Source organism: Dendrobates tinctorius, unplaced genomic scaffold, assembly GCF_039654945.1.
Source record: "Dendrobates tinctorius isolate UK_male_01 unplaced genomic scaffold, ASM3965494v1 ptg000011l, whole genome shotgun sequence".
In the NCBI taxonomy this organism is placed as follows: domain Eukaryota; kingdom Metazoa; phylum Chordata; class Amphibia; order Anura; family Dendrobatidae; genus Dendrobates; species Dendrobates tinctorius.
Window position 1 is genome coordinate 107330698 of NW_027361679.1, and position 288358 is coordinate 107619055.

Consider the following 288358-nt stretch of genomic DNA (forward strand, 5'->3'; position numbering starts at 1 on the left):
AGCCTGCCTCCTGATGTATAGACATATATTTTGAATGTGTACGCTATCCATATATGTTATCCGGGGATACGGTACCCTTTCTAACCTTTGTGCAATCACGTGCAATCCATACTGGGCCTAACACCGTCTGAGCCTGCCTCCTGATGTACAGACATATATTTTGAATGTGTATGCTATCCATACATGTTATCCGGGGATACGGTACCCTTTCTAACCTTTGTGCAATCACGTGCAATCCATACTGGGCCTAACACCGTCTGAGCCTGCCTCCTGATGTATAGACATATATTTTGACTGTGTACGCTATCCATACATGTTATCCGGGGATACGGTACCCTTTCTAACCTTTGTGCAATCACGTGCAATCCATACTGGGCCTAACACCGTCTGAGCCTGCCTCCTGATGTACAGACATATATTTTGAATGTGTACGCTATCCATACATGTTATCCGGGGATACGGTACCCTTTCTAACCTTTGTGCAATCACGTGCAATCCATACTGGGCCTAACACCGTCTGAGCCTGCCTCCTGATGTATAGACATATATTTTGAATGTGTACGCTATCCATACATGTTATCCGGGGATACGGTACCCTTTCTAACCTTTGTGCAATCACGTGCAATCCATACTGGGCCTAACACCGTCTGAGCCTGCCTCCTGATGTATAGACATATATTTTGAATGTGTACGCTATCCATACATGTTATCCGGGGATACGGTACCCTTTCTAACCTTTGTGCAATCACGTGCAATCCATACTGGGCCTAACACCGTCTGAGCCTGCCTCCTGATGTACAGACATATATTTTGAATGTGTACGCTATCCATACATGTTATCCGGGGATACGGTACCCTTTCTCACCTTTGTGCAATCACGTGTAATCCATACTGGGCCTAACACCGTCTGAGCCTGCCTCCTGATGTATAGACATATATTTTGAATGTGTACGCTATCCATACATGTTATCCGGGGATACGGTACCCTTTCTCACCTTTGTGCAATCACGTGTAATCCATACTGGGCCTAACACCGTCTGAGCCTGCCTCCTGATGTACAGACATATATTTTGAATGTGTACGCTATCCATACATGTTATCCGGGGATACGGTACCCTTTCTAACCTTTGTGCAATCACGTGCAATCCATACTGGGCCTAACACCGTCTGAGCCTGCCTCCTGATGTATAGACATATATTTTGAATGTGTACGCTATCCATACATGTTATCCGGGGATACGGTACCCTTTCTAACCTTTGTGCAATCACGTGCAATCCATACTGGGCCTAACACCGTCTGAGCCTGCCTCCTGATGTACAGACATATATTTTGAATGTGTACGCTATCCATACATGTTATCTGGGGATACGGTACCCTTTCTCACCTTTGTGCAATCACGTGTAATCCATACTGGGCCTAACACCGTCTGAGCCTGCCTCCTGATGTACAGACATATATTTTGAATGTGTACGCTATCCATACATGTTATCCGGGGATACGGTACCCTTTCTAACCTTTTTGCAATCACGTGCAATCCATACTGGGCGTGAGAACGGCTGGCGAGCTGTTAAGCAAGCTACAGCACCTGTGGTTTGCACACGTAAGTTTTTCATTTTTTCAGGAATGACGGTTAGGCCTAATTCCGGAACTGCGGTTGACCTGCACTTACTGGGAAATCATTGTTCGCGGGTAATAATTGTCATCAGTGATCCCCATCACTAACGTTGTTCAGCGGGTTATCTGCACCTGTAAGCGACAAACGCTGCCCTTTCCGATGTAGCGCACATGCAGCCACGGACATGTAATGGCATGACACACCAGTTATTGGCCAATCTCATGTGCCAGAGCCTCACGTGTCCCTCTAGTAAGCCGGACTCGGACCGCGGGGCATGACGGAATCTCGTTCGTTAACGGAATTAAGCTTGCAATGTGTGCATCTGTTCTGTAGCTGGCATGGTTGAGGTTTCCCAGGTGGAGTCGAATTTAACCGTAGGCTCCACTCCTGGTGGTGCCCTTCTGGACATTCCTTTAAGGTTCAGCTTTGCAACCATACTGCCCACGTAAAACAAACACTTTGCCTTCATGAACGCTGTTTGGAGGGTCATGACTCGTGGGAATAACGCCGCCCAATCAGTTAACCTGCTAGAGAGATTGTTCGTTGCTCCCAAGCATGACATCACACTCCCTAGGAAGAAGGTAATGCCACTGTGGCGACCGTACTCCTGGGGGCGACACAAGTGCCCTGATGCCCAGCCACTGCTCGATGAATCTGCTGGTACATTGACCCAGACCACTACATTCCCCTCGCACGCTACACGGCCTGAATCTGACCCTGATGAAACTCAGGTTACCCTTCCCATATACAGTTCCATCTTACACGGTGACAAAGAGGAAGCTGCAGATGAAAGTGCAGGTTCGGCCCACTCGCCATCAGACACACCACCGTACTATCAGGGGCCCTGTGCCAGTGCCGTCGCCAATGAGTGGGCCCCCCATGCTTGCTCAGGATCACAGCACTTGCAAAGTTGAAATACTGTGCAGTGAGATGGAAGATGGGGACGACGAGGAGTCCAGACAAGTACAGGGATTCCCTAGCGAGGAGACTTATTTGATTGTTTTCAATGTTGGGACAGCAATTTTTGGGGAGCACTATACTCTGGAGAATGATAGATGGTGCCCACCATACACTGGAACATTCCAAAGGTGGACATCAGACACTGGAGCAGCATTTACAGGGCCCATTATACACTAGAGCATTAGAAATGGGGCCCATTATGTTTGGAGCATTATTTGGGCCCATAAGACAGTGGAGCTTCATCCATGGGGACCAACATATACTGTAGCATTATGTGGAGCTCATCATATACTGTTTCAAACATTATATGGGACCAATGATTCTGTATGGAGAAATAGATGGGCCTCGTCATGAGATGTGAAAAAAGTGAAGTATTTTTCATTGTACTATACCGCTATTTCTCTGCCGTATCGGAGCATGATGAGTTGTGGTATGTGTTAAAGGGGCGCTCTTTCGCCCAGGGCACATGAAAACCTGGAGCCAGCCCTACCCCCCCACAACTTTAGCCAAATAACCCCCATTTTTCAGTGCGTAACTTGTATTATGAAGTTAATTAAGGTTGACAAGCTTAAGTAAGAAGAATTGATGCTTTTGGCATTCAAATGGGAACTGTAGGTGTGTTTCCTGTCCTCCTCTCACTGCCGACTTTTATTCCCCATTGACTTACATTGGGTTTCGTGTTTCGGGACGACCCCGACTTTTCCCTATAATCGGACGATCTTGCTCGACCCGACTTTTGGAAAAGTCGGGTTTCACGAAACGCGACCCTAAAAAGTCGCTCAACTCTAGTCATGATGAATACTTCAGACTACATGAAGGAAGCAAACAGGCAACTTATGGACACACACTACTATAGAAAATTGGAGTCGGATCCTACACAGGACTATTACAAGGAACTAAACAAGTTGGTATCTTGTCTTCCTGACCAGTCCATAAGAGTCGGCGATGACCTGATACCAGAGATTCCAAGAAACATTCTACATGCTTCACAAAATCCACAAATCTGGAAATCCAGGAAGACCAATTATTTCATGTGTGGGCACCCTTACTGAGCAGGTATCTGGATGGGTAGAGGGTATTCTTAAACCACTGGTGAAGGATACAACTAACTACATTCAGGACACAACTGACCTATTGAATAAACTAGCAGCAATAGGTCCTCTACCAGAAGGAACCATCCTGGCCACCATGGATGTGTAATCTTTGTACTCTAAGATCCCACACCAAGATGGATTAAATGCCTGCAAATTCTTCATGGAAAACACAGGGACTGATGCTGTGGTGAAACTTATAAAATTCATCCTCACCCACAATTACTTTGAATTTGACAAGATCTATCTACAAGAGACTGGCTGTTATGAGTGGCGGAAGGCACTAAAAAAAATAAAGTGCCTTCGCCACTCGGGGTCCACCGTGCGGCAGATGGCAAAACCGCTGCTAAGGGAGGCAGTGCACTACAGCGGTAGTGTGCACAGGGTTCTAAATCACCCAAATGCAAAAGAGGCAGTCTCTGTTATGGGACACAGAGCTGCACAGAAAAATAATAAAGAAAAGGTAACGCTGAGCCTGTTAAACGCACAGGGACACAGCGGCACACGTACGGTAGCCGAGCACAGGAGTAGTTAAAGTGGCACTACAACCAAACGGACTTACCGTAAATGAGCGTGTGCACGGCGTCGCAACTGCGAACGCCACAGAAGTCTGCAACCGCAATAATGCAAGCGCGATGCAGGACGCTTTGCTGCTGAGATGGCAGAAGCTTGAGCGCGCTGGTGCTAGCGCTGCTACTGGCTGACCAAATCACTCACACACTCGTAATAACCGAGGGAAGGGGTTTCATAATAAGTCATCCACCAGACCAAGCATCCATCAACAAACATACAGCAGCAAGTATCAGAAAATACTAGCGCATGGCATAACGGCCATGCGCACTTTTTATAGTGACCGGGACCTTCCGGAAATCTCCTGAGACCTGAGCTGAACCAATGGAGTCAGGAGCAGGACCTGAGCACCTGACCCCTGAACTCCAATGGGAGCTCATTCCAGGAGCATGCTCACAAGCTGGCAGAAAGGACATCTGGAGATGAATGTGAGGATCTGGATCTCTGCATTAGTATGGCAGGACACAGATTCCTAACACTGGCACAGCTATGGGAAGTAAAATGCCTCCACAGTATGCAAATCTTTTTATGGCCAAGCTTGAAAGCGACTTTTTGTCCTCATGCCCCATCAGGCCCCTGGCCTACCACCGCTTCATTGATGATATTTTAATCATCTGGACAGAGTCTGAGCAACAGCTAAAGATGTTCCACGAACAGTTTAATCAATTTCATCCCACCATCAATTTAACACTCAACTACTCCAGCACTGACATTAACTTTTTGGACACCATCATTAAGCTAAAAAACAATGAAATAGAGACATCCCTGTATCAAAAGCCAATCGACCGTCCAACATACCTTAAATGGGACAGTTTCCATCCAAAACATATAAAGAACTCTATTATCTATAGCCAAGCCATCAGATACAATCGTATATGTTCCAACCCCATGGATACAGACAAACACCATGGTCGCCTCAAAAAGACCTTTTTGAATCAGGGCTACCATCCAAGAACAATTGAAAACCAAATTACAAAAGCCACCAGAATGTCAAGGAATCACCTGCTACATTACAAAGCTAAAGAAGAAAATAACCGGGTGCCTCTAGTGGTAACCTACAACCCAAATCTGGAAGTACTATTGGGAGCTGCACGGAAATTACAACCTTTACTACAAAAAGATTACAGTCCATTTTTCCAGACCCCCCACTGCTGTGTTTTAGGCAGCCCCCAAATTTAAGAAGCATCATTGTCAGAAGCTCCCTGTCCTCTCCAACAGCTGCAGGAACCTTTCCTTGCAACCAGAAAAAATGTAAAACCTGTCCATTTATAATGACCACGGACAAGATAAAGATCCCCAACTCACATCAGGACTACAAGATCCCAGGTACTTTCAGCTGCATTACATCTAATGTGGTGTACTTAATTATTTGTACTAAATGTCCAACTGGGGGTCTGTATGTGGGGGAGACAGGGCAAAAGCTTAGAACAAGGATGAATGCTCATCGTCACACAATAAGAGAAAAAAGAATGGATCTACCTGTGGCAAAGCATTTTTGTATCCCTGATCACAGCAACATGGATATGAAATTACTGGCATTGAAAGGTAACTTCACATCTCAGAGAGAGAGATGTGTTTGGGAGTATAAATTTATGACGACCTTTGACACTCTCAGTGCTGGAATGAATGTGTCGCATGGATTTATGTCTTTTTACATCAATTAAGGAATTTGCTTTCAAGACCTTGTGGAGGCATCACAACACATTAGGAGACCCCAATCAGAGGACTATAAAACATCTGGACTCCTTATCTATCAACTGGTCCAATATTTATGTTTCTCCCTCTCCCATATTGATAGTTCTGCTTCACGTCACTTGTCTTATCTATTGCATTTTTTCTGTGTTGTATTGTGCATAAATATGTGACTGTTCAGATTTTGTATTAGTCTATGCCTGAAGAAGAGACCTGAGTCGTCTCGAAAGCTTGCAATGTGTTACCATCTTTTCAGTTAGCCATTAAAAGGTATCAACCACTGAGGACTCTCAATTCTGAATTTTTCTATCTACTGGCTAACACGGTACAAAGATATACATCTTTCCTGTATCCTTTTACAGACACCCAGAAAAGGAGGAGAGGAGTGATGTCACACACGTGATCAGGCCCCGCCCACATTTACTGCAGTCCTAATGTGAGCTAGTTGTACGCTAGGTTTTTGTGTCAAATTTCAGTAGCTGCTCCCCCTAGTGTTTAAAAGTGGAAATACCAAACCCTTTTTAAATTATTTTTTATATTTTACTTAATTATAAAAAAATGATAATACTTTAAAAAAAATGAAAACATTAACTCTTCTTTACATTTTTTCAATTGCTGAAAAAAAATGTTTTTGATGGCACCTTCCCTTTTATAAAATGTGGCTATAAAAGATTTTCAAATCATTGCATTCTTGTTTTCTATTCATTTTCACACAGCGTCACCACTTTTTTGGATTTGGGGTTACATTCTCATCTATTAATCCCCACAGTTCCAGCACTGTGTCTCTGATCTGCACTGCAGCGAAGTATCAGAAGACCAGCAGGGAGAACTACGGACTAGCGATAAGCGAGCGTGCTTGGATAAGGAGTTATCCGTGTGCTAATAGAATATCTTCAGCGTGCTTGAATACTACAGTTGTGGCCAAAAGTATTGACACCCCTGCAATTCTTTCAGATAATACTCAGTTTCTTCCTGAAAATGATTGCAAACACAAATTCTGTGGTATTATTATCTTCATTTAATTTGTCTTAAATGAAAAAACACAAAAGAGAATGAAGCAAAAAGCAAAAAATTGATCATTTCACACAAAACTCCAAAAACGGGCCAGACAAAAGTATTGGCACCCTGCACAACCTTTAGCCAAAATAACTGTGTTCTATGGGATTCAGATCTGGACTCATTGCTGGCCACCTTAGAAGTCTCCAGTGCTTTCTCTCAAACCATTTTCTAGTGCTTTTTGAAGTGTGTTTTGGGTCATTGTCCTGCTGGAAGACCCATGACCTCTGAGGGAGACCTAGCTTTCTCACACTGGGCCCTACATTATGCTGCAAAATTTGTTGGTAGTCTTCTGACTTCATAATGCCATGCACACGGTCAAGCAGTCCAGTGCCAGAGGCAGCAAAGCAACCCCAAAACATCAGGGAACCTCCGCCATGTTTGACTGTAGGGACCGTGTTCTTTTCTTTGAATGCCTCTTTTTTTCTCCTGTAAACTCTATGTTGATGCCTTTGCCCAAAAAGCTCTACTTTTGTCTCATCTGACCAGAGAACATTCTTCCAAAACGTTTTAGGCTTTTTCAGGTAAGTTTTGGCAAACTCCAGCCTGGCTTTTTTATGTCTCGTGGTAAGAAGTGGGGTCTTCCTGGGTCTCCTACCATACAGTCCCTTTTCATTCAGACGCCGACGGATAGTACGGGTTGACACTGTTGTACCCTCGGACTGCAGGGCAGCTTGAACTTGTTTGGATGTTAGTCGAGGTTCTTTATCCAACATCAATCTCTCATACAATAATAGACAGGGTCTAATGTAATCTAATATATGTATATCCCCTAAAAATGATACTTTATTAGTTAAAAACCACAAGTGTGGTAAACACACCAAAGAAAAAAGTGATGAAAATAAAAATAAAAAGTGTTCAAACAGAGACTACTCTAAGGTGACACCTAGGAATCCCTGATGTGATCCTGAGCTTGAGTCTGCCTGTCCGCGAAGGTTGGCACCCTAGGGGGGACGTTGTGGCGCCCCCGCTCAACGATGACTATCCCTAGGGGCCCTAATACACCCTACAGCCACTAGTGGTCCCCTCTACCCGATAATAAAGGGGACCTCTACAACTAGACAGAGACCAATCTGCTCTAAATAGGGCCCTGTGTCCCAAAGAAAGAGGTTAAAAATAGAACACACATGGCATCAGGTGGTATAATTAAATACTCATTTGCATTATAGTGCCCCACATCCGATATCAACAGTGAGGCACCATGTACAGATTAATGAGAGTCAAAACCGGACACTTTAGATAAATTCAGTGTTGCCCCGATCTCACAGGTATAAAATCTCTTAATATAGAGAGAAAAATATATCCAAGGCTGGCAATTTAACCAGTGTAGCACAGAAAAAAGGATAGTGTCCCATTGTTAGATCCATTAACATCCCATTAGAAACAGCAAAGTAGACACAGAGCTGCCACAGCGATACTCATCTGTGTTTATCGCCACCAGCCATCAAATGGTTAACGCCTCAACGCGTTTCGCCTGAGTAGGCTCATCAGGAGGCCCGATAGTGCAATATCTTGTGTCCCATAACGGTGCATAAGCCAACCGATACTCATACCAGTTCCTCTTTTTAAACCCACCGCTAAGACCGCGTACGCTCCGCCCACTCACGTGGCATGGCATACCCACAGCGCTAAGCGCCTATTGCGGTGTCCCTACTAAATTACCAAACAGCACTATCCAAACCCGGGTGCTCCGATTGGCTGTCAGGACTAGCAAGCAACGTCACTATTGGGTAACCAATTGGGTACCTTCAAACTTCACAGCACTCTCCAATCGCTGGAGCTGAGACACATTACCAGGTCTGACGTATGTGCAGCGTCACTCCTGGATAGCTAATCAGGTGTCCTCAAACAAGCAGTCTCACAGCTCTCTCCAGTCGCTGCGGCTGACTGGAGAGAGCTGTGAGACTGCTTGTTTGAGGACACCTGATTAGCTATCCAGGAGTGACGCTGCATATACATCAGACCTGGTAATGTGTCAGCTCCAGCGATTGGAGAGTGCTGTGAAGTTTGAAGGTACCCGATTGGTTACCCAATAGTGACGTTGCTTGCTAGTCCTGACAGCCAATCGGAGCACCCGGGTTTGGATAGTGCTGTTTGGTAATTTAGTAGGGACACCGCAATAGGCGCTTAGCGCTGTGGGTATGCCATGTCACGTGAGTGGGCAGAGCGTACACGGTCTTAGCGGCGGGTTTAAAAAGAGGAACTGGTATGAGTATCGGTTGGCTTATGCACCGTTATGGGACACAAGATATTGCACTATCAGGCCTCCTGATGAGCCTACTCAGGCGAAACGCGTTGAGGCGTTAACCATTTGATGGCTGGTGGTGATAAACACAGATGAGTATCGCTGTGGCAGCTCTGTGTCTACTTTGCTGTTTCTAATGGGATGTTAATGGATCTAACAATGGGACACTATCCTTTTTTCTGTGCTACACTGGTTAAATTGCCAGCCTTGGATATATTTTTCTCTCTATATTAAGAGATTTTATACCTGTGAGATCGGGGCAACACTGAATTTATCTAAAGTGTCCGGTTTTGACTCCCATTAATCTGTACATGGTGCCTCACTGTTGATATCGGATGTGGGGCACTATAATGCAAATGAGTATTTAATTATACCACCTGATGCCATGTGTGTTCTATTTTTAACCTCTTTCTTTGGGACACAGGGCCCTCTTTAGAGCAGATTGGTCTCTGTCTAGTTGTAGAGGTCCCCTTTATTATCAGGTAGAGGGGACCACTAGTGGCTGTAGGGTGTATTAGGGCCCCTAGGGATAGTCATCGTTGAGCGGGGGCGCCACAACGTCCCCCCTAGGGTGCCAACCTCCGCGGACAGGCAGACTCAAGCTCAGGATCACATCAGGGATTCCTAGGTGTCACCTTAGAGTGGTCTCTGTTTGAACACTTTTTATTTTTATTTTCATCACTTTTTTCTTTGGTGTGTTTACCACACTTGTGGTTTTTAACTAATAAAGTATCATTTTTAGGGGATATACATATATGAGATTTCTTTATCCAACATCCACACAATCTTGCGTTTAAATCTCTTGTCAATTTTTCTTTTCCGTCCACATCTAGGGAGGTTAGCCACAGTGCCATGGGCTTTAAACTTCTTGATGACTGCGCACGGTAGACACAGGAACAGTCAGGTCTTTGGAGATGGAATTGTAGCCTTGAGATTGCTCATGCTTTCTCACAATTTGGTTTCTCAAGTCCTCAGACAGTTCTTTGGTCTTCTTTCTTTTCTCCATGCTCAATGTGGTACACACAAGGACAGGACAGAGGTTGAGTCAACTTTAATCCATGTCAACTGGCTGCAAGTGTGATTTAGCTATTGCCAACACCTGTTAGGTGCCACAGGTAAGTTACAGGTGCTGTGAATTACACAAATTAGAGAAGCATCACATGATTTTTCAAACAGTGCCAATACTTTTGTCCACCCTCTTTTTTATGTTTGGTGTGGAATTATATCCAATTTGGCTTTAGGACAATTCTTTTAGCGGTTTTTTTTTTCATTTAAGACAAATTAAATGAAGATAATACCAAAGAATTTGTGATTGCAATCATTTTCAGGAAGAAACTGAGTATTATCTGACAGAATTGCAGGGGTGTCAATACTTTTGGCCACAACTGTATGTTCCAGTCCCCGCGGCTGCATGAATCGCGGCTGTTTGACAGCTACACCACATGCAGGGATTGCCTACCAAACAGGAAATCCCTGCATGTGTTGTGTTTGTCGAACAGCCGTGATTCATGCAGCCGCGGGGACTCGAACATATTTTTCAAGCACGCCAAAAACACTGTCAGCACCCAAGCATTCCCGGATAACACCTTATCTGAGCATGTTCACTCATCACTACTAAGGACATACCACTAGAACAGCAGAGATTAAACTGCTGAATATGCTTTATTTTATTACTATTGGTGACTGCGGGCAAATTTTTAAAGACCGTCAAAACCCCCTATAAATGTTACCAATGTCTACACTAATGACAACGGGTAATTTCTAAAAAAAAATAAAATAAAAAATGCTACTGTGAAAAGATTTTTTTTCTTAAAACTGCACCTGTTTATCCTCCTAGAACTATGAAATAACAAAAGCCATTGTACGCCTTATGAAATTCCAAAACTAAAGATTAGAAATGAATACTTCAATTAGAGGCTTTCTAGGGACATATTCAAGGTCAGTAAAAACTGGCAGATGGATGGTTCCCATTTAATGAACTGTCAGCCTGCCAGCATTCTGGATTGTAGTGGATTAGCACCATTATGCAAGAGTAAACTATAAAAAAAAAAAAAGTGCATGTGACATCAAAATGCATCTAAGGGTATGTTCACGCAACCATTTTCTATAAACGGTCTGAGTTTTATCAGAGTGGGATCAATTTTTCTCAGAGGGGGCGGGAAAAAAAAAAATGATCTACTTTCTCCATTGTTAGTCAGTGGAAATCGGACTGTGCTCGGATGTGATCAAAGTGCAGTCCAATGTTTTCCACAGACCCATAGACTCGCATTGCCGATTTTGATCTGAAAATCTGATCAAAGTTCGACATTAATGATTTTTTTTTTTCTCTGACAAATCAGTCCAAGGAAAAAAAAAATCAGACATGTGCACAGCCCCATAGATTAACATGGAGACGAATTTTTTGCACTGATTGGGACCCCCCCACATACCTTGAAACATGGGGAGTACGATGCAGGCCACTGGCTGTGACCCCGACCTCATCGAGACCGGATTGATTCAGGTCCTCATGATGTCACCATCATGCCAGCCAATGAGAGCAATCACTAGGAAAGTTTGGTGTATGTTCATGCTGGTGTCTTCCTCCTGCTGGTCTACGGGAGCTTTTGACACATCCATTGCGGCCATGGATTAGAAGCACCCCTGCAGTGTCCCAGCACTCTTATGTCCCCTCCCCCAGAAATCCAGGGCAGCACCCCCCCTCATCCAGGACCCACCATAGCTCCCCTACACCGCACTCCGTCGCCACATCCGGTGCCTGTGACCCGGTAGTACACACAAAAAGCCAGCCAGCATCCGGCTTTGGCGCTCCCAGTCACGTCATTTCCATGACTCCAAGGAGGCGGCAAGGACGCGCGAGGACATCAGAGCGGTACCACTGCGCCGCACTACGCAGGGCCGGAATGCCGCAGGATGATCAAGCACCGGGGGGGAGGGAGAGAGCAGGACGGGCCCCGGGGGGTTAATACTTACCTACCAGTGCTGGCTCTCTGGAGCCGTGATCCTCCAGACCCCGCTGCACCTGTTCCGCACACTGCCGTGGAATCCTATCCGGGCCCACCGTGGCGCTTCCAGGGACCCACCGATCGAGGAAGGAGAACCCCCAATACCTGAGTCAACCAGCGGGCCTGGGATTCCTGACAATCTTGGTAGGATAGCTGTAGGGAACCCTGTCCTCCAGGAACAGGAAACGAACTGATACGTGGGAGCGATGCTGCCCTTTTGTATCTGTAGGTTTCTTGTTCCTGAAGGGCAGATCCCCTCTCTCGGAGGTGAGGTCATGGACGCTTCAATAAAAATAGATCTACCTGCAGCCAAACACTTTTCTATGCCTGATCCCAGCATCATGAACATGAATGTAAAAGTACTGCTATTAAAAAGATAATGCTAGTTCTGCATCACATCACTTGTCTTTTGCATTATTCCTGTGTCTTGTGCATAAATGTGACTCGTCAGATTGTGTTATTCTATGCCTGATGAAGGGACCCAAGTATGTTTTAATGGCTAACTGAAAAGATGTCAACCACTTAAAATTAAAATTTTAAATATTTTCCATGGGACTTGTATAAATAGAGGCAGGAATATGGAGGTGCCGATTTTAATTTAACAAGAGTACTGTTAGAATCTGCAGAAGAGTTGCATTGCTTTAACATCTACCCAATATTGCTAGTGCTACACTCACTGCCATGCAGTTATGTGGATGACATGTGCATTAAAAGGTTTCTTCTTAGAAAACAGAAACAAATATAAATGTTTTATTTAGAATTAATGCAAGAACTTATATCACAAAAAACAAACTTCCACTGACATAGCAGTAATCTGGAGTGCACATTTATTCAACATCAAACATGCAAAAGATAATTCAATAAAGATGATCTTGCCTGAAGAACTTCCACCATCTTTCCCCAATATCTGCTCCCCCAGGGTCCAGTTACTACACCAGTAAGAACAAGATGTTGACAATAATTCACAACTCCTCTTAAAAGACTAAAGAAAAAAAATATCTCTAAAAAGTTGCAGGACATTGCAGGCTTCTAATCTTCATCAGAAGAATCTCTTTCAAACGTGTAAGCCATGAAGCAAGCGTCTGGTCTCTTAGGGATAAGGGGATGTCCAGGTCTCACAATCTCAAAGCCCAAAAAGCTGAAGGTCCGAAGGAGCGCAGCTGAAATTATAGAAAACCATAGTTAAATCTTGAACTCTAATGGAAGACACTACCTTAGACAAGTTTCCACAACATGTACTGTAGAGTGGCCAGTAATATGCTATGCAAGTCTGATCTCACAGTATGTTCCTATGTTGCACATTTGTTGTAAGGCTAGGGTCACAGGAGTGATTATTCTCATGCAAGAGCATCAGGATGATTATGCCAATCGAGCAAACTCATCTTTGTGTGATCCAATTCCATCACATGCAAGAATCTTTGCACAGGTGTAGAAATATCTGAGACCACAAATGTCAGACGGCACTTGGATGACAGTCTGATGTTTCACACACCCTTAAGACTTGTATGGGTGCGTGGGATCCAGATTCCAGAGCCATTCACAGCATGCTGAGATTTTTTTTTTATTTTTTCCTCATGCCAAAGAGACATACATAAAAAAACCCATCGTAAAACACTGGTCTGAGTGCTAGCCGATAAAAACCTTAGGGTATGTGCACACTTTGCGGTTTCTGCTGCGTTTCCACAGCGTTTTTGGCGCTGCAGATTCTGCTGCGTTGTACAGTACCTTTATTTCCTATGGAAATAAAAAAAAAAAAAAAGCTGTGCACATGCTGCGTTTTTTTCCCGCGCGGTTTTGCTGCGGTTTTCAAAACGCAGCATGGCAATTGTTTGGTGCAGAAACGCTGCAGTTTTACACCTCATCCATTATGAGGTGTAAAACCGCAGGGCAAAACCGCAGAAAAAACGCAGATAAACCGCAGCACTTTGTCCTGCGGATTTCCTGCGGTTTTCTCAACAAAATCCGCAGAGACAAAAAACTATGTGTGCACATACCCTTACAAAGCACTTATCTGCGTTACACACTCAAATGAGCAAGCCCTATTGAACAGACTAAGGATGTAGAAAGAAATTTCTGCAACCCACTTGCCTGCAGTATGGGGGGGGGGTTCACCCTGTCTGTCAAATATGCCACAGTGCCATCTGTAAGGTTGTGTGCACACGCTGCAGATTGTACTGCAGAATTTTCCACGTGGATTTGTCAAAAACCACAGGTCAAAAGACCCGCGGTTTATCTGCAGTTTTCCTGCGGTTTGACACCTATCATTGTGCAGGTGCTAAACCGCTGCAGAATCTGCACAAAGAACTGACATGTTGCAGTTTTGAAACTGCAGCAAGTCCACGCTGAAAACTCCACACCTTCTGCACTGCGGTTTTCATTTTACATTGATTTTAACGGTACTGTACACCGCAGCAAAAACCGCTGCGGATCCACAGGATCAAAACCGCAGCGTATGCACACACCTTAATGGCTATGAAATTATTAGCTTGTCTTCCCACCCATTTTATGTTTTTTGCAGAATAAACAAATTTTCATTGCAACCTTTCCTCAGTTTGCCGTCACTAACAACCTGAACTATATATTTAAGCCATCCATGTGCATTTTATTTATATACAAAAAGCAACTTCTTGGAAAACATTTTGTACCTTTATAGATATAGTTACAACTTTTAATATTTTAATGCCAATTGAAAACCTAAACAAGGACGAGCCATCTTGCCCAACCTAGTAAGATGCCTATTGCAGTCTGCTCTGCCTCTTACCATATTTTTCAGACTATAAGACGCGCTTTTTTTTTTTTTTTTTAGCAAAAATGTGGAGGAAATGCATCTTATAGTCCATATGTACCGGCTCTGGCTATGGTGGGGAAGCGGCATCAGCAAAGCAGCGGGTCACAGGAGGCTGGAGCCCCCGGCTGCAGCAAACTCCTATACCTCCTGTTAAAAAGTAATATTCACTGCATTCCACACCCATTGACGAAGAGGGCAATGAATATTCATTTCTCTTTAATGGAGTCATGTATTATTGGCCCCGAACCCCGATTCTGGTATGCATGGCCCCATCAGAGAAAAAAAATAAATAAATAAACCTTACACTTACCTTCCCGGCAGCTTTATGATTGCAAGCACGTCATGCGCTGCTTGCAAGTCGAAGGGCAGCTGCCGGAATACTCACTGCTCTGCATGCCGAGACTATGCACGCAGAGAGTAGCGAGTATTCATTGCTCTTCTGTGCGTGCACAGTGTCATCCGCGAATTCCTGCTGCTGCTGGGGGTCACGTGCGCCTCTACTAGAGAAATGAATATTCACCTCTCTCCACATCCAGAGAGGTGAATATTCATTCCTCTAAAGTATCGGCACACGTGACCAACCGGCAGCTGCAGCACAGCTCCGGCTGACACTGTGTGCTACTGAATACTCACTGCTCTCTGCGCGCACAGTCCCGGCAGAGTAGTGAGTATTCCGGCAGCTGCCCTTCGGCTTGGAAGCAGCACATGACGTCCCTGCCATGTGCTGCTTGCAATCATGCCAGCAGCAGCTTTAATAGAAGATGCTGCGAGGGAGCACCGGGAAGGCAAGTGTAAGGTTTGTTTTTTTAATGTCTTCTAATGGGGCCATGCATACCAGGATGGGGGTGAGGGCCAATTATGAGGATGGGGACCATGCACACCAGAATAGGGGATATTATGTACAGAATTGGCCACATTTTTAATTTCCTCCTCTAAAACCAAGGTGCATCTTATGGTCCGGTGCGTCTTCTAGTCAGAAAAATACGGTAATCTTTGCACCATGGAATCTATGCCTGATGAAGAGACCCAAGTAGACTCGAAAGCTTGCAATTTGATACCATCTTTTCAGTTAGCCATTAAAAGGTATAAACCACAGAGGACTCAATTCTAAATATTTTTCAATCTTTGCACCAGGCTTCCTACTAAAGCCTCACTATAAGCAGGTCCTAATAGTAAAAATAACTCCCACTAAAGCATGACAATTATTCTGCAATGTACAACAGTAGGTCACGGAGTAGAAATGGGTGAAGATGGCCATAAATACTTAACACTCTGCTATTCCATACAATCTGCAATAAGGATTAGTTTTAGGACATTACTAGTATTAGGCCACTTGCGTACAATAGTATTTTGCATAAGCATATATAAATCCAAAACCTAACGTGCAAGAGATAATGGAAATACTTGCACTTCGGCTTTCAAATACGGATACAGATGTCTACGCCGTAGAGGGGTCTCCGGCAGATTCAAGTCATTATTAGGATTTTCTTCTATTTGTGCAATGTCAAACTGCCATAAACATGGCTGGTTTAGGATGGGTTATATTAGATTTATAAATATAAAATTTCTGTGAATATAGTAAACTCCAACACTGGGTTTCAGATTGACAATCTCATGGCATATTTGAAGTTCGGATGGATTTTCTATGTACATGTAGACTATTGTCCATTTCATATGGGTGGAATTTGCTGCTACAGACAGGTTTATGTTTAATAACTATGAATTATGCACTCATGCATATTGGAATTCCCATTTGTCATTTAGCATATGGCTGTCAGGCTAGTCAACAAGTTTAATCCCACAATACTTGTCAGTAGGATTGCACTATGCACTGAAAAGGAAAAGCTGGACAAACTCATGTTATTCAGAAAATTCACCTCTATCATCTCTGTTCTTGTGGAAACAGATGAAGACATGATCGACTTGGAGTTGCTCTTCCGCAAATTCCAACAGAACAGCAAAGCTAGAAGAAAGGAAAGTCAGAGTTAACATTAAGATCAGGGAAACAGACATTGAGCCCAGAGAGGGCAAGTAAATAGTGGCAAGGTTCCCCACCACCCACTGAACTGTGCCTAAGGACAATGTTTATTGAAAACAAACCCATCCGTTTTGTTACGATAATATGAATATGCTCATATCCCAAGTACACTTCAATAACTTTCCACTGCATTTACTGGGACAGACACACACACACACACACACACACGCTCCCCCCCCCCCCCCCCATTAGGTTTGTGTAAAGTCCACATGCTGCAGTAATGATCCCCCTTACATTCCCCCCTCCCTGAGTGTAATTCTCTCTCCCCCTCATCCCTTCCTCCTGCATACAGATGGGAAACTGAAAGTAAAAAGTAGGAGCACATGGCTTTAGATCTTTGTTCTTTTAAACTGGTATATGATCACGCAGATTGGACTTTGAGGTAGGACAAATACATTTTTGGCATGTGCATCAGTAGAACCACCAACCAGTGAGTTTAAGCTACAGCAGCACCAGCAGAATCCAAGAAATGGATTTCTACTTAACCGGGTCATACAGACACTTCAAGTTAATACTTTAAAGACCGCCAATTTCATACTCAGAAAAACGATGGTTTTGCTGCCACTCTACGAGCCTCGCAGCCAGAGTTATGATGGTTATGAGTTTTAGTAACTGTTGGACAAGGGGAGTACATTCTATAGCTCCGCCCACTCAGTGAGGTCATGAGCAGCTATAAGATTATGAAGCCCAATGAGGAGGGAGTCTTGCCCGGGGATCCAGCTTTAGGAGGCTGTGCATTGTAACCTGATGAATTGGGACAGTTCCCCTCACCCAACAACCATCTCCACATGGCGTGCCAGTAACTGAAACATGTAAGCTCATTGTTAATCCATCTTTATTTTGTAATTGCCTGTACATACTGTAATTGTCTCATTTGTAACATCTTTTATATACTTTTTGTAAACCCTGCCCATTACTTTTTTGGAGTAAAAGCTATAATATTTACTAGTTTTGTTTTCCTTGCTCTAATAACTTATTGCCACGTCCTCCAAACTAAATCAACGCTACGATATGGTTGGCTCCTGACCCAAAACTAATCTTAAGATCTAGGAGATAGTGGCAGCAAAGTGTTCTGGGCTTTTGGGGAGACTCTGGCAGTGACGAGTTTCTATTATACTTTTCTTAAGATTGTTCCTCACTTGGTTTTGGCTTATACATACTGACCAAATAAAGCTGTGTGAACGCGTAGGCTAAGAAAAGAGTCAGACAGCTGTAAAACTTAGGACAGGAATCACAATACAATGCTCAGACTTCCTATTAACTCTCCTGACCAGAAAGTGGCAGCTGCATAGAAGTACATGCTGTCATGCTTGGGTCAGGAGAGCAGTCTGCCAGCGCAAGCAATGCGTCGCGATACCTGTCTGACTTTTCCCTAAGTTCAGTGCTGTGCAAATTCATTGGGACACCAAAGTAAAATCGCAAGTTGGTTACCAGTCAGTGATTCCAACCAGTTTTAACTGCTTTGAACAGGTGTGTGTACCTGATCAAAGCAGTTAAAACTGGTTTGAATCACTGACTGGAAACCAACTTACGAATTTACTTAAAAAAAAAAAAAAAATGCTATGTCCCAAATAATTTGCACAGCACTGTATGATACAGGACAAAGTTTAATGACAAATATTTCAGAGGCTTACCTATCTTTACTCCCATCAGGGAGTGTGCCGGTCGGGATTTCTACATATAGGTTATTATTGTTTAACACGGCTCTCCAATCCACTTGCTTTCCATCTGTTAGCTTAGATTGGACGTTAAGAATTCTAGTCCTGTTATTGGACGCAAGATCTTCTGTAATGATCAGCCTATTATCCTAAAGAAAGCAATGTACAAGTCAAATAGGAGAATAAGAGGACATGGTGAGGTTTACTGCCTAGTCCCACATTTAAGCACCACTCTGGTGGTGAGAGAAAGAAAAAAAAAAAAAGTTGGACTAGGATCACTATAATTTATGCTCCCTGCATATAGTTAGAATACCTAGCGGTCGCAGTCTTCAGCACTGCTCTGGTCATCTTCTGCTAGTTGTGATTGACCCGCCGGATTGCTTTAGTGTTTCTTGTACAGACTAGAAATCACTACACAATGTCTAGGGTCTATTACAGCCAGGAGGCTTTCAGATTTACATTGAAAGCTAACTAAAAAGGCCGCACACCTTTAATATTAAATGTATAGGTACACGAAGGGCTCAGTACCTTATTCACAGATCTTTCCCAGTCAAATTTGAATTGCGAGCAATGTCTTTTTTCTCCCCCCCCCCCCCCCATCTTCACCTCCCCATTCAGACGAGGCCTGGCTTGGCACACGGTCAGGTAGGATATTAGTGATAAGGACCACCCATATTTAGGTGCACCTTTATATGGTTATGGTTGGATGGCTTTCACATCCTTTGATCAAAAAAAACTAAGTACCTTACATGTTTAACATTTTCAGCAATGGTGGAGTTCATATAGTCATCAATCGCAGTGTGCCGACGCGCAGTGTACTTTACATTGAGAGCTTGTGACCGCTCACTCCGACTTCCAGTCAGGTCAGGAGCAGAACCGAAAAGAGCAGAACGCTGCCTGCAACGTGGCTGGCAATCATTTTACTACAGACATTAGGGATATCAATCCAAAGGTGGAATATAAAGTGAAGGAGGAATGATTTCATAGTTTAGAAATCTATAAAAAAAATATGCAATACTTACAGAATAAAATAAATTAGCTGAAAGATTGTGATCCCTTTGACTATTCCCTCGCCCACCTGGGATCTTCAGGGGTGGGTGAGGGACATCAGGAACACCACCGAGGCCCGGGACCCAGGTTACTACAGCAATTGAAAGAAACCCTGGAACTAATGAAGAAAGGAAAAAAAAATTAGAACAGTTACAACAGAATTTTATAATCTGTGACCATTAATAAGATAATCTCCTTAAGGCTATGTGCCCACAGTGCGTGTTAAAACGCACACCAAAAACCGGACTCCTTCCCAGAAATCGCACGTTTTTTTCCCCGCGCGATTTCACCGCGATTATGATCGCAATTTTGCCGCGATTTTCGTGTGGATATTCAAGCACTTTCCAAGCGATTTGAAGCATCGCTTGGAAAGTGATTGACAGGTTGGTCACACTCGTCAAACATAGTGTTTGACAAGTGTGACCAGGTTTTTACTATTGAGGCCGCCTATGCGGCCTCAATAGTGAAAGATAGAATGTTAAAAAAAACCAAAACACAAAAAAAAAACCCGGTGTATATTTACCTTCCGGCGTCCAGCGCTGCATTCCCGGGCCGCAGCGTTCCCAACGATGCCTTGCGAGACCTGTGATGACGTAGTCTCGCGTTGCTATAGCGATCTCGCGAGACCGCTAGAGTCACGTGAGACTACGTCATCACAGGGCCTTGCCGCAAGGCATTACTGGGAACGCTAGGCCGGGAATGCAGCGCGGGACATCGGAAGGTAAATATACCCCAATTTGTTATTTTTTATTTTTTTTTTTTTTTTTACAGGGGTATGGTACCCAGGGCCTGGAGGACAGTCTCCTCTCCTCCACACCGTGGGTACCAACCGCACATGAGACGCTTAACTTCCTGCATGGTGGGCATAGCCACATGCGGGAAGTAAGCGATTCTCATGCATTCCTATGGGTGCGGAATCGCGGCAATTCTTTGCGATTCCGCACAAAATAATGAGCATGCTGCGATTTTTTCCGCGATGCAATTCCGCCGTGGAAAAAAGCGCAGCATTAGCACAGCATGTGCGGAATGCCATAGGAATGCATGGGGGGCGTTCTGTACACGATTTTTAAACGTTTTCGCGCCGAAAATCGCTCCGTGGGCACACAGTCTTAACATCCATCTTGGTAAATGGGTAAGGTAATCCTAAGTACTTGCTAAAAACATGCAACTTTGCAATATACCTCTTAACAGAAATCTCTGATCTCAAGGATGGATATTCATTTCATTCTAAATGGGCAGCTACCTGCCATCTCTGATGTTTATCAGTGATGGTCAGCTTCCAAGCATGCAATGGTCAGATGATGGCCTGATGCTGCCTAACCTTTCGCAGGTGGGCTAAAGGCATGATGAGTGAACTGGCCCAAGCAAGGCCATGCAGACTCCAGAAGAAACTGCACAAAGGAGTGCAAAAACAAAAAGAACTCTTCTAAATGCTTCATTGTGCAGTTCTTCCTCCTAGGAGTTTCGACACAGATTGGTAAAGCTGAATGGGTGCTCCCTTAGAGGCATTGTCATTTACATCCAACATGTCTAGTCACTAGCAGAAGGTGATCACTGCTACCGACTATTTCATCTGTTAAAACAACTGAAAGCAATCTTATGGTTAAACCAGTGACAGTGGGTATACATTTAGTAGATAAAATCAGCCATTACAACTAAAATATCTTTTTATAAGAGCCAAGATGATGGAAAAACGCAGTAACACACGGGCCGATACATGCTACACCTTACCCAGCTTCTTCTACAAAAGGATTATGATCGCCATCGTATGAAGACCTGACTCCTCCCTATGCACCATCTCACCCCGCAGCGCACGTCATCTCACCAGATGCCCACGGGGGGGATTACAGCCCCTGAACACAGCAGCCATCTACAGAAAAGCTTTATGCTGACCCCACCTACATCCTGTATACCAGGTGTACCACAGATGGAAAGCCGGAGAACACCAAGTAGCAGATCATCAGTGATATGGGTAGTGCCACTACTACTCGCAGGCTGCAGAACAGCACTTACCAGTCCTGGCCACAAGGAGGAGTCCGTACAGAAGTGCACAATCATCACAGGCCTCATCCACTATGAATCACTGTGGAAAATCACCAGCACACTGCAGAACGCCTACACGCTGCGAGAACAGCGCACTCCACCATTAACCCTTTACCAGACAGGCAGCCCTGATCACATGGAGAAGCCCATTGCTTACTAGGGAGGTCAGAGAATTCAGCAGCATCTAAACATTCCTCACACTGCTGACAGATTCCCATACAACCTGAGCAAGCTATAGATATATATTGTAGGAACGTGCTTGGATAAGGCATTATCAGAGCATCTACAGAGCGATCGAAAAATATATTTGAGTCTATAATATATTATACACATACATACATATATACACATGCACCCCTGGGTGACGGCCCCCTACAGAGGGCAGCACTCGGATGGCACCCCTGGGTGACGGCCCCCTACAGAGGGCAGCACTCGGATGGCACCCCTGGGTGACGGCCCCCTACAGAGGGCAGCACTCGGATGGCACCCCTGGGTGACGGCCCCCTACAGAGGGCAGCACTCGGATGGCACCCCTGGGTGACGGCCCCCTACAGAGGGCAGCACTCGGATGGCACCCCTGGGTGACGGCCCCCTACAGAGGGCAGCACTCGGATGGCACCCCTGGGTGACGGCCCCCTACAGAGGGCAGCACTCGGATGGCACCCCTGGGTGACGGCCTCCTACAGAGGGCAGCACTCGGATGGCACCCCTGGGTGACGGCCCCCTACAGAGGGCAGCACTCGGATGGCACCCCTGGGTGACGGCCCCCTACAGAGGGAAGCACTCGGATGGCACCCCTGGGTGACGGCCCCCTACAGAGGGAAGCACTCGGATGGCACCCCTGGGTGACGGCCCCCTACAGAGGGCAGCACTCGGATGGCACCCCTGGGTGACGGCCCCCTACAGAGGGCAGCACTCGGATGGCACCCCTGGGTGACGGCCCCCTACAGAGGGCAGCACTCGGATGGCACCCCTGGGTGACGGCCCCCTACAGAGGGCAGCACTCGGATGGCACCCCTGGGTGACGTCACGCAGGTGCCAGTTACAGGAGGGCCGGCAGGCACTAGGACCGCGCGCACACCACAGGTTCCACACAAGGCCTCCTACCTTTCACTACTATTACTGGGAATACTCAGGAGAGGCATGGTGATGCTGCTTTTATTTCCTTCTTTTTCTCTGGCAAAGCAATGGCTATTCAGTATCCGCTGGAGGGAGGATTTCACCATCCGGCCTCTCTGGTCACGGAACCAGAAACTCGCCGACCTTCTGCCTCTTCAGTCGGAGTCAATCAAAATGGCGAATAGCCGCTTAGAATAACAGCTTTTAGTGTTCGGCTCTAGCCCCGCCCACAGCCTGTCAGCTGCGTCATCCAATGCCTGCGCTCACTCGCTCAGCCGCCTGTGGTCGCGCGCTCCGGAGGTCCCAGAAGATTGGCGGAGGGAGCCTGTCACGTGACCCTTCCCCGCGCTCCCTCCCCTAGCCCGGCAACAGCGCGCACACGGGATGTCGGGCAAGTGACGTCACTGACGAGACCGCGCGCCGGCGCCGATACGGAATTACAAGTGCAAGTTTATTAACTCCCGAGTCGGTGAAAGCCGCCCACTCTCCGTGAATTGGCAACACCCGTTGTCAGGGCCAGGTCAAAAGTAAGTGTCTGGGCATTTGGGTATAAAGGTATAAAACACCTGAATTACAGGGGCCAGTATACCCGGTGGAGCGCTCAGTGACGCAGTTGTTCCTATGGTAGCTTATCACGTGGTAAGATGACGTTTGCGGAACAGAAAAGTGCGACTATGGTGAAGGTCGTGTCTAGAATGGCGCTGTGGAAATGTAATGACGTCCTAGTCACGTGGGAGAGGATGCCCACGTGATTCGCAAGCAATTCCCTTACTAATCAGTGCTCATAGTGGTGTGCTGTGGGGAGATATACATGTATATACAATAGAGTGCTCATAGTGGTGTGCTGTGGGGAGATATACATGTATATACAATAGAGTGCTCATAGTGGTGTGCTGTGGGGAGATATACATGTGTGCACAATAGAGTGCTCCTAGTGGTGTGCTGTGGGGAGATATACATGTATATACAATAGAGTGCTCCTAGTGGTGTGCTGTGGGGAGATATACATGTATATACAATAGAGTGCTCCTAGTGGTGTGCTGTGGGGATATACATGTATATACAATAGAGTGCTCATAGTGGTGTGCTGTGGGGATATATACATGTATATACAATAGAGCGCTCATAGTGGTGTGCTGTGGGGAGATATACATTGTATATACAATAGAGTGCTCATAGTGGTGTGCTGTGGGGAGATATACATTGTATATACAATAGAGTGCTCATAGTGGTGTGCAGTGGGGAGATATACATTGTATATACAATAGAGTGCTCATAGTGGTGTGCTGTGGGGAGATATACATGTATATACAATAGAGTGCTCATAGTGGTGTGCTGTGGGGAGATATACATGTGTGCACAATAGAGTGCTCCTAGTGGTGTGCTGTGGGGAGATATACATGTATATACAATAGAGTGCTCCTAGTGGTGTGCTGTGGGGAGATATACATGTATATACAATAGAGTGCTCCTAGTGGTGTGCTGTGGGGATATACATGTATATACAATAGAGTGCTCATAGTGGTGTGCTGTGGGGATATATACATGTATATACAATAGAGCGCTCATAGTGGTGTGCTGTGGGGAGATATACATTGTATATACAATAGAGTGCTCATAGTGGTGTGCTGTGGGGAGATATACATTGTATATACAATAGAGTGCTCATAGTGGTGTGCTGTGGGGAGATATACATTGTATATACAATAGAGTGCTCATAGTGGTGTGCTGTGGGGAGATATACATGTATATACAATAGAGCGCTCATAGTGGTGTGCTGTGGGGAGATATACATTGTATATACAATAGAGTGCTCATAGTGGTGTGCTGTGGGGAGATATACATTGTATATACAATAGAGTGCTCATAGTGGTGTGCTGTGGGGAGATATACATGTGTATATACAATAGAGTGCTCATAGTGGTGTGCTGTGGGGAGATATACATGTGTATATACAATAGAGTGCTCCTAGTGGTGTGCTGTGGGGAGATATACATGTATATACAATAGAGTGCTCATAGTGGTGTGCTGTGGGGAGATATACATGTATATACAATAGAGTGCTCATAGTGATGTGCTGTGGGGAGATATACAATGTATACACAATAGAGTGCTCATAGTGGTGTGCTGTGGGGAGATATACATGTGTGCACAATAGAGGGCTCCTAGTGGTGTGCTGTGGGGAGATATACATGTATATACAATAGAGTGCTCATAGTGGTGTGCTGTGGGGAGATATACATGTGTGCACAATAGAGTGCTCCTAGTGGTGTGCTGTGGGGAGATATACATGTATATACAATAGAGTGCTCATAGTGGTGTGCTGTGGGGAGATATACATGTATATACAATAGAGTGCTCATAGTGGTGTGCTGTGGGGAGATATACATGTATATACAATAGAGCGCTCATAATGGTGTGCTGTGGGGAGATATACATGTGTATATACAATAGAGTGCTCCTAGTGGTGTGCTGTGGGGAGATATACATGTATATACAATAGAGTGCTCATAGTGGTGTGCTGTGGGGAGATATACATGTATATACAATAGAGTGCTCATAGTGGTGTGCTGTGGGGAGATATACATGTGTGCACAATAGAGTGCTCCTAGTGGTGTGCTGTGGGGAGATATACATGTATATACAATAGAGTGCTCATAGTGGTGTGCTGTGGGGAGATATACATGTATATACAATAGAGTGCTCATAGTGGTGTGCTGTGGGGAGATATACATTGTATATACAATAGAGTGCTCATAGTGGTGTGCTGTGGGGAGATATACATGTATATACAATAGAGCGCTCATAGTGGTGTGCTGTGGGGAGATATACATGTATATACAATAGAGTGCTCATAGTGGTGTGCTGTGGGGAGATATACATGTATATACAATAGAGCGCTCATAGTGGTGTGCTGTGGGGAGATATACATGTGTGCACAATAGAGGGCTCATAGTGGTGTGCTGTGGGGAGATATACATGTGTACACAATAGAGTGCTCATAGTGGTGTGCTGTGGGGAGATATACATGTATATACAATAGAGCGCTCATAGTGGTGTGCTGTGGGGAGATATACATGTATATACAATAGAGTGCTCATAGTGGTGTGCTGTGGGGAGATATACATGTGTGCACAATAGAGTGCTCATAGTGGTGTGCTGTGGGGAGATATACATGTGTGCACAATAGAGGGCTCATAGTGGTGTGCTGTGGGGAGATATACATGTGTGCACAATAGAGTGCTCATAGTGGTGTGCTGTGGGGAGATATACATGTATATACAATAGAGTGCTCATAGTGGTGTGCTGTGGGGAGATATACATGTGTGCACAATAGAGTGCTCATAGTGGTGTGCTGTGGGGAGATATACATGTATATACAATAGAGCGCTCATAGTGGTGTGCTGTGGGGAGATATACATGTGTACACAATATAGAGTGCTCATAGTGGTGTGCTGTGGGGAGATATACATGTATATACAATAGAGTGCTCATAGTGGTGTGCTGTGGGGAGATATACATGTATATACAATAGAGTGCTCATAGTGGTGTGCTGTGGGGAGATATACATGTATATACAATAGAGTGCTCATAGTGGTGTGCTGTGGGGAGATATACATGTGTGCACAATAGAGTGCTCCTAGTGGTGTGCTGTGGGGAGATATACATGTATATACAATAGAGTGCTCATAGTGGTGTGCTGTGGGGAGATATACATGTATATACAATAGAGTGCTCATAGTGGTGTGCTGTGGGGAGATATACATGTATATACAATAGAGCGCTCATAGTGGTGTGCTGTGGGGAGATATACATGTATATACAATAGAGCGCTCATAGTGGTGTGCTGTGGGGAGATATACATTGTATATACAATAGAGCGCTCATAGTGGTGTGCTGTGGGGAGATATACATGTATATACAATAGAGCGCTCATAGTGGTGTGCTGTGGGGAGATATACATGTATATACAATAGAGTGCTCATAGTGGTGTGCTGTGGGGAGATATACATGTATATACAATAGAGTGCTCATAGTGGTGTGCTGTGGGGAGATATACATGTATATACAATAGAGTGCTCATAGTGGTGTGCTGTGGGGAGATATACATGTATATACAATAGAGTGCTCATAGTGGTGTGCTGTGGGGAGATATACATGTATATACAATAGAGTGCTCATAGTGGTGTGCTGTGGGGAGATATACATGTATATACAATAGAGTGCTCATAGTGATGTACTGTGAGTAGAGTTGAGCGAAACGGGTCGGTCAAATTCATAAGTCGCCGACTTTCGCTGAAGTCGGGTTTCATGAAACGAAACCCGACCATAGCGTGAGGTCGGCCACGAGGTCGGCGACCAGAGCGCCAAAGTCGCGTTTCAAATGATGCTTTCAGCGCCTATTTTCAGCCAATGATGGAGGATGCACACTGTGGGCAACGCGATGGGTATCGGTCACCACCATCTTTGAGAAGGGCATGCAAGTGATTGGCTTGCGTTGTGTGGCGTCACAGGGGCTATAAAAGGGCGTGCACGCCGACCGCCATCTTACTTCTGCCGATCTTAGCATAGGGAGAGGTTGCAGCTGCTGATTCTGAATAAGGGAGAGCGTTAGGTAAGGAAGAAGAACAAAAAAACTGCTTCTGCTTGTAGCGATTTTCACTGTACAACACAACAGTTTGTGTGCAGTGACAGGGGAGGATATATTTTTTGTGCATCAGCTCTGTTGGTTATTAGGCTGCCTTATAAGGCTCCCTGATAGCTGCATTGCTGTTTGCAAACTGCTTTGTTAAAAGCAAAAATACTTTTCCCTTACGTCCCTCTGGACAGCACCATGGAGGACGTCCTTTCCCTATAGTGGGACAGGATCAGAGAGAGGTTAAAAGCCCCCTCCCACCTCCACCCTCCAGTGTTTTTCCTGTCCCAGCAGGGGACGGTTGTATGAGAGGTTGCTCTTAGAGTAAAGAGAGCCTGTGGACGTTTATGGCTTTCCATTCCCCTGGCAGGCGGTCTGTGGCTGATTCCTCTCTGGGAGAGGTCCCTCAGCCGTCATTCGCTGTACCAGACGGGATTGGGGGTCTCAGCCCTCTCTTCCCCCTTGTCAAGCGGACCGTGGCTGACACCTCTTGGAGAAGTTCCTCATCCAGCAGCCAGCCAGCATGATGGGCTCAGGGGGATCGTGCGGCGCGTCCAATACTTCCCGCCGTCAAGGGGCCCAGGGCCGACACTCCCCGGTGGAGAGTCCCTCTGCCCCAAAGACTAGTCGAGCGGACGTGCTCCTGGGTTGAGCCGCTCCTCCTGGTGGGAGGCTCTCGGCTCGGACGCCGGCCGGCAAAACATCGCTACTTCCGGAAAACACGCGGTGGAGAAGGCGTCGCGCCTCCGGTAACGTCAGCATAAGGTCGGCGTGCGTTCCACGGCAGAACGCAGAAGTGCAGAACGAGACATGCAACAGCCTAGTTTCTTGGATCTCGTGGGGCACAGGAGAGGAAATCACTGGCAGTAATACAACATTCCTGACCAAACGCCACTTCCCTCCATGGTAGGCTCTCGGCGTTACCAGCTCCCCCTGTCTTTCTAGCAGGTGTGGAGCCAGCACAGGTGAGTGCGCGCTGGAATGTTGTGTTCAGGGCCTGGCCTCTGGGTTGATACTAACCTCATGCCTTGGTGCCAAAGCCGGGCCTAGAGCCTCATATGCTGAGATGTGTCTTCACATATAAGCAGCTAGGCCTTGGACCTCTAGGCTATAGTAAGGCCATTTGTCCAAGCTACATCTCATAATGGAACCTCAGTTAGTTGCAGGCACAGAGCCTTATGGCTGGACACATGGTAGAATGCAGCACATGGTCTCCAGGGAGACTGCTCTCCACCTGCGGCTCATTAATAGCTCCTTCAGGTGGAGCCGGTCTGACAATTGGGTTATACTATTCAGAGCGGAGGTTTATCCGGATCTCTGATTGCTCTCTTGGAGTTAACTGGGGGCCTGGTCTCTCGTTTGGCACCTTCAAGCAGGGCCGTAGTCTGTGCATCATATTACATCATAGGGGCATCGTTTTGTCTCTGTGCACGAGATATGGCCGCCGTGCACGAGATATGGCCACCGTGCACCATACTGCATCATTGTGCTTCAGGTTGCATCATTGTGCTTCAGGTTGCATCATTGTGCTTCAGGTTGCATCATTGTGCTTCATAGTACCTCTGTGCATCTTATGGCTTCATAGTACTTTGGTTCATCATATGCCTTCATAGTGCCTTTGTACATCATATGGCTTCATAGTTCCCTTGTGCATCAGACTGCATCATGTGGCTGCATAGTGCCTCTGTTCATCATACCGCATCAGGGGGCTTCATAGGGCCTCTATGCAGCGTATTCCACTATGTGGCTTCATAGTGCCTTTGTGCATCGTATTGCATCATAGCGCTTTATAGTGTCTGTGCGTCATACTGCATCATATAGCTTCATAGTCCCTTGGTGCATCATAAGCCTTCATAGTGGCTCTATGCATCATATTGCTTCATAGCGCCCCATAGTGTCTTGGCACATCATATTGCGTCATAGCGCTTCTGTACAGCATAAGGCTTCTGTGCGTCATATGGCGTCATAAGGCTTGGGTACCCCTGTGCCTCGGGGTCATTTGTGTGTCTTAATACCTCTGTGCTTCATAGTACCTCGGGTGCTGTGGCTTTGAGCCTCTGGCTGTGGGCCTCTGGCTTAGACCTTCTGACTTGTGCCTTTTTGTGGGCCGCACCTTGTATGGTCGGCCTACCACTTCACATTTTGTCTCAGGCCCCAACTCTGGTCTTCGTGTTTCGGGACCGAGACCCAGTTTCTGTTGCTTCATTCTTGGCAACTGGACTTAGCCAGACGAATAGTTATGCTCGAATTGGCCTAGTAACTTAGCATTTCTTCTATTTGGAACAGAACTCTCAAATGAGTTACTGTCTTGAGTGCTAAAGGCAGGGCTCCCTCATAGTTAGCTTTTAAAGGGGGACATACGTCTCTGGGGTTCATCCTTTAAGTGGACATATTCTGGGTGCAGAAAATCCCATAAGATGGAAGAAAACAATTCTTCCCGACTTCAAATAGAGCAGTCGGACTAGTTTCCTTGATAGACACCTGGTAGACAGATTCTTGTCCCATAAATCCGTTGTATTATGTTTACCAGGTGTGGCATCACTACATTTTGTACCTGGTGGCGATTCAGCAGTTCTGCGTCAGGTGGCAGAGGATCCCATACTCGCTGCTCTTACAGGAGTCATGGCTCCTAAGGTAAAGAAGCTGTATCCAGGACTCTTGCAGTTGAGAACCAATAGCCCATCTGCCTCACAGTAGTCAATCCCCTCTGCGATAGGAGGAAACCTACTTCCCTCTAGTTATAGAGTTTAGTTCCTCCCACCATAGCAGTCAGGGGTATAAATATCTCTAAGAAGATTGCCTTTTAGGATATAACATATAAATAAGTTGACACATTTACAGTGTCTGGGCTAATGACTTGTATAGAAGTGCGCACACACACTTACTCTCCTCAATCCCAGAGTCCAGACCCCCTTTGTCTAGCATCAGTAAAACAGGGGTGAGGATCCACATTTCCCTTTCAATGCTTCTAATGAAAAGCCAATGTTGGTAGTGGCAGGAGAGGTTACCTGCCAAATGGAGTATTTCCTTAGTCTTAAATAATATCCAACCCTTTCTTGAGGTTTAGACATGTAAAGGATTCAGAATACACATGATCTCCTGGATGAGTAGGGTACATACGTCTCAATGCTCCTCTATTTTCCTTGTAATTGCTTTGATCTTCCAGCGGTGCAGGGTCTTTGGCCTGCAGGTTTCCTTGTAGTATGGTAAGCTGGTCTCTAGCCAAGGTTTAAGCCGAGCCCTGGAGGACCGACGAAGGAACTATCCTGTGTGATAAGCACATACAGCGAATTACTGGTCTGTACAGTCCTCTTTGTATTGTGGCTGTGGTTATCATCACCATACCTTTTGCTGGGCAATAAGGTTTTAAACCTATTCTGTGACTGCGGTGTTCATAAGTATCTATCACAATAACTGTAATTCACTGTGGTTCATTAGTGGTATTGGGGTGCAACAAGTTGTTCCACTGCAGATCTTGTTTGCCACATTCATACTGAAATTGGCCATTATAGACATATATCAGACACTCACTATGGTGATTACCTTTGTAGATCCCTTTCGATATCTATATTTCTTCTCATCTTATAGATAACTTCTATATCTAGCCTGGTTCTTACCTAGAACTTTGATCCTGGGGCTTCTGTACCCACCCTGAGACCTTTGCTTTGGTATTCTCCATGGTGCTGTCCGGAGGGACGTAAGGGAAAAAGGGAATTAGACCTACCGGTAATTCTGTTTCCTGTAGTCCCTCAGGACGACACCCTTAGTTCCCTCCCTTAAGTTTGTCTTTAGGCCTCCATGGGATCGATCGGCAGATTGTTCATCCATCAGGTCATCGCGGCTCGAGATTGGGATGGAGCTGCTAAAGGGTCTTACATACGCGTTTGTAAGGGCGCGTTTAGACCATTTCCATCCATCCTCGGTGGTACTTTGAAAAAACACTGGAGGGTGGAGGTGGGAGGGGCCTTTCAACCTCTCTCTGATCCTGTCCCACTATAAGGCAAGGAAGGACGTCCTCCATGGTGCTGTCCTGAGGGACTACAGGAAACAGAATTACCGGTAGGTCTAATTCCCTTTTTCTTCCTCTTTTCTGCACAGTTACCAAACGTTCATTTTTCCACCCTTTTGTGAGCAGCAGTCCTGCTTATTAGGCTGCCTGCTGCCATACTTGGACTGAGAGCATCATTGTCAGCCTCCTAAAATCTCTAGGGAGCTTCCAGTTCTCCCCAGTACTATATACACCTTGTGCATGGTCATACACCAGCCAATTTCAGCCTGTTAAATTGACATGTAATCTGTAGTGGGCCTGAGATAAAAGTTCAGTCTCCTAAAATCTCTAGGAAGCTTCCAATACTATATACACCTTGTACCTTGTCATACACCAGCCAATTTCAGCCTGTTAAATTGAGGTGTAATCTATAGTGGGCCTGAGATAATGGTTCAGCCTCCTAAAATCTCTGGGGAGCTTCCAATTCTCCCCAATACCATATACATACCTTGTACCTTGTTTTACAGTACCATATAGCTGGTGGTATTTTGGGTAAATTTTTCCAAAAATGAGGAAGTATGGTGGAAGTGAGCGGGGGTTGCCAGCTGGTACTGATGGTGGTGGGGGTGGTGGTGCATCTGCTGGTAGTGGCAAAAGCACAATAGCACCTAAGGCAGGAGGTGTTGAGCCTGCGTCATCGTCTTGTTCCACAAGGCCTCGAAGGCTCCCTTTCCTGGGAGTAGGTAAACCGCTTTTAAAGCCGGAGCTTCAGGAACAAGTTTTGGCTTACATTGCTGACATAGCCTCCAGCTCTATCGCCTCCTCTTCTGAAGTTTCTAAAAAATAAAAGCACAGAGTCGTCAGTGGAGGCTCCTGGTCAGGAACAACACCTTTCCTTGTGTCCTTCACCCCTACCAAAAGTGAAGGATGCAGCAGGCCACACTACAGATTACTCCATGTAGCTCTTTTCACATACCGTGCCTGGGTTATCAAGTCAAATCGTGAATTCCCAGATGAATCAGACATGGAGTGCACTGATGCACAGCCACTGCTAGATTTTTCTGCTGGTACATTCACTCAGAGCACTACATTGTCCTCGCAGTGTACTGAGCCAGAATCTGACCCTGATGAAACTGAGGTGCCCCTTCCCGCATACTATACCACCTTACACGGTGAGACAGAGGAAGGTGCACATGAAATTGCAGAGGAGGTGATGGATGACCCAGTTGTTGACCCAGATTGGCATCCATTGGGGGAAGAGGGTGCCGCTACCAATAGCTCAGAAGAGGAGGAGGAGGATCTGCAGCAGGCATCGACATCGCAACAGCTGTTATCTGGCAGGCCCGTAGCAGTCCAAAAACGGTTTACAAAAACCCAATAAGTTGCAGGACAGTTTGGCCAGACGGTCAAATTAGCATAGCGTGCAAGGCCTCAAAATGTCTTCCATAGTAGGAAGAGTGCAGTGTGGCACTTTTTTGAACAAAATCCTAATGATCAGGCCAAGGTTATCTGTAAGAAGTGCGCAAAGACCTTTAGCCGAGGGAAAAATCTGATAAATTTGATTACCAGTTGCATGCTTAGACATTTAACCACCATGCACTTGCAAGCGGTGAACGGACTACCAAACCTCACGTACCACATGTGCACCTGCTCCGAATGAAGGTAGTCAGCAACGCTACATCGCTTCCCCCACTGTAAGCCCAACGGTTAGCACACCAGCAGCAGCAAATGTTGAGGTGTTGTCGCAAGGCCAAAGCAGTCAGGGAATCACAATGTTATTGCTACGAAAGACTGAATCTAGGCAATCAGCAAGACCACCATCACCAACCCTCTCTCAGTCCGCCATGTCCACCGCTAGTTCCACCATATGCAGCTCTCAAGTCCAGCTCACCCTACCAGAGACTCTCAGTAGGACAAGAAAGTACTCTTCCTCTCATCCACGTACACAGTGTTTGAACGCCCACATTGCCAAACTAATCTCGTTAGAGATGATGCCCTACCGGTTGGTTGAAAGCGAAGCTTTCCGCGAGCTCATGGCCTACGCAGTACCACGCTATGACCTACCCTGTCAGCACTTCTTTTCTTGAAAAGCCATCCCAGCCCTCCACCTGCATGTGAAAGACCGCATTGTCCATGCACTCAAGCAATCAGTGAGTGGAAAGGTGCACCTCACAACAGATGCATGGTCCAGTAGGCATGGCCAGGGCTGTTACGTGTCCATCACTGTGCACTGAGTTAATGTGGTGGATGTAGGGTCCACAGGAGACAGCGGCGGTGGGACAGTGCTGCCTAGCCCACGGTATAGGAAACAGTTGGCTGTAGGCGTTCGACCCTCCTCCTCCTCCTCCTCCTCCAGAAGCGAAAGCTCATCCACAGAGCGCAGTCGCACGAGCACTCCATCCGCAACGGCCAGTGTTGCACACGAGGTGTCCCACTATCGAACAGCTAGTGGTAAGCGTCAGCAGGCTCTGTTGAAGATGTGTTTGGGCGGCAACAGACACACCGCGGAGGTACTGACCGACTACTTGTAGCGACAAACTGAGTCATGGCTGGGCAGTCTACATCTTGAGGTAGGCAAGGTAGTTAGTGATAACGGCAGGAATTTTGTGGCAGCCATAGCCCTTTCAAAACTCAGACACATACCTTGCCTGGCTCACACCTTGAACCTGACAAAACCTACAAAAGACAAAATGAAAAAAACCCTGCTGTAATTAAATAAGTAAAAAGCAAAAGTGCATTTAAATCATACAGAGTTCTTAGTAATACTGTGTTTGATCAAACATAGCATAAAAGCCGTCCCACCATCGACAAGGTGACTCTGTGGTCGGGGCGGTCCTACACTGTCTAATATTAAAAACCTTATGTGTCAAAGTTGACGTCTGTGTGAATAAGGGCAGACAAGGACCGGGTCCCAACCACTGGACACCAGTCAGGGGAAGCCTTTAAATACAATTTCCAGCTCAGGAGAGGGAGGCCACACCCCAGCTTGCACAGAATGCAAAAATACAAAGAAAAAACACAAAAATTGAGCTTGGTTTGAGTTGGTACACATGCAGCATATAAATGCATGTTCACATGGCCAAAAAGCATACAAAACCTACAAAAGATAAAATGAAAAAAACCCTGCTGTAATTAAGTAAAAAGCAAAAGTGCATTTAAATCATACAGAGTTCTTAGTAATACCTTGGACCTGGTGGTGCAGTGCTTCCTCAATAATTATCCGGAGTTAACAGCCCTGCTCCAGAAGGTGCGAAGACTGTGCTCGCACATCCGCCGGTCGCCCGTACACTCCAGTCGTATGCAGAAGCTGCAGCGATTGCTCCACCTTCCCAAGCACCGCCTAAGTATCGACGTTGCAACAAGGTGGAACTTCACCCTGCACATGGTTCAGAGGCTGTGCGAACAGAGGCAGGCTGTAATGCATTTGTGGGAGGATACACGGGCAGGCAGTTTGAGGGCAGACATGGAGTTGTCTAGTGTGCAGTGGTCGAAGCTGAAAGACCTCTGTAAAGTACTTTAGTGTTTGTAGGAATGCACACAGCTGGTAAGCGCAGACGACGCCATCATAAGCACGAGCATCCCACTTATGCGTCTGCTCATGCAAACTTTGACGCACATTAAGGAGCAGGCGTCTGCAGCCGAAGAGGAGGAGGGAAGCCTTGATGATAGTCAGCCATTGTCTGCTCAGGGAACTCTACTGGATGAGGTGGAGGAGGATGGGGATGATTATTTAGGGGAGGAGGATGCTTCTCAGGGGGCAAGAGAAAATGTTGGCGTGGCAAGGTCAGATAAAGGGTTTGTGTGTGACTGGAGGGATGTTGATTTGCCAGAAAGTGCGCCTCCACCCAGCACTCGCAGTGCATCATTGACACCTGCAACATTGGCCCACATGTGTGATTATGCCTTGCAGATCCTAAAAAGGGACCCCCACATTGCCAAAATGATGAACGATGACGACTACTGGTTGGCCAGCATCCTGGATCCATGCTATAAAGGCAAATTCCAAAACATCATGCCACAGGAGAACCTAGAGCTAATATTGGCTAACAAACAAGCAACTCTGGTAAACCCTTTGTTTGAGGCATTCCCAGCACACAGCGGCGGTGATGGTTCTCCCACGAGCCGTAGGGGGCAACAAGGAAGAGGTGTTCGTGGTGCACACAGCCGAAGTGGCGTTGGACACAGGGGTTTCATGACCATGTTGTGGACTGATTTTTCAAGTACCGATCACACGACTGGTAATACTGCATCGATTGAAAGTGACAGGAGACAGCAGTTGTTAACTATGGTTACAAACTACTTCTCCTCCCATATCGATGTTCTCCCTCACAGGGCATTCCCCTTTGACTATTGGGCCTGTAAACTAGACACCTGGCCTGAATTGGCACAATATGCCTTACAGGAGCTCGCTTGCCCTGCTGCTAGTGTGCTATCCGAAATAGTCTTCAGTGCTGCTGGATCAATCCTGACAGAAAAAAGGACCCGTCTGTTCACCCAAAATGTTGATGATCTAACCTTCATTAAAATGAACCATGCATGGGTTTCAAAGGATTTTGTCCCTCCTTCCCCTGCTGACACGTAGGTTGCCAGAAAAATGGCCCGTTTTTGTCCTCCTCTTCCTCGGACTTATCCAATTCCTCCATTTGCAGCTGCTGAATGTCCAACATCAACATATGCCATTTTTTCAACCTCCCTAACTGCGCTGCCTCCCCCCCCCAGGGCCGGGGTCACCACCTAGCGCACGCACCCGTGCGAGTGCCGTTGCCCTGGACAGGTGGGTGGGCCCACTCTTGGGCGACGGCACTGGCACAGGGTCCCTCATAGTACAATCAAGTGTCTCTGACGGCGGGGGGTGCACACCCGCCGTCAGACACACCGGCGTACTATGAGGGGCCCTGTGCCAGTACCGCCGTCCACGAGTGGGCCCCCCCTGCTTGCTCAGGGCCCCAGCACTTGCCATACTTACCTCTCCCTGCTCCACCGCTGTGTAGTCTGGGCTGTTAAATCCTTCACTGGGACTGCCACTACAAATTTGGTGAACTGATAGATGATGGTTAAGACGTAGCTATGCCCTGTCCTGCTGGGCTCTATCTTCAGATGATCAATGGCTTCCATTTGTTATGGACATCGACTCACAATGAGATGCAGTGGTGGTTTATCATCAGCTTTTACGGTTTTCCTACTCACAGACGTGTGACATTCCTGTCCATATTTTTAAATGTGTCCTCTCATGCCAATCCAATAGAATCGCCTACGTCTTGTGTCTTTTGCACTCCAAAGATACATGACAGATCATGATAGGCAGTGAGGACAATGTCTACATCTCTCCCTGTGATTACAATTTGATGGAGATGTGTAACGGTGATGGATCCACGGCACTGCAATACAGCAAACCTTTCTTCACAAAGAACTGTTTTCGCTGTCTCCACAGACAAAGTAATTGAGGGTCAGCATCGCCTCTGAGAATTCTCCCGGGAGTTTTTCCCGTGATTAGTAATTCCAAAATTTCTGCAATCACTCGACTTTCCGTCTGTACTTGTATCGATCTCGTTTCCTCTTGCGGAGAGTCTGGACTGTCTTACTGAGACTGAAATATATATGAAGATTGAAAAATACCCCAACAGTGTATACTGGTGTACGCTTCGAATACATTACCCTTTTTCTACTTTTTAGATTCTTATCTAATCCATACTGAGGCTGTGAGGGTCTTTGTCGGACTCCGGAAATATACACGCAGATTTTTAATGTTTAAACTATGCTATACAGTCATGGCCAAAAGTTTTGAGAATGACACAAATATTATATTTTCACATGATCTGCTGCCCTCTGGTTTTTATGTGTGTTTGTCAGATGTTTTTATCACATACAGAAATATAATTGCAATCATATTATGAGTAACAAAAGGTTATATTGACAGTTAGAATGAGTTAATGCAGCAAGTCAATATTTGCAGTGTTGACCCTTCTTCTTCAGGACCTCAGCAATTCTCCCTGGCATGCTCTCAATCAACTTCTGGATCAATTCCTGACTGATAGCAGTCCATTTTTGCAAAATCAATGCTTTTATTTTGTCTGAATTTGAAGGTTTTTGTTTGTCCACCCGTCTCTTGATGATTGACCACAAGTTCTCAATGGGATTAAGATCTGGGGAGTTTCCAGGCCATGGTCCCAAAATCTCTGTTTTGTTCCCTGAGCCATTTAGTTATCACCTTTGCTTTATGGCAAGGTGCTCCATCATGTTGAAAAAGGCACTGTTGATCGCCAAACTGCTCTTGGACGGTTGGGAGAAGTTGCTCTTGGAGGACATTATGGTACCATTCTTTATTCATGGCTGTGTTTTTAGGCAAGACTGAGAGAGCCCATTCCCTTGGCTGAGAAGCAACCCCACGCATGAATGGTTTCAGGATGCTTGACAGTTGACATGAGACAAGACTGGTGGTAGCGATCACCTGGTCTTCTCCGAATAAGCCGTTTTCCAGATGTCCCAAACAATTGAAAAGGGGATTCATCAGAGAAAATGACTTTACCCCAGTCCTCAGCAGTCCACTCCCTGTACCTCTTGCAGAATATCAGTCTGTCCATGATGTTTTTTCTGGAGAGAAGTGGCTTCTTTGCTGCCCTCCTTGAGACCAGGCCTTGCTCCAATAGTCTCCGCCTCACAGTGCGTGCAGATGCACTCACACCTGCCTGCTGCCATTCCTGAGCAAACTCTGCACTGCTGGTAGCCCGATCCACAGCTGAAATACTTTTAAGAGACGGTCCTGGCGCTTGCTGGTCTTTCTTGGGCGCCCTGGAGCCTTTTTGTCAACAAGGGAACCTCTCTCCTTGAAGTTCTTGATGATGCGATAGATTGTTGACTGAGGTGCAATCTTTCTAGCTGCGATACTCTTCCCTGTTAGGCCATTTTTGTGCAGTGCAATGATGACTGCACGTGTTTCTTTAGAGATAGCCATGGTTAACAGAAGAGAAACAATGATGCCAAACACCAGCCTCCTTTTAAAGTGTCCAGCGGTGTCATTCTTACTTAATCATGACAGATTGATCTCCAGCCCTGTCCTCTTCAACACCCACACCTGTGTTAATGGAGCAATCACTGAAATGATGTTAGCTGGTCCTTTTAAGGCAGGGCTGCAATGATGTTGAAATGTGTTTTGGGGGATAAAGTTCATTTTCTAGGCAAATATTGACTTTGCAAGTAATTGCTGTTAAGCTGATCACTCTTTATAACATTCTGGAGTATATGCAAATTGCCATTAGAAAAAATGAAGCAGTAGACTTTGTAAAAATTAATATTTGTGTCATTCTCAAAACTTTTGGCCATGACTGTATATATACCTGGTATCCAGTGATACTGTACCCTTTCTCAACTTTCTACAGTCTTGTCGAATCCATACTGGGCCTGAGACCGTCTGAGTCTGCCTCCTGATTAGAGATGAGCGGTGTTCGAGTCGACCTGTTCGCCAAGTTCAAATTCAAGCTGTTTTGGGCGGTGTTCGAGCCGTTCGTCTAACTCGAACACTTTGCTTAAAATTCGGCTGTTCAAGGTTCCGTTCGAGAACGGTTCGTTCACCAAAAGCGTAACTTTATTTTCACATTAATAACATTTAAAACCATTAATAGACAGTTTCATGACATAGTAGCGGTGTCTGGTAGCCAGCGGTGTAGTGCACCTGTCAAGGAGCTACACCGTGTGTGTTTCTAATAATTTTTTACCGCATCTTGTCCAGAAAATCTTTTTGGACCTTGTAGGCACTGTCTGCTACTCAGCAGAGGCGCCCATCCGTGAACCTAGCTATGCTGCCTGTTTATGAAAGAACCATTTTTTGACTGCATTTAGCCCAGTTAATACTTTTGGCCTAGTACCTGTGTCTACTGCTCAGCAGAGGAGCCCACCCGTGAACCTAGCTATGCCGCCTGTTTATGTAAGCACTGTCTGCTACTCAGCAGAGTTGCTCACCCGTGAACCAAGCTATGCCGCCTGTTTATGTAAGAACTGCGTGCTACTCAGCAGAGGAGCCCAGATGTTAAGCAAGCTACAGCACCTGTGGTTTGGACCATTAATTTTTTCACATTCTTTCTGGAATGTAGGTTAGGCCTAATTCCGGAATTCCGGTTGACCTGCACTTACTGGGAAATCCTCGTTCGCGGGGAAGAATTGGAATCCCAGATCACCATCACTAACGGGGTTCAGCGGGTTATCCGCACCTGTAAGCGACACACGCTGGTCCTTTCAGTGTAGCGCGCATGCAGCCCCGGACATGTAAGGGCATGACAGACCTGTTATTGCTCGATCTCTCGTGCCAGAGCCTCCCTCTAGTAAGCTGGACGCGGACCGTGGGGTCATGCCGGAGATTTGTTCGTTAACGGAATTAAGCTGACAAATCGCTAGCACAACTAAAAACGGCCTTGCACCACCACCCACAGAATCGACAAAGCTTGCAATCTGTCCATCTTTTCCGTAGCTGGCATGGTTGAGGTTTCCCGGGTGGAGTCGAATTAAGCCGCAGGCTCCACTCCTGGTGGTGCCCTTCTGGACATTCCTTTAAGGTTCAGCTTTGCAACCATACTGCCCCCGGAAACCAAACACTTTGCCTTCATGGACACTGTTCGGAGGGTCGTGGGAATAACGCCGCCCGATCGGCAGTTGGCATAATTTATGGTGGGAAGTCCAACGGTATATGATCATCTTTGATTTTAGAATTTTAGATTTTTTTTTTTTTTTTTTTTTTTTTTTTTTTATTTTAGATTTTTAGTCCAGCCTTTCTTGACTTTATAAGGGCATGACATGCCTATATCTGTGTCTCCTCCTCCTTTTACTCCTCCACCTCTTTTCTATATGTAGTTGTCCTTTTCCATATGTTATTTTTGTCTTCTGAGCATTGTGTCTGCTTTGGGACACCTTTTTAAGGTGTTTTGTAATTGTTTTCTATGTGTTTGTATGTGTTTGTGTTTGCCTGCCATTGTTTTCAATGGGGCTCGACGGTGTTCGTCGAACGTTCGACGGACATTCGACGAACTTGCCTCCTGTTCGACGAACCGAACTCTAGCGGGGTGGCTCAACACTACTCCTGATATATAGACGTACATTTTTAATGTTTAAACTATGCTATATATACCTGGTATCTGGTGATACTGTACCCTTTCTGCCAGGAAGTCCTCCTCCACCCACCACTCTAAGTGTATCATTGACACCTGGAACATTGGCCCACATGTGTGATTATTTCTTGCGGATCTTCTTTTTATATTGTGGTGTGATCCATCCTGAGCGTGTGAGAGTCTGTGGGTTACTTCTGCAATTTATATGTAGATTTAAAAATTACCCCAACACTGTATACAGCTCTACGCTTGTGATACATTACCCATTTACTGCTTTTTATATTCTGGTCTAATCCAAACTGACCAAGTGAGCGTCTGTTTCTGACTGTGGAAATAAATACTGAGATTGACAATGACCCCTACACTGTGTACAGCTGAACGCTTCAGATCCATTACCGTTTTACGGTTTTTTATTTTGTGTTGTAATCCATACTGAGCCTGAGAGCGTCTGTGTCTGCCTCCTGAAATATATACGGAGATTTAGAATGTTTAAACTATACTATATATACCTGGTATCTGATGATACTGTACCCCTTTTTTACTTTTTATATTCTTGTCTAATCCATACTGAGCCTGTGAGCGTCTGTGTGACTCATGAAATATATAGGGAGATTGACAATTATCCTTTGACTGTATAGAGCTGTTCGCTTCTGATACAGTACCATATATCTGATGTTATTTTGGGTGCATTTTCTCCAAAATTTGGAAGTATGGTGGAAGAGGCCGCAGGCGTGGGGGGGCCCAGCTGGTACTGATGGTGGTGGTGCATCTGCTGGTACTGGCAAAAGCACAATAGCAGCTAAGGCAGGAGGTGTTGAGCCTGCGTCATGGTCTGGCTCCGGAATGCCTGGAAGGCTACCTTTTCTGGGAGTAGGTTAACAGCTTTTAAAGCCGGAGCATCAGGAACTGGTTTTGGCTTGCATATCTGAAACAGACTCCAGCAAATATGCCTTCCTCTTTTGAAGTTTCAAAAAATGGAAGCACTGAGTCGTCAAGTGCTGGCTCCTGGTCAGGAAGAACCCCTTTCCTTGTGTCCTTCACCCCCACCAAAAGTGAATGATGCAGCAGGCCACACTTCACATTAGTCCATGTAGCTTTTTCCCACATACCATGCCTGGGTTATCAAGTCAAATCCTGAAATCCCCGGTCCAAGATGAATCTGACATCGAGTGTGGGTGGCCAGCCAGGGCAGTGGGGTTAATCGGTACCAGGCCGGTGTCTCAGAGGGATGTGTCACGGTGGTGGTGACCCGGTCCGTGGCATGGGCGTCCATGCAAAGGGGTGATTAACGTTTATAGGTGAATGATACCTGACGCCACCTGTGGTCTCTGATCAGATTGACCAGCGCTGCAGTGTCGCTTCTCTGGGACAGATGTTGTGGTGCAGCTAAGATGTAGAAGCCCTGCACAGGTAGGGCCGTAGTTGCAGGGCAGATGAAAGAGTTGGTAGATGGTGTGCAGTGCAGGATGTAGCAGAGCCGTGCGCCAGACGCAGGAGAAAGATGACAGCCACAGTCGTGCAGTTCCTTTACCTGTACTTGGTAAGTGCCGTACAGGACCCAGAGTACAGATGGAGTTGGTCAGCCTGGAAGCAAATTAGGATTTCTGTCTCTGCAGATAGGTAGTGTGGCCTCCGTTCTAACGCTTATCTGAGGTACTCGCAGTACTGAGTTCACTGAAGTTCCCCCTGTTGACTCTCTTTTGAAACTTTCTCGATGGCAGGCAGCCGTAGCCTTTTCCTTCTGGCTCACACAAGTCACTGCTGGGGCCTCCGAGCCTTAGTTGGGAACAGAGCATTTACAGCTGCTACTTCCTCCGGTTTCTGCTGCAGGACCGTCAGTGACCCTACAAACTCGGAGACCGGAATCCGGACCATGCGCTCCAGCTAGGAGTGAGCCTTAACTCTGCTCATCCTCCAGCTCCCCTTCTCACATCCACACACTTCCCCTTCCCTTCACAGACTGCCCTAACTTCCCTCCTCCCGACCACAGAGCAGCTCCTCAGCAGTCAGGTTCAGAGCTCTCCCTGCTGGCCTGGAGTGGGAACTGTGTTGTGTGTTGGTTTAACTGCTAGAGAGATCCTTCGTTGCTCCCAAGCATGACATCACACTCCTTAGGAGGAAGGTAATGCCACTGTGGCGACCGTACTCCTGGGGGCGCCACAAGTGCACTGATGCCCAGCCACTGCTAGATGATTCTGCTGGTAAATTGACCCAGACCACTACATTCCCATCGCACTCTACACAGCCAGAATCTGACCCTGATGAAACTCAGGTTCCCCTTCCCGCATACTATACCACCTTACACGGTGACAAAGAGGAGGATGCAGATGAAAGTGCAGGTTGCTTGAGCAGGTGGGGGGGGGGCATACTCATGGGCGACGGCACTGGCACAGGGCCCCTCATAGTACACAAGTGTCTCTGCCGGTGGGAGGGCCCACACGCCGTCAAGACACACCGCCGTACTATGAGGGGCCCTGTGCCAGTGCCGTCGCCAACGAGTGGGCCCCCCCGCTTGCTCAGGATCACAGCACTTGCAAAGTTGAAATACTTACCTCTCCCTGCTCCACCGCCGTGACGTCTTCCGCGTTTCCTGACAGTGACATTCTGGTCAGAGAGCGCGATGACATCACGTCTGTACGCCCTCTGCCTAAACAGTCCAAGTGCAGAGAGATGGAAGATGGGGACGACGAGGAGTCCAGACTAGTACAGGGATTCCCTAGCGAGGAGACTTATTTAATTGTTTTAAAGGTTGAGAGCAATTTTTGGGGAGCACTATACTCTGGAGAATGATATATGGGGCCTACCATACACTGGAGCATTCCAAAGGTGGACATCAGACACTGGAGCAGCATTTACAGGGCCCATTATACACTGGAGCATTAGAAATGGGGCCCATTATATATGGAGCATTATTTGGGCCCATAAGACAGTGGAGCTTCATCCATTGGGACCAACATATACTGTAGCATTATGTGGAGCTCATCATATACTGTATGGAACATTATATGGGACCAATGATTCTGTATGGAGAAATATATGGGCATCATTACTCTGTATAGCGCACTATGCGGTGGCCATAATACTGTATGGAGTCATATACTGTCCGTTTTTGGAGCTATTGGAGAATTTAAAATGGATATCAGTCATGTGATGTAAGAAGTGAAGTATTTTTCATTGTACTATACCGCTATTTCTCTGCCGTATCAGAGGAGCATGAATTGTGGCATGTGTTAAAGGAGTCCATTGACACTTTTTGGCCCTGGAGCCAGCCCTACCCCCCCCCCCCCCACACAACTTTAGCCAAATAACCCCCAGTTTTCAATGCCTAACTATTATTATAAAGTAAATTAAGGTTGACAAGCTTAAGTAAAAAGAATTGATGTTTTTGACATTAAAATGGGCACTGTAGGTGTTTCCTGTCCTCCACTCACTGCCGACTTTTCTTCCCCATTGACTTGCATTGGGTTTCGTGTTTCAGTCGGCCTTCGACTTTTCACGATAATCGTCCGAGTTCGTTCGACCCGACTTTTGCGAAAGTCGGGTTTCATGAAACCCGACTCAACCCGAAAAAAGGCAAAGTTGCTCATCTCTAGTAAAGACGGTTACACTCTGCCTAACCTCTTCCAACAATGCCTCCATTCCTCGAAAGCTGTCTTAATTGCCTAGAGTTCCTGATCACCTATATCATAGTTGAACTCTACTTGTGAGAATTTATATGAAAAAAGCACAAGGATGAAACTAACAATCCTTCTATGAAAGAACAGCATACATCCCTACAGAAGAGGCGTCCATCACAACAACAAAAGGCAAATCAACATTGAGTTGACTGAGGACTGGAGCTTTCGAAAAGGCTAACTTGATAGCAGCAAAAGCATCAATAGCATCAGAAGAGGTAAAGTCACAACCCTTGGTCATATCAGTAAGAGGTTTGACTATGACTGAGTTGTAATGAACTTAAGATAATAATTAGAAAAACCCAAGAACCTCTGTAAAGCTTTAAGATTTGTAGGTTGCACGCAATGAAGAACGGCCTGTACCTTAACGGGATCCATCTGAAAACCTTGCGCAGAAACCAAATGACCCAAAATCTTAATCTGTTGCACCTCAAACTGACACTTCTGTAGTTTGACAAATAATTGTCACGAAGAACCTGAAGCACGTGTCTAACATGCTCCCGATGCTCCTCACGAGAACCTGAGTAGATCAAAATATCATCCAAGTATATCACCTCAAATCTACTCACTAAAGAAGTAAAAATATAATTTATGAAGTTCTAAAATACCACAGGAGCATTGGTCATACCGAATTACATTAAAAAAATTCTCAGTCACCTTCTGGAGTATTGAAGGGAGCCTTCAAGTGAAGTACACATGTAAATTAGTGCTGTCCATGGCATAGCCAGATTGCTATGACCCAGGCAAGTCCACTGTCACTTGAGGGAGCAGTGTAATAGACTTGATTGCTGTCTGTCTATTATGTTGTGCTTTGGGAGTCCTCCATTTCTGTCTAGCCTATAGTGTTCTGCACTGAGAGCTATAAAGATCTTACCAAGGACAGCATTAATCTGGCTTCTTTGTGGCATTTGTAATTTCCACTTACATAAGTTTAATAGTGATTGGCCAAAATGGCTGAGTCAGGATTCTTTCCGTGTAGTACTCTTTCTACTACTTTACCTCTGTCTTATGACTGATGTAATTTTATAATGTCTAAGCAAACAGCAGATAGCAAAACGTTGCTTCTTACCACATAGAGTCGAGTGAAGAGCCACTGATGCCAATCTTGGGTCAAGGATGGTGGTATGCAATGTTTAACTTGGCGATTGAGAAAGATGTCTGGGTCCATCTTCTGAGCTCCTTCTCCCTGTGGGTCACACTGTTCAGCAGCATTACATCTTTGATCCTTTGCCAGAACCTTGACAGTATGGCCAAGGATGTTGGGTTTTGACGTCTTAATATAGATTGATTTGATTACATCTGAAATAAACAGTTGTTTCCTCTAACCAGGATAGTCACATTGTGTAGCCAGAGGGCCAAAGCGAATAGATACTCTTGTAAGTGGTAAGAAGGGAGCTAAAGACTCGCTGTGTGTCTGAAACCATGTTCTCACAAGTTCATATAGGATCACATCCAGATCTGTCATGGTATTTTTTTTTTTTTTTTTTTTTTTTGTGCAGCACTGCCTCCTCTGAAGACAATTTGAAGACCTCTCATTGCAGTCTTTGAATAAGCTTTTTTAGTATTCTATCTATCCATCCATCTATCTATCTATCATATACACTGCTCAAAAAAATAAAGGGAACACTCAAATAACACATCCTAGTTCTGAATGAATGAAATATTCTCATTGAATACTTTGTTCTGTTCAAAGTTGAATGTGCTGACAACAACATCACACACAAATCCTCAATGGAAATCAAATTTATTAACCAAAGGAGGCCTGGATTTGGAGTCCCACACAAAATTAAAGTGGACTGTAATGTCCTTAAAACAAGTCAGAATGATGCTCAGACTTGTGTGTCACCTCCACGTGCCTGTATGACCTCCCTACAACGCCTGGGCATGCTCCTGATGAGGCGGTGGATGGTCTCCTGAAGGATCTCCTCCCAGACCTGGACCAAAGCATCCGCCACCTTCTGGACAGTCTGTGGTGTAACGTGACATTGGTGGGTGGAGCAAGACTAGGTGCTGTGAATTTTTTTATTCTTTGATTGGAGCAAGACATGATGTCCCAGATGTGCTCAATCAGATTCAGGTCTGGGGAATGGTCGGGCCAGTCCATAGCTTCAATACCTTAATACCTTCATCTTGCAGGAACTGCTGACACACTCCAGCCACATGAGGTCTGGCATTGTCCGGGGTCAACCGCATCAGCATATGGTCTCACAAGGGGTCTGAGGCTCTCTTCTCGGTACCTAATGGCAGTCAGGCTACCTCTGGCGAGCACATGTGTGGCCCTCCTAAGAAATGCCACCCCACACCATTACTGACCCACTGCCAAATCTGTCATGCTGAAGGATGTTGCAGGCAGCAGATCGCTCTCCACGGCGTCTCCAGACTCTGTCGCATATGTCACGTGCTCAGTGTGAACATGCTTTCATCTGAAGAGCACAGGGCATCAGTTACTAATTTGCCAATCCTGGAGTTCTGTGGCAAATGCCAAGCGTCCTGCACGGTGTTGGGCTGTGAGCACAACCCCCATCTGTGGACGTTGGGCACTCAGACCATCCTCATGGAGTCTGTTTCTAACCGTTTGTGCAGACACATGCACATTTGTGGCCTGCTTGACGTCATTTTGCAGGGCTCCTCCTGTTCCTCCTTGCACAAAGGCGGAGGTAGCGGTCCTGCTGATGGGTTGTTGCCCTCCTACGGCCCCCTCCACGTCTCCTGGTAGCGCCTCCAGCCTCTGGACACTACGCTGACAGACACAGCAAACCCTCTTTCCACAGCTCACATTAATGTGCTATCCTGGATGAGCTGCACTACCTGAGCCACTTGTGTGGGTTGTAGAGTCCGTCTCATGTGAAAGCACAACCAACATTCAAAAGTGACCAAAACATCAGCCAGAATGCATTGGTACTGAGATGTGGTCCCCACCTGCAGAACCACTCCTTTATTGAGGGTGTCTTGATAATTGCCAATAATTTCCATCTGTTGTCTATTTCATTTGCACAACAGCATGTGAAATTGATTGTCAATCAGTGTTGCTTCCTAAGTGGACAGTTTGATTTACTTGGAGTTATATTCTGTTGGTTAAGTGTTCCCTTTATTTTTTGAGCAGTGTGTGTGTGTGTGTGTGTGTATGTATGTGTGTGTGTATATATATATATATATATATATATATATATATATATATATATATATATATATATGTGTATATATGTCCACAATCAGAAGAAAAAAAGGACCATAGCACTCTGTGACACACTGATGCAATAACTGGTGTGCCTGTGCTTTGCAGTAATTTTTCATATGGACCATTGGTCTGTGTAAACTCTAGTAATAAACCAAGCTCAGATGTGGCTGGTAAACTATGCAATGAAACATCCCTCTCATTGTGAAGAGAAAGAAAAAATAGGATGGCATTCACCGTTCATGTGAATCAAATCACTTTATTTTACATACACAAGGCATAGGCACGGGAGCAATGTGCTGGAAGACGGACAACAGCCGTTTCGCGCTCAATACGCTTCAACAGGTCCTATTGATAGGACCTGCAATAGGACCTGTTGAAGCGTATTGAGCGCGAAACGGCTGTTGTCCGTCTTCCAGCACATTGCTCCCGTGCCTATGCCGATGCCTTGTGTATGTAAAATAAAGTGATTTGATTCACATGAACGGTGAATGCCATCCTATTTTTTCTTTCTCTTCACAATGAAATGTTCTGTTTTTTCAACATGGGATTGAGCACCCGTTCCAAGTGGGATTAAGGTGTTTTTTATTAATGTGAAAAATATATGTGCAGACATCCAGGGTATTTTTCCACACAATGGTGTCGGATATCTATTTTCTCAATTTGTGAAACATCCCTCTGTTTTGAGAATATTGAGCATTTTTAATAAGTAGTAATTTCCAAAGTTGCGTGTAATTTTTTTTCAAGCACTTTTTGCGATTTTAACCATTCAACAAAATGAAATAACACCTTTACATATATAATGAACATTTTTTTTCTGATAGTAAACAGCAGAGCAGGCACATAATAAAAATGTCACACAACACTTTACAATCTGTGATTCCCCAACCATATTACAGCAGGGAAACCTAATAAAAATGTTTCTACTCCTCGAGAACCCCTAGCACCATTCCTGATTTAAAGAATACTTTTGTAACCTTGGCCAGATCTGTGCCTTGCCACAATTCTGTCTCTGAGCTCCTTGGCCAGTTCCTTTGACCTCATGATTCTCATTTGGTCTGACATGCACTGTGAGGTCTTATATAGACAGGTGTGTGCCTTAATAAATCAAGTCTTATCAGTTTAATTAAACACAGATGGACTCCAATGAAGGAGTAGAACCATCTCAAGGAGAATCGCAAGGAAACGGACAGCATGTGACTTAAATATGAGTGTCTGAGCAAAGGGTCTAAATGCTTATGACCATGTGATACATCAGTTTCTCTTTTTTAATAAAATTGCAAAAATTTCTACATTTGTTTTTTTTTTTTTTTCAGTCAAGATGAGGTGCAGAGTGTACATTAATGAGAAAAAGATTAACTTTTTTAAATTTACCAAATGGCTGCAATGAAAGTGAAAAATTTAAAGGGGTCTGAATACTTTCCGTACCCACTGTATGTACAGAGTTGATGGTGAAACGCTTAGGTCAGATGGCAGCATGGTATCAGCCTTAGCATGCCCCCTTCACACCCCCTGGAATAGTATTCCTAAGGTTCAAAAGCTAGGACTTTGCCTGTCTGTGCCTTCTGCATGTGTGTAACCTCTGATGATGTAAGATGTGAAAAAGCTGTGTAGCAATAAGAAACACTTTCACCATAGCTATCTAGCAGTGGAGGTGAGTAGCATTAAGTTGGGTTTCGAGAGGGCCACAAATGAAGATATAAATAGCTCCAGCCTGACCTTCCAGCAGTGTTCTTTGCAGGGCTGTGGAGTTGTAGTCGTGCTGTCAGTGTCCATTTTGATGGAGTTGATCTAAAATGGACGGACTCCTAAAATACATAATAAACTGAGTACAATAGTATAATGCAGGATGTGCTGTAAGTTTTTTCATAAGAATTTGGGAAAGTTATGAAATGTCTGTTCTGTTCCTGTTGTTATTGTTATTTATTATAGCGCCATTTATTCCATGGCGCTTTACATGTGAAAAGGGGTATACATAATAAAAATGAGTAAAGTAATCCGAAACCGTACAAGTCACAACTGCTCCAGGAGGAGAGAGGATCCTGCCCGCGAGGGCTCACAATCTACAAGGGATGGGTGAGGATACAGTAGGCGAGGGTAGAGCTGGTCGTGCAGTGGCTTGGTCGATTGTTGGTTCCAGTTATAAGGATCAGGACTTTTAGTTGAGATGAATATGTGCTTCACTTTATGTACATGCTCAGTAGTGACCAGTGCTGTGGGGTCGAAGTAAGGGAAATTGAGGAGTTGGAGGTTTGGGTTACCAACGCCATACCCCTGGTTGTGTGTGCTAGGTAAAAGAGACTAGCCCACCTGCATGAGAGTACCGCCATTACAGAGATGAGCCTGATATCTGCAACACCTCCCAATAATAAATGTAGAAGACATGAAATGTTCATACATAACACGTGACCATTAGAGGGCTCATATACTAGCACCTTTGGGTTCACTAGAGGCTGTAAGGCCAGTTACACACTACCGTTTGTTTCCGCAGCGTGGGCTGCGTACTTCTTCCCTTAAGATCCGCCTACTTCCACATGCGTCTTGTGTACCTATATTTAACATGGTATACGCAGGGACATGTGTTGTATGCGGATGCGTTCCCGTGCGTCTTTTTGACGTGCCCTCCAAACGCAACTCGATCGCAGCAATTCGGGAGAGGAAATAAAGCCCCTCTGTCGTGGGGTTCCGATCGTCGTCATGATGAGATCAAGGTCACCAGAGCTAGCAAAGTTGCTTGATAATGCTTACAGTATGATGAAGCAATTTTGACTGTCGGTGCAATGCTCACAGCTTGCATAGCATAGGGATGCTTTTGCAACCCTATGCTATACAAGTGATGAGCCTGCAAAAAATAAAAGTCCCATAATGGGACAAAGTAAAAAAGTTAAAAGCAAAAAAATGTAACAATATTAAAAAAAAAATCAAAATATATTGTAGCCGTAAATAAATATTTTTATGAAAAACAAAATATATAAGCAATAAAAGTACCGTATATACTCGTGTATAAGCCGAAATTTTCGGCCCATTTTTTGGGGCTGAAAGTCCCCCTCTCGGGTAATACGCGAGTCATATACCGGGGGTCGGCTGGGGAGGCGGAGTGGGAGGTGTCGGGGCTCATACTCGCCTCTCCTGGCACGTCTCTTGCAGCCCCCCGTGCTTATTCCATCTTCTCAGCGCTGTTGTTCCTGCTTTCAGCGGTCACGTGGTACCGCTCATTACATATGCGCATATGAAATGAGCGGCACCACGTGACCGCTGAAAGCAGGAAAAACAGCGCAGAGAAGATGGAATAAACACGGGGGGCTGCAAGAGACATGCCAGGAGAGGCGAGTATAACGGAGGGAGCCATATTCACCTGTCCCCCGTTCCACCGCTGCGCGTCGCTCTGCTGTCTTGCTTCCTCTGGCAGTGACGTTCAGGTCAGAGGGCGCCATGACGTAGTTAGCAGGCGCCCTCTGCCTGAACAGTCACTGCAGAGCCGGCAACGCTGAGGAGCAGCAGCTGCAGCAGAGACAAGTGAGTATATAGTGTTTTTTTTTTTTTTTTTCCTTTAATTGAGGCAGCGGCAGCAGCATTGTAAGGGGCCACTAGTCACCGTGCAGCATTGTAAGGGGCCACTAATCACTGTGCAGCATTGTAAGGGGCCACTAATCACTGTGCAGCATTGTAAGGGGCCACTAATCACTGTGCAGCATTGTAAGGGGCCACTAATCACTGTGCAGCATTGTAAGGGGCCACTAATCACTGTGCAGCATTATAAGGGGCCACTAATCACTGTGCAGCATTATAAGGGGCCACTAATCACTGTGCAGCATTATAAGGGGCCACTAATCACTGTGCAGCATTATAAGGGGCCACTAATCACTGTGCAGCATTATAAGGGGCCACTAATCACTGTGCAGCATTATATGGGGTATATGTTATTATGGTGCGCGTTATAGGGCCACCTTTATTCACTGTGCAGCATTATTGGGCATATTTTTGTATGGAGCATCTTATGGAACCCATCATGAACTTTATGGAGCATTATATGGGGCCATCATGAACTTTATGGAGCATCTTATGGGGCCCATTTTATTTTTGAAATTTACCAGTAGCTTCGGCATTTTTCACCCTAGGCTTATACACAAGTCAATAAGTTTTCCCAGTTTTTTGAGACAAAATTAGGGGGGGTCAGCTTATACACGAGTATATACGGTACATATATTTGGTATCTCCGTGTCCGGAACAGCTTGACCTATAAAACTAACCCATTAGTTAACGCCTTTAGTGAACACTATTTAAAAAAAAAAAAAAAATGCAAAAAACAATGCTTTATCATATCGTCGGGAAAAAAAAGTGGACTAAAACGCAATCAAAAAGTCAAATGTAAATAAACATAGTACAACATGAAAACGATATCTTGTCCCGAAACAAACAAGCCTTCGTACAGCTTCATCAGCAGAAAAATAAAAAAGTTATAGCTCTCAGAATAAAGCGATGCAAAAATTATTTCTATAAGATAGTTTTTTTGCGTAAAAGCACCAAAACATAAAAAAACTATATAAATGTGGTATTGCTGTACTGACCCGAAGAATAAATCTGCCTTATCAATTTTACCACATGCAGAACGACATCCAGAAAAATCCAAAAAATACTGGTTTTTATTCATTCTGCCTCACAAAAATGTGAATATAACGCGATCAAAAAATGTTGTCTGAAAATGGTACCAATAAAAACATCAACTCATCCCCCAAGAAACAGGCCCTCACATGACTCTGTTGGTCAAAATATGGAAAAATATTATAACTCAAAATATGGTGATGTGGTTTTGCAATAAAAAGCGTCTTTTAGTGTGTGACAGCAGCCAAACATAAAAAAACTATATAAATCTAGTATTGCTGTAATCGCACAGACCGAAGGAATAAAGTAATCTAACCACTTATACTGCACGAGTAATTGCATAAAAAAAATAAATAAAACCAATTCTTCACTTGCTTTTGATTTGCCATCCAAGTGAGTAAGTCTCAGCTCACATTTATCTTGCACTGAGCGCTTACATCTGGGTTTCCGTGTAAATATCTGAAATACGTGATTCAGACAGAACCCCCGGCGGAAGAATCCCTATAGTGAGGCTGATGGAGTGAAGGAACTATGCATGCCATGGGACCTGTGATCCAGCGGTGTCGGTCTCCTTAGGCGTATTTAAAAGTGCAGTCAGCCACAGTTTTGTGCACTTCTGAAAAGGACACCGCTGAACTGAGGCCATACGGAGTCCAGAGTAACTCTGCTGCCTCATTAAGGTGAATGGATCCCTTGGGGGTTTCATCTGAATTACATCACTCTGAGATTTAGATGGAAACCCCGATGTAAGTGCTCAGCGTAGAGTGCCAGATAAATGTGATCTCAAACGTTATGTAAAATGTTCCTAATAAAAGCTTCAACTCAACTCACAAATAAAGCAAGTCGCCACTCAAGGGAAATATAGGGGCTTGCAGAAAGGCTCGGGAAAAGCAAAATGGCACTCACCCCCCCAAAAGAAATTCAGCAAATTCTGCGCTCCCAAATCCAAATTTCCCCCCTCCATTCTTAGCCCCACAGTGTGCCTAAACCATAGCATCCACATGTTTGAAATTTCTGAAGCGATGAGAGCCAGCCTAATTTGCAGGTGCCTGACTCCAGAAACATAAGCTTGGCATATGTACTATAAGGTATTAGTCATTACAATGGCAGTTTGCAATTTTCACTAGGCAACATTCACTGCTGCTTGTTTTTTGGAAAACACCTTCACCAGCAAACTAGCTTGCTGGTGAAGATATTATTTCTAGCTAGTGGATCACTCGCTGTTAACCTTTTTGGAAAACACCTATGGAGTCAAAATCGTCACTGCAATGTAGATAAATTCCCAAAGTGGTGTAATTTCCAAAATAGGGTCACTTGATGGAGGGATTCTGCTTTTCTAGCACTTAGGGGCTCTATATGGAGTCCGCAAACTATTCTAGGAAAATCTGCGCTCCAGGAGACAAATGGCGCTCTGTCCTTCAAGAGTATCGTTGTGTGCCTAAGCAGTACTGTGCAGCCACATATGGGGTATTGCCACATTTAGTAGAAATTGTGGGATAAATTATGGTGTTATTTTTACCCACTTGTGTGAAAATGTAAAATCTGGGGTAAAACAAAATTTTGGTGCTAAAAATGTAATACTTTTTCTTCAGTGACCAATGGTATAAAATTCTGCGACTCACCGGTGGTGTCAGTATGATCACTGCACCCTTAGATGAATTCGTTGAGAGGTGTAGTTTGTAACATGGGGTCACAAATGGGGGTTCCTACTGTTTGGCAGCTTAGAGGCGCTTCCACTAGGTCATGGCATCCGCAAACCATAACAGTAAAATTTGCACTATACTTTGGTGTTCCTTCCCTTTTGAGCTTTTCACTGTGCCTCAAAAATATTTCCTGATTACATGTAGGGTATTTGAGAAAGACCCACTTGTTGTCGAAACATTGTATTTACTGCGTCGGAATAAAAATTCAGCTTTTTTTTAAATTTCACCTTGGATTGAACACTGTCTACACCTTTTTTTGTCTGCTGCATATATTACCGAGTGGGTTCCTTGGTCAATATGGATGTGCACCCTACACAGGGAGTGCTGCCAGCCACCTTGTCTGATGTACATAGAGTATTGGCACACTCAGGAAAAAATTGGACCTCCGTTTGTTGTAAAAAAAATTTCCTATTATCCCTTAGAAAAATTAAAAACTTGGGGCTAAAACAACATTTTAATGGTAAAAATATAATTTATTCTTTCTTCTCCACTCAATAGTATAAAATTCTGTGAGGCACATGTGGTGTTAATGTGATCACTGGATTTGGGGGTGTAGTTCATAAAAGGAGTTCATTTATGGGGGGGTTTATGTTGTTCTGGCACCTGAGGGGCTTTGCCAATGTGACTTGGCACCCTCAAACCAGTCCAGCAAAATCTGAACTTCAATATGGTGTTTCTTCCCTTCTGAGCTTTGCTCTGTGCCTCAAAAGTAGTATTCCCCCACATATGAGGCATCGGCATACTCAGGAGAAATTGAACAAGTTATATGGTGCACTTTCTCCTGTTATGCTTATGAAAATGCAAAATTTGGGGCTAAAAAACATTTTTGCGGGGAAAAAGCCGGATTACTTACCGGTAATGCTCTTTTAATGAGTCCACGACAGCACCCACTGGAGGTATCGGATCCGCCCATTTGGAACAGGAAACCCTACAGGAAAGATAAAAGGGGCGGTCCGCCTTTCCTCCTCAGTTTTACGTTTCAGAGTACCAGAAGGACCGCCAAGGATTAGGCAATGTTCTCTTATTTTAACATCTTTCTTATCCATTATTTGGTAATACTTTAACTATTGATATCTTTAGGGGGGGAAGTGAACGGGTGCTGTCGTGGACTCATTAAAAGAGCATTACCGGTAAGTAATCCGGCTTTTTACTCTTCGCCACGACAGCACCCACTGGAGAGATTCCAGAGACCATCACCTGGGTGGGACCACCGTGCCAAGGATAGTCCTGCCAAAGCTTAAGTCAGAGGTTGATGAAAGATCAAGTCTGTAGTGGTTATAGAAGGTAGAAGGGGATGACCAAACTGCCGCCTTACATATAGTTTCAATCGGAACATCTCCCTTTTCCGCCCAAGAGGTTGCCATTGCCCTGGTGGAATGCGCCCTGATGTTCCCTGGAGGATCTTCGTTTTTTGCGGAGTAGGCTAAACGAATGGCCTCTCTGATCCACCGGGAAATGGTGCTCTTCGTGACTCCATACCCCTTCTTACAGCCCTGAAATGAAACAAATAGGGCCCTACTCTGCCTCCAACTGTTGGACCTCTCAATACTTTTTAGGACAGTTCTTTTGACGTCCAGAGTATGGAACTTCTGCTCTTCCGGAGTAGAGGGATTTTTATAGAAGGTTGGGAGGAGTATCTCCTGAGATCTATGGTATTTTGTTGCCACTTTTGGCAGGTAGGCAGGGTCTGGTTTTAATACCAATCTGTCTTGGTATTCTTGAAAAAAGGGTGGATCTATTGACAAGGCCTGAATATCACCCACTCTTCTAGCTGAGGTTAGTGATACTAAGAGGGCCATTTTAAGTGCTAAGTATTTGAAGGGTATTGTGTCGATCGGCTCAAAGGGGTCTACCGTTAGGGCGTCTAAGACCAGATTTAGATCCCATGTAGGGACGGAGGGTATGTGGATTGGGGTTATTCGTTCACATGCTGTAATAAAACGAGTTATCCATTTGTTGCCTGCTATATTATGGCCATATAGTGCTCCTAATGCCGATATTTGTACTTTCAGTGTATTGACTGCTAAGCCTAAGTCTTTCCCCTTCTGCAGAAATTCCAAGATTGGGATTATCGGAACTTCTGTTGTATGAGGTACTGTATGGAATTGAAGAAATTTTTTCCATATTCTAATGTAAATCTGGGTCGTGGACTGTTTTCTACTTTGTAGTAGTGTAGCAATTAAGGACTCCGAGAATCCTCTTGTCCTCAATAACTGCCTCTCAAATTCCACGCCGTCAAGTGCAAGCTGAGCACTTGAGGGTGGAAAAAGGGGCCTTGGGAGAGTAGATTGGCAGTCGGAAGGACCCAAGGATCTGTTATCGACATAATCTGCAGCCACGAAAACCACGGTCTTTTTGGCCAGAACGGTGCTATTAAGATTATTCTTGCTTTGTCGTCTCTGATCTTCCGAATTACCTGGGGTAGGAGGATCAATGGAGGGAACGCATACGCTAGGTTGAAATCCCATGGAACTAGAAAGGCGTCCAGTATGTTTGGGTGATCTGACGGAGATAGGGAGGCAAAGGTTTTTATCTGCCTGTTCTCCCTTGTGGCAAAAAGATCCACCTCGGGTTGTCCCCATGCGGCTACTATGTCCCTGAAGACCTTCCGATTGAGGCACCACTCTCCTTGTCGTAGAGTGTGACGGCTTAGGAAGTCTGCCTTTTGATTGCTTTCGCCTCTTATATGAAGGGCCGAGAGGGACAAAAAATAGTTTTCGGCTAAGTTTAAAATTTTTGCCGCTGAAGACATCAGAGTCTCTGATCGAGTTCCTCCTTGTCTGTTTATATATGCCACTGTGGTGGTATTGTCCGACAGGATCCTTACATGCTTCTGTTGGAGCTGCGGAAGGAAGTTGTATAGAGCATAGAACACTGCAGTCAGTTCTTTTAAATTAGATGAATAATCACATTCCTCTTTACTCCACCTTCCCTGACAAAACCCCTTCTCCATGTGGGCTCCCCAGCCCTGGGGACTGGCATCGGTGGTTACAATACAGGATGGAACTATAACCCATGGGACTCCTGAACATAAATGATCATCGTCTAACCACCACTCTAGGGAAGTCAAGACTTCTTGTGACAGGGTTATTTTGCTCTGTAAACGACCACTATGTCGCTTATCCTCCTGGAGGATCTGGTGTTGTAGTGTACGGACATGGTACTGGGCCCACCGGACTGCCGGGGTGCAAGAATTTAGTGATCCTAATAGTGACATTGCTCCTCTTAAGGATACACGTGGTTTATCTATAGCTGCTTGTATTTTTTGTTTTGTGAGGATGATTTTTACCTGGGGTAGAAGACATCTTTGGGTCAAGGAATCTAGTTGAAATCCTAGAAATGTCTGGAGAGATTGCGGTTCGAGTCTGGACTTTTGGATATTGATGATCCAGCCAAGGCTCTGAAAAGAGGAGACTGCGTCAGTCACGCGTTCAGTACATTGTTTGACTGAATTCCCAATTACTAGGAAGTCGTCTAGATATGGTACAATTAGTGTGTCCTTTTGGCGAAGGTAGGCCATCACTTCTGCCATCACCTTGGTAAATATTCTTGGTGCCGTGGAAAGCCCGAAGGGCATGGCCGCGTATTGGAAATGACGAATCCTGCCCTCGACTTCCACTGCGACTCTTAGGTATTTCTGGAATCTGTTGTGTATAGGGAGATGATAATAAGCATCTTTTAAATCAATCCCTGCCATTACGCAATTTGGGAAAAGAAGCTTTATAGTGGATCTAATCGATTCCATTTTGAACTTATAATTTTTTATAAATGAATTTAGCTTCTTTAAATTAATAATGGTTCTAAATGTACCGTCTGGTTTAGACACCAAAAACAGGGGAGAGTAAAAGCCTCTACCCTGTTGTTCCTCAGGGACGTCAACTAAAACTTTCTTAGCTAGCAGGACTCGAATCTCGTCTTCGAGAGCCTTTTGCTGAAGTGAGGAATTAAGGCGAGTTATAACAAAGAACTCATAGGGGATTCGAAGGAATTCAATCTTTATTCCTTCCTTGATTATATTCAAAATCCATGGGTTTAACGTAATTTGTTCCCATTTGGTAAAAAAAAATTTTAATCTGCCCCCAACCGGTGGGTCTAAACTTTTAATTTTTTTCTCTCCTATATGTTGGCCCTCTGAAGATGGTACCCTTCTGCTTTTCGTCTTTCGTGGCCCATCTCGTTCTGTCCGATTGTCTTCTCCTCCCGAATGGCCGTCTTTTAAAGGTTTTCCTATAAAACGGAATGGGAGAATCACTGAAGGCCTTTTTTCTTTCTTTTGCCTTGGCGAGAATTTCGTCTAAGGCTTTTCCGAAGAGGAACTCACCCTCGCATGGGGTTGCACTAATTTTGGATTTTGATTGTGCATCCCCTTTCCAGCTTTTTATCCAAAGCGCGCGTCTGGCGTTATTCACCAGGGCTGCCGACCTTGCTGCAAGTCTTAGGGTGTCCGCTGAAGCGTCTGCCATAAAGGCAGCTGCCCCTCTTATCAACGGGATGGCTGCACGCAGTTTCTCCCTTGACACTCTTTGCTCAATCTGCTGGTCTAATTGATCTAGCCATACCAGCATTGACCTAGCAGTACATGTGCTGGCTATTGCGGGTTTGAATACCCCGGTGGTGGACTCCCAGGACCTTTTGAGCGAGGATTCAGCCTTTCGGTCCAATGGGTCTGCTAACAATCCTGCGTCCTCGACCGGGATCGAGGTTTGTTTGGAAGTGGAGGATATGACAGCGTCCACCTTTGGTATTTTAGACCATTTTAATAGATCTTCATCAGTGAACGGATACTTCCGTTTTGAAGTGGATGGGAGAAAACCCCTCTGGTCGTGTTTTTCCCATTCCCTTTTGATGAGATCTTTAATTGCCGGTATTACTGGAAATGATCTCCTCTTTTTTTCTGCCAATCCCGCAAACATAATGTCCTGCGCGGTCTGGGCTCCCCTTTCCTCTTCACACCCCATAGTATTCCTAACCGCTTTTACCAGGTTATCTACGCTGTCCAGAGGAAAACATGCGCGTCCTTCCGCCTCCGAGGATGATGATGAGGACGTGGATGCGGAGCCTGAGTTTAACCCCTGTTCTTCCTCTGACTCTGAACTGACAATAATCTGTTTTCTATGCCTGGACTCTGCGGGAGTGCTGGCGCGGTTGATGGCTTGTATTTCCTCCCTAATTATGGCTCGGATATCCTGAGAAGATATCGTCGGCCCCTGCCTGGTCTCTTTCATGCATTGTTTGCAGAGTTTTTTGGGGTAGGAGTCAGGGAGAGGCTCTGAACATAATGCACATTCTTTATGTTTTGTTTTTCCTTTTTTCTTTGACTGACACGGGAGGTCAAAGGTAAAGAGAGGGGGGGAGGGGGGGGGGGGGAGGAGAGGAGGTTAGCTTAATAGGTAGAGCATCTGCTTTGCACACTCACCCAGTGAAGCTTAATACCGGTTCAGATGGCTGAGACGGTTTGGATCGGGTTTCTGCTGCCTCGCTCCTGCGGGCAGTCTCCGTCCTGGCGCTGCGGTCCCTGGTGGAGCTGCTCCCAGCTGAATCCCCTGCTGGGGTTTGCGACTCTGCGGGGGACGACATGTTCCAATGCTGCAGCGCTGCAGCGCTGTTTTATCTGTATCGTTGCCCCGGAAGTCGCCCTGTCACAGGGCGCATGCGCCGCGTCATCGCCATCTTACCCCGGAAGTTCAACCATTACTTCCGGGGTATGGGAGCGTCGGGCGCCGGCCTGCTCCCGCGCCACCGCTATTAGCACCCGCGGCTCGCGCGCACATGGCCTCACCATCCACGCTATACCCCCACCGATGGGAATGGGGGGGGGGAAATCTCCCGGATGCCAGACCGGCGCGCTCCCTGGTAAGACCGGGCGGCCCTCCCCGGACCCGGCCATTACCACCATGCCACCAGACGAGGGGGGAGCCGTCAAACGGAATCTCCCCCGACGCTGCCTCCGGACCGCAGCCCCTGCCGTTCCCGAAGAGACCGCACAGGCGGATGCATGGCCCAGGTAAGATCCTGCAGGATCCTGCTCCATTTGGAACAGGAAACCAAAACTGAGGAGGAAAGGCGGACCGCCCCTTTTATCTTTCCTGTAGGGTTTCCTGTTCCAAATGGGCGGATCCGATACCTCCAGTGGGTGCTGTCGTGGCGAAGAGTAAAATGTTGGTTTTTTTTTTTTTTTTTTTTTCTGTTTTCACGGCTCAACGTTATAAACTTCTGTACAGAAGCACCTGGGGGGGGTTCAAGGTGCTCACCATTCATCTAGGTAAGTTCCCAAAGGGGTCTAGTTTCCAAACCTTTGTCACTTGTGGGGTATTTTCACTGTTTAGGCAGGCTCATCAGGGGCTCTCCAAACGCAACATGGCATCCAGTAATTGTTCCAGCAAATTTTGCATTCAAAAAGTCAAATGGGGCTCCTTACCTTCCGAGCTCTGCTGTGCTTCCATACAGTGGTTTTCCCCCACATATGGGGTATAGGTATACTCAGGAAAAATTGCACAACAAATTTTCAGGTCCATTTTTTCCAATTACCCTTGTTAAAATAAGAAAAATTGGGTGTAAAGTAAAATTTTTCAAACAAAAAAGGAAGCACACTGTAGCACCATAACATGCAAGTATGAAAAATGAATTGCATTACTGCATTAGAAATATGAAAATTTGAGAAAGCTTAGCGCACAAAATGGCCAACTTATGTGTACCTGGAAGCCACTGTAAGGCGTTTCTCGTATTCCAGGACCCTAACCTAATGCCAATCCTCACTTAGACTAAAGTCTCCATCTGAATGGGAACCTATGTAAATCTTCTCTTTAGACTGAAATCTATATCTCTGTGGAGGGGTGGTGACCCCGCTATGATTAAAAACGCCTGTGGCTAACAGGTGGAGTGCTCAGTCAGAAGGTTAATGAACACAAATTTAAGAAAACTGACCGTCACATCCAAGCATAAACATAGTGTGAACAGGTGCTTAACCTAGAGTCACCAACTCGTATACATTCAAACGAAAAAGGAAGCACACTGTAATGCCATAACATGCAAACATGAAAAATGAATTGCATTACTGCATTAGAAATATGAAAAATTGAGAAAGCTTAGCGCATAATCATATTTCTAATGCAGTAATACAATTTATTTTTCATTTCATGTTTGCATGTTACAGCGCTACAGTGTGCTTCTTTTCTTGCTTGAATGTATATGAGTTGGTGACACTAGGTTAAGCACCTGTTCACACTATGTTTATGCTTGGATGTGACGGTCGTTTTTTTGAAATTTGTGTTCATTAATCTTCTGACTGAGCACTCCATTTGTTGGACGCAGGCGCATTTAATCATAGCTGGGCCACCACCCCTCCACAGAGATATAGACTTCAGTCTAAGGAGAGGATTTACATAGACTAAAGTCTCCATCTGAATGGGAACCTAAGTGAGGATTTGCATCAGGTTATGGTCCTAGAATATGAGAAACGCTTTAGGCTAGTTTCACTCTAGCGTTTCCTGGAGCTGCGTCAGGCTGCGCACGGCCGCCGCTAAGCTCCGCCCATGGCCACGCCTCCTCCTGTCAGCTCTGCCTATGGGTGACGCTGCATGCAACCTGCGTACCCTATCTTTAGCATTGGGTATGCAGGCCGTGCGCAGGTGTGCGTTTGCCGGTGCATGCATCCTTTTGACGGTGCGCCGAGCGCACCAAAATGCAACAAGGTGCTTTTGGCACAGGTCGGCGCACCGTCAAAAGTACGCATGCGCCGGCAAACGCATACCTGTGCACGGCCTGCGTACCCAATGCTAAAGATAGGGTACGCAGGTCGCATGCAGCGTCATGCGCCCATAGGCGGAGCTGACAGGAGGAGGCCATGCGCAGCCCGACGCAGCTCCAGGAAACGCTAGTGTGAAACTAGCCTTACCGTGGCCTCCAGGTACATATAAATTGGCCATTTTATGCGCTAAGCTTTCTCAAATTTTCATATTTTTAATGCAGTAATGCAATTAATTTTTCTATGAACTGTTACAGTATTTGTTTATCCCGCTCCCATAAGACAAGTGACGTGAAGCATAATTGTCATTATCTATTGTGTTATTTCTGTGGTGTTTTGTGTATAAATATGTGATTCTTCAGATGTTGTATTAGTCTTGAAAGCTTGCAATGTGTTACCATCTTTTCAGTTAGCCATTAAAAGGTATCAACCACTGAGGACTCTCAATTCTAAATATTCTTCAAATGAAAGTCAGACATTGCTTTTCAACCATACTTCCACAAAATTTAAAAAAAAATTAATTACTCATGAAATAGGCCTGGACAGAAATGATGGTACCCTTAACTTAATATTTTTTTTCACAACCTTTTGAGGCGATCACTACAATCAAACAATTCCTGTAACTGTCAATGAGACTTCTGTACCTCTTGACAGGTATTTTGGCCCACTCCTCGAGAGCAAACTGCTCCAGTTGTCTCGTGTTTGAAGGTTGCCTTTTCCAGATGGCATGTTTCACCTCTTTCCAAAAATGCTCAATAGGATTTTGGTCGGGGTTCATAGGACACTTCAGAATAGTCCAGTGTTTTCCTCTTAGCTATTCTTTGGTGTTAGTAGCTGTTTTTTTTTTTTGGGTCATTGTCCTGTTGCAAGACCATGACCTGCGACTGAGTGCAAGCTTTCTGACACTGGGCAGCACATTTCTCTCTAAAATCCCTTGATAGTCTTGAGATTTCATTGTACCCTGTAGAAATTCTAGACACCCTGTGCCAGATGCAGTAAAGCAGTCCAAGAAAATAACAGAGCCTCCTCCTTGTTTCACAGTAGGGACAGTGTTATTTTCTTGATATGCTTCATTTTTCCATCTGTGAACATAGGGCTGATGTGCCTTGCCAAAAAGTTCCGTTTTTTGTCTCATCTGTCCATAGGACATTCTGCCTGAAGCTTTGCGGCTTGTCAATGTGTAGTTTGGCAAATTCCAGTCTGGCTTTTTTATGTTTTGTTTTTTGTTTTTTTTTTAACATTGATGTTCTCTTTGGTCGTCTTCCATGAAGTCCACTTTGGCTCATACAACGACGGATGGTGCAATCTGACACTGATGTTCCTTGAGCTTGAAGTTCACCTTTAATCTGTTTAGACGTTTTTCTGGGCTCTTTTGTTACCATTCGTATTATCCATCCGTCTCTTTGATTTGTCATCAATTTTCCTCCTGCGGCCATGTCCAGGGAGGTTTGCTACAGTCCCATGGAGCTTAAATTTCTGAATAATATGTGCAACTGTAGTCACAGGAACATCAAGCTGCTTGGAGATGGTCTTATAACTTTTACCTTTAACATGTTTGTTGTCTTTCTAATTCCTGAGACAACTCTTTCCTTTGCTTCCTCTGGTCCATGTTGAGTGTGATACTCACTGTGCTGTTTGGTGACATGGTGTGTATCTGTAGCCCTCTATACAGACCCACTCACTGATTCCAAGAATGTGGACACCTGTGATGCTAATTAGTGGACACACCTTGATTTAACATGTCCCTTTTGTCACATTATTTTCAGGGGTACCATCATTTCTGTCCAGTCCTATTTCATGAGTTTTATTTTTTTTTTAATTCTGTGGAAGCATGGTTGAAAAGCAATATCTGACTTTCATTTGTTCATTTTCATAGATTTTTGATTTATTATTACTTTTGTCAGATTAAAGTTATTTTTGTGACCATTGTGGGCTTTTCTGTCATTAAATGAAGGGTACCAACAAATTTCACCACGTGTGTGTGTGTGTGTGTGTGTGTGTGTGTGTGTGTGTGTGTGTGTGTGTGTGTGTGTGTGTGTGTATATATAATATATTATATATACTAGCTGAAGAGCCCGGCGTTGCCTGGGCATAATAACCAACTGTGGTTAGTTATAACAAATTATAATGATTATATTGCACATAAAAGTCGTGCATCTAATCCTATTTTGTGTGACACTGACTGCTGAGCCGTGTATCTAATCCTATCCTGTGTGATACTGAGCTGTGTATCTAATCCTATCCTGTGTGATACTGTGTGCTGAGCTGCGTATCTAATCCTATCCTGTGTGATACTGACTGCTGAGCTGTGTATCTAATCCTATCCTGTGTGATACTGACTGCTGAGCTGTGTATCTAATCCTATCCTGTGTGATACTGACTGCTGAGCCGTGTATCTAATCCTATCCTGTGTGATACTGTGTGCTGAGCCGTGTATCTAATCCTATCCTGTGTGATACTGACTGCTGAGCTGTGTATCTAATCCTATCCTGTGTGATACTGACTGCTGAGCCGTGTATCTAATCCTATCCTGTGTGATACTGTGTGCTGAGCCGTGTATCTAATCCTATCCTGTGTGATACTGTGCTGAGCTGCGTATCAAATCCTATCCTGTGTGATACTGACTGCTGAGCTGTGTATCTAATCCTATCCTGTGTGATTCTGACTGCTGAGTCGTGTATCTAATCCTATCCTGTGTGATACTGGGCTCCCCCTGCAGTCTGTGTCAGAGGGTGGTCTGTATTGGCACGGTAATAATTTGTTATTTCCAGCTTTACAGAAGGACGATAACACCATAGAAATGTTAAGAATAATAGGCCTCAGTTACCACAACTGTCTACAAAGAAAACTGTTGCTGATAGCAACCAATCACAGCTCATTTTTCATCTTTTAAACAGCTCTGGGACAGCGTGGCGAGTTTTGAGTGGCAACTTTTGTGTTTTGACTTTTATGTGGCGAGGTTGGTGTATGTGTGGTGAAATGTGTGCTGAGGGTGGTATATGTGTTGAAGCACATGGTAGTGTGTGGCGCATTTTGTGTGTGTGTTCATATCCCCGTGTGTGGTGAGTATCCCATGTCAGGGCCCCACCTTAGCTACTGTACGGTATATACTCTTTGGCGCCATCGCTCTCATTCTTTAATCCCCCTTGTTCACATCTGGCAGCTGTCAATTTGCCTCCAACACTTTTCCTTTCACTTTTTCCCCATTATGTAGATAAGGGCAAAATTGTTTGGTGAATTGAAACGCGCGGGGTTAAAATTTCGCCTCACAACATAGCCTATGACGCTCTCGGGGTCCAGACGTGTGACTGTGCCAAATTTTCGGGCTGTAGCTGCGACTATGCGGATGCCAATCCCGGACACACACACACACACACACACACATATGTATATATATATTTTCTTATATTTGTTTTGTGCATGGAAACATTATATTTGAACATGGTATGTAATGATATTATGGTCTTCAATAGAGAATGTAAAAGAAGAGGTTGGACAAGGAAATGACATCACAATTTTTTTTTTTATTTGTTAAATAATATATCTTTAGGCTGTGTGCACACGCAGCAGTTTTTGCTGCGGTGTACAGTACAATGATTCCCTATGGGAATCAAAAACCGCAATGCAGACGGTGCGGAATTTTCCGCGCGGATTATCTGCGGTTTTCAATCCGCAGGAAGAATTGACATGTCAATTCTTTCTGCGGATTCCCCTGCGGTTTGCCATCTCCTCCATTGAGGAGATGAAAAACCACAGGGCAAAACCGCAGAGCAATCCGCAGGTAAAACCGCAGGTCTTTTAACCTGCGGTTTCACCTGCGGATTTTACAAAATCCGCGCAGATGAATCCGCACCTAATCCGCAGCGTGTGCACACAGCCTTATTTAGCTTGCAAATCCGCAGACAAATCCTCAGAGAAAACCACATGAAAATCCGCATCAAAACCTTGCGGATTTTCAACTGCGTTTTCTGCCAAGAGAGGAAGAATCTGTGCAGAATTTTAGAACCGCAAATCTGCAACGTGCACGCGTACCCTTAGAGGGAGGGCTTGATGTTGGAGACAGCGGTGAGACAATCACTGGTGTTTTGTAGTAATGCAGGCGTGATGTCAGGAGTAGAGGTGTATAATTGGGTGTCATCAGCATACAGATGGTACTGGAAACCAAATCTGCTGATTGTCCAATAGCGGCAGTATACAAGGAGAAGAGGAGGGGGCCTAGGACTGATCCTTGAGGAACCCCAACAGTAAGGGGGAAAGGCGAGGAAATTGAGGATCCAGCAATAGATACAGTGAAGGAGCGGTCAGAGAGATAGGAGGAGAACCAGGAGAGAATGGTGTAATTGAGGCCGAGGGAGCAGAGCATAGTGAGGAGTAGCTGGTGATCCACAGTGTCGAATGCTGCAGAGACATCCAGGAGAATTAGCATGGAATAGTGACCATTAGAATTTAGCTGTTCGTAGATAATTACAGACTTTAGTCAGGGCAATTTCAGAGCGGAAACCGTGTTGTAGAGGGTCAAGAAAAAAGTAATCTGAGAGCAGATTAGACGGGAGTGGGCCAAGTGTTCCAGGAGTTTACAGATGAAGGGAAAATTAGCCAGGTCTGTAGTTAGCAGCACAGTTTAGGTCGTGGAATGTTTTTTTAAGTAATGGATATTGTATGCTGGCATGTCTAAATGAGGAGGGAAAGATACCGTAAGAGAGAAAGAGGTTGAATATTTTTGTTAGGTGAGTGGTGACAGCTGGGGAAATGGACTGGAGGAGATGTGAGGGAATAGGGTCACTGGTGCAAGTAGTAGGGTGAGAAGATGCAAGGAGCCTGATCACTACTTCTTCCGTGACTGGTTCAGGGACAGAGAGGGAGCTAGATGCCGTGCGGAGAGGGAGGACAGTGCATGGTATGAGGTAACTGGGAGATAATTTCCTGTCGGATATGGTCAATTTTTTCTTTGAAATAATTGGCCAGATTGTCAGCGCTGAGATACATGGTTAAGGCCTGTACTCTTGGATTGAGGAGGGAATGAAAAGTGACAGAGACTTTTAGAATTGTTGGATTGTGAGGTGATCAGGGTGTTGAAGTATGTTTGTTTGGAGAGGTGACGGGCAGAGTTGTATGTTTTAAACATAAGCTTATAATGAATGAAATCTTCGGCCAGATTGGATTTTCTGCACAGAGCCTGGTTAAAAACCTAAATGGAAGAGGATAATTTTATTCTGTCTGTAGTCTTTGACTTGGATGAGTTCAGACATGCAGGATTTTGTTATGATTCTGCACAATCAGTGGCAATTTACAAGACCTGTAGCTAGTTAGAGGAAAAACCCTGCTTAGAATTGAGGGCAGACTCCACATTCTCACATCAACAGGTCATTTCTTTTGTAGAAATACAGTGGATTTGAATCTTTTTTGAGAGCTACCACCATTTTTTCTCTGTAATGTTCTGCTAGAATAATATTGGTTAATGTTAGTGATATCACTACTAAGTGTATTAACCAGCAGTTGTTGTGACTGTATGAACAGTTATTCTAACTGTCCTTATATGTCTTGTCACTGCAGCCAGCATGTTACTCCTAACCCAGCCCAAATTCTTTTTTCCAGCAGGAGCCATCTAGAAGAAACTGGCTTTTTGTTGGCTTACTTTGTTTTGTTTGTTCTTGCTTAGGCAATTAATCTTAAACCGTTTGTATGCTGCAAATCCATCCATAGCTGGATTTAGAGAAAATGTGTTTTTCCATAAGAAACTAATCCAAAAGGAACAAACAAGTGACTACATTGCAAGAATAAACCCTTTCAGCTGTTTATTAAAGGGGTTTTATGGGATTTAATTGCTTGGCATTAGGCAAAGTCATTAAATAATTGGCTGCAGCCAATCACTGACCAAAATGGTCACTTGTACATGCCAGTATCATCGCATCAGTCATATGAATAATATGTGACTACAGGACTGATGGGCACCACCAATCAAAAGTGCTAGAATGCCACGGGATATAAAAAGTGAGTTATAGATCTATTATGATCACATTGCTTGTTCATTTCATAAGATTCCTGAAAAACCTCTTCAAATACAAGAACAGGTAGAATGTGATGGGGACAGCACAGTGGCTCAGTGGTTGGCACTGTCACTGAGATCAATTCCCACCAAGGACATCTGCTGCAAGGAGTTTGTATGTTCTCCCCATGTTTGCATGGGTTTCCTCCGGGTACTCCGGTTTACTCCCTCATTCCAAAAACATATTAATAGGGAGGTTAGATTGTGAGCCCCAATGGGGACAGAGATAATATCTGTAAAAGGCTGCTAATATGCTGATTCTACGTAAGCAAGCATGATGTTAAATAATATGTTATGATTGTTTATACAGTGGGTACAGAAAGTATTCAGACCCCTTTACATTTTTCACTCTTTGTTTCATTGCAGCCACCTAGTAAATTCAAAAAAGTCAATTTTTTTCTCACTAATGTACACTCTGCACCCCATCTTGACTAAAAAAAAAACTCCGAAATGTCGAAATTTTTTGCAAATTTATTGAAAAAGGAAAACTGAAATATCACATGGTCATAAGTATTCAGACCCTTTGCTCAGTATTGAGTCGAAGCACCCTTTTGAGCTAGTACAGCCATGAGTCTTTTTGGGAATGATGCAACAAGTTTTTCACACCTGGATTTGGGAATCCGCTGCCATTCTTCCTTGCAGATACTCTCCATTTTCGTCAGGTTGGATGTTGAACGTTGGTGGGCAGCCATTTTCAGGTCTCTTCACAGATGCTCAATTGGGTTTAGGTCAGGGCTCTGGCTGGGCCAGTTAAGAATGGTCATAGAGTTGTTCTTAAGCCACTCCTTTGTTATTTTAGCTGTGAGCTTAGGGTCATTGTCTTGTTGGAAGGTGAACCTTCGGCCAAGTGTGAGGTCCAGAGCACTCTGGAAGAGGTTTTCGTCCAGGATATCGGTCACGTGTGTCTGGACGCAGCGAGGACCGCAAGGCGAACCCATATGACACACGTGACCCTGGATACACCGTCTCCAGTTGGGCGAATTTAAATACTACGACGTGCAGCTGGATATACCGCCTCCTACTGGCGAATTTAGGTATTACACGTATACATACAGTAGTCTGGAAACCCCGCCTCCAGTAAGGCGAATTTAAATAATAAAGGGGGAACCTGGGTAACATTAACAATGGTGGGCCCCGCAATAGGGAATAGGGAAGTGGAGACCTCCTGTACTCCCCCCTGAGCCAGTGTCCCTGCACTCCTAAAGTTCCCTATACCGGTTCCGCACCGGGCGACGCACAGGAACCGAAAAACCCTAGCTCGTCCTGAACCTAAACCCTCACTAGGGAATTGGTCGGTGCGGAAACTAATCCCACCACTGCACTAAACACACATGAGGGAAAATGACAATACAGGGGAAACACCACTTAGCTTTGCTCTGTTGCGTACGCTCCTAGCAACAGAGCCCACCACCTGTGTGCATCTTCTCCTCCACCCGGATCCATCACCATAACTGGATCCTTCACCATAATGCAGCCTTGGAGCAGAGTCCACCACCAGTTGCAGCTGCCCAGTAAAGAGAGTCCCAAAGATGAGTCCAGCTTCTGCCAAAAAGTCCAGCATGCTTGAGTCCAGTTTTCAGCAACCAAGTCCAGCATGCTGACTGCAACTCTCACCATTGTCGCCACTCCACCAAGCCATGCAAGCACCTCCTGCTGACACCGTAAACTGCGACTCCACCACGCCATGCCAGCCCTTCCTGCAGACCACATAGCTGCCACTCGTCCCCTCTGGCTGGGCTGCGCAGGACTCATGTTCAGCTCCTTCTTTCACCCAGGCTTCCTTGTGAATGACTAACACACGATATCACCCACCTTCATCAAACCCACCTGAACTCTTTTAAAGAGCCTCACACCTGATTTATAATTACGTGCACTAAACCAAAGAAACTAAAGTGCACTACCACTCACCACCACCGGGGCAACTTAGAATGAACGACACCACGTGTAATAATTCTAATGGCCACCGGGGGCAATCAACCCACTTTGGCACATAGCCAAAGGAAAAAAAGTTCACTTATCCATTTAATCTGTCAGATCCACGCTGGATCATGACAATATCTCTGTACTTGGCTGCATTCATGTTTCCTTCAATTGCAACCAATCATCCTGTCCCTGCAGCTGAAAAACACCCCCATAGCATGATGCTGCCACCACCATGTTTCACTGTTGGGATTGTATTGGGCAGGTGATGAGCAGTGTCTGGTTTTCTCCACACATACCGCTTAGAATTATCACCAAAAAGTTCTATCTTTGTCTCATCAGACCAGAGAATCTTATTTCTCATAGTCTGGGAATCCTTCATGTGTTTTTTAGCAAACTCTCTATGATGAGCTGTGTTGCCTTTACGCCAAACATATCGTTTGGAATTGTTGCCAAAAAGTTCAATTTTGGTTTCATCTGACCAGAGCACCTTCTTCCACATGTTTGTTGTGTCTCCCAGGTGGCTTGTTGCAAACTTTAAACGACACTTTTTATGCATATCTTTGAGAAAAAAGTCTTTCTTCTTGCCACTCTTCCCTAAAGGCCAGATTTGTGCATGGTACGACTGATTGTTGTCCTATGGACAGACTGTCCCACCTCACCTGTAGATCTCTGCAGTTCATCCAGAGTGATCATGGGCCTCTTGGCTGCATCTCTGATCAGTCTTCTCCTTGTTTGAGATGAAAGTTTAGAGGGACAGCTGGGTCTTGGTAGATTTGCAGTGGTATGATACTCCTTCCATTTCAATATGATCGCTTGCACAGTGCTCCTTGGGATGTTTAAAGTTCTGGAAATCATTTTGTATTCAAATCTGGCTTTAACCCCTTAATGACAGCCAATACGTCTTTTTACTGACCTGAGATATAAGAGAATATCATCCCCACACAGGTGACAATCCATCAGCTGTCGGCTGTACGCTATATCTGACAACTTTCTGTATCATCAAGGATCAGTGTTGTCACCGTCCATATCTGTTTAACCCCTTAGTTGCTGCTGTCAAAAGTGACTACATCGGAAAAATGGTTAAAAGATTGTGGGGGCTTCCACTTTAATCTAATTGACACACCGAGATCATGATTGTGTGGTCCTGATGTTTGTCGTAGCAGTTCATGGCCAAATAGCGGCCTTAGAGTCTCCTGGGTATAGCTGTCAGTTCAGAAGTTAGCGACATTTAGGTGGTAAACAAGCACTTTTTCATTCCTGCTCTACCACTTTGCATTAATTCCTGAAAATCACCTGAAGGGTTAATAAACTACCTGACAGAAGTTTTCAATATGTCAGGGGATGCTGTTTTTAAAATGGTATCACTTTTTGGGGTTTTCCAATATATAGCACCCCCAAAGTCACTTCCAACCTGGATAGGTCCCTCAAAAAATAAATGTAACTTTCCTTGAAAAAATGAAAAATTACTGCTACATTTTTAAACCTCCTAAAAGCCTAACAAAATACATTAGCATTTTAAAAATGGTGCTGATGTAAAGCAGACATGTGGGAAATGTTATTTATTAATGTTTTTGTGTGGTATGACTATCTGGATTAAAGGGATAATCCATTCAAAGTTTGAAAATTGCAATTTTTTTACATTTTTGTCAAGTTTCTGCGATTTTTTTTTTTTTTTTTTTATTTTTTTTTTTTTTTTTTTTTTTTTTTTTTTTTTTTTTATAAATAAACACAAAACACATCAACCTAAATTTACCATTCTCAAATTATAATGTGCCACGAAAAAACAATCTCAAAATCAATGAGATTTGTTGAAGCGTTCCAGAGTTATCACCACATAAAGTGACATTGGTCAGAATTTTAAAAATGGGCTCCGTCACTAAGGGGTTAAACGTCTCCACAACAGTATCACGGTCCTGCCTGTTGTGTTCCTTGATCTTCATGATGCTCTCTGTGCTTCAAACAGAACCCTGGGACTATCACAGAGCAGGTGCATTTATACAGAGACTTGATTACACACAAGTGGATTATATTTCTCATCATTAGTCATTTAGGACAACATTGGGTCATTCACAGATCCACAATGAACTTCTGGAGTGAGTTTGCTGCACTGAAAGTAAAGGGGCCGAATAATATTGCACGCCCCACTTTTCAGTTTTTGAATTTCCACAAAAATTTAAAATAACCAATAAATTTCGTTCAAGTTCACAATTGTGTCCCACTTGTTGTTGATTCTTCACCAAAAATTTACATTTGGTATCTTTATGTTTGAAGCATGATATGTGGGTAAAGGTTGAAAAGTTCCAGGGGGCTGAATACTTTCGCAAGGCATTGTATGTATGCTTTTTTTTGCTGCAAAAGATGTCTCAAGTAGAGTTGAGCGAATATGTTCGGAATCGGTCACCTGAATCTAAATTTGCCATATTCGTGCCACATTGGTACCCTATTTGTGCTGAATTTATGTTTTGACAATCGATTCCGAACATATTTGGTCATTTCTTCTCCCATTGACTCCAATGACGTCCGGATGTGTTCGGCAAATATTGCAAATACAATATTCGCCTCCAATCGTAATCGGAACCAAATTTTAAAAATTTGCTCAACTCTAGTCTCAAGTCCACATGGACCCCTTTGATTTTCTTTCAGATCTGTTGTACACAGAATAAGATTAAAAATGTCTGTCTGTTTTAGTGGCATATATTATTTACAAAATGTTTCTAACCCATATTATGCCACTTTCTTTTGTAATTTCTGGGATTTGGGAATTACATAAAGAAGTAATAGAAACATCTTTATGATCATGTGGGAACTTTGCCACTGCATTCTTTGCATTGCAGCTTAAACATTCATGACTGCTACAAAGTATTTACAGCAGTTTAATCACACTTGTGAAAAGGAATGTGAATTGCATAAATGTATTGCTGAATTACTTGACCTTGGGAGCTGGAACTTTTTGACAGATTTACAGCATTCAAAGACCACATTGAAAGACAGGTGCAGCCTCATTTACATGAATATTTTCTGTATTACCTGCAGACGATTGGAAGGTACAAATTAGACTCTATGAATTAGTATTGGGACTAGTGTTGAGCGAACGTGTTCGGACAACGTAATATCCGAGCATGCTCTGGTGTTATTCGAATATCTTGGGAGTGCTCGTATGTTATGTTCGCGTCCCTGCGGCTGCATGACTTACTGCTGTTAGACAGCCTCAACACATGTTTGCTAAAGAATCCCTGCATGTGTTAAGGCTGTCTAACAGCCGCAAATCATGCAGCCGCACGGTCTCGAACATAATAAACGAGCACACCCAAATTTTTCGAATAACACCCGAGCATGCTCGGATAAGATGTTATCCAAGCATGTTTGCTCATCACTAATTGGGACACCTACACATTAAGTCTATGTGATCTTCTATGATATCTGATTCTTAATCCATAAGAAGTTTCTACCTCTGCAGCAAATACAGTTTCTATTTCTCTCGGAAGGTTTTCTACAAGATTTTGGAGTGTGCTTTCATCTAAAAGAGTTTGAGTTTAAACACTGATGAAAGACGAGAGGGTCTCACTCGCAATCTTCATTTTAGCTCATCCCATTTGTTCAGTTGCGTTAAAGTCAATGCTTTATGCAGGGCCCATCAAGTTTTCCACACCAAACTCCCCCAACCATGCCTTACGGACTTTGTTTTGTTCACTGTATCTGTCATGTTGCAACAAAAAAAAGTCTTTCCCAAACTGTTCCCAAAAAGATGGAACCCTACAGTTGTCCCTTCCCCTGAACTAAGGGGCTTGGACAACTCCTGACCATCTACTCTATAGTATTGTTCCTCCTCCACCAAACTTTGCTTCCAGGCTGGTAATGTTCCCCTGGTATCCGTCAAACCCAGATTCCTCCATCAGATGGGCAGTTAGAGAAACATGATTCGTCTCCGTATGGGAGAGAGATTGGATCAGCTAGCCTCCTCCCACTAGCTCAGACTCCATTCCAAATTAAGCGTTATATGCTGTAGAACTGGGGTGGGCAATTCATTTTCCCAAAGAGAAACTGGCACGGCTGTGGAGGGCTGAACCAATCGGCTGAACTTAGAGGCAATCCAAAACCAAATTTGAATTTCATATTAAGTGTATATTTATTCAGTGTAAGGCTAAGTGCACACGTACCGGAACTCTCGCGGAAATTACAGCGAGAATTCCGGAATTCCAGTCCGCGGGAAAATCGCATTTTAAATTCCCGCGATTTTCCCGCGGAAAAACTAGCATTTTGCAAGCGTATTTAGCTTGCAAAATGCTAGCGTTTTCCAAGCGATCTGTAGCATCGCTTGGAGAACTGATTGACAGGTTGGTCACACTCGTCGAACATAGTGTTTGACAAGTGTGACCAACTTTTTACTACTGAGGCCACCTATGCGGCATCAGTAGTAAAAGATAGAATGTAAAAAAAAAAATAAACTGTTATTCTCACCCTCCGACGTCCCGCGCATCCGTTCCCAGTAATCCTTTGCGAAAATGCTCGCAATGACGTCAGTTCTCGCGGGATCGCGACGTCTCGCGGTAATTCGCGATGACTTCGTGCGAATGACCGCGAGACTTCGCGATCCCGTGAGAAGGGAAGTCATCGCGAGCATTTTTGCAAAGGACTACTGGGAACGAGAGCGTGAGGAGAAGCGGGAAGGCTGCGCGGGACGTCGTCGGGTGAGAATAACAATATTTTTTATTTTAAATTCTATTTTTTACAGGGATATGGTACCCAAAGCCCGGAGGACAGTCTCCTCTCCTCCGGACCGTGGGTACCATCCGCAATTGTTCTGCTTACTTTCCGCATGGTGTGCACAGCCACATGCGGGATATAAGCGGAACAATGCATTCCTATGGGTGCGGGATCGCCGCGATTCCGCAAATTAATGAGCATGCTGCGGTTTTTACCGCGAAGCGATTCCGCCGCGGTAAAAACCGCAGCATTAGCACAGCATTGCGGAATCCCATAGGAATGCATGGGATGCTTATTTTTCGCGGCAAAATCGCGCAGTTAAAACCGCCGCGGAAACGCGAAAAAAACGCCACGTGTGAACTCGGCCTAATAATCTAATCTTGTTTTCTAATGTACTTCAATGAAAAATTCCCTAACGTATCCTCTATATTCTGACTTCCTGTATTTTTTTTTTTTTTTCTTAATGTCCCATGACATTTTGTTTGAGACTCACCATTGCGTGCTGGGATACTCAAATTAGTTGTCATCAGGGGGCAGAACTCTGCACCCTCTATGAAATGAGGTGCCATCAGTGATGTCTGTTTTGGAGGTTCAGCTAGTCCTGCTCACCTGATAATGAGTCGTATGTAAATTCTGATGCATACTCGGTATGAGCTCCCTGTGCTATGTTCCTTTGAATGCACAGTGACAGTGCACTCCCTTGCTGGCGCTAAGGAGACGAGATGACTCGGCAGGGACCAGTCCTGTCTCTGAAACAGGTGACGCTTTTTTTCATGGTGAGGAAAGCAGCTGTGGCAGTGACCGCATTCTCTGCCCACTGATGATGTCCCGTGTGAGAACCCCAAAATGCACTGGGATTCTCAAACAAATGTCATTGGAAGTTAAAAAAAGTACAAGCAGACAGGAAGTTAGAGTAGAGAGGGAAAGGTAGACATTTTTTAACTGAAATATATTAGAAAAGTGATTAGACTATTAAATTAAATTTAGTATGAAAGTCACCTTTGGATTTGGATCACCCTTTAATTCTGCATAATATTAATTTCACTTTATAAAAAGCAATTGCTTATGTGATGAAGTTTACATGAGCGTATAAAAAAAATCGTTATTTTCATCCAGAAGAAGATAACTTTCTATCTGTATTGTCATCCTTATGGCATCCATTTTTGGACATCAGAAGTGAATACGATTTTAACCCCTTTACTCCTGGAGCTTTTATCGATTTTTCCTTTTTGTTTTTCGTTCCCCATCTTTCCAGAGCCATAACTTTTTTATTTTTTCGTCAATATGGCCATGTGAGGGCTTATTGTTTGCAGGACGAGTTGTACTTTTGAAAGACACTATTTGGTTTCACCATGTCGTGTACTCGAAAGCGGGAAAAAAATTCCAAGTGCGTTGAAATTGCAAAAAAAGTGCAATCCCACACTTGTGTTTTGCTTGGCTTTTTTGCTAGGTTCACTAGATGCTAAATCTAAGCTGCTATTATGATTCTCCAGGTCATTACGAGTTCATAGACACCAAACATGTCTATGTTCTCTTTTATCTACGTGGTGAAAAAAAATGCCAAAGTTTGCTAAAAAAAAAAAAAAAATAATGCGCAATGTTCTGAGACCTGTAGCGTCTCCATTTTTCGTGATCTGGGGTCGGGTGAGCACTTATTTTTTGCGGGCCGGGCTACGTTTTTAACAATACCACTTTTGTGCAAATACATTCTTTTGATCGCCCGTTATTGAATTTTAGTGCAATGTCGAGGTGACCAAAAAAAGGTAATTCTAACGTTTTTAATCTTTTTCTCACTACGCCGTTTAGGCAGTTTTCACATTTCCGTTGTCGGCGGTCAGCTGAAATCCGCCAAAAGGAAAAAAAAAACGGATCCGCCTCAGTTTTGTGACATACGGATGTCAGCGGACCCGTTTTTAGGATGGATCCGCCGAAGATGCAAAATGCCGTAAATTTAAAGCGACCGCGGCCTGGAAGGAGAGAGAGAGAGAATGCTTCCCGGAGCAAATCCTCCGGGCATGCGCAATTAAAAAAAAAAAAAAAAAAGACAGTCAAGCCAAAAAAAACGTTTGAGTCCGTCTGTTCCGCCCGGGAACCGCTAAAATTCTCAGGATCCATCAAAAAATGGATGCACCAGACGACCATATCCGCCACTAATGCAAGTCTATGGGGGAAAAAAGCGGATTTTTTTTTTATAAAACTGGCGGATTTTGACTGACGTCAAAACATGGAAATGTGAAACAGGCCTTAGCGATGGGGGTTAATGCTTTTTATTATTTATAGATCGGGCGATTCTCGAACGCGGTGATACATAATATGTGTATGTGTGATTTTTTTTTTATTATTATTGTTTTATTTTGATTGGGGCGAAAGGGGAGTGATTTGAACTTTTACCTTTTTTTTAATTTTTAAACTTTTTTTTTTTTTACTTTTGGCATGCTTCAATAGCCTCCATAGGAGGCTAGAAGCATGCACAACTCGATCGGCTCTGCTACATTTGGGCGATGAGCAGATCGCCCATATGTAGCAGATTTACTGCTGTGCTTTGGGCGGCGCTCAAAGTGATCTGCCTGCAATAACCATAGAGGTCTCTATGAGACCTCTGGTTGTCAGGGCAATGCGTCGCCGACTCCCGATCACGTGACGGGCGTCGGCGATGAGCTCACTTCAGGCCCGGCGGCTGGAAGCTCTAGCTAAATGCCCGCTGTCAGCTTTGACAGCGGGATTTAACTAGTTAATAGGCGCGGGCGGACGGCGATTCCGCTTGCCCCTATTGCGGGCACATGTCAGCTGTTCATAACAGCTGACATGTCGCGGCTTTGAGGTGGGCTCACCGCCGGAGACCACCTCAAAGCGGGGATCCTTACCGATGACGTACTATTCCGTCATCGGTAAGGAAGAGTTTAAAGAAGTACAGTGTCCTGCCTTAGTAATGGAAATGTATTCATAAAAATTGGATGCTATACAGATGATTCATATGGCATCAAATTTTTTTTTTTTTTTTTGTACACCCATAGACTTCAACGGGCGAGTCTGGTCCGAAATACAGAAGACAGTGGAGGCTGTGACATTTCTCACACAGACTTTTTCAAGCTGTAATCTAAATAGCTCAATTCCATAACCTTGCTCCTAGTGCTGTGTCTGAGGTCGGGTTTCTTTTCTATCATAGACAGCACTTGGACAAATATTACAGTTGTGTGAACATAGCCTGACAATACTTGTTGCAATGTAGCTTATCGTAACACGTAATAGCAGATGATCAAGCAATAAATTGGGAACAAGTTTCCTCCCACCTCTACTCCACATGCAGAGATCCACATCACATATGGGCAGGAGCTGACAGGCAGGGGGTGGGAATCCTTACTGCAGTCTATGGAGTGGATGTGATAAGCCACAGATCACAGGGGGAGCATGGTGGGGGGCTTAACCCTTACCTCTCCTGCACAGGACATGCAACAGTACAAGCTGGGAGCAAAGAGGGAGGTAAGGGTTAACTCACATACAAAAGTGAGGACTCCAGCCCTCTGGCTGTGAGTGTCAGCACCACACAGGAACACTCAGGGGACCAATGTGGCTGTGGGCTGCAGTTTGCCCAGGTCTGCTGTAGAAGGAAAAATGGTAAAAATGCAAGATACATATAATGGACAGAATATTGCGTTATTTTCTTTGTGAAGGTCTCAGAAGACGCTGTATCTGAGAAAGTATTTAGAGCACCCCTCTAAATACTTTGTTGTGGGTCCAACCAAAAAGAAAAAAACTGATTTTTTTCAAAAGTGCATAGGTTGCTGAATTTTAGTTCTGATGTTGAAGTGGAGCTTTCTTTGTGTCTGTTATATGCCAACATTGCAAAGGACTTACCAACCTCATTTTCCCCCACCCCGTGTTGGTTTTGTATGTTACCAGCTGGCTGACTGGCTTAGGTCATTACCTTAGCTAGTCCAATTAAAGCATCTCACTGACAAATCGAAGGGGAGGAAGCTTGTCAGAGACACCACACTGAACTTGCTCACTGAGCCAGTGCGCTTGCCCTGAGTAAAGCGAAAGCGTGCTCAAAGGTACCTGTGGAGTGGGCAGCAACCGAATAGATGCGTACTTCAGAGCTGCAGGACCTGAAGCACGTGACTGCTAGAGGCGTGGCCTAAACTCCACAGAGCTAGGAGCTGCAAGACAATTTCTAGCAGAGTAACTGCGAGACAAAGTTACCAAGGGGCATAGACAGGGAGAATAGTCAGGACGTAGCCAATGAGTCACACACAGAGATAGCTGCAAGGTACCAGAGGGGCGAGCAGAGAGTAGTCAGGTCACAGGCAATGAGTCATACACAGATAATAACGCAGTACAAAAACAACTGGCAAACTCACAACGGGAAACAGAATCGGGTCAGAACCATATAAACAAGCTATAGCAACAAACAGGCACACGGGGGTCAGCACACTAGGCCAAAGGCAAAAGTATAACTGGCAGGGATTGAAGCTACCCAGAGGTTTATAAAGCTCTCCCAGAACCAGAAAGAGGCCACAATCATTAACCCCAAGTGTGCAGGTCAAAACCTTCACAGAGCTCCAGACATTAACCCCAGGTGTGCAGCTCAAAAACCTGCACTGGGATCATGACAGTACCCCCCTCTCAACGGGGGGCCTCTGGACCCCCAGGCTTCCCTGGGTACTTGGCATGGAACGCCTGAACAAGGCGATCTGCATGTACCGAATGAGCAGGGACCCATGAGCGCTCTTCTGGTCCATATCCCTTCCAGTGGACCAGGTACTGCAAAGAGCGGCGCACCCGCCGAGAGTGCACAATATGTCCGACCTCATACTCCAATTGACCCTCCACCAGCACTGAAGGAACAACAGTCTCAGAGTTCTCTTTGACAGATCCTGCTGGTTTCAACAGAGACTTATGGAACACATTAGATATTTTTAAGGAGGCGGGGAGACGCAACCTATATGCCACAGGGTTGACTATCTCCATAATCTCGTACGGACCAATGAACTTTGGTCCCAACTTAACTGATGGTACCTTTAAGTTGATGTTACGCGTGGAGAGCCAAACCTTCTCTCCCACCTGAAACATGTCTCCCGAGGCTCTCTTTTTGTCCGCAAAATATTTGTATCTCCCCTGGGCCCGACAGATATTACGCCGGACTTCAGCCCAGAGGTTTTTTAACCGTTGAACGGACCCCTCTGCTCCTGGACAACCGGAATCCACCCGAGAAAACTCCCCAAAATGCGGATTAAAGCCGTAGTTAATCAGGAATGGGGACATGTTGGTGGACTGACTCACCCGGTTGTTAAAAGCGAATTCAGCCAACGGTAACGCATCACACCAATCCTCCTGTCTGGCGGAGGTCAGACACCTGAGAATTTGTTCCAGGGATTGATTGGTGCGTTCCGTCTGACCATTGCTCTCCGGGTGATATGCCGACGAGAAGGAGAGTGAGATGCCCAATTTCATACAGAACGCCCTCCAAAATTTGGCCACAAACTGCATACCTCTGTCAGACACAACATTCAGGGGTACCCCATGCAATCGGACCACATGCTGCACAAACAACCTTGACAATGTTTCTGCTGAAGGTAATGCTGCCAAGGGAATGAAATGGGCCTGTTTAGAAAACCTGTCCACCACCACCCAGATCACGGTATTGCCCCTGGAAGGTGGAAGACCGGTAATAAAATCCATGGAAAGATGAGTCCATGGCCTATCAGGAACCGGTAAAGGTATGAGTTCCCCAGCCGGTCGGTTATGCGAGCTTTTGGAACGGGCACACATGCCTCAAGCAGAAACAAATTCCTTGACATCGGACCTTAATGAAGGCCACCAAAAACCCCTGGTTACTGCCTCTCTAGTGGCCGTGATACCTGGATGAGCACTCAGCCTAGAATCATGAAACTCCTGCAGAAGTCTAGGCCGCAATGAATCTGGAACAAACAGTTTATCGCTTGGCCTGGTTGCCGGAGCTAGGGCCTGAGCCCTTAGGATTTCTTGTTCCAACTCAGTTGAGACCCCCGCCACTACCACCCCTGGGGGAAGAATGGAGGACGGCGGCTCGGGGAGACACTGGATCAAAACTTCTGGACAGGGCATCCGCTTTAACATTTTTGGATCCCGGTCGAAAAGTAATTGAGAACTGAAATCGTGAAAAAAAAAAAAAAAAGTGACCAATGGGCCTGTCTAGGAGTAAGCCTCTTAGCAGATTCAAGGTATGCCAAATTTTTGTGATCCGTGACAACCGTAATAGGGTGAGCCGCCCCTTCCAAAAAGTGCCTCCATTCCTCAAATGCCAGCTTGACCGCATCCTCAAATGCCAGCTTGACCGCTAGAAGTTCTCTATTGCCTACATCATAGTTTTTCTCAGCTGAAGAGAACTTCTTGGAGAAGAAGGCACAGGGTTTGAGATTGGTAAGGGTGGCCGGACCCTGGGACAGCACAGCCCCCACCCCCACTTCAGAAGCATCCACCTCCACAATGAATGGTTTGGACGGGTCAGGTTGCACCAACATCGGGGCAGACATAAAACATTTCTTTATTGCTGAGAAGGATTCCTTAGCGAGTACATACCAATTTTTTACATCAGCTCCCTTCTGGGTAAGATCCGTGAGTGGTTTAACCACTTGTGAGAAACCTTTAATGAATCTCCGGTAATAGTTTGCAAATCCTAAGAAGCGCTGGAGCCCCTTGAGATCTCGAGGCTGAACCCAGTCAGCGATCGCCAGCACCTTCTTAGGATCCACACGAAACCCCTCACAGGACACAATCAACCCCAAAAAAGACAGCTCCTGTACAAAAAACGAACATTTTTCCAATTTGGCGAACAATTGGTTCTCCCTGAGTCTCTGGAGAACAGTCTTTAGATGTTGCAAGTGAGATTGACTGTCCGGGGAATACACCAAAATATCATCCAAATAAATAATAAAACGGCCTATCAGATCAGAAAACACAACATTGATGAAATTTTGGAAAATATCGGGTGTATTAGTTAACCCAAATGTCATTACCAGGTTCTCGAAGAGTCCTTCTGATGTGAGGAATGCAGTTTTCCACTCGTCCCCTTCCCGAACCCTTATCAGATTGTAGGCCCCCCGCAGATCCAACTTGGAGAACCATTGGGCCCCAGCTAACTGGTTACATAAGTCTGGGATGAGGGGAAGCGGGTAAGAGTTTCTAACCGTTATCTTGTTCAGTTCCCGAAAGTCGAGGCACGGCCGCAAACCACCATCTTTTTTCTTCACAAAGAAAAACCCTGCTGCCACAGGTGACACAGAAGGCCTGATATGCCCTTTGCGGAGAATCTCAGCTATGTACTCCTTCATGGCTTGGCGCTCAGGCCCAGACAAATTGAACAATCGAGCCTTAGGTAACTTGGCTCCGGGTACTAAATCAATGGCACAATCATGGGGTCTATGTGGTGGCAGCGCCTCAGCCTCACTTTCGGAAAAAACGTCTTCGAAATCTTTCAGGTACTCCGGAATACCTTCCAGATCGACAGACGACACAGACACTGATTTAACAGCGTTAACAAGATGTCCCCGGTTACCACATTTACTATTGCATCCCCATTGAGTGATTTCCCCTGTAACCCAATCAATGGTAGGATTATGGCATTGAAGCCAAGGCATCCCCAGTACCAGTCCTGCAGGCAAGTTATCTACCACCAGACAACTTAGTTTCTCCACATGAGTGGAACCCACTTTTAGAGAAAAAAGTTCAGACCTGCAACAGATACCATCTTGGGTAAGTGGAGATGAGTCAATTGCCACAAGTTTAACAGGATCGTGAAGCCTGACTGTCCCTATCTTATAAAGAGTCAGCACCTTTGTATCAATCAGGTTCACAGCCGAACCGCAGTCAATAAAAGCAGTAGTCTGAACAGGGCCATAACCAAGTTCCAGTTCCACCTGCAGCACCATTTTTGCACATGAGGAAAATTGTACCTGAAGGTCTGGGTAGCCTCCTCGATTACTACCCAGACCTAGTCGTTTCCCGCCATCTTGGAGGATGACGGACAGGAGGGGCAGTCCTTCTTCCAATGTCCAGATCTCCCACAATAGAAGCACAACTGCTTTTCCAGGCGGCGGCGTCTTTCCTTTCCCTCACAGGTGACAGCGTTCACCTCCATAGCCATAGGAAGAGTCTGGGTCTCATCTCCACTGAAGAATAAGGGCGTTTCCCGTTGCATAATGCCTCTAGCCCGCAGCCTGCGATCCATGCGAACCTCTACCCAGAGGTTTATGAAGCTCTCCCAGAACCAGAAAGAGGCCACAATCATTAACCCCAAGTGTGCAGGTCAAAACCTGCACAGAGCTCCAGACATTAACCCCCGGTGTGCAGCTCAAAAACCTGCACTGGGATCATGACAAAGCTCTTTCCAAATGTTAATCAATAGTCACCACTGATGTTATTGTGGCCTTTAGGAGGCGTTTTTTGGTTTTGTTTTTTAATTGTTGCGTTCCAAAAGACATTAATTTTTTATTCTTCCACATGAGGACTTTTTGCACAGTTACGGTAGTTTTAATTTTCAGACCCAGTGTACTGTGCATAAAACCTATTGATTACCCTTTCCTAACTTAGGGGTAGAGGGAATAGAAAAAAGTAGCAGTTCCTCAATTGTTTTTACGTTTTAAATGTGTACTATGAGGCATAAATGATGCGTGATCTTTTATTCTATTGGCCAATATGATTACAGTTATTCCAAGTTTATATATTTTATATATATCTTTATTAAAGATTCTGATTTTTTTTTGTTATATTTTCAGAGCCATTACTTTTGTACTTTTCTGCTAATGGGGCCATATTTAGGGCTTTGTCTTTTGAGGACTGTAGTTTTATTGGTAAGCATTTTGGGCTAAATGTGATATTTTTAATTATTTGTATTAATTTTGTGGCTACTAAGGTGACTATCACAATCTGTAGTTTTTTAGTATGAGCCATTAGGGATTAAACAATACTATTTATGTGTACTAATTAATGTTTGCTTTTTTACATACTTTTTTTTATAATGGGAATGGTTGGTAGAGGGTTTGTATATTTTCTGCATTCATTTTTTGTTATTATAGTGATCAACACTATAAGGGTGTTGATCACTATTATATAAACACAGCAGTACTGCAGCATAGCGTTGCATTATGTTTGTCAGAGTAACTCTGTGTAAAGGTAGTGTGGCTAAGGCGCTGCATAAAGGCTCCAGTCTCTTTGGGGGATGTGGGTTCGAATCCCACCGCTGTCAACAGATTTTCTATTTCAATTGAAGTCTTTAAACAAAGGCTGGACAGACATCTGTCCGAGAAGGGTTAGTGAATCCTGCACACTATTATGCCCGCTGCTCCAGTGTCACGGCGTCTCGCTGGTCAGGGCTCACGGCGTGTGTCTCCAGCACTGTCGGGTCCATGGCTGGTGGCGGCACTGCACTCCTCACGCATGCGCCGTAGGCCGCACGCCTCGCCATCTCTTTGATCCACGGCGGTGCCCTGACTCGGAAGCACCGCTGGACCAATGAGCTGCTGTCTCCAGGTATTTCAGGCTGCTTTCCTTTAGCGGAGGGCCCTGATTTTTGTGTATCTTTGTACCCATTGTTAGGCCTGTGTTTTCTGCTATTTAGAGATTTATCCTTTTCCCTGCTTGTGTCCCATCAGCCCTGGTTTCCCCCTGCCTGCTCTGTCCTGGTGTCTTCGCGGTCCCTTACCTGGCTCTGCAGTTCATGTCCTTCATCTGTCCTGGTTCTTCCCTCGGTCCATCTACTTCCTCGTCTGTCCCTTCCTGAGGCTCCTGTGAACGTCGTCCCTGCATCTAGTCCTCCTCGTCAGCACGGCCTTCCCCGTACCTGTCCTTTGGCGCTCCCCCTGCGGCTGCCTCGGCCCAGTTGGTATTTCTCTGCTTCTCTCGAGCCGCCCCTCTTGGTACTGGCTGTCGTGGTATTTAATAATAATTTTATTTCTATAGCGCCGACATATTCCGCAGCACTTTACATTTCAGAGGGGACTTGTACAGACTGTAGACATTACAGCATAACAATAATCACATAGATTATAACAAATACCAAGAGGAATGAGGGCACTGCTCGCAAGCTTACAGTCTATGAGGAAAGAGGTAGACATGAAAGGTGGGTGGGAACAGTTTCCTTCATTGTTCGGACCAGCTATAATGTTAAGTGTGTAACAGTACAGACACAGAGGGCTACTAGATGCATAAAGCATGTGGGAACATGATGCAGGGAACCTGGTTATGGTAACCCTGTGTGGCACTTGAATGCGCCACACAGGGATAGTTAGGTTAATGTGTTGAGGCGGTAGGCCAGTCCCACCTGGCTCGCTCACCCGGGGGGGGGGCTTGGTACCATGACCCAGATGGTCCACTCCTGGAAGCTCGCTTCACTGAGTCGTAATACACACGGTGACCCTGGAGGTCACTTCCATCTCTAACATTCCATGATAAAGGCCCTCATACACATTAGATAGCTGTCGGCCAAACAATCATATCACACCACATATTAGTGACTCTTTTGTAGAGTTTCTGGCCTTTACGACATGAGTGGTGAATGACAGGCTGTACAAAACATAAGCTAGTTGAAAGGAATGGTTGCATATTGCACTCAGGCTATCGCCTGTCACAGTGGTTAGTTAATTTGACATTCGGACAGTGTAGGCATCTCAGACGCATCCTTACCCTAACCTATAAATTTATGAAGTGACTGCTACATTACCAGACCAATTTGGAGAGAAACGATATCCAGAAAAGGTTCCTGTAGAAGCTCATAATGAAGCTAGACTGTTCAGTAGGCAGCTTTTTTATTAGTTGGATTGATAAACAGATGGATCTAATTGAACAAAATGAGTTGATGACAGTATTATGTTGGTATTACCTTTTAATAGTCAATATAAAGAAGTGAGTAGGATTGCTCTAAAGATTGGTCCCTGCTATCAACGGATAAATTGCTAGGGCTGATCTTGAGCAGTCCTCCCCTTCGTTAACTCCGAAGCTCACTCCTTAGCATGAAATGTGGCACTTTCAGTTAAACAACCTAAGAAGTCAACATCCGCAACATGCCTATCATTGAAGGGGTTCTACAGATGAGATGCTTGTAGTAATTGTAAGTTAAATAAATCACCAAACCAAATGTTGTAAAATCTTAAGTGATTAATGGAATATGAAATACCGTATATACTCGTGTATAAGCCAAGATTTTCAGCCCATTTTTTTGGGCTCAAAGTCCCCCTCTCAGCTTATACACGTGTCATATACCTGGGGGTCAGCGGGGGAGCCGGGGTGTCAGAGATCATACTGACCCCCCTGGCGCGGTCTCTGCAGCCCCCCCCCGCTTCTCCCATGGTCTCCCTTCCTGCCTACAGCGGTCACTTGGTACCGGTAATTAATATCATGAATATGCGCATATTTATGAGTTCAATGAGCGGTACCACGTGACCGCTGAAGGAAGGAAGAGCTGCCGGAGACCGTGGGAGGGAGTCTGAGAAGCGGGGTGGCAGAGATCCAATATTCACCTGTCCTGGGTCCATCGCTGCTCACCGCTGTCTGCTTCCTGTGTCAGTGACGTTTAGGCAGGAGGGGGCGCGGTGACATGGTTAGTGCGTGCCGCGCCCTCTGCTGGCTGAACAGTCACTGACACAGGAAGCGGCAGACAGCGGTGAGCAGCGATGGACCCTGGACAGGTGAATATCTTAGGTGCCGGGTCCTGAGCAGGAGAGGTGAGTATGACATTTTTTTTTTGCAGCAGCATATGGGGGCATAATATATGGAGCAGCATATGGGGGCATATTCTATGGAGCAGCATATGGGGGCATATTCTATGGGGCCGCATATGGGGGCATATTCTATGGGGCCGCATATGGGGGGATAGTCTATGGAGAAGCATATGGGGGCATATTCTATGGGGCAGCATATGGGGGCATAATCTATGGGGCAGCATATGAGGGCATATTTATGGAGCATCATATGGGGCATAATCTATGGAGCATTTTATGGGGGCATAATCTATGGAGCATCTTATGGGGGCATAATCTATGGAGCATCTTATGGGGGCATAATCTATGGAGCATTTTATGGGGCATAAGCTATGGAGCATCTTATGAGGCATAATCTATGGAGCATTTTATGGAGCATCTTCTTTCTTTCAATCCTCTTTTTATTGGTTTTAATACAACAAGCAATGTAAATATACACAGGGTTACAAGTTATGCACTTCCTTGGAACATTCTTCCATTGGTTACTATCACCACCTAAAGATCATATTTCAGTTTTGTTTATGGAGCATCTTATGGGGGAATAATCTATGGAGCATCTTATGGAGCATTATATGGGGCATATTATTCTATAGAGTATCTTATGGGGACATTATTAACCTTTGTACAGCATTATATGGGGTGTATTTTGAATGGAGCATCTTATGGGGCCCATCACGAACTGTATGGAGCATTATATGGGGCTCCTGAATCAATATGGATATTCAGAAACATTTAGCCTACTGATGTCTCAATTAATTTTACTTTTATTGGTATCTATTTTTATTTTTGAAATTTACCAGTAGCTGCTGCATTTTCCACCTTAGGCTTATACGCGAGTCAATAAGTTTGACCAGTTTTTTGTGGCAAAATTAGGGGGTCAGCTTATACTCGGGTCGGCTTATACACGAGTATATACGGTATATGTATTCCTGACATGCTATAACGAATGCGTCATCTATTTGAGAATGCCCGTGTCAAACGCTGTGCATAGGTCATACTATTAGACAAAAAAAAAAATTACATTAACATTGGATTAAACAATCATTTTCCATCATCACATTTTGGGCAGGTTCATAGTTGTGACCCTAAAGAGATCAAATTTGCAGCAATTAAGTCAGTTGCGAAGGAGTGGAGAGGGGGCAGTTACGTAGCAAAAAATGTCTGTGGCTGAGGCAAGATAAATCTTTGAATTTGAGTCCCTCTTAAAAATGGATTATGTTCTGAAATGGAAGTGTTCAATTTTATTAAAGATTAGAGGTTACGGATGTGTAAAGGATATTATACTTGACCGGTCAGGCTGTATCAAACTGACTGCCCTGTCCTATATCTTCCTCACACCAAGTTCAACCTTCTACAAGGAAAGAATGGAAATCATTATGGGAACAAAGCAATACAAGATGTACGGTAATTTTGAACAAGAAATCTGGAATTTATTTGTGTTTTCAATAGATTTCAACGTTCAGGTATGAGAACAAGTACCCAAAACCAGACCCCGTTTACTTGAATGGGGGGGCCGAAGCAGCCAGTGTTTGGCAGGGTGTCATGTGCATGACAGAGCGGCAAACACAATTTCTCAGCTGTAAAATCATCACCGCCAGTCAGACAGCCGCGGTTCCCACGCTGTTCCTTGGTATGGAGCAACATGGTCTCAGTGCACTGCCATACAAGATTTTATGGGCAACATATGCATGGGCAGAAAACTGAGACAAGATATTTTGGTGCCCCACGCAGGTGAAGCCAATGGGGTCCCCACCCACCTCAAGGCAAAGGAATGGCTTAGAGACTAAGGTAACAGGATCCCTGATGACCTCTTCTAGAATTGTTACCTTTTTCACAAAAAAAGTGAGAGAGAGAGAGGGGGAGGGTTTTTTTTGTATATCCCGGAACGAAAACTGCAGCTGCGGTTCTGCATAAGAGAAGTGACATGCTGCGGAAAATTAACCGCAGCAAATCGGCGCGGAATTTTCTGCAGCATGTGCACAGCGGATTAGGTTTTCCATAGGTTTACATACTGTAAACCACAGGGCCAGATCCGCTGGGATCCGCAGCAAAACCGCAACGTGTGCACACGCCCTTAAAGTTAGATACAGCATCAATTATTTTTTACGGACCATTTACACAATACAAAGTAGCAATATTCATCCCTGATGTCCTATATGGTCACCACCACAGCCCCCCCATATATAGTATGATATCCACCACAGCCCTTCCTAAATACTTTAGTATGATGTCCAAAATATCCCCCCCATGTATACCATGTATGAAGGCCCCCACAGCACTGCATATAGTATTATGGCCCACAATCCGCACCCCAAACAGTATGATATTCACCACAGCCCCCTGTCCAGTATAGTCACCATAGCCCAAGTATAATTTCCTCCACAGCAACATATACAATATGGTCACCACATCGCCTCATATACTTTGCTATGGCCCCACTGCACTGTCCCTAATTTCATGCCCCCCACACTGCCCCTCATTTTATGCTTCCCTGGGCAGCCCTTTAATTTATGACTCCCTGCATAGCCCCTCATTTTATGTCCCCCCTACACAGCCCCTCATTTTATGTCCCTCTCTGTATATCTTCTCATTTTATACCTCCTACACATCCCCTCATTTTATGCCCCCACTCACAGTTCCTCATTTTATGGCCAAGTAATATAAGAACAAATACATAAAAAATAAACAGCATATACTCACCTAATCCACCATTTATTCTATGTGCACACGTAAGCGGAACTCTTGCGGAAATTACTGCGAGAATTCTGGATTCCATTCCGCAGGAAAATCGCATTTAAATTCCCGCGGAAAAACTAGCGTTTTGCAAGGATAATTAGCTTGCAGAATGCTAGCGTTTTCCAAGCAATCTGTAGCATCGCTTGGAGAACTGATTGATAGGTTGGGCACACTCATCAAACATAGTGTTTGATGAGTGTGACCAACTTTTTACTACTGAGGCTGCCTATGTAGCATCAGTAGTAAAAGTTAGGATGTAAAAATTAATTTAAAAAATTTGTTATTCTTACCTTCCGGCGTCCCGCACAGCCTTCCCGCCTCTCTGCACGCTCCCGGTCCCAGTAATCCTTTGCGCAAATGACCGCGAGACTTCGCGCTCCCGAGAGATCGCGACGTCAACGCAGTCACTCGCAAAGGATTACTGGGACCGGGAGCATGGAGAGAGGCGGGAAATATTTTTTTTATTTTAATTCTATTTTTCTCCTTCGTCTCATTGGGGGACACAGGTACTGTGGGTGTATGCTACTGCCGTCTGGAGGCTGACACTAAGTATACAAAAAAAAAAAGTTGGCTCCTCCTCCGCCGCATACACCCTCGCCCCGATTGCGGGCGGAAAACTGTTTTTTACTTAGTGTCCTATGGAGGCACACACAGTCTGGATCTCTCCAGACTATTTTTTTGCTTTCTTGCTATGAAGATGAGACAGGGGCGACGGATCCTATTGAAAGGGTCCGATCTCCCCAAACCATCAACGGGCGAGCACACGTTGAGTATCGCCTCCGCGTATCATTTCCCGCATCGAGGGACATCTCTGGGACTTTTCCCCGGACATCTATTTTTTTAAAATTATTTTTATGAAGATAAGACAGGGGCAACACATCCTATTGAAAGGATCCGATTTCCCCAAACCATCAACGGGCGAGCACATGCGAGTATCCCTCCACGTATCCTTTCCCGCCATGTGGGACATTATGCCAGACTTAGCCCTGTCCACCCCTAGGTATTGAAACCATGGGCTTGCACAGAGGCACAAGACTAGTCTGTGCGGCCCCCACTGCTCCACCTACGCAAGACAGCGGTGCTGCATGGCGGCGGACGGTCCCTCTCCTCGCCCCTGAAGGCAGAGCTAGGGTGCCTGCACCGTCCAAAAATGAATTACCCCAGGTGCCGCTACAGAGTGGCTGGAGTAGCAGGTATGGAGCTGGGGAGGACCCTGTGCAGCGTTTGGCAGGGGGTCTCTCTATTAAATCCCCTGATGTTTGCCACATGTTGCCAGTGATATATTGTGGGGGCTAAGGCTGCGATTGGCAGTCTCCATTATCCCCCCTTCTCTCCTCCTCCTCCCTCCCTGTACCTGCACGTGGCTGAGGAGAGCGGCATGAAAGACAGCAGGGCCGCGGATGTGGAGCACTGCCAGCGGAGGTGAATGAGAGTGGAGACCGGCGGGATCGCCGGGGTAGTGGGGCCGCCAGTGCACGAGCGGGCGGGCGGTGACTAATTTAGCCTGCGGCTTCGGCCTAGGCTGCGGGTGAAATTTCTGCCCCCCGGCGTGACGTCATATCCAGCGCCTCCCCCCGTGGCTAGGGCGGGCGCCGGATAAATTGAGGCCCCGGCTTTTAGTACAGGGTAGGCCGTGACCAGGAGAGCACCTCGCAGCCTGCCCAGAGGTGAAGGAGCGCATCAGAGGCAGACCCAGGAGCGTGGGGGGGCACACAGGAGCAGGGCAAGTGCGACCCCGTCCCGGAGCCACACTACGTGCATTAAGGGGTTCTCCTCCTCCTCTTCCTCCTTTCCCTTCGAATTTTCATAAATTGGCCTAATCGGCAATATGTCTGGGAAAGGAAAAACGCACATGTTCCTTTATGCCGCATGCGTTTCCTGTGGGGTTATGTTCCCACGAGCGCAGACTATTAAGTTATGTGAAGCCTGTGACTCCGAACGCGTCCAGGAGCCCTACTCTGCGACGGAGCCCAGGGGTCTGGATCCCCCGGAATGGGCGTTATCACTTTCGCGGTCCATGGTTTCGCTTATGAAGGCGATCGAGACCCTTCAGGCCCCGGATAGGGGCAGAGACGATGGCTCGCCTGTCCGGGAAGGTTCATCGACCTCACATGAGCCTCCGGCCTGCAGGGGCTGCACTCTCTCTAGGCAGACGCATAGGAAGAGAACCCACACTGCGTCTCCGGGCCCCTCCGGTGTTGTGCGGCATCTCGTTCACCCTCACCATTTTCCGGGAGCGAGCAGAGTTCAGGTTATGACGCGGAGGAATCCCTGGACCTAGATACACCGGGGTGTCGGGAGACGGTAGACAGTCTCATTGAAGCTATCAGTCAGACTTTGGGTATTGAGGAGAAAGTCTCCCTATTCTCAGGTCATAAGGTATCCTTTAAGAAGGCAAGGCGACCGCATAGAGTGTTTAGCACTCATCCAGAGTTCGAGGACATAGTGCCAAAAAACGATAGAAACGAGATCTCCGGTTGTGGATCCCCCAGTGTCACGCTTGGCCTCAAGAACTTTGTTGTCGGTGCCTAATGTTTCTTCCATTAAAGACCCCACGGATCGGCTCATAGAGAGTTTGACCCGCTCGGTGTATGAGGCATCAGGATCAGCACTCTCTCCTTCATTTGCGGCAACATGGGTAGCCAAGGCCATGATGTCATGGTCAGATTCTTTAAATAAGGTCCTACAGGATAGAGACCTGCCGACGGAAGTGTCTGAGATAGCAGGTCAGATCACGATGGCGGGTGACTATTTAATCAATGCATCCTTAGATGCGGCTAGTTGCGCAGCACTAGCGGCGGCGAATGCAATCGCCATTAGGAGAGCCCTGTCGTTAAGGCTATGGCGGGCTGATTCGATTTCCAAGAAATCCTTGACTTCCCTGCCTTATCAGGGTAGCCGCCTGTTTGGGGAAAAATTGGACAAACTCATCTCAGATTCTACGGGGGGAAAAAGTAGTTTTCTCCCACAGCAGAAAATTAAACTGCCATTTCGTCAGCCTCAGGCACGCTTTCGAGCATTTCGCAGCCCCGGGTGGATGGCAGCGGCCAGTTCCTGCGCCCCCAGCACGCTACAACCAAGACAAGGAGCGTCAGGTCACGTATAGAGCCAACCCGCTGGGCAGGATGCGAGGCCGCCCGCCCAGGTCAAGGGGGGCCAGGTCTCAGAAGCCCTCAGCCAAATGACTCGGGGCATCCGTTACCCGAGGACGGCAGAGTGGGCGGACGTCTACTCCGGTTCCTCCACGTCTGGGTCGCGGTAGCACGCGACGCATGGGTGGCGGAATTAGTGTCGTCCGGGTATAAAATAGCATTTGTCAGACATCCTCCAAGACGATTTTTTTTTTCCCAGCTTCCCAAAGCGGAATCCCGGGCAGAGGCGTTGCTAGGGGCCATCAAGGTACTTCAGCGCAACGGGGTCATTGTCCCTGTACCAGAGTGTGAGAGAACTCAAGGTTTTTATTCCAACCTGTTCGCGGTTCCCAAGAAGGACGGGACAGTAAGGCCGGTTCTGGACCTAAAGCTCCTGAACAGGTTCATCAGAATCAGGCACTTTTGAATGGAATCTCTTCATTCAGTCATATCGGCCATGGAGCAGGGAGAATTCTTGGCCTCGATCGACGTCCAGGATGCTTACCTGCACGTCCCTATTTTTCCCCCGCATCAAAGGTTCCTACGTTTTGCGATCGATGGTTGGCATTTCCAATTTGTAGCTCTGCCTTTCGGGTTGGCCACCGCCCCCAGAGTGTTCACAAAGGTAATGGCGGTCGTCATGGCCATTCTACACTCTCGTGGCATAGTGATTTTACCGTACTTGGAAGACCTCTTGGTGAAAGGTCCATCCTTTCGGGCATGCGAGGAAAATGTCAACATCACGCTGGATACCCTATCGCGTCTAGGATGGTTGGTCAACGGGAACAAGTCATCCCTTGTCCCAGCTCAGAGGATTTCGTTCCAAGGGATGATTTTCGACACCTCCCGACGGTTGGTAATTCTCCCTCAGGACAAGGCTCGAGCGCTCCGGCAGGGAGTTCGGAAACTTCAACAACCAGGCCCTCACACCATTCGGTTCGGGATGAGGGTTCTAGGGAGGATGGTGGCGGCAATGGAAGCGATTCCGTTTGCCCAATTTCATCTTTGTCCCCTGCAGCACGCTCTCTTGACATCTTGGGACAGGAGTCCATTCACGCTTGATCATCAGTGCAGGTTGTCCTTTCGAGTCAGACGGTCACTGCAGTGGTGGACGCGCGACTCCTCTCTTCTTCAGGGGAAACTCTTTCCCCCAGATCAATGGTTGGTGATCACAACCGATGCGAGTCTTCTCGGTTGGGGAGCAGTTTTTCGCCATCACACGGCTCAGGGGCAATGGTCTCATCAGGAGGCACGCCTCCCGATCAACTTGCTGGAGATACGAGCGGTGCGGTTGGCACTGCAACATTTCCAGCACATTCTAGCAGGACATCCTGTCTGGATTCAATCGGACAACGCCACGGCGGTGGCGTAGGTGAATCACCAGGGAGGCACGCGCAGCAGGGCAACCGTGCGCGAGATAGTGCTTGTACTACGCTGGGCCGAGGGGAGCCACTTGGTAATCTCAGCAGTCCACATAACAGGCGTGGAAAATTGGGCAGCGGACTTCCTAAGCCGGCAGGGTGTCGTGGCCGGGGAATGGTCCCTGCATCCCGAAGTCTTCCAGCAGATTTGCCAACGGTGGGGGAGACCGGACGTGGATCTGATGGCCTCCAGGGTAAACGCCAAAGTGGCCGTGTTTGTCGCTCGGTCTCGACTCGCGAGCAATCGCAGTGGATGCGTTGGTCCTGCCATGGAACCAGTTTCGGCTCCCATACCTGTTTCCTCTACTGCCACTACTTCCGAGGGTCATCAGGAAAATCAAGACAGAGGGGGTTCCGGCAATTCTGCTGGCCCCAGACTGGCCCCGTCGGGCATGGTGCGCAGATCTAGTGCAGCTCCTCGCAGACGTTCCTTGGCGTCTGCCGGAACGACCAGACTTACTGTCTCAGGGGCCGATCTGCCACCCGAACTCAGGGGCCCTGTGTTTGACGGCATGGCCGTTGAATCTTGGATTCTGACCCAGGCAGGGTTTGGGCGTGAAGTGGTTGCTACAGTGGTTAGCGCCCGGAAGCCTACTTCGGCGAGAATTTACCATCACACTTGGAAGGTTTTCTTTCATTGGTGTCGAGAGCACGGGGTTGCTCCACTGTCCTTCTCGGTTCCCAACATCCTGGCTTTTCTTCAGTCAGGCCTAGATGCAGGATTGGCCCCGAGCTCCCTTAGGAGACAGATATCGGCCTTGTCTGTCCTCTTCCAGCGAAGGATCGCTACTAATATGCAGGTCAAGACGTTCATTCAAGGGATCTCTCATTTGGTGCCCCCCTATAGAGTGCCCATAGATTTCTGGGATCTTAACCTGGTCCTGAGAGTCCTGCAGGAACCTCCTTTTGAGCCGTTACAAGAAATTTCATTATCATACCTTTCCAGGAAGGTCGTATTCTTGGTAGTCATAACTTCCATTAGGCGGGTCTCGGAGTTGGCAGCCCTATCTTGTGTAGCACCGTTTCTTACCTTTTACAAGGATAAGGTGGTCCTTAGACCAGCTCCTCCCTTTCTGCCGAAGGTTGTGTCCTCTTTCCACATTAATGAGGACATTGTGCTGCCTTCGTTTTGTCCAGCGCCAGTACATAGGGTGGAAAGGGCGCTCCGCGCTTTGGACCTAGTAAGAGCGCTCAGGAGGTACGTGTCGAGGACGGCACCTTTTCGCCAGACAGACTCACTGTTTGTGATCCCCGAAGGGCGCAGGAAGGGGCTCGCAGCCTCAAGGTCGACCATAGCCAGATGAATTCGTCTAACTATTCAAGAGGCTTACCGTATTAGAGGCACACCGATTCCAGCAGGGATAGGGGCGCACTCTACTCGGGCAGTGGGCGCCTCTTGGGCGCTTCAGCACCAGGCTTCGGCAGAGCAGGTATGCAAGGCGGCAACCTAGTCCAGCCTGCATACTTGTTCTAAACATTACAATGTGCATACTCAGGCTTCATCAGATGCAAGCCAGGGTAGAAAAATTCTCCAAGCAGCAGTGGCGCACCTTTAGACAGGAGGGCATGCGGCTTGGATTGGTGAGTTGACTTCCCACCCAGGGACTGCTTTAGGACGTCCCACAGTATCTGTGTCCCCCAATGAGACGAAGGAGAAACATGGATTTTTGTGAGTACTCGCCTTAAAATCCTTTTCTCCGTGACGCTCATTGGGGGACACAGCACCCACCCTAGTAGCCAGTTGGCTCTTGTTTATTTAATGAATATAGTTCCTTTTTTAAATTAGGGTGGTCCTTTTTCAGACATATGGTATTCTGCTTTAAGGCTAAATTGTTTTTGTGTTCTCCTACTGCTATTGCACTAAACTGGTTTCTGCCCGCAATCGGGGCGAGGGTGTATGCGGCGGAGGAGGAGCTAACTTTTTTTTTTTTTGCATACTTAGTGTCAGCCTCCAGACAGCAGTAGCATACACCCACAGTACCTGTGTCCCCTAATGAGCGTCTCGGAGAAAAGGATTTTACGGTGAGTACTCACAAAAATCCATGTTTTACAGGGATATGGTACCCACAGCCCGGAGGACAGTCTCCTCTCCTCCGGACCGTGGGTACCATCCGCAAATGTTCTGCTTACTTTTCGCATGGTGGGCACAGCCACATGCGGAAAGTAAGCAGAACAATGTATTCCTATGTGGGCGGAATCGCCGCGATTCCGCAAATTAATGAGCATGCTGCGTTTTTTTTACCGCAAAGCGACAGGGTGGCACATGTTAAGGAGCTGAAACTCCTAGACCCTTCATCCAATTTTAATGTGGATACCCTCAAATGAAAGCTGAAAGTCTGAACTTCAACTGCATCTGAATTGTTTTGTTTAAAATTCATTGTGGTAATGTCTAGAACCAAAATTAGAAAAATGTTGTCTGTCCAAATATATATGGACCTAACTGTATAGCCATTGCCGGGGGCCTGAGCCAGCGGCTACTCCGGCACCTGGCCTCCAGTGACGGAGAGGTGAGTATGTCATATATATAGCAGCAGCATATGGGGGGTATTTATGTATGGAGCATCTACTTGGGACACCATTAACCCTTGTGCAGCATATGGGGGGTATTTATGTATGAAGCTTCTACTTGGGACACCATTAACCCTTGTGCAGCAATATATGGGGGGGTATTTTTCCTTGGAGCATCTTGTTGGGCCACCATTAACCCTTGTGCAGCAATATATGGGGGGTATTTATGTATGGAGCATCTACTTGGGACACCATTAACCCTTGTGCAGCATATGAGGGGTATTTATGTATGGAGCTTCTACTTGGGCCACCATTAACCCTTGTGCAGCATATGGGGGGTATTTATGTATGGAGCATCTACTTGGGCCACCATTAACCCTTGTGCAGCACTATATGGGGGGTATTTATGTATAAAGCATCTACTTGGGACACCATTAACCCTTGTGCAGCAATATATGGGGGGTATTTATGTATGGAGCTTCTACTTGGGCCACCATTAACCCTTGTGCAGCATATGGGGGGTATTTATGTATGGAGCATCTACTTGGGACACCATTTACCCTTGTGCAGCAATATATGGGGGTATTTATCCTTTGAGCATCTTGTTGGGCTACCATTAACCCTTGTGCAGCATTTTATGGGGGTATTTGTCTATGGAGCATCTTTTTGGACCACCATTAACCCTTGTGCAGCACCACCCTCGGCTTATACATGAGTCAATAAGTTTTCTCAGTTTTTTGTGGCAAAATTGGGGGGTTGGCTTATACACGAGTATATACGGTAATCTATTAAAAGAGGTACTTATTTTGAATGTGATGTGCTTTTATGTACCCTGACTCTTAGCTCAAGTAATCATACTTTTTTCCTTCTTTAGAATTAATAAGAATCTACATTTTTAAACATTGGTTCTTTTGAACTCCATTTATATGGAGACAAATTGTTTCCAAGGCACAAGATAGAGGATTCTATTCCTTTTATTTATCCAAAATGCATCAGAAAAGCAATGTTTCGGCCAGCAAGCGGCCTTTTTCAAACATAATCAAAATCGCAGATTTATAGAGCAGATAATCTTGGGAAAGGAAGTTTTTTGTCTGCTGTTTAGTGACTGCGTAGAAGATGTGTGAAGTTCGTTGTCTTTGAAGTTCATTGTCTTTGGTCCTTGGGAGCAGTGAGAGAAAGGGCCGTGATGCACTTGTTCTGCTGCTGTGTCACTCTGTGGGAGATATCTGAAGTCCCTTATCTCTGATCCTGTGACCAATGGGAGAAGGTGCTGTGGTGCACAGATCCTGTTGGGTATCGAGCTGGTCCAAGAGGTGAAGGTCTGCGCTGCTGCACTTTGATCATCTTACCTACTCCGGACACCGAGAACTCACCTCCTGGACCAGCTTGTTATCTGCTAAACAATTACTTATGCAACAATCTACAATCTTAACACCGCTCTCACCTTATACTAAATGTGCACACCTTAATCTGCGCGAAGCGCCATTTGGACTTCTTTAACTTTTTATACACTTTTCAAGCCACAGGTTGGAGATGTTTACCAAACCAGGCAGCGGGGTAGTTTTTCATTGTGTCTAGCCCTAATGTCTCATTAACTCTGGATTTATAGATAACCATCCTGTGGATAGTTGTTAGGAGTAGGGTTCAATAAAGGAAATTCACATGATCAATAGTACCTCACTTTATCCTTGTACATAAAACAGCATGTACCTAAAAGCTTGTATGTCATTTCATTTTTACCTAAAAAGGAGCCATCACTAATATGATTATCATTTAGGTCATCAATAGTACAAAAAAAAAATTAACAGATTTTCCCATGAACACAGTACACTTTTTAATATATCTTGGAATAATAATAATAAATCCTACAGTTGGATATGTTTAAAGGGAACCTGTCACCTCATTTTTCGCATATAAGCTGCGGTCACCCCCACTAGGGTCTTAGCTACAGCATTCTATAATGCTGTAGATAAGCCCCTGATGTAACCTGAAAGATAAGAAAAATAAGTTAGATTATACTAACCCAGGGGTGGTCCGGTCAGATTGGTGTCGCGGGTCCGGCACCTCCCATCATCATGCGATGACATCCTCTTCCTTGCTTCCTGGCGTGGTTCCTGCGCAGGCATACTGATTTGCCCTGTTGAAGGCAGGTTTTTCTCATCTTTCAGGTTACATTGGGGGCTTATCTACAGCATTCCCTTTAACCCCTTCACCCCGAAGCCTGTTTTCACCTTCCTGACCAATTTCAATTCTGACCAGTGTCACTTTATGAGGTCATTACTCTGGAAATCTTCAACGGATCCCGAATATTTTTCTATCTACTGGCTAACACGGTACAAAGATATACATCTTTCCTGTATCAACGGATCCCGGTGATTCGGAGTGTGTTTTCTCTTGACATATTGTACTTTATGATAGTGGTAAAATTTCTTTGATATTTGAAATTTCTTTGCATTTGTTAAAAAGAAAACAAAATTTGTCGAAAATGTCGCAATTTTCAAACTTTTAATTTTTATGCCCTTAAATCGGAGAGTCATATCGCACAAAATAGTTAATAAATAACATTTCCCACATGTCTACTTTACATCAGCACAACTTTGGAAACATAATTCTTTTTTTTTTGGTAGGAAGTTATAAGGGTTAAAAGTTGACCAGCGATTTCTCATTTTTACAACAACATTTGTAAAAACATTTTTTTTTTTTTAAGGACCACTTCACACTTGAAGGGACTTTGAGGGGCCAATATGATAGAAAATACCCCAAAATGACACCATTCTAAAAGCTACACCCCTCAAGGTGCTCAAAACCAGATTTAAGAAGTTTATTAACCCTTCAAGTGCTTCATAGAATTTTAGGAATGTGGAAGGAAAAAATAAATTACTTTTCTTTCACAAAAATTTTCCTTTAGACCTTTTTTTTTTTACTTTTGCAAGAGTAACAGAGAAAGTGGACAATACATTTTGTTGTGCGATTTCTCCTGAGTACACCGATAATCCATATGTGGGGGAAATCTACTGTTTCGGCACACAGCAGGGCTCGGAATGGAAGCGCCATTTCACTTTTTGAATGTAAAATTTGCTGGCATAATTAGTGGCCGCCATGTCATGTTTGGAGAGCCCCTGATGTGCCTAAACAGTGGAAACCCCCAACAAGTTACACCATTTTGGAAACTAGACCCCTTAGGGAATTTATCTAGATGTGTTTTCAGCACCTTGAACCCACAGGTGCTTCACAGAAGTTTATAGCTTTAAGCCGTGAAAATAAAAAAAATCCCATTTTCCAGGACGTCCTATCCTGACAGCACCATGGGGTTGTCCTTCCTTCATCACAGGGACAGGAAATGCACGAGAGGTTAAAAGGTCCCCTCCCACTCTCAGACTCCAGTGTTTTTCCTGTCCCTGTAAGGACAGACACGAGAGCGCCGCAGAGGAAGATAGCCGTGGCATCCAAGAGAAGCTTACCAATGGGCCAAGGGGATCGAGGTCCAGACATCAGCTCTCCCCGTCAGATGGTCCGAGGCGGCACCCCCCTAAGGGGGGTTCTCCGCCAGGCATCCCGTGGAGCGCTGCTCCGGGACTTGGAGCCGCTTCCCCTCAGCGGGGCTCTTGGCTCTCGCAGTCACATGCCGCATCATCCCCAGGCCCGCATCACTTCCGGGCGCCAGATGACAACTTCCGGTGGCGTTCCAGCGTGGACGGAGCAGCGACGCGGCTGGAGCAGCGGCGCGGCTGGGGCAGCGACGGCTGCAGCGGCAGATGGCGTGAGGATCAATCGACCCACTCAAGACAAGGTAGGACGATGGGGTGGGTCAGCGGCACGGGACATCGCCATGGAAGGCGCTGTGGAAACCTGGCGATCACCCTGAACCACCAATGTCTGTAAGTAGTGGACAGGATGGACATACTTAAGACAGGAGCTTTAACCAAAAAGCTCCTGTACTTTGATAGCAAAAGACAGCACCGACTCCTGCAGCTTCAACCTCCAGGAAACCAGGCAGAACTAATACCCGTCCGTGCCAGCATGACTGCATTTGTCAAAACGCCTAGCGTTAGCCGGGCAAATCACCTGGACTGACGTCTCTGCTGGGAAGGAACCTCGGCGGCTGCAAAGGATGGGAGACCGCAGAGGACAGGGCTTGAGATTCCCCCTGTGCAGTGGGGGAAACTTCACGCCTAATACATCTATCCCAGGTGCTGACAAGTCCGTAATCGCAGGTCGCACGGAGCTGAGATGCGCATAGGGGTCAGATAGGAGGTCAACACTTCCGTCCCAGGATGGCTACCTTCTCAGTCTTCCACCCCACACTAAGAGGTGTTAGGCTGCGCAGCCGGCGCTAGTCAGGTGTCAGCCGCTAGGCAGCCAGGATGAGAGTCCGGTCGATCATCGGACGAGTATAAATCATTCTAGAGGAATGGGAGGACACTGAGAAGCGGCTCGTTGTCGTCTGAGATTTCAGGCTCTCCTACCGTCAACCAGGTTAACACTTGAGATGGAGCTCCTATGATAAACCCAGGGGGGTGTCAAGGGACACTTCAATTCCCTTCAAAGATTCCTCTAGCCCCAAAAGACCCAGGGACAGGCTCCTAAAGAGGGCTTGGGTCTGCAGTAGCAGATAGGCCACATCGGTCGCCAGATCCACGTATCTAGGATCAACCAGTTGGAGCAGCCACCGGCTATTCTAGGCTGAGCGTGAGTGTATTCGTCAGGTGGCGGCCGCTGAGCAGCTTGAGCCTGGGCTGGGACCCGAATGGGAGACAAGCCCATGCTCGGAGGTCCGACAAGTTACAGGGGAAACCCCTAGAAGTGATTTCTTAGAGGACCTTTCCCTGGGAGAGTTGTAGCTAGATTCCTGTTGAACGCTTTGGCTGTACCGGTGTGTTTGCGGCTAGGAATAATTCTGCACCCAAAACGGCTCGCCAGGCCTTATGGATGAAGATCTGGTCAGGGGTTTACCTTTCAGACAGGAAGGTAGTTGGACCGGTCTTAGATACAACACGGAAGAATGCACTGACATTAAAAAACGGTCCCGTGGGAAAGCAAAGGTTCTTCCCTTCAGAGGTCCCGTCCTTTCCAAAGGCAGGAAGATAGAAAGAGGGTAAATCGACTCTCTGGTATCACCAGAAGGGGGGAAGAGTAGGATCCCCCTTCTCACTCAGGACAAAGTTCCTCAACAGGCAGTGACACCATACTGGTTGGGGGGCGCCTCAAAACACTTCCTGGAACCAAGGGCTCATCCTCCAGAACCAGCGGATCCTGAATACAGGTTCCCAGTGCTATACATGCGAATTTATAACACCCCCCCCCCCCCCCCCCCCAGCACGGTTTGTAGTTACGAATCCCGGGCCAAAACCCTTATAGACACTATATGGGCAGACGTAATAGATCTACTAAGATCAGAAGTAATGGTCCCGGTTCTAGGAACACCTCCGGTGGAGAGTCGGACCATTATAAATTTAGAACCACTAAACCATGGGATCCGATACAAAATTTCGAACGAAGTCCCGAAAACCACCATTTCATGAATGGATCAGATCGCCACAACAGGCACAATAGATCCAGAGGCGCATACTATCACGTTCCCATCCACCCTCACCCTCAGAGGTTCCTGCGGTTCGCACTGGAAATAGGAAGTGGATACTACCATTTTAGTTTCAGGCTCTGCCTTTCGACCTAGCTTCAGCACCCGGGGTTTACGAAGCCGATCGCCAAGATCAGGGCACACTTAAGAGGCCAAACCTGTAGGACTTTCTCAGCATCAGAGCTAAGAAAACAACTTGATGGGGTAATCGCCACACCCGGAGACCTAGGATTGGATCCTGAACAATGCAGCCCGGTACCCGGGAAGAATTCCTGAGAGTCTCGTTAAATCTCAAAACAAAAATCTCGTTTATCGGAAGAAAGAAGGGAGGCAATGACCTAATGCTTCATTATTGTTGAAAAGATAAATATTTTTCTTTTGCAACATGTATTTTAATTTATTTTGTACATTGCTATGTAATTTTAATGAGTTAATTGTCATGTGATTGTTTTTGTGCATGTCATTGGATCAAATGCAGTATATATGCAGCTGAGATCAGTGTATCTTTATGGCTCTGATAAAGATCTTACAGATCGAAACGCGTTGCCGTGTCCGTGTGTATGGCATACTATGAAGATGACAATTTTAATGTTGAAATAAAGAAGACATTTTTTTACACGCAGCTGGAACTAATTGCTTTTTCCTATTGATCACACGTCAGTCCAGACGGAGCTCCGAGGTCTGCGGTCTACATTTGGTGAGCTGGCTTTTGTTTGTTTTTATAACAAGAAAGAACACCAAGCTACAGAGATTTTTCTCTCGCTCCAGCAGACCATCCAAAAAAGGGGTCGACTCCTTGAATTAGAGATGGAGTGGGGGACTGCTATATGGGTTCCCCCTATGCCTATAATACCGAGAGGCCTCAGAAAGATCCAGGGAAAGGCGAGTGACGCTAGTAATACTCTTCGGGCCCTGACGAAGTTGGTTCCACTTCCAGAAGAAGACGGCTCAGGAAGGACCGCTCCATCTACCAACGCCAGAAGATCTACTTTCCCAAGGCCCAGTTCGGCACCCAAATCTGGGGAACCTACAGCGGCAGCATGGATCCTGAGAGAGGGATCTTAAGATCCAGAGGTCTCTCCGACAAAGTGATCTCAACGATGCAAACCAGCGGTAAGCCCGTTACGAGGACAATCTATCATAAATCTGGGAGAAGTTCTGCTCAGAAGGTGGTAGTATCCCCATAGATCCATCTCGCCCAGAGATCTCTCAAATCCTTGACTATCCCCAGGCAGGATTTAATAAAGGTCTAAGTCCAAAGCACAATGGAAGTTCGGAGAGCAGCTTGGAGTACTTTAATTCACCTTGGCCTCTCATCCAGGGATGGCTCGTTTTACAAAGGCCATACAGAGATTAAGACCCACAGTGCTCTGGGGGACCTAAATCTGGTACTTACCGCTCTACGCAGACCCCCATACGAGCCAATATCAGAGATAAATGTCACAAGACTTACACAAAAAAAAAAAAGGGGGAAAGAAAAAACTGTCCTTTTGGTAGAGATCTCCTCAGCCAAGCGGCTGGGTAAAAGCCAGGCCCTGTCAGTCCAGAACTCCTACATTCAACTATTCAACAATTGCATGATACTAAACGGAACCCAGGATTCCTCCCTAAGGTAGTATCTCCCCAGAATTTAAACCAGGAGATAGTCCTACCCTCATTCTGCCATCCATGGAAAACGGAGTAAGGTTCTTTCCCTGATTTGTCGTCAGACGAGCAGTCACATGCTACTTAGAGGCCACTCAGGAGTGGCGACAGGACGCAGAATTGTTTATCCAATACAATGGTAGAATAGGATAAAGGCGCATCTACGCACACCCTGGCAGGGTGGATAAGTCAATTATCTCCTCAGCATACGACACTGAGGGATTACCTACCAGGGACCTTAGAGCTCATTCCACTAGGGCTATAGCAACATCATAGGCGGAGAAGGCGGGAGCCTCAGTAGAGCAAATATACTGGGCCGCCACTTAGTCTACACTAGACACTTTCTGTAGACACTACAAATTCGACATGCTACCAGCTAACCAGACGACCTTCGGTCGGTCGTAAGATGCTAAAAGCAGTAGTCCCACCCTAAGCGAATTCCTACTTTGGTATTCCCCATGGTGCTGTCAGGATAGGACGTCCTGGAACACAGAGATTAGACCTACTGGTAATGTTATTTCCAGGAGTCCATCCTGACAGCACTGGTAGTTCCCTCCCGAGGATTTGTATTGGTAATAATATGCTTGTACTAAATCTAAATAAATAATAATTGCATCCATACTGGTGTGGTACTTGGAAAATCACTGGAGTCTGAGAGTGGGAGGGGACCTTTTTAACCTCTCGTGCATTTCCTGTCCCTGTGATGAAGGAAGGACAACCCCATGGTGCTGTCAGGATGGACTCCTGTTTTTCCCAAATAAATCTTTTTTAGCTCCAAATTTAGCATTTTCATAAAGGTAACAAGAGAAATTGCTCCATACAATTTGTTGTGCAATTTCTCGTGAGTGCGCAGACACCCAATATGTGGAGGAAAACAACTGTTTGTGTGCACGGCAGGGCTTGGAAGGGAAGGAGTGTGCCATTTGTCTTTTTGAATGTAAGATATGCTGGAATAATTAGCGGTTGCCATGTCGTGATTGGAGATTGGAGAGCCCCTGATGTGCCTAAACAGTGGAAAACCCCCACAAATGACACCATTTTGGAAACTAGACCCCTTTGGGACCTTATCTAGATATGTATTGAGCACCTTGAACCCCCAGGTGCTTCACAGAAGTTTATTACTTTAAGCCGTGAAAATGAAAAAAAAAATCTAATTTTTCCCACAAAAATCTTTTTAGCTACAAATTTTTTATTTTCACAAGGGTAAAAGAGGAAAATGGACCCCAAAGTTTGTTGTGCAATTTCTCCTGAGTTCACTGATGCCCCATATGTGGTCAAGAACTACTATTGAGGCACAGTGCAAAGCTCAGAAGGGAAGTAGCGCCATATTACAGTGCACATTTTGCTGCACTTGTTTGAGGGTGCCATGTTACATTGGCAGAGCCCCTTAGGTGCCAGAAAAGCAGAACCCCCCCATAAGTTTACCCATTTTACCATTTAAGCCTCTAAATGAATTCAACTAGGGGTGTAGTGATTATATTGACACCACACGTGTGTCACAGAATTTTATTTCATTGAGCAGTGAAGAAAAAATTATATTTTTACGACCAAAACTTTATTTTTGCCCCAGATTTTAGATTTGCACAGTGGATAAAAATTGCACCATAATTTGTCCCACAGTTTCTTCTGAACGTGGCAATACCCCATACGTGGTTATACAGTACTATTTAGCCATACAGAGAGACTCGTCAGAGAGGGAGAGCCATTTGCCTCTTGAAGAACACATTTTCCTAGAATACCGTATATACTTGTGTATAAGCCGACCCGTGTATAAGCCGACCCCCCTAATTTTGTCACAAAAACCTGGGAAAACTTATTGACTCGCGTATAAGCCGAGTGAGTGGCCCCAGCTAATGCTGCACAGTGAGTGGCCCCAGCTAATGCTGCACAGTGAGTGGCCCCAGCTAATGCTGCACAGTGAGTGGCCCCAGCTAATGCTGCACAGTGAGTGGCCCCAGCTAATGCTGCACAGTGAGTGGCCCCAGCTAATGCTGCACAGTGAGTGGCCCCAGCTAATGCTGCACAGTGAGTGGCCCCAGCTAATGCTGCACAGTGAGTGGCCCCAGCTAATGCTGCACAGTGAGTGGCCCCAGCTAATGCTGCACAGTGAGTGGCCCCAGCTAATGCTGCACAGTGAGTGGCCCCAGCTAATGCTGCACAGTGAGTGGCCCCAGCTAATGCTGCACAGTGAGTGGCCCCAGCTAATGCTGCACAGTGAGTGGCCCCAGCTAATGCTGCACAGTGAGTGGCCCCAGCTAATGCTGCACAGTGAGTGGCCCCAGCTAATGCTGCACAGTGAGTGGCCCCAGCTAATGCTGCACAGTGTGTGGCCCCAGCTAATGCTGCACAGTGTGTGGCCCCGGTTTTGCTGCACAGTGAGTGGCCTCATCATATTGCTGCTGCCGCTGCCTCCGATACAAAAAAAAACTGTATACTCACCTCCGTCGCTGCCCCCCTGCTAATCAGCGTTGCGGGCTCTGCAGTGACTGTGCAGGCAGAGAGCGCAATCGCGCCCTCTGACCTGAATGTCACTGCAGAGGATGCAAGACGGCAGAGCAACCGCCCCCCCCCCGTTCATACTCACCCGGTCCTGGCGCTTGTCTCTGCCCCCCTGCTTGTTCCATGTTCTCAGCGCGCTGCTGCTCTCTTCCTGCTTCAGCGGTCACGTGGTACCGCTCATTAAATATGCGCATATTCATGAGTTTAATGAGCGGTACCACGGGACCGCTGAAGCAGTTAGGAAGGGCAGCGCCGAGAACATGGAACAAGCAGGGAGGCTGCAGAGGGTGAATATGATTTCTGAAAACCCCGCTCCCCTCCCCTCCGGTATATGACTCATGTATAAGCGGAGAGGGGGACTTTCAGCCAAAAAAAATGGGCTGAAAATCTTGGCCATATACAGAGCCCCTAAGTGCTAGAATAGCAGAATTCCCCCTCAAGTGACCCCATTTTGGAAATTATACCCCTTTGGGAATTGGTCTACAGGTGTAGTGAAGATTTTGACTTCATGGGTGTTTTCCAAAATTAAACAGCAATGAATGTTGCCAAGTGAAAATTGCAAACTGCTGTTGTAGTCGCCAGTAAGTTGCACTGACCAGTACGTTATGCATAGCTCGTGCTTCTGGAGACATGCCCCCGTAAGTTAGGAGGGCTCTCATTGCTTCATAAAGGCCAAACATGTGGATGCTATATGTGGTTAAAGTACACTGTGGGGCACAGAAAGGAGGGGGGGCATTTGGATTTGGGAGTGCAGAATTTGGGGATTTTTTGAGGGAGAGGAACCATTTAGCTTTTCCAGAGCCTTTGTGCTACCAGTAACGTGGAAGCCCCCTATATTTCTGTTAGCAGATGACGGACCTGAATGAGGGCTTGCTTTTTTGTGTATTGAGCTGAACCTTTTGTTAGGAACATTTTTCATAATGTTTGAGATCACATTTATCCGGCTCTCTACGCTGAGCACTTACATAGGGGTTTCCATCTTAATCTGTGAGTGACGTGATTCAGATGAAACCCTGAAGCATCCATTCACTATGAGGCAGGAGAGTTACTCTGGACTCCCTCTGACCTCTGTTCAGAAGTGCACAAAACTGTAGCCAACGGCACTTTTATGCAATCCTAAAAAGACAGACACCTCCGGATCACAGGTCCTACGGTGTCCATAGTGTCTCCATCAGCCTCATTATAGGGAATGTTCCGCTGGGAATTCTGTCTGAATTAAGTATTTCAGAGATTTACACGGAAACCCAGGTGCAAGTGCTCATCGCAGAGTGCAGGATAAATGTGCGCCGAGCCTTACTGCGAACTTAGGGAGACAAATGGAAAAAAATGAACAGCATGTGAAGAATTGGTTTTATTTTTATGCTCCTTCTGTAGTATAAGTGATATGGCGTTGTAATTCTTCGGATCGTTGCGATTACAGAGATACTAGGTTTATATCATTTTTATATGCTTGGCTGCTGTCACACACTAAAAACCTCTTTATTTTATTGCAAAAACTGGCTATATTTCCAGGACGTCCACCTGACAGCACCATGGAGGACGTCCTCCTCCTCCTTACAGGGACAGGAAAGCACACGAGAGGTTAAAAGGCCCCGTCCCACCCCTTTCCCTCAGTGTCTTTCCTGTCCCTGCACGGAGGGACATGAGAGGAGCAGGAAGCTTACCGGAGGGCGCAGGGGGATCGGGCGGCCGGTCCAATCCTTCCCCCTGTCAGGATGCCCAGGGCCCACACTTCCCGGTGGGGAGTCCCTCTGCCCCAAAGCCAGGAGCAGGACGTCGCTCCTGGAGGGAGCCGCTCATCCCGGTGGGAGGTTCTCGGCTCCAGGGCGCGCGGCAGTCGCAGCTAGAAGCCGGGTCCTCGCAGGCAGCGAGCAATGCGGGCGCCGGCGCAACAATTTACAGACCGCGCGGCAGTTGCGGCTGGAAGCAGGGCCCCGCACGCAGCAGGCGGTGTGGGCGCCGGCGATAGAGAACCCGGGGCAGCTAGAAGCCGGGTCCCCGCAGAAAGCCGGATGGGCACCGTCATTGCAGGACGCTCGGTGGGCGGGGCTTCAGAGCTGGGCAGGAAGCGGAAGTGGCCGGCGCGCGGCGATGACGTCACGCGCCGATTTGAAATCAGCGCACCAGCAGCTCACCGCACGCCAGCAGCTCGCCGCACGCTAGCAGCTCACCGCACGCAACAGCTGCTTCAGTGGTATGGACGTAGAGGCGCCAGCCGACAGAGGGGTAAGTGCGCCTGGCGCAATCCAACCCCCACACGGCCTTCCCCGCAGCCCAGGACAACTGACCCGACTATCCCTGTTCTGTATCGTACAGGAGAAGGGTACCCCAGCCCCCCCGACAGAGGTTAAGGATTCGGTAAAGGCCACATCTAAGTCTGTCAGATGCCCGGTTTGCAGGGTAAAGCTGCCAGACAACTATACCAAGACTCTCTGCGGACCCTGCACTTCAAGGGTCGTAAGAGATGAGCAGCCGTCCCTCCTTGCCGAGATGCGATCCTTGATTCGGGAGGAAGTACAGGCCTCCAGATCCAGTCTCTCACGGCAGCAGTCCCCTAATCCGGGGCCAAGCCGGAAGCGGCCGAGGTGGGAGATGGAGCTAGCCTCGGAGACAAGCTCGCCTGAGGGGTCAGACCCCCGGGACTCGGATCCCGGGGAGGGGGAGATCCCGACTGACAGGAGGGACCAAGGCAGGAAATACCTGTTTAAGTTAGAGGACACCGAGGACTTGGTGCAGGCGGTAAGGAACACCATGCAGATAGAGGATGTTCCAAAACCGCAGTCCCGACAGGACCTGATGTTTGGGGGACTGGTCGCTCGGAAACAAACTGTGTTCCCCGTAAGCGAACACATTAAGACAATGGTCCTAGAAGAATGGAAAGAGGGAGAACGGCGACTCGTACTGTCTCGGGACTTTAAGAGCCGACTGCTCTTTGACCCAGAGGAAACACGATTGTGGGAGGAAATCCCTAAAATCGATGTTCCTGTAGCTAGGGAGACCAAAAAAACCGCCATCCCCTTCGAGGACTCATCAAGTCTCAGAGACCCGATGGACCGGAAGGCAGATATTCTATTAAAGAGAACATGGGAAACGGCAGCTGCCCTTACTAAGGTTAACATAGCAGCCACCTCAGTGGCCAGGTCCATGTTCCTATGGGTGGGGCAGTTGGAAGAGCATTTATCCAACAAGACCCCTAGATCTGAGATCCTAGCTTCCCTCCCTCTGATGAAATCAGCCACTGCGTTCCTTTCAGATACGTCGGCCGAGTCAGTAAGATTCGCAGCCAGAAACAGCTCCCTTTCCAACGCAGCTAGGCGAGCGGTTTGGCTGAAGTCTTGGTCTGGGGATAATGCTTCAAAGGCAAAGCTTTGCTCCATCCCCTTTTCAGGCTCAAGGGTGTTCGGGCCAGCTCTAGATAGCATCCTAGAGCAGGTGTCTGACAAAAACAAGGGGTTTCCAGAAGAAAAACCCAAGCGACCCCAGTCCTTTCGTAGAGGGTCCTTTTTCAGGAGACAGACCGACTTTAGGAGCCAGGGTAGATCCAACAGGCGCTCCTTTAGAAACAGTCAGAGCCAGGGGGGAGAAGCAAAGGCCCTCTTTTCGCGTCATCCTCCAGGTCTAGAAGGCAATGACGCCATAGGTGTCGGGGGAAGACTGCGACGATTCGCAGCAAGGTGGCGCCAGGTAACCCAGAACCAGTGGGTCCTCAGAACCATCACAGAAGGGTACAGCATAGAATGTTATTCCCCCTCCCCCGACAGATACATCGCCCCCACCGTAGTCCCGGAAGACTCTACCATGTGGGCAGATCTACAGGACCTGCTCAGGTCAGAGGTCATAGTGCCAGTTCCGCAGCAGGAGAGGGGAAAAGGTCATTACTCTTCCCTATTCTCCATTACTAAAACCATCTGGCGAGGCCAGAACAATCAAACTTAAAACCCCTAAATGCCTGGGTGGTATACAAAAGGTTTCGAATGGAATCAATACGTTCAACAATTCAACTTATAGACAGGGATGCCGTCATGTGTACTCTGGACCTGAAGAGTGCATACTATCAGGTCCCCATCCATCCCTCATCTCAGAGCTTATTAAGATTCGCAATCAGTCTACCGTCCCGGACCTGCCACTTCCAGTTCCAGTGCCTTCCGTTCGGGCTGGCTTCGGCCCCCCCCAATATTTACAAAGCTGGTAGCCTACCTGAGAAAGCAGGGAGTCATTATAATACCGTATCTAGACGACTTTCTCCTAGTCGCAGGATCAGAAGAAAGGCTCATTTCAGGACAGGAGCCGAACGATCAGAACACTGGAGTATCTCGGCTGGCTGATCAACGACCAGAAGTCAGACCTAAAGCCAGAAAGCAGGAAGATCTTCCTGGGAGTCCTTTTGGATTCAAGAGACAGAATATCCCGGCTACAGAGAAAAAAGCAGCAGATAATTCAGGACAGAGTCAAGGGACTACTGAGACATCGCTCCTCCATAAGAGGTGCAATGGAAGTTCTGGGTCTGATGACGGCTTGCATTCCATGCGTCAGATGAGCCCAGTCCCATTCGAGGCCCCTGCAAAAGGAAATCCTCGCAGGATGGAACAGGCGTCAGGATTCTCTCGACGAGCCCATATCCTTACCAGACACTGTAAGAAGATCCCTGCGGTGGTGGATACAGCCCCAGAACTTACAGGTGGGTGTGCTATGGACAACCTCACCGTACGTGGTAATCACCACAGACGCCAGTACGTGGGGATGGGGAGCCCACGTGGAAGGGAGAATTTTTCAGGGAAGATGGCCAGTCAGCATCAGAAGCAGATCCTCCAACTTCAGGGAGCTCTATGCGGTCTGGGAAGCCCTGCGTCAGAACCGGTCGGTAGTGAGAAATCGACAGGTCCGGATATTGTCCGACAACACAACGGCAGTCTCATTCCTGAAGCACCAGGGAGGTCCGAGACATAAAACTACTCCAGGCACTTGCAGGACAAATATTCGCCTGGGCAGAGGAGGTGGTCCTCTCCATAACGGCAATCCACCTAGAGGGTTCTCAGAACGTAGTTGCGGACTATCTAAGCAGACAGCGGGTCAGCCCGACAGAGTGGGAACTAAACGAAGAAATCTTCCATCAACTTTGTCAGCGTTGGGGGACCCGCAGTATAGACCTGTTTGCAAACCGGAAGAACTCAAAGGTCGCCAGATTCTACTCCTTGAACCCAGCAGACCACCCAGACGGAGTAGATGCCCTGAGCCAGGACCCCTCTTGTATGCATTCCCACCACTGGCGCTGATACCGGCGGTACTCAGGAAGATCTGCAAGGACCGCGCGTCGGTGATATTAATAGTGCCATACAGGCCAAAGAGAAGCTGGTTTCCGCTGCTAGGAGCCATGGCAGTAGGAAACCCAGTCGAGCTACCCCTGAAGGGAGATGTTATCCACCAGGGGCCGATTCGCCTTCCAGACCCAGCAAGGCTACACCTCTCGGCATGGATCCTGAAAGGGACATCCTGAGGGCAAAGGGCTTATCCGAGCAGGTCCTATCCACTCTACTGGCCAGCAGGAAACCGGTAACATCTGCAATCTACAGAAAATTATGGAAGAGATTCTGCCTGGAAGGTGGCAGGTCCGACCTCTCGGCAGATACCCCCTGACCTCCCTAGTGTCCTAGACTTTCTGCAGTCGGGATATAATAAAGGGCTTAAACCCAGCACGTTAAAGGTCCAGATTTCGTCTTTGAGCGCCTTCTTCGACTACCCTTTAGCCTCCCATCCTTGGGTGGCAAGATTCATAAAGGCCACGCAGCGTCTTCGCCCCACAATTAGGCAGCTCACCCCGCCCTGGGACCTCGGCCTGGTACTCAGATCTTTATGTAGGGACCCCTACGTGCCTAGTGATAGAATGACCAGTCGACTCCCGGAAGACAGCTTTCCTGGTAGCCATTACCACGGCCAAAAGAATAGGGGAGATCCAGGCCCTGTCCACCAAGGATCCATATCTCCAGATCAGAGACGATCATATAACCTTAAGATTAGAACCGGCTTTTATCCCCAAGGTAGCCTCTTACCAAATTATAAATCAGGAGATAGTGCTACCATCCTTCTGCAGCAATCCCTGCAATGAGAAAGAACCGCGTCTCCACTCCCTAGACGTAAGACGGGCAGTTATAAGCTATCTAGAGGCTACCAATGACTGGCGTATTGACTCAAACCTGTTCATCCTCTTCGGGGGTAAAAATAGGGGGAGAAAAGCCTCTAAGGCGTCCATCGCAAAATGGATGACCTCAGTAATTTCAGACGCCTAACAGTCGGAAGGCGCCAACCCACCAGATACCTTAAGGGCCCACTCTACTAGGGCAGTCTCAGCCTCCTGGGCCGAGCGCGCTGGCGCCTCAGTCGAGCAGATTTGTAGAGCGGCAACTTGGGCCAGCCTGAATACATTTTGCAAGCACTACAAACTTGACGTGCTATCAGGCCAACATACCGCATTTGGGAGAAAAGTTCTCCAGGCGGTGATCCCACCCTGAGGAGGTGCTTTGGTACTCTCCATGGTGCTGTCAGGTGGACGTCCTGGAAAATAGGTATTAGACCTACCGGTAATGATGTTTCCAGGAGTCCATCCTGACAGCACGGGTAGTTCCCTCCCTGATAGGTTATGTTATGTTAAGTTATGTCATATGATGATACCATTAAAAGAGTTATAGCATTATCCACGCTGTGGTACTTGTTAAGTCACTGAGGGAAAGGGGTGTGACGGGGCCTTTTAACCTCTCATGTGCTTTCCTGTCCCTGTAAGGAGGAGGAGGACGTCCTCCATGGTGCTGTCAGGATGGACTCCTGGAAACAACATTACCGGTAGGTCTAATACCTATTTTTGAGCAATATAATTTTTCCATGGTTCGGCACAGTCATGTGAGAGCTTTTTTTTTTTTGCAGAACGAGCAGGTTTTTATTGCTATCATTTTCAAACACATAACATTTTTGATCGCTTTCTATTCTAAATTTTGGGAGGCAGAATGAACAAAAAACAGCAATTTAGGAATTTTTTTATGTCATTCCACGTGTGGTAAAATTGATAAGGCAGCTTTATTCTTCGGGTCAGTATGATTACAGTGATACCACATTTGTTTTTTTATGTTTTGGCGTTTTTAGACAAGAACAATTTTTTAGAAAAATAATTACTTTTACATCACTCTATGCTGAGATCGATAACTTTTTATTTTTCTGCTGATGGAGATGTAGATGGCTTGTATTTTGCAGGACATGATGACGTCTTCAACTGAACCATGTTTATTTATATTTGACTTTTTGATCGTGTTTTATTCCACTTTAGGTTTGGCAGTATGATGAGAAAGCATTGTTTTTTGCTTTGTTTTTTTTATGGTATTTACTAAAGGGGTAAATACAATTCAATGACAAAAAGGCTGCAACTGCCGGGACCAACCAGTTTTTAAGATCAGCCCCCTAACGAGTGAGATCAGTGCGAGGCTTGATCACCTGAGAAAACCCTTTAACAAATTTACGATAGTAATTGGCAAACCCCAGAAAACGCTGAAGACCTTTAAGGTCTTTGGGTTTCACCCAATCAGCAATGGCCTGTACCTTTCCAGGGTCCATGTGAAACCCGTTAGCAGACAGAATGACCTCCAGAAAGAACAGTTCTTGGACAAAAAAAATACACTCTTCTCAGGTTTAGCAAACAGCAAGTTTTCCCATAATCACTGAAGAACTGCACACATGTGAGATTCCTTGTCAAATGAAAATACCAGGATGTCATCTAAATATATCACCACAAAGCTACCAGCGAAGTCAGAAAAAACATTATTAATGAATTCCTGAAACACCACTGGTGCATTAGTGAGACCAAAGGGCATAACCTAGTTTTCAAACAAACCCTCAGAGGTGAGAAATGCTGTTTTACACTCATCCCCCTCCCGAATACGGGTAAGATTATACGCTCACCAGAGGTCTAACTTGGAAAACCACTTAGCCCCAGACAATTGGTTGAAAAGATCAGGGATAAGCAGCAGAGGGTAGGTATTTCTCACGGTAATCTTATTAAGTTCCCGAAAATCGAGGCAAGGGCATAAAGCACCTTCTTTTTTCTTAACAAAAAAGAATCCAGCAGCCACAGGAGAGACAGAGGGATGGATGTGTCCTTTACATAAACTTTCAGAGACATACTCTTTCATAGCGGAACGTTGCGGGCCGGAAAGATTGTAAAGACAAGCCTTGGGCAATTTAGCACCCGGAACTAGATTGATAGCACAATCATAGGAGCGGTGTGGTGGCAAAACACGTCCTTAAAATCTTTCAGGTACTCCGGAATACCCTCTAGGTTAACAGACGACACCAGTACAGCAGAAAGACAACCTTTAGAACAGTTAGGACCCCATTTCACAATATCCCAAAATTCCGTCAATCACAGGATTATGTAAGCGTAACCAGGGGAATCCCAACACCAGTCCCGCTGGAAGATTGTCCAGAACATAACATGAGATGTGTTCCTGATGCAAGGAACCCACCTTTAGGAGAAACTCCTCCGAGACATATTTAACAATATTCTTAACCAGCATATTAGCAATTATATCAATTGGTGTTTCAAACCTAACTGTCCCTATCTGACACTTGGACACCAAACGAGAGTCAATGAAGTTCATGGAGAACCCACAGTCCACGAATGCCAATGTGGGTGTGAAACAATTCCCATAATAAAGTTCTACAACATTTTTTGACATGAGAAAAAAGGTACCTGATAGTCTGGGTGACCTCAATGATCACCCAGACTTGGCAGCTTGTCAGTCGGTGGGGAAGAGGGGCAATCCTTTTTCCAATGTCCAGGATTTCCACAGTAAAAACAGTCTCCCCTCTCATTGGTGCCTCCTCTCCTCTTTAAGGTTGGTGACCCCAACCTCCATAGGTTCAGTATATGGTGCCACATCAGAATTAACTGGAAGTAAAGGAACCTCTCGCTGAATAACACATCTCTCCCGCAACCTCTGATCCATGCGAATGGCCTGAGTCATAGCCTCCTCCAAGGAGTTAGGTGGTGGATATAGAGCCAGAGCGTCCTTAAGATGATTCGACAGTCCTCTTCTGACCTGACATCTTGGTGCACAGTTGTTCCAGGTCACCGGTGGACCACCGCCTGAATTCAGAGCAATGTAAGAGGGTGAACTGTGATTACACCAGGAGAGCATTAGGACCCTGTGGTGTTTGCCTGCTACAGCTAAAAGCAGGTGCTGCGAGTGCCCGGGAATCTGTGTGCACGGGGTGGGGCCTAGTGTTGGCTGTCTAGAGCCGTAAGGGAAGCTTCCAGAAGAAAACGAGAGACTGCCCTGAGAGACACTGTGTATGTGGAGCAGTTTGTGAGAAGCAAAGAGATTGATCGCTGTAAGGCTATGTGCACACATAGTTTTTTGGGTGTGCGGATTTTGTAAAGAAAACCGCAGGTAAATCCACAGGACAAAAGTCCTGCGGTTTTGCCTGCGGTTTTACACCTCATAATGGATGAGGTGTAAAACTGCAGCGTTTCTGCACCAAACAATTGACATGCTGCGGTTTGAAAACCGCAGCAAAACCGCACGGAAAGAACCGCAGCATGTGCACAGCTTTTTTTTATTTCCATAGGAAATAAAGGTACTGTACAATGCAGCAGAATCTGCTTCGGACCAGCAGGTGCAGAAACGCTGCGGAACCGCAGCAGAATCCGCACCGTGTGCACATACCCTTAGAGACTGTTTACTGCAACCCCTACATCTTGGGAGCCTGAGACCTTACTGTGGAACAAAGACTGCGTGTTCCTGAGAGCTGTGTGACTGTGGAGCTCTGTGAAGTCCCTGTTGTGATGAGCTGAGAAGCAATATTGGCCAGACATTTTATACAGAAAAAGGTGTATTGCTTCTAGGAGAATTTGTGAGGACTACAGGAGGAGAGACGGCATGTTGAGGCTGCAAAACTATAAGTCTCCGGCGTTTGGGCTCGGCACGGCCGACAAGACGAGGAACCTTGTGTTGCTGCAATTGATTGGCGCCGAAGATTTGGGACTGGCTGCAGCCGATGCAATTTGCCTGAGAGGAGACTTACCTCAAGTTAAAGATACCATAGTTATAGATACCCGAGTATCTCTAGTTGAAGCGCTTCAGTACCTTTGTATTATATTTATATGTATTGTTATTGTAGATTGTATAGGTTATACTCAGTGCGCCATTCTAGGGGGTCCCTTGATATCACTACATTCGATTTAGACCTGTTCTCTGAGTACCTGAATTGACCTTTCTGATAGGTAAATTTATTTCAAATCCCTGTGTAATACACTCTTCAGGGAACCTTGGATTGGCATAGTGATTTCAGGTCCGGCTGAGTGAGTGTACTGTATAAGGGTATGTCAGTCTGTTTCTTCCATATACCGAGTTCTACTTTATCTGCTGTTTGAGTAAAGACTCTTGGGATTTCTGCCTCAGTCTCAGTTTGTGACCCACTGGATCTTAATCGGACCTCTAGTCATTACAGCAATACCATTCAGTGGTGAGTTTACCCTGGGAAAGACCAGTGATTGTGTCCTTTGCTACCTCAACCCGGTCTGGTTCGTGATAAATCAGTCCTAAGGCTTCAAAGAACCTATCCACAGACATACGTTCAGGGGCAGTAGCAGGTAACGAAAAGGCCCAGGTTTGAGGACCCTCCCGAAGTAATGAAATAACTATCCCACCCGTTGACTCTCATCCCCAGAGAATCGGGGTCTAAGGGAGAAAAGCAACTTACAACTCTCCCTGAATGTCCGGAACGTCTCCTTCTCCCCGGAAAAAGTATCTGGGAGCCTGACCGTAGGTTCAGGAGAGTTGAGCAAGACATCTATAGGTTCCGAGTGCTTATAAGCAGATTGAGTAATAAAACCCTGAAAATACCTAACGTCTCAGAGTGCGCCCTCTGAAGTTGATTATGGGAGGTGGCCAGGGCTGTACTGTATGTTCCACAGACAAATCCTGCATCATGTGAGTCAGACTAGATGCCTGATCCACCAGCGTGCAAAGCGGATCCATAAAGAGAGGAGTAAAGAAAAAAAACAAACTGATAAAGGTCAGTTGTAATGTCACGCTGCAGCTATGCAGGTAGTTGCAAGCTCCACTAGATGGCAATAGAGTGGAAGGACAATAGCACGTCTGCAAGAGCAGACCTGCAGCGCTGCAGAGAGGCTACCACTAGGTGGCAGAAGAGTAGTTAAACAAGCCAAGTCAAAACCTAGACTGTCACGCAGTACAAAGGGAAAAACAAGCACAGAGTCAGCGGAGCGCCAGAGGGTCAATAGCAGTCCAAAGCAGAAGTACCAGAGGCAAGAGACAAAGTCAGGTCAGAGCCAAGGCCGAGTCAAACACTGGGAAATCCAAAAACTAATGGAAACACTAAGACGGGATGGGCAGAGAGGAAGGAACAGACACGGGCAAAGTCAGTAAGCGCAGCAGGACAAATCAGGGTACTACCAGAGTAAGATACTCGCGCCCTAGGCAAAAAATATAACTGTTATCGGCTGCAGGATTCAACAACGAGAAATGGCCAACCTAAAACCAAAACGAGGCAAGGCAAGGCAAAGTTAACCCCTGACATGACCAGACCAGAGAAAAGGGGGCAGACAGGACTCAAACCTGGTCTGGATCATGACAGGGGTGTGTTGGGGTTAGGGTTATGGTTAGGGTTTGGATTAGAGTTAGGGGTGTGTTGGGGTTAGGGTTGGAGTTAGGCTGTGTGCACATGCTGCGGATTATGTGCGGATTCTGTAAAATCCGCAGGTGAAACCGCAGGTCAAAAGACCTGCGGATTGCTCTGCGGTTTTGCCCTGCGGTTTTTCATCTCCTCAATAGAGGAGATGGCAAACCGCAGGAGAATCCGCAGAAAGAATTGACATGTCAATTCTTTCTGCGGATTGAAAACCGCAGATAATCCGCGCGGAAAATTCCGCACCGTCTGCACTGCGGTTTTTGATTCCCATAGGGAATCATGGTACTGTACACCGCAGCAAAATCCGCAGCGTGTGCACACAGCCTTAGAATTGGGGGGTTTCCACTGTTTAGGCACATAAGGGTCTCTCCAAACGCGACATGGCGTCCAATCTCAATTCCAGCCAATTCTGTGTTGAAAATGTCAAATGGTGCTCCTTCCCTTCTGAGCTCTGCCGTGCGCCCAAACATTGGTTTACCCCACATATGGGGTATCGGCGTACTCAGGACAAATTGCACAACAACTTTGGGGGTCTAGCTTCTCTTGTTACCCTTGGGAAAATAAAAATTTGGGGTCGAAAAGATAATTTTTGTGGAAAAATTGATTTTTTATTTTCGCAGCTCTGCGTTATAAACTTTAGTGAAACACTTGGATGTTCAAAATTCTCACAACACATCTAGCTATCGTATATACTCTAGTATAATCCAAGATTTTCATCCCATTTTTTAAGGCTGAAAGTGCCCCTCTCGGCTTATACTCAAGTCATATACCAGGGGGTCAGCGGGGGAGGGGGAGCGCAGGTGTCAGATCATACTCACCCCCCTCCTGGCACGGTCTCTGCAGCCCCTGCTTCTCCCATGGTCTCCTGCGCTTGTGTTTTCAGCGGTCACATGGTGCTGCTCATTAAAGTCATGAATATGCACATATTCATGACTTTAATGAGCGGTACTATGTGATAGCTGAACACTGGAAGAGCTGCGACGCCGGAGACCATGGGAGAAGCAGGGGCTGCAGAGACCCTGCCAGGAGGGGATGAATATGACGGGGAGGCCAAGGGGAGCCATGCTATATTCATCTGTCCACATTCCACAGCCACACGCCGATCTGTCCTCCGGTTGTGATGTTCAGGTCAGAGGGCTCTATGACGTAGTTAGTGCGCGCCCTCTGCCTGAACAGTCACTGACAGAGGACCTGGAAGACAGAGCGGCGCACGGCGGTGGAATGGTGACAGGTGAAAATTGCTGGTGCCGGGTGCATAAGATGCTCCATAAAGGTTATGGCCCCATATGCTGCTCCATAAGGGTTATGGAATAGGCCCCATATGCTGCTGCTGAAAATAAAAAAAAAAAATGACATACTTACCTCTTGTCGATGGTGGTCAGGTGCTGGTGTCCTGAGCCAGTGGCGACACCGGCACCTGGCCCCCATAATGCGCCGGTGTCCATGCCTGCTCAGGACACCAACACCTGACCACTATCGACAAGAGGTAAGTATGTCATTTTTTTTTTTATTTGCAGCAGCATATGGGGCCTATTCCATAACCTTTATGGAGCAGCATATGGGCCATAACCTTTATGGAGCAGCATATGGGCCATAACCTTTATGGAGCAGCATATGGGTCCATAACCTTTATGGAGCATCTTATGGGGTCATAACATTTATGGAGGATCTTATGGGACCATAACATTTTTGGAGCAGCATATGGGGCATATTATTCTATGGAGCATCTTATGGGGCCATAACCTTTATAGAGCAGCATATGGGGCATATTATTCTATGAAGCATCTTATGGGACCATTATTAACGTTTGTGCAGCATTATATAGGTGTATTTTGTATGGAGCAACTTATGGGGCCATCATGAACTGTATGGAGCATTATATGGGGCTCCTGATTCAATATGGATATTCAAACATATTTAACCTACTGATGTCTCAATTAATTTTACTTTTATTGGTATCTATTTTTATTTTTGAAATTTACCAGTAGCTGCTGCATTTTCCACCCTAGGCTTATACACGAGTCAATAAGTTTTCCCACTTTTTTGTGGCAAAATTAGGGGCCTCTGCTTATACTTGAATATATACGGTAAGTTCTTTGGGGGTCTAGTTTCCAAAATGGGCTCACTTGTGGGGGGTTTCTACTGTTAGGCACATCATTGGCTTTGCAAATGCTACATGATGCCCGCAGACCATTCAATCAAAGTCTGCATTCCAAAACGGCGCTCCTTCCCTTCCGAACTCTGCCATGTGACCAAACAGTGATTCCCCCATATGTGGGGTATCAGAATACTCAGGACAATTTGCACAACAACTTTTAGAGTTCAATTTCTTCTGTTACCCCTGTGAATATAAAAAATTGGGGGCTAAAAAATCATTTTTGTGGAAAAAAAATGGTTTATTTATTTTCAATGCGTTATAAACTTTAGTGAAACACTTGGGGTTTCAAAGTGCTCACCACACACCTAGATAAGTTTCTAGGGTGGTCTAGCATACAAAGTTGTGTCACTTTTGAGGGCTTTCCACTGTTTCAGGGGCTCTCCAAAAGCGACATGGCGTCCAATCTCAATTCCAGCCAATTCTGCATTGAAAAAGTAAAACTGCGCTTCTTCCCTTCCGAACTCTGCCGTTCGCCCAAACAGTGGTTTACCCCCCACATATGGGGTATCGGCGTATTCAGGAGGAATTTCACAACACATTTTGTGGTCCTTTTCTCTTTTTACACTTGTGAAAATGGAAAAAAAAAAAACTGAAGTAAAATGTTTGTGAAAAAAAGTTAAATTTTCATGTTTTCTTTCCACATTGCTTCAGTTCCTGTGAAGCACCTGAAGGGTTAATTGACTTCTTGAATGTGGTTTTGAGCACCATGAGGGGTGCAGGTTTTAGAATGGTGTTACTTTTGGGTATTTTCTGTCATGTACACCCCTCAAAGTGACTTCAAATGTGTTGTGGTCCCTAAAAAAAAAAAATGGTTTTGTAAATTTTGTTGTAAAAATGAGAAATCGCTGGTCAAATTTTAACCCTTATAACTTCCTGACCAAAAAAATTTGTTTCCAAAATTGTTATTTATTAACTATTTTGTGTGACATATCTCTCTGATTTAAGGGCATAAAAATAAAAATTTTGAAAACTACAAAATTTTAAAAATTTTCGCCATGTTTCCGTTTTTTTCTTAAATAAAGGCAAGTCTTAGCAAAGAAATTTTACCACTACCATCAAGTACAATGTCATGAAAAAACAGTCTCCGAATCAGCAGCATCCATTAAAGCGTTCCAGAGTTATAACCTCATAACGTGACAGTGGTCATAATTGCAAAAATTAAGTAGCAAATTGGCTCTCACTAAGGGGTTAAACTTTTTTCAACCTTTGAAACATTGCGGCTACTTATGGATGGTATCTGAAATAAAATGGTTACTTAAAATTCTAGATCCCTTTACTCCTAACTACATGCTTCTGTTTTCCACTGCTTAGCCTTCAGCTCTGTAACGGCCCTTGTACATGATAAGAGTAAAACTTGTTCCCAATTGTCGCCAATGCAAACATGCCGGCAATCTCCCCACGAATGAGAACAACGTCCCTTCATCAAGTAATTGGGTTTTTGTGCATGTAGAAGAGTCCTTGCTGCACATCGCCCCGTGTAACCAGCTGGTGTGTCACCGATAACATGTGCTGTGGATGGAGACAGGACAACGGTATTAGGGATCGTCCTGTCCCCATCATTGCTTTTCTCCCCGAGTAAAGAATCCAGACACTAATGAATAGAAATGCCGCAGTCATTAGATGGTTAATCACTAATTTATTTTTGAGGAAGGGGAATAGGGAAAGGAAAGATTGTATAGTAACATAGTTATTAAGGTTGAAGGAAGACTTTAAGTCCATCTAGTATAACCCATATCCTATGCTAACCTGCCCTAACATGTTGATCCAGAGGAAGGCAAAAAACCCCAAGTGGCAAACAGTAAGCTTCACATTGGGGAAAAAAAATTCCTTCCCGACTCCACATTCGGCAATCAGACTAGCTCCCTGGATCAACGCAATTTTCTTTTTGGGCTATGATCAGACAGGTGGATAGGGTGGCGCTTGGCTTTCTGCCTTCTGTCCCGGGTCTTTTTCCTGAGCCGATTGATGTTTCCATTCTACAATCCGCATTATGCAGATGAAAACGCTGAAAAAAAAGCAGTATATACTTTGTAATATCAGCTATATACACGTAACTGTAAGATCTCTCCTACAGACACAGAATTATTATTTGTGGATTATAAAGGATAAATACCATATTGCAACAGTCAGTGCGATGATGATGCAGCTGACCGCCAAGAATATTATCAGGGATTTCTTCTCAGGTGTCATGTCCGTAGCAGGAGTCATGTCCTTAATAGGTGTCGGCTGAGGCATGGTGAGGTCAAGCACATGAGGAAGTGTAGGACGAGGCTTGTATTTTTCGGTCGTCCTTCCAGATCCTGTGATAACTAAAATAACAGAAATATTTATTCGTTTATTCCATCTAAAGAATAGAACATTAACCCTTTCCCAACATAGGATGCCATTGTACCTCCTACTTTGGGTCTCCATGAATGTATCGAGCTCAGGAGCTAAACCCGCACCATACCCGGGAGATACATCGGCCAGAGCTAGCTCCGATATCTGCTGTTTAACCATTTAAATGTCGTTGTCAATTACTGGCCCTTAGGCCTTAATTGTGGGCTGCCAATGAGTTGCCAGTCATTGCAGCCAGGGGCATGCGCATGTCCTCAATGGCTGCCATCTCAGTCCTCCTGTGAACCCCTCAGAGTTGCACCAAAGTTTAGACACTTTTCAACGCTTTAATGACACTTTTTTGGTATAAAAGTTTTGATGAATCAAGTCGTAGATCTGTACATAATAATCATCTCCAGATAGATCTGAATCCCAGATATCTAAATATTAACATTCAGCAGTGTCAGTGATAATATGTCCTCACCTTTCACATTATATGTGATCGTACTGACTGGCACATCAGACTCCAGAATGGTGGTGCACTTGTACATGCCTTCGTCAATCTTCTGGACGCCCTTGAACTCTACATAGGGCTCCGCAATGTCTCTTGATTCAAGTTCAAGCAAGTGTGGAAATGGAAGACTCACCGGCATAACCTGGAAAGATAAATGTCAGAGTTTTAGAAGTCAATCATTTACCATTAAGATTATTTCTAGCATTGTTATTATTAATGTGGCAATGCCAAAATATTATGGTCGTGTGTACAATGATAAAATCATTATTATAATCTCATCTAGGATTTTTAACCGTATCCTTTAGATAATCTGCCTTAGGCTATGTGCACACGTATGCAGAAAATTTCTGCATAAAAACAGGACTCCTTCCCAGAAAATGCACGGTTTTGCCGCGATTTTTGCGTGTTTTTGCCTCGATTTTATCCACGCGTCCCCAGACACATAGAAAATAGCCAGAAAGGCGGAATTTACAGCAAAATTAATGAGCATGCAGCGTTTACCGCGAAGCGTTTTTTTCGCGGTAAAAAAAGCATCAATATGCACAAAAAGTGCGAAATGCATTAAAATGAATGGGAAACTTCTTTTAAGCGATTTTTTTGGTAAATCCGCAGGAAAACGAAAAAAACGCTGTGTGTGAACACAGCCTTATACTTACACTAACGAACTTTAATTTACGTGACTGCTCTAGCCTGGTATGCCAGTCATATCTACAGTCCAGGATTAGATCTTCATCCTCTGGAACTTCTATATTTCTCTCTAAATAAAAAAGGAACAAAAAACGTTACATAAAAAATCGTCTAGCTATTCTTTCCCTGTACGTAAAGCATTTAAAGGGAAGGATCAACATAACTTCGAGCAACTTTTCAGAATAAACTGAAAGAATAACATTATATCTGGATATTATATGACTTGTACCCTGCATTTGTCACAAACTGTCTTCTTCACAGGCTCTATCTTTAGGGGTATTTGCCCACAATCCGGAGATGCTGCGGGTTTGACGCAGCGTGCCTTCAGTGGACAGCTGTGACAGCATAGTGGGTGGTATTTCAAGAAATCCCTTGTCCACTATGCATCCACAGACGCTCGTGGCTCACCTGTGAAGACTGATACGTGGCGAGTCTTTTCAGACCACAGCATGTCAATTTTTCTTAAAGAAACTCTAGTTTCCACAAGAAAAATTACATCAATAAAATATATTGAATGTGCTGAATCTTCACGGTTCAGTGAGCACATACGGATTCACCAGCATTTAATAGAAGGCAGCACTTTGGACACAGCGAGCGTGCGCTGCTAGTTTTGGATCGTGGGCACCCGGCCTTAGTCTGCTATCCACTCTGAGCTTGTGGGAGCAGACTAGGTGTTGTTATCTCTCTTATATACAGCACAGCACACAGAAACAGAGATATATTGCTGCTCTCCACAAAGTAGGAAGCAGAAAGATCATGTATGAAGTTGTAATGCAATACTGAGCTGTATGGATGTGAATCAAGCTCTGATGTGAGGTAAAAGACTTGACAGAAAGCTCAGCACAATGGTTCACTGTCTACCTCTAACCGGTTTCTCTCCCTGCTCCTCACTCTTCCTTTGTCTCCCATTTACTTAGAGTATAATGGGCTGCGAACATGTCCCCTGTCTTGTGTGAGGAAGATGGGTTGAAAGTATAGTTCTATGTGTGAAGGGCTTGTCTCCTAATGCAGCTCCTTCCATATGTCATGTTGAGGAATATAGCAAACCCCGTCCTACCCCAGTTCTGTCCATTTTGGAGGAGCTGGATGAATCAGGCAGGAAACTGCCATAACTTGCAACATTTTTGCACAACCTCGCATAGTGCAAACATTTTGTGACTTTTTTCAGTTTTTTGCATTAGATTTCTGACTGAAACACTTTGATGATTTGGAGCCTACACCTAAAGGTACTGTCACACTTAGCGATGTACCAGCGATCCCGACCAGCGATATGACGCGGTGAGGATCGCTGGTACATCGCTAAGTGGTCGCTAGTGAGCTGCCACATAGGCAGATCTCACTAGCGACATCGCTGGGGACGGGGATCGCTACTTACCTGTCACACCAGGCGATCCTGCGTCCTCCCGCCCGGCTCCACGCGTCGCTCGTCCTCACAGCAGGAAGCGCCACAGGAAGCTGACGACGAGAAACAGTCCTGAACGTTCTCGCGCGATCAGCGATAAGCAGCGGGGGAGCCGGTCGCTGGTAAGTATCAGACACAGAGATATCGCTAGCAATATCGCTATAACGTCACTAGTTATAGCGATATTGCTAGCGATATCTCTTAGTGTGACATGCCCTTTAAGGTAAGGCTGAGTTCAGACGTGGAGTTTTTTTTCGCATTTCCGCAGCGGTTTTAACCGCGCGATTTTGCTGCGAAAAATAAGCATCCCATGCATTCCTATGGGATTCCGCAATGCTGTGCTAATGCTGCGGTTTTTACCGCGGCGGAATCACTTCGCGGTAAAAACCGCAGCATGCTCATTAATTTTGCGGAATCGCGGCGCACCCATAGGAATGCATTGTTCTGCTAACTTTCCGCATGTGGCTGTGCACACCATGCGAGAAGTAAGCAGAACATTTGCGGATGGTACCCACGGCCTGGAGGAGAGGAGACTGTAAAAAATAGAATTTAACATAAAAAATATTGTTATTCTCACCTTCCGATGTCCCGCGCAGACTTCCGGCCTCTCTCCACCCTCCCGGTCCCAGTAATCCTTTGCGAGTGATGAAGTCTGTTCTCGCGGGAACGTGAAGTCTCGTGGTCATTTGCGCAACGTCATCGCGAATGACCGCGAGACGTCGCGATCCTGCGAGAACGGATGTCATCGCGGTAATTCGCGCAAAGGACTACTGGGACCGGGAGCGTGGAGAAAGGCGGGAAGGCAGCGTGGGACGTCGGAAGGTGAGAACAACAATATTTTTTTTTTTTATTATTTGTTACATGCTATCTTTTACTATTGATGCCGCATAGGCGGCCTCAATAGTAAAAAGTTGGTCACACTCGTCAAACACTATGTTTGACGAGTGTGACCAACCTGTCAATCAGTTCTCCAAGCGATGCTCCAGATCGCTTGGAAAACGCTAGCATTTCTGCAAGCTAATTACGCTTGCAAAATGCTAGTTTTTCCGTGGGAAAATCGTGGGAATTTAAAATGCGATTTTCCCGCGGAATGGAATTCCGGAATTCTCGCGGTAATTTCCACGAGAGTTCCGGTACGTGTGAACTTAGCCTAACTGGTCACATTACAGTATCTCCTCACCTCCACAGTCTAAAGTCTGAGAAAGATATTTCTCCTGGTTTCTGCATGGAGAACACCAAAGCCCGGTTTTCAAATCTGGTAATAAAAAAAGAAATCAATTAAATATGAAGTTAGCATTAAACATGTTCTATTATATTAAAATAAGTCTAATAATGTCCTGATGTGTAACCCCCACCTCAGTTACCAGCACATGGGCGACACACGGACCCTTAGATTCTGCTTATAGAACCTGTAGGAATCTAATTATCCGGAATCATATTCAGACATTTCAAGATTGTCTGCCATGATCTCAGGCCTATTGGAAGTCTTCTGAAACTTGTGGTTTACTACGCTGTGTGCACAATTATTAGGCCACTGAGTATTTTGACCATATCATCATTTTTATGAATATTATAAATCACAAGTTGTATAAACTTGATTAGCCTGAACAGGGGCATACAGTATCAGCGACGCCAGTGCCTACAAAGAATGGGGAACATTATACCGGAAAGCGGCCTAGGATGATGGACATTATTCCAGGTAGGGGCCAGGATGGGACATTATACCATGAAGGGTACAATCATGGGGGACATTATTAAATAATGGTGCTCAAGATGGGGACAAAATTAGAAGAAGGGGTCAGAATGGGGGACATTATTCACGATAAGAGACAGGTTGGGAGACTATATTACAGAAAGAAGTCTGGAGGGGGCAATAATACAGGAATAGGGTAGGATGAGGGCCATTATTAAATAAAGGAGCTAGGATGGCGCACATTATAACAGAAAGGAGCCCAAGATGGAGATATTATTAAATGAAAGAACCACATTTGCCTTCATAGGACACTACAGGATTCATACAACTAACCAACAAGCAGTTGGAGTCCAAGGACTAAATTTTACACTGAGGTGAGGCCCATTGAACTCTAGTTACGCCACTAGAACTGAAGCAGATCCGGGGATGTGTATTTGTGTAATGAGGGAGGATGTGGACTAACAATATCAACCCCCTCTGTTAAGGTGTGCATAATTATTAGGCAGCTTGTTTTCCTCAGGCAAAATGGTACAAAAAAAAATGTTAAAAGTCTTATAGAGGGATGCAGCACTCTGAAAATTGCTAAAATATTGATGCGTGATCACAGAATCATCAAAAGTTTTGTTGCAAATAGTCAACAGAGTTGCAGAAAATGTGTTGAGAGGAAAAAAAGATGCAGATTAACTGCCAAAGGTTTGAGAAGAAGGAAACATGAAGCAAGCAAGAGCCAATTATCCTCCATTGTTGTCATATTCCAGAACTGCAACATCACGAGAGGGCAAAGCTCAAGGTGTTCAGTGCTGAGTGACTTGGCCAAGGTAAGGGAGGCTAAAACCAGACCACTACCACACAAGACTCAACTGGAAACCTCAAGACCAGGACTAGAGATATCTGAAGACAGATTTTCCAAAGATTATTTGGACTGATGATATGGGTGTGACTCTTGAAAAAGCAGATGGATTGATGTTGTGTCTTGATCAGTAACTGGCACACACCTTCACTCTGACTCAGATGCCAGCAGATTGGAGGTGTGGAACTGCTATGGGTTGGTATTACTAGTTGTGGACTTTTTCAGAAAGAAGAAGGGCTCAAAATCTACTCCCAAACCTATGGTCCTTCGAATTTTTAGAACACACTTTCTTCAAACAGTGGTAAGGGAAAAGGATGGAAGGCTTATGGCAGTTCTTGTAAGGAAGAGGCTGGGCTAGATTGCTCACTGATATTTCATAGTTGCCTAATAATTCTGCACACATAGATATTCTTCTTAGAAACACAAAGCCTCACTTTTCTTATATATTCCGGTTTCAGGTTTAATAACCTTTTGGATTGACCGATAGCGCTGTAGTTGTTCCATTAGAAAAATAATGAAAAATACAAAATTGCCTAATCCTTGTGCACACAGGGTATCTAGATGTATATATAGGACGTAGGATGATACTTTACCGGTACATTTGTTTCCAATGCACAAACAGCTGCATCCATCGAAGAACTCTGTGAAGAGAAGAGACATCATACAATAAATCCCATCATCCAGTCAGAGGAAAGTTGTCACTACTTCTTCTCATAAGTACATTGTTATAATATCTAACCTCTCGTGAAAGATTGCGCGTATAGACAGTGACCTGAGCTGTAATGGCGCCATATATTGGAGTATTCTCTCCATCCTGCTACTGGATCTAATCAGCTCTCCAGATAATATTTATTAGTGGCTCTAATTAGTACAGGCGTTATATATGGGGTGTTACACAATATAAATATATGCCTCTGTGTTACAGTGTGGGCCGCAGAGATCCCAGAAAGCGCCAACCACAAGGTGTGTCCAACATACACGTGTACTATATATATGTGAGTAACCAGTCAGCAGTCACAGCTTTCTCCCGGCAGAGCGCAATGAAAATATTTTACAAGTATAATTTACATAAATAACAATGGCTCCGACTCATCAAGGAGGGCGCTTATAGGAGTCGGAAGCTCCTCATTCATTAAGAGGTGCATGTCTACTAATGAATCAGGAGCGTCTGACGAGTGGTGTGTGCCTCTGTGCACCTCGCCACAAATCTAACTCTAGTCATCGACTGGAGTAAGATGTCTGACGTAATGAACACCACAATTAGTCAGTAATTAGATGAACTGTGGCATCACGCACCCATCCTGCCCCAGCTTCACCATTTTGGTGGCTCTGGGAGGAACTGAGATGAAAACGCCAAAAGTTGCAACATTTTTATGCAATTTTGAGTTGCTCAAAATTTTTGCGAATTTTCAAAGCCATTTCTGACAGAATTCTGGTAAGATGACTTTGATGAATTGGGGCCTATATATTTTCTCTGACTAAAAAAAAAAAAAATTTTTTAAAGTACCTTGATTTTCTGCGTGGCCACCGGCACAGATGATGTTCTCCTTGAGGCAGGTATCACAGTGGGTAACGGATTGTATCATTAAACCTGGAGGAATGCACAGACAGTATTAAAACCTTCTAATGATACAGACAATGATAACATCAATCAGGAGCTGAAATCAAGTATAAAATGGACTTACCACAACTGTTCGCACCTGAAAAATGAGAAAGGACAAATTACTGAAAGTTTTGGCTGTCAGACTCCTACAGTAACAGTAATGTCCCGGACTGGAAGACATTACAGACTAGTGAGGAGAAGGAAATAAGAGGAAGGATTGTACAGGTGGCTATGGGGAAACCCAGAGTTGGTGTCTACTAGTATTTCTACAGGAGGCTGGGAAAGGCTTGTAGAACTGTATCAGAACTTACCATGCTTATTTGGGCACCTGCCTAAAAAAAGAGATTTAAAGAAATGCAGAATTATTAATTAAAACCAAAAGAGCAGAGAAATACAATATATAATGGGGAGAAATAAAACCTATTCCCTTCTTGCACTGCTATTACTTCCAATACATCAGTATTGGGAGATCTCTGTACATGGGACATGGGGAAATGCTTCTATTCCAGGCACAGCCTGGCTCCACAAGAAGAAATATCTCACTTACTGTCGTTATATTCCTCCACAATTTTCCGCACTTTCTGTAAAAGCCGGTGGAAATGAAGGCCGACGGTTTGAAGGAGTTGGGCCCCTACAATGTACAAAGAGAAGAATTAATGACAGATATTACAGGCGACTCGTCTATTAGTGTTACCCCACCTCAGCCCCCAAAACACATTATTATCAATTTTGCATTAGTAGCAGAAAGTGAATTTATATCTACATGGAAATGTAGAATTTACCTGTAAAGTCCGAAAACTCAATCAGGTCCACACATCTCTTGTATTCAGACGCTATTTCTGATATGGCGAAATTATCTGTAGTGGAATAAATACAATCATTATCGGGGTCAGATCCATCCATCCATCCTACATGAAGAGATGTAGGAAATGTAGTGAATACATGAGAGAATTACCCAGCATCTGAACGTCGTCTTCCAGGTATTGCACCACTGCTCGTTCAGCAGATCTGGCATACCGCTTGATGGTCACAAATTCATCGATGTTTTCATTGACTTGGCTATTTATGTAAATTTTAAACTTCTCCATAGCCTTTTCGCCTCTGCGGTTACATTGAATGCAGCCGAGAGACGGTCCAATGAGGAAAGATGTCACCAGGCACAGTTGGAAAAGCCATGGTTTGGTCTGGATAAAACCAGACATTTTGAAATAAAATCAAACTAATCGCTTCTAGTAGTCGCTAGTCGCTAAGTCGCAGAGAAAACAGAACTGTATCCCACAAAGAGAAAACAGCACTGATGCAGTTTAGAACCTCACACAGTGTCTTATAGGAATCTGCCTTTATGACATCACAAAGGGACAGTGATGTCATAAGGAATATGCAAATCATGCTCTGTGATACATGAGGTATTAGGAAGCCCAGAGGATGCCTTTATGACATCACAAAGGGACAGTGATGTCATAAGCAATATGCAAATCATGCTCAGTGACACATGAGCTATTAGGCAGCCCAGAGGATGCCTTTATGACATCACAAAGGGACAGTGATGTCATAAGGAATATGCAAATCATGCTCTGTGACACATGAGCTATTAGGAAGCCCAGAGGATGCCTTTATGACATCACAAAGGGACAGTGATGTCATGAGCAATATGCAAATCATGCTCAGTGACACATGAGCTATTAGGAAGTCCAGAGGAAACAAATATGTATCACACATCACATATGGAAATAATGTCCAGAAACACATAAGATATCGGAAGGGCTGAATAGTATGTTCACACCATTCACATGGTAAATGCAGGGAACTCTTAACCCTTGGGCAATGGGCAGATCAGTCACTGGGAATGGACCATTAGTCTCATAGTCAAGGATTCATTGTAATTGAAGCTGTAGTAGTTTTATTTCCAGGCCTCATCTTGTAGATTTTTACAGATATGAAGAGACATCACGCATACGCCATACACATTCTTGTAGATATACACAAATATACTTACTGCACAGCCTGCATAGACACAGTCACTATATATATGCTGCACACATACAGTATACACGTACAACATATATACACTTACACTATATATACAGGCTAGGCAATCATCATGTACATAGATATATATATGCTACTCACAAATTTACACATTCACTTTATACACAGGCCACAAACATATACACTTACACTATATACAGGCTAGGCAATCATCATATATATATATATATACATATATATATATATATATATATATATATATATATATATATATGCTACTCACAAATTTGCACATTCACTATATACACAGGCCACAAACATTTCACCTACATTATAAATATACTACAAGCATAATGTATATATGCTCATGAACGTTATATATTCTACATTAACACTGTGTACATAAACAGACATATACACATACACTATATATGCGTGAGTCACATACAGTAGGTACGGAATGTATTCAGACCCCTTTAAATGTTTCACTCTTTGTTTCATTTCAGCCATTTGGTAAATTCAAAAAAGTTCATTCTTTTCTCATTAACCCCTTTAACCCCGGATGGTGGTTTGCATGTTAATGACTGGGCCAGTTTTTACAATTCTGACCACTGTCCCTTTATGAGGTAATAACTCTGGAACGCTTCAACGGAACTTGGCGATTCTGAGATTGTAATTCACGTTAGTGTTAAAATTTCTTTGATATAACTTGCGTTTTTGTGAAAAAAAAACGGAAATTTGGCAAAATTTAGGAAAATATTGTAAATTTAAACATTTTAATTTTCATGCCCTTAAATCAGAGAAATATGTCAAACAAAATAGTTAATAAATTACACTATCCACATGTCTACTTTACATCAGTACCTCGCGCAGAGAGGGATTTGAAAAGTGAGATGCTGGTATAATAGTTATCCGTGTAGAGGTAGTAACCTTTATCCAGCAGTGGGTGCACCAAATCCCATGAAATTTTCCCACTCACTCCCAGGACAGGAGGACATTCAGGGGGTTCAATCTGGGTGTCCTTCCCTTCGTAAACTCTAAACCTGTGGGTGTACCCTGAGGTACTCTCACACAGCTTATAGAGTTTAATTCCGCGCCGGGCCCTCTTTCTGGGCAGGTACTGACAATATCTGAGCCTTCCATTAAAATGAATTAAGGGCTCATTTATGCAGATGATGGGGCACGTACACTTCAGCAAACTTTTTGTTGAAGTGTTCGATGACCAGCCGAACTTTGAACAGACGGTCAAAGTTGGGGTCATCTCGTGGTGGACACTGTGCATTATCGTATAATGCAGGAATTGGTGGATGGCCTCAAAACGTGTCCGGGCCATGACCATTCCGAGCACTAGCGTATTGTATAAAACATCAACACTCCAATGTTGCCGAAGTCCTAGCTTCTTCAGGATGCCCATGTGAAGAACCACGCCCCAAAACTGCATCATTTCAACTCTGTGTACAGGAGACAAGTTAGAAAATGATGAACCGGGGTTTTGTGCCAAAAATTGATGAGCATATAAGTTAGTTTGGCCCACAATGAGGTTAACAAAATCTTCTGAGAAAATGACTTTGAAAAAGTCTAGTTCAGTGAGGCCGATGGTGTCAAACTTGATCCCTGATTCTGCCACAAAATCAGGAATCCGTGGCTCATAATTTTTTGGGGGCGAGTTTCATAAGGGGTCCATTTTCTGGAATGGTGGGAGCTTCTTCATGTCTCCTGGGACATCTACGTGCCAGTTCAGCAGGACCTGAGGAGGAAGATTAGAAGGAGGAAGAGGGTGACGAATCTCAGACACAAAGAAATATGGGATCCTCTGCCTCGCTTTCAGTGTCAGAGGGAAGAAAAACATATGCCTCCTCCACTGAATAGCGTTGTTGGGCGGAACGAGACGGGAGAGACGACTTTTTTATGAACATGGTGATTGTGTCAGTACTTTATTTTTTACTGTTTGTGGGGGGGGATAGTTGTTGGTGTAAACTTTTGTCTGAAAAGAAAAAGCTAAAAGAAAAAAGCACAACCAGGGAGAAAATAATGTCTGTGAAAAGAAAAGTGTAAAACAGCAGGCATGAGCTCTGATGAGTGAACTGTGTCACTAATCAAAGCTTGGCGGCTGCTGGATGTGCGCCCGGGGGTGGCGCAAAGTGAGGTGGAAAATGGCAGACACAAGTGCTGATCGGTGAACTGCATCACCAATCAATGGGATCAGGGATCAAAACACTTACAGTTGTAGTCTCTCTTTCTTCTGTCTTGTCTTCTCTGTTCTTTGTTCAGAGATTGTGGTGTCACAGGCTTCTGTCCCACCAGAAGACCCAGCACAGCAGCAGATTCTGTAGCGTGACCGCTCTGCAGGAATCCTCAGCTAGTGTGAGGACCTGCAGCACGGTCACAAACGGTCATACCGCTGCTGTGCTCTGTCATTGGTGTAATTGATGATAACATCTATCACACCAATCAGAGCTGGCCCTGATGATGCTGGCATAGCTAGGCACTGGCCTAGGATCGGTGCTCTTACATCTATGGTCCTAGACAGGGCACAGCACGGTCACACCGCGGCTGTGCCCTGTGATTGGCGCGATCGATGTGATTGTCGATCGCGCCAATCAGAATCATTTTCGGTGATGCCTGGCGTTGTCAGGCACCAGCCTTGGGTCTGTGCTCGATCAGTGCTTGAAACATCAGTGTTTCAAGCAATCTGATTGGCTGAAACACTTTGAAATGCTGGGATTGGATGTTCAGAATTTAACAGCCAATCACAGCAATCATGAGTGCGAGTGGGCGGCGACACCCCTGAGGATGACTGCACAATCTACCCACAGGTAAGATGGCACCGGAATTTTAATGCCGTCACCGCGACTTCGGTCCGTCCATGGTCAAACATTCCCAGGTCACATGGGCGGAATTTTACATCGGATGTCACAAAGGCGTTAATGTACACTCTGCTTCCCATCTTGACTGAAAAAAAACAGAAATGTAGAAATTTTTGCAAATTTATTGAAAAAGAAAAACTGAAATATCCCATGTTCATAAGTATTCAGACCCTTTGCTCAGACTCTCATATTTAAGTCACATGCTGTCCATTTCCTTGTGATCCTCTTTGAGATGGTTCTACTCACAGTCATACACCTGTCTATATAAGACCTCACAGTGCATGTCAGACCAAATGATAATCATGAGGTCAAAGGATCTGGCCAAGGAGCTCAGAGACAGAATTCTGGCAAGGCACAGATCTGGCCAATGTTGCAAAAGAATTTCTGCAGTACTCAAGGTTCCTAAGAGCATAGTGGCCTCCATATCCCTTAAATGGAAGAAGTTTGGGACCACCAAAAGTCTTCCTAGACATGGCCATCCAGCCAAACCGAGCAATTGTGGGAGAAGAGCCTTGGTGAGAGAGGTAAAAAGAACCCCAAGATCACTGTGACTGAGCTCCACAGATGCAGTAGGGAGATGGGAAAAAGTTTCACAGAGTCAACTATCACTGCAGCCCTCCACCAGTCTGGCCTTTATGGCAGTATGGCCTGACGGAAGCCTCTCCCCAGTGCAAGATATATGAAAGCCAGCACAGAGTTTGCTAAAACACATGAAGGCAGCGTCGGTCTGCAGCACCTTGGGCCCACCATAGAAAATCATTCTTGGGGCCCACTATGTAGCTACATAGAAATAAATACAAGACCACCAATTGTGTGGTAAAACACGCCAATATCGGTATAATATAAGGTAGTACACATCTTAATTATGTAGCCGGGGTTGGGGTAGAATCATGAAGGGGTAGCCCCCTCATAGAATATAATGTAGCCTCTCTCATAGAATATAATGTAGCCTCCCTCATAAAATATAATGCAGCACCCCACAAAATATAATGCAGCACCCGCATAAGGTATAACGCAGTCCCCACCATAGAATATAATGTAGCACCCTCATAGGGTATAATGCAGCCCCCCTCATATAGTATATAGGGTATAATGTAGCACCACCACAGAATATAATGCAGCCCCCCCAATACTGTAGCCTCCTCATATAGTATGATGTAGCCCCCCAGAATATAATGTAGTCCCCTGAGAATAATGCAGTCCCCCACAGAATATAATGTAGCCCCCTCAAAGTATAATGCAGCCCCTCTCCACCCCATCATTGTCCTCATCACCACCTCCATCATTGTCTTCTCCCCCACAACCCTCATCATTCTCCCCACCACCCCATCACTGTCCATTCCACCACCTTTATCATTGCCTCCTCCCTCACCACCATTGTCCATTTCATTACCTCTATCATTGCCTCCCCCACAACCATCATTGCCCATCTCCTCCATCATTGCCTCCCCCACTGCATCACTGCCCATCACCTCCATTATTGACTCCCCCCACCACCATCATTGCCCATCACCTCCATCATTGCATCCCCCCATCGCCATCATTGCCCTTCACCTCCGTCATTGCCTCCCTCCACCAATATCAATGTCCTTCCCCATCACCCCTCTCTCTCATACACACAGCACCACATCACTCTCTCACACACAAAGCACCGCACCACACACACACACGCAGACGCACAGCTCACCTCCCCGCGTTTGTGTGTGTGTGGGGTACGGTGTTGGGGCATTAGATGCGGGCAGTGTTAGCTGCAACCTAACGCTGCCCGCTATTAGAGAGAAATGGTATTCATGCCTCTCCACGCCCATAGGGCATTGGGGAAGTGTGAATATTCATTTCGCTTTAGCAGCGTGGACAGGACCCTGTCTCCCGCTGCTGCTATGCTGGGGGCCCCTCGAGCAGTGGTGGCCCTTGAAGCAGTAGGGGCTCTAGGCAGCTGCTGGCAATTATGCCAGCAGGTGTCAGTGCCTGGGCCTACCGGAGAATCCTCCAGTTCTCCGGTGGGCCAGTCCAAGCCTGGTCGGAGGTCACATGCTCAGGTCCTCAAGCGGCTCGGATTGGACCATCGGGAAGGTCCCAGAAGGTTCGCATGGCCGCTCGGCCATGCGCTAGTATAGACTCTTATTATATTTTGTGTGAGTGATGATGGATGCATGTATCTGGTGACTGACTTCTTATCACTTCCCTCCCTTGGATACGCTTGTTATAGGGCTATTCGAGTCAGAATCAGTGCATTGTAGTGGCTAAGTCTAGTGCCACAGTGCTTCCAATTCACAGCACCTCTTAGCGCCATATTGTGCTATTCAGCACAAGGCACCAAAGTGACTGCATCCGCCTGCACGACGTCGTGCGCAGTCTAGCGCTTTCCTTACCCTAGTCAGGGTGGTTGGTGGCGTCCACCAGAGCGGTGCAGTGCGCACTAGGTGCATTACCATTTCAGTTGCTTCCTTGCTGGCACCGCGGCGCCGAGCGCTAGTGGACTAGAAGGACTTTAACCCCGTGTCTTTGGGGCAGAGTCCTGCATCTGCATACTAGTGTAGTAATCGCAGGTACGCGGGATGCAGTGACGAGACGGAGCCGGAGTAAACTTAGAATGTGACTATATATATATGTATGTATTTAGATCTATAGGGGCTATCTTGAGTAACCTGCAAGCTAACAGTTATCCTCGCAGGGATCAGAACAATAATACACAGGTAACACGATAACGATTATATATATATGTATGTATTTAGATCTATAGGGGCTATCTTGAGTAACCTGCAAGCTAACAGTTATCCTCGCAGGGATCAGAACAATAATACACAGGTAACACGATAACGATTACCCGGTCGAAACTGGTAACTATATGGCTGCGGTAAGGCTGACTACGAGTCCAGAAACTACAGGTTATCAACTACAATATGTCACTTATCCTTCTCTGATGTCTGGCAGAGTGGTGGTCGGTGTCTCTTCGGGGTCTCAGCTGTTGGGCCCAGCCGACAACGATCTCACGGAAGCTTCTGGCGTTACTACGCCCAAGTGGAGTGTGGGCACAACAGGCCCCTGTAGAGTTCCTCTGCGTTGCGCCTCTCGGCGGAGGTGGGATGGCGATAGCCGGGGCATGTAGGCCGCAGCCACAGGCTGGGGCTGGGCAACGGCGGCTGCGATGGCAGCAGGCAGACCGCAACAGCGGGCTGGGGTCGGGCACCGGTGGCCGCGAGTGACGGCAGGCAGGCTGCAACCGCGGGCTGGAGATGAGCGGTGTCTGCAGGCGGCAATGGGCAGGCCGCAGCTGCGGGCTGAAGTCGGGTAGTGGCGGCCGAGGGCGGCAGCGGGCAGGCTGCGGGCTGGGGTTGGGCAGTGATGGCTGCGGGAAGCGTGGTCGTGCAGTCGGTGTCCCCCTGTTGGATGGCTCAGTGATATCCCCTTTCAGACCGTGGTGAGTCTCTCTCCAGTCCCGCTAGTCATCACTCACTCCTTCTAGCTCTGGCTCTCTGGCGCCCTCTAGCCTTCCTGCTCCATCTCCCGCTCTGTCGAGTGCCCCCTGCTGGCGTCCTCAGCTCCTTTTATATCGGCTCCTCCCCACTCCTTCTAGAACTATCTCTGGTGTGTCCTCTAATTATGTCCCCCGGAAAGTCTCCCTAGGAACCTTGGTGACTGTCCCCTTGGTTCCGGTCTGGTTTCATGGCGGGGACTCTTCCTCCTACACTCCCCCTTCCTGTATGCTCGCCAGTCCTCGGGCGAGAGCTTGGAGGGGCCTGGGCCTTCCTTTTGAAGTGAAAGTCTTTTCTGCCACACGAACTGGTCCTGTTCGTAGCATTCTGGGGGGTTTGCCAGCTGTGGACCGCTCGGAGCGTCGTGGCTCGACTGTGGTGGAGTCTTCTGTGGTGGTGGAAGGTGGTGGATTGACTAGGGCTGCTGGGGTAGTGGTTTTGGAAGTGTCCGTTTGTACCGCCGGAAGGTCCTCCTCATCGTCCTCATTCTATACTGCAGGTGGGGGTTCTAGGACCTGAGGAGGGGCCTCGGGTCGTTCAGGGTCTGTGGAAGTACAGGGTCGCAACATATTACGGTGTACGATTCGGGTAGGGTGATCTTTATTTTTCAGACTGGATTTTGTACACTGGCCCATCTGGGCTTACTCGGCGCAGTACTCGATAAGGACTTTCTTCCCAGCAGTGTCCCAATTTGTTTTTGGGGCGCTGATCTCGTACGAGTACACGATCTCCTGCTTGGAATTCGGTGGGTTGGGACGGGGCCTTCCCCGGGTGTTCCATGTCCTGAAGTTTTGTATGGACGATTCGGTGCAGGGTTTGCAGCCGATACCGATGATTCCGTACCCACGAGGAGACCCCCGTCCATGGTTGTTCTTCCTCCGGGTTCAACTCCACCTCAGTGAACTCTTTGCCTTCCCGGCCGAATAGCAGCGAGTACGGGATGTAGCTGGTAACTCGTTGTACCCGGTTGTTATAAACCCAGACCAGTTCGGGGACGTATTCGGGCCAGCGGGCTTTCCAGTCGCTCTCCAGGGTACGTAGCATTTGGATTAATGTCCGATTAAATCGCTCGCAGGCCCCGTTTACTTGAGGATGGTATGGTGTGGTCCGGGATTTGTCGATAACATTTAAGCGGTGTAATTCTTCCATTACCTTTCCCAGGAAGCATGCACCTTGGTCTGAATGGATCCTCTGGGGGCAGCCGTATACTTGGATAACGTTCTTACAGATCGCGTAGGTGGCTCATTCCACCGAAGATCTCGAGTAGGGGTCACCACGGCGAATTTGGTAAAATGGTCCACCATGACTAGACAGTGCTCGTACCCCTGGTGAGCGGGACCGATGGTTAAATAGTCTATCATTAGGAGTTCGAGGGTACTGCTGTTACTATTGTTTGCACTAGAGCCTGTTGCTCAGGTGGTTTATTTAGTCAACTCACATAGGCGGCATGCACGGCAAACTTCTTCCACTGTGGCCTGCAAGCAGGGGTGGTAGGCCATTTGTGGGAGCCATTGAAAAGTCTTTTGTGCCCTGAAATGAGCCCCTTTTTCATGAGCCTCACGAGCAAATTCAGTGAGACGGGCTCCCGGTATTACTACCTGCCAGGCTGTTGCTGCTGTTGTGCGCAGCACTGCCTTTCGGTACAATAGGCCTCCTTTGATTACCAGTTTTTCCCACTGGCGTAGCATTAGCAGAGTGTCCCGAGTCAGTGTCTGTCTTTGGGTGTGGCTGGGTAGCCGGCCCATGGCCACGCATTGACGCAGGGGGCCAATCTCTCCATCTTCTTGTTGTTGTTGGATCCATTTGTCCAGGGACTGCTCTAATATGCCCCTAGCGGGGTCGTATATGGGATTGCTCTCGGGTTACAGTGGTGATTCCGGTGGGGGCCAGAGCGAACGGCGTCTCTTCTCCTTCCAACTCATCGTCTCGGCTTCGCCCAGGGGTCGTGGAGAGGGTATCGGCATGTACATTCTCCGCTCCCCGTTTGTAAATGATTTTATATTTGAATTTGGCCATTGGGCAGTGATGAAAAAAACTTTACTGCTAAGATTGTGTGTTAGCCCCAAGTTTTACATTTTCACACTGTTAAATGGGTAAAAATGGCATCAGAATTTGGCCCACATTTTCTGCTGAATGTAGGAATACCCCATGTGTGGCAGTACAGTACTACTTTGCCATACGGAGTGACTTGGGAGGGACGGAGCGCTATTTGCCTCCTGGAGTGCAGATTTTCCTAGACTAGTTTGCGGACTCCATATAAAGAGCCCCTAAGTGCTCTAAAAGGAGGGGGGCATTTGGATTTGGGACTGGAGAATTTGCTGAATTTCTTTTGGGGGGCGAGGAGCCATTTAGCATTTCCAGAGCCTTTGTGCTACCAGTAATGTGGCAGCCCCCTATATTTCCGTTAACAGATGACAGATCTGAGTGGGGACTTATTTTTGTGAATTTAGTTGAAGCTTTTATTGGGAACATTTTACATAATGTTTAGGGTCACAGTTATCCGCTGAGCACTTACTTTGGGGTTTCCATCTAAATCTCTGAGTGACGTGACAGATGAAACCCTTGATGGATCAATTCACTATAATGAGGCAGCAGAGTTACTCTGAACTCCGTCTGGCCTCTGTTCCGGTGTCCTTCTTTTCAGAAGTGCACAAAACTGTGGCCGATGGCACTTTTATGGAATCTTAAAAACACGGACACGACCAGATCACATTATTCTCATTAAGGGGAATCTTCTGCCGGAGGTTCTGTCTGAATCACGTATTTTAGAGACTTACATGTAAACCCCGGTGTAAGCGCTCAGCGTAGAGAACACAGGATTCAAAAAGATTTAAATAAACTGGAGAAGTGGGCAGCAACTAACAGAATGGTTTTTAACAGGGAGAAATGCAAAGTACTACATCTGGGCAATAAAAATGAAAAAAGCATATATAGAATGGGAGGAATAGGGCTAAGTGACAGCACATGTGAAAAAGACTTGGGTATACTAATAGATCACAGACTGAATATGAGTCAACAGTGTGATGCAGCAACAAAAAAGGCAAATGCAATTCTAGGATGTATTAACAGAAGCATACAGTCTAGATCACGTGAAGTCATTATTTCCCTCTACTCCTCTTTGGTCAGACCTCATCTGGAATATTGTGTCCAGTTTTGGGCACCACATTTTAAAAAAGACATCAACAAACTGGAGCAAGTTCAGAAAAGAGCGACCAGAATGGTGACCGGTCTGCAAACCCTGTCTTATGAGGAAAGGTTGCAGGATTTGGGAATGTTTAGTTTGCAAAAGAGAAGACTGAGAGGAGACTTAATAGCTGTCTACAAATATCTAAAGGGCTGTCACATTGTAGAAGGATCAACTTTATTCTCATTTGCACAAGGAAAGACTAGAAGCAATGGGATGAAACTGAATGGGAGGAGACACAGATTAGATATTAGAAAAAACTTTGACAGTTAGAGTGATCAATGAGTGGAACAGGCTGCCACGAGAAGTGGTGAGTTCTCCTCCAATGGAAGTCTTCAAACAGAGGCTGGACAGACATCTGACTGGGATGATTTAGCGAATCCTGCTTTGAGCAGGGGGTTGGACCAGATGGCCCAGGAGGTCCCTTCCAACTCTATGATTCTATGAATGTGCGCCAAGCCTTACTGCAATCTTTGGGAGGCAGAATGAAAAAATAAACAGCATGTGAAGAATTGGTTTTATTTATTGTTTACGCCGTTCCTTGTGTGGTATAAGTGATAAGGCGACTTTATTTTTCAGGTCGGTGCGATTACACCGATACCAGATTTATATCAGGTTTTTATGTTAGGCTGCTGTCACACACTAGAAGACGCTTTTTACTGCATCACCTTATTTTGAGAGCTATAATTTTTATCATATTTCGGCCGACAGAGTCATGTGATTGCTTGTTTTTGGAGGACGAGCTGACGTTTACTGGTATCATTTTCGGGCACATGACATTTGTTGATCGCTGTCTATTCTGATTTTTGAGAGACAGAATGAACAAAAACCAGCAATTCAGAAATTGCTTTTTTTTTTATACCGCTCCTCGTGTGGTAAAATTGGTAAGGCAGCTTTATTCTTCGGGTCAGTACGTTTACAGCAATGATCCAAAAAAAAGAAAAAATCCAGCTCCAAGAGTTAAAATTCAGAAAATTTATTTGGCATAATTAAAAGTCAAATACATGGCTGCTTGTGATCATGAATCGGTATATCCAAAGGAATTACCGCATGGGGATAATCAGAAAGTCTCTGTACGTGTTTCGAGCAGGATCTGCTCTTAGACTCTTAGAGTAACTCTGAGTCTAAGAGCAGATCCTGCTCGAAACACGTACAGAGACTTTCTGATTATCCCCATGCGGTAATTCCTTTGAATATACCGATTCATGATCACAAGCAGCCATGTATTTTACTTTTAATTATGCCAAATAAATTTTCTGAATTTTACCTCTTGGAACTGGATTTTTTCTGTTTTTTGGATCATTGCAAGGACGTTTTGGCAGAGACGTGTCCATGCTCAGAGACATTCGTGAGTTCTTAATGAACGAATAGAAGGTGAGATAAATATTTTTCTTTTTCCTCATGCATGTTTACAGCAATACCTCATTTATATAGTTTTTTTATGTTTTGGCGCTTTTACACAATAAAAACTATTTTATAGAAAAAATTATTATTTTTGCATCACTTTATTCTGAGAGCTATAACTTTTTTATTTTTCTTCTGATGGAGCTGTATCATGGTTTGTTTTTTGCGGGACAGGATGACGTTTTCAGCTGTACCATTTTTATTTACATCCGTCTTTTTGATCGCGTTTTATTGCACTTTTTGTTCAGCGGTATGATAAAGCATTGTTTTTGTCTCGTTTTTTTATTTTTTTACAGTGTTTACTGAAGGGGTTAACTAGGGGGACAGTTTTATAGAGCGGGTCGCTACGGACGCGGCAATACCAAATATGTACTTTTATTGTTTTTTTACATTTACATAAATAAATGTATTTATTGGTAAAATATTTATTTTTGTTTATGGATATTTAACCCCTTAACGTCCATATATGGACACAGTCCGTCATGGCAGGATGTCAGTTCCCGCACCATGACGGACTATGTCCGTCCTGCATTTAAGCTGTCACTGCATGTAAACACACAGTAACAGTTCCGTGCTGACAGCTGTCACAGACAGGGATGGGAGCTCTCTCTGCCTTCTGATCGACATCCCCCCGCAAGGTAATCGCAGGGCCCGATCTCTGCCATGATGATGACAACCCCCGGGTCATCCAGCTACGGAAAGCCTCTGAGACCATGCTCACAGCATGGTCTCAGCAGCTTTCAGCATAGGGTATAATAAATTGCAATGCTGGAGCATTTCAATGTATTATACCTGCAATGAAAGTGAAAAAGTGAAAGTCCCATAAAGGGACTAGGCAAAAAAAAACATTTTTTAAAAAAATATGTAAAAACTAAATATTAAAAAATAATAAAAAAAATTCCCCTAATAAATACACATTTTTATGTAAAAAAATAAAATTAAAAAAATACACATGTTTGGTATCGCCGCGTCCATAAAAATCCCATCTAAAAAAGCGTCACCCTAGTTAACCCCTTCAGTGAACGCCATAAAAAAAATTACAAAAAAGTAGCAAATTATACTTTTTTTAAGCGGTATCATCATACCGCTTGGAAAAAGTGGAATAAAACACGTTCAAAAAAACAAATGGTAATAAAAATAGTATCACTGAAAGTGCCATCATGTCCCGCAAAAAAACAAGCTGCTATACAGCTACATCAGCGGAAAAATAAAAAAAATTATAGCTCTCAGAATAAAGTGATGCAAAAATAGTAATTTTTTCTATAAAAGTTTTTATTGTGTAAAAATGCCAAAACATTAAAAAAAAACTATATAAATGAGGTATCACTGTAATCGCAGTGACCCGAAGAATAACGCTGCGTTACCAATTTTACCACACGCGGAACACAGGAAAAAAAACAAACAAAAAATAATAATTCCTGAATTGCTGGTTTTTGTTTATTCTGCAGCCACAAAAAGCGGAATAGAAAGCGATCAAAAAACGTCATGTGCCCGGAAATGGTACCAATACAAATGTCAGCTTGTCCCACAAAAAAAGCCCTCACATAACTCTGTCGGCTGAAATATGGAAAAATTATAGCGTCTTTTAGTGTGTGACATTTAAAGTCACTTTGAGGGGTCTATATGGCAGAAATATTCAATAATAATAATAATTAATAAAAATCATTAATGAATATCCACTTAGTAATGCCTTAAAGTTATCTGTTCCTAATATAGTTTTTTTGTGTTGTTCCAATACACACAAAGGAATTAAACATGTGTTTTGGAGAAATACTTCATTTTATGGAACAATTTCAAGGGTACTCTTTGGACCATGACTTTTTATATTGCAATACCAGCGTTCTGCAGGATACAGTGTCAATTTTGGTCTCCTGCTGAGCTTCGAAGGAATATACTGATGACAGTGACAAAGACCTTCAGTAGGTCAGCGGCTGACATAGTAACCCATCAGTAACCCGCGATTGTGTCACAGGTTGCCAATGGGAGCATGTAACCGCGAGCCTCAAATTCATGTCCCATCTAAATGCCACTGTAAGAGATTGACGCCGCCGCCGAAATGGTTAACAGCTGCAGCTGAAGATCCTTTATTAAATATAGCCAGTATCTGCCGCTTGTGGATAGAGTACAGCTCCTGAGCTCCTTCCACATTTGATCACTCACATGCTGTCACGGCAGACTTTTGTCCCAAGTCCACACAACCCCTTTAACAGGGCAGTTCTAAGAGATCAGAAATATCATGACGTGATCTGTGGCAATGGTGGCATCCTATGACAGTGCCACATTTCTGGCTCTTCAGTATGACCTATACTACCACCAGTATTGTCTGTGGAGAATACATGGCTGTGCGCCTGATTGATGCATCTGTCTACAATGGGTGCTGAATCGGCTAAACTCCGTAGATTTGGGTGGGTGCCTACATACTTACTCCCATTTTACTTATTTGAATCAAATAAAAAGATATTTCACCAAATGAGGAAAAAATTGAAATAAGTCATTTTCATCACACTTCTAAGCATGACGAGTAGTCTGAAGATTGTAAGAAAATGCTCTCTCTCTTTCGCAGTCCGCACCGGCTACAGCTCCGTATGAAAATGACATCCACAAGGCTCCTATTTCTCCATGATTGCTTGTCATCTTACACCGGCTGAGAGTTGCACCTGTCTCTGTATATTTAGCCGTCCGTTGGGTGCCAGCGGGGTGTGGACATGTAGTGTGGATCTGAAATCTTAAGGTAAGAGACACCTTTTTCTTTCTATTCTTCTCAAATATCTAAACTTAAAATGAACATATGAAATCAATGTTGAGAACCTTTTAAGGTAGCAGAAAAGGAGCTGGGAATCACTGAAGGAGCCCAGTAATGCTTGCGAGACAGATATTGGATCTATATTTAGGAAGGTAGCCGGCTGAAGCTGCCAGATACTTCACTTAACAAACTCCTTAAAATGCTCTTCCCAGACCAGAAAAGGAGTCAATTTTCTACAATTATCAGGTTATCAAGGAAGGGTTTGGTCCTCGGATGTCATAATGTCAAACTCATTTACTTATTTTCCATATTTTCTCAATGGTCAACATATCATTAAAATCCCATGTATACAGTAACGTATAGTTTCTCTTGGGTAGGTTTACATTACATATTATTTCGGTATAGTCGAGTGTCTGCCAGACGTTTACACATTTTCAAAGGCAAAATATGTTTTTCTTCTCTCTTATTCCTATTTTGACCTTTCAGGGGGATGGTGGATTCCAGAAGTGTGCACAATAAAACGGACAAATTGCCATAGTTAGGGTATATTCACAGTGAGATCTTTTTATGATTGTTTGTTTTTCCCAATTTTCGCCAAACTGCTTCATGACGTCAGTGCTGTTCTAGCTTTATCGATCGGATCTATCCAACTAAACTTTAGTATAATTTTTTAAAACCATTTTTGTTTCCATACTGTTATTAACATTGTTATACATTATATGGAGAAAGGTATTGGGACACCTACACATTTATAGGATTTTTTGACATCCTGTTATAAGTATGGAGCTGGTCCCTTTACAGCTATGGCTTCTACTTTTCTGAGAAGGTTCTCTACAAGATTTTGGAGTGTCTGTAAGAATTTTTCCTAATCATCCAGTACTGTAACTGTGAGATCAATTACTGATGTTGAGGTTGAGGTCAGGGCACTGGTCAGGCCAGACATGTTCTTCCACACCAAACTTACCCAACAATGGAATAATGGACCCTGCATTGTGCACAGGGGCACTAATGGTGTAACAGGAAAATTCCCCAAACTGTTCCCGTAAAGTTGGAAGCATATGATTGTCCAAAATATCTTGGCATGCTGAAGTATTAGCTTTCTTCTCACTGAAACTGCATGGCATATGCCAACCCTTGAAATGCAACCCAAGGCATTATCCCTCTTCCTCCAAACCTTACACTTGGCACACTACAGGCAATAACTTTCTCCTGGCATTCACCAAACCCAGATTTATCCGTCAGACTACTAGATAATGATTCTCCCTTCCTAGAAAACATTTCCAGAGTCCAGTAGCAGCATGCTTTACACCACTTCATCTGAGGCTTGGTATTTTGCTTGGTGATAGGAGGCGTGCATGCAGCTATTCAGCCATGGAAAGCCATGCCATGCAAATTCCAGTTCCAGTTTTTGTGCTGATGATGCCAGAGGAGGCTTGTAATTTTGCAGTTATGGAGTCAGCACTTTGCAACCGTGCTCTGAACATTTTGTGGAACATTTTGGAGGAATACATTTCATTTAACGACTTGTTACGATGGTGGCAGCTGATCACAGTAGTAAGGCCGAATTCGGTGAGCTTTCTAGAACGAACCATTCTTTCACAAATGTTTGTAGACAGACTGCATGTATTTAGTAAACCGGTGGCAATGGGACTGAATGAATAATCCTGTAGTTAATGACTACGAGTTTTGTCCATAGAGCCCATATAGTGCATGTTTGGCTACTACTGATATATCCACTGATGCATTTCACCATGCTGATGATGACTGCCTTCACAAGTCAGCGACATAACATATTAGTAATGTTACAAATGTGACATACTGATTTTGAGTTCTGGCTTGTCTTACAGGGCATGTGCACACGATCAGTAAACGCTGCATACTCCTCCAACTGTTAATGCCAGCTGTTAAGAAATCCTATGCCCACTATGCATCCAGGGACACCCGTGGCATGGTGATATAAGTGATTAGACAACTTTATTTTACTGGTCGGTGCGATTACAGCGATATCAGGTTTATATCAAGCTTTTCTGTTTGGCTGCTGTCACACACTAAAAAGCCGCTATTTTTTTGCATCGCCGTGTTTTAAGAGCTATAATTTTTCCATATTTCATCCTACACAGTCATGTGATTGCTTGCTTTTTGCAGGATGAGTTGATGTTTTTATCGGTACCATTTTCGGACACATGACATTCTTTGCTTTCTATTCCGATTTTTTTGGGAGGAAGAATGAACAAAAAGCAGAAATCCAGCAATTAGTTTTTTGGGAGGTTTTATTATGTCGTTCCGCTTGTGGTAAAGTTGATAACGCAGCTTTATTCTTCGGTTCAGTACTATTACAGCGATACCTCATTTATATAGTTTTTTATGTTTTGGTGCTTTCACACAATTTGTTTTTTGCAGGACAAGATGACGTTTTCAACGATACTGGTTGTATTTAACCCCTTCATAACCGGAGGTATTTTCGTTTTTGCATTTTCGCTTTTTGGTCCTCTTCTTCCCGGAGCCATAACTTTTTTATTTTTACGTCAATATGGTCATGTGAGGGCTTGTTTTTTGCGGGACGAGTTGTCCAAACACCATTGGTTTTACCATGTCGTGTACTAGAAAACGGGAAAAAAATTCCACGTGTGGTGAAATTGCAAAAAAAGTGCAATCCAACACTAGTTATTTGTTTGGCTTTTTTACTAGGTTCACTAAATGCTAAAACTGACCTGCCATTATAATTCTTCAGGTCATTACGAGTTCATAGACACCAAACATGTCTAGGTTCTTTTTTATCTAAGTGGTGAGAAAAAATCCATACTTTGTTAAAAAAAATTGCGCCATTTTCCGATACCCGTAGCGCCGAGCTTATGGTTTTAATTATACCATTTTGGTGCAGATACGATCTTTTGATTGCCCATTATTGCATTTTAATGCAATGTCGCATCGACCAAAAAAAAACTTAATTCTGGCGTTTTTACTTTTTTTCTCGCCAAGCCATTTAGTGATCAGGTTGATCCTTTTTTCACTAATAGATCGGGCGATTCTGAACATGGCGATACCAAATATGTGTATGTTTGATTTTTTTTTATTGTCTTATTTTGAATGGGGCGAAAGGGGGGTGATTTGCACTTTTATATTTTTAAGAATTTTTTTATATTTTGAAAAACTTTTTTTTTTTTTTTTTTTTTACTTTTTGCATTCTTCAATACTCTCCATGGGAGACTAGAAGCTGCCATAACCTGATCGGCTCTGCTACATACAGGCGATGATCAGATGTATGGAGTAGAATTACGCACTTGCTATGAGCGCCAACCACAAGGTGGTGCTCACAGCATGCCGGCAGTGACAACCATTGAGGTCTTCAGAAGACCTACGGTTGTCATGCCAACCCACCAGTGACTCGCGAGTTTGAAAGAGGCATTTAACGGGTTAATAGCCGCGGGTGGAATGCGATCCCACCCTCGGCTATTCCGGGCACATGTCAGCTGTTCAAAACACCACCGGAGCCAACATCAAAGGGAGGGTTTCCGCCGTATGCGTACTATTATACCCAATGTCGGAAAGGGGTTAATGTGCTTCTTTTTGAGCCACTCCTTTGTTGTCTTGGCTGTATGTTTTGGGTCATTGTCTTGCTGGAAGACCCAGCCACGACCCATTTTTAATGTCCTGGCAGAGGGAAGGAGGTTGTTACTGATTTTACTGTACATGCCTCCATCCATTCTCCCATTGATACGGTAAAGTAGTTGTGTACCCTTAGCAGAGTAGCAGAGAAACACCCTCAAAATATAATATTTCCACCTCCATGCTTGACAGTGGGAACGTTGTTCTTTGGGTCATAGGCAGCATTTGTCTTCCTCCAAACACGGCGATTTGAGTTAATGCCAAAGAGCTCAATTTTTGTATCATCTGACCAGAGCACCTTCTTCCAGTCACTCACAGAATCATCCGGTGCTCATTGCCAAACTTCAGATGGGCCTGCACGTGTTTCTTCTTGCAGAGGGACCTTGTGAGCTCTGCAGGATTTTAAATCTTTACGGCGTAATGTGTTATCAATGGTTTTCTTGGTGACTGTGGTTACAGCTGCCTTAAGATCATTAGCAAATTCCCTCTGTGTAGTTTTAGGCTGATCTTTTACCTTCCTCATGATCAAGGATGGCCCACGAGGTAAGATTTTGCATGGCATCGATGTCAATAGACAGTCACTTTGTATTTCTTCCATTTTCTTACTATTGCACCAACAGTTTTTGTCCTTCTCACGCAGCGTCTTACTTATGTAGCCCATTCCAACTTTGTTTAGGTCTATGATCTTGTCCCTGACATCCTTATAAAGCTCTTTGGTCCTGCCCATGGTGTAGAGGTTAGAGTGTGACTGATTAATTGAGTCTGTGGTTAGGAGTCTTTTATAAAGGTGACTATGTAAGACAGCTCTTTAATGCAGTTAATGCGTTGATTAGAAGCATCTAACTGGTCTGTAGGAGCCAGAAATCTTAATGGTTGGTAGGGGATCAAATACTTATTTCTCACTGCAAAATGCTAATTTATACATTGTGATTTTCTGGATTTTACTTTTCATATTCTATCTCTCAATGTTAAAATGAACCTACTCTTAAAATTATAGACTGTTCATGTCTTTATCTGTGTGTAAACTTACAAAATCAGCAAAGGATCAAATAATTATTTCCTTCATCGTATGTGTGTGTCACCGACATCTATAGATCTATGTATTCTATGTGTATATATCTATTTTAACCTGTCAGTGTAATTTTACTGTAAGCAGCAGATGAATTGCTGGCTTTTTTAAAGGACACCGATGCGTAAAAATCGGACTGCACTTGCATGGTCCGAGTGCTGTGCGTTTTTTTTTTTTTTTTTCCTCGCATCCATAGGCTTGCAATTGGCGAGTCTCGGCGACAATCGCTGCATGCTGCGAATTTACCCGCACGCTGAATACGCCTGAGAAAATATGCAAAGAGCAAGAAAAGAGAAGTAGCGTCTAAAGGCAAGGATCACCATTAAATATATAGCATTAAACAATATAACTTTATTCAAACAATTAAAGTAAGACAAGCAGCAAACATGTTAAAATCAATTTAAAAAAAAACAACGTCTTTAGCGTGTGGTTAGTGATCCCATCTATTTACATTTTTAGTAGTGCCCTCAGTTTTCTTTTCTTACGCTTGAGAAAACAAATGCTGGTGTAAGCTGCCCCATAGATTAACACTGGGCCGAGTGCTATGTGATGTTTTCTCGCATACCACTCAGCCATATTCTACGGTAGTGTGACGCCCCTGCCTAACAATAACAGGCATTATAAACTCTGAGATATGGAAGTACAGGCAGTCTCCCACTTATGAACATTCAATTTATGTACAACTCATAGTTACAAATGTTAGTGGTAAAATAAAAAGAAAACTAATTCTCACTGTCACGCCGCGCTCACCTGGGGGCGGGACCTCGGTCCCGATATCATCTCTTCCGGAGCCGCGGTCACTCCGGGGGTCCCGCCGGGTGTGCACGCGCACCTCTCGTACCTAGGTCCCTGTCTCCTCCATGTTATGTCTGCGCTTGCGCGCTTTTCTCAGTTCGGTCTCCAGGTCAGTCCTCTCTATGGTACTGGAGGACTTGACCCAGGAAGCTCTTGTGATCATGTGCTATATCAGGCTACCTCTTCCTAGGGGAGGTGCCTGATTATTGTTGTGCTTCCTGGCTTGGTCTGCTGTGTCCTTGCCTGGCTGTGCGCTGTATTCAGGTCCCCTGCCTTGCACTCTGTTGTGCCTCTTGGCACACGCTCTGAACCTGCACTCTGCCTTGTACTTGGTTGTGCCTCCTGGCACACGCTCTGACCCTGTACTCTGTCTCATACTCAGTTGTGCCTCCTGGCACATGCTCTGATTCCGTGCTCTGTCTTATACTCCGTCGTGCCTCCTGGCACACTCGGACCCTGTGCTTTGTCTCATACTCAGTTGTGCCTCCTGGCACATGCTCTGATCCTGTACTCAGTCTCTTACTCTGTTGTGCCTCCTGGCACACGTACCAATCCTGCGCTCTGTCTTATGCTCAGTTGTGCCCTCTGGCACACACCCTGCTCCTGTACTCTGTTACACCTCCTGGCACACCTGCTGCCTGGCTCAGTGCTCTGACATGCTCCTTGCATGCATCCTGCTTCACTCACACCCGGACGTGCGAAGTCTCTGTATATCACGTGTTCCCGTGTCCACGCTTTACACGTTCCTGCAGACACACTCACCCACTCGTGTCTCCTGTGAGCCGGCCGCCTGGTGCCAACAGTCGTGGTGCCTCACCCCCTGGGGCTTGCCCCTGACACTCCCTGTATAGGGGGTGGTCTTCACTAGGTCAGCTCGCCCTGGGAGGGTTGGTGTCACGACCCAGAGGGTCCACTCCAGGAGTCGTCACAGTATAATCAGGCCATGGACCCCGCTGGTACCACCACCCCCATCCAAAAGGAACTGGTGTTCCTACGGGAGAGTCAGACCAGGATTATGGCCTTTTTTAAATCCATGGAGTCCCGTTTGTCGGCCATGCAGTCCTCTGACCCTGGGAATGCTTCCCAGCTGGCCAGCCTCCAGCAAGAACTCACAGCAACGCGACACCCAGGCCCATATCCTCAACTATATGGCGTCGGTAGACAGTTGGCTTCTTTCCATACAATCCGTTTCTGCCCAGTTCTCGGCCCAGCACCCGATGCCACGCCTCGGCAAGCCACCCCGATATAGCGGGGACCCTAAGTTTTGTCGAGGATTTCTGAGCCAATGCCGGTTACATTTTGAGCTTTTGCCGCAGCACTATCCCACTGAGCGCGCCCAAATTGCCTTTATTGTTTCACACTTAGAGGGGGAGGCGTTAGCATGGGTGAACCCCCTCTGGGAGCGCAATGACCCACTCGTCTCTCAGCTTTCCACCTTTTTGGACACCTTCCGCAAGGTGTTCGACGAGCCGGGTCAGCTGGCCTCTGTCACAGAGTCTCTCTTTAACCTCCATCAGGGTACGCTACCGTTGGGACAGTATGCCATCCGTTTTCGTACCTTGTCCTCCGAACTCGGTTGGAGCAACGAGGCTCTCGTAGGGATCTTTTGGCGTGGCCTGTCCGGTCAGATCAAAGACGAACTGGCAGGTTGGGATACTCCCACCTCTTTAGAGAATCTGATCTCTCTGGCGATACGCATTGACCTGCGGTTTCAGGAACGTGCCCGTGAATTAGCCAGAGAGAGGAGCTCCTCTCACCTCCTCCGTTCCTGCTCCAAGAAGCCGGGAAACTTCTCAGCCTAGGGTTGATAGGAGAGGCCTCCCTAGGTGTACGTGATTCCTCTCCTCCCCTGCTCGTGTCCGTATTATTGAATCTCGGTGCCAAGCGTTATTCTGAGGAGGCTTTTCTGGATTCTGACGCGGAGGGGAATTTTATCACACTCGAGGCGGTTAAAAATTACCGGATTCCTGTCAAATCCCTGGAGACTCCTCGGTCGATTGTTTCGGTCAATGGTACATCCGTGCAGGAGACCGTTACCCAGGCCACCGAAGAGATCGAGCTGCAGATCGGAGCCCTGCACCTGGAGAAGATCTCCTTCCTCGTCTTGTCTACCATGTCTCACACACATCTAGGCCTCCCTTGGCTACGGACTTATGAGCCAACCCTGGACTGGCGGTCGGGCGAGATACTCCGGTGGGGACCGTTCTGTCAGGAGAAGTGCCTGTTACCCGTCCGTCCGATTAACTCTGCCGGTCCATCCCTGGCAACTACAGGTCTGCCGTCGGCTTACTGGTCCTTTGTAGATGTCTTCGACAAGAAGGAGGCCGAGGCTCTGCCCCTCCATCGGCCATATGACTGTCCGATTGACCTCATTCCTGGTTCTACGCCACCCAGGGGTAGGAAATACCCGCTATCCCCTGCTGAAACCCAAGCTATGTCTGAGTATATCCAGGAGAACCTTGCGAGAGGTTTTATCTGTAAGTCCTCCTCGCCCGCGGGAGCGGGATTTTTCTTTGTAAAAAAGAAGGACGGCTCCCTCCGTCCTTGCATAGACTACCGAGGCCTGAGCGATATCACGGTCAAGAACAAGTACCCATTGCCATTGATCCCGGAGCTCTTTGATCGACTTAGAGGAGCTAGAATTTTCACCAAACTGGATCTTCGTGGGGCCTACAACTTGATCCGCATTCGTTCCGGGGATGAGTGGAAGACCACCTTTAACACCAGAGACGGTCACTACGAGTACTTGGTCATGCTCTTCGGCCTCTGCAATGCCCCAGCGGTGTTCCAGGAGTTCGTGAATGACGTCTTCCGGGATATGCTGTACTCCTGCCTGGTAGTCTATCTGGATGACATCCTCGTTTTTTCTCCAGACCTCTCCGCCCACAGAAAGAACGTGCGTCAAGTCCTCCAGCGCCTGAGGGAGAACCGCCTTTATGCCAAGCTCGAGAAATGTGCCTTCAAGCAAACGTCCCTGCCATTCTTGGGGTACAGTATCTCAGAATCAGGTCTACGCATGGATCCGGCAAAGGTGTCCGCCTTCCTCGATTGGCCACAGCCCCATGGGGTGAAGGCAATCCAACGCTTCCTTGGTTTTGCGAACTACTACCGACAGTTCGTTCCTCATTTCTCCTCGTTGGTTCGCCCCATCTCGTCCCTTATCTGCAAGGGAGCTAACCCAAAGGCTTGGCCCTCTGAGGCTGAAGAGGCCTTCCAGTCGTTGAAACAAGCCTTCGCCGCTTCTCCGGCACTTCACCGACCTGAGGTTAGTAGACCTTTCACTCTCGAGGTGGACGCATCCTCTACCGGGGCTGGCGCAGTCCTTCTGCAGAAATCCTCTTCTGGACGTTTTGTCACCTGTGGCTTCTTTTCTAAAGTATTTTCCTCCACTGAGCAGAACTACTCCATTGGCGACAAAGAGCTATTGGCCATTAAATTGGCCTTGGAGGAGTGAAGGTACTTACTGGAAGGTGCCATACATCCATTCAAGATCTTCACGGACCATAAGAACCTGGCGTACATCCAGTCCACACAGAGGCTCAATCCTCGGCAAGCCAGGTGGTCCCTATTCTTCGCCCGCTTTGACTTTGAGCTGCATTTTCGGCCCGGCGATAAAAACGTTAGAGCGGATGCGTTGTCAAGATCATTCCTGTCGTCTGATGCAGAGGAAGAACCCTCTCATATCGTTGATATATCCAAAGTAATTACTGTGGCTCCTGTCAAGTAAACCACGTTACCTCCGGGAAGAACCTTTGTGGCTGAGAATAACCCGAAAATGAGTGCTAAATTGGGGACATTCGTCCAAGATTGCCGGCCACGTTGGTGTCAAAAAGACTTTGGACTTAATCTCTCGCCATTATTGGTGGCCTTCTCTCTCCCAGGATGTTAAAGACTTTGCAGCATCTTGCCTGTCCTGTGCCCAGAACAAGATACCCAGATAACCACCCCCCGGTCTTCTGCTCCCGCTTCCCGTTCCGTCGGCTCCATGGCAGCACATAGCCATGGATTTCATTACTGATCTGCCTTGTTCTTCCGGTTGTACTGTGGTCTTGGTGGTTGTAGACCGATTTTCAAAGATGGCCCACTTCATTCCTCTTCCCAGACTACCCTCTGCTCCTGACTTGGCGAAGATCTTCATTTCCCATATCTTCAGGATTCACGGCTTCCCCCAGCACATCGTGTCAGACAGAGGGGTCCAATTCACCTCCCGGTTCTGGAGAGCTCTATGCGGACTCATGAAAGGGTCATTGGATTTCTCTTCCGCCTATCACCCCCAAACCAATGGGCAGGTGGAACGTACCAGCCAGATCCTTACATCCTACCTCCGGCATTTTTCTAATGCTCATCAGAATGACTGGGTCGGTCTACTTCCTTGGGCTGAGTTCGCCTACAATAATCACTCCAGTGAATCATCTACCAAGTCTCCTTTCTTCATCGTCTTTGGACAGCATCCCAATGTGCCTCTACCGGTACTTCCTGTCTCGGGGGTACCTGCTGCCGATTCCCTGTCTGTGGAGTTCTCCAGGGTATGGCAGGAGACCAAAACCGCTCTCGAGAAAGCACGGGACAGAATGAAATTACACGCTGACAAGAGGCGCCTGGACGTTCCTCCATTTCTCCCTGGTGACAAGGTGTGGCTCTCCACCAAATACGTCCGCCTTAAGGTACCATCTTACAAACTGGGTCCCCATTATATTGGTCCTTTTGAGGTCCTCAGGCGGATTAATGATGTTGCTTACAAATTGAAGCTGCCTCCTTCACTCCGTATTCCCAATTCCTTCCATGTGTCTCTCCTTAAACCTGTGGTTCTTAACCGATTTCATCCTTCTCCAGGCCACACACCCCAGCCTGTTGGCTTTGGGGATGAGTTTGAGGTGAATGACATTTTGGCCATGAAGAAGGTAAGAGGGAGAACCATGTTCTTGGTCGATTGGAAGGGTTTTGGCCCCGAGGAGAGGTCATGGGAACCCAGGGAGAATATCCACGCACCCCAGATTTTGTCTAAGTTCCTCTCCAGTTTTAGAAAGCGGGGGTGTAAAGGGGGGGGTACTGTCACGCCGCGCTCACCTGGGGGCGGGACCTCGGTCTCGACGTCATCTCTTCCGGAGCCGCGGTCACTCCGGGGGTCCCGCCGGGTGTGCACGCGCACCTCTCGTACCTAGGTCCTTGTCTCCTCCATGTTATGTCTGCGCTTGCGCGCTTTTCTCAGTTCGGTCTCCAGGTCAGTCCTCTCTATGGTACTGGAGGACTTGACCCAGAAAGCTCTCGTTATCATGTGCTATATCAGGCTACCTCTTCCTAGGGGAGGTGCCTGATTATTGTTGTGCTTCCTGGCTTGGTCTGCCGTGTCCCCTGCCTGGCTGTGCGCTGTATTCAGGTCCCCTGCCTTGCACTCTGTTGTGCCTCTTGGCACACGCTCTGAACCTGCACTCTGCCTTGTACTTGGTTGTTCCTCCTGGCACACGCTCTGACCCTGTACTCTGTCTCATACTCAGTTGTGCCTCCTGGCACATGCTCTGATTCCGTGCTCTGTCTTATACTCAGTTGTGCTTCCTGGCACACACTCTGATTCCGTGCTCTGTCTTATACTCAGTTGTGCCTCCTGGCACACACTCGGACCCTGTGCTTTGTCTCATACTCAGTTGTGCCTCCTGGCACATGCTCTGATCCTGTACTCAGTCTCTTACTCTGTTGTACCTCCTGGCACACGTACCAATCCTGCGCTCTGTCTTATGCTCAGTTGTGCCTTCTGGCACACACCCTGCTCCTGTACTCTGTTACACCTCCTGGCACACCTGCTGCCTGTCTCAGTGCTCTGACGTGCTAATTGCACGCATCCTGCTTCACTCACACCCGGACGTACGAAGTCTCTGTATACCACGTGTTCCCGTGTCCACGCTTTACACGTTCCTGCAGACACACTCACCCACTCGTGTCTCCTGTGAGCCGGCCGCCTGGTGCCAGCAGTCGTGGTGCCTCACGCCCTGGGGCTTGCTCCTGACACTCCCTGTATAGGGGGTGGTCTTCACTAGGTCAGCTCGCCCTGGGAGGGTTGGTGTCACGACCCAGAGGGTCCACTCCAGGAGTCGTCACACTCACCTAATTGCTCCTCACTCCGGCAGCCACGCCATTCAGTCTTCTTGCCATTGTACACAGCATCTCTGTCCTCTTCACTTTTAGTTGAGACTTTCAGCTGCGTCCAGGCTTCAGAGGTCACTGTGTGTTGTAAGCTTGTGACGTGCGCCATGACCTTATATTGCACACTGACCTCGGAGGCCTGGGTATAGCTGTAAGTCTTTGCCTAAAGTTAAGAGGCTGGAGATATAGCATGCTGTGGTGGAAAGAAGAGGAGCAAATGGCAAGCAGTAATGCAGTTGGGTTCGGTCAGCAATGAGGTATTAGAGGTTTTTTTTTTTTTCCATCTCAGTTCTAATACAGTTGGGTTACAAATAAACCTACAGAACCAATTTAGTTCATCACCCTGGGACTGCTTTTATCACAGTGCAGTATAGAAACTATCAAGTTTTTTTAAACAGTGTCCACACGACACTGCCCCCTGAAGAAGCCCGCCACGCAAAACGCGCGTCGGGGGATCTGATGCACTTGGCTGCACACGTCACTTTCCCACATGGGTAAGATAATTGTTTTTTATCTCTTTGCACTATTATCGGCACTTTCATAAAATCCAATAGATGGTCCGGACACTTGGTCTGATAGTTTTAGGTTACCATCATTATTGGACCTTTACATACCATTAGTGGCAACTTTGCCATATAAGTGATTACTCTATTTGGTGTCCTTACTAGTGCTTTTCAAGTGACATGTTAGCCATTTAGTTTATCTGAATTTTGTCTCTCCCCTCCCTCTGTGCACTTCTATATATTGTGTCAGAGTTATTATGACCCAATTTTATCTATTTGTGAGCTAATACAATTTCTAGTTGATTATTCATAATATTTTGTCTTACTATATTCATTTATTGAGTAAAAAGCTCAATTTTTTGCATATAGGATTATTGATGTCTGGGAGCTACTCTTTCTGCTAAATGCAGACTTTAGTTTTTGGTGGTTATGTACGTCAGCGATGTCAGACCTTGTTAACCAAGTCCACTGCTTATGTGAAATATTGAACATGATACCCCAACCACTGCGACCTGCACTGATCGGCAGAAAGCTGATCTTTTATCATATTAATCAAAACAATCGAGAGAATCAAGTTATAATCTTATTTATACTGAATGATAAAATCTGCGGAAGCAAAATTAAAATCAGCAATGGCAAAACTGGTGTTTTTTTCCACCTCCCCAAATCCAGTCACCAATAATAATTACGCAATACGCTTTTGTACCCCAAATTAGGGCTGCTAAAAATTACACTTAAGCCCCCGTTACACACTGCGATATCGCTAGCAATATTGCTGTAAAGTCACCGATTTTGTGACGTTGCAGCGATATTTCTAGCGATATCACTGCATGTGATACTCACCTCCGACCGGCTTCCCCGCTGGTTATCACTGATGGCGCGAGAAGCTCCTGGACCATTCCTCGTCGGTCACTTCCTGCGGCGCTTCCTGTGGCGCCGACGAGCGACGCGTGGAGCCAGGCGGGAGGACGCAAGATCGCCTCGTCTGACAGGTAAGTAGCGATCCCCGTCCCCAGCGATGTCGCTGGTGAGATCTGCCTGTGTGGCAGCTCACTAGCGACCACCTAGCGATGCACCAGCGATCCTGACCGCGTCATATCGCTGGTCGGGATCGCTGGTGCATCGCTAGGTGTAACGGTACCCTTATCCTTCGGAAATCAAGTCCTCATGCGACTATGTGCATCCCCAATGATCATCTGCAAACCACTTTGGTCATAATCAAAGTACAGTACACGCCGGAACACAGCAGCCCCTGTACATAGCTGGTGACCACTGCTGATTACTGAAGGTTGTCTCCAAGGCACTCTGCCATCAATAGTATAGTCCTAGGTAATCTCTTTAAAGACTTCGCACAGTGTTGAACATGTGGGTTTTGTTGTGGATTGGCTTCAAAATCTGCATCAGAAAAACTATTATCCAAATTATTCCAATTTTGCTTATCCCAATTTATGCCCATCTTAATTAAAAGCCAGGTAGAGTAAGATGTGCCTAATTTATTCTCTTGCTGTGTAAACTGCCACAAAGCCAAATCTATGCCAGATTTTGCCATACATTTTAGTAAAAAGGTCTCTTTCCACAATGCTCCTTTTTTATTTTTGACAACCGTGTTACAGTGGGGAAAAAAAGTATTTAGTCAGTCAGCAATAGTGCAAGTTCCACTACTTAAAAAGATGAGAGGCGTCTGTAATTTACATCATAGGTAGACCTCAACTATGGGAGACAAACTGAGAAAAAAAAATCCAGAAAATCACATGGTCTGTTTTTTTTTCATTTTATTTGCATATTATGGTGGAAAATAAGTATTTGGTCAGAAACAAAATTTCATCTCAATACTTTGTGATATATCCTTTGTTGGCAATGACAGAGGTCAAACGTTTTCTGTAAGTCTTCACAAGGTTGCCACACACTGTTGTTGGTATGTTGGCCCATTCCTCCATGCAGATCTCCTCTAGAGCAGTGATGTTTTTGGCTTTTCGCTTGGCAACACGGACTTTCAACTCCCTCCAAAGGTTTTCTATAGGGTTGAGATCTGGAGACTGGCTAGGCCACTCCAGGACCTTGAAATGCTTCTTACGAAGCCACTCCTTCGTTGCCCTGGCGGTGTGCTTTGGATCATTGTCATGTTGAAAGACCCAGCCACGTTTCATCTTCAATGCCCTTGCTGATGGAAGGAGGTTTGCACTCAAAATCTCACGATACATGGCCCCATTCATTCTTTCATGTACCCGGATCAGTCGTCCTGGCCCCTTTGCAGAGAAACAGCCCCAAAGCATGATGTTTCCACCACCATGCGTTACAGTAGGTATGGTGTTTGATGGATGCAACTCAGTATTCTTTTTCCTCCAAACACGACAAGTTGTGTTTCTACCAAACAGTTCCAGTTTGGTTTCATCAGACCATAGGACATTCTCCCAAAGCTCCTCTGGATCATCCAAATGCTCTCTAGCAAACTTCAGACGGACCCGGACATGTACAGGCTTAAGCAGTGGGACACGTCTGGCACTGCAGGATCTGAGTCCATGGTGGCGTAGTGTGTTACTTATGGTAGGCCTTGTTACATTGGTCCCAGCTCTCTGCAATTCATTCACTAGGTCCCCCCGCGTGGTTCTGGGATTTTTGCTCACCGTTCTTGTGATCATTCTGACCCCACGGGGTGGGATTTTGCGTGGAGCACCAGATCGAGGGAGATTATCAGTGGTCTTGTATGTCTTCCATTTTCTAATTATTGCTCCCACAGTTGATTTCTTCACTCCAAGCTGGTTGGCTATTGCAGATTCAGTCTTCCCAGCCTGGTGCAGGGCTTCAATTTTGTTTCTGGTGTCCTTTGACAGCTCTTTGGTCTTCACCATAGTGGAGTTTGGAGTCAGACTGTTTGAGGGTGTGCACAGGTGTCTTTTTATGCTGATAACAAGTTTAAACAGGTGCCATTACTACAGGTAATGAGTGGAGGAAAGAGGAGACTCTTAAAGAAGAAGTTACAGGTCTGTGAGAGCCAGAAATCTTGATTGCTTGTTTCTGACCAAATACTTATTTTCCACCATAATATGCAAATAAAATGAAAAAAAAACCAGACAATGTGATTTTCTGGATTTTTTTTTCTCAGTTTGTCTCCCATAGTTGAGGTCTACCTATGATGTAAATTACAGACGCCTCTCATCTTTTTAAGTGGTGGAACTTGCACTATTGCTGACTGACTAAATACTTTTTTTCCCCAGTGTATATCCTCCCAATTCAGATCCTGACAATTCTAATGGTATACCATTACTATATACTAATTGCACCACTTCAGAATTTTTCTTGGTGTACACGCTTGACCCTAAAGTCACATGCGGTTTTTATGTTCTCTTTTTTTTTCAACAACGAGCATCTATTTTTCAGATTACACCACAGGAAGTTAAAAGCTCTTATGTTTGCAAAATAACTGATTTTAACCACTTAAGGACATAGCCTTGTTTGGTCCCTAAGTGCACATTTGTTCTGTTGTTTTATATCCACTTAGATGACAGCACGTACACTGCATAGCACGGAAACCACTATCTTGATTCCAGTCCGAGCAATACATAGATCTATGCACACGTTCAGGGTGTGAAAAAATATTTCAGGAATAAATGTCCCTTATATACACCAATGAGGTAATTTGCGTTAGCCTATTAATAAAGCCCTATCATTTATCAAAACAGGTTTATGCAGCTCTTCCCTGCTAGTGGTCTTTGCTTCCTCTTCTGGCAGATGCATCATGTAACTGTCACAGGTCCGTTACATGAGGCCCAAGCCTCCAGTTTACTTGAATCACTTTGTAATATCAAAATATATCTTCTGTGTTTATTATATCGCAGAGTTTAGTATCATCTGCAAGTATTAGAAAGTTACTATGTATGCAGTCTACATGGTCAATAACAAATATGCTATGAAGAAGAGTGCCCAATACTGACCCCTCTGGTAACCCAGTGTTTTCTGTGACCCAATCAGTAGGAGTTACAGTAATAACCACCCTCCGTTTCCTATTACTGAGCCAATTGTTAACACAGTTACACATTTCCCCTGCGGTCCTATTGTTCTAATTTTACATGCTATTTGTATCGAATGCCTTTGAAAATATGTGATAGATAGCATCCACATCCTAACCCTGGTCCAGTCTGGAACATTAACTCTCATAGAAGTTTCTCCGTTGTGGTGCAGTGACCGCTGTGACAGCTAGGGGGGCGCTGTATGAGTCATGCACACAGGTATATCCATTGTGGTAATGGATATAGGATGAATTCCAGGATGGTAAATGACCGTTATCTATCCCAGAGTGGGTGGCCCTGGGATGGGAGCTTGAACATGTGCTAATCAGCAGAGGTACTGCTGAGGTTTCGTTACACTGTATCAGGGACAAGCTTCCAGGTGGCTGGTGAGACGGGTGGGACCAGTCACCTACAAACCCACCCAGGGGCGTGTGGCTAAATGCCCATAGTAAGCATGTACTGTATATGTATGTGTATGGCTGGGTTAGGACCTGCGATGAGGTCATAGCCATGTGATCCAGTGGGCGTGGCTATGGGCCATATAAGGTGACCAGAGTAGGTCACAAGATAGAGTGCCTGGATCTGATTGGAACACGTGTGGAAGGTCCCGGAAGGCCGACGTGCTAGTGGGTCTGCTGCCCTCCTGAACAGCACATGCTGAGGCCGCGGACCTGGTGAGGTCTGTGTATATTGGTCTGTTTGTGTAGGACAGTCCCCAGGAAGGAATGGACGTCCTGAATGAGAAAGCAACTAAGAAGGTAACCCGGACAGGGTGAGCTGTGTTTTAGGCGAGAGCCTGCATATCCGACATAGCACAGCCTGTGTGACCACAGGTTTAACAGAGCGGAGCTCTGGCAGGAACATTATGCTGTTTAATATAAGCCTGTTGCTGTTTATGGTTTATGCTGCCTAATAAACCACATGGATTGATTTATGTTCAGAAACCCGTGCCGGACCTGGTTAATCGGCTGCCAAGCGAGTGTCCCCAACATGAACAGTGGGCGCTACCTTACACCGTCAAAAACTCATTTTGATGCTGGATTATGAACTTATTTTTAGTGAGATACTCCAGGATATCATCTCTTAGAAAACGCTCAAATATTTTGCTTAGTATAAGCCTATAGTTTCTGTATTTAGTTCTTGACCCCATTTTGAATATTGGCACCACATTTGCTATATGGTACAGACCTTGTTATTATGAAATAATTAACCCATTCACGACATACACACATGGTCAAAATTGTTGGTACCCCTCGTGTAATGAAAGAAAAACCCACAATGGTGACAGAAATAACTTAAATCTGACAAAAATAATAATAACAAAAAAATCTATGAAAGTGAACAAATGAAAGTCAGACATTGCTTTTCAACCATGCTTCCACAGAATTTAAAAAAAAAAATAAAACTCATGAAATAGGCCTGGACAGAAAGTCTTAGTTACTCACCGGTTAACGGTATTTTTCGGAGTCCATGACAGCACCACCTGAGAGAGGGGATCCGCCCTTCAGGAACAGGAAACCTACAGATACAAAAGGGCGGCACCTCTCCCACGCATCAGTTGGATTACAGAGCACAAGAGGACCACAATGGTTAATAGCATAATTTATATACAGTACTTTACACAACTATTCTTTACCGGTGTACATACAAGAGGAAGAAGTGAACACCCAAATTTAAACTAAAGGGAGGGAATATACGGGTGCTGTCATGGACTCCGAAAAATACCGTTAACCGGTGAGTAACTAAGACTTTATTCGGTCGTCCATGACAGCACCACCTGAGAGATTTACAGAGAGTAATAACTATTTTAGGGAGGGACTACAGCCTGCAGTACCCTTATACCAAAAGAGAGGTCTGTGGAAGCACCCAAGTCTAGCCTATAATGATTATAAAAGGTGCTCGGAGAGGACCAAGTAGCCGCCTTACATATCTGGTCAATGGAGACTTCTGATCTCTCGGCCCACGAGGACGCCATGGCTCTGGTGGAATGCGCCCTCACTTTTGCAGGTGCCGGTCTGCCCTTTGAGGTGTATGCAATTGAAATAGCCTCTCTAATCCACCTAGCTAGTGTATTTTTTGACACTCTACAGCCTTTCCTGGGACCTTGATGGGAGATAAATAGGGCATTCTCCTTTTTCCAGGGGTCAGTAACCGCTAGATATTCTTTAAGGCATTCTCTAACGTCTAAGGTGTGTAATTTCTCTTCCTTCTCATTAGCTGGATTAGGGAGGAAGGATGGAAGGACTATTTCCTGTGTTCTATGAAAGCTAGAAACTACCTTCGGTAAGTACGCCGGGTCAGGCCTGAGTATTACCCTATCGTCCTTAAACTGTAAATAAGGAGGACGCCTAGATAATGCCTGGATGTCGCTTACTCTACGAGCTGAGGTTAGAGCTACCAGGAAGGCTACCTTGAGGGACAGGTTTTTTATAGAGGCTGATGAGATGGGTTCGAATGGAGCTTCTGTCATGGCTGTGAGGACTAGGTTCAGGTCCCATGGCATGAATCTATCCTTCACCACTGGCCTGGATCTACCTGCTGTCTTGATGAATCTACTGATCCAGTAATTACCCGCGATGTTGCAGCTAAAGAGGGCCCCCAAGGCTGAAACTTGTACTTTGAGGGTACTAGTGGAGAGCCCCATTTCTAGACCTTTCTGAAGAAATTCTAAGATTTGATTTATAGGAGCCGAACCCCCAGCGACTACTCTAGAGTTCTTTAGGAATCTCTTCCAAATTCTGACATAGATCTTGGTAGTAGTGATCTTTCTACTTTTAAGTAGAGTGTCAACCAGGTCTGGGGAGAAGCCTTTATCTTTCAGCAGTGTCCGTTCAAACTCCACGCCGTCAGATGTAGGCCAGCCACCTGAGGATGAAAAACTGGGCCCTGGGATAGGAGATCCGGGATCTCCGGCAGGACCCAAGGATCGGGCACTGACATGGTCCTGAGGCATGAGAACCAAGCCCTCCTGGGCCAAAACGGAGCGATCACTATAACTTTCGCTCTGTCTCTCCTGATTTTCCTCACCACTAGAGGTAATAGCGATAGGGGAGGGAAGGCATAGGATAGCCCGAAATCCCACTTTATCAGCAAGGAGTCTACCGCCAGGGGGTCTTCTCTGGGATTTAGTGAGCAAAACTGTCTTACTTTCCTGTTTTCTTTGGTGGCGAAGAGATCTATCTCTGGCAGTCCCCACTTCTGTACAATCAGGTCGAAGATAGAGTTTTTTAGGGACCATTCTCCTTGCCTTAAGAGATTGCGGCTCAGGAAATCTGCCGTGGTGTTTTCTTTCCCCTTTATATGTAGAGCTGTTAATGATAGGAAATGCTGCTCTGCTAGCTGGAACAGCCGTTCTGCTACATTCATCAGGGATTTGGAACGGGTCCCGCCTTGGTGGTTGATATACGCTACGGTGACCAGATTGTCGGAGAACACTCGCACATGATGGCCCTGTAGATACACAAGCAGTTCTTTAGCCGCCAGCTCTACTGCTGTCAATTCTTTCAAGTTGGATGACATCTCTATCTGATGATGTTCCCATAGGCCCTGGACCAGAATTTCCCCCATATGAGCCCCCCAACCGGAAGGGCTAGCATCCGTGGTGATTATGCGGGATATGTCATATTCCCAGGGAACCCCTCTGGATAAATTATTCTCATCTAGCCACCATTCTAGGGACTCCCTTGTGTTTCGGGACAAGGTTAGCTGGCCCTCTAAGTAACCCCCAAGCATTTTTTGATGCCTTAAGACCTCGCCCTGTAGAGTTCTTGAATGAAACTGGGCCCACTGGACCGCCGGGATACAGGAGGAAAGTGAACCTAGAAGGGACATGGCTTTCCTGAGGGACATGGTCGGGTTATTGGAAGCGTTCAGGACCTGATAGTGTAGGCGAACCAGCTTCTCTGGGGGCAGACGGCATTCCTGTTTTACGGAATCTAGGATGAGGCCCAAGAATTGTTGGATTCTCATCGGCTGTAACCGGGATTTTTTAATGTTAAGCAGCCATCCTAACCGTTCTAGGGCAGACCTTGCCCTTTGTAGCTGTTGCAAACAATGGTTAGCCGTTTTCCCTACAATCAAGAAGTCATCTAAGTAGGGAACTACTAAAATGTCTGATTCACGTAGATGGGCCATAACTTCCGCTACTACTTTAGTAAACACACGGGGAGCGACTGCTACCCCAAAGGGGAGGGCCGCATACTGGAAATGTTGAACTGACCCATCTAACTGCACTGCCACTCTGAGAAAACTCTGATGATCTGCATGAATGGGTATATGGTAGTAGGCATCTTTCAAATCTAACACCACCATGAAGCAGTTTTGAAACAGTAATTTTATTGTTGAATTAATTGTTTCCATCTTAAATGGACGTGTGACCAGGAATTCATTGAGGGATTTAAGATTTATTATGGTCCTAAATGAACTGTCTGGCTTGCGGACCAGGAACAAAGGGGAGTAGAAACCTTTCCCCCTTTCTTCCTCTGGAACTTTAGCTAGGACCTTTTTATGGCAAAGATCCCGAACTTCAGCTTCCAGGGCAGACTGTTCTGATGAGGATGACCTAAGAGGAGTGACCTTAAAACGATCTTGGGGAACCCGGGAGAATTCTAGTCGTAGGCCCGCAGTTACCACCCCCAGTATCCAGTTGCTATTAGAGATTAATGCCCAGGCCGGGTAGAAGGCAGCTAGTCTCCCCCCTACCGGAGCAACTAGTCATTGGGGCGGCTTTTTAGTGTCCCGTGCTGGACCTTCCTGGCGCCCCCCTCCTCCGAACATGAATCCAGTACCTCTCCTTCTTTTGTCGTCCCATCTGCCCTGATCCCTGGACGGCCTCCTATGGAAATATCCTTTCCTGGTAAAGGGGCGTCTAAAAGAGGGGTTCGGCAGGCTGGTGAACCTTTTTATCGTCCCCGGCCTTTTCTAAAAGTTCATCCAGGACGGGCCCAAACAGGTATTCGCCCTCACAAGGAATGGAACAGAGTCGAGATCTGGCCTGGATGTCTCCTGGCCAGCATTTTAACCAGAGAGCCCTTCGAGCTGCGTTGGATAAACCTGCGGTCCTGGCCGCCATCCTCGCAGAATCTGCTGACGCATCAGCCAGAAAAGTAGCAGCACTTTGGATAACTGGTAAGGCTTTTCGAATGTATGCTCTCGAGGTTCCATCCTTCAATTGGGAATCCAGCTGATCCAGCCAGACCATCAAGGATCTGGCCGTACATGTGGCCGCTACCGCTGGTCTCAATGCACCCGCTGACATCTCCCATGTTCCTTTCAGAAAAGAATCCGCTTTTTTATCTAGCGGGTCTTTTAAGGAGGCCATGTCATCGAAAGGTATGGAGGACTTTTTCGAGGCTTTGGCCACTGCCACGTCCAGCTTAGGGACCTTGTCCCATTTGGTTACCACTGGGTCATCAAACGGGTACCTTCGTTTGAAGGCAGGTGGCAAAGAACCTCTTTTTTCAGGCTTTTTCCATTCTCTATTTATTAGGTTCTGGACTTTATCATTCAACGGGAAGGATCTGCGCTTTCTGGGATCTAGGCCTCCGAACATCACGTCCTGTGCTGAAAGCTCCGGTTTTGTGTCTGCTACCCCCATAGTGGACCTTACTGCTTTAACTAACTTATCCATCTGGTCTAAGGGAAAGCAGAAACGGCTCGAGTCTTCCTCTGAAGATGATGAAGTGGAGGCCGGGGAATCTGAGGAGATATCGATTCCAGGTGCGGCCGAGGACTCTGAACCAGAGAGGTTAACATCTCTTCCCTTAGAGGAGTCTTTTCTAGATAGGGCCTTCATTTCTGTCCTGATTATCTCCCTCAGGCTTGTGGTGAAGTCCGGTGTTTCTTCCGCCACCTGTATGGACGGGGAAGAGTGTAAGGGCCTGTCAATCTACCCCTAGGGTACCCCTATCCAACCCCTACCGTTTGTCGCACGCATGGCTGACACAACTTTTTAGGGTGGCCGTCTGGCAAAGGGCAATTACAGAGGGCACATTCCCTGTGCTTCTGCTTCCCCGTAGCTTTCCTTGCCTGCGAAAGAACAAAAATAAAACACTGCATCAGGGTACATTCACGGAGATCTCTTACCCATGCAGATGAGGCAGGTACCGGGTCACGGAGGGAGGCAGGAGGGTCCTTTAGCCTGGAGGAACTTCTGTGGCTTTGTTCGCCCGTCCGTTTCCTCTTCTGCTGGCCACTCGCCTGTGAATTCACTGTGGCCTGTTTCTCTGGGCGCTCCTGCGCCTCGTCCTGCTGCTCTGTGGGGGCTTCTGTCGAATCCATTGCTGGGCCTTCAGAAGCACCCCAGCAGCGTCACCTCCTGCTTTTAATGCCTCCCACAGTGTCCGGGTCAGCAGGGCTCTGGCGCGGCACCTCCTCCCCCAGGTCCTCCCCCCCGCGACTCCCCCCCCCCACGCCCCGTCCACCCCCCCCTCCCCGGGTACCGCGCGCCGCCCAAGACCGCCAAGCACCGGCGGCGCATCCCGGAAAGCCGGCCGGCACCCGACTTCCGGTTTCGGCGTTCCCGGCCCCGCCCCTTCCGCCGCGCGATCAAGACCGCGGGAGCGCGCGGAAAGGAGCCGGCACGGCGCCCCCGGCTCTGGAATGCCTGCCGCCCCCACATGCGCCGACCTGCGCCCGCCGCACAGGCGCGACCGCCAGCCCCGAGAGAGAGAGAGAGAGAGAGAGAGAGAGAGAGAGAGAGAGAGAGAGAAGCAAGCGGAGACCGGGGGGATGCAACAGGAGGGGTTCCAGGGGTCATACGTACCTTGTGCCGGCCCTATGGAGACGGCTGTCCACCGGACCCTCTGCTCCGCCTGCTCCAACCACTGTCGTGGTGACCAACCCGGCCCCACCGTGGCGCATCCAGGGACCCGAGCTTGACCGAGGTAGGAGACCCCCCGCTACCTGGGTCGGTCAGCCGGCCTGGGAATCCCTCGACGACTCCATGATGGACCATCTGTAGGAAGTCCCGTCCTATAGGAACAGGAAACCAACTGATGCGTGGGAGAGGTGCCGCCCTTTTGTATCTGTAGGTTTCCTGTTCCTGAAGGGCGGATCCCCTCTCTCAGGTGGTGCTGTCATGGACGATCGAATAAATGATGGTACCCCTAAAAATAATATGACAAAAGGGACATGTTAAAGCAAGGTGTGTCCACTAATTAGCATCACAGGCGTCTACAATTTTGGCCTGTACATAGGGCTACAGATACTCACTGTGCGTTTTGTTGACTTGGTGTGTATCACACTCAACATGGACCAGAGGAAGTAAAGGTAAGCGTTGTCTCAGGAGATTAGAAAGAAAATTATAGACAAACATGTTAAAGGTAAAAGTTATAAGACCATCTTCAAGCAGCTTGATGTTCCTGTGACTACAGTTGCACATATTATTCAGAAATTTAAGATCCATGGGACTGTAGCCAACCTTCCTGGATGTGGCCACAGGAAAAAAAATTGATGACAAATCAAAGAGACGGATAATACGAATGGTAACAAAAGAGCCCAGAAAAACTTCTAAACAGATTAAAGGTGAACTTTAAGCTCCAAGAACATCAGTGTCAGATTGCACCATCCGTCACTGTATGAGGCAAAGTGGACTTCATGGGAGACGACCAAGGAGGGACACCACTGTTGAAAAAAGATCATAAAAAAGCCAGACTGGAATGTGCCAAACTACATGTTGACAAGCCACAAAGCTTCTGGGAGAATGTTCTATGGACAGATGAGACAAAAATGGAACTTTTTGGCAAGGTACATCAGCTCTATGTTCACAGATGGAAAAGCGAAGAGCATGAGTTATCTTATAGACGCCTCTCCATTACTAAGCCGTGGGTTTGATGTCACCGGACAATACACAGGTGACATCAACCCCAAAAATATTACCCCAATTGCCACCGCTTCAGGGCATGTGGGAAGAGCTGGGTAAAGTGCCACAATTGGTGTATCTTTGAATGCGCCAATTGTGGGGCTGCTGCGGGCTGCTATTTTTAGGCTGGTGAGGGCCAAAATCCATGGGCCTCGCCAGTCTGAGAATGCCAGGCCGCCGCTGTCTGCTTTTTACTTGGCTGGTTAACAAAAATAGGGGAACCCCACGCTATTTTTTTTGGAGGGGATCCCACTATTTTTGCCAACCATCCAAGGTAAGCAGGCTGCTGCGGTCCGATATTATCAGGCTGGTCGAGTTCATGGATATTGGTTCCTTACCAACCTGAAATACCAGTCCCAGTAGTCTTCTTTACTTTGGCTGGTTAACAAATAAAGGAGGACCCCACGGTCTTTTTTTTAAAATTTTTATTTAGTAAAAAAAAAAGGACACAAGATTCAACATATGTAAATTAGTACAAATGCGTAGTAAAGTAAAAGAAACATAAGTAACAAACATTTGCAGAATAAAAATATGAGCAAAAAATAAGAAGGTCATCCTGGTGCATACTTAATAATAATAATAATAATAATAATCTTTATTTATATAGCGCCAACATATTCCGCAGCGCTTTACAGTTTAACAGTTTCAAAACACAAGTCATAAGTAACAACGCTAACAATACAATAATTAAAGCAAAATAAGACGAAATAAGACGACCCTGCTCGTGAGAGCGTACAATCTACAATGAGGTGAGGGAGATACAGAGTACAGGTGTGTATTTACAATGGTGTATTTACAATGAAGGTCCAACCATCTTGCAGGAGTGAAGGATGGATGGAGATAGTGAATGGGCTACGCACGCACACTTACACAGAGAATGACTTTGATTAGTGAATGTGATAGGCCACTCTGAACAGGTGTGTTTTGAGGGAGCGCCTAAAACTATGCAAATTGTGGATAGTCCTGATTTCTTGGGGTAGAGCATTCCAGAGGATAGGAGCAGCACGGGAGAAGTCTTGGAGTCGGGAGTGGGAGGTACGGATTAGTGCAGAGGTTAGTCGAAAGTCGTTTGCAGAGCGCAGCGATCGGCTAGGCCGATAGACAGAAATGAGAGAAGAGATGTAAGGGGGTGCCGCACTGTGGAGAGCTTTGTGGGTGAGAACAAGTACTTTGAATTGGATCCTATAATGAATGGGCAGCCAATGTAAGGACTGGCGAAGAGCGGACGCGTCCGAGTACCGATTACCCAGATGGACGATCCTGGCTGCTGCATTGAGTATGGACTGGAGAGGGGATAGTCGAGTGACGGGGAGGCCAATTAATAGAGCGTTGCAGTAATCCAGGCGAGAGTGGATCAATGCAACAGTGAGGGTTTTTGTTGTTTCCATAGTGAGAAAAGGGCGGATTCTAGAGATGTTCTTTAGGTGTAAGCGGCAAGAGCGGGCAAGGGATTGTATATGGGATGTAAAGGAGAGATTGGTGTCAAATATAACACCCAGACAGCGCACCTGCTGCCGGGGCGTTATTGTGGTACCACCCACGGAGAAGGAAATGTCAGATTTAGGGAGGTTAGTATACGGCGGGAGCAGAAGAAGTTCAGTTTTGGAGAGGTTGAGTTTCAGATAGAGAGCGGACATGATATTGGAGACTGCGGACAGACAGTCACTGGCGTTCTGTAGTACAGCGGGGGTAAGGTCGGGGGAAGACGTGTATAGTTGTGTGTCATCAGCATAAAGATGGTACTGAAAGCCAAATCTGCTGATGGTCTGTCCAATTGGGGCCGTGTAGAGAGAGAAAAGAAGGGGGCCAAGGACTGAGCCCTGAGGTACCCCGACAGCAAGAGGAAGAGGAGATGACGTGGAGCCAGAGAACAAAACACTGAAGGAGCGGTCAGAGAGATAGGAAGAGAACCAGGAGAGTGCAGTGTCCTTAATGCCTAGTGACTGGAGCCTAGAGAGTAGGAGATGGTGGTCAACAGTATCGAAAGCTGCAGATAGGTCAAGAAGAATGAGCAGAGAGTGGTCACCGTTACGTTTTGCTGTCAGAAGGTCATTGGTGTTAGGGTCGGCGGAACGCACCAGATATAAATAATGGAAGGCACGTTCGCCGCCCGGGGTCCACCGTACGGTAGATGACAAGACCGCTGCTGGACAATGGCAGATACGCTAGAAGTGCGATACAGCGCTCGGGTTAACGTCACCCGAGAGCCTGAGAGCGGACTCTGTTTTAGTCACAGAGACGCCAAAGTATGAACTAGACGTAAAGGCTGAACCTGTTAGCTGCACAGGTCAGCCGGCGTGTGGCGTCGCAGCCGCGAACACCAAAAGCTGCTACTACTGCAGCGCGGCCGTAACTGAAGCCGCTAAGCGACGATGCCGGAGGAGCCGGGCACCGACGGACGCTAGTGTAGGTGAGGAAGGCTCCGTGGCGTGTAGCCTGCCACAATCTGGAGCTGACTAACCCAACATACTGTCACCATTCGTAATATCCGAGGGAAGGGGTTTCATAATAAGTCAGACACCAGTCCATGCATCCATCACCATACACACAGCATAATATGCTACACTAGCGCATGGCCGAGCCGCCATGCAGGCTTTTTATAGCCATGCGCTTCCGGGACCTTCCAGTACTATAGGAAGGACCAATCAGATCCGACATAGGACCTTCACATGTGACCCCTGCTCTCCACTGAGAGGACAAGTTGCGGGCATGCCCAGTCGCACGGCGCGAGGACTTAGCCTCTAGAGCAGTTCCCTGCAAAGCAGGTTGCGTTATCATTGCTGCACCAGAGGTGGCAGCAACATCCAGGCTCACAGAACGAGTCTGCGGGGAATGCCTGGTTCGCCGAGATTGCTGAGCAGGAGTCCGAGCGGTCGGAGGAGAATGGGAGACCGCAGGATGTCTGGCTCTGGATTCCCGCTGTGCAGTGCCAGGAATCCGACGCCTAACAATTGGTCACTTTGATGAGTGCAGTTTCAGTCGAATGTAGGGGGCGGAAGCCGGACTGTGAAGGGTCTAGAAGGGAGTGAATGGAGAGGTAATGGGTAAGGCGGGAGTAAACTAGGCGTTCCAAAAGTTTAGAGATGAAGGGGAGATTGGAGACTGGTCTGTAGTTGTTTGTGCAGGATGGGTCGAGAGCAGGTTTCTTAAGTAGTGGAGTAACGATGGCGTGTTTGAAGGAGGATGGGAAAATGCCCGAGGAGAGGGAGAGATTAAAGATTGTAGTTAGGTGGGTTGTGACGACTGGAGAGAGAGACTGGAGGAGATGTGAGGGAATGGGGTCGGTAGTGCATGTAGTCGGACGAGAAGAAGAGAGGAGTCTGGAGACTTCTTCTTCTGTTATGGGATCAAATGTGGAGAGTGAGCCATGGGAGATGTAGGAAGGGATGGGAGTCACAGCACTTGGTGGTTGGGAGCAGATTTCTTGACGGATATTATCTATTTTTTCTGTAAAGTGGGAGGCCAGGTCATCAGCACAAATGTCTGTGATAGGGGCTTGTGCTTTTGGCCTGAGGAGGGAGTGAAAAGTGTCAAAAAGTTTCTTGGGGTTGTTGGCTAGTGAGGAGATCAGGGTGGTGAAGTAGGTCTGTTTGGCAAGGTGAAGGGCAGCGTTATAGGTTCTTAACATAAATTTGAAGTGGATGAAGTCTTCTGGTGTGCGGGTTTTTCTCCATAGGCGTTCAGCACTCCTGGAGCATCGCTGGAGAAGTTGAGTTTGCGATGTGAGCCAGGGCTCTTTTACTCTGTGTTTGGAGGTTCTGAGGGTGAGGGGAGCTACTTGGTCAAGGGTGCTTCTAAGAGTGTCATTGTAGTGATGAACAGCCAGATTAGGACAGGAAAGAGAGGAGATTGGGGACAGAGATGAGTGTAGGGAATCTGAAAGTGTCTGAGGGTTAATAGCTTGTAGATTTCTGACTGTGTGGTAGGTAGGAATGAGCTGGGGTGGGCGAGGATTTGTGAGCGTGAAGGAGAGAATGTTGTGGTCAGAGAGTGGAAGCGGTGAGTTGTTTAGGTGGGAGATTGAACAGAGCCGGCAGAAGACCAGATCAAGGGTGTTACCGTCCTTATGTGTCTCAGAGGTTGAAAGCTGTGAGAGGCCTAGAGAGGTGGTTAGTGATAGAAGCTGGGATGCAGATGTGGAATTAGGGCTGTTAATGGGGATGTTGAAGTCTCCCAGGATGAGGGTTGGTAGTTCTGAGGACATGAAGTGTGGCAGCCAGGCTGAAAAGTGGTCAAGGAAGAGGGTGGGTGAGCCTGGGGGCCGGTATATGACCGCTACCCTGAGGGAGAGGGGATGGAAGAGCCTGATGGTGTGGACCTCAAAAGAAGGGAATAAGAGTGATGGGACTGGGGGGATGACCTGGAAAGTGCATTGTGGGGTCAGGAGTATGCCAACTCCACCACCAGGTCTGTTTGTGGGTCTCGGGGAGTGAGAGAATTGTAAGCCACCGTAGGAAATGGCAGCAGGAGAGACAGTGTCAGAATCCTGAATCCAGGTTTCAGTGAGGGCCAACAGATTAAGAGAGTTGTTCAGAAAGTAGTTGTGTAGGAAAGGAAGCTTGTTACAAGCAGACCGTGGATTCCAGAGGTCACAATTAAAAGATTGAGATGAGGGAGTGCAAGTAATGTTAATCAGATTATTGTGGTTTCGATATGAGGTAGGGTAGGGGTCGAGGTTGGGGGATGGTGGACCAGGGTTGGGGGAGATGTCCCCTGAGATCAGTAGAAGGAAGATAAAGAGCCAATAGTTGTTGGAATTGTAAGTAGTTTTTTTCTGCGATGTGTTTGGGCAAGATGGGCTGAGGTTTCTCAGGAAGGAGAGGAGTGTGTGGGAGCTGTACATGGGAGAGGGAAGTATAGAGGGGCTGATGTGTATGAGTCGTGATGGAGGGGGGATAGGGTGATGAATGTGGATGGCAAGGGAACACAGGAGGATAAAAATAAAGCACATGGTTAAAGGGGAAGGCAAGGTGTGGGTTACCTGACTCCTGCCCTGACTAACTGCCATGTAGAACTGCCGTTTTGCTGGATGCTTATCTTCTGTGATGCTTTGCTTATGGGATGCTTGCGTGCTGTACCCCACACTGCGTGCTTCCCCTTAGCAACTACTACATATATAGGCCACACTACAGGGTCAGGAGAGAGGGATTGTGGGAGCTGGTTGGGTATAATTTGGCAGCTGGGGCCAGCACACCAGGGGATGGTTAGATGATCAAAGGCACTAGACCAAGATGTGGCAAAATGCTATAGCACCTTCCACCTGATAAGATCTAGAAAGGCCCCAGTCACAGATCTAAAGCAGTAAGTATTACATACAGTGCAACAAATGAATTATACCAAAGCTTTAGCAAGCACATTTAAATATGCAGCAAAATGGTCAAGCAGCAGAAGTATGGAGTTGTACCATTTGGATATATTACAGCAGAGAAATAGAGGCAGCAGAGGTGGGAAGTTGTGTCATTCAGGCTGCTTGCTGGCAGTGAATGGAGTAAATACATGCAGGGTGGCTCAGTTGATTACCATTTGGATATATTACAGCAGAGAAATAGAGGCAGCAGAGGTGGGAAATTGTATCATTCAGGCTGCTTGCTGGCAGTGAATGGAGTAAATACATGCAGGGTGGCTCAGTTGATTACCATTTGGATATATTACAGCAGAGAAATAGAGGCAGCAGAGGTGGGAAGTTGTATCATTCAGGCTGCTTGCTGGCAGTGAATGGAGTAAATACATGCAGGGTGGCTCAGTTGATTACCATTTGGATATATTACAGCAGAGAAATAGAGGCAGCAGAGGTGGGAAGTTGTATCATTCAGGCTGCTTGCTGGCAGTGAATGGAGTAAATACATGCAGGGTGGCTCAGTTGATTACCATTTGGATATATTACAGCAGAGAAATAGAGGCAGCAGAGGTGGGAAGTTGTATCATTCAGGCTGCTTGCTGGCAGTGAATGGAGTAAATACATGCAGGGTGGCTCAGTTGATTACCATTTGGATATATTACAGCAGAGAAATAGAGGCAGCAGAGGTGGGAAGTTGTATCATTCAGGCTGCTTGCTGGCAGTGAATGGAGTAAATACATGCAGGGTGGCTCAGTTGATTACCATTTGGATATATTACAGCAGAGAAATAGAGGCAGCAGAGGTGGGAAGTTGTATCATTCAGGCTGCTTGCTGGCAGTGAATGGAGTAAATACATGCAGGGTGGCTCAGTTGATTACCATTTGGATATATTACAGCAGAGAAATAGAGGCAGCAGAGGTGGGAAGTTGTATCATTCAGGCTGCTTGCTGGCAGTGAATGGAGTAAATACATGCAGGGTGGCTCAGTTGATTACCATTTGGATATATTACAGCAGAGAAATAGAGGCAGCAGAGGTGGGAAGTTGTATCATTCAGGCTGCTTGCTGGCAGTGAATGGAGTAAATACATGCAGGGTGGCTCAGTTGATTACCATTTGGATATATTACAGCAGAGAAATAGAGGCAGCAGAGGTGGGAAGTTGTATCATTCAGGCTGCTTGCTGGCAGTGAATGGAGTAAATACATGCAGGGTGGCTCAGTTGATTACCTGTGTGAAGAGAGAGAAGATGAATGTTAATTCCATGCCATGTAGAACTGCCGTTTTGCTGGATGCTTATCTTCTGTGATGCTTTGCTTATGGGATGCTTGCGTGCTGTACCCCACACACTTGTACCCTAATCCATGGATCACAGCATGTAGAGCACATGTAAAACAAAGAATTTGCATATATACACATATATACACTGATTAGACTTGTCAAGACAACTGGTAACAAATGAGGTATAATTAAAAGCAGAAAGAGGTATGTAATTACCTTAATCTAATGCCAGACAAGAGAAGGGTATAGGGAAGAGGGATGAAAATCCCTGTGGTGTCACATAGAGACTGCAAAGAATGGTGAAAATTATTATTGCTGTGATCCATGGATTAGTGTACAAGTATGGACCAGGATGACCTTCTTATTTTTTGTTCATATTTTTATTCTGCAAATGTTTGTTACTTATATGTTTCTTTTTACTTTACAGCGATTGTGTGATAAAGGCTCCGGTGGAGCCGAAACGTTCTATATATTGCTTCCACTGCAATATTCTGTTACGCTCCCATATAATTTAAACTATTTGGCATGATAATCCACAAGAGTGTGCAGTGAATTATATAATTACTCTATATTGTGACCACCAGGTCGTTACACCAGCACCTCGTTCATAATAAGACCGAGTGCACGCTAAACCTATTCCTAATAATTAGATGAAGTTTTCCGCATCTAATGATAGTCTATGAGAAAGTTACGCTGTGGGGACTGAGCATCTTCGCATTGTACATAGACATGCTGCAGTCTGGAAAGATGCGCCATGTGTCTGTTTACGCAGGTTTGACTCCTGCGTCTTTGAACGCATAGTGGACATGGGATGGGATTTCTAGAAATCCCATCCACTATACTGTAACATCTGGACACTGTGGGTTTGACGCTGCAGATGTACGCAGCGTCCAGCCTGCAGCGTTTACTGACCGTGTTCACATACCCTAATATATCTGACAGGAAATCACTTATTTTTTCCTTCCCAGAAGCCAACTTTCAATTAGCTTTATTTCAAGTGCCAAAAAAAACGCATGTAATGAAAAAACGCATCAAAAACACATGCGGAACTAATGCATCAAAAATGCAGGTGACCTGACAGTGACCTCAGATGCAGATTTGGTGCAGATTTCACCTGTGTCAAATCCTGAGCAAATAGTGAGCCAATCCTGACTGTGGAAACATACCCTTAGGGTATGTTTCCACGCTGCGTACTTGCCGCGCTTTGGATACAGCGGAAACCCCGCTCCGCCCAAATCGCCGCCCCCTGTTGTACGTGCGGTGATACTACATGTGCGTATTGAACACTCCTATCCATAGACTGGGTTATTTATCTTGCGGAGATGGAGCGTCTCCGCAAGATAAGTAAGACATGCTGCGGTCTATAAAGACACGCCGCATGTCCGTAATTTCTGGTGTGTCACCCGTGTCCCTGCATGCATAGTGGAGACGGGATTTCATAAAATCCCCTCCACTATGCTGTAACATCTGGACGCTGCGGCTGTGCTCAGCGTTCAATCCACATCAAATCCTGAAAACATACGCTACGTGGAAACAGACCCTTACAGGAATCGTTTGATTGCAGTGATTGCCTCAAAAGGTTGTGCAACAAAATATTAAGTTAAGGGTACCATCATTTCTGTCCAGGCCGATTTCATGAGTTTTATTTTTTTTTTTAAATTCTGTGGAAGCATGGTTGAAAAGCAATGTCTGACTTTCATTTGTTCACTTTCATAGATTTTTGATTTATTACTTTTGTCAGATTCAAGTTATTTCTGTGACCATTGTGGGTTTTTCTGTCATTAAGTGAGGGGTACCAACAATTTTGACCACGTGTGTATGATGTAGATTAAATCATATGTCGTGTCCTGTGTGTGCACACCTTTCCCAGTTGATGATGACTGAATTATTCAGCCATCATTTGCCTCCAACAGCCCACGGCTGTTAACATGTTAAATGCCGCTGTCAATCTCTGAAAGTGGCCTTTAATATGCGTCAAAAGGGAGGCGCATCCTTCCATTCTCCCATCAGAGTGCCCATAATGTGATCACGGGATGCTGATGGGTTTTTATGTCAGCCGTGCTTGTTATGATGATTTTCCTGTGAAAGCCATCGCTCCCACTTTAGATTTTTAATCGGATTGCATTCATACCATTTTAATCCTATGCATGTGATCTCAGTGGCGGTTTTTCCCCTGCTCCGATCTAATTGCGATTGGACAGGAAAAAAATTGCAGCATGCTGCTATTGCATGCCTAATTCAGATCATACGCACCCATACATGACTATGACTGTGTGTGAAACATCGCACTGAACTTGAATATCGTGGATTACTGCTGACGCTGGCAAAAGAGGAGATGGAGAAATTACTTTATCTGTCTCCCCTGCAGCAGTGCTGTGATCCTGTCATGTGAGAAAGGATGGGAGCACGGAGCACTGACGCTCGGCTCATGTTCCCAGCAGAGCAGGATGTGGCCCACGGGCCAAAGTTTGCCCAGGCCTGATCTAATCTCATCATGCTTGACACAGTCCGCCGGGCCATGCATCTAATCCCATTGTGTGTCATGATTCACTGAGACGTGCATCTAATCCCATCATGTGTGACGCAATCTGCGGAACCGTACATCCAATCCCAGTATTTGGACATGAAGTGCTGAGTGTCTATCTAATCCCACCATGTGTGGCATGGTGCGCTGAGACATGCATCTAATCCCATGTATCAAATCCCGTCCTTTGTGATACTCTGTATCTAATTCCATTCTGTGTGATACACTCAGCTGAGCCATGAATCTAATTCCATCATGTGATACACTATGCTAAATCCTGTATCTAATCCCATCCTCTGTAATACACTCTGTGTATCTGACCCCATCCTATATGGTACACACAGTGTATCTAACCCCATTTTGTATGGTACATAACACTCCCTGTGTATAATCCCATCCTGTGTGATATACTTTGTGTATCTAATCCCGGCACGTGATACGGTCCACATATCAAATTCCATCCTGTGTGATACGCTACACTGAGCCCTGTATCTAATCCCATTATGTGATACACTATGCTAAATCCTGTATCTAATCCCATCCTCTGTAATACACTCTGTGCATCTAACCCCATCCTAACCCCACCCTATGTGTTACACAACGTGAATCTAACCCCATTTTATATGGTACGCTACACTCCATGCTTATAACCCCATCCTGTGTGATACACTCAGTGTATCTAATCCCATCTTGTGTGATACACTTTGTGTTTCTAATCCCAGCATGTGATACCGCCCACTTATCTAATCCCATCCTATGTGATACACTGTTTCTAATCCCAGCATGTGATACCGTCCACGTATCCACTGAGCCCTGTATCAAATCCCATCATGTGTGAAAATATTCCTTGTATCTATTCCTAGCGCGTGATATAGTCCATGTATCTACAGTAATTCCAGCTCATGATACAATCCAGGTACAGTGGGGAAAAAAAGTATTTAGTCAGTCAGCAATAGTGCAAGTTCCACCACTTAAAAAGATGTGAGGCGTCTGTAATTTACATCATAGGTAGACCTCAACTATGGGAGACAAACTGAGAAAAAAAAAATCCTGAAAATCACATTGTCTGTTTTTTTTTTCATTTTATTTGCATATTATGGTGGAAAATAAGTATTTGGTCAGAAACCAGCAATCAAGATTTCTGGCTCTCACAGACCTGTAACTTCTTCTTTAAGAGTCTCCTCTTTCCTCCACTCATTACCTGTAGTAATGGCACCTGTTTAAACTTGTTATCAGTATAAAAAGACACCTGTGCACACCCTCAAACAGTCTGACTCCAAACTCCACTATGGTGAAGACCAAAGAGCTGTCAATGGACACCAGAAACAAAATTGTAGCCCTGCACCAGGCTGGGAAGACTGAATCTGCAATAGCCAACCAGCTTGGAGTGAAGAAATCAACTGTGGGAGCAATAATTAGAAAATGGAAGACATACAAGACCACTGATAATCTCTCTCGATCTGGTGCTCCACGCAAAATCCCACCCCGTGGGGTCAGAATGATCACAAGAACGGTGAGCAAAAATCCCGGAACCACACGGGGGGGACCTAGTGAATGAACTGCAGAGAGCTAGGACCAATGTAACAAGGCCTACCATAAGTAACACACTACGCCACCATGGACTCAGATCCTGCAGTGCCAGACGTGTCCCACTGCTTAAGCCTGTACATGTCTGGGCCCGTCTGAAGTTTGCTAGAGAGCATTTGGATGATCCAGAGGAGTTTTGGGAGAATGTCCTATGGTCTGATGAAACCAAACTGGAACTGTTTGGTAGAAACACAACTTGTCGTGTTTGGAGGAAAAAGAATACTGAGTTGCATCCATCAAACACCATACCTACTGTAAAGCATGGTGGTGGAAACATCATGCTTTGGGGCTGTTTCTCTGCAAAGGGGCCAGGACAACTGATCCGGGTACATGAAAGAATGAATGGGGCCATGTATCGTGAGATTTTGAGTGCAAACCTCCTTCCATCAGCAAGGGCATTGAAGATGAAACGTGGCTGGGTCTTTCAACATGACAATGATCCAAAGCACACCGCCAGGGCAACGAAGGAGTGGCTTCGTAAGAAGCATTTCAAGGTCCTGGAGTGGCCTAGCCAGTCTCCAGATCTCAACCCTATAGAAATCCTTTGGAGGGAGTTGAAAGTCCGTGTTGCCAAGCGAAAAGCCAAAAACATCACTGCTCTAGAGGAGATCTGCATGGAGGAATGGGCCAACATACCAACAACAGTGTGTGGCAACCTTGTGAAGACTTACAGAAAACGTTTGACCTCTGTCATTGCCAACAAAGGATATATCACAAAGTATTGAGATGAAATTTTGTTTGACCAAATACTTATTTTCCACCATAATATGCAAATAAAATGAAAAAAAAAAAACAGACAATGTGATTTTCTGGATTTTTTTTTCTCAGTTTGTCTCCCATAGTTGAGGTCTACCTATGATGTAAATTACAGACGCCTTTCATCTTTTTAAGTGGTGGAACTTGCACTATTGCTGACTGACTAAATACTTTTTTTCCCCACTGTATCTAATTGATACAGTCCGCATATTTAATTCTAGTGCGTGATGCAGTCCGTGTATCTAATTCCAGTGCATGATACAGTCCACGTATCTAATTCCAGTGCATGATACAGTCCACGTATCTAATTCCAGTGCATAAAATACAGTATGCGTTTCTAATTACAGTGCATAATACAGCCCATGTTTCTAATTCCAGTGCATGATACAGTCCTCATATCTAATTCCAGCTCATTATTCAGTCTGTATATCTAATTACAGTGCGTGATACACTCTTCGTATCTAATCCCAGCACACAATACAGCGAGCAGCACAGAATCAATGCTGCTGTCGGTATCACATTGCAGTCACCAACAAAATGGCTCTGCACCGTGATCCTAAACTTAATCCTTTCTTATCCTGTTACAAAAACCCAGAAGAAGAGTGGACAAGAGATGTCTCACACATGTGATCAGACCCACACACATTTACTGCAGTGGTAATGTGAGCTAGTTGTACACTAGGTTTTAATAGCAAATTTCACCAGCTACTCCCCCTAGTGTTTAAAATAGAAAGATATCATGCATTTTTTTTACATTATTTTCAATATTTTATACCATTAACCCCTTTCTGACATCTGACGTACTATACCGTCCATGTGACCTGGGCCTGTCTGACCATGGACGATATAGTACGTCATTGCGATCTGCCACGCTCACGGGTGGTGTGCGGCCGGGTGTCAGGTGATTCTCACAGCTGACACCCGACACTAAGTGCCAGGAGCGGTCACAGACCACTCCTGGCATTTTAACCCCTGAAATGCTGCGATCGAACACAATCATAGCATTCTGGGAGCAGGCCGAGAAAATGGTACCAATAAAAAACGTCAACTCGTCCCACAAAAAAAACAAGACCTCACATGACTCTGTGGGCCACAATATGGAAAAATTATAGCTCTCAAAAGATGATGATGCAAATACTATTTTTTGCAATAAAATGCATCTGTTACTGTGTGACAGCAGCCAAACAGAAAAGCCCGCTATAACGCCTCTTTCACACGTCCTGATATTTCCGGTACCGGAGATGTCATTGTCCGTGTGTGTAATACTTGTGGCACACATGTGGTATGCGTGTGCTGCATCAGTACCACAAGGACAGGCGCCAGGGAAGGAGTGTTACAGTAAGCGCTATTCCCAGGTGCCGGGTGCTGAACATGGCTCTCATCATTCTCCCCTGCTCTGCCGACTCTTTCCAAAATAGTGTCACTTGTGGGGGCTTTCCACTGTTTGGGCACATCAGGGGCTCACCAAATGCGACATGGCGTCCGATCTTAATTCCAGCCAATTTTGCGTTGAAAGAGTAAAATAGTGCTCCTTCCCTTCGGAGCTCTGCCATGCTCCCAAACAGTGGTTTACCCCCACATATGGATTATCAGCATACTCAGTACAAATTGTCCAACAACTTTTGGGGTCCAATTTCTCCTGTTACCCTTGGTAAAATTAAAAATTGGGGGCGAAAAGATCATTTTGGTGGAAAAAATATGATTTTTTTATTTTTATGGCTCTACGTTATAAACTTCTGTGACGCACTTGGGGGTTCAAAGTGCTCACCACACATCTAGATAAGTTCCTTGGGGGGGTCTAGTTTCCAAAATGGGGTCACTTGTGGGGGGGGTTTCCACTGTTTAGGCACATCAGGTGTTCTCCAAACGCGACATGGCGTCCGATCTCAATTCCAGCCAATTTTGCATTGGAAAGTAAAACGAAAGCACTAAGGCCGGTTTCACATTTGCGCTTCAGGGCGCAGCAACGGCCTGCGCACTGCCGCCGCTAAGCCCCACCCCCTGCCGTGCCTCTGCCGGTAGCTCCGCCTCCGGGCACATGACGTTGCATGCATCATGCGTCCCCTATCTTTATCACTGAGGACGCAGGCCGTGCGCAGTATGCTTTTGGCGGGCCTGCGTCCTTTTGACGGTGCGCCGAGCGCAACCAAATTGCAACAGGTTGCGTTTGGCGCTGGTCGGCGCACCGCCAAAAGGACGCAGGCGCCGCAAAAACGCATACTGCGCACGGCCTGCGTCCTCAATGATAAAGATAGGGGATGCATGCAGCGTCATGCGCCCAGAGGCGGAGCTACCGGCGGAGGCGCAGCAGGGGGCGGGGCTTAGCGGTGGCAGTGCGCAGGCCGTCGCTGCGCCCTGAAGCGCAAATGTGAAACCGGCCTAACCTGGCGTATTTGCAGTTCTACAGAAAAAAGCTTGGCGTGGATGTTACAGAGGGAAAACACCTGTAGGGCCAAAATAGTCACTGCAGCCATAGATGAATTCATTGAGAGGTGCAATTTCTACAATGGGGTTTTCTACTTTGGGGGTTTTCTGCTGTTAAGGCACTGTAAGGCCTCTGCAAATATCACCTACAGACGATTCTAGCAAAATCTGCTCTGAAAAAAAACAAATAATGCACCTTCCTTCTCAGCCCTGACGTGTGGCCAAACAGTTTCCAACAACAAATGGTATCACCACGTTCTGAGGAAACTGCACACCAAATTGTGGGGTCCAGTTTTATCAATTTCCCTATTGAGTAAATGAAAAATTTGCAACTAATAACAAAATGACCAGTAAAAGTATGCAGTATTTTCACAGCGTAGTGTTATAAAATTCTTTGAGGGGCCTCAGGATTCAAAATATTCACTACACCCCTAGATCAATTCCAAATTCCTTGAGCAGTGAAGTCTGCAAACAGTTAGTTGTGGCCAATGGTATGCTACAATCTATTCAAAGTCTGTGTTCCAAAAGACAAATCGAGTTGCTCCCAATTCTATCCCCTCGGTGTGCTCAAACAGTAGTGTACAACCACATATGGGGTATTGCCACGTAAAATTGCATAAATTGTACCATCCATTTTCTCCTATTACTCTTTGTGTGAATTAGGTTTGACTAAAGTAAAATTTAGCACAAAAATCTGAAATTCTTCATTTTCACAACAGTCTTATAAAATTTTGTGATGTAGTTTGTGTGTTTAAAAATGGTCAGCACACCACTAGATGGATTCTTTATGGGGTTTATCTTCCAAAATGGGGTTAATTGTGATAGGTTTCTGTTTCTTTGGCACCTCAGGGGCTCTGCAAGTGTGACATGGCGTCCACAATCTGTTCCAGACAAATTTGCACTCCAAAAATCAATTGGCACTTTTTCAGAGCCTTGCCATGTACCCAAGCATTAGTTTTTGACCACATATGGGGTATCATGCGTACAAGAGAAATTGTGTAAGAAATAAACATTTCCTCCCATTACCCCTTGTGAAAATGACAAGCATGGGTATATGCAACATTTCACTGGAAAACATAATGTATTTTTAAAACACACCCTTAAATGAATTCTTTGAGGGATCTATTTTCCATAATGGGGTCACTTGTGGGTTTCTGCGGTTTTGGTACCTCAAGGACACTGTCAAAGCAACATAAAGTCCACAATCTACTCCAGTGAAAGTTACACTTCAAATACCAAATAGTGCTCCTTCCATTCCGAACCCTATCTGGTGCCCAAACAGCAGTTTTTGACTACATATGGGAGATTGACACATTCGGGCAAAATTGTGTAATACATTTTATGGTCCATTTTCTCCCATTACCCCTATTGGAAATAAACAAAATTGAAACAAAAGAAATAATTTAGAGGAAAAAATGTAATTTTTTCATTTTTTAATTCCACTTTGCCTTAATTCCTGTATAACACCTGAAGGGTTACATTTCCTAACAGATGTTTACAATGAATAATAATAATTTTGCTTTTTTTAAAATGGTATTACTGGGGTTTCTGATACATTGGCACTTCAAAGTCACTTTAACCCCTTAACGTCAAAAGACGGACATTGGACGACTACCCCTGTTTGGTGCGGGCTCCGGCGATGAGCCCGCACCTTTTCCGGGACATGACAGCTGATCTGATCAGCTGACATGTGCCCGGAATAGCCGCGGGTGAAATCGCGATTCACCCGCGACTATTCAAACTCTGACAGTGGCATTTAACATGCACACGCAGGTAGCGCTTTTACCTCCTCTCATCGACACCCATGTCACATGACCGCGGGTCACCAATGAGTTGGAATAACAACCAGGGGTCAATAGGAGACTCCTGTGGTTGTCATTGCTGGGTCGCTATGAGCACTGCCTTGTGGTTGGCGCTAATAGCAAATGAGCATTTCTGCTACATATAGCAGGGCTGCAGCCCTGCTGTATGTAGCAGAGGCGATCGGACAACTGTAGCTTCAAGTCTCCCACGGAGACTATTGAAGCAATTAAAAAAAAAAGTTTTAAAAAGTTTAAAAAAAAATATAAAAGTTCAAATCACCCCCCTTTCGCCCCATTCAAAATAAAACAGTAAAAAAAAATCAAATAAACACATATTTGGTATCGCCGCGTTCAGAATCGCCCAATCAATATATAAAAGGAATTAATCCTGTCGGTAAATGGTGTAGCGAGAAAAAAGGATCGAAACGCCAGAATTACGTTTTTCTGGTCGCTGCAACATTGCAATAATGGGCGATCAAATGTGCGTTTCTGCACCAAGACAGTATCAATAAAAACGTCAGATCAGCGTGCAAAAAATAAACCCTCACCCGGCACCAGATCCCAAAAAATGGAGACGCTTCGGGTCTCGGAAAATGACAACTTTTTTTTATTTTTTACAAACTTTGGAATTTTTTTTCACCACTTAGATAAAAGAGAATCTAGATATGTTTGGTGTCTATGAACTCATAATGACCTGGAAAATCATAATGGCAGGTCAGTTTTAGCATTTAGTGAACCTAGCAAAAAAGCCAAAAAAAAACACAAAGTGTGGGACTGCACTTTTTTTTGCAATTTCACCGCACTTGGAATTTTTTTCCCATTGTGTGTTACATGATATGGTAAAACCAATGGTGGTGTTCAAAAGTACAACTCATTTTGCAAAAAATAAGCCCTCACATGGCCATTTTGACCAAAAATAAAAAAAGTTATGGCTCTGGGAAGAAGGGAAGCAAAGAATGAAAATGCAAAACCAAAATTAACCCTGGTCATTAAGGGGTTAAGGGCTTGCTTACACTGGTGAGTAGCATTTGATCATTCCCTCATGCGGACCATAGCCTAAGGTAAAGACCCATGAAAAACATAGGAAAAGTGTAAGTCAAAATGGGTTTTCTAAACTACAGCAGTCTACTTTTCTAAAGAGCATCAGAATCGGGATTAGTAATAATTTTGCAGTGTCTAATCTTAGAACTTTATGTTGTGTCGGACCCCTTGTGCAACTGATCGGGGCTGATTAACCCCTTACATACTGCTCTCAATCACGACAGCGGTATTTAAGTTGTTACAAGGTGTCACAAGACTCCATTAGTAACCATCGGATCCCAGCGATGAGAAACGCTTGTCGCAATGGTTACCATGGTCATGTGATGTCCTAAGGATACGGTGGCCTGTGAGATCCAGCAATAGGCCGGGGTCACACTAACCGACGCAAAATACGGTCAGTATTTTACATGTGTAATACGGATGAATGGCCCCTAAACAGTGCTCCGTATGTCATCCGTAATCAAGGTGTGGTCGCGTATTTTGCGCATGTCAGCATCCGTATGTAATCCATATAGCATCCGTATGGCGAGATTTTCTCGCAGGCTTGCAAAATGGACATATAATGGAGCCCTATGACAGGGTTTCTAACAGAAACCAAAGAATAGATATAGACACATAGAATGCATATATATATATATATATATATATATATATACACACACCGTATATACTCGTGTATAAGCCGAGATTTTCAGCCCATTTTTTGGGCTGAAAGTCCCCCTCTCGGCTTATAGACGAGTCATATACCGGGGTGGGGGGGGGAATCAGCAGGGGAGGGGGAGCGGGGGTGTCAGATCATACTCACCCTTCTCTGCAGCTCCCCTGCTTGTTCTATGTTGTCGGCGCTGCTCTCTTCCTGCTTCAGCTGTCAAATGGTACCCGCTCATTAAATATGCGCATATTTAATGAGCGGGTACCACGTGACCGCTGAACCAGGAAGATAGCAGCGCCGACAACATGGAACAACAAGCAGGGGAGCTGCAGAGACAAGCGCCAGGACCCGGTGAGTATGAACACGGGGGGTTGGGAGGCATAGTCACCTGTCCCTGCGCTCTGCTGTCTTGCGTCCTCTGCAGTGACATTCAGGTCAGAGGGCGCTATCGCTCTCTGCCTGCACAGTCACTGCAGAGTGCAACGCTGATGAGCAGGGGGCAGCGACTGAGGTGAGCATACAGGTTTTTGTTTTTTTTTGTAAGGGAGGCAGCGGCAGCAGCAACATGATGGGGCCACTCACTGTGCAGAAAAGCTGGGGCCACTCACTGTGCAGAAAAGCTGGGGCCACTCACTGTGCAGAAAAGCTGGGGCCACTCACTGTGCAGAAAAGCTGGGGCCACTCACTGCAGATAACTGAGGCCACTCACTGTGCACCCTCGGCTTATACATGAGTCAATAAGTTTTCCCAGTTTTTTGTGGCAAAAATAGGGGGGTCGGCTTATACTCGAGTATATACGGTATGTATTCTATGTGTTCTTTTGTTTCTTTATTAAAACTGTCAGCGTGAGTTTACTGTATAGCGCACTGAATTGCCGGCTTTGCTAAAAGACACCTGGTGCGTATTTCTCGCAAGTCACATGTGTGGTCCGTGTGTAATCCGTATTTTTTGCGCACCCATAGACTTGCATTGGCATACTACGGTTGTAGAATACGGATGAGAAATATACGGCTGGTGCGAGGGACCCCATAGAGAATCATTGGTCCGTGTCTAATGCGTGCTTTTAGCGCCTCTCACTCGGCCGTATTCCTCGCCAGTGTGACCCCGGCCATAAGCTTGGTCTAACATGCTGAGTCAGGGAGTGTCAGTGAGACACTGACTGCTCTCATGCACTGCTGTACATGAGTACAGCAGTGTAGGTGACAAGTGATCAAAATCAAGATTTGCTGTACATGAGTACAGCCGTGTAGGTGACAAGTGATCAAAATTTATACATGTCCCACAGTGAAAAAGTGTAAAAAAGTGAATAAAAAGCGATCAAAAAGCCATATGTAAAAAAAAAAAATGGTACAAACGAAAATGCCAAGCCGTCTTGCAAAAAACAAGCCCTAATATTGCCTATTCAGCAAAAAAATAAAGAAAGTTGCAGCTCTCAGAATATAATGATGCAAAAACAAATTGATTTTGCTAAATATTGTTTTTTAGTGTATAAAAATAGCAAAGCATAAAAAATATAAATTTGGTCGCTGTTATCTTACAGACCCAATAAACAAATCGGTCTTTTGACTTTTAATACTTGAACAGCGCAAAAAATAAAAACAACTGAATTGCTGGTTTTTGTTCATTTTGTGTTTGAAAAATCTGAATAAAAAGCGATCAAAAATATTAGGTACCCCAAAACGGTACCAAAAAAAATCTGCAACTCGTCCCACAAAAAAATAAAAAGGTTACAGCTCTCAGAATATGGCGACAAAAAAAACTTTTTTAATCCTTTTTAGAAAAAAGGCATTTACTGTGTGAAAGTAGCAAAACCTAAAAAAATATATATATAGATCTGGTATCGCTGTAATAACACCAACCCAAAGAATAAATCCACCTCATCACTTATACTTCATGGTGAACAGCGGAAAAAAAATAACAGCTATTCTTGTACTGCTCTCTATTTGTTTATTCTACCTCCCAAAAATCAGAATAAGACTCAGCTCGCATTTATCCTGCGCTCTTCGTTGAGCGCTTACATAGGGGATTCCGTGACAGAACCATTTCACTTATGAGGCAGATGGAGTCACTTTGGACTGGTCTCTTTTACGGCGGTGTCCCATCATTTTAGGTGTCTTTTTAGCGAACAAGCTTGGACGACCACAGATCTATGCCCGCCTCAAAAGATGGATATCACCAGAGCAGATGCCAAACGGAGTACGAAGTGTCTCCATCTGCGTCATTATCGTGAGTGGTTCCGTTGGGGGTTTCGTCTGAATCACATTCACAACCTTACCTTAACTTACACTTACCTATGTTACTGGCACCTTACACAAGCCTCATTCATGTGCATTTATAGGCAATCACCCCTCCCTGAATGTAGATGTGGTAGTGGTTGTTTTATCAGTATTTTGAACATGTGCTGCCCCAGTCTTTATCATGGGGCTGCTGTATCCTGCAGTGCATTAATATTGTGACCTGGAGTTGGTAAGTACAACTGTTTTTTTTTGTGATTTCTTTTTCATTTCATTGTAAATGACTTTCATACCAGCAAACCATAGTCTACCTATTGTAGAGCACTGCATAACTTGTTAATGGGTTTTGCCATTGAGATTTTCTTCATTTTCATAGATCGTAACATTTCCATATTTCAATATGCTCATGGCCACTTAGGCTGGTTTCACATTTGCGTCTGTTTGCGCAGTGTTTCATCTGCAGCAATCCGTATGCGTCATGTTTTCCTACCTTTAACATGGTGTACGCAGGGGCATGCGTTTGCATCAGTTCGCAAGCATTAGCGTACGCATGCGTTGTTTTTTGGTGTGCGGCCGGGTCCAGCGAACGCATCATGTTGGATTTTTGGAAGCGGCAAAATCCGTCAAATATGCGCATTCATGCGGATAAAGTGCGGCAAATAAACACATTACTGTCTATGGGAATGCATGCATACGCAAGGACATGCATACCCATGCGTTCGAAACGCATGCGTTTTTCACATACTCATGTCCGGGAAATGAGACGCCCATTGGGTGTGGCTTGTGTCAAGGAAGTTTTCCGAACGTATGCGCTGAAAAAACGCAAACGCAGCAGTTTTTTGCCTTCATGCGTAAGCTGATGCTGATAAAAAAATGCGGCGTAAACATGCTTTAGTATGTGTTTTGACATGTGTTTGCTCATGCAGATGAAATGCTGCGGACACAAACGCTAATGTGAACCTAGCCTTAGACGCTAAAATTCACTTAGCAAGGATATCCAATTGCAACTATTCACCTCTGTGAATTTCTCTAAAATTATACCTTAATCCACATAAATTAAAATAGAAATGAAATAGAACAACCCTTTATCAGGAGCTATTACTCTCATTAATAAATAAGTATAGGCTTGATAAGAAATATTATCTTCTATGTTTTAGCATCAGGTACAACAATGAAAAAGAAGCCAGAGCCCAAAAGTGCTGGAGCTGTGAGAGATGAGGAATTTTCTCCCTGGAATGGAATTACCCTGAATAGATGTCTAGTTGTTGCTGCTGTTGCCGCTCTCCTGAGTATGGGATTTCAGGTGCTACAAGGTAGGATGAACCAGTGTTTGGGATTAGTGGTTCCTGGCAACTATTGGAGTATTGGAGCTATATATGCATGTAAAATGTTAAAAAAGAACAACATGATGTAGAAAATACATGTAATAATGTTACTTAGTATTATTATTAGTATTTCTGTCATGATCACGTGTGTCAGGACGCAGATGTTTCCGCAAGGCGGACCCATAACACACGTGACCCTGGATACACCGCCTCCAGTGGGGCGCATTTAAATAATAAAACGTGCAGGTGGATACGCCGCCTCCACCTGGCGAATTTAGGTATTACACGTTATACATACAATAACCAAATAATAAAGGGGGAACCTGGGAAACTTTAACAATGGTGGGCCCTGCAATAGGGAATGGGGACATGGAGACCTCCTAAGCTCCCCTGAGCCAGTGTCCCTGCACTCCTTACATTCCCTAAACAGGCTCCGCACCTGTCGCCACACGCATACCTTAACGCCCTTGCTCACCCTGACCCTAAACCCTCACTAGGGAATGGGTCGGTGCGGAGACTAATCCCACCACTGCACTAATAACACACATGAGGAAAGAGACAATACAGGGGAAACACCACTTAGCTTTGCTCTGTTGCGTGCGCTCCTAGCAACAGAGCCCTCCACCTGAGTGCATCTTCTCCTCCACCTGGATCCATCACCATAACAGGATCCTTCACCTTAGTGCAGCCTTGGAGCAGAGTCCAACACCAGTTGCAGCTGCTTAGTACCAGAGTCCCAAGGAAGTGTTCAGCTTCTGCCACGAAGTCAAGCATGCTTGAGTCCAGCTCAGCGGCCTAGTCCCACATGGTGAGTGCCACTCTCCATAGTAGCCACTCCACCAGACCATGCAGACACTTCCCGCTGACTCCATCACTGCGACCCCACCACACCATGCCAGCCCTTCGTCCAGACACCATAGCTGCAACACGTCCCCCCTGGCTAAGCTGCGCAGGACTCCTCACCAGCCCCATCCTTCCTCCAGGCTCTCCACTTCAAAGTGAAAGCAATCTCACAGGCAGTGAGTGAACACCCTGAGCACACCTTTATAGGGTGACACACCTGATCCATAATTAAGTGAACATTAACCTAACCCTGAGGTGCGATACCATTCCCCACCACCGGGCAACTTAGAATGAACGACACCACGTGATGATTCTAATGGCCACCGGGGGCAATCACGACACACTTTGGAACCAAAGGAAAAAAAGTTCACTTAATGCATTTAATACCGCCAGATCCAACACTGGATCATGACAATTTTCTGATTTTCTTGCCTGATTTTGAAAAAAAAAACTAATTTATGAATGACTGGAAGTTAAATCTTTAAGGCCTGTTTCACACATCCGTTTGTGTCCATCAGTCAAAATCCGCCGTTTTGCAAAAAAAAACGGATCCGCCATTTTTCTTGGCGGATCCGTTTTTTTCCCATTGAGTTGCATTACCGGCGGATCTTGACGGATGGCCATCCGTTGGATCCGTTTTTTTGCGGATCCGCCAAAATTTTGACGTCCGCCGACATGCCCGAACGGACCATGCAACGTTTTTTCGGGCGGCAGGATCCGCATTTCTCACTGCGCATGCCCAAAAGACTTCACTCAGCCGCAAATTTAACCCTAAACTCTGTTCTGGCAGCTGAAAAATTCTCTCTCTCTCCCCCCCCCCCCTCCAGGCAGCGGTTCCTTTAAAATTCTTCCTTTGACGGATCCGTTAAAATAACGGTCCGGTGCCAAATGTTGTGGTCAGTACAGGAACGGATCCGTTATCCGCCATTTTAGCGGATTTTGACTGACCAAAAAAACTGATGTGTGAAACAGGCGTAACAGAGTGGTCTATTTTTGTGGGTCCATATAGTAAATGATTATATTATTGTGGGTCCATATAGTAAATACATCATTGTAAATACACACCTGTACTTTTTATCTCCATCACCTCATTGTAGATTGTAAGCTCTCACGAGCAGGGTCGTCTTAAGCTCTCACGAGCAGGGTCGTCTTATTTTGCGTTAATTATTGTATTGTTAACGTTGTTACTTATGACTTGTGTTTTGAAACTGTTAAACTGTAAAGCGCTGAGGAATATGTTGGCACTATATAAATAAAGATTATTGTTATTATAATATAGTAATTCCCCCTAAGTTTGTAAAATATGTTGAATGAAAATTGTTCCTATACAGTGAGAAGGATGGCACCAGAGATATCACGCAGAATCTCACTGTTGCTAACCACATGTGAAGGATGGCACCAGCGAGATCACGCAGAATCCCACCGCTGCCACCATATGTGAAGATCCCAAACCTCGCCACTCCACCTGACGTCACTCTTATGTCAATGATACGCTCTCCTCACTTGCACCAATGTGACATTCCACACCCCCTGGGGACACTTAAAGTCAGCTTGGCACAGTTTTACACAGACACCCCGTGTCCTCACGGGCCCAGGGAGGCACGGGGAGTGAGGGAGGGTGGCCCACACAGCCGCTGTGGCACCACACTTGCTCACAAACATGACAGGCTGAGAGGCCCCTTTCAATAGCAACAGTGACTGGCACCAGTTCCTCATTAAATATAAGCACAGTCAGTTAATGGGATTATAACGGGCAAGAAACCAGCCCCGGTAGCATGGAAAGTTAAAGCCACGGACATGGACATGTGGATTCGTAGATCGGGATAAAAGAGAATCCCCTTAAGGGCACACTAGACAAAACACCATATACACAATGGTTATACATATACAGGGTCAGATATGCAAATACAATAGTGGTAGGACAAAGTATGCAGAATATAGAAGTTAGTTACCAGTCAGATGAAAGAGGCTGGTTGTCACCTTGACTTCTCCCAACACGATATGTCGTCGCAACCTTCCCAGAGAAAAGCAATAGGCCATGCTTTACATGAGCATTTAACCACTTGGGGTCACTCCCCTCTTGGCTCCTGTACTGGAACTAAGTCCCCTACCCTTGCATCTAGCAACTACAGTATTAGCGCCAAAACCTAAGATGGGTCATAACTCCTTAATGAACTGTACTAAGAAGGCAGTTTTGGTGCCATCGGATCTGGTCGGGCCCCTGCTACACATTGAGAACAAACATAACTTTGCTACCTGACTCCTATCAGCCATTCTACGTATCTCACTACCCTGGGGTGCTAGAAAGGATCAAGACCCTGGAAGGCATTCGGTCCGTTCCAGAGATCTTGAAAATGTAACCGGTGTGTGTGTGGCTAGGACGTAATAAGTCCATATTCTCCTTTTGAAATCCTATCCGTCTGAACAAAGTAGGTACAACGCCTGTGCTGGATACTAGCTAAGGTGGTGGGGGTGTGAATTTCTTCTTTGAAGCTGAGAAGGCTGGGCCAACTGCTGAGTCAGGTGTCCTGTTACAGCTATACATGTTTTCAGGATTGTAAACTGCCATTAAATTCCCCCAATCTGTCACATACAGTAAATGCAAATACCTAGCAGCCAGTATATGGATAGTACAAGGGTAGGGGGGGGTAAGTCATAGGACTGGAATTAAAGGATTCCACACACATTATTGTCTACACAATTTACTGTTCTTGTATTCATACGAGACGATGATTTCAGCTGTATACTGCAATACAGTGGGATTGCAGTATATAGAGGAAGCACATAATTACAACACAGATCGGGTGCCTGAGTATGGCGCTCCGATCGCTGTTGCTTAATTATTAAAATGCTTCTCTGACAGTGGCATTTAAATACTCAGATTGCTGGTGTGCGCATGAACCAGAGCAGCCGAAGGCCCACAAGGTTGAGATCTTTGTTCTCCTGTAAGGATTGGGCTTCATAGGAGAATCAGCGATTTCACAATTTACTGCAGTTCTGTAATATTGCAGAATATTGTATAAACAAACAAATGATCATATGTTCAAGTGGCGTAAGAGGACTAAAAAATGAACTCTAAAATTTTTAAAAAGTATGAAAAAATAGCAATTTGAGTCACCTCTTCTTCTTTTCCTGCCATTAAAAATAAAGACGTATAAAAGCCTAATTTATCAAAATGCTAAATAAACCTGATTAAGTAAACTCTGGAACGAAAAAGAAATCAAAACACCCGAACTACCGTTTTTTTTTTTAGGGTGCCGCAACGCAGTCAAGAAATTCAGTAAACGTTGCGTCTACCCCAACATTTTTTCAATAAAAACATCAGCCAAGCAAAAAACAAGCTCTTACTCAGTTCCATTGATGAAAAATTGAAAATGTTACAGGTCTCAGAAAATTTGACAAATTTGTTTTTTCTAAAATTTCCTAAATATTTTTCATCACTTAAATGAAAATAAAATATACAAATTTGGCATCCAAATAATTGCACTGATTTGGAGAATCAAATTGCCAGCTTATCTTTACAGCAAAATGAAAGCCATAAAAACAGAACCTAAAAAACAATTGCGGAACTGTGGTTATTTTCGCAATTTTACCACACTTGGAATTTTTTTCCCCATTTTTCAGTGTGAAGAATGGTAAAATGAATGGCATCATTCTAAACTACAATTCGTCGCCCAAAAAACAAGACCTCATACAGATATGTCGAGGGGGAGGAAAAAAATGAAAGCACAAAAATGGAAAATTTCCTAGTCAGTAAGGAGTTAAATAAAGATAATGATTTAAACATTTGGTATCACTGTAATCATAGTGACCTGAAGAATTATGTGGTGGAAGAAGAGTAGGAAAAAAAGAAAGTGGAAAAACAAAAATTGGCCTTGGCGGGAAGGAGATAACATATTGAATAAGTGCCATTCAAGTTAGCTTAATAGCCAAATTGTGCCTGACCTAAAAAATCTACTTTAAAGTAATATTCCATTTATGATTCTATCATGTTATGTGAATATTTTACAATGAAGAGCATTGATAAATATATTTCAACAGCATCACAAGTAAATACATCTACGATCTCTCTGTTTTCAACAGAATTCCACTATTGACCATATCAATAATGGGCAGATTTGTAAGGTGTGGGTCTGCTGGAAGCAGCTAATACAGAACCAGGGGAATGCTGGGTTATAATTCTGTCTCCCATACAGCAGAAATAATTAAGACTTATCATTTACTCTTCAGATGCTGTTGACGACGACTTAGCAGATGTAGAAGCTGAAGCCTGGACTCCAACAGATCAAGCTAATGAGCTGGTAAGAACCTAGCTACAGTAGGTAACAGCAGAAGTACTCACTAAGTACATGACTAATCTGTCCAGGATGGTTAAATCCATTCCGGATTTTAAAGGGAACCTGTCCGGTCTATGAGCTATAGAGAAAAAAAAGCTGAGTAGAATGATACTAAGTTTTGTTGGAAAAGTTTCAGTATAACTTCTATTTTATTCACTGAAATCTCTGGAGTTGGTATACATATGAGTATAGTGAGAGGTCCTATTCAGTAACTGACAACTATCTGCATGCACAGTCATACAGGGAAGACTTTCAATCACTGAATAAGACCTGCCATTTTGTATATAAATGTGTTGGTATATCAGATATAATCCCAATAAAATACAAAGTAGCAAGTACTTGTGTAGTATAATGGAAATGAAACATGGTTTTCTAAATATTTTAAAAATATAAAACTGAAAATTATAAAGTTTATTTGTATAAACTTTAAAAAAATACTCAGTGACCAATTGCCTCTTGATGTCACATAATTAAATTACGTCTGTAATTTATTCTCAGTATAACTACAGCTGTTCTGTGAAGGCCTTGGAGGTTTGTTTGAGGACATTAGGGATCAAACACCATCATGAAAACAAGGGAACACACCAGACAGGCCGGGGATAAAGATGTGGAGAAGAGAAAAGCAGCATTAGGTTATAAAAAAATTGCTCAATCTTTGAACATCTCACGGAGCACTGTTCAATCCATCATCCAAAATTGAAAGGAGTATGCCAAAACCGCAAACCTACCAAGACATGGCTATTCACCCAAATTGACATCCCAAGCAAGGAGACCACTAATTAGAGAAGTAGCCAAGAGGCCTATGGTCACTCTGGAGGAGCTGGAAACGTCCACCACTTAGGTGGGAGAATCTGTGTACAGGAAAACTATTGGTCATATACTCCACAAATATGGTCTTTATAGAAGAGTGGCAAGAAGAAAGCCTTTTTTGAAAGCAAACCAAAAGAATTCCCATTTGTAGTTAGCAAAAAGTTATTTAGCATGTGGAAGAAGGTGCTCTGGTCAGATGAGACAAAATTAGAACTTTTGGGGCTAAATTCAAAATGCCATGTGTGGTGGAAAACTAACATTGCACATCACAATGAAAACATTATTCCCACCAGCAAACATGGTGGAGGCAGCATAATGCTGTGGGGATGATTTAATTGAGCAGGGACAGAGAAGCTGATCAGAATTGATGGGAAGGTGGATGGCGTTAAATACAGGACAATCCTGGAGGAAAACCTGTTGGAGTCTGCAAAAATAAAACTTATTTTTCTTATCTTGCAGGGGGCTTATCTACAGCATTATAGAATGCTGTAGATAAGCCCTGAAAGGTGGTGGCTGCATCTTATAGCGGCCAAAAGAGGTGACAGGTTCCATTTAAGTGGCAGAACTTAGTTTGTAAAGTCATGCTGTGCTCACAGAGTTCTTTTTTAAGAATCTGTGGAAAGACTTGAAAATTGCTGTTCACAGATGCTCTCAATCCAATCTCACTGAGCTAGAGCTAGTTTGCAAAGAAGAATGGGCAAAAATTTCAACCTCTAGATGTGTACAGCTGGTACAGAAGATTCACAGCAGTAATTGCAACCAGGGCTGCCACCAGGAATTTCAGGGCCCATACTGGCAAAATTTTCGGGCCGCATTGAGACTCAGCCCATGCTCCACCCCAGTTCCTCCTCCAACCCTCGAACCTTCCACAGTCCCACCGCCCGCTCTTGGAAAAACTTCACTTCTGTACCACGTCCTCACCAATCACACATCAACAGTTCCCATCATCATATCACATAGCCATCACCTTTTGTTTTGAACAGAAGTTTTTTTTTAAGCCGCCACCATGACATGGTAGACTCCTCTGGCCGGGCCCCACTCTATTAAGCATTTCTTAAATTTCCAATACTCTTATTAGGTATTTTTTTAATTTATTTTCCAATTTTTAAAATGACAAATAATATTACATACAAGGGACAAATACCGCCACACCATGATTAGACCACATATTACCACCACAGTGACTGAATAATACCACATACAAGGAACAAATACCACCACAGCATGACCAGATCACATATTACCACCACATAGTGACCGAGTACTACAATACTGATCATTAGTAAAAAAAAACCAATACTAATATTACCATAAGTGCCATTACACACAGGAGCTCTGTAAATAGTATGCAGTGTACAGGTAATACAGGGATCACCATTGACGTTATACACAAGGGCTCTGTATATAATGTACAGGTAAAACACTGACTCACCAGTGAAGTGACATTATACACAGGAGTACTGTATATAGTGTCAGTGTACAGGTGATAGAGTGATCACCAGTGACATTATACACAGGAGCTCTGTATGTAGTGTCAGTGTACAGGAAATGGTGATCACCAGTGACTTTTTACACAGGAGCTCTGTATACAGTGTCAGTGTGCAGGTAATATAGGGATCACCAGTGACATTATATACAGGCGCTCTGTATATACTATATAGTGTACAAGTAACACACTGACTCCTCAGTGACGTCTGTAGTTGAAGTCCTTCATCTTTGCGTTTCTTTTTTATGCAGCTCAGACCACCATCACTTCTTCCAACCAGGACTCATCTCTGCAGAAAATAACAGTGATCTAGATCAGCGCATGCAGAGCACATGACTTAATTTCTTCCCGACTTCTACACTACAGTAGATGAAGAAAAAAGGCGACATATTGCCACCCTGCACAGTACCAGCACCCCCCATTGAAAACAGTATCCTCAAAAATAAAAAAACATCACTGCAGTAATAATATCCCTTAATTAGCCCCCTACAGTAATAATATCCCCCATCCTGGCCCCATATGTTCTCCCATCCTGTCTCGATGTATCTCCATTCAGCCCCCTTGTGATGTCCCATCCTGCCCCATATGATCTCCCATCCTGCCCCATCTGATGTCTCCATTCTGCCCCATCTGTCTCCATCCTCCTTCACCATGTGTCCCATTATCCTGCCCTATATGTCCCATGATCCTGCCTCATCTGTCTCATGATCCTTCCCTGTCTGTGTACATATTGAGGCTTGCCGCTTTCAGTAAAAAAAGCAAAAAACTTTCTCCTTACCTGGCCGCAGTCCAGCGTCGTCGTCTCCTCCTTCCATTTGAAGGGCGGATTCGCCAGTGCATGACAGTGACGTCATACGCCGGTGACGTGTGCACAGACATCAGCTGCCAGCCTGTGATTGACTGGCGTCTTTTAACCATTGCCGTGCGGGCTCGCACGGCAATAGATTTTAACTGAATGTAGATGCACGTTCAGTTACTGAACCGTCAGTATCCTCCTCCCCCTGGGGCCCAATGAGCAGGTGGGGCACGTGACCAGCGTGATTCAGAGTCTGAATTGCCGTCACGTAACTCGGAAGTGCATATACTTTACATACATGATATCTGCATGAGCACACGCACAATACACACATTACAACACAAGACCTACACACACTACACACAGGTGACATACACATAATTCTCACAGTACAACACACAGCCTGCACACACACTATATGCACTGTATATACACATATATACACAAAAAAAGGAAAAAAAAACAGCTCACCTTACTAGCTTGTGGTGCGGGGAAGCACGGAACCATGGGTTCAACACGTGGATTCAATAGAAAAAAGGAAAAGGTTTTCCAGCTTCCGGAAATTCCAAAATTTTTTGCACATAAAAGCAAGATCACACAGGGAACACCAGCTCATATAATGATAGAGCAACGCGTTTCGAACAATCAGTTATTTCTCAAAGCTACTCAATACAAATAACGGCATGATTAAATACCAGCTCCAACCAATAAGCAGGTTGTAGCACACATGATAAATAATCAGTTAATCACAAATAACCACAAGAGGACATACATATAAATATACAAAAACATGTATAAACAAAGCAAGCAAATGAAAAAATAAAGTAAAATTTAATAGTGAAGCATAATTTCTTGCATTTAAGCCATCAGGGTAACAGGTATTCAGGCAGAACCTCCAATATGCTTCACGCATCATTAGGCGTCTTTTATTGTCTCCTCCCCTTGCCGATAAAGTAAGTTTTTCAATGCCCAAAACTTGAAGAAATGTTGTATCTCTATGATGATCTATAATAATAAATGCCCTAAGCAACTTCCGGTTGTAACAACTTCCGTCCAGTTGTAACCGGTGACGTCACCGCACACCTCTTTCCATGTTAACCCTCAACACACACACTCCACTCACCTTTCACCATCTCCACTCACGTCCACTCACTCTTTCACTCCACATACGACCCTTTCTCTCACTCCGTCTCTCATACTCACGCCGTCATCGCCGCTGATCCACGATCCCCGACATCTTCTTCTGCCGGCGCCATCCTGGATCCAGACGTCCTCCACGCCGGCGACATGTTCTTGCGGCGACGCCATTTTGGATCGGCGAAATCCCGCGATAGTCAAGATGGCGTCGCCGGCGAGGACGACGTTGGGATCCAAAATGGCGTCGGCGAAAACTCGCGAGATTTCGCCGACGCCATTTTGGATCCCGACGTCGTCCACGCCGGCGACATGTTCTTGCGGCGACGCCATTTTGGAATGGCGAAATCCCGAGATAGTCAAGATGGCGTCGCCGCAAGAACATGTCGCCGGCGAGGACGACGTCGGGATCCAAAATGGTGTCGGCGAAAACTCGCGAGATTTCGCCGACGCCATTTTGGATCCCGACATCGTCCACGCCGGCGACATGTTCTTGCGGCGACGCCATCTTGACTATCGCGGGATTTCACGATACTCAAGATGGCGTCGCCGCAAGAACATGTCGCCGGCGTGGACAACGTCTGGATCCAGGATGGCGCCGGCGGAAGAAGATGTCGGGGATCGTGGAGCAGCGGTGATGACGGCGTGAGTATGAGAGACGGAGTGAGAGAAGGGGTCGTATGTGGAGTGAAAGAGTGAGTCGAGATGGTGAAAGGTGAGAGGAGTGTGTGTTGAGGAGTGTGTGTGTTGAGGGTTAACATGGCAAGAGGTGTGATGCTATCGCATCCTCCCGATGCGATAGCATCGGGCCATAATCTAGTAATTAATAAAATGCTTAGATGCAAACGAAATTGAACGACTCCCACTGGTGGAAGAAATAATATCGGTAATATGTTCAGAGATATGAATTTTCAACATACGAGTAGTAAAACCCACATAAAAGAGATTACACTTAGTACACTTAATTAAATATACTATATTTTTGCTATTACTATTAATAACTTGATGAATTTTGAATTGTTTTTTATTACTACTGTCACAAAATGCGTGTGCTATTTCTGAGTGGGTACACATTCTACACCTTGAAGCACCACAATGATAGAACCCATTATGCTGTAACCAAATGCTAGAATGAACTCTGGGATTATAATAACTTGGTGATAGAGTGTTAGCCAAGGTATTGGCTTTTTTTTGCTACAATTTGGCAACCAGATGACAGAATAGTAGACAAGACTTCATCTTCATAAAGAATGGGGATATTTCTCAAAATGAGGGATTTTATATCCTTAAATTGAGGGCTATATTGAATGGAACATACCACTCAAGCATTTCCATTGTCATCATCACAATTAGATTTAGTCACCAGCATATCAGATCATTTTTTATTTTGTACAATTTTCTTTGCTCTGTTTAAAGACCAAGCTGGATAACCTCTTTTATTTAATTTATTTCAGCACAATTGTATCTCCTGTTTAAGAATAGCAGCATCATTACAGTTCCTAGTAACCCTAGTTAGCTCACCCACTGGTATGGATTTTATGGTGTGGCTTGGATGGCTGCTCGAGAAAATGAGAAATGGTCAAAAAAGCAAAAAAATGCAGTGCTTGCAGACCTCAAATAATGCTAAGAAAACAAATTCATAATCATTTAGAAACAGCAATACTAATGTTTTAACTCAAGAAGAGTTCAGAAATCAATATTTTGTGGAATAACCATGATTTTTAATCACTCTGCTATTGGGTGACCTTATTCCACTCCTGGTACAAAAATTTAAGCAGTTCTTCTTTGTTTGATGGCTTGTGACTATCCATCTTCCTCTTGATTACATTCCAGAGGTTTTCAATGGGGTTCCGGTCTGGAGATTGGCCTGGCCATGACAGAGATTTGATGTGGTGGTCCTTCATCCACACATTGATTCACCTAGCTGTGTGGCATGGTGCTGGGAAAAACAGTGTTCAGAGTTGGGGAACTTTGCCTGAGCAGAAGGAATTAAATGTTTTTCCAGGATAGCCTTGTATGCTGCTTGATTCATACGTCCTTCGCAAAGATTAACCTGCCCAATTCCAGCTTTTCTGAAGCATCCCCAGATTATCACCGATCCTCCACCAAATTTCACAATGGGTGTAAGACACTGTGCCTTGTATGCTCTCCAAGTCTCCATCTAACAATTATTGTTGGGCAAAGCTGAAAATTAGACTCATCAGAAAAGATTACCTTACTCCAGTCCTATATGGTCCAATCCTTATGGTCTTTGGCAAACTTCAGCCTGGCTTTCCTTTGCTTCTCATTGATGAAAGGCTTATTTCTAGCTTTGCATGACTTGAGCCCTGCCTCTAGGAGCCTCTTACGAACTGTTCTTGCCGTGCACTTCACCCCAGCTGCCATGTGACATTCCTTTTTGTAGGTCACTTGATGTCATCCTGTGGTTGCTGAATGACATTCGAATAAGATGACGGTAATCCCGATCAGTGGAGAGTCATTTTCGCCCTCTGCCGGTCTGTAGCTTTGTTTTCCCCAATGTCTGCTACTTGACCTCGTTGTAATGGACTGCCATCTTAGAAATTTTAAGGATGGAGGCAACATGGCGCTCACTGTATCCCTCTTCTAGTAAAGCCAGAATTGAGTCCTTCTTTTCCTCACTCAAGACTTTTCTTTTCAACTTCTTTGGCATGGGTAAAAAAAAAATTTTTCATTCCTATTACTTTTGGGATTTTACTAGCATTTGTTTTGCCATACAGCTTGCCCTATTGCAAGAGGATTGTGAACACCACAGCAGGGTTTTTTATACTTTCCTTCCTTAAATAAAAACCCCGTCACACATAAAGATGCACCAGCAATCCCAACAAGGATACGACCTTGTCAGGATCGCTGGTGTGTCACTGCATGATCGCTGGTGAGCTGCCAAACAGGCAGCTTCACCAGTGATCAGCACCAGCAAGGACGCTGGTCTCTAAGGTAAATATCGGGTTACTAAACGGCGCGCGTCACTTAGTTACCCAATGTGTACCTTAGAAACTTGCGTGCTCACGCCGGGAGCTGCCAGCACGCAGGTTTCTAAGGTACACATCGGGTAACTAAGTGACGCGCGCCGCTTAGCAACACGATATTTACCTTGGAGACCAGCTCCCAGCGCCTGCTTAGAGCGCTGGGAGCCTCGCTGATCGTTGGCTCCCGCTGCCATACGCAGCGATGCATGTTGGCCAGCGGGAGAGCAACGATGAAAAAATGGCCCAGGCCGATGCTGCACAATCAGCGATCCCCGTCACTACATACAGCCTGCACACACACTATACCAGCATCTGACTGGAGCACCTTGGGCCCACCAGAGAAAATCCTTCTTGGGGCCCACTATGTAGCTACATAGAAATAAATACAAGACCACCAATTGTGTGGTAAAACACGCTAATATCAAGGTATAATATAAGGTAGTACACGTCTTATTTATCTAGCAGGGGTTGGGGTAGCCCTCTCATAGAATATAATATAGCCCCCTCATGGAATATAATGCAGCCCCCCCTCATAGAATATAATGTAGCCCCCTCATAGAACATAATGCAGCCCCCCTCAGAATATAATGCAGCCCTCTCATAAGCTATAATGCAGCCCCCACAAAATATAATGTAGCCCCCTCAGAGTATAATGTAACCCCCTCATAAAGTATAATGCAGCCCCCCCATTGAAGATAATGTACCCCCCTCATAGGTTATAATGCAGCCCCCTAATAGAATATAAAACAGCCCCCATCATATAGTATAATGCAGCCCCCCACTGACTATAATGTAGCACCCTCAGAGTATAATGCAACCCCCCCATATAATATACTGTTGCTCCCTCACAGGCCATAATGCAGCCCCCCTCATATAGTATAAAGTAGCCCCCTGAGATAATAATGCAGCCCCCTCACAGAATATAATGTAGCCCTCTCATAAAGTATAATGCAGCCCCCCACAAATTATAAAGCAGCCCCCTCATAGGATATAATGCAGCCCCCCACAGAATATAGTAATATAATGCAGACCCCCTCATAGAGTGTAATGCAGACCCCTCATAGGGTATAATGCAACCCCCTTCATAGGGTATAATACTGCCCCCCTCATAAGGTATAATATATCCCCCCTCATAGGGCGTAATACAGCCCCCCTCATAAGGTATAATATATCCCCCTCATAGGGTTTAATGCAGCCCCCCTCATAGAGTATAATGCAGCCCCCTTGTAAAGTATAATGCAGACTCATATAGTATAATGCAGACTTCATATAGTATAATGCAACCCCCCTCATAGGGTATAATGCAGCCTCCTCATAGGTTATAATGCAGTGCTCCCCTCATAGGGTATAATGCAGCCCTTTCTAAGGGTATAATGCTGCCCCCTCATAGGGTATAATGCAGCCCCCTTCATAGGGTATAATGCAGCCTATAACCCCACACAGAATATAATGCAGCCCCCCACAGAATATAATGTAGATCCTCATAGAGTATAATGCAGCCCCACATGGAATATAATGTAGCCGCCCCACGCATAGAATGTAACCCATCCCCGCAGTTCTACAGTCTTATGGCCACCAGAACTCATTCACTGACTCACTCACAAAAAACATTATCACTCCACGTCACACAGTGCAGATGCACAATAATATTTACTTCCCGGCACTTACCGCAGGCCTCTCGTCTGATTAGAGCCGCTTTCTCCTGTTTCTTCTCCATCTGGTCAGACCTTCATGTTGACATCTCCCAGCCATGACTCGTCTTGTCACGATGATCTTCACAGCCCTGAAAATAACAAGGTCACATACATTGTATGCATACATGGGTCTTCCCTCAAATACAGATATGTATCCCACCATTAATATACTATTAGCTACGCACTATTAAAAATATAACGTGATAAGCAGCAATAATATAAATTATTCAGTCTGTGACTCTCTCTAATTAACTGTAAGGCTATGGGCACACAGAATATATGCAAGGTTTTACAGTACAGGAAAAGTGAATGAGATCCCTGAAGTCTCATGCACACATTGCTTATTTTTTTCCTTGCAGATTTGCAGCAGCTTAAAATCTGCATAATGTCAATTCTTGCAGTGTATGTCACCCGTACTAATAGGGAAAAATATATAACAAATGCATAGCAAAATGTGGAAAAAGATAAATCTATTTTACGCAACTTTCCTCCTGTCAACACATTAGGAAATGCAGCAGAATCCTGAATGTGTGCACATAGCATTAGTCCTGTCCTATGTCCCAATCATTCAATATAAGTCCTTGATAGCATCAAAATGAATTTGGGGTTAGGAAAAGACATTATCAATAGAGATGGGCGAACCCAAACAGTAAAGTTCGGTGTCCGTACCGAACACATGTTCAGGCACGGACACCGAAGACGGACTTCACCAGGAAGTCCGTGTTCGGGTTCGGCTGCCCGAACACCGGGTGTTTGTCGCGCTGTCATGTGCATGGCAGCGCGGCAAACACCGCTTTAGATCGGTGGTGAAATCATCCCCACTGGTCAGAGAGCCGTGGTTCCCACGCTGTCAAAAGAGTGAGCGTTCAGCTGTGATCAGAGGTATAAAGTTTACCTCCAGTCACTGGTGTCAGCTTATGGGACTACTGATCCCATCATCCGACACCTGCAGCCGCTAATTACAGTGAGAGCAGGATCGGCGGATGGGAGTATTCATCCGCCGCTCCTGCGCTGTAAATAAATAATTTTAAAAAAACGGCGTGGGTTCCCCTGTATTTTTGCTATCAAGCCAGGCAACCCTCAGTTGTCTGCTTCATCAAGGCTAGTTATCAAGAATAGAGGGATCCCCACATTTTTTTTTAATTATTTAAATAAATAATTAAGAAAACCGACGTGGAGTCCCACCCATATTTGACAAACAATCTTGCTAAAGCAGACAGCTTGGGGCTAGTATTATCAGGCTGGTAAGGGGCCATGGATATTGGGCCCCCCAGCCTAAAAACACCAGTCTGCAGCCGCCCAGAAAAGGCACATCTATTAAATGCGCCAATTCTGGCGCTTTACCCGGTTCTTTCCACTTGCCCTGTAGCAAGTGGGGTTCATATTTGTGGGGTTGATGTCACCTTGGTATTGTCTGGTGACATCAAGCCCACGGCTTAGTAATGGAGAAGCGTCTATAAGACACCTATCCATTACAAATCCTATAGTTGTATGGTAAGTAAAGACACAGCCAGAATAAAGTCTTTTATTTGAAATAAGACTAAACACACGTTTCCATTTTTATTTAAATGCCTAATTCCAGCGAAGCCCTCGTTCTCCTGTAATAAAAATAAAATAAAAAAACAACAATATACCAAACCTGTCCGTCGTTCTGTCCCACGCCGTAATCCATGTCTGGGGGATAAACAGTTTTCAACCTGGACGTGCTTAGATGCGTCCATCCAGGCTGAGAACCAATGGTGAATGAGCTGCTGTGAGCGCAGCCTGAGTGACTAGCGGTGATATCACTGAGGCTCTGACCCAGCCGGACTGAACTGCGGTGACCTCGGTGAGAAAACTCACGGTGCTAGCGGGGATGTCACCGAGGTCACGGCAGTTCAGCCTGGCTGGGAACGGAGCCTCAGTGACCGGACGTAACCTCTGTGACATCACCCACTGGTCTCTGACGCTGCACTTGCAGCAGTTCAGTTACCAATGGTTCTCAGCCTGAGAATACCAGCCCCCAGCTGTCTGCTTTAGCAAGGTTGGTTGTCAAAAATGGGGGGGGCCACACTGTTTTTTTTAATTATTTATTTAACTAATTAAAAAAAACAGTGTGGGGGACCTCTCTATTCTTGATAATGTGCCTTGCTGACAGCTGAGGGTTGCAGCCCCCTGCTGTGAATTTTGTCTGGCTGGTTAGCAAAAATACAGGGGAACCCACGCCGTTTTTTTTTTAAAATATTTATTTATAGCACAGTAGCAGCTGATAAAGACTCCCTTCCGACGATCCTGCTTTCACTGTAATTAGCGGCTGCAGGTGTCGGATGATGGAATCAGTAGTTCCATCAGCTGACACCAATGACCGGAAGTAAGCTTTATACCTCCAATCACAGCTGAGCATTCACGCTGTCTTTTGACAGCGTGGAAACCATGCCTCTCTGACCGGTGGGGATGATTTCACCGCCAATCAGAAGCAGTGTTTGCTGCGCTGTCATGCATATCAAAGCGCAACGAACACTAGATGTCCGGTCCCCCATTCAAGTGAATGGTGTCCGGGTACTGTTCTGGCACCAGAACGCAAACTTTTTGTGACTGCCCTCTCCAACACACACAGCACCACTTATACACACAGCACCACACACGCACGCACACGGACAGACACACAGCTCCACTCACTTCTCCGCACGTTCCCCGCAGCCGCAGCACATCCCGGTTTCATATTCATTGCCGGCAGCTTTCTCTCTGAAACAGCCGCGCGCTGAATGATGATGTCATCCAGCTGCGCTGATATGTCAGACAGGAAGCGCTGGACAGGAAGCAGAACAGAATCGGATCCGCTGCCTACAGGAGAAAATGGCAGCAGAGCGGAGCTGCAGGGATCGCTCCCTGCCCGCCGATTGCCCTTAGTGTTAGCCGCCCTGCAGGGGCCCACATCCGGGGCCCCGGTGCAGCCGCATCGGCTTTACATGCAATATGTCCGCTCCTGTGGGAAGTGTTTGCCTCAGTCTGTGGCTAACACTGCTCGTTATTAAAGTGAAATGAAAGTTCACTCCTCACCACGCCCATGGGGGCGTGGGGAAGTGTGGATATTAATTTCTCTTTAGCAGCGGGGCCAGGCTCCTGTCTCCAGCTGCTGCTCCGCTGGCCCCCCTGACTCACGGGCCGCATAGCAGCTGGGTGTGCCGCTATTAGCGACATTCCACTGGCTGGGGGCCCATGGAGCAGTGGAGGCCCTAGGCAGCTACCGGCCATGTGTGCCAGCAGGTGTAAGTGCCTGGGCCCACCGGAGAATCCTCCGGTCCCCCCCGGTGGGTCTGTCCAACCCTGCACTATACACAGGTGACATACACATAATACATTACAACACAGTCTGCACACACACTATACACAGGTGACATACACATATATACTCACAGTACAACACGCAGCCTGCACACTCTCTATACACAGGTGATATACATATATATACTCACAGTACAACACACAGTCTGCACACACTATACACAGGAGACATACACATATATACTCACAGTACAACACACAGTCTGCACACACTATACACAGGTGACATACACATAATACTCACATTACAACACGCAGCCTGCTCACACACTTTACACAGGTGATATACACATATATACTCATATTACAACACACAGCCTGGACACACTAGACTCAAGTGACATACACATACATACTCACATTACAACACACAGCCTACACACTATACATAGGTGAAATACACATATACAGTGGGGAAAAAAAATTATTTAGTCAGCTACCAATTGTGCAAGTTCTCCCACTTAAAAAGATGAGAGAGGTCTATAATTGACATCATAGGTAGACCACAACTATGAGAGTGAAAATGAGAAAACAACAAATCCAGAAAATCACCTTGTCTGACTTGGAAAGAATTATTTTTCAAATTATGGTAGAAAATAAGTATTTGGTCACCTAAAAACATGCAAGATTTCTGGCTATCACAGACCTGTAACTTCTTTAAGAGGCTCCTCTGTCCCCCACTCATTACCTGTAGTAATGACACCTGTTTGAACTGGTTATCAGTATAAAAGACACCTGTCCACAACCTCAAACAGTCGCACTCCAAACTCCACTATGGTGAAGACCAACGAGCTGTCGAAGGACACCAGAAACAAAATTGTAGCCCTGCATCAGGCTGGGAAGACTGAATCTGCAATAGGCAAGCAGCACTATACACAGGTGACATACACATATATACTCACATTACAACACACAGCCTCCACACACACTGTATATACACATATATACTCACAGTACAACACACAGCCTACACACACACTGTACACTCTGTATATACACATATATACTCACTGTGCAACACACAGCCTGCACACACACTGTACACACTGTATATATACATTTATACTCACAGTACAACACACAGCCTACACACACTGTACACTCTGTATATACACATATATACTCACTGTGCAACACACAGCCTCCACACACACTATACACACTGTATATACACATATATACTCACAGTACAACACACAGCCTACACACACTGTACACTCTGTATATACACATATATACTCACTGTGCAACACACAGCCTCCACACACACTATACACACTGTATATACACATATATACTTATAGTACAACACACAGCCTACACACACACTGTACACTCTGTATATACACATATATACTCACTGTGCAACACACAGCCTGCACACACACTATACGCACTGTATATACACATATATACTCACAGTACAACACACAGCCTACACACACACACTGTACACACTGTATATATACATTTATACTCACAGTACAACACACAGCCTACACACACTGTACACACTGTATACACACATATATACTCACTGTGCAACACACAGCCTGCACACACACTATACACACTGTATGTACAGTATACATTTATACTCACAGTACAACACACAGCCTACACACACTGTATATACACATATATACTCACTGTGCAACACACAGCCTGCACACACACTATACGCACTGTACAGTTGTGGCCAAAAGTATTGACACCCCTGCAATTTTGTCAGATAATACTCAGTTTCTTCCTGAAAATGATTGCAAACACAAATTCTTTGGTATTGTTATCTTCATTTAATTTGTCGTAAATGAAAAAACCCAAAAGAGAATGAAGCAAAACATTGATCATTTCACACAAAACTCCAAAAATGGGCCAGACAAAAGTATTGGCACCCTCAGCCTAATACTTGGTTGCACAACCTTTAGCTAAAATAACTGCGACCAACCACTTCCGGTAACCATCAATGAGTTTCTTACAATGCTCTGCTGGAATTTTAGACCATTCTTCTTTGGCAAACTGCTCCAGGTAGGTGCCTTCTCCAAACTGCCATTTTTAGATCTCTCCACAGGTGTTCTATGGGATTCAGGTCTGGACTCATTGCTGGCCACCTTAGAAGTCTCTAGTGCTTTCTCTCAAACCATTTTCTAGTGCTTTTTGAAGTGTGTTTTGAGTCATTGTCCTGCTGGAAGACCCATGACCTCTGAGGGAGACCCAGCTTTCTCACACTGGGCCCTACATTATGCTGCAAAATTTGTTGGTAGTCTTCAGACTTCATAATGCCATGTACACGGTCAAGCAGTCCAGTGCCAGAGGCAGCAAAGCAACCCCAAAACATCAGGGAACCTCCGCCATGTTTGACTATAGGGACCGTGTTCTTTTCTTTGAATGCCTCTTTTTTTCTCCTGTAAACTCTATGTTGATGCCTTTGCACAAAAAGCTCTACTTTTGTCTCATCTGACCAGAGAACGTTCTTCCAAAACATTTTAGGCTTTTTCAGGTAAGTTTTGGCAAACTCCAGCCTGGCTTTTTTATGTCTCGGGGTAAGAAGTGGGGTCTTCCTGGGTCTCCTACCATACAGTCCCTTTTCATTCAGACGCTGACGGATAGTACGGGTTGACACTGTTGTACCCTCGGACTGCAGGGCAGCTTGAACTTGTTTGGATGTTAGTCGAGGTTCTTTATCCAACATCCGCACTATCTTGCGTTGAAATCTCTTGTCAATTTTTCTTTTCCGTCCACATCTAGGGAGGTTAGCCACAGTGCCATGGGCTTTAAACTTCTTGATGACACTGCGCATGGTAGACAAAGGAACATTCAGGTCTTTGGAGATGGACTTGTAGCCTTGATATTGCTCATGCTTCCTCACAATTTGGTTTCTCAAGTCCTCAGACAGTTCTTTGGTCTTCTTTCTTTTCTCCATGCTCAATGTGGTACACACAAGGACACAGGACAGAGGTTGAGTCAACTTTAATCCATGTCAACTGGCTGCAAGTGTGATTTAGTTATTGCCAACACCTGTTAGGTGCCACAGGTAAGTTACAAGTGCTGTTAATTACACAAATTAGAGAAGCATCACATGATTTTTCGAACAGTGCCAATACTTTTGTCCACCCTTTTTTTTATGTTTGGTGTGGAATTATATCCAATTTGGCTTTAGGACAATTCTTTTTGTGTTTTTTTTCATTTAAGACAAATTAAATGAAGATAATAATACCAAAGAATTTGTGTTTGCAATCATTTTCAGGAAGAAACTGAGTATTATCTGACAGAATTGCAGGGGTGTCAATACTTTTGGCCACAACTGTAAATAGAAATATATACTCACTCTTCATCATAGAGGACAGGAAATGGGGGGGTCACGTAGTTAGGAATCAGCACGGCAGGGAGCCCTCTTTTCAGCCCTGCACACCTCCCCGTCCCGACTGCTGAGCTTCTGGAAGCATTACAGGTGGGAGGGGGCTCCTGTGTGTGAATAGCAGCCATACAGGGGAAAGTGCTGTCAGGTTTCTCCCCTTCAGGAATGTTACTCCACTGCCCCCTCATCCCCTCTCCTCAGCAGCTTCTCACATCTCCTTTCAGTAATTTCTCCCATCACCCCTCTCATCAGCACTGTCTCATTCCCCTACATATCTGGCCCCACCCACCTGTTCCCTTTCTTGCTTGTTGCCATGGACTCTGCACACACAGGGAAACCTCTCCTATCACTGGTGCAGAAGAGGAGGTCCAGGAAGTGGTGTTGAGGATCTTCACAGCCAATCACTGACACGCATCATGCAGGGCTGTGTTTATCCCCTTCATGATCTCCGCTGTTCTTAGTACTGCGGAAGTTGCTTCCTCCCTTTTTTGAACAGCTGACATGTGCCCACAATAGCCGTGGGTGGAATCGCGATCCACCCGTGGCTCTTAACTAGTTAATGTCACTGTCAAATTTTGATAGCGGCCATCGGGCCAGAAATACGCACACCAGTGACCTGCGTCACGTGATCTCGGGTCACCGATGTGTTGGCATGACAACCGAAGGTCTCCTGGAGACCTCTATAGTTGGCAGTGCCGGATTGCTATGAGCGCCTACCGGTGGTCCACGCTCGTGGCAAGTCAGTAATCTGATCCGATCATTGCCTCTATGTAGCAGAGCCGATCGGGCTATGGCATCTTCTAGTCTCCCATGGAGACTATTGAAGCATGCCAACAGTAAGAAAAAAAGTTTTTAAAAATATTACAAAAATAAAAAAATATAAAAGTTCGAATCCCCCCCCCCCTTTCGCCCCATTCAAAATAAAACAATACAAAAAATCAAATATACACATATTTGGTATCGCCGCGTTCAGAATCGCCTGATCTATCAATAAATAAAAAGGATTAACCAGATTGCTAAACAGCGTAGCGAGAAAAAAGTCAAAAGGCTAGAATTACGTTTTTTTTGGTCACCACGACATTGCATTAAAATGCAATAACGGGTGATCAAAAGAACATGTCTGCACAAAAATGGTATCATTAAAAACGTCAGCTCAGCAGGCAAAAAATAAGCCCTCACTCAACCCGAGATCACGAAAAATGGAGACGCTACAGATCTCGGAAAATGGCGTTTTTTTTTAACAAACTTTGGATTTTTTTTTCACCACTTAGATAAAAAAGAACCTAGACATGTTTGGTGTCTATGAACTTGTAATGACCTGTAGAATCATAATGTTAGGTCAGTTTTAGCACTTGGTGAACATGGTAAAAATAAAATCCCAAAAAAGTTGTGAAATTGCACTTTTTTTTGCAATTTCACAGCACTTGGAATTTTTTCCCATTTTTGAGTACATGATATAGTAAAACCAATGGAGTCATTCAAAAGTACAACTTGTCCCCCAAAAAACAAGCCCTCACACAGCCATATTGACGGAAAAATAAAAAAGTTATGGCTCTGAGAATACGTGGAGCGAAAACAGAAACGCAAAAACGAAAAAGGGCAGGATCTTGAAGGGGTTATACATCCTGCATGTGTTAGCAAGTAATGATGACTGAATGACGCTGCCCCTGGGGCCCGGTGAGGAGAAGCAAAAGAAGAGGGGCCCCGACCGGGTCACAAACTCTGCTAGCGTGTCTCAGGCAGTCCGGGCCCCTCATCTTTTGCTTTTGCTCACCGGGCCCCTTAATCCAGTAGGTGTAGTAGTGCCCTGATGGCGGCCCTGATTGCAGGGAAAGTTGGTCCTACAAAGTCAGGGGGCTGAATACAAATGCCTGTCACAAATTTCAGACTTAGTTTTCTAAATATTTGAAAAATATATGTATCATGTACTTTACATTTCATACATACTTTAAACTTTATGTTGGTATATCACATAAAATCCCAATAAATACATTTACATTTGTTGGTGTAAAGTGAAAAAATGTGGAGAAGTTCATGAGGTGTTAATATTGGAGTTCAGCTCTGTTACTCTGTAGTCATACTGGTTATGCATACACAGGCTTTCTAGCCTCAGCTATCTCACCCACGTCAGGGTTTCCTCATGGTTCCTTCATCATGCTGCAGACGTCCATTCCCTCCTAGGAATCATCAGGCACGTGCAGCCATTCAACACAGCGTTCCTTGCTGTCAGGAAGACAGCCCCCATCTCTCCCAGACAGGGCCTTCCATAACGCACCAACCAGGTCCCTGCATTCACCTTCATGTGACCTACCCTGGCCACCTTATATGGTCCGTAGCCATGTCCACCGGGTGACATGGCTATGACCTCATCACAGGTCCTTGAACCACTCATACACATTTTAGAATAGCTTTCTTAACCACACACCTTGGTGGATTTGTAGGTAACTGATCCCTGACACATTGAAACAGCACCTCAGCAGTATCACTGCTGATCCACACACACATATGTCTCCGTCTCAAGGCCACCCACCTTGGGACACAACAGTCATTCAGTATCCTACACCTATCAGGACACTGGAAATGCTTATACTCTCGTCCTGGGACATCCACACAGCGCCCCCTAGCGGACACAGTGGTCACTACACCACAATATATTAACACTTTTGTCAAGACTCTGTGTAGGAGGTTTCAATTAATAAAAGCGAATGTCAACCTGATCAGATGAGTGTGATTACTAACAATTTTTCAGCATGCATCTCAGGAAGTCAGTGTGGGGTGAGGGACAATACAAAATTGCTGACAGCAATGTGAGCTTAGAACTGCTGGAAGTGTTTGTAATGAGACAAAGCTCAACTCGGCTCTAATCCCCTTATACCACATTGAATGCTTTCAGATGAAAGCTTTACTCCCAGCCCTTTGTACTCACACAAAGCTATGCAGTAAAATCAGGAGGGCAGACTGTCAATGATTACATGTCTCACACTGGAAAAAACCTGTTCTAAGCTATTGTGGGACAAATCTCTGGTAATGCCCAGTTTGGCTTATCATAATCTATAATGTAATATTTGCAAACTAATATCTCTGCAACGGATAGGAGCAATTAAAATATGTTTTCCTCAGCTCTGCAGCCACTATGCCATGAAGTGGCCAGTGTAACCCCTTTACCCCCGGGCCAGTTTCCGCTTCTGTTTTGTTTTTTTATGTTTTTTTCTCCTTTTCTTTCAAGAGCCATAACTTTTTTATTTAAGGCCATTTTTGCACCCTGAGCTGATGTTTTTACAGATGCCATTTTGGGGTAGAGATGATGTTATTATTGCAATATTTGCGGCAGCTAAAAAAACGTAATTCTGGCATTTTTTATTTTTTTCTTGCTACGCTATTTTTTGATTGGATTAATTTATTTTATATTTTGATAGATTGGTTTAACTGCGTTTAGAAATGTCCAAATATGTGTATTTTTTGTTTTGTTTAATTTTCATTTGGGCCATAGGTGGGTGATTTGAACTTTTGTGGGGGTTTTTTTTCATATTTTTTAAAACTTTTTACCTTATTTGTTAGCGCCCTTAAGGAACTTGAAGCTGCAATTGTTTGATTACTCGTGCTGTAAACAAGTATTGATTGTGCTTTCATGACAACCCATCAGCACCCCGCGATCGCGTCACAGACTTGTTTTTGAGCGCATGGAATGACTTGCTCCTCTGCGGGCCCATGTTAAATCCCGCAGCAATGATTGTCATATGTCCCGCTGTCATATGTCGTGAAGGTGTTAACATGCTCAAACTAGTGAAAGATCACCTTTAATATATTCAATTGCAGGATCATTTAGGGTTGTGGTGTGATTGGTGTGTGCGTATATATAATTTCATAATTCACAATTATTATTCAATAGTTACAGAATAAAAGAATAATAATTTTTATTTCTATAGCGCCAACATAGTCATTTGCACTTTAAATTTTAGAGGGGACTGGTATAGACAATAAAGACATTACAAAGTAAGACATAATTCAACAGATACCAAGAGGAGTGAGGGCCCTGCTCACAAGCTTAGAATCTGTGAGGAAATAGAAGAGACACGAAAGGTAAAAAGTACTTGTATTGTATATTCCAGCCATCAATATAATAAATAGGGTATTCTTGTATGGCTGCAGGAACCAGTGTGTGAGCAGATGGTCCTGATTTTGAAGAAAGTGTTATATGGGCAAAACGCGGATAGTTAGATAAGTGAAGCGAGAGGCCCGTCAAAAGAAATTCATTTTTAGGCCAGTCTTACAACTGTGGATATTGGGAATTAATCGAATTGTCCTGGGTAGTGCATTCCAAAGAATTTGTGCAGCACGTGAGATGTCTTTGAGACGGAGTGTGAGGTTCCCATTATTGAAGCTGTTAGTCCTAGGTTATTAGCAGAACGGAGAGCATGAGTAGTGTGGTAGACTGAGACGAGGGAGGAGTTATAGGATGATATTGAACCAAGTGGGTAAGATTGATAAGTTTATATTGGACTCTGTAGCAAATGGGCAACTAGTGCAGTGACAGGGTAGAGGCGTCGGTGTAGAGGTTGGAAAGGAATATGATCCTGGCTGCTGTAATCAAGACGGATTGGAGAGGGGAGTGTTTAGTAACAGGGAGACCGATAAGTAGAGAGTTGCAATAGTCCAGAATAAGAACTACAGTAAGAGTTTTTGCAGAGTCAAAGGTAAAAAAAAGGTCAAATTCTAGAGATGTTTTTGAGGTGTAGGTGACATGAGCAAGCGAGTGATCGAATGTAGGGGATGAATGAAAAATTTGCATCATATATGACCCCAAGACAGCGGAAATGCTGCTGGGGAGTAATGGTAGAACCACCCATGGAGATGGCAATATCAGGCATGGGTAGGTTAGTGGAGGGAGGAGGAAACACAAGGAGTTCAATCTTTGACAGATTCAGTTTTAGATGGATGGAGGACATAATGTTAGAGACAGTGGAAAGATAATCACTGGTTATTTGAAGTAATGCACAGGTGATGTCAGGAGACGATGTGTATAATTGGGTGTTGTCCGCATAGAAATGGTCCTAAAAAACAAAACTTCTCATGGTTTTTCCAATAGGGGCAGTATATAAGGAGAAGAGGAGGGTGCCTAGGGCTGATCCTTGAGGAACCCCAACAGTAAGGGGAAGAGGAAAGGAAGAAGAGCCAGCAAAAGATACAGTAAAGGAGTGGTCAAAGAAGTAGGAGGAGAATCAGGAGAGTGCAGTATCATTGAGGCTGAGGAGAGCATAGTAAGGAGGAGCCTGTTATCCACAGTGTTGAATGCTGCAGAGAGATCCAGGAGAATCAGCAGGGAGTAGTGGACATTGGATTTAGCTGTTAGTAGATCATTAGAGATTTTAGTAAGGGCAGTTTCTGTAGAGTGTAAGGAACAAAAACAGATTGTAAAGGGTCAAGAAGAGAATTATCTGAGAGATAGTGCATTTGACGGGAGTGGACCAAGTGTTCCAGGACTTTAAAGATCAAGGGACAATTAGGGATGGGTCGGTAGTTAGCAGCGCAGTTCTGGTCAAGGGATGTTTTTTTAAGTAATGGATGTATGCTGGCACGTTTAAATGAGGAGGGAAAGATACCAATTGAGAGAGGTTAAATAGTTTAGTTAGGTGAGTGGTGACAGCCAGGGAAAGAGACTGAAGGAGATGTGAGGGAATAGGGTCGCTGGTGCAAGTAGTAGGGCGAGAAGATGCAAGGAGCCTGTTTAGTTCTTCTTGAATTGACCAGTTCAAAGACAGAACGTGAGTTAGATACAGTGTGGGAGGGAGGACAGTGCATGATATTAGGGAGAAAATTTCTTGTTGTTTGTGATCAACTTTTTCTTTAAAATAACTCGGAATGACGAGAGAATGAACAGTATCGCAGTTGTTTAGGATTGTTGAATAGTGTAGTGAAGAGTGTTTTGAAGTAGGTTTGTTTGTAGATGTGAAGGCAGAGTTGTGTGTTTTAAGCATGAATTTATAATGGGTGAAATCTTCGGCCAGATTGTTTTTTCTCCACAGACGTTCGGCGCACTTGGAACTCTGCTGGAGAAAACGTGTTTTAGCGTGTGCCAGGGTTGTCGCCTTCTGTGCCAAGTTGTTCTAAAAGCTTCATCCAGGGCACTTTCAATATTTCATTATAATATTTGAGTGCAGAATCGGGCACAAGAGGGAGGAAATTGGGGTCAATGAAAAAGAGGACCTTAAATATAATACCCAGCAATTCCATATCAACCTAGTAAACCTCTTGACACACACTGCCCACTACCCTGGCATACGTTTCACATATGGCTTTGTCAGGGGCCATATATTTATTGTGATATAAATGTCTAAGATTCCTCATTGTTTCTAAAATCCTTATTTACAGTTCTGTAAAAGTATTCTGTTACGTCTTTGACTAGATGAGGCAACATTCACATTTTGCCAATGTAATTTTAAAATCTTTAGCTACCATCCATGTTGTGTGACATGCAATATTGCATACACTACTAAATTAGCCTTCTAGACTTTATACAGGGCCCATGCTTACATACCAGTATGGTTGATTTTAATATGCATTCTAACTCTGAACTCTCTTTACTGATTGATATTTAAAAATTTCTTTCTATCAGTCAGAACCATGGTTTTTTGAAGCTTGGTTTGGTTCATCTGAACCAGAGTTACCTGAAGACGAGCAACCAGATCCTCCTGATATTGAAGAACCAGATGTTCCAAAGTTAGAGGAATCTGAAATGCCTGCAGTTGAAGAACAGGAGCTAACAAGTGAAGAAGAGGATGAAAAAATAAGCGTTGAAGAAAAGGATGAAACAATAAGCGTTGAAGAAGATTTGGTAACAAAAGACCAACCAACTTATGAGGAAACTGCGTTAAGAAAAGACAGTCAAAAACCAACTGGACAATGGGGGTTAAAGCCTAAAAGCAAATACATGGAATCCAAAATTGGCAAAATACGAATAGCATCTGAGGATGGTTCTCAGAAAAGGGATATATTTCCATTTCATAAGAAACCCAAAGAACCAATCAAGTCCTTTGCAGATGCAGAAGGAAAGTCATACAAAGAAAAAAGTTATTTGAAAAAATATGACGAAAAGAAACATGACTACTCAAAGAAACAGGATTTTATTGGAAAGTCATACAGAAAAGAAAATGAAGAACATCATAAATACTTGAAACAAGACAAGGGAAGAAAAGAGAATAAGGACAGTAAGGGTTATAAGCAGTATCACCAGGAAAAGGACTACAAGAGGAAGCATGACTCACGACATTATGGTTAATGCTCCATGACATCTTTCTTCTGTGGCTGAGGGACAGTTCTTTGGGTACATGTGTGTAGATTTACCCAGTGACAAGAATGCAGTAATGTCAAGTGAAGAATATTGCCTGCATGGTCTATAATTATCACCAGTGACTCAAACCACATCCTGGTCATTCAGTTGAGTAGATTCAGAATCTACATAACACTTAATGGCCGGCTTCAGACGGACATAGTTCATGGTCCATATATGGACCATAAGACGCAGACTGACTGCAAGTCTCTTGACCCATACTTACAGTTTCACATACAAACACATAGGAGGCTGAAAATTCTGAACGAAGTCCAGAAAAATATTAAAATTTGAGAGTCCTCAGTAGCTGATACCTTTTAACGGCTAACTGAAAGAAAGTGACAAATAGCAAGCTTTCTAGACTACTCAGGTCTCTTCATCAGGATGCAGTTCAAGCATTGCAGTCTGTTTATGGGCAGTGAAGTATGCCTAGCTGAACTCAGCCAAATAGTAAAGGTAGGATTGTAGTAATATATACATTGGGGAAAAAAAGTATTTACTCAGCCACCAATTGTGCAAGTTTTCCCACTTAAAAAGATGAGAGAGGCCTGTAATTGGCATCATAGATAGACCACAACTATGAGAGTCAAAATGAGAAAACAAATCCAGAAAATCACCTTGTCTGATTTGGCAAGATTTATTTTGAAAATTATGATGTAAAATAAGTATTTGGTCATTAACAAAAGTTCATCTCAATATTTTGTTATATATCCTTTGTTGGCATTGACAGAGGTCAAACGTTTTCTGTAAGTCGTCACAAGGTTGGCACACACTGTTGGTGGTATGTGGGCCCATTCCTCCATGCAGATCTCTTCTAGAGAAGTGATGTTTTGGGCCTGTCACTGGGCAAAACAGACTTTCAAATCCCTCCAAAGGTTTTCTATGCGGTTGAGATCTGGAGACTGGCTAGGCCACTCCACGACCTTCATGTGCTTTTTACGAAGCCTCTCCTTCGTTGTCGTGGCTGTGTGCTTGGGATCATTATCATGCTGAAAGACCCATCCACGTTTCATCTTCAATGCCCTTGCTAATGGAATGAGGTTTGCGCTCAAAATCTCACGATACATGGTCCCATTCATTCTTTCATGTACACAGATCAGTCGTCCTGGTCCCTTTGCAGAGAAACAGCTCCAAAGCATGATGTTGCCACCCCCATGCTTCACAGTAGGTATGGTGTTCTTGCTCCCACAGTTGACTTCATCACACCAAGTTGCTTGTCTATTGCAGATTCAGTCTTCCCAGCCTGGTGCAGGGCTACAATTTTGTTTCTGGTGTCCTTCGACAACTCTTTGGTCTTCACCATAGTGGAGTTTGGAGTGTGACTGTTTGAGGTTGTGGACAGGTGTCTTTTATACTGATAACAAGTTCAAACAGGTGCCATTACTACAGGTGATGAGTTGAGGACAGAGGAGCCTCTTAAAGAAGTTACAGGTCTGTGAGAACCAGAAATCTTGCCTGTTTTTAGGTGACCAAATGCTTATTTTCCACCATAATTTGCAAAATAAATCTTGCCAAATCAGACAAGGTGATTTTCTGGATTTGTTTTCTCATTTTGACTCTCATAGTTGTGATCTACCTATGGTGTCAATTACAGGCCTCTCATCTTTTTAAGTGGGAGAACTTGCACAATTGGTGGCTGACTAAATACTTTTTTCCCCACTGTATATATATTAGTTTAAAATGAGACTTTATGGGTCTGGACACAACACTAAGTTAGACTTTTTCTAAAAAAAAAAAGTCAAATTCCTTAATAAAAATGTAATTATTTGCTGGTCTTTCATTTAAATAAAAATTGTCTTCTAGAAAAAAAATTCAAGCAGTTGTTTGTGATTTTGTAAAAAATAGCCTTAAAAGCAGGACATGTGATAAAATGAAAAAAAAGTATTACCTGATAAAATGACTGCTGCCTCGGCTCCTGTGCTCTTGTGAGCTCTCTGTGTAAGTTGCTGCAGCGATGATATGCTGTACACACATGACCGCTGCAGACCCACTAGCCTCGGTGGTCTTTTGTTGTAGAAGCAAGCATCGCCACTGAGTTTACTGATTGAATTCACCAGTCTTGTGCATGTTGTGCACATCATTACTGCAGCAAAGTAAGCAAAGAGTGTGGGGACCACTGGAGTGTCGGCACTAAACCACCAGAGAATTTGACAATCTAAAAATGCATATATTTTTTTTTATTTTAACACAGTTCCTGCTATTCGGCTGCTTTTTTAAAAAAAAAACAAACAAACAACCTATTGTTTTCATTTATATATAATTTTTTTATATTTATTTATTTATTTTCATGTTGATTTACAGCTGCCTTATAGGAAACTAGATAGATCAGGAAATGGCAGGAATGATCATTTCACTGTTAGAACATCTTTCTTTTATTCGATTTTGTATAACACATGACATTTTGGGATTTGAACAAATTGGGTACTGTATTTTTCAGATTATAAGATGTACCGGACCATAAGACGCATCCCAATTTTTCAGAAGGAAAATTGGGTAAAAAAATGAATGCGTCAAATGGGGGTCCATCTTATATTTTCTGAACTGCTCTCTACCTGTACTACATGAATTAGACTGTCCTAAATGTACTGCTCTGTGTTCTACCTGTATTTCATCTATTGTACTACAATTCACCTGTGCTCCATGTACTGTACTCCTATCCACCTGTCTACATTCGAAGCAGAAATGAACAGTTACAGCAGAATATTAATTTAATTTGCAAGTTCATTTTAGATATGCTACATCTATATGCTGTAATGATTTCTACCTGTAGTACATGTAATGTATTGTGCTCCTCCTGAACTTCATGTCCTCTGCTGAGGTTTATCATGTAGTTGATCTTACTAGCTTTCTATAGTTAGGGCATTTTCCATAATGATGGAATTGCCATGTATTTGCAGTGCAGATTTTTTTTTTATTTCAAAATTTACTGCAATTTACATTACAAGTGGATGACTCTACCTTTTCCAATGCAAACAATTCCAATTCCATAGCAAAATCCATATAGATTTGTTTAATTGCTACACACATCCTCCATGTCTTGATTTAGCCTTTTTGTCTTAAGCAAATGATGAACAGAAGGAATAAAAAATTAAATCTTCTTGATTTATTCAGTACTGAGTATGAACAACATTTGACAAGGTGAATGCACTTAAGCATGCAAATTATCAAGATCTGATGCTAGCAGTTCCCTTTGCAATTCCCTATCAATGACGTCCCAGATGTTCTCGATCAGAGACAAGTCCGGTGATGCTGTAGGCCATGGGAGTATGTTTAAGCCACAGAGGCAGCTCACAGTAGCATCAGCACCATGTAGCCTAGCATTGTCATGTTGAAAAATCGCTCCTGGGAAACTTTGGATAAATGATCATACCACTCATTGTACCACAATAAACTGCCTTCTGTTACTGCCATACATTTCAAATATTTTGACTCATCAGTCCAGAGCACCTGCTGCCATATACACCCCAGTTCCTATGTGTCTGTACATATTTGAGTCGCTTGGCCTTATTTCCATGTCGATTACATGGCTTTTTGACCACACTTATTCCATGAAGGCCACTTCTGGACTCACTTCAGTGAACAGAACAGGGTGTAACAGTGTTCCATTGGTTCCTACCAGGTCTGAGCTGATGGAACTGCTGGATATCTTCTGATTTTGAAGGGAAGTAAGCATGATGACCTTCATCTGCTGCACTAAGTTTCCTTGTCTGAACACTAGGTCTACTGTCCTTAACCCACACCTTGAACATTATACATCTTGAAATTCCAGTTTGCTCCAATATCTTTGTCTGGGAGATACCTAGCTGATGCAGTATAACTACCATCTTGTTGCCGTGCTCAGTCTTTCCATGGTGTATTTATCTGTGACATGAATCTGTTTTCCACAACCTCGCCTTTGTAGCAGAGTTTCGCTGTTCCTCACCCAATTTATGCCTACTACACATTTGTTTCATTTAATAGCTGTATTTCAACCTACATATGACAATGATGATTATTATCACTTGTTTGGTATAATTGGTTACTCTTACACCTAACTGTAATCCTACATTGTCACTGACTTAGTGCAAGTGTTCCTATAAGAATTGATGCTGTTTGAAGGCAAAGTGTGATCACACCAAATCTTGATTTGATTTAAGTTGCTGTTTGTATGTTCACTTTGCATTTTGTTAAATGATTAAAAAAAACTATTATCACTTCTGTTTCTGAAGGAATTCTTACTTTGCAGCTTTTTTTTCCACACCTGCCTAAAACTTTTGTACAGTGCTGTACATAAACCTGATCTGCAGGATAACTGTTCTGTGAAAAAACGGATAACTGCAAAAAAAGTATGTAAAATAAGATAACAATTCTTATAATAATAATATTGTAAGCTATTTATTTATTTTAAATATTTTACTTTCCGTCCTGCACAACTCCCAGTTTTACAGCGGCACACATCTAAACAGTAAGCAGCGGTATCTGAGGTTTTACCCTTGGTTATTTGCCAGCTCCAATTGGTATGATAAAGAGGAAAGAAAAATGTGTTTGCTCAAATGAAATAACTCATAATACCCCTAAGAATTTAGTTTACAAAGAACTATTTTGCAAACATTACAGTTAAATAGTTCATAGTCATGTTTTGCCCATGATTTTAATGCCGAGTTTATCCAGGGTAAGGCAGAAATACCTCCGAACTCCAATATATTACTGGATCATTTACGCACAACAAGTCATCTCCGTTATTGTCCCACATCAGCCAAACCCCTTCTAAAGTAAAGGATTAGCTATGGTGTTTTTGGAGTCAGAAACACGACTAAAATGTTAGGAAAGTACATAATGAATAGCCCTTAAAACCATGTTCCTCTATCTAGTTCTCAGGGTTCATCTTTCGAGATCTACCATACATAAGTGTGCTAATTATTGATGAGCGTAAACTACTGTATATAATTAGTGCAGCATTTAGAAAATTGTCAATTACAAGGACAGACGTTATGAGGTTCATTGGGAGATCAGATTGGGAAAAACTGTTAAAAGATATTACTAGAAAAAGTCCAAATGTAGAATAAGGCAACTGCTGTAATTTCAGATTTCCTTGTAGTCCGCAGGCTACATGCTTTTATGATAGCCTTGTCTTATGTCAGAATAATTTACTTGTTGGATGTAGGAATTTACAGTTTAGCACCTAGTAGCTTGGAAATGAACCCAAAAAAGAGACTGAAGGGTTGTGATTTGAGTTCATCTCTCTGCAGGATCCATTCCTCATTTTTGGCTTAAAATACTGATGCAAAGTATTGACCAAATGTGGTTTCCAAACTCAAAACAGTAGAATAAAGTGACAATTGTTGCCTGCAAGCATATTGGAATCTAGTTTAACATTTAAAGGGATATTCCCATCTCTAAGATCCATCCCAATATGTAGTAGGTGTAATAATAATAATATTAGCAAATACCTCCAATTAGAAATGTAGTATAGTTCTTCTGATTCACTGTGTCTCTTTCCTCATGTGCAGGCACTGCCGAACCTTAGGTAACCGTGGTTTCAACCACTGATATAATGACAGTTAGTTTTTAGTGGTCGTAACCATGGATACCTAAGGTCCTGCAATGCCCTGCACATGAGGTAAGCACCATAGCGAATCAGAAAAGCTATACTAAGTTTTTAATTTGAGGTATTTGCTAGTATTATTACACCTACTAAATAATTGGCATAGGATCTTGGAGATAGGAATGCCACTTTAAGGGAAACATCAGGAAAAACTTCCTGTGTGATTCTGATGCCAAAGCATTTTTCATGCTGTTTTTGTTTCTGTGGGTGACCAAAAACCTTGCAGCCAGATGTTACTGAGGTGGGTGGGGAGGAGCCGCCAGGGACCGACCAATACGAATAATCTCCCATACAGCTTGGTCCCCAGTGGCTTTTAGAGAATGTTATTTTCTGTCACACCGCAGCATTTCAGAGTCAGACATACAATGCTGGAATCATGCAGCCAGTGACTTTTACATGTTGCCTATAGCTTGAACTCGATGGACTTGTCACTACTTTCAACCTTAAAAACTATGAAACAATACATTGCCCAGTTTGTACATTGCATTATCCAACTGACAGCCTATCAGACCCTGTCTCCAGCAGGCTGAGGAATGTGGCAGACACACAGGCCATTGTTAGACCTTGAAATCCCATAGCAAACTACCGTATCAGCACCCTGCAATCGCGCTGCGGGGATGCCTGTGGACTGACAGAGGGACCACATTCATTCTGTCAAAATCATGTTATGTGTGGTCAGTAACACTCCCAGCATGGAAAGAGTTCAATAGCTAGAATCACATACAGCAACAATCCTTCCTGTGGAACAGGAGTCCATTTTGTATGTATCGGCTGGTTCCGTCTGCGGATGGCACGGGCATCGCTCCTGTGTGAGCTCCATCTTCATGCTATACATATAGGATATAGTGCAGTAAATAACAGGTCACAATGACATACATGTGCATCAAGGTGTATGAAGGGGTTAACGAAAACGAGTGAGTTTATACACACAGTATGATATGGAGACTATAGGGCATAAGGAACTGAGCTGATTGATGTATAATTAATGCAAAGTGACGCTCAGTCTGGCCTTAGGAGTCAAGAAGGGGTTCCTACTCAGTGAACACCTATGTACATGGTCATACACGATGTCCTTTTATCATTAATGGGGTATTCACATCCTAGACATATATCCGCTAAATATGCTATAAATGTTCTGATAGATGTGGATTCCACTCTGACCAATCTCAAGAACAGTGACTGCTCAAGAATTTGTCAGAACTTCTATAGAAGTAAATAGAGAAAGCAATACATGCTCGGTCATCTTTCTTCTGATAATGGTCACGAGATGTGGGGTTCCCGATCCCAGAATGAGTGTAGATCTCAGTGGTAGTACCCTCATCTATGCGGATATGCAGTTAGTGTCTCAGATGAGTGTTTCAGATTCTGCCGAAGGGGGCCATTGACTATAATGGAGGAGACAGTGTCACAGTATTCTCTGTCGTACATAATTGTTGGCCTTACACATATAGTTGAGACTGGCAGCAAGATGTAGTTTATTACATCTTGGTGCCCGCATCAAGTAGGCATATACGACTGAAAATTATGTGCGACAGAACACACCATGATTCAGTTTTACGGGGGGTTCGGATGTAAGCCTCATCGGAGCCGATGAACGGAAGGGTAAGATGCTATAAGATGTAATAATAATTCCAATTAAGAAAATACAAGCATCTTTGTAAATAATAAAAGACACTAACGACTTTATTACTTGTCTTCTCAGAAAATTTATTTAATGAAGTTATACAACAATGCTTACTTATGTAAAATTTGGATAGAAACATGCTGTGGTTTTCTGTAACACCAGTTACAAAGGACGGGAACCAAACTAAAATCATTTTCATATACATACTTTAAACAAGTTACTCTTCTAATAGTAAGTTATTTGTGACTACACTGCAGGTAAGTTTACACAAATACATTTATTTCCTTTCATATATGTCTTATTAAGCTAATGTAAACTAAACTACTTATATACACAAATAAGAATAAGCCTTGCCGAGGTTAAAAATAACAAACCCTGCTACACTCATTCATAGTTGCCTTGCCTCTTTACTGCTCTCCCTAGTCTTTGCTGACAGGCTGCAGAGGTGATGTGACTGCTGGTGTCAATCGCTGGTTCAACAGTCTTGTGCCAACTTCCACAGCCTGTCAGCAGTGCCCAGGGACAGCAGCAATTGTGTGCATTTAAGGCTCAGTTTATTTTTTACCTCTATTGTTAAAGTAGCAGTCCAGGCTTTTTTTGGAGGGGGGTTAATAATTTATCTTATCAATTGAATTCATCTTGTCACTCATATACGTGTGAGTACATATATATACTGTATATGCACAGTACTTTTTAGGCATTGTGAAGAATATGACACAATTTAAGAATGCGTTCAAAAACTGAATTGTTAATAGTTCATTTTTATCAATTAACAAAATGCAAAGTGAATAATCAAAAAAGCTGTTTAAATTAAATTATCAATTCATTTGACCGCACTTTTCTTTCAAAACAGCGTCAAAGCCTCAATTTTTCTAAGTATACTTGTTCCAAACATCTTGGAGCACTAACCACAGATCTGTGGATTTAGGCTTAAGCGGATCTTTTTGTCTCTACATGTAATCCCACACAATCATGATTATGTTGAGATCAAGGCTCTGTAGGAGCCATATGATGACTTCCAAGAGTCCTTGTTTTTCTTTACACTGAAGTTTGTTCTTTGTCACAATGGCTGTCACCTTACTTATTTGTTCTTTTCCACTTTAAAATTCATTCAGTTGAGTCATGTAATCTTTGAAAATTACATACCTTTATGTTCACTGAAAGGGGTCTCACCAGAATGTTCTATATGATGAAATTACATAGATTTTCCCTCATACTCAGGGAAAAAAACTTCTATCACAATTACTGATTATAATTACGCTGCTCCTGGCAAACCCGGTTGTAATGAAGATCACAATGCAGCCTCATTGATTGTAATCTTATAATATATTAGTTTATTTAGGGTAATATAGGAAAAAGGATAATCGGGTACTGTGCTGTGCTTCAGGGGATTTATAGCAGAATATTCAGTAATAAACTGTAGAATGAAATCTGCAAATCAAAATGGAAGCTGATTCCAATGAAGACTAAAAGTGGAAAAGCGCAGCTGCAAGAATTGAAATCAATTAACTCTTCTAATTATATAATGGAACTGAAATTCCCTGGAGACAGGTTTGTCAAACATATGTAAGTTGATGTACAGTTTGTAAAAAGTAGAGTACTTTTTATTGTGTTTGTGATTATAGTGTGTTTTTTTTTAATTTTGAAGAATACAATAGCATTATAACCGTAATTATAGTTGTTTTCCATTTCATAGTAAATGCTACTAATATGTTTGAATCAGTATTCTAGGCTTGTATTATATTCTTTTTTATTCATTATAGGTTTCCAATCTGTCTCTAAAAATGTTGGCTGTGTTTTTTTTAATACATTGTTCAGAAAAAAAAGCAGGAATCAGGTTGACAACCCTTTTTGGAGTGTAGGCCACAGGGTAAATTTAACATTACTGTAGTGTGTAGGCTTTAACTGAGATGCACAAGTTGGGAATGTTCTTATTAAAGAAGTTCTCCCAGCAAATGTATCCTCCATTCATTTTTAAATATGTATGTTGTGTAGTGTGTATTAAAATATTTACCAGTCTGTGTATTGTTGGTCCTATTCTGGACCACATGACATCGAACCAAACTAACCAGCTCATACAGGGTTTTGTGTGCGGACCAGAAGTCGCTTTCTTTTTCTGAGTCTCTCAGACTTACAAAGGGAAAATAGCATCGCCCCGCACATTAGACCTTGTGTGAGCCAACAAAGCTGCAGAACAGTCACGTGATTCAGAAGTGCACCAGAGAGGAGCTGGAAACCAGAGAAGACAGCAATCGGTAAGTATTTTAATGTACTTCTACTACACTACATATACAGGAGAGCTCCTTTAAATTTACCGTAAAACTGATGATGATGATGATGATCCTACGTATTGTATCTATCTGCAACCACACTCTTTAGCAACCATATTGGGGTACAGGTGAAGTTTAATGCCATTTTCATGTGCCACCATCATCCACTGTTCTTGGTATTGAATAGGTACGCAGCAAGGTGGTCGATCAAGGCCAGATTGTCTTCTCTCCTGGAGCTGGATCAGCAGAATAACATGGGCTTTGTAATCACTTTGGGTCGTCTGTGGGAAGCGGCAAGGCCCCACACAATTATTGATGTTTATTTCTTCTGGGAAATGGATGTCCTTATACTCTTCATATGGTTTTAAGTTAATGGTCAGCTCTTGCAAGCGGCAATGAGGTTTGAGGCCTGCTCCACGGTTCTGTCGTGATAATTTTTTGTGGTCTTGCCAGTAAACACGAATTGTCTGTAAAGTTTTAAGGAGCATCAGTGAATGCAGTTTCCTATGCGGTTTATTAACGACCTGTGGTGACTGCTTCTCATCTACAGATAAATAGCTAACGTTCATGTGGTCATGGCAAGCGTTAATGAGTTTTTGAAGGATTTGGACATGGTCACTGGTTGAAAAAATGTCTTTCATGTCTTCTAGTACCTCTCTTGTCTTTTCTGTTATTCTCTCGAGCTGTGTCCCATTCAGCTTTTCTTGTATTCTTTTAGCCAAGTGATGTTTGCTTCCAGGTAAAAAGAGAAACACAAGCGGTTCTTGAGAGTCCACCAACCACTCCAATGCCTCTATCTCTGTAATATTCAGGAGTTGGGGATGAAGATTACCAGTGCTTTCATCGTTAGGATCAAGGGACACATGGATAGTAGAAGATGGTTTACTGCGAGAGGTCATTAGAAGTGTTGAGAAATGGGATAAGGTTTCCAGAAATCCATCCATAGAATTAAGTATTTCATTGTGAACACTGTAGACATAGACATAGAAACCTGATGTAAATGTTTGGCAAAAGGTAAGCAAGCCAATATTCATATCAGGAAAATAGCACAATTGTCCCTCTATGATTATTACACAAAGTAAAAATCACCGTCACCAAAACATTGAAACTTCCTTAGGAAGGCTATATGTGTATTTGATTTAATTATTGACATTTATGGACTTTGAAAAGATGCACTGAATTTTTACTCTGATTTCAAGCATTTTCGGAGGTCTATTTATAAATATTCACAATTAAAGCCTAGCAGACATCCCCTTTTATTAATGGCACAAATATTGCTGCCATTCTCCCATGTGATGATTATCACATCACTTAATTACAATTACGATTGCCTACTGATATGTCAGTAAGTATACAGTTAGAACACAGTTTGCCTTCTTAGAAGGGTTGTCCTACATAAGGTATTATTTGAAACTCAACAAGGCACCTCAAATAAAGTGTGTTTCAGTAGACGTTGATTACAAATAGTGTGCTCACACTTCACAAAGTAATACTAAAAACATCAAAGTGGTGTTGAACACCGCTGGTAGTGTAAGGAGGTTAAAAACCAAGACTGTAAAATATATATACAGCTCTGGCAAAAATTAAGAGACCACTGCAAAATTTTTAGTTTGTCTGATTTTTCTCTTTATAGGTATATTTTTGAGTAAAATGTAAATTGCGCTTTTACTCTATAAATTACTGACATGTGTCTTTGAATTTCCAAGCACTAAATTTTGTATTTATTTTCAGAAAATGAGAAATGGTCAAAATAACAAAAAAATGCAGTGCTTGCAGACCTCAAATAACGCTAAGAAAACAAGTTCATAATCATTTAGAAACAACAATTCTAATGTTTTAATTCAGGAAGAGTTCAGAAATCAATATTTTGTGGAATAGCCATGATTTTTAATCACAGCTTTCATGCGTCTTGGCATGCTTTCCACCAGTCTTTCACGCTGCTTTTGGATGACCTTATGCCACTCCTGGTACAAAAATTTAAGCAGTTCTTTGTTTGATGGCTTGTGACTATCCATCTTCCTCTTGATTACATTCTAGAGGTTTTCAATGGGGTTCAGGTCTAGAGAATGGGCTGGCCATGACAGGGATTTGATGTGGTGGTCCTTCATCCACATCTTGATTAACCCAGCTGTGTGGCATGTTGCATTGTCCTGCTGGAAAAACCAGTCCTCAGAGTTGGGAAACATTGCCTGAGCAGAAGGAATCAACTGTTTTTCCAGGATAATCTTGTATGCGGCTTGATTCATACCTCCTTCGCAAAGATTAACCTGCCCAATTCCAGCTTTGCTGAAGCATCCCCAGATCATCACCGATCCTCCAGCAAATTTCACAGTGGGTGCAAGACACTGTGGCTTGTACGCCTCTCCTGGTCTCCGTCTAACCAATAGACCAGGTGTTGGGCAAAGCTGAAAATTAGACTCAAGAGAATATTACCTTACTCCAGTCCTCTATATTCAAATCCTTATGGTCTTTGGCAAACTTTAGCCTGGCTCTCCTTTGCTTCTATTTGATGAAGGGGTTTTTCTAGCTTTACATGACTTGAGCCCTGCATCTAGGAGCCTGTTACGAACTGTTCTTGCCATGCACTTCACCCCACCTGCCATTTTCTATTCCTTTTGTTGGTCACTTGATGTCATCCTGCAGTTGCTGAGTGACATTCGAATAAGATGACGGTTATCCCGGTCAGCGTGGAGTAGTTTTCGCCCTCTGCCGGTCTGTAGCTTTGTCGTCCCCAATGTCTGCTGTCTTAGAAATTTTAAGAATGGAGGTAACATGACACTCACTGTATCCCTCTGCTAGTAAAGCCAGAATTGAGCTCTTTTCGTCACTCGACTTTTTTCTTCAACTCCTTTGGCATGGTTAAAAGTTATTTTTACTTTTGGGATATTACTAGCACTTGTTTTGCCATCCAGCTTGTCCTATTGCAAGAGGACTGTGAACACCACAGCAGGGTTTTTAAACTTTCCTCCGGTAAATAATATTTGGTTCAGGTGATCACCTAATCAGAAGCACATTAAGTAGAATGAGGTGTTCTCTGGTTGGAATTCAACTGACACTGAAATGGAATGACTGTCAGACATGTAGAGAAGCTGATTTTTATAAAACTGTGCAGTGATCTCTTAATTTTTGCCAGAGCTGTATATGACACCTTGATTTTTCAGTTGTCTGTTCTCTTCGGTGTCCTTAATTTTTGGTTTATGTTTTTCCATTATATTTTTTTTTTTGTTATTTTTCATTTGTTTACAATATTTTCATTTTTATGTGCCTAATGCTATATATCAATCTTGCACAGTGTTTTATATTTATATAAATATATATATATATATAATCTACTATATAATTGTCTAATTCTGTCTGTCTGTCTGTAATGAAAATCCCGCTTCGCTGATTGGTCGCGCCCGGCCGGCCGCGACCAATCAGTGACCGGCGCAGTCCGGCCGTGATTTGGTGCGGCATTCGAACGACGCACGCCACCGCTATCGTCGTGAGATCTGCAGCACTAGCCGCTGATCTGACTGTTGCCGCGGGTTGAGCGACGCAGCCGGGAGTTGACCGGCGCAGCGCTCAATGTGCGGATGGTACCCAGGGTCTGGAGGAGAGGAGACTCTCCTCCAGGCCCTGGGTACCATAAACCTGTAAAAAATAGAATTAAAATAAAAAAATAGTGATATACTCGCCTCCCGACGGCCCCCGGACTCTTTCCCTCCTCTCACCACGCGCCCGGCATCTTCCGGTCCCAGTAATGCTTTGCGCGAAAGACCGCTGATGATGTCGCGCTCTTGCGAGAGTGACGTCATCTCCGGTCCTTCGCGCTAAGCATTACTGGGACCGGAAGATATGCCGGGAGCGTAGAGAGGAGATCGGGGGTCGTCGGAAGGTGAGAATAACTTTCTTTTAATTTTTTTTGATCTAGAATACCCGATGCGTTAGAATTGGGCCACCATCTAGTATGTGTTTGTGTATATATATATATATATTTTATGTAGGGGCAAAAATTAAATTGGGCACCCATGCTTATACACAGTTTAATGGGGTTCTCCAAAAAAGTGCTAAAATAAATTAAATAAATAATACGCATTTAAGTATTAAATATTTTTCTAAATACTTTCATTTAGCAAATAGGTATGATTTATCTAGTGCACTCTGTCAGTATTCGAAGATGGCAGCCTCCATCAATCACACCCCGTCCTCGATTTCAGGATGGGCTGTGTGAAGCACGAGTCAGAGCAGCGTCCTGTCAGGTATCTTGAGCGTGTATTCCTCTGTTTACCGAACCAGACAGGATGGAGTGGTGCTGGACTGAGTGAATGTGCATTCATGATGTGACTGCCTCTGAAATCTAGGATGGGGTGTAATTGATGGTAGCTGCCATCTTTGAATTTATGAGTGCACTAGGTAAAGTATACCTTTTTGCTAAATGAAGGTATTTAGTAAAATGTTTAATATTTATTTAATATATTTATTTATTTTAGCACATTTCTAAGAGAACTCCTTTAATTGGTTTGAGTAGTCATCATGTGGCTGCTCATATGCGATTTGCACACTTGCCGTATGAAAAATTGGTCCGATTTTCTCGGCCGATAGTCGCAGGAGTGTTCTCCGTATGGTGATCAGTATGTAATCCGTTTGCAATGCGATGATGCGATTTCCTTACATCTAGTGACATCCATATGCAATCCGTGTGCAATGCTATTTTACTATTTTAACGTGAGCTTTTACATACAGCAGTTCTCTGTCATTGACACATCGTTTTAAAACGAAGTATTCTTCAAAACGTGTGTGTGTGTATGTGTATATATACATATATACAGTACAGACCAAAAGTTTGGACACACCTCATTCAAAGAGTTTTCTTTATTTTCATGACTATGAAAATTGCAGATTCACTCTGAAGGCATCAAAATTATGAATTAACACATGTGGAATTATATAATTAACAAAAAAGTATGAAACAACTGAAAATACTGTATGTATTATATTCTAGGTTCTTCAAAGTAGCCACCTTTTGCTTTGATTACTGCTTTGCACACTCTTGGCATTCTCTTGATGAGATTCAAGAGGTAGTCACCGGAAATGGTTTTCACTTCACAGGTGTGCCCTGTCAGGTTTAATAAGTGGGATTTCTTGCCTTATAAATGGGGTTGGAACCATCAGTTGTGTTGTGCAGAAGTCTGGTGGACACACAGCTGATAGTCCTACTGAATAGACTGTTAGAATTTGTATTATGGCAAGAAAAAAGCAGCTAAGTAAAGAAAAACGAGTGGCCATCATTACTTTAAGAAATGAAGGTCAGTCAGTCCAAAAAATTGGGAAAACTTTGAAAGGGTCCCCAAGTGCAGTGGCAAAAACCATCAAGCGCTACAAAAAAACTGGCTCACATGAGGACTGCCCCAGGAAAGGAAGACCAAGAGTCACCTCTGCTGCGGAGGATAAGTTCATCCGAGTCACCAGCCTCAGAAATCGCAGGTTAACAGCAGCTCAGATTAGAGACCAGGTCAATGCCACACAGAGTTCTAGCAGCAGACACATCTCTGCAACAACTGTTAAGAGGAGACTTTGTGCAGCAGGCCTTCTTGGTAAAATAGCTGCTAGGAATCCACTGCTAAGGACAGGCAACAAGCAGAAGAGACATGTTTGGGCTAAAGAACACAAGGAATGGACATTAGACCAGTGGAAATCTGTGCTTTGGTCTGATGAGTCCAAATTTGAGATCTTTGGTTCCAACCACCGTGTCTTTGTGCGATGCAGAAAAGGTGAACGGATGGACTCTACATGCCTGGTTCCCACTGTGAAGCATGGAGGAGGAGGTGTGATGGTGTGGGGGTGCTTTGCTGGTGACACTGTTGGGGATTTATTCAAAATTGAAGGCATACTGAACCAGCATGGCTACCACAGCATCTTGCAGCGGCATGCTATTCCATCCGGTTTGCGTTTAGTTGGACCATCATTTATTTTTCAACAGGACAATGACCCCAAACACTTCCAGGCTGTGTAAGGGCTATTTGACCAAGAAGGAGAGTGATGGGGTGCTACGCCAGATGACTGGGGATATACAGTTTACAACCAGGATGGGGCCAAAATGCGACCACCGCGGCTCTAAACCACTGATGAATGAAGAGATGCTGCCAGCACAGCTTCAGTCACTGCCAGTTTATTTTCCCACGTTCCAGAGTTCAGCGTGGGTCAGACTGTGAGGGAGCGCAACATCAGTGACATCACCGCTATTCACAGAAGCTGTTCTCGCAGCCAGGCTGAACTGCTGTGACCTCAGGACCATGGGAAAATGCCAGTGATGAGGTCACGGCAGTTCAAGCTCAGTGCAGTGTCTTCATAGCAGATCATGAGAAATTCTCACAGTGATCAGCTGTGAATACACTGAGCATGAACTGCGATTCCCTCTTCACTGGCATTTTCCCATGGTACAGAGGTCATCGCAGTTCAGGCTGTGAGGGAACATAGACTCAGTGATGTCACTGCTAGTCACTGAGGCTGTGCTGGCAGCATCTCATTCACCAGTGGTATTTCAGCCGGGACGGTCGCATCTTAGCACCGTCCAGGTTGAAAAGTGTATATCCCTCAGATATGGATTACGGTATGGGACACAACGAAGGATAGGTATGGTATATTGTTACTTTTTATTTTATTTTTATTACAGGAGAACGAGGGCTTCGCCTGGATTAGGTGTGGTTGTAAGTATGGTTTAATTAAGAATAATAAAGGAGTCTGTGTCTTTATTTCAATTAAAGGATTTTTTACTGGGTGACTGTGTTTTCTTTACAATTTGACTATTGGGGTTAGTAATAGGGGCGTCTTATTGACACCTCTCCATTACTGATGTGGCACCCCAGGAATCCGGTTGACACAATGGCATTGCCTCCCTCACAGGGGGTGATGTCAGGCCTGAAGCAAGGAGGGATCCCCTGGCCAGGTATACACAGTATGCAACACAGTTCCTGCTCTGGGCCAGAAGGGGGAGCTCTGAACCCAACTTCAGCGGAGCTGCTCTCTCTGGTCAGGAGGTGGAAGTTAGTTAGAGTTTCAGGGAGTCAGTGCTGGGAACTGGACGAGTGAGGAGCTTGTCTCCAGGCTGGAGTGCATTCTGAGTCAGAGAGGAAGAAAAGTATAGGGAAGCTTGGGAAGCGGAGCGGTGACAAAACTCATCCTAGCGTTCAGCGCTATAACTGGACACCGGAGTCCGTGGCTGCAGCGCACTACGGTCTCATCAGCTAAATCCAGAGGGCAGAAGATTGCAGGTCTTCTGGTCCCCATCACACACTTGAAGGCACAGCAGCAGGTTGGAGCCCGGAAACGCCATAAGGAGCCACACCTGTGAAAGGCTCAAGCTGCCTGCCATGCGGGTAATGTTTACTGACAGACAGTGAGAGGAACAGAGAACTGAGCAGAGCTTTAGGCAGCAAGGACCTCAAATAGAACAGCACAGTAAAGAGGCCTCCAACCCACCTGGCTGAATGGATCCTGAGTGGCTACGGGCTGCCTGAACCTCCATTGTCACTTGTAACCAGTGGTCCGGTCTGCACCTCTATACATTCAGTAAGGGTAAAGGAAACTACAACCCTGCTGTGTCCTCAGATTTGTTTGCTATACCACCTGCCCTATACTACAACCATCATCATCATGTCATCACTTACACATACAGTTGCCCTGGGGCCTAGCTCTACCTGTGGAGAGCTGTAACAACTTGATTGCATCACCATCAGCCCCAGCGGACTCTGAAGTAGTGTCGGCTAACACCTTATTTGCCGAATACCACAGGTGGCGTCACAAACTAATTCCCTTTTAAATCATCCCCTATAAGCTTTATTGAACATTTTCATTGGACGACCAGGGCCACGGACTAAGTCACCTCTGTCGTGACACTTCCCCTTTAAGAACTGCCCGGTACCTAGTAGTACCCCACAGTCCTGGCGGGCGCTCCACTGACCTTGAGGCTTGATGTTTTTAGCCGGGGGGAGGGGGGGCAGGATCCATGGCCCATTTCTAGGCTATTAACATCAGCCCTCAGCTGTCTGCATAGCCATTGCTGGCTCTTAATTATAGGGGAAACCCACACCAACTTTTCGTAAAATAATCTTTTTTTCATTAAATACATGTACAGGATTTTGCACACACACTAAATTGTATCTGTCACTGAAATCTATATACGTATTCTATATGGATTTACTGTATGTAATCCATCTCTCCTATCCTGTCCGTCTCCTATAGTGATTTTACAGAAGACGGCGGATGTATTACCGGCTATTCTTCTATATATCTCTCTCAGCAATATATATATATATATATATATATATATATATATATATATATATATACAGTGGGGAAAAAAAGTATTTAGTCAGTCAGCAATAGTGCAAGTTCCACCACTTAAAAAGATGAGAGGCGTCTGTAATTTACATCATAGGTAGACCTCAACTATGGGAGACAAACTGAGAAAAAAAAATCCAGAAAATCACATTGTCTGTTTTTTTTTTCATTTTATTTGCATATTATGGTGGAAAATAAGTATTTGGTCAGAAACAAAATTTCATCTCAATACTTTGTGATATATCCTTTGTTGGCAATGACAGAGGTCAAACGTTTTCTGTAAGTCTTCACAAGGTTGCCACACACTGTTGTTGGTATGTTGGCCCATTCCTCCATGCAGATCTCCTCTAGAGCAGTGATGTTTTTGGCTTTTCGCTTGGCAACACGGACTTTCAACTCCCTCCAAAGGTTTTCTATAGGGTTGAGATCTGGAGACTGGCTAGGCCACTCCAGGACCTTGAAATGCTTCTTACGAAGCCACTCCTTCGTTGCCCTGGTGGTGTGCTTTGGATCATTGTCATGTTGAAAGACCCAGCCATGTTTCATCTTCAATGCCCTTGCTGATGGAAGGAGGTTTGCACTCAAAATCTCACGATACATGGCCCCATTCATTCTTTCATGTACCCGGATCAGTCATCCTGGCCCCTTTGCAAAGAGAAACAGCCCCAAAGCATGATGTTTCCACAACCATGCTTTACAGTAGGTATGGTGTTTGATGGATGCAACTCAGTATTCTTTTTCCTCCAAACACGACAAGTTGTGTTTCTACCAAACAGTTCCAGTTTGGTTTCATCAGACCATAGGACATTCTCCCAAAACTCCTCTGGATCATCCAAATGCTCTCTAGCAAACTTCAGACGGGCCCGGACATGTACAGGCTTAAGCAGTGGGACACGTCTGGCACTGCAGGATCTGAGTCCATGGTGGCGTAGTGTGTTACTTATGGTAGGCCTTGTTACATTGGTCCCAGCTCTCTGCAGTTCATTCACTAGGTCCCCCCGCGTGGTTCTGGGATTTTTGCTCACCGTTCTTGTGATCATTCTGACCCCACGGGGTGGGATTTTGCGTGGAGCACCAGATCGAGGGAGATTATCAGTGGTCTTGTATGTCTTCCATTTTCTAATTATTGCTCCCACAGTTGATTTCTTCACTCCAAGCTGGTTGGCTATTGCAGATTCAGTCTTCCCAGCCTGGTGCAGGGCTACAATTTTGTGTCTGGTGTCCTTTAACTGCTCTTTGGTCTTCACCATAGTGGAGTTTGGAGTCAGACTGTTTGAGGGTGTGCACAGGTGTCTTTTTATACTGATAACAAGTTTAAACAGGTGCCATTACTACAGGTAATGAGTGGAGGAAAGAGGAGACTCTTAAAGAAGAAGTTACAGGTCTGTGAGAGCCAGAAATCTTGATTGCTTGTTTCTGACCAAATACTTATTTTCCACCATAATATGCAAATAAAATGAAAAAAAAACAGACAATGTGATTTTCTGGATTTTTTTTTCTCAGTTTGTCTCCCATAGTTGAGGTCTACCTATGATGTAAATTACAGACGCCTCTCATCTTTTTAAGTGGTGGAACTTGCACTATTGCTGACTGACTAAATACTTTTTTTCCCCACTGTATATGTGCGGGTGTGTCACTGACATCTATATATATATACTGCTCAAAAAAATAAAGGGAACACTACACAATATAATCTATTCTATGTATATATATCTATTGTATTCTAACCTGTCAGTGTGATTTTACTATACACCACACATGAATTCCCAGCTCGTCAAAGGACACTGGTGCATATTTCTCGCAAGTCACATGGATGGTCCGTGGGGTGTGCGATTTTTTTTTCTCGCACCCATAGACTTGCATGGCGAGTCTCGGCCGATGTACACAGCATACTGCGATTTCACTTGCACGTATAATATGACCGAGAAAAAAAATGGTGATGGGAGCTGCCCCATAGATTAACAGCAGTCCGAGTGCTATGCGATGTTTTATCGTATAGCACTCGTCCGTATTCCTCGCTAGTGTGATTCCGGCCATACAGTCACATGCAGACTAGCTGCTCTTCCTAATTTGCTCATTGTTCAGTGAAATACTACATCCTCTGCTTAATTAAGAGAAGCTAGTCAGTTTGTGACCGAAAGTAGTGGTCATGTGATTACTGCTAGAACCTGCAAGCAGTGATGAATCCTGACAGTGAGTATATTACACGCTGTTAGAATTGGGAATTTCTTTAAGTAAAATCAACATTAAAACTATAACATTGATCACTTACATATGATTGTACTATTAGATACTATATTAATGCTGTAAATGAGAAGGTTATTACCATTAACATTTTCTAACTAAAATAAAGAAAAATGGTTCATATACTTACCTGGTGACTGAGAGAGTGTGATCAGACTTACTAATGGGAACACTTTGGCTTAACACCATAAATATGACAGGTGTAATCTTGGTAAAGCACCTTTTATCAATGCCAAACAAGTGTGATGCAGCTTCTGTAGTTGAAAGAGCAGATCCTAATAATGAAAAGAAACCAGAAACCACTTTTATCATTCTCTGATATCAAGCTACCTTCAGTTGTAAGCATAAAGCCCACCCTTACCCATTAAATAGCTATCGGTCAAAAGATGGTTCAGTTGTCCTCTCCCATGGAAAGAATTGATTACCCTGCCGAATGCTACTGTGTTCTCTATGAGAAAGCCACCGTAAGATATCCCTGGCGGAAGCTTATCTCTTGAGAATGAAAGAGACGCCAGATTTTTAACTCCCCAGAAGATGTCAGGGGCCCTTATATATATTAGATGGTTGGAGTCCGTCGATATCAATGGGTTTGGCCAACATTGGTCTAATGTGAATGGGGGACTTAAGTGAAACATTTGACATTATCTGGATTTCCGCATTATTTGCTATTAAAGTGTCTGATTGTTAAATAAAGCACAGTTATAGACAAATACAATGTAACTAAGCTGATCACACAAACTGTAATACTATTCATAACTTTTATTGGGTACAATTTATGAAGCATCCACAGGGTAGGGAGAAAAATATACGGTTACAGACTCGCTGACTGGTTAGGCTGGTTTCACATTAGCGTTATTTTGCGCAGCGCGTCCATGTGCATGCGTCATGCGTACCTATGTTTAACATGGTGGGCGCATGGTCTAGCGTTTGCATGCGTTCGTATGCGTTTTTGTGCGAATGCGTCTTTTCAAGGTGTGCATCTAGGGGCGCCAGACTCAACCTGTTGTATTTTTAGGTCCGCCGAAAGGCGTCAAAAAAACACTTGCGCACGGAATGCGACAAAATAACGCATTACAGTCTATGGGAACGCAGGCGTGCGCATGGACATGCGTTCGTATGCGTTTTCGTGCGCATGCATTTATGGTGTTAAAATGTGTAGACACTGGTTTTAACCCCTAGAGAATGAATGCGCATAAAAACCGCAAACGCATGCAAAAACGCATGATGCATTTTTTTGCATGCGTTTCTATTGCGCACAATGCGCTGCGCAAAAAAACACTAATGTGAAATTAGCCTTAACGTGAACCATGTCTCATGGCAAACAACTTTCAGGAGACTTGTTATAAACACGCACGAAACTTGAACAGGCTAGGAAAGTATTGCTAAAGTCCAGGGTTTACATTTATCCACACTTAGATACATTTTCTACAAACAGCCTGGAAGCATTGTGATCACTGAGGGAACAGTAATAAAAAAGTTAATCAAAACATTTTACAAGAAAATGTTAGAGAGCAGTTCTGGATCCCAAGTTGGAAAATCGGTTTTAAAATACAATGAATCGGAGCACATTAGTAAATCACCCAAAGAATAGATTAAAAAGAAGAGTTGTCTTCTGGAATTGTCATGGCCTGAACCTAACTGTATCAAGATGCTGTGGCATGCAAGGCATCCCAGAAATATTTCTGAAAGGAAACAAATTTGCAAGGAGGAATAATCCAAAATTCCTCCTTAAGTTTGTGCATCTTATTTATCTTATCTTAGCTACAGAAAATGGAAGTGATTGCTGCTAAAGATTCACGGGACCATTTCATTTTCCCACTTACTATTTACTCAATTTGCTTTATAACATATTAGCAGTGCCGAGTATTGTCTAGTTAGATTGTGTTAGATATTAGTTCGGCACTTCCGCGTCATGGCTTTTTCCTGTACTGCTACAGGTGATGGACTGGTCTCAACCTATGTGCACACATGGGAGAGTTGTAAATCAACTAGAATGGCACTGGGATAAGTAAGCCAGAGGTCTGGACTTGACTTTGCATATTGACCCAGGTCAGAGCTTCAAGCTATACTTTCTTTGTAATGCCAGAGCTTTTCAGAAAAAAATATACCTGGATGCAGTCATGCTGCCTGTGGTTTGGGCAGCATAGATCAGTTGACAATTTCCCTTTAAGTCCCCTATAAACATTAGACTAACATTAAATGAACCTGCTTGGCTCACAGTATGTATGGGTGACATTCGACTCTCATCATCTGCCGGAGGAGATAAGGACCTGGCATGTTTTTTTAGGATTGCCAATCTTTTGTTCTTGGTGCAATAAGCCAACTTTAGAGGAGTCTTGCAGTTACTCTTTTATAGAGAACACAGGAGCACTTGGCAGATTGAGTGCTCCTGTGTATGAAGAAGTCAGGAGAGACAGCTGCTGGTTAAACGATTGACCAAACCATTGTTTGGCCAACAGCTATCTGTTGCTTATGGCGACCCTTAAAATAGGACTAAACATTATTAGAAATACAGAAGATAATTCTTACTTTTATTGTCATCAGTATATACGGTGGAAGCGGCTTCAAGATCACCTTGATCCAGACTGTCCTGTCATTTTCAATGTTTATATATCATATATATATGACAGTAAACCACTACTCTTCTAGAAGACCAGATTTCGCTGCAATTTTGGGTGACCATCTCAAAAAGTAAGTGTATTTAAAGGGAACCTGTCACTACAAACATGGAGTAAAACCAGCAGGCACCATGTTATACATAAGGGGGAGCTGAGCAGATGGATATATAGTTTCATGGGAAAATAATCAGCATATCCAGTGATTTAATCCAGTGGTCCCCAACCTTTTTTGCACCAGGGACCGGTTTCAAGCAAGACCATTCTTCCATGGCCCGGCAGGGCGGGGATGGAGGTGTGGCAGGAGCGGGGCTTTGGTCATAAGGGGGCGGGGCTATGGACATTGTTGGAGTGTAGCAGTGCATACTTATAATTAAATAACATTTATAATGTGACTCAACTCACCATAGGTTTTGAATGAGTGCTCCATCACCCCCTTCTCCCCATCATTGCCTTCACCCCATCACTCCCCTCTCCCCATCATTGCCTTCACCCCATCACTCCCCTCTCCCCATCATTGCCTTCACCCCATCACTCCCTTCTCCCCATCATTGCCTTCACCCCATCACTGCTGTCTCCCCATCATTGCCTTCACCCCATCACTCCCCTCTCCCCATCATTGCCTTCACCCCATCACTGCCGTCTCTCCATCATTGCCTTCACCCCATCACTCCCCTCTCCCCATCACTCCCTTCTCCCCATCACTGCCGTCTCTCCATCATTGCCTTCACCCCATCACTCCCTTCTCCCCATCATTGCCTTCAGCCCATCACTCCCCTCTCCCCATCATTGCCTTCACCCCATCACTCCCTTCTCCCCATCATTGTCTTCACCCCATCACTGCCGTCTCTCCATCATTGCCTTCACCCCATCACTGCTGTCTCCCCATCATTGCCTTCACCCCATCACTCCCTTCTCCCCATCATTGGCTTCAGCCCATCACTCCCCTCTCCCCATCATTGCCTTCACCCCATCACTCCCTTCTCCCCATCATTGCCTTCACCCCATCACTGCCGTCTCTCCATCATTGCCTTCACCCCATCACTGCTCTCCCCATCATTGCCTTCACCCCATCACTCCCCTCTCCCCATCATTGCCTTCACCCCATCACTCCCTTCTCCCCATCATTGCCTTCACCCCCATCACTGATGTCTCTCCATCATTGCCTTCACCCCATCACTGATGTCTCCCCATCATTGCCTTCACCCCATCACTGCTGTCTCCCCATCATTGCCTTCACCCCATCACTCCCTTCTCCCCATCACTGCCTTCACCCCATCACTGCCGTCTCTCCATCACTCCCCTCATGGCCTTCTCCTCATGTCCCCATCTCCTCCAGGGCCAGGCTACACAAACACAGACAAACACACACACACACATAGACACACACACACATACATACACACACACACACATAGACACACACACATACACACACACACATACATAGACACACACACATAGACACACACACACATACATACACACACATACATAGACACACACACACATACATACACACACATAGACACCAGGGCTGTGGAGTCGGTAAGCCAAACCTGCGACTCCGACTCTGACTCCTCAATTTCCCTTACACCGACTCCGACTCCACGACTCCGACTCCCACACATATTGCTTATATTTAAGTGAAAAATTTATTGTAGTACAATGTGAACCTCAGACATTTAATCATTTTTATGATCCAATAATCAAGATATTTAGATAGAACAGAATATATATTGGTGTACTACCCGGTTTTCATTCTTTTTGGTACAGATACGATATGGATAGACAGATATGGATAAATGGATAGATAGAGCAGATTTCTAATCTGCTTTTGCTATTGAAAACATTATCTATGAGCTCAAAAACCTTTCAGGTGATGCAGTTTTTTAAAAAGATGATCAGCTTTTGCAGCTGAAAAATGTATCCTCAAAAAACACAGGAAAAACGCTGTGCGTGAATGTAGCCTTAGATCAGGAATAGAACAGTCATTTATAGGACATTTCATAACTTTCTCAAACTCCTATAAAAAAAATATTCAGCACATCCTGCATTGAATTACTGTACCCAATTTATTATATATTTTAGGAGTCGGAGTCGGTCCATTTTATACCGACTCCGACTCCGACTCCACCAAAATGAGCACCGACTCCGACTCCACGACTCCGACTCCACAGCCCTGATAGACACACACACATACATACACACACACACATACACACACACACACACACACATACAGTACATACACACACACACACACACATAGACACACACACACATAGACACACACACACATACATAGACACACACACACACATACATACACACACACACATACATACACACACAGACACACATACACACACACACATAGACACACACACACATACACACACACACACATACATACACACACAGACACACACACATACATACACATAGACACACACACATACATACACACACATACACACACACACATAGACACACACATAGACACACATACACACACACACACACACACACACATAGACACACACACATACACACACACACACACATAGACACACACACACACACACACATAGACACACACACATACATACACACACACACATAGACACACACACACATACACACACACACAGACACACACACATACACACACACAGACACACACACACACACACACATACATACACACACACACATAGACACACACAGATACACACATACACACACCACCTCTCACCTGCCCGCCGCCCGCGCTTCCTCGCTCTGACACAGCAGCGGCCGCGCTCTCCTCTCTGTGTCAGTCAGAGACAGGAAGCGCGGGCGGCGGGCAGGAAGCTGGACGCAGTGGACGGGTCCTTGCAGCTCCGCTCCTGCTATTCCCTCTTGCAGGCAGCGGAGCTGCTTGGATCGCTCCCTGGCCGCCGCTAAGAACTGCTGCGCGCCGCCCCTGCCCCCGCTACGCCACTGACCGCCCCTGGCTCCCCTTGTGTCCGCGGACCGGCAAGGGCACTGCAGCGGCCCGGTGCTGGGCCGCGGACCGGCGGTTGGGGACCCCTGATTTAATCAACTAAACCTTTGCTATTTCTGGGCTTTTCAGTCCAGATGGTGGCAGTATCACTCATTGACAGCTATCTTTATATACACATTTATACAAAGAAAGCTGTCAGTCACTGATAGAATCATCCACTGGACCGAAAATCCCAGAGAGATAAGAGGTTTAGATGATGAAAACACTGGTTATACCCAGTCTTTTCCCACAAAACTATATATCAATCTGCTCAGCTTCCCCTGCTCTATAACAGATTGGACTGCATTTTCATGGTGTCAGGTCCGTTTTAGAAGTAGATGCTATACAGATGTATAAAACTATATCTGTACAATCTATGTAACAAATTAGAAAACATGGGCCTCCAAAAATACATACACATCTTACCATCTGAATATGTTTTCACTTGAAAGGATGTGTTAAGTCTTAGGTCTTCTGGATCAATGCTCATCACCTCTTCACTCAGCCTGACAACCAGGTAGTGAGTTTCTGATGACAAGCAAACAACCTAAATGAACAAATAATCATTAGAGGAGCAGAACTTTCCAGCTATGGGAGATAAATAGCCCAGAAATTACATCCAACTTGCAAATGTATCATTTTATACTTGACACAACTTTCACTCTTACTTTCATTGTATTTTATTATTTTTGGACCAGAAAAAAAAATAATTTACAGGATAACTAAAAAAAAGGAAACTCTATACTAAATATGCTTCAGATATGTTTGCCAGAGGTTGCACAAATTGATGTAGAAGTACATCCCAAAGATTTGATTTATATGAGGCCCCAACTGATTGATTTCCAAATGAGAAAGAAAAAAGCTTTAGAAAAAAAATATCCAGGAGGTCATAGAGACCTTAAACAATTTTGTGTAAAGAACACTGCACAAAGTATTACAGTCCCAATGTATCAAGTACTCCAAAAACATTTTTTCTTACCTGTTTTTTTGGAACAGCTTCACCTGTTATCATGACTTTTGATTCCATTGTGAGGTTGTGTGCATCAGGATAAAATACAGCTATGAGTGAGTGCAAGTGCGGAAGAAGAGGGGCAACCTGTTGATTTACTGTTCCTTGAAATTGGAACCTGGCCCCAGTATCCCAGTCCACTGTAGGTTAGACAAAAACGGTTTGCGTTACTATTAACAAATGGAAAATAAAACACAGGGCCCTAATTCATCACTTGTTTTTTAAGTCACTTTTCTTTTTTTGTCTTGTGGCATTCATTGCTGTTTTAGTGCCCATTCTTCAAAATGGCAAATGTGGTTTATGAATTTTGCAACTTTGATGAATCAGGTGAAAACATTTGAAAGCCCTAAACTCTGTACACAATATCAAACATAAAAAGGTAGATAAATTAGGCTTAAAAAGAGCACAAATGAAAAGATAAAAATGGAGCAAAACAATAAAAACTCAACAAAAACCAGGTGCAAATACAATAATGATGACTGATTGAATATATCTCTATAGACATAATTAGAAAAGACAATGACAGACCCAGTGTTGAAGTTCACAAAAAACTCTAGGAGTGTTATTACTGTTCTTGAACTAGGTAGGTATTATCGATCAACTGGGGAAGTTTATATGCTTTTTGAAATGAACCCACTTTTTGTGAACCCACCTTTTTGAAGATGAAGGACAACAAGCTGTTTCCCTTCTGGATCTGTAATGGTTTCTGCAAGTTCTTTGAAGGCTTCTCTATCTGCAACCTGTACCTCATCTGAGCATATCCCAAATGATGCAAGATCTTCCCATTGCTTTTGTTTCACTTTGTCCAGAAAATTAATCTCATACTGTCTCAGAATCCCATGGGTTTCTAGGTTTCGCCATCCAGTGCCTACATTTCCTCCACATCCTGATCTTGCAAATGGTGTATCCTTAGGGTTAACATGATCACCTTGCGACAGGTCTTCCATCAAGGCTAGACGCCTCTCCTCATCTATCTGTGTTACATCTCTTCCCCTCTCAATAACATTACTAGGCAGTGTCTGGCCCAAAAATGGAAACAAAAAGCACAAACAAATGTGAAAAATCCCCATCACTGTTTGTAAAAACAACGAGGTGGAAATGTCCAGCGTCGCACCACTATTAAGAGCCTGTTTCTTTAAATATGTCCTAGGTCAGAGGCATCTTTAAAAAGACTACTTTCCAATTAGGCAGCTTAGTTGGTACTGGCACACCCTTGATACTTTTGTTGCGAAAGAGTATGCTGGCAGGAACGATACAAAAGGGAGGCATGTTCTCTTGTTTTGGCCAAAGCCTAAACCTTGAACAAACTGTGGGATGTCTATTCCCAACCGGACTTCTCCCATGTGTATGTTTTTTTTTATTCCAGATGGGATAGGATCTCTAGCAGTGTATTTTTAGACTCCTGCTTCTGTGAAAGAATCTCCTGTACCTTAGCCTTGAACATGGTCAGGACAACAAAACCTTTATTGAAGGCACTTCATCTATCAATGTGCTGGCTTTGTGTTTGAATGCCAAAAAGAGGTCAAACATGCAATATATGTTTAATACAGAACGGTAAATATGTGAGAACCATCTGCAATCAGATATTAAATGTAGCCTATAATATAAGAGTGGTGACCTGGTAAGACTTTTCGCTAGACAAATGTTTAGAATGAAATACATTTTCTCCTATAATAATTCAATAGATTTTTCTGGACACAAGGTAAACGTAAACTTTTAACCTCAAAGGGGGTAAATGTACCAATTGTTCATTAAATTATATGAGCAGCAGTGCAGCTCATACAGCTTTTACTCAAACCAATGAATGAGTCGATACATATGGGAATCTCTTATAGAATATAAGTCTGTGATCTTTAAAGAAACAAAATCTGGTGCCTTACTGTATAAAAAAAATTAGGAAAATGCTCAGAATCTGTTGTTAGTCCCCTCCAATTTTGATTGTTTTTCGTTGGAAAAGATGATCGTAGAAAGCAGACTTATAGAGGTGATAGTTCTCATCATAAATTGCTTAAATCAAATTTTTTGTTAGATGTGTTTTTAGAAAATTTTGCAGTTTTTTTATTTTACGATCTTTATTAAAAAACAACAGCAAACATTTGTTGCGCATTCTCACAATGGACTTGCGCACATTTTGGCACTAAGGTAGTCAGTTTGGTATTCTTTCTGTAAGGCTGGTTTTACACTTGCCGTGTTTTTGCTGGCGTTTTTGCAGCCCCGATGCATTTCTATGGGGCCGCCAAAATTAGAAGGAGGGCTGTGCTCTTTATGGCTGTGAGGGCCGTATTTGCGGCCGTGAAAAAATATAGAGCTTGCTTGATATTTTTCACGGCTTATGGACATGGCCGCAATGCATTTCAATGGTACCGCAAAAACAACAGTAGCTTGTTTTTGGGTACATCGTTTTTGCGGGAGACCGCAAAAATCACGGCAATATGGCCCGCAAAAACGGCCCGTAAAAACGGGCCATAAAAAACACGGTGAGTGTAAAACCAGCCTAAGGATTCCAGGCTTGCCTTTGTGCCTGTTTGCTGTCATGGAACTTCCTGCATGCCTGTTATTTAAGTCCGGGTCGTGTGTTCCTACTTGCCTGATTATTTTGTGCTGTTAACTACTGAGCTCCTGCCCGTTGTGCTGGTGAACTCCTTGCTACTGCTGCTCGTTACTTGGTAGTCTGCCTCGCCTCATTCAGCTGCCTTCCATTTTCTGTGTGCTCCTGGATCCTGACCGGGGTTGCCTATTGACCGGATTACTTGGGTGCTGCCTCTCGAGTCAGAAGCCGCTGCGGTCAGTAAGAAGTGTAACTTCTTTATATCTTCTGGACTACGTCTGTTGGGCTGTGGTGCGGGACTTGTCAGCCTTTAAAGGTACCTTTAGAGACCTTCCCCTGTCTATGCTTCTTCTACGTATTATTGGACTCCCATAAACATGTGCCGTACCCACGTGTGATCAAGTTTTTGCTGGACTCCTTTGTTTAAGTACTGTGTACTTTTCCACTACCCTCTTGCTGGATAACCACATTTAAGTACTGTACGCATACCCACTGATATCTTTAACCCCTTCCTGACATCAGACGTACTATCCCGTCCATGGGACCCGGGCCCCTATGCCCATGGACGGGATAGTACGTCTACCGCGATCAGCGGCGCCCACGTCGTGAGTGCCGCTGATCGCGGCCGGGTGTCAGCTGATTATCACAGCTGACACCCGGCACTATGTGTCAGGGGCGGTCACGGACCGCCCCCGACACGTTAACCCCTTGCACACCGCGATCAAACATGATCGCGGTGTTCCGGGGGTTAAAGGGAAGCATCGGCAGGGAGGGGGCTCCCTCCATGCTTCCCTGAGCCCCCCACGGGAGCGCAATGTGCAGCGCTGCTGCGGGGGTCTCTTTCCCTACAGGCCCCCGAATCCAAGATGGCGACGGGGGCCTGTAGGGAGCTGACTTCCTCAGTGCCTGCAAAGCGCAGGCATGAGGAAGTCTGCAGAACTGCCTGTGACAGATTGCTGATCTGTCACAGTGACCTGTGATGTGACAGTGATGTCCCACCTGGGACTATGTAATAAAGTTAAAAAAAAAAAAGTGTTAAAATAATTTTAAAAAAATCGCCAAATAAATTAGGGAAAAAAAAAATATTCCCCCAATAAATCCATTTTTTTAAATAAAAAAAAACAATAAAAGTACACATATTAGGTATCCCCGCGTCCGTAACGACCTGCCCTATAAAATTATCCCATTAGTTAACCCCTTTAGCGAACACCTTAAAAAATAAAAATAAGAAAAGAAGCAAAAAATAATGATTTATTATCATACCGCCAAACAAAAAGTGCAATAACGCGCGATCAAAATGACGCATATAAATAGCCATGGTACCGCTGAAAACGTCATCTTGTCCCGCAAAAAACGAGCTGCCATACAGCATCGTCAGCGAAAAAATAAAAAAGTTATAGCTTGCAGAATAAAGCGATACAAAAATAATTATTTTTTATATAAAATAGTTTTCATTGCATAAAACCGACAAAACATAAAAAACGACCTAAATGAGGTATCGCTGTAACCGTACTGACCCGAAGAATAAAACCGCTTTATCAATTTTACCGCACGCGGAACGGTGTAAACGCACCCCCCCAAAAGATATTCATAAAACGCTGGTTTTCGTTCATTCTGCGTCCCAAAAATCGGAATAAAAAGCGATCAAAAAATGTCACGTGCCCGAAAATGGTACCAATAAAAACGTTAACTCGTCCCGCAAAAAATAAGACCTCATATGACTCAGTGAGTCAAAATACGGAAAAATTATAGCTCTCAATATGTGGTGATGCAAAACTATTTTTACAATAAAAAGCGTCTTTTAGTGTGCGACAGCCGCCAAAAATAAATACCGCCATAAATAGTAAATCAAACCCCCCTTTATCACCCCCATAGTAAGGGAAAAATAATAAAATTAAAAGAAAATGTATTTATTTCCATTTTTCCATTAGGGTTAGGGCTAGGGTTAGGGCTAGGGTTAGGGCTGAGATTAGGGTTAGGGGTGTGTTGGCGTTAGGGTTGGAGTTAGAATTGGGGGTTTCCACTGTTTGGGCACATCAGGTGCTCTCCAAATGCAACATGGCGTCTGATCTCAATTCCAGCCAATTCTGAGTTGAAAAAGTCAAATGGTGCTCCTTCCCTTCCAAGCTCTGCCATGCGCCCAAACAGTGTTTTGCCCCCCACATATAGGGTATCAGCCTACTCAGGACAAATTGCAAAACAACTTTTGGGGTCCAATTTCTCCTGTTACCCTTAGGAAAATAAAAAATTGAGGGCAAAAATATCATTTTTGTGGAAAAAAATGATTTTTTTTATTTTCACGCCCGGGCGTTATAAACTTCTGTGAAGCACTTGGGGGTTCAAAGTGCTCACCACACATCTATATAAGTTCTGTGGGGGGTCTAGTGTCCAAAATGGGGTCACTTGTGGGGAGTTTCAATAGTTTAGGTAGATTAGGGGCTCTCCAAACGCACATGACACCCGCAGACCATTCCATCAAAGTCTGCATTCCAAAACGTCACTACTTCCCTTCCGAGCCCCGACGTGTGCCCATACAGTAGTTTTCTCCCACAAATGGGGTGTCAGTGTACTCAGGACAAATTGGACAACAACTTTTGGGGTTCAATTTCTCCTGTTACCCTTGGGAAAATAAAATAATTGGGACTAATTGATCATGTTTGTGGAAAAAATACGATTTTTTTATTTTCATGCCCGGGCATTATAAACTTCTGTGAAGCCCTTGGGGGGTTCAAACTGCTAACCACACATCTAAATAAGTTCCTTAGGGGGTCTAGTTTCCAAAATGGGGTCATTTGTGGGGGTTTCCACTTTTTAGGTACATTAGGGGCTCTCCAAAGACAACATGACACCCGCAGAGCATTCCATCAAAGTCTGCATTCCAAAACGTCACTACTTCTCTTCCGATCCCCGACATGTGCCCATACAGCAGTTTTCTCCCACATATGGGGTATCAGCGTACTCAGGACAAATTGGACAACAACTTTTGGGGTCCAATTTCTCCTGGTACTCTTGGGAAAATAAAAAAAATTGGTGACTAAAAGATCAGGTTTGTGGAAAAAATACGAATTTTTTATTTTCACGCCCGGGCGTTATAAACTTCTGTGAAGCACTGGAGGGGTTAAAGTGCTCACCACACATCTAGATAAGTTCCTTGGGGGTCTAATTTCCAAAATGGTGTCATTTGTGGGGGGTTTCCACTGTTTTGGTACATCAGGGGCTTTCCAAATGCGACATGGTGTTAGATCTCAATTCCAGCCAAAAACGTCAAATGGTGCTGCTTCCCTTCCGAGCTCTGCCATGCACCCAAATAGTGGTTTACCCCCACATGTGGGGTATCAGCTTACTCAGGACAAATGGCACAATAACTTTTAGGGTCCTGTTACCCTTGGAAAAATAAGAATTGAGGGTGAAAAGATCATTTTTGTGGAAAAAATATGATTTTTTAATTGTACGGCTGTATGTTATAAACTTCTATGAAGTCCTTGGGGGTTCAAAGTTCTCACCACACATCTAGATAAGTTCCTTGGGGGGTCTAGTTTCCAAAATGGTGTCATTTGTGGGGGGTTTCCACTGTTTTGGTACATCAGGGGTTTTCCAATCGCGACATGGTGTCCGATCTCAATTCCAGCGAAAAACGTCAAATGGCGCTGCTTCCCTTCCGAGCTCTGCCATGCGCCCAAATAGTGGTTTACCCCCACATGTGGGGTATCAGCGTACTCAGGACAAATGGCACAATAACTTTTAGGGTCCTGTTACCCTTGGGAAAATAAAAATTGGGGTGAAAAGATCATTTTTGTGGAAAAAAATATGATTTTTTAATTGTACCGCTGTACGTTATAAACTTCTGTGAAGCCCTTGTGGGTTCCAAGTTCTCACCACATATCTAGATAAGTTCCTTGGGGGGGTCTAGTTTCCAAAATGGGGTCACTTGTGGGGGTTTCCACTGTTTAGGTACATCAGGGGCTCTCCAAACGTGACATGGCGTCCGATCTGAATTCCAGCCAATTTTGCATTGAAAAAGTCAAACGGCGCTCCTTCCCTTCTGAGCTCTGCCATGCGCCGAAGCAGTGATTCCTCCCAGCATATCAGCGTACTCAGGACAAATTGCACAATAACTTTTGCAGTCCAATTTGTCCTGTTACCCTTGGTAAAATAAAAAAAAATTGAACCTGAAGTATTTTTTTTGTGAAAAAAAGTTAGATATTCATTTTTTTTTTTTAAATATTCAAAAAATTCCTGTGACGCACCTAAAGGGTTAATAAACTTCTCGAATGTGGTTTTGAGCTCCTTAAGGGGTGCAGTTTTTAGAATGGTGTCACTTTTGGGAATTTTCTATCATATAGACCCCTCAAAGTGGCTTCAAATGTGATGTGGTCCGTAATAATAAAATGGTGTTGCAAAAATGAGAAATCGCTGGTCAATTTTTAACCCTTATAACTTCCTAACATAAAAAATTTTGGCTCCAAAATTGTGCTGATGTAAAGTAAACATGTGGGAAATGTTACTTATCAAGTTTTTTGTGTGCCGTATCTCTGTGATTTAAGGGCATAAAAATTCAAAGTTGGAAAATTGCGAAATTTTCAAAATTTTCGCCAAATTTCCATTTTTTTCACAAATAAACACAAGTTATTTGAATGAAATTTTACCACTATCATGAAGTGCAATATGTCACGAGAAAACAAGGTCAGAATCACCGGGATCCATAGAAGCGTTCCAGAGTTATGACCTCATAAAGGGACAGTGGTCAGAATTGTAAAAATTGGCCCGATCATGAACGTGCAAAGCACCCTTGGGGGTGAAGGGGTTAATGGACTTCCTCGTTTAAGTGTCTTGCACACTCCTGCGTCATATCCTTGCAGGATGCCCTGATGAAGTGGCTGGTTTTGCCACGAAACGCGTAGGCTTATTAAAGAAGTTTTTTATTATATGGACTGCCGAAGGTGCGTTTTTTTCTGGTCAGCGCGGTTTATTCAGCCTGGCTCTTTTTTTCCACTTTGGATTTTTTTCCACTTTGGATTTGTTTCATTTACTACCAGCGTGATACCAGCGACGACCGGACTTTTATGAGTGATTCCCAGTTTGTTGTGACTCACACAACTTCAGCAGGTGAGTCTAACTGATTGGGCTTGCTTGCTTGGTTCTTCTAGACAATACACCCTATGTGCGCTTTCCATCTTTGTTTTTTCTTATATTGTGCTGAGCATCTCGTTATAATTGCAGGAATATGTGTGTTAGTTCTGTTTGCATTTCTGTTTTGTTTAAATACATCTTTTTGCTGCAGCTTTGTTCTCAGACTGGTTTTATCCCACGCTATCAGATTCCTTAGTACCTACATAATTGTTGTACTTTCCCATGTAGGGGGCGAGTGTGTGATTTGTCTTCAAACACCAAACTGAACAGGTGCATCTTCAGTTGAGATGTAAATGCCAGGGATGATGGCTCACTAAATGATGTAGGTAGTGAGCTCCGGAGAATGGGGGATGTGTAACAAACGTCCTTGCCTCCAAATGTTGGTAGTTGAATCCTAGGTATGGACGGGATATTTGTGGCTGCTGATCTGAGTGGTTGGCCGAGTGCAGGGCTCCAGTAGATCCCTCATACAGCTGGGGCCCAAGTTGTTCATGGCTTTAAAAGACACAAGGCAAATTTAGGTCATTCTCTATTTTGCCAGCAGTCAGTGCAATGTGCTGAGGATTAGTATTATAGGAGAATGTCGAGATTGATTGGTTATTAACCTAGAGAGGCGTTTTGGACTAACTAAAGGTGATATATCGGGCATTACAGTAGTGCAGGCAGAGGTTATAAATGCATGTACCAGTCTTTAAAAGTCTTCTGGTGGAATATGATGTTTAGTTTTGGCAGTGTCCTTCAGATGGAAAAATGAAGACTTAACGATGCCTTACACTCAACTGCTGAATGATGGTTCCCTGGCAATAACTATTCCTAAATTGCTTATCTGGCCTGAAGTTTGAAGGGTTGTGTTTAAAAAAGATAGAGGTGTTTGAGTTGTAAGTTGCCATTTTGCAATTGGTGCGAATCTCCAACCAATGGGACTTCAGTTTTGTCTGGGTCCAGTTTTACCCAGCTGGCATTCATCCACTCATTCAGTCCTACTAAGCAGGAATTTATAGCCGAGAATAGGTCATGGCTTGAATGTCAGATGTTTGTATCTGGCTCTGGATTATCTTAATAATCTTTATTTTTATATAGCGCTAACATATTCCACAGCGCTTTACAGTTTGCACACATTATCATCGCTGTCTCCAATGGGTCTCACAATCTAAATTCCCTATCAGTATGTCTTTGGAATGTGGAAGGAAACCGGAGACCCTGGAGGAAACCTACGCAAATACGGGGAGAACATACAAACTCCTTGCAGATGTTTTCCTTGGTTGGATTTGAACCCAGGACTCCAGCGCTGCAAGGCTGCAGTACTAACCACTGAGCAACCGTGCTGCCCATAATGTTAGCATGTAAATGGCAAACAGCATTCAGGCTAGAGCCATGCCCTGTGGTACATCATATTTCAAGGGAACTGGAATGCAGGATGAAGAGCCAATATATATATTGTTTGTCGCCTTCCAGTCAGGAAAGAACTGAACCATTGAAGAACTTCGCTAGTAATTCCATAGAATTCCTTAAAGAGGTTATCCACTACTTTTACACTGATTGCCTATCCTTAAGAAAGGTCATTAATGTCTGATCGCCCCTGGCCCGATATCTGGCACTCCCACCGATCAGCTGTTGCAGATGTTGGAGGTGGCGGCCGAAATAACTCACTTGCAGAGCTGTTCCATCTACTTGTAGTGGCTGCTGCAGGGTACTGTACATGCGCCTCCTGCTGATTTGAATAGGAGGTGGATCTGCAGTACCAAGCCCCGGCCATTACAAGTAGACTTCTCTTCCTTCTACCGGGATCTTACTATCTTCTGTCACAGTCTCGTCTCATGTTAGAGACACCCACCTCATGCGGCACTGCTCAGATCAGATGCTACATCATCTTTCTACACACACTGGGCCCTATCTAACAGGAAACTGTCTCTATCAATACACCTTAGGCTCTCTCACTCTGGGCTTGTCCCAACCATTAACTTTAACTCTCCCTACTGTCAGGCAACACACAATATACAATATTGACGCATGTCATAATTCACATTACACAATACAACATTACACTTATTCTTCAAGGGGGAACGTGGAGAATATGTCAATTTCCTTACAATGATACTTCATCAAGAGTGATGTTGGGCCTGGGTCGAAGTTGCATGTTGTTCTGTGGAGAAGCTGGAGGATTGCTGTGATACTGTAACTGCTTCAGCAAGCAGGTCACATTCCGACCATCGAGTTGAGGTTTTAATATTGCCTTTGATATTCTTTTTTTCATATTTTTCAGAAGCCAGACTGGATAGCAGAAATCTTTTACAGAATTGTTGTGATGATGGAATAGTAGGTCTTAGGCAGTTTGGATTCTAGAGCTTTATTTTTTTACTATGCAGAACAGCTGTGATGGGCTTGTTGATTGCATTTCCAATCTCTTGTGACAGAAAACTCGATTTTTTTTCTTGTTGATGATTGATTGCCAGTTCTTGAGATACTGGTCCAATAAGTTTTGACTTCTGGACTTGTGTTTTTGCCACTGGTGTTCAAGCTTTAGCCCCATTTTTTAAAGCTCTTTGATAGAATGTTGAGACTACGGTACATGATGTATTGGGGTGAAGTTTTTGGTGCACCAAGGAGCAGTGGCATCAAAAGCAAAGGACACAGATTTGTTATATTGCTGCACTGGGTAGATTGTGTCTAAAAAGTATCCGTCTGTACCTGGTAACTGAGGTTGTTCCTTTGGGGAAGCAATCTTTTTAATGGGTTCTTTGTCACCTGGCAGCTGAAGAGTTGTGTCGGAAATTGGTAGTATGATGGTCATACCATATGACTAGGTTTACTGCTACATTTGAGATCTCCAGCCCTGTGTGACTCTTTATGGGAGTTATTTAGTGGATTGCTAGATAGAAGCCAAGTTGGTCCATGTTGATAAGTATAAATCTTTTCCAAACTGTGAGAGGCAGTCATCTGTGATGTTTAAGTGTTAAGATGGACAACAATTCTGTGAATTCATTGAGAAGTGTTAATCCATCAATTGAGGATGTGTAGCAGTACAATTCTGGTGCGTTTGCTGAAATTATGGAAGAGTTGGCTGCACCACAAGGTAACTTTATTTTATATCTTCTCTCCCAGGTATTTCCCAAGGTATTTACAACAAGCCATATTCCAGTAAGTAAGATAAAGGAATTTGATTAGGTCATGTGTGATAGCTGTTTTTGTTGTTGATTGATCTTGCATTGCAGAGTCCAGCTCAGAAGTATGCTGATTGTATGGGTTCTGCCTCAAGTTGTATCCTTGGACATGCAGTCTTTATTTTGTCACAATTCTTCCTATAGCTACTATTGTCACATACAAAATGGAAATAGCAAGTACAAAATACAATTGTCTGTTAACTATTATAATTAATGTTGTGTAGATCAGCCAAAATTCACATCTCCTGTTCTCGTTGATTTTCACTGGAAATTCGATTCACTGTGAAGTAGTTCTCCGCTAATTGAATGTCTCTTATTATGCCATGGGGTCTCTCCAGACTCGAGACCATAATAAACGTAATGTGTATAAAAAAAAAAAACAACACTTATATTCCTGCTCCAAACCATCACTTGTGTAGTCCTTAGCTCATCTTCTTTCGCTGCTGAACGCTGAATGCCATGGCCTCTTCAAACTAAACTGGGACTTGCAGCAAAGTTTTAGCTTTCAGGGCAAGTGTGTATAAGGATGCGATGTTATGAAATCGCAATGCGGAAACTTCACAGGCCTCATCAGAGCCCGTAGTCCTGGCCTAGTGTAAAGAGGTCCTGAAATTCTGTGTTTGGCAGTGGTGATAAGAAGATGTGCTGACAACCTGATGTGTGATGATGAGAAGCAGAGGCTATGGATAGGTGAGTAAATGCGGTTTTTAATGTTTTTTTACCTTTTCATACCTCTTAACTGTTTAGCAAAATGTTGAGAAGGTCATACAAAGTTGAATAAAATGATACCTTGATATCTGCTGTCTTGATGTCTTATTCCTGAAAAATCCACATTTTTCTTAATGTAAATGAACTGAAAAGATTTATTAGACGGATATAGATCTCAATATGAATTTGCCCCCAGAGTTTACTTTAAATGAGAGGGGGCATTCCTAGTGTGATATTTAATGACTGACAGTCTAGTCTCATAATCACATAGCTTTGCAGTGAGATCAGAGCTAACTCAGTATAGCAGAAGTGAACTTTATCTTATTACAGAAACATTTGCACCTGCAAGTGTCCTCTCACAATGTTACAGCTTCCATTTCACATGCAGCCTGTGTGGCATTATGGCAGTAGAGGAGAACTGACAGCACTGTGAGAGGACAACTGCAAATGTGCTTGTTTTGTTTGTAATGAGACAAGGTTCATCTTTTCTGTACTGTGTTGGTTATAGTCAGGCACAACACTGCAGCAGAGTGGCAAACACTATGAGAGGACACGTGCTGCTGCAAGTGTTTGTAACAAAGCAAACTTTACTTCTTCTGTAATGTGTTATCTCTGTTGTACTGTGTTTGTTCGTCTGAAATGTGTTGGCTCTGATCTCACTGCAGAACTGTGATCTACATGCACATATAGATTGTTAGGATAGCGAAGGTGCATGAGTCCCCTTTCTCCTCTCGGCAGGGACACCGGCGTTTTTGCTTACCTTCTAGCGCTGCTCTGGTCTCCGTAGAGTCTGCTTCTTCCCAGGACCCGCAAATCGCACACAGATCTTCTGATAGTGTTTAGGGTGCATGCCCCCTGCTCCTTAAAGGGGCAGTGTGTGCGCTTCTGAAAATGTCCCCATCCAATGGCTGGGAGATATCAAGTATATAACCCATTTAGGACGTTGGGTGTAACAGTACGCCCACATGGGAATCCCTCCCTTTGATGTGGGCTCTGGTGCTGAACCCACATCTTTCCTGGCACATGTCAGCTGTTTTGAACAGCTGACATGTGCCTCTAGCACCCGAGGGTGAAATCACAATCCACCCGCGGCTGTTAACCCGTTAAATGCCGCTGTCAATATCTGACAGCAGCATTTAACTCGCGCTTCCAGTAAGCGCGCTAGAATTCCCGCCCATTGGTGACCCCTTCATGTGATCGCAAGTCACCGATGGGTTGGCATGACAACCAGAGGTCTCCAGCAGACCTCTATGGTTGTCATAGATTGCTATGAGCGCCCGCCTTGTGGTTGGCGCTCATAGCAAGTGAGCATTTCTCCTACATACTGGCGATCTGATGTATGTTGCAAAGCCGATCAGACAACTGCAGCTTCTAGTCTCCCATAAAGACAAATGAAGCATGCAAAAAGTAAAAAAATGTTTTGCCCCATTCAAAATAAAGCAATAAAAAAAATTAAACATACACATTTGGTATCACCACGTTTAGAATTGTCCGATCTATCAATATAAAAAAAAAAATAACCCGATTGGTAACGGTGTAACGAAAACAAAATTAAAAACGCCAGAATTAAGTTTTTTTGGTCGCTACTGCATTGCAATAAAATGAATAATGGGTGATCAAAAGATTGTATGTATACCAAAATGGTATCAATAAAAACTTCATCTTGGTACTCAAAAAATTAGCCCTAAACCAACCCCAAATCATGAAAAATAAAAACGCTACAGGTCTTGGAAAATGGCCCTTTTTTTTTGTAACCAAAGTTTGGATTTTTTTAAACACATAAATAAAAAAGAACCTACACGTGTTTGGCGGCTATGAACTCGCAATGACCTGGAGAATCATCATAATGGCAGGTCAGTTTTAGCATTTATTGAACATGGTGAAAAAAAAAACGGAATTGCAATTTTTTGCAATTTCACCAAACTTGGATTTTTTTTTACCGTTTTCCAGTACACAATATGTTAAAAATCATCAGTGTCGTTCAAAAGTACAACTTGTCCCCAAAAAACAAGCCCTCACATGGACATTTTGACTGAAAAATAAAAAAAGTTATGACTCTGGGAAGAAGGAGAGCAAAAAACGCAAAAGCGAAAATACCTCCGATCATGAAGAGGTTAAGGCGCCCTCCCTATAGGGAGGTGCCTTAGCTACTCTAGTCCATTGTCTTGTCTAGTCTAGTCTTGTACTTGTCTCTCTAAGTAGTACAGTGCCTGTACCCATGCTCCCTGATTCTGATCCTGTCCATCTTGTTTGAACCTGATTCAAGAAGAAAATTTTTTTTTTTTGCATATTAATATAATTTTGCATAGGTCTTTTTAATAAATTCTTTGTTGTACACAGGTTCACAAGTCTTCAAATACGTATGCATCTTATGCGTCTAACACACTGTCACATACCCACTTCTCAGCACGTGACTTGGGGTTGCGCCTGCAAGGGTTAATCTGTCTCTTCTCACTCAGTTCAGCATTTAACCTCTGTTCTATGCTGCACTGGGAGCATAAATCACACCCTGACACAGACCACACACCCCTCTTCATACACGCTGCTATCACTCACCGAACACATGGGCGTTGAGTCCCGGAAATATTACTACTATGTGCCAATCACCAGGAGCACACACTCTACGGCTATGGATTCTTTAGCGCTTACAAGGTTCAGACTTATTAAAGTTTTAAGCTTTAATAGAAAAAGTACAGTGCATACAATAAAAGGATATAAAAAATGGAAATAAAAAGTGACACAAATATGCAAAAACAGTGATAAAAGGGAGAAAACTTACAGAAATGTCCCCGAGGGAGGGGGAAATATGAAATGGAGTACATCATCTAGGCTGCCCCTCACTGTGAACATGTTTCTTTATGTAAAGGCCTAATTTATAGATTTACTCAGGAATCAGGTTTTTAGACCAGCCTCTCATGTTAATATTCTAATTCTTGGTTTGTGACTGGATCATAGTTATTTACCCATGAATGTATTATTTTCCTCTGAACACTATTTGTGTGATCTTTCTCATAGATAGATAGTGTCAAGCTGCAATTGGGGTCTCCCTTAGAAGTGTCAGAAGGTGTGAAATGTTTCCTCTTTGTGTGTTCTCAACAAGGCCCCCTGGAGAGACTGGAGACTTCCTTTCTCAGGATAACATATGCTATCACATTTGGTTTTTAAATCAGATTATTTTTATTAAACAGTTTTAACTTATAAAATTGAGACAAGTCACACACCGTTTTAACATACAGATTTGAGACATACCTCTTATACACAACCCCCCCATTATCAAATTATAACAAATGTAACCGTGGATCCCTTATAATGTGACCTATAAATGTATAGTAGAAAAAAAACAAAAAAAAAACAATTCTTAAGGGGGACAATATGTAACAAGATAAGACTTGTACAGCATAGAACTATGAACAGTCAGTCACAGTACAAAATGAGCAATAGACATTCATGAAACCTATTCATAAAGCAAGAGATCATATGGAATCAAGAGGGAATAAGGGGTACCATAATTAACGAAGCATAGGGAACAGATTTTCCAGCAGCAAAATTTGGGATTGCAAACCTGGGGTGTTAAGCCAGGGGATCCAGATTTTATCAAATTTTCCCATAGCTTTTCTTTTAATATACACTCCTTTTTCCAGCCTTATAGAACTATTGACTCTATTAATAAACTCCTCCACCGTCGGGGGTACAGATTGCTTTCAGTGCAAGGCAATAGTTTTCCGTGCTATATATAAAATTCTAACCATACCGATCGCCCGCGGGTCTTCCACAGGAATATCCGGTATAATACCCAGCACACAGACCTTTGGATCAGGGAGCAATCTTGTACCATAAACTCTTGCCAACATATTCAGAACATTATTCCAGAACCGTCCAAGCTGAGGACACTCCCAGAATATATGCATAAGGTGTGCATCAGGTAGGCTACATTGGGGGCAGCACAAGTCACTTCTTATCGCGATTTTGTGCAAGAACGCAGGCGTTTTATATTTCCTATGTATTAGATACACCTGCGATAATCTCTGGGCCTCCGATAACAAAAGACAGGGCACTGAATTCAATACATAGTCCCATTGATCATCTGAGAGCTGGCCAACATCCTCCTCCCATCTAGCTTTGGTGCAAAGGGGGTGCTTATCGTGGAATGCAATGAGAAGTATTCTATAGATGGAGGAAATCAGTCCTCTTCTGGTACCCAAGCCCCCCACCAACACTGTCAAGGGATTAGGGTCTATACTAAGATCTCTAGTTTTGATTTTAGCTGCATACGCATGGCGAAGCTATGCTATCACATTTGTGAGAGCTGCAGTCTAAGGACAGATGTTAATTTACTGCTGGTTATACATCCATATATATACATATTTCACTACACACATTATCTGAGTTTCTCAATCTCAGGCTAAGTAGAGACACATGCCTTAATTATAATTAAAATGTGCACTTTTTATTGAAATATATGTTAAAAATCATTAAAATCGTTACACCGATGCCTCTACCTTGTGCCAGTCATTACACTGGCTACCCATCCACTCCAAAATTCAGTACAAACTTATTACCCTCACCCACAAAGCTCTCCATGGCTCAGCACCATCCTACATCTCCCTTGTTTCAGTATACCACCCTACCCACGCCCTCCGTTCTGCTGATGACCTGAGGTTAGCATCCTCAATAATCAGAACCTCCCACTTCCGTCTCCAAGACTATACACGTGCTGCTCCAGTTCTTTGGAATGCACTTCCCAGGTCAATATGATTAGGCTGGGTTCACACGTACCGGAACTCTTGCGGAAATTACCGCTAGAATTCCATTCCGCGGGAAAATCGCATTTTAAATTCCTGCGATTTTCCCGCGGAAAAACTAGCATTTTGCAAGCGTAATTAGCTTGCAGAATTGCTAGCGTTTTCCAAGCGATCTGTAGCATCGCTTGGAGAACTGATTGACACATAGTGTTTGACGAGTGTGACCAACTTTTTACTATTGAGGCCGCCTATGCGGCCTCAATAGTAAAAGATAGAATGTTAATAATAATAAAAAAAATATTGTTATTCTCACCTTCCGTCGTCCCGCGCAGCCTTCCCGCCTCTCTCCACGCTCCCGGTCCCAGTAATCCTTTGCGACAATTACCGCGATGACGTCCGTTCTCGTGGGATCCCAACGTCTCGTGGTCATTCGCGATGACGTCGTGCGAATGACCGCGAGACTTCGCGATCCCGCGAGAACGGACGTCATCGCTCGCAAAGGCTTACTGGGACCGGGAGCGTGGAGAGAGGCAGGAAGGCTGCGCGGGACATCGGAAGGTGAGAATAACCATATTTTTTATTTTAAATTCTATTTTTTACAGGGATATGGTACCCAAAGCACGGAGGACAGTCTCCTCTCCTCCGGACCGTGGGTACCATCCGCAAATGTTCTGCTTACTTTTCGCATGGTGTGCACAGCCACATGCGGAAAGTAAGCAGAACAATGCATTCCTATGGGTGCGGGATCGCCGCGATTCCGCGAAATTAATGAGCATGCTGCATTTTTTACCGCGAAGCAATTCCGCCGCGGTAAAAACTGCAGCATTAGCACAGCATTGCGGAATCCCATAGGAATGCATGGGATGCTTATTTTTCACGGCAAAATCACGCGGTTAAAACTGCCGCCGAAACGGGAAAAAAAACGCCACGTGTGAACTCAGCCTTAGTCCCCAATCCCTACAATTTTAAGAGTGCCCTGAAAACGCATTTATTCAGACTGACCTACCGCCTCAACACATTAACCTAATCTATCCCTGTGTGGCACAGTCAAAAGTTTTACCATAACCGGGTTCCCCGTATCATGTTCCCACATGCTTTATGCATCTATTAGCCCTCTGTGTCTGTACTGTTACACACTTAACATTATGGCTTGTCCATACAATCAGGGCAACTGTTACCACCCACCTTTCGTGTCTACCTTTTTCCTCATAAATTGTAAGCTTGTGAGCAGGGCCCTCACTCCTCTTGGTATCTGTTATGATCTATGTGATTATTGTTATGCTGTAATGTCTATCGTCTGTACATGTCACCTCTGAAATGTAAAGTGCTGCGGAATATGTTGGCGCTATAGAAATAAAATGTATTATTATTATTTATTATTATTATTATTATTAAAATAAGCAGGGATTACCCAAACCGAAAAGACATGGATGGTGCAGAAAATGCATAGATAGATAGATAGAACAAGTTTTTATTTCTAACTGAATATAAATATAAAAATGTACATAGAGAATAGAGTGCCATTAGATTAATTATAGTCTAGAAAACCCATGGATAAGATCAGTTAGGTTAAAGCGCTAGTGCTTAGATTCTTTTACCTAAAACTTTGTGTACTTAGAGATCCCCATGGATACATTTTAAGATTTTACATCAATAGTTTTTGGCTTGGCTTACATACAGCTAAGGGTGAGAGGGGTCTGCATCACCAGCTGCTCCACACCCCGACAACTACAACTCCTGGCAAAAATTATGGAATCACCGGCCTTGGAGGATGTTCATTAAGTTGTTTAATTTTGTAGAAAAAAAAAGCAGATCACAGACATGGCACAAAACTAAAGTCATTTCAAATGGCAACTTTCTGGCTTTAAGAAACACTAAAAGAAATCAATAACAAAAATGTGGTAGTCAGTAATGGTTACTTTTTTAGACCAAGCAGAGGGGAAAAATTATGGAATCACTCAATTCTGTGGGAAAAAAATATGGAATCACCCTCTAAATTTTCATTTCCAAAACTAACACCTGCATCAAAATAGATCTGCTCGTTAGTCTGCATCTAAAAAAGAGTGATCACACCTTAGAGAACTGTTGCACCAAGTGGACTGACATGAATCATGGCTCCAACACGAGAGATGTCAATTGAAACAAAGAGGGTAAATCATCACGCAATGTTGCAAAAGATGTTGGTTGTTCACAGTCAGCTGTGCCTAAAATCTGGACCAAATACAAACAACATGGGAAGGTTGTAAAAGGCAAACATACTGGTAGACCAAGGAAGACATCAATGCGTCAAGACCGGAAACTTAAAGCAATATGTTTCCAAAACAGGAAATGCACAACACAACAAATGAGGAACGAATGGGAGGAAACTGGAGTCAATGTCTGCGACCGAACTGTAAGAAACCGCCTAAAGGAAATGGGATTACATACAGAAAAGCTAAACGAAAGCCATCATTAACACGTAAACAAAAAAACAAGGTTACAGTGGGCTAAGCAATCGTGGACTGTGGATGACTGGTTGAAAGTCATATTCAGTGATGAATCGCGAATCTGCATTGGGCAAGGTGATGATGCTGGAACTTTTGTTTGGTGCCGTTCCAATGAGATTTATAAAGATGGCTGCCTGAAGAGAACATGCAAATTTCCACAGTCATGGTGATGAGGGGCTGCATGTCAGGTAAAGGCACTGGGGAGATTGCTGTCATTACATCTTCAATAAATGCACAGGTTTATGTTGATATTTTGGACACTTTTCTTATCCCATCAATTGAAAGGATGACTTTAGTTTTGTGCCATGTCTGTGATCTGCTTTTTTTCGACAAAATTAAACTTAATGAACATCCTCCAAGGCAGGTGATTCCATAATTTTTGACAGGGGTTGTATGCTGAGGTGTTATGGAAGCCCAGGTTGCTTTGATAGCAGCCTTCAGCTCATCTACATAGTGGGGTCTGGTGTCTGTCATCTTCCTCTTGACAACTAAGGTCAGGCGAGTTTGCTGGCCAATCAAACATAGTGATATTGTTGTTTTTAAACCAGGTATTGGAACTTTTGGCAGTGTGGACAGGTGCCAAGTCCTGCTGGAGAGTGAAATTTCCATCTCCAAAAAGCTTGTCGGCAGATGAAAGCATGAAGTGCTCTAAAATTTCTTGGTAGATGGCTGTGCTGACTTCGGTCTTGATAAAACACAGTGGACCTACACCAGCAGACAACATGGCTCCCGAAACCATCACTGATTGTGGAAACTTCACACTAGACCTCAAGCAGCTTGGATTGGGACCTTGATTTCCAAAGGAAATGCAAAATTTACTTTCATCTGAAAGCAACACCTTGGACCACTGAGCAATAGTCCAGTTTTTTTTCTCCTTGGCCCAGGTAAGATGCTTCTGGCATTGTCTATTGGTCATGAGTGACTTGACACAAGGAATGTGACACTTGTAACCCGTGTCCTGGATGCGTCTGTGTGTGGTGGCTTTTGAAGCAATGACTCCAGCAGCAGTCCACTCCTTGTGAATCTCTCCCAAATTTTTGAATGGCCTTTTCTTAAGAATCCTTTCAAGGCTGCGGTTATGCCGGTTGTTTGTGCACCTTTTTCTACCACATGTTTTCCTTCCACTCAATTTTCCATTAACATGTTTGGATACAGCACTCTGTGAACAGCCAGCTTCTTTAGCAATGACTTTTTGTGGCTTACCCTCCCTGTGGAGTGTGTCAATGACTGCGTTCTGTACATATGTAAAGTCAGTAGTCTTCCCCCATGATTGTGGAGCCTACTTAAACAGACTAAGGGACCTTTTTAATCGCTTAGTAAGCCTTTACAGGTGTTTTTTGTTAATTATTCTAATTTACTAAGATAATGAGTTTTAGGTTTTCATTGGCTGTAAGCCATAATCATCAACATTAACAGAAATAAACACTTGAAATAGATCACTCTGTTTGTAATGACTCTATGTACTGAGTTTCACTTTTGTATTGAAGAGCTGAAATAAATTAACTTTTTTGATGATATTCTAATTTTGTGAGAAGCACCTGTATCTTACACAAAAATTATTCAGATGAGAAATAAATACATAGTGCTAAGGTTGAAGCATGTTGCATATATAAGAATATAAACATTTGCATATTTGATATGGATATATTCATTTACACATATTTTGTACAATAATATTTTCACATTTGTGTCTATATATGAATACATCCTCTCGATGCATTTTATGCACTTTTTGCACATTTTTTACACTGGTATTTTGTATACATCCTTTGTATAAATACTTTTTCACAGGTGTTGTCTCCTGAACTCTGATAGTTATATCACATTTGGCCTCACAAATTGTCCTGTGAGTCTTCACATTCCTCACTCTAGTCACTTAGTTGGCTGTCTGCACTATCACCTCAATGTTTTCACTATGGATACCTCTCCACTTTATTGTTAGCTTTCACCATGCATATATCCTTACCATTACAATTATTAGATGGGATGTCTATTTTCATTAAATCCTGCTGCTCATATTTATTACAGTATTCATTAAGTGTTCTATTTTGCCTCTTTATTGTGCTGGCATGATCAAAGTTAAAGTAACAAAGAACAACCTTGTACTCCCTCAGAGTCCTCCTGGATGAAGAAAAATGTTGTGAAGAAGGAGCGGAGAGTTGTGGTCATAGGGGATTCCCAGTTGAGAGGAACAGAGGCCGCTATCTGCAGACCGGACATAACTTCAATAGAAATGTGCTGTCTTCCAGGTGCAAAAATTAAAGATGTGTCTGACAGGATATCAGGACTCTTCAGATCTACAGATGACTACCCATTCCTGCTACTACATGTGGGGACAAATGACACCGCAAGAAACGACCTTTAAAACATCTGCAGTGACTTTAAAAACTTTGGTAAGAAAGTGAAAGAACTGGGAGCGCAGGTGGTCTTCTTATCCATCCTCCCAGGGGTTGGCCATAGAACAAGGAGGTGGAATAAGATTCTGCAGGTGAACTACTGGCTACGTCGATGGTGCCGTCAGCAAGGATTTGGATTTCGGGATCATAGAGTGAATCTATATGATGGACTACTTGCTACAGATGGGGTGCACCTTATGAAGACTGGAAAATATGTATTTGGAAGTCTCCTTGCTACACTCATCAGGAGAACATTAAACTAGAAAAATTTGGGAAGGGAAGCAAAAGGCCAGAAAAAGCCATACACCTGACAAATACTATTGAGAACTTTGCTATTAGAAGTGGAAAGGGAGAACAAAGACAAAAAAATCTACCATATTTTTCAGACTATGAGACTCACCGGACCATAAGACGTACCTAGGTTTTAAAGGAGGAAATTAGGGGAAAAAAATTGAAGCAAAAAAAATGTGGTCAATTCCATACTTAATATTCCTTATCCTGGTATACAGTCATATGTTAAAGTTTGGGCACCCCTATTAATGTTAACCTTTTTTCTTTATAACAATTTTGGTTTTTGCAACAGCTATTTCAGTTTCATATATCTAATAACTGATGGACTCCGTTATATTTCTGGATTCAAATGAGGTTTATTGTAATAACAAAAAATGTGCAATCTGCATTTTAACAAAATTTGACCGGTGCAAAAGTATGGGCACCTCAACATAAAAGTGACATTAATATTTCGTAGATCCTCCTTTTGCAAAAATAACAGCTTCTAGTCACTTCCTGTAGCTATTAATGAGTTCCTGGATCCTGGATGAAGGTATTTGTGACCATTCCTGTTTACAAAACAATTCCAGTTCAGTTAAGTTTGATGGTCGCCGAGCATGGACAGCCCGCTTCAAATCATCCCACAGATGTTCAATGATATTCAGGTCTGGGGACTGGGATGGCCATTCCAGAACATTGTAATTGTTCCTCTGCATGAATGCCTGAGTAGATTTGGAGCGGTGTTTTGGACCATTGTCTTGCTGAAATATCCATCCCCTGCGTAACTTCAACTTCGTCACTGATTCTTGCACATTATTGTCAAGAATCTGCTGATACTGAGTTGAATCCATGTGACCCTCAACTTTAACAAGATTCCCGGTGCCAGCATTGGCCACACAGCCCCAAAGCATGATGGAACCTCCACCAAATTTTACTGTGGGTAGCAAGTGTTTTTCTTGGAATGCTGTGTTTTTTAGCCTCCATGCATTACGCCTTTTTGTATGACCAAACAACTCAATCTTTGTTTCATCAGTCCACAGGACCTTCTTCCAAAATGTAACTGGCTTGTCCAAATGTGCTTTTGCATACCTCAGGCGACTCTGTTTGTGGCGTGCTTGCAGAAATGGCTTCTTTTGCATCACTCTCCCATACAGCTTCTCCTTGTGCAAAGTGCACTGTATTGTTGACCGATGCACAGTGACACCATCTGCAGCAAGATGATGCTGCAGGTCTTTGGAGGTGGTCTGTGGATTGTCCTTGACTGTTCTCACCATTCTTCTCTGCCTTTCTGATATTTTTCTTGGCCTGCCACTTCTGGGCTTAACAAGAACTGTACCTGTGTTCTTCCATTTCCTTACTATGTTCCTCACAGTGGAAACTGACAGGTTAAATCTCTGAGACAACTTTTTGTATCCTTCCCCTGAAAAGCTATGTTGAATAATCTTTGTTTTCAGATCATTTGAGAGTTGTTTTGAGGAGCCCATGATGCCACTCTTCATAGGAGAATCAAATAGGAGAACTACTTGCAAGTGGCCACCTTAAATACCTTTTCTCATGATTTGATACAACTGGCTATGAAGTTCAAAGCTCAATGAGGTTACAAAACAAATTTAGTGCTTCAGGAAGTCAGTAAAAAGTAGTTAGGAGTGTTCAAATCAAGAAAATGATAAGGGTGCCCATACTTTTGCACCGGTCAAATTTTGTTTAAATGCAGATTGCACATTTTCTGTTAGTACAATAAACCTCATTTGAATCCAGAAATATAACTGAGTCCATCAGTTATTAGATATATGAAACTGAAATAGCTGTTGCAAAAACCAAAATTGTTATAAAGAAAACAGGTTAACATTAATAGGGGTGCCTAAACTTTTACATATGACTGTATATGGTCCCTTCATCCCCATCCTGATACACATGGCCCCCTCATCCCTACCCTGGTATGCATGACCCCTCATCCCCATCCTGGTGTGCATGGCCCTCTCATTCTTATCCTGGCAGAAATGATCACCTTCATCCCTATTCGGGTATGCAGGACCCCCATCTCATTCTAGTATGCATGGCCCCATCCCTATCCTGGTATGCAGGACCCCCATCTCATCCTAGTATGCATGGCCCCATCCCAATCCTGGTATGGAGGACCCCCATCTCCTAGTATGCATGGCCCCATTCCTATCCTGATATGCAGCCCCCCCATCTTGTCCTAGTATGCATGGCCCCATCCTTATTCTGGTATGATTGGCCCCTATCCCGGTCCTGGTATGCATGACCACATCCTTATAATTGGCCCCAACCTGGTATGCATGGCCCCCACCCCCATCCTGGTATGCCTGGCCCCATCAGAAAATATTTAAAAAAAAAAACATTACACTTACCTTCCTGGCGCTTCCAGCTCCGTTGCCAGCAGCTGCTTTATGCTTGTAAGCAGCGCATGGCAGAAACGTCATGCACTGCTCACAAGCAGAGCACAGCTGCCCGAATACTCACTGCGCTGCATGCCGGGACTGTGCTCGCAGTGAGTATTCATTGCTCTTCAGTAGCACGCACAGGGTCAGACGCCGGCTTCCTGCTGCTGCCAGTGGTCACATGTGCCGCTACTTAAAAAAAATTAATATTCTCCTTTTTGGGTGTGGAGAGAGGTGTATATTCATTTCTTTTAAGTAGTGGCACACGTGACTGCCAGTAGCAGCAGGAAGTTGGCGGCTGACACTGCGCACTACTGAAGAGCAATGAATACTCAATGCTCTCTGCACACTGAGTCCTGACGTGCAGAGCAGTGAGTATTCTGGCAGCTGCCCTTCGGTTTGCAAGCAGCACATGACGTTCCTGCCATGCGCTGCTTGCAAGCATAAAGCAGCTGCTGGCATTGGAACAAGATGCTGCAAGGGAGGTAACTGGGAAGGTATGTGTAATGTTTTTTTTTTAATGTTTTCTGATGGGGCCATGCATACCAGGATGGGGGTTGGGGGTCAATCGTACCAAGACGCTAAAAAATATTGGAGAAAGATAAACCAATCACAAACTAAAATGTTTCTATACAAATGCATAAAGCATTGGCAACAAACAAAGAGAATTGGAACTACTAACACCGGAAAATAAATGTCATTGGAGTCACTGAAGCTTGATGGGGTGATATACATGATTGGAATACATGGCTAGAAGGATACAATTAATTTGCAAGAAAGACTTGAAAAACGAGTAGGAGGTGTCACATTGCATGTTAGAAAAACGTATATCTGCACAGTAATTGAAGCTTCAGATACTTGAGAGTTCTGTGGAAACTGTTTGGTAAGAATACAAGGAGAGAACAATGGAAAGGACACCATTGTAGGCATTTACTACAGGCCGCCTGTGCAAGCTGAAGATATGAATGAACTCTTTATGCATCAAATGGCCAAGTTCTCCAAAAAATATGGCATATTGGTCATGGGAGATTTTAACTATCCAGACATTTTTGGGGATTCTCTGTCAGTTAAAACTAACAGGTCAAGCAAATTCTTATCCTCTCTTGCTGACAACTTTATCTTCCAAAAGGTAGGTGAGAAAATAAGGGGATCTGCTACCTTGGATCTAATCCTTATAAACAGGGAGGACATGGTTGAGGAGGTAAGAGTGGCTGGGACCCTAGGAGGTAGCAACCATGCTATTTTAGAGTTTTGGATAACTAGAAGGGGGAGACCTGTGAAGACTCAGACTTCAAGGTTAGATTTCAGAAAGGCAGATTTTAAGGGACTCAAAGACAATCAGAGGGATCCAATGGTTGGATATCCTTAAGGACAAAAGTGTCCAGGAAGGATGGGAAGTTTTGAAAAATGAGATTCTCAAAGCGCAATTGTTAACAATTCCGAAAAGAGGGAAGAATAGTAAGCATTTAAGGAAACCAGGATGGATGAACACAGAACTTAAACACATGCTAAAAAGGAAGAAAAATGTTTATCAAATGGAAAGAGGGAGGCGTATCTAAAGAAGATTATAATGCAGTCTGCAGAACATGCAAGGCACGAATCAGATTATCTAAAGCTGACAATGAATTAAGGCTTGCAAGAGATGTCAAAGGTAATAAAAAAGGATTGTGGGGATATGTCAAAAGTAAAAGAAAAGTCAAAGATGCTACAGGATTTTTACAGGATGAAAATGATGAAATGGTAAAGGATGTTGAGAAGGCCACACTTTTAAATTCCTATATTGCATCTGTTTTCTCTCAGAAAGAAAATGTAGCATCAACTGATCTTCATTGTCCTATTAAAGGAATAGAAGAAACTAGGCTATCTATAAACAGAAAGATAGAGAGGGAATACTTAGCTAACATAAATGAATTCAAGTCTCCGGATCCAGATGAATTACATCCCAGAGTATTGAAGGAGATAGCAGAATACATTTTTGAATCACTTTCCATAGTCTTTGAAAATTCTTGGAGAACAGGAGAAGTCCCAGAAGATGGAGAAGAGCAAATGTTCCTATCTTCAAAAAGGGGGAAGAAAGTGGATCCAGGGAACTATAGGCCAGTGAGTTTGACTTCTACACCAGGAAAGATCTTTAAACAAATTATTAAACAACATGTGTTTAAGTACCTGGATAAGAATGATGTGATTAACTAGAGTCAGCATGGGTTTGTTACTAATAAGTCATGTCAGACTAACTTAATTTCCTTTTATGGCAGAATCACTGACTGGGTGGATCAGGGAAATGCTGTAGATAGAGTATATCTTGACTTCAGCAAAGCATTTGACAAAGCACCTCACACCATCCTTATTGAAAAATTGGCTAAGTATGTAATGGACAAGGCAACTATTAGGTGGATTCATAGCTGGCTTAGTGATCGGCCCAAAGAGTGATCGTAAATGGCTGCACATCCAGTTGGAAGAATGTCTCAAGTGGGGTACCACAGGGCTCTGTCCTGGGCCCTGTATTGTTCAACATCTTTGTCAATGATTTAGATGAAGGAATTGAGGGTAAACTGATTGCTGATGACACAAAGCTAGGAAGGATAGCTAATACTAGAGAAGAGAGAGAGAGGATTCAAAAAGATATAAATAAACTGGAGCAGTGCACAGCAACTAACAGGTTTTTAACAGGGAAAAATGCAAAGTACTACATCTGGGCAATAAAAATGAAAAAAGCATATACAGAATGGGAGGAATAGGGATAAGCAGCAGCACATGTGTAAAAAGACTTAGGTATACTAATAGATCACAGACTGAACATGAGTCAAGAGTGTGATGCAGCAGCAAAAAAGGCAAATGCAATTCTGGGATGTATTAATAGAAACATACAGTCAAGATCACATGAAGTCATTATTGCCCTCTACTCCTCTTTGGTCAGACCTCATCTGGAGTACTGTGTCCAGTTTTGGGCACCACATTTTAAAAAAAGACATCAACAAACTGGTGCAAGTTCAGAGAAGAGTGATCAGAATGGTGACCGTTCTTCAAATCATGTCTTATGAGGAAAGGTTACAGGATTTGGGAATGTTTAGCTTGCAGAAGAGAAGACTGAGAGGAGACTTATTAGCGGTCTACAAATATCTCAAGGGCTGTCACATTGTAGAAGGATCATCTTTATTCTCATTTTCACAAGGAAAGACTAGAAGCAATTGGATGAATCAGAATGGGAGAAGACACAGATTAGATGTTAGGAAAAACTTTTTGACCATGAGGGTGATCAGTGAGTGGAACAGGCTGCCACGAGAGGTAACATAGTAACATAGTTATTAAGGTTGAAGGGAGACTTTAAGTCCATCTAGTTCAACCCATATCCTATCCTAACTTGCCCTAACATGTTGATCTAGAGGAAGGCAAAAAAAACCCCATGTGGCAAACAGTAAGCTTCACATTGGGGAAAAAAATTCCTTCCCGACTCCACATACGGCAATCAGACTAGCTCCCTGGATCAACGCAATATTAAGGAAACTAGTGTATATACCCTGTAATATTATACTTTTCAAGAAGGGCATCCAGTCCCTCCTTAAATTTTAGTAGGAATCACTCATTACAACATCATGTGGCAGAGAGTTCCATAGTCTCACTGCTCTTACAGTAAAGAATCCGCGTCTGTGAGTATGCTTAAACCTTTCCTCCAGACGTAGAGGATGCCCCCTTGTCCCCGTCACAGGTCTAAGAGTAAAAAGATCATTAGAAAGGTCTTGGTATTGTCCCCGCATATATTTATACATTGTAATAAGATCACCCCTAAGCCTTCGATTCTCCAAACTAAATAACCCCAAGTGTAATAACCTGTCTTGGTATTGCAGACCCCCTAGTTCCCTAATAACCTTGGTTGCTCTTCTCTGCACCCGCTCCAGTTCAGCTATGTCTTTCTTATACACCGGAGACCAGAACTGTACACAGTGGTGACTTCTCCTTCACTGGAAGTCTTCAAACAAAGGCTGGACAGACATCTGTCTGGGATGATTTAGTGAATCCTGCTTTGAGCAGGGGCTTGGACCAGATGACCCAGGAGGTTCCTTCCATCTCTACCATTTTATAATTCTATGATTCTATAACAAGAGTTACACACCTCCCATGTTTTTGTGGTGGGAGCTTGCGCAGCTGGCTTTGCTCGATCTCCTTGGCAACGCATCCACTTGCCTCGCCTTTCCCCACCCATGCCATGACGCGTTTGGAATGGGCGGGTAGTTGTGACATCTGACGCCGAGTCATTGTTGTTCCAGGTTCGGGGCCAGTGGCGTGCATGTGTGCCATAACGAACAGCCATTCCATTGGGTAAGACTCATTTAAATAGCTGGTACTTTGGCCCTTGCATTATCCCTCGGAAGAAGCACCACGCAAAATGTATGTCAGGGGTAATTCCTTCAGGGTCCACACAGGTTGATATACTCATGTATATATATGCCTTCTATGTGCCTTGCTTATAAATATTTTCTTTGCAGGTATTTGTAAGCCTATGCTTAGGGACTTATTTGTTTATATAGTGACACATCTGATTTATCTATTTCTGTTCATGAATTGTCTATAAGGCCACTGAAACATACGTATCGAAAGTCAATATTTTAAAGAAGGACTATGTCCACTGTTATATAGATAACGGTTGTTTCATATCTTTATTGGTTTATATTATACCCTAAAATCATATGCGCTGATCTTTGAGTATACTCATTGTTTGATAGACACTGACCAGTAGGACTTTGTCCACTGTTATGTAGTAGTACATCTTGTAGTTTTGCATAAAGTACTTTACATATATGCCCTGGAGTGATGTAAATTTTCCTTATTAACCATTTACCATGGTCGTATTAACCATTTACTTCTTTTAAATAGGAGCAATGTTTAGTTGTATGTAGTGGAACATTTTTGGTTTTGCACTACCTTTAATCATTAAGATTAGTGGAATTTTAGTACTGTATTTCTTTTTGAGATCTAATTTATTAATGTATTTCTCTACATTCTCCACCTTGTGAAATTCGTTCAACTACGTATGTGTATGCAATAGGTAGTTATACTAAGCATGTATTTATATTGTTTCATATCACTAAGATGCATGTTTATAACTGATTATTATTATTATTATTATTATTATTTATTGTTATAGCGCCATTTATTCCATGGCGCTTTACATGTAAGGAGGGGTATATATAAAAACAAGTACAATAATCTTAAACAATACAAGTCATAACTGGTACAGGAGGAGAGAGGACCCTGCCCGCGAGGGCTCACAATCTACAAGGGATGGGTGATAATACAGTAGGCGAGGGTAGAGCTGGTCGTGCAGCGGTTTGGTCGATCGGTGGTTACTGCAGGTTATAGGCTTGTCGGAAGAGGTGGGTCTTCAGGCTCTTTTTGAAGGTTTCGATGGTAGGTGAGAGTCTGATATGTTGTGGTAGAGAGTTCCAGAGTAAGGGTGATGCGCGAGAGAAATCTTGTATGCGATTGTGGGAAGAGGAGATAAGAGGGGAGTAGAGAAGGAGATCTTGTGAGGATCGGAGGTTGCGTGCGGGAAAGTACCAGGAGACGAGGTCACAGATGTATGGAGGAGACAGGTCGTGGATGGCTTTGTATGTCATAGTTAGGGTTTTGTAATGGAGTCTCTGGGCAATTGGGAGCCAGTGAAGGGATTGACAGAGGGGAGAAGCTGGGGAATAGCGGGGGGACAGGTGGATTAGTCGGGCAGCAGAGTTTAGAATAGATTGGAGGGGTGTGAGAGTGTTTGAGGGGAGGCCACAGAGCAGGAGGTTGCAGTAGTCAAGGCGAGAGATGATGAGGGCATGGACCAGGGTTTTTGCAGATTATTGGGTGAGGAATGAACGGATTCGTGAAATATTTTTGAGTTGAAGTCGGCAGGAAGTGGAAAGGGCTTGGATATGTGGTTTGAAGGAGAGATCAGCGTCAAGGATTACTCTGAGGCAGCGAGCTTGTGGGACTGGGGAGAGTGGGTAGTCATTTACTGTAATTGATAGGTTCGTAGGGGCGGTCACGTGAGATGCGGGAAAGATGATGAATTCTGTTTTGTCCATGTTGAGTTTCAGAAATCTAGCGGAGAAGGATGAAATAGTGGACAGACATTGAGGGATTCTGGTTAGTAGGGAGGTGATATCTGGTCCAGAGATGTAGATCTGTGTGTCATCAGCATAGAGATGATACTGAAAGCCATGAGATTCTAAGAGCTGTCCCAGGCCAAAGGTGTAAATAGAGAAAAGCAGGGGCCCAAGGACTGAACCTTGTGGGACTCCGACAGATAGGGGGCGAGGTGAGGAGGTGGTGTGTGAGTGGGAGACGCTGAATGTCCGGTCTGTTAGGTATGATGAGATCCAGGATAGGGCCAAGTCTGTGATGCCGAGGGATGAGAGGGTCTGTAATAATAGGGAATGGTCCACTGTGTCAAAGGCAGCCGACAGGTCCAGGAGGAGGAGGACAGAGTAGTGTCGCTTGCTCTTGGCGGTTAAGAGGTCATTAGTGACCTTAGTAAGGGCAGTTTCAGTGGAGTGGTGTGACCGGAAGCCAGATTGTAAGCGGTCGAAGAGGGAGCAAGAAGAGAGATGGGAGGACAGTTCAAGGTAGACGTGTTGTTCCAGTAGCTTGGAGGCATAGGGGAGAAGTGATATAGGGCGATAGCTAGATACAGAGGATGGTCAAGAGAGGGCTTTTTGAGGATAGGTGTGATGGAGGCATGTTTAAAGCTTGAGGGGAAAACACCAGTTGTTAGTGATAGGTTGAAGAGATGGGTTAGGGTTGGGATGAAGACTGTGGTGAGGTTTGGTATGAAGTGGGATGGGATCGGGTCGAGTGCACAGGTGGTGAGATGTGATCTTGAGAGTAGAGTGGAGAGTCGATCTTCTGTAATGGTGGAGAAGTTGGTTTTGAAGGTGGAGGGCTGGAAAGTCGGGAGGAAGGGCTCTGGGGGTTGTTGATGAAAACTGATGTTATCTTCTGCTTGAAAAATGAGGCAAAGTCTTCAGCCGAGATAAGTGGGGAGGGAGGAGGTGCTGGGGGGCGGAGGAGAGAATTGAAGGTGTTGAATAACTGTTTAGGGTTGTGAGACAGGGAGGATATGAGAGATGAGAAGTAGGTTTGTTTAGCTGTGGCGAGTGTGGTCTTGAAAGTAGTGAGGGACAGTTTGAATGCGATTAAGTGCTCGTTGGAGTGGGATCTTTTCCATCGGCGCTCAGCAGCCCTGGAAGCTCGCCTCAGCTCTTTGGTCAGGCTGGTGTGCCAGGGCTGTCTGTTGATTTTGCGAGTTTCGGTATGTGTAAGTGGGGCAGCGGATTCCAAAGCTACAGCTATTGTGGTGTTATATAGAGCGGCAGCGTCATCCGCATTGTGTAAGAAACTTATATCTGTAAGAGGGAGGAGGGATTCAGAGAATGAGTGTAGGTCAAGGTGTTTAAGATTCCTGCGAGGGTGTGAAAGTTTGTGGGGTGGGGATTGTAGACATGGAGTGAAGAGGGAAGAGAATGTGAGAAGGTTGTGGTCAGAGAGAGGAAGAGGTGAGTTAGAGAGGTTAGATAGGGAGCAGAGGCGGGTGAAGATGAGGTCCAGTGTGTGGCCATCTTTGTGGGTGGCTGTAGAAGACCATTGAGTGAGGCCGAAGGAGGAAGTGAGAGATAGGAGTTTAGTGGCAGCTGAGAGGGAAGTGTCAATGGGGATGTTGAAGTTGCCCATGATGATAGTAGGGATGTCCGCGGAAAGGAAGTTAAGTAACCAGGTGGTGAAGTGGTCAAAGAAGGTGGTGGCTGGCCCTGGGGGGCGGTAGATGACAGCCAGTTGGAGGTTGGAGGGGGAGTAGATGCACACAGAGTGCACCTCAAAGGAAGGGAGGGTAACAGAGGGTGGCAGTGGGATTGGGGTGAAGGAGCAGGTATCTGACAGGAGAAAACCAACTCCTCCACCATGTTTGCTGCTGGGGCGGGGGGTGTGAGAAAGGTGGAAGCCGCCATACGAAAGTGCAGCAGGAGAGGCTGTGTCAGAAGGGGTGAGCCAGGTTTCGGTGATGGCGAGGAAGGAAAGTTTGGTAGTAACAAAAAGATCATGGATGTAGGAAAACTTGTTGCAGACAGAGCGAGCGTTCCACACAGCTCCTGTTAGTGGGACTGGGGAAGTGGGGGCTGGGTGAATGGGTATAAGGTTGGAGAGGTTACGGAAGGTTGAGATAGAGCGTGGATGGGAGGTAGAAATGACTGTGGGAATGTGGTGAGGAGGACCAGGATTTGGAGAGATATCACCAGCAGTGAGAAGGAGCAGAGAAAATGTTAGCAGGTGAGAGCATGAGGGGGCTGTCTGTGTTTGGAGACAGAGGATTGTATGGTAAGGAACAGTTTTGAGGCAGAGGTGAGGTGGATGGGGAGGATTGAAGAAGAGATGAACAGTTCCTTACTAGGAGTAGGGATTAGGGGAATTAACAGAAAGTGAAGGATTTATGGGGGTGAAAGTGAAAACAAACAGAAACATTGTTTACAGTGACTGTGTACAGTTACCTTCAGTTCCCTTCTGGTTCAATTCTGGTTTTAATTCTTAAATTAATCTTCACACTTCTAGAACACACTTATAGGAATCACACTGCAGACTGAAGTCTTTATGCAGACTTGTGCTCTGCAATATATGTACAACTAAGTGCATTCAGGTGTGAAGCAGAGAGGTGTGGTCTCTGCTCATCTTGGTCTGACAATTAAGAGTGGACCAGATGCATATGATCAAGCCAGAGTAAACAAGGTCAAAAATAACACTGGGGTAAGCTGGAGTTAGCTGAAAGGCATACCATGTGAATGCTAGGTGCAGAGGCAAGTCTATGTGCAAAGCTGGGTGATGCACTGTGTGCCCTTCATAGACAGACAGCAGGAGAGCTGGGTGGATGGACATACCTGTCAGAAGAATAGAGATGCTTGTTAGAGTGCGATGGTGGCAGGTAGCTGGGCACAGTCTGTATACATCCTTCTGGTTTTAATTCTTAAATTAATCTTCACACTTCTAGAACACACTTATAGGAATCACACTGCAGACTGTAGACTGCAGATCGTAAGTTATCCTTTTTGGCCTCTTCCTCTGTTTGACGTTTTATGGTTTTTATTGTGCTTTACAGATTTTGTTTATCAAACTCATGTAATTAATAAAGATTGCATATTTTGCACTGGCTGTGTTACTCCTATTTACTGCTTGCAGGTTGTAGAATTTACTTGGTCTTGCCCACCTTCCTGATCCTGTCCTGCCCATACCAAAACCTGATACTGACCCACCAGGACCGCAACTTTTACCACCTTCCTCATCTGTCCAACCTCATTCACGGCCGTCCTGATTCTCCGAGTCCACCCATGCTTCCTTACACCCCTTAAGAGGTCAGCTGCTGTGGCTCCGGAGTCTGTCCTGAAGTGGTACCTGGCATCCATCTGGCTCCAAGTCTAACTACATCTAACTACATCATAGGGGCACTAGTGAAGAACCAGGTGATAGCTTAGTTACGCCCCTCCAGGCTCTCTCCAGACCATGGCACAGTGGTTCCACAACCATGTGCGTAACAGTTAGCTAAGGCCATGTAATCCACTGAGTCTCAAACCCCTCCTCTTGGAGCTGCTGCAAGAGATGACCCATCAGAATGACCAGCAAGATAAAAGATCTTGTCATATCTGCACACAGTGAACACCCAGCTGGACGCTCTGACATCAGTGCCTGCATCCGCTCCGGTCCAAGCTATGGCAACCTCGGCTTTGACTATTCAGTTCCTAAGTCATGCTTCAGGTCCTGGATCCCATCTATCTGCTCCACCACATTTTCCTGAGGATTCCAAGCAATGCCTAGGGATTGCCTGCATTTTGAATTGCTGTCTCACCAGTTTTCATCTTATCGGCGAAGGTGGCATTCCTAATTTCCCATCTTGGAGGAGAAGCCCTGGTGTTAGGGACGGCGGAACGCACTAATAAATAATAAGTGCGTTCGCCACCCGGGGTCCACCGTGCAGTAGGTGTTACACCGCTGCTAGATAATGGCAGACGCACAATATGGTGTTACAGTGCCTACAAGTAGTATTCAACCCCCTGCAGATTTAGCAGGTTTGATAAGATGCAAATAAGTTAGAGCCTTCAAACTTCACACAAGAGCAGGATTTATTAACAGATGCATAAATCTTAGAAACCAAAAAGTTATGTTGCTCAGTTAAATTTTAATCAATTTTAAACATAAAAGTGGGGGTCAATTATTATTCAACCCCTAGTTTTAATATTTTGTGGAATAACCCTTGTTTGCAATTACAGCTAATAATCGTCTTTTATAAGACCTGATCAGGCCGGCACAGGTCTCTGGAGTTATCTTGGCCCACTCCTCCATGCAGATCTTCTCCAAGTTATCTAGGTTCTTTGGGTGTCTCATGTGGACTTTAATCTTGAGCTCCTTCCACAAGTTTTCAATTGGGTTAAGGTCATGAGACTGACTAGGCCACTCCAACACCTTGATTTTTTGCCTCTTGAACCAGGCCTTGGTTTTCTTGGCTGTGTGCTTTGGGTCGTTGTCTTGTTGGAAGATGAAATGACGACCCATCTTAAGATCCTTGATGGAGGAGCGGAGGTTCTTGGCCAAAATCTCCAGGTAGGCCGTGCTATCCATCTTCCCATGGATGTGGACCAGATGGCCAGGCCCCTTGGCTGAGAAACAGCCCCACAGCATGATGCTGCCACCACCATGCTTGACTGTAGGGATGGTATTCTTGGGGTCGTATGCAGTGCCATCCAGTCTCCAAACGTCACGTGTGTGGTTGGCACCAAAGATCTCGATCTTTGTCTCATCAGACCAGAGAACCTTGAACCAGTCTGTCTCAGAGTCCTCCAAGTGATCATGAGCAAACTGTAGACGAGCCTTGACATGACGCTTTGAAAGTAAAGGTACCTTACGGGCTCGTCTGGAACGGAGACCATTGCGGTGGAGTATGTTACTTATGGTATTGACTGAAACCAATGTCCCCACTGCCATGAGATCTTCCCGGAGCTCCTTCCTTGTTGTCCTTGGGTTAGCCTTGACTCTTCGGACAAGCCTGGCCTCGGCACGGGAGGAAACTTTCAAAGGCTGTCCAGGCCGTGGAAGGCTAACAGTAGTTCCATAAGCCTTCCACTTCCAGATGATGCTCCCAACAGTGGAAACAGGTAGGCCCAACTCCTTGGAAAGGGTTTTGAACCCCTTGCCAGCCTTGTGATCCTCCACGATCTTGTCTCTGATGGCCTTGGAATGCTCCTTTGTCTTTCCCATGTTGACCATGTATGAGTGCTGTTCACAAGTTTGGGGAGGGTCTTAAATAGTCAGAAAAGGCTGGAAAAAGAGATAATTAATCCAAACATGTGAAGCTCATTGTTCTTTGTGCCTGAAATACTTCTTAATACTTTAGGGGAACCAAACAGAATTCTGGTGGTTTGAGGGGTTGAATAATAAATGACCCTCTGAATAAACTTTTCACAATTTAAAAAAAAATTAAACAAAGAAATAACATTCTTTTTTGCTGCAGTGCATTTCACACTTCCAGGCTGATCTACAGTCCAAATGTCACAATGCCAAGTTAATTCCGATTGTGTAAACCTGCTAAATCTGCAGGGGGTTGAATACTAATTGTAGGCACTGTATATCGCACATGAGTTGAACGTCACCCGGTGTGCATTGAGCGTACTCTGTTATCACCACAGAGATGCTTAGAACTTAAATGTAAATGCTGAGCCTGTTGACCTCACAGGTCTCAGCGGTGTGCACACACGGTATATGGTCACAGGACTAGACGCAAGACTCAGGGTCAATGTCCGTCTAGACCTACCGTGCATGCAGCGTCGCTGCCGCGGACGCCAACAAGTGCTGCTGACGGCAGCGTGGCGGCCGACCCTGCCTCCACACGACAATGCCCAAGGGAAGGCGCACTGTTGGACGCTAGTGCTGTAAGATGTGAACTGTGGCCTGTAGCGCGCCACTGACTGGCGCTGACACTATGACTAAGTCTCTATCCACACACGTAATATCAGAGGGAGGGGATCTTAATGAGTCATTCGCAGGCATCATCATTCACACAGATAGCAATAAGAGTCTATACTAGCGCATGGCCAAGCGGCCATGCGGGCCTTTTATAGCCGTGCGCTTCCGGGACCTTCCAGATCTCTGAGATGGACCGATCAGATCAGGAGAAGGACCTGAGCATCGTCTCGTGAGCATGCCCAGTAGCACGGCGAGAGGACTTAGCCTTTGGAGTGGCTTGCTGCAGAGCAGGCTGCGCTACTATTGCTGGTCCAGAGGTGGCAGCAACAACCAGACCCAGAGAACTGGTCTGAGCAGGGTGTCTGGATGGCCGAGATTGCTGAGTAGGTCCCTGAGGTGTGCGTGAAGCCCTTGTGGGAGTGAAGGGACCCTGTCATCTCAGATCAGGCCTTTCTAGAGGGGCTTCGCAAAGTATTTGATGAGTCGGGTCGAGTTACCTCTGCTGCATCATCTCTACTCAGACTGCGCCAGGCAAGTCTGACTGTAGTCCAGTATGCTTTCAGGTTCCGCAGCCTTGCTTTTGAACTGGGCTGGAACAACAAGGCATTAGTAGCCACCTTCTGGGAGGGATTGTCCAGAAGAATAAAGGATGAGCTGGCAGATCGATACATTCCTGTTACTCTGGATGAAATAATTTCCCTGGCTATCCGTGTCAATCACAGATTCCAGGAGTGCTCCAAAGAGACAGAGCGCAAGAGAAAACCGCTTGGTCTGGCTCCATCCTTCCATAGGCTGCTCTTTCCTAAGTCTTCTGTGACCGCAGTCTCATCTTAGCCTATGTAGGTTGACCATGCCAGAGGCTTGTGCTTTATTGCGAGGGCAAAGCACATCTCATCCGCACCTGTTCAAAAAAAGTCAGAAAACTCCCAAGCCTAGGTGAAAGAAATTTACCTCCACTGTGACATGTAGAGGTCCCCCCCCGGTTCGTTAAAACAGCGTACCTGGATTCTGGTGTGGTAGGGAACGTCATGAAGTAAGCAGTGGTAGATCGTTCCCAGATCTCCGTTTGATACCTCCAGAATCTGTTGTTTGTGTCATCTGTCGAAGGGAGCGCCCTATCTGAAGCTGTTCAGGTTGTCATTGAGCAAGTAGAGCTCCAGATATGTATGCTGCACGCAGAGAAGATCACCACCTATGTGCTTCCTAGTCTGTCTCATCCGCTTCTCCTGGATCTTCCGTGGCTCCACATTCATGAACCTGTCCTTGATTGGAGATCTGGAGAGGTGTTTCTTCGGGGACAGTCTTGTCATGAGAAATGTCTTGTAACTGTACATCCAGTTCGACCCACGGTAGCACTATTTTCTCTGCCGGGATTACAATCCGCCAATCAATCATATGCTGTCATCTTTGACGAGAAGGAAGCACAATCGCTACCTCCACATAGGCTGTACAACTGCCCCATAGACCTGGTTCTGATATCCTGCCCTACATGAGGCCGTGTCTACCCACTGTTACAGGTGGAGACCCTAGCCATGTACTAGTATGTAAAGGAGATTCTGGCAAGAGGACTCATTCAGTAGTCCGCTTCACCGGCAGGAGCCAGCTTCTTCTTTGAAAAAGAATGGGACTCTATGGCCTTGCATAAATTACAGGAGTTTCAATCAGATCATGGTTAAGAACAAATATCTGTTGCTTTTGATCCTGGAATTGTTTGATTGCTTCAGATGTGCCAGGATTTTTACCAAGTTGAATCTGAGAGGAAAATACAATCTAATCCGGATATGTCGAGGAGATGAACTGCTTTCAACACCCGGGACAGTCATTTTGAGTACCAGGTTATGCAATTTGGGCTCAGTGATGCCCCAGATGTCATTCACAAATTCTTGGAAAACATCTTCTGAGACCTCCTCTGTTCTTGTGCCACGGTTTATTTGGATGATATCCTGGTCTTCTCCCCATATCTGCCCTCTCATAGGTGAAATGTTCGCCAAATCTTGCAGCGACTTAGGGAGAATCACTTGTATGCTATATTTGAAAAAAGCGTTTTTGAACAATCTTCTCTGCCTTCCCTAGGTTATACAATCTCGGACACGGGCTCGAAGATGGGCCCGGATAAAGTGTCTTCCATCCTCAAGTGGCTGCGCTCTGGTAGCGTTAAGCCCATCCAGCGATTCTTAGGATCCACCAATTACTATTGACAATTAATTTTGCATTTTTCGTCCCAGCTCTGCTATGATCTGTAAGCATGCCGATCCAAAGGTATGGACTCCGGAGGCTCAGAACTCGTTTCTCTCCTTGAAACAGGCCTTCTCCTCCGCTCCAGTACTGCATTGACTGGAAGTGAAGAAACAATTCTTTCTGGAGGTAGATACTTCATCTTCTGGGGCAAGGTCATTTCTCACTCACAAGTTTCACCCCAGCCAAATGGTTACCTGCTTTTTTTTCTCCAAGGCTTTCACTGTTCCGAAGCGCAACTACTCGATTGGTGAACGAGAGTTGTTGGCGACGATTAAGATGGCTCTAGAAGAGTGGCAGTACCTTTTTGAAGGAACAGTCCATCTGGTCGTTATTTTCATCATTTATACAGACCATAAGAACCTGTCCTATCTGCAGTTCGCACAAATACTGAATCCACTAGTTGTCGCTATTTTTGCCCATTTTGACTTTGTTCTGCATTTTTAGCCAGCTGACAAGAACATCAAAGTTGAAGCGCTTTCTTGGTTCTTTCTGCCCACCGACCAAGAAGAGAAACCCCAAGTTATCATTGAGCCATCCAAGATAGTTACTGTGGCTCTAGTAAGCTTGCCCAAATTCCTCCTGGAAAGACGTAGGTGTCAGAATCGAATAAGAGGCAAGTCCTGCTATGTGGGCACTCCCGCAAGGTGGCCAGTCACTCCGGACAGAGAAAGACATTGCAGCTCATCTTACGTCACTATTGGTGGCCTACCATGAGAGAGGATATCATGAATTTCGTTTCCACCTGTTCTTTCAGTGCCCACAACAAAACTCCCAGGCAACTCCCGTCCTGGCAAATCCTACCATTTCCTCCCCCCTCGGTGCCTTGGCAGCACATCGCCATGGACATAATTATGGACCTCCCTGTGTCCTCTGGATGCTCTGTAATCTCGGTAGTGGTGGATTGTTTCTCGATAATGGCTCATTTTACACCGTCTGCCCCAGAGCTTGTGGAGAGAATTATCCATCATATCTTCCACGGTCATGGATTCCCTCTTCACATTGTGTCCGACAGAGGTATCCAATTCACATCCAGTTTCTGGCAAGCTATGTGCAAACTTCTGAACATGGTAGTGGACTTCTCTTCTGCATACCATCCTCAATCCAACGGACAGGTAGAGAGAGTCAACCAGGTTCGGGCCAACTTCTTGCTGCATTTCACAAATGCACATCATGAAGATTAAGTCAAGCTCTTACCTTGGGCAGAATTCTCCTATAACAATTATGTAAGTGAGTCTTCAGCAAGATCTCCCTTCATAGTCTTCGGTCAACAGCTAGGAATCCCTCTTGCAGTGTCAGCTGCTTCTGGCATACCATCAGCCGATTCTCCCACCAAGGATTTCTCTAAGATCTGGGAGGAAACCAGTCACTCTAGAGAAATCATCGGAATGTATGAAGAGGCAAGCTGACAAAAGACGCTTGTCTCCACCTTGTTATCGTCCAGGGGATAAGGTGCGCTTATCTTCAAAGTACATCCATCTCAAGATCCAATCCTACAAATTGGCTTCTCGCTTCATCAGTTCCATTGAAGTCATCAAGCAAATTGCCGTGTCTTATAAGTTGAAGCTGCCAGCCTCATAATGAGTACCCAGTTCCTTCCATGAGTCCCTCCTGAAGCCAGTCATCTTGAGTCCTTTCTTCAAGGATCCTGGTGCTACACCTCCTCCCATCAGCTCCAAGGATATGTTTGAGGTGAATAATATCTTAGCCTTCAAGAAGGTGAGAGCAAAAACCTTTCCTCAGTAGATTGGAAGGTATTTGGACCCGAAGAAAGATCTTGGGAGCCCAAAGAAAATATTCATACATCACATCTTCTACAAAAATTCCATCCGGGTTTGAAGAAGATGGGACGTAAGGAGGGATACTGATAGGACAGTGCCAGAGCCCCTGCATGAGCCCCCTTCCTCCTCTTGGTAAGGAAGCTGGCATGTTTGCTTACCCTCCTGCACTGCTCCTTGTCTCCACAGCATCTTCTTTCTCCCAGAACCTGCTTATGGCACACAGGTCTGGTAATTTGCTTAGGGTGAGCGCACACTCCCTCCTTAAAGGGGCAGCATGCGCACTTCTGAATATGTCCCACTAATGGCTGGGAGACATCAGGTATTTAAGGCATCCTCCCCTATAGGGAGGTGCCTTGGCTACTTTAGCCCATTAGTGTTGTACACGTCCGACTAAGTAATAAGGTCCCTGTACCCATGTTCCCTGTGTCATGGTCACGTGTGTCTGGACGTAGCGAGTACCGCAAGGCGAACCCATATGACACACGTGACCCTGGATACACCGCCTCCAGTTGGGCGAATTTAAATAATAAGATGTGCAGCTGGATACACCGCCTCCAACTGGCGAATTTAGGTATTACACGTATTTATACAATAGTCTGGAAACCCTGCCTCCAGTAAGGCGAATTTAAATAATAAAGGGGAACCTGGGTAACATTAACAATGGTGGGCCCTGCGATAGGGAATAGGAACGTGGAGACCTCCTGCACGCCCCTGAGCCAGAGTCCCTGCACTCCTAACGTACCCTATACCGGTTCCGCACCAAGCGACGCATAGGAACCTTAAAACCCTAACTCGCCCTGACCCTAAACCCTCACTAGGGATTTGGTCGGTGCGGAAACTAATCCCACCACTGCACTAAACATACACAAGGGAAAATGACAATACAGGGGGAACACCACTTAGCTTTGCTCTGTTGCGTATGCTCCTAGCAACAGAGCCCACCACCTGCGTGCATCTTCACCCGGATCCATCACCATAACCGGATCCATCACCATAGTGCAGCCTTGGAGCAGAGTCCACCACCAGTTGCAGCTGCCCAGTAAACAGAGTCCCAAAGATGAGTCCAGCTTCTGCCAAAAAGTCCAGCATGCTTGAGTCCAGTTTTCAGCAACCAAGTCCATCATGCTGAGTGCAACTCTCACCATCATCGCCACTCCACCAAGCCATGCAAGCACCTCCTGCTGACACCATAAACTGCGACTCCACCACGCCATGCCAGCCCTCCGTGCAGACTCCATAGCTGACTCAACCCCTCTGCCCAGGACTCTCATTCAGCTCCTTCCTTCACCCAGGCTTCCTTGAGAATGACTAGCTCACAATATCACCAACAATGATCAAACACACCTGACACTCTTTTATAGAGCCTCACACCTGATTTGCAATTAAGTGCACATTAAACCAAAGAAACTAAAGTGCACTACCGCTCACCACCACTGGGGCAACTTAGAATGAACGACACCACGTGTAATATTTCTAATGGCCACCGGGGGCAATCAACCCACTTTGGCACCAAGCCAAAGGGAAAAAAGTTCACTTTGTTCATTTACTTGTCAGAACCACCTTGGATCATGACAGTACCCCCTCCTTAATGAGGGGCCTCTGGACCCTCAAGACCACTCCTCATAAGGGAAACACCTACAGCGGGGACGCCCAGATCATGGGTTCACCCCACCACCACCTGAAACTTCAGGTTTATGACAAACGCGCCGCTGGTATTGGCAATACATGTTCTGGAGGCACCACTCATCTCCACAGCGCCGACCTGTGGAACGAGTTTATGTATGTGTATGTTTGCTGTGAGTTGATCAGATGCCACAACACACTTCCACAAGATGTTTTTTGGTGGCCACCCATACATGCTCGTTCACACACAGATCCGGACCTGAACGTTTATTGCCACGCTTTCGTTTGTCATATTTTGGTGAACTCATTCTGGACTCGACAACAGAGGCGTCCCCCTGCTGTCACCACACTCACACCCCCGCTATTCACCAAGGGACACCACCCTCCAACCCCTTCACCATGAGGTCTGCACCTCCCAGGGTTGGTTAATGGCGAGGGTTGAGATTTGTCCCCACTCCCCCGCAGCGCACCTGCTGCTCAAACCAGGAGGAGAAGGGGACAGGAATATGGAGGAAATATACACTCGCTGGTCGCCTTCCTCCACACGACCAGGAGGGGGCGGCTTCTTCGGTGGTATAGAAGATTTGGCGTCAGCCCTGCGGACTATAACACCAGTCTGCTTACTACAGGGATGTACCCCTTCACCTTGGGGAACCCCAGACAGCACCATGGGGATCGCCAACTCCACCCACCTGTCTGGGTACGTCCGCCTGTATGAACAAGTCCTGCTCCCCAGCAGCGACTCTAGGGGGCACTTTGCCAGAGCCGCAGGAATATGGAGGAGAAATACACTCGCTGGTCGCCTCCACACGACCAGGAGGGGGCGGCTTCTTCAATGGTATGGAAGATTTGGCGTGAGCCCCGCGTACTATACACCAGTCTGCCCACTACAAGGACGTACCCCTTCACCTCGGGGAACCCCAGACAGCACCATGGGGATCACCAACTCCACCCACCTGTCTGGTAATGTCCGCCTGTATGAACAAGTCCTGCTCCCCAGCAGCGACTCTAGGGGCTTTTTGCCAGACTGCAGCCGCCATTTGATTTTCTGGTGAAGCCAAAGGAAAAGCCCCAGACCCTGATAACTACTGCTGCAGCAGTTCTAACACACCATGCCGCTCCTCACTCACCTCAGTGAGGCCCGGCAGCAATTACTCAGTGGTCTCCACATGGCCAAGGCTAACCAGAAAAAAATGTTGGGTTGGTGATAATGTCACGGTCCCGTGTGTCTGGACGCAGCGAGTACCGCAAGGCGAACCCATATGACACACGTGACCCTGGATACACAACCTCCAGTTGGGTGAATTTAAATAATAAGACATGCAGCTGGATACACTGCCTCCAACTGGCGAATTTAGGTATTACATGTATTTATACAATAGTCTGGAAACCCCGCCTCCAGTAAGGCGAATTTAAATAATAAAGGGGAACCTGGGTAACATTAACAATGGTGGGCCCTGCAATAGGGAATAGGGACGTGGAGACCTCCTGCACGCCCCTGAGCCAGAGTCCCTGCATTCCTAACGTTCCCTATGACGGTTCCGCACCGGGTGACGCACAGGAACCTTAAAACCCTGACTCGCCCTGACCCTAAACCCTCACTAGGGAATTGGTCAGTGCGGAAACTAATTCCACCACTGCACTAAACACACACAAGGGAAAATGACAATACAGGGGGAACACCACTTAGCTTTGCTCTGTTGCATACGCTCCTAGCAACAGAGCCCACCACCTGCGTGCATCTTCTCCACCCGGATCCATCACCATAACTGGATCCATCACCATAGTGCAGCCTTGGAGCAGAGTCCACCACCAGTTGCAGCTGCCCAGTAAACAGAGTCCCAAAGATGAGTCCAGCTTCTGCCAAAAAGTCCAGCATGCTTGAGTCCAGTTTTCAGCAACCAAGTCCAGCATGCTGAGTGCAACTCTCACCATCGTCGCCACTCCACCAAGCCATGCAAGCACCTCCTGCTGACACCATAAACTGCGACTCCACCACGCCATGCCAGCCCTCCATGCAGACTCCATAGCTGACTCAACCCCTCTGGCTGGGCTGCCCAGGACTCTCATTCAGCTCCTTCCTTCACCCAGGCATCCTTGAGAATGACTAACTCACAATATCACCAACAGTGATCAAACACACCTGACACTCTTTTATAGAGCCTCACACCTGATTTGTAATTAAGTGCACATTAAACCAAAGAAACTAAAGTGAACTACCGCTCACCACAACCGGGGCAACTTAGAATGAACGACACCACGTGTAATAATTCTAATGGCCACCAAGCCAAAGGAAAAAAAGTTCACTTTGTCCATTTACTTGTCAGATCCACCTTGGATCATGACACCCTGATTCTGATCTTGTTCACCCTGTGTGTACCTGATCTTGCTCTTCCTCCTGAACCCGCTCCTGATCCAGAAGTGCCTATATCAAGTCTTGATCTTGATTAGTCTGGTCCACACCTGTTATGACCTAGTCCGAACCAGGTCCTGTGTTCCTGTAACCTGTCCCGTCTGTTCCTGTGTTCCAGTTCCCATCCTGTCTACCAACCATGCAGTATTCATCCTCCTGCTATCCATTTCCTGGCTGTCCTGACTCTCCAAGTCTACCTCTGCTTCCCTATACCCCTTAGGGGGTCAGTTGTTGCGGCTCCGAAGTTTGTCCTGGAGTGGTAACTGTTGTCCACCTGGATCCACGTCTAACCACACCATCAGTGGCTCTAGGGAAGAATCAGGTAGTAATTTAGTTACTCCCCTCCATGCTCTCCCCGGACAGTGGCACAGTGGTTCCACAATGAAGTGCGTAACATAGACGACTTAGAAGAGTTAATCCTACTGACAGACTCCTTTTAAAGTTTAATGCTCAGTATGACTTGGTAAAAGAGTTGAGTCTGAGGTGTGTACTAGTCAGAAAATTCCATCTTATGTCTGTTTTGTGTTCAATTTGCAAGAGAGTTTTAAAACGGAAATTCACTAAACTCAGTTTAAAAAAAAAAATAGCGATCATGCCTTGCCTTACATTATACTATAATGTGTTTTAGACAATGCTGTGCATCAGTACAAGTATTACCTAAAATTTAGCAACTGTCTAAGAGCTCATGCATACGTCTATGCAAAAT

General features: G+C 44.7%; 4 protein-coding genes and 1 long non-coding RNA gene across 5 annotated transcripts; 1 reads left to right on the forward strand and 4 right to left on the reverse strand.

Moving 5' to 3' along the window:
• Nucleotides 1-12968: 12968 nt before the first annotated feature.
• On the reverse strand, nucleotides 12969-23155 carry OAZ1 (ornithine decarboxylase antizyme 1). Its single transcript, XM_073545941.1, is given in 6 exon segments — nucleotides 12969-13392; nucleotides 16898-16983; nucleotides 18693-18865; nucleotides 19739-19825; nucleotides 19827-19884; nucleotides 22917-23155. Coding segments are annotated over 6 exon segments (654 nt in total). The 5' UTR covers nucleotides 23036-23155; the 3' UTR covers nucleotides 12969-13261.
• Nucleotides 23156-23311: 156 nt separating this feature from the next.
• On the forward strand, nucleotides 23312-217606 carry JSRP1 (junctional sarcoplasmic reticulum protein 1). The gene is made up of 5 exons (XM_073545934.1): nucleotides 23312-23455; nucleotides 143868-144035; nucleotides 188819-188974; nucleotides 194060-194130; nucleotides 216369-217606. The coding sequence occupies exons 3-5, from the start codon at nucleotides 188833-188835 to the stop codon at nucleotides 217029-217031; spliced, it is 876 nt and encodes a 291-aa protein (XP_073402035.1). The 5' UTR covers nucleotides 23312-23455; nucleotides 143868-144035; nucleotides 188819-188832; the 3' UTR covers nucleotides 217032-217606.
• On the reverse strand, nucleotides 120936-128565 carry LOC141100481 (uncharacterized). The gene is made up of 9 exons (XM_073589022.1): nucleotides 128535-128565; nucleotides 128467-128481; nucleotides 128289-128372; nucleotides 127375-127422; nucleotides 125419-125493; nucleotides 122806-122906; nucleotides 122120-122291; nucleotides 121433-121628; nucleotides 120936-121324 (listed from the first exon to the last, which is right to left on the reverse strand). The coding sequence occupies exons 1-9, from the start codon at nucleotides 128563-128565 to the stop codon at nucleotides 121216-121218; spliced, it is 831 nt and encodes a 276-aa protein (XP_073445123.1). The 3' UTR covers nucleotides 120936-121215.
• LOC141100248 (uncharacterized) lies at nucleotides 128694-129302 on the reverse strand. Its single transcript, XR_012234662.1, has 3 exons — nucleotides 129167-129302; nucleotides 128932-129015; nucleotides 128694-128716 (listed from the first exon to the last, which is right to left on the reverse strand). It is a non-coding gene; the product is annotated as an uncharacterized lncRNA (long non-coding RNA).
• Nucleotides 217607-225815: 8209 nt separating the features above from the next.
• On the reverse strand, nucleotides 225816-244848 carry AMH (anti-Mullerian hormone). The gene is made up of 5 exons (XM_073545949.1): nucleotides 244431-244848; nucleotides 243749-243918; nucleotides 243196-243316; nucleotides 237257-237401; nucleotides 225816-227529 (listed from the first exon to the last, which is right to left on the reverse strand). The coding sequence occupies exons 1-5, from the start codon at nucleotides 244846-244848 to the stop codon at nucleotides 226647-226649; spliced, it is 1737 nt and encodes a 578-aa protein (XP_073402050.1). The 3' UTR covers nucleotides 225816-226646.
• Nucleotides 244849-288358: the final 43510 nt, after the last annotated feature.

Excerpts from the sequence above, each read along its gene's own strand:
- AMH (XM_073545949.1), bottom strand. The coding sequence starts at position 244,848 with ATGGGGATTTTTCACATTTGTTTGTGCTTTTTGTTTCCATTTTTGGGC. Across the intron at positions 243,919-244,430 it reads TGTCCTTCATCTTCAAAAAG|TGGACTGGGATACTGGGGCC; the intron begins GTGGGTTCACAA and ends TCTAACCTACAG. Across the intron at positions 237,402-243,195 it reads AGTGAAAACATATTCAGATG|GATCTGCTCTTTCAACTACA; the intron begins GTAAGATGTGTA and ends TTTCATTATTAG.
- LOC141100481 (XM_073589022.1), bottom strand. The coding sequence starts at position 128,565 with ATGTCTTCCAGTCCGGGACATTACTGTTACT. Across the intron at positions 127,423-128,288 it reads TGGCCACGCAGAAAATCAAG|AGTTCTTCGATGGATGCAGC; the intron begins GTACTTTAAAAA and ends TTCTCTTCACAG. Across the intron at positions 122,292-122,805 it reads GTAAATTAAAGTTCGTTAGT|GTTATGCCGGTGAGTCTTCC; the intron begins GTAAGTATAAGG and ends TTATCTTTCCAG.
- JSRP1 (XM_073545934.1), top strand. The coding sequence starts at position 188,833 with ATGAAAAAGAAGCCAGAGCCCAAAAGTGCTGGAGCTGTGAGAGATGAG. Across the intron at positions 188,975-194,059 it reads GGGATTTCAGGTGCTACAAG|ATGCTGTTGACGACGACTTA; the intron begins GTAGGATGAACC and ends TTTACTCTTCAG. Across the intron at positions 194,131-216,368 it reads CAGATCAAGCTAATGAGCTG|TCAGAACCATGGTTTTTTGA; the intron begins GTAAGAACCTAG and ends TCTTTCTATCAG.